The sequence below is a fragment of the Rhyacophila brunnea genome, unplaced genomic scaffold (assembly GCF_057557595.1).
Source record: "Rhyacophila brunnea isolate RB1 unplaced genomic scaffold, BYU_Rbru_1.0 scaffold_4, whole genome shotgun sequence".
Classification (NCBI taxonomy): Eukaryota; Metazoa; Arthropoda; class Insecta; order Trichoptera; family Rhyacophilidae; genus Rhyacophila; species Rhyacophila brunnea.
Window position 1 is genome coordinate 5360458 of NW_028233068.1, and position 288358 is coordinate 5648815.

Below are 288358 nucleotides of genomic sequence, written 5' to 3' on the forward strand. Positions count from 1 at the left end.
ATCATTTTTTTTCAAGCTCAACATTCGATTGCAGTCTTCGTAAAATGTTATATTATGTCGTTGCCGCAAATCATAATTTCGTTCTTATAACCAATATTAGTAACCAGTATTAATAGCGCCTGTACATCTGCATGGATTTACATGCACCAATAGTGTGTATTTTAAACTATCGTGATAATAACTGTTCACACGTAAAACTGCTGACTGTCTCTCCAATCTCATTCTTCAAGAGTAAGCAAAACGCGACGTTGTCACTGTATGGTACCATTTGACAGGTCGTAAAAATCGGTTATCCTTAAAATGAGTCGTGAGCGGTATAGTTCATTTTTTTTCCGGCAGGTTCCTCACTAGGTATCGTTCTACTGCGCAGGCGTAGATATCTAAAAAATTTCAACTGTCGCGTGAAAATTCAGAAGCTTCCGAACTTTTTTGATTCATGCATGCAATATTGGAACTTTCACGATAATACGTATTTACACGTGCATTTTATTGTTATGTCAGCAGTAAATCCATGCACGTGTAAACGGGGTATTAACTTTACTGATATTTTTGTCATGATCTCATATCGCTATTTCTTCAGATCACTTAGTATTTCCTTAGCAATAACTGAACCTTTAAATCGCGTTGATCTATGTTATGCTTGTTTTAAGTGGAAATTGTGGTCCAACCACTTGATGAAATCACTTATATTGTGCAAAACAGTGGATGTATTACCGTAATAAATATTTTTTTAAAATTAGATACTCATCAAAACAGCACTCATCAGTTTCCTTTTATTACCCGACACTAGGTATCTGATATGATTCAACTGTAGACAATTAGTTTAGATAACTCATAAAATACTAGTACCTATTTATTTTACAAATAATTTATAATCAGCGCTTTTGGTACATTTTATTTTAAAACTGGTAAGGATGATTGTGGTGGCCGTCATTCTCATTCCCCACCTACTCAAATCCCCTTATTTATTATTGTCACAAGACCAAGTGGCCGACAGTTACGGGTCATGAATCGATCGTAATTGCGAAGAACATGAAGTTAGCTTAAATGAGATCAAGTAAGCGGTCGTGTTGCGGGCTTCTGATACTTTAACTACCGAGTGATTCAAAACGTATCTGGTCGACCTTCATTGCACTAAGTCTGTTATGGTTTGAGTGAACGTTGCGTCCATCAATCATACAACTTATCATCATCATTCATCAACCTCATATCTTATCTATCAAAGTGTACAGTGCGGAAGTGCGTGAACACCGAACCAGTTCCAGCGCACGCCAGCCCTCTCAACATAAAGGTCAGTGTATGGCATTATGTGTAAACCCACCCACTTAGATCTGTAATCCTCCACCACCTTCAAATATACAGTCCATGGCTAAAAGCGCCACCAAAAACTAAACAAATATAATTTATAGTTCCATAATTGATAAATCGAACCCAAGCGGATGAAAGATGATTGCAATCATTAATACATTAAATTATGGGAATTAATTACTGCTTTAATTTTGTGTGATATTTCATTCAATAAAATGTTAATCTCTAATTAAAGATAAGTCATATTATTATACATACATCACCGATCACCTGCATATATCAACAGGCATAGGTAATAGCCGGTAATAGTGTAAAGTATTTTAATTTCAATTTCGTTAACGAAATTCGCACGGCTTTAAATCAATCAGGCAATACTTGCAAAATTGGATAATCAGACGTAAGGAGAAATAATACCGACTAAATAATTATTAATCAGCTAGGCTCACACTGGCGAAAGAGAAAAAATAATGCGGTGATAGTCTGACATTATAATTTGATCTGTGAATTAAACAAAAGTTTATACGCATTGAATTTGAAATTATACGAATGTAGGTACTCTGAATTGAGATAACATTTACTTTGTAATCGACTAACCAAGTAATAAAATGTATTTTAAATTACAAAAAAATGTTTTTTTAATCCATAGTTCGGTTAAGACAATACAAGTATTCTATCCTCTTAAAATATAAACGTCCAAACTCTATGTATTATTAATAATTTATTGATTAAAAGATAAATTACTTAATTTGACAAAACTGTATTTCTGAAAAAAAATGGGATAGACGAAAACATAAAAAAAACTCTTTATTAATTAAAGTACAACAAAATATCCCATCATACTTACTCACGTAATTCACAAAATATAATCATGATCAGGACCGGTTTCGTCAGGTTAGAAAACTCCATCCTCATCTCCAATATCATTTTTTTGTGAATAGGGTGTTAAAAATAGTGAAAACTATTGAGAAATATTTATATATATATATATATATATATATAGTATTGTGAAGCCGTACATATCTTGCCATTTATGAGAACATATTTGTACTTCTTTAACACCACGAAGGTTGCTATTTGAATTGTATAATATAGCTATTTCTTCTAGAATAATTACTATCGCTTTTTGAAGTTGATTAATAATATAATCATATTGTTTATACTTTCCTACTCGAATGTCCTTTAAATTGAAAGCTCCTTGTGTGGTTTTTGTGTCTGTCAGTATTTTGGATATTTTTTTGTATTTATACCAAATATTTTATTATTTAATCTGTAAAATCAATAAATTCAAATGGATTTGTGTTTTGCACTATTCCATTCGAGTCGTTTTTTGCGACCCGGGTTTCGCCTTTCGGCATCTTCAGGCGCAGTGTACACTCACCAAAGGCAAACACACACTGACAATGAACACCCTTAACTCTAGCTTATTAATAAATCAATACAATAAAGTTGGTAAAAACTCCATTGCTTACCTATCAAGTCAAAGGTTAACAAAAATACAACAAACAAATTATAAATAGTTGAAGTGTCAGTAAAAAACCTAATTAGTAAAAACCCCTATCTTATTAATAATAATACACTCGATAGCATATTATAATAAATCATTTTTCACTGGTTTTGCCTATATAAAATCAGTTAAAAAGTTAAAAAACATCTTTCCAAAAATAATGTCAACCGGCATTCTATTGTAACAACACAGTTGGTAGATTATTGATAAACAATAAAGATTCCATAGAAATTAAAAATAAATCCAGTATTTATAAATTAGAGTGTAACAATTGCCCCAAATTTTAGGTTGGTAAAACTACGAGGAAACTAAATATTAGAATTTCAGAACATTACAAACATTTCAGAATAGTACAAAACACAAATCCATTTGAATTGAAATTCAAATTCCATCAAGTACCTTCGGTCGATAGTATAAATATTAATAATAATATAGTAAAGTTAATACATACAAAATCATCAAAAACTTGCAGCTTTAATAGTAGATTCGCAAAATAAATGTAAATATTATAAGGACTAATTAAAAAAAAAACACTTTCTATATTATATTTATGGGCAAAAGTTATTTCATTAAAAAAACATTGCGAAGTAAACTGAATTCACTTAGATTTACTGTATAATCTTAATTGTATTATTTCATAATTAAAATTGAATAAGAATAAAACATTATATCCAACGAAAGGATCCAATATGTTATAGGGCATAGGGGGTTATATAATATGTAGGGCAATAATTGACAAGCATTCCTCGTAAAAATCTGTTAATATCGCTTCCACTCTGTGGGAACCTAAATGTTCCGCTTATGAGTAAAAATACTAATAATATATTATTTACATTAGAACGAAAGAAATATTTATAATCGACTAAAAATTTTTGATAAGCATAGTTATTTGGTGTCAACTCTTATAATTATTGTAGGTGCTTACTCAATTATACAATAATGTAATCATGAGTTTAGAGTTATATTTGGAATTATAATAATTATTGAATGTTTACACATTATTATAATATTAATTTAATTTAAATATATAATAATTGTCACATTTGAAACTCAAATAGATCCAATATCTTTTAAATACAATTACTTATTTTTTTTCATAATCAAGGTGTTTTCCGTTTCTTCTGAAATAGCAAAGTTGATCTGCATTCACAATCCTCATATTAATTTTACCGATGATCTATTTTATTAAGCGTTTATTTCGCAATGCAAATCTATTTTATCCTTCAATATCACGCGAATGCATTATTGATAAGAGGTAAAGTAATCTGTTACCAATCCACGTATGAATTACGGCCGTCTAAACCTAGCATTGGCTTAGAAAAAAAAACACAAACCTTTCTCTATGTAGAGCGATCTTCTCGCTTGTTTTTGAAGTTACATACCAAAAAAATGATATATTTTCGTAATGCCTGTTACGGATCTCATAATCTGAATCAGTATAAAAAGACGAGGTGTACTCCTCCATGGCATCAGTAGTAAATTACAACTTCTACGGTAAACACCTTGTTTTATCTTAAAAACAATTCAGTTTATTAATAGTGTTACAATAAATTGTATTTATAACAGTGTTGAAATCTCTAATCCTAGAGCACTTTCGCAATTTCAAACATCCTTGGACGTAATCCTTTTAAGTACCTACTTTATACTTCATAAACTCAGGATTAGAGTCATCAGTACTATTTTCCTCTTGACTATAATAATATTATTAACACAATGCATTCCCACTATGAATTAATAGTTAACACAATTAAAGAAATAATACTAATCCAGAATAATTGTCATTTTGTAATACCATAACATTTTAAATAAGTCAGCACTAAAAAATAAACGTTTCATAGTTTAATACTTTCACGAACATTCCCCTTATTATTCATTATTTTTTTTTAAACCATAATACATATAAATATTAAAAGCGTTCAGGATATTTTGAGAAGTTTGCTAATATGCCACATTTTTTTGTTACACCAAATATTCCAATTGTATAAGTACTGCATTCTTGTTCTACTTAATGTCAGTTGACAGAAGAATTTTTACAAAAAAAGTGTTGAATTTTTTATCATCACTTTCATGTACTTACCTAGAATGGGCAAGCTAAATTATTGTAATAAAATATTAACAAATGGAAATAGAATTTTCCGTCAGTATTTACATTTGGGGTGGTCAAGCAATATTAAATTAACTTATTTAAAAATCAGTAGTTATTAATGATAATTCAACTTTTATTAAATATTAAATTCATTACCAAATAGTTTTACACCATATTAATAAAATAGTATAATAAAATTCTGACAATATTGAGTACGTACAAAAATACTTCAGTAGCTTTACAAAATGACCTGAGCATTTCAAGTAAAAGCGAAGAAACAATATTATTATTTACAACGTTTGTCTTAGCTCGTATTCTTATTTGTCCGGTGGTTCTTTGTCCGATACAAATCTTGCAATCGATTTTTAACTAACTTCCCGACTAGCAATACATTTGAATCTTTTGGAATATATCAGAACACGATGCCAATGCATTTTTTAGCCATCTTTAAGTAGAATTGAATTCATTTTCAGTTAATTCTGTTTTGTATGAAAAGTTATTTCAACACCATTATTGGTTGCTTCTGGTGTCCTAGCAACTAAATTATTAATATATACGAGCGTTACTATGGAAATCAATATGACATGTCAAAATAACATTTCAGTATTATTTCTATCACGTACATTTTTTTTTTGATCGTTTAAGCTAGTCAAGTCAAGTTTATATAATTCAATAGAAAATTTAAAAACGTTGTATATAAAAGTTCTTTTTTTCTTGTAATTATTTTATTTTTATCGGTTTCCATTATGCTTTAAATTTAATATCCATAGAGAATAATAAAAAAATGTATGTTTCATATTATTGGGTATCTATAATGAGTTTTCATTTATTAAAATAATAAAATCAAAGTCATAAATTTAATGATTGTCCATCATCAATTTTTTAAATCCAATTCGGACATTAGTGGAATTTTTACACCAAATCAACATCTGATACGCATTAATAATAAATATAGCATTCAATATTATAATCATTGATATCAGATTATTTTCACTTCGTCGCTTAACATATGCCTCCAAGTAGTTTCACTTTTAATAAAAGAAAATCAAATGATGATTGTCACTATTTTTAGTAATACTAAATCAAAATTTTGTAAGACTATTAATTTATAATAATAATCGGAATACGCATCTTATTTTACACTTTATATATTTGGTAAATTATAAAATTATTATTTTAACTGTTAGATTATTTTTATTGTCTCATCAATCTTAAAATGTAATAAAATTATGTAATATATATAGCATTAATAGAGTTTTCCAATCAATATCGTGTTAAATGCAATCTTCTTAATGACTATTGCATCATTAAAAGTTAAAAAGTAAATAACCTAAATATTAAATTTAATTGATCGTGCCAATTAATCTCCCTGTGATAAGAATCTAGTTGACTTTCACCATTTCATCTATTGTTGGGTGTGAAACAGTTCCTAATATTTTTTGCGCAACTTTTCGTGGGAGCCAATAAAATGCTGACCCGATTGCGCAATTTAATTTCACTGATCCAATTTTGAAAATGACATTTTCAATAGTGCTTTTCTCACGCGACCGGATGTTACTTCAGATGTGCCTCAAACGGAAAACCCATGCACTTTTCAGAATGCAAGCTTTATTTAAATGCATTATTTTGGGATAATAATAATAATAATAGTAATATTAAAATATAATTACTATTTCTTTCGTGTTGTATTTAATAACATAGATCTCAATGGAGAATCCAGTATCCTGTGAGTAAGGCGCTGGCCTTTTCAATGGGGATCCGGGTTCGATTCTCGTTGAGGTCACAATATACTAATTACGCTACTGTTTCACTACACTAATGTCATTGGGTATCATGGCCTATTGCAGTGTTCGACAATCGATAGATTTAAAATTGCGTACCCATCATTGTATACATTTAATCTTCGTCTTATAGTATTATAGTTATAGGTATATATTTTAATAATACGCATATTTAAAACATAACATTATAAACACTCATATTGTAATTATCATTGCTTTTTACAGAAATCAACTCCTTTAAGGATCAAAAATGAAGGTAAGAATTTTTCTTATATTTTTTTGTTTGATATTTAATTTAAAAAAACAATACTCAACAACACTGGCGGCTCCCTCTATAGGTCATTCGGTCATTGACCTGCCAAAATAAATACCTAAAAGTGCGGCCACACCGGCAACAAGTCGCGCGACAACTCGTTAAATTTTACGATAATTATCATAATTGCTTAAGAAATTTTACGATAATTATCATGCTTATCGTAAAATTTAACGAGTTGTCGCGCGACTTGTTATCGGTGTGGACCCGGCATTACAATCGACATAATAATATTAATAATATGTGCAATGTCATATATAATAATATTAATAATAATCGGTGGATTTGAAATTATAGGGCGCGCGATATTGTGTCAACCCAGTCTATTGGGCTTTTTTTTGTTTGGGCGATAATTCCCCGAACAAAAATATTGTGTTCGCCGGCAGTCTGAAAATTGACCCAAATTGAATATTTTTATAAAATTTTCTCTCTCGTTTCTCATACATAAGACAGAGATCGATATAACACAAAATACGAGATCGAAGCTTGTAACGGTGCGTGAATTACTGTAATATCGGCAATGCCCGAGTGTGAGACAAAAGATTTTTTCACCTAATTAAATGAAACAGAATGATAACACTGACTAGAATTACTAGATAATTGGTCTCAAGACGCAACTGTGTATGCGGTTCGGATTCGTTGACAGGTTTTGACGATTACACTGATTTTAAAAATAATTTTCCCACACGTCAAGTAAATTTGGTAAAACTGTTAGAAGAAATAAACATAATCAAGTTAAAAAATGAATTATTGGTGTTTTATCAACGAGATGATTTGCATTGCGCTATTAGTGCAGTTTCTCTTCTACATTTTTTACTCAGCAATAATTTCAACGAAACATTTTCCGAGTCGATCAAAGTTCTCCAATTTATTTGCGTCATACCAATGACAACAGTTGAAAGTGAAAGATGTTTTTCCACTCTCAAAAGAATAAAAACCTTTCTACGCAATAGGGCCAGGATAGACTGACCGCTCTTGCAATGCTCAGTATTGAAAAAAAATATGTGGGAAAAATAGACAATTTTTATAATCGTGTGATTGATGATTTTTCAAAAAGCAAAGAAAGAAAAGTGGACCTGATTTACAAAAAATTATAACGCGTTGTGTGCAATTTCGGTTAACGATGGGTTGGCGTTATGAAAAACGGACATTTTTTGAAGGGTTAGTAGGTACCGACCTATAACAATTTCTAGCACTTATTCTATAATGTATAAAAAGTCAATTTGCAATACGTCTTTTCAGTATACAACGAAAAGGCAAATTAAAATAATATATTCAAAATTGACCTGCTAGGTTTTTCCGGATTAAGCCGCCAATGCTCAACAATCAAATATTATGGTGTAAACAGTAAACCATTGAAAATAAATATGATTACATTTTGTTGAGAGTATTAAATTTCCCAAAACATCCGAAACGGGTTCCGATATTTAGGTATTACAAGGCGTCTATGAATTACAATTATTATTTTTTTGTTTTATATTCTATTAGGTATGACTTTGGACTAGATGTTTGACAGTTATTAACATTAAAGTGACAAAATAACTATAAAACTATTAAAAGTCAATATAATATTAAACGTTCAAGTTTAATTATGTCCCTACATAATATTACTCTTTTTCTGCGTCGGATAATGTTATCACCTGCATTCAATTAGGCGGAGCCTAAACCTTTTTTATGTACACGTCATATTAGCATAGTTAGTAGAGCGACCGTCTTTGTATAAATACGAAGCCGTGGCTGGTCACAAATCATGTTGTTTTTATTAAATGTATATTTAATACAATGCAATAACAGAATAGGTTAAGCAAAAGACCAACAATTATTTCTCATAAAAACTCTATTAAATAAACCTCCATTTGCTTTGAAGTCATTCTTGGTCAATATACTAATAATTGTATTATACTTATACCACGTAAACAATAAAGTAATTACTGTTACATAATTTTTAAGTAAATGCCAACTATGCATCCAAAAATAACTTTGATGAAAAGCCTACATATTGTATTGAGGTAGTTACTAGTTATTTGTATATATAGCATTGGCAAAGGGTGAAGGTAGAATGTGAAGATTTGACATAAATATCACACACTACACTTTCTCAATCATATTCATTCGTTTTCATTGAATTACGAATACAAATTTCAAACAAAATTAGTAAGTTTTTAAAATTCAATTAGGCCCTGCCTAGACCAAACCATAATAGTAGAGGTAGGCTGTGGAGATTCAACAGAAATAATGTACACTTTGCCAGTCATACTTATTTGTATTCATTAAACTAAGAATACAAATTGCAAATCGTTTTTAAAATTTGAATAAACCCTGCGTAACCAAACCATAATAGATAAAACATATTCTTCTATCAATAAAATATCAAAAGTTATATATTATGATTTAATGGCATAATTTTAGATATTTTATAGATAGAAGAATATTTTCTATCTAATATCTATTATGGTTTGCTTAATGTAGGTTTTAATTGAATTGTAAAAACTATCCAGCACCATCTATCTACAATATGTATTCTCAGTTCAATGAATATAAATTAATATGATTTTCAAAGTTTAATGTGCACTATTTCTGTTGTATCCCCATAGCCTATATCCGCCCATCGCCACTGGTATATAGTGTTTAATTAATATCACAGTCATATTTTTATTTCCAGTTTGTCATTTCAACATGCGCTGTGGCGCTCTCCATGGTTGTCTTATGTACGGCTGAGCCTCCGTCCCCAAGCTACCTTCCTCAAGGTCGAGGAGGGTCATCATTTGGCGGACCTTCTCAGCAATACGGCGCCCCTAGTGCACCCTCTCAACAATATGGCGCCCCCAACGGTGGAGGCCATGGAGGTGGGGGCAATGGAGGAGGATTCGGGTAAAAAAAATATTAGTCATAATATTATATTTCTTTTCTATAATAGTAATATGAGTTGCAATAATATCAATAATGTTTAACAGTCAAGCTGACATTTTTAGTACAGAACAACTCAAAGCTTTTTATAAGCATTTACCTTGATCTAATGCGACGATATACATCTAGATTATTTAGGGAATTTATATAGTAGGTAATAATATGTTTTACCATATGAGTGGAGTGGTTCACAATAATTTATTATGGATCAAGTCCATCAAAATGAATCCTGAGATATTTGGACCTAAATTTAAAACTCCTATTGTAAAATTCGGGAATGTTTTCACTGTATATACTTACCATATTTTGATAGTACATGGATCAATATAAATAAATAGTCGAAACATAAAGTATATTCAGGCTTTATTAATATTAGCAAAAATACCTCTTTATACTGCTGAAGGAACTGTCAAAATAGACATGATTCACATTCAATTTGATGTCTTATCAATATTAGTTTTGCCACTTATGCGGAAATTTATAGAGCTAACATTGTGAAATTAACAGACAATATAGAAATCTGTTTTATCTAGACACTGAAACAAAAAAAAAATTTTTTTTTACGAAAATTGGATTTCATCCATAATTATTATGAACCACCCATATATAAATGGAGTTTGAAATACATCATAATATAGGTAGCTAAGTATTTTCAAGAATAGTTGTGTAGACTAAGGGGATTATTGAAGAGAACTCATCCGATGAGTAAAATATGTGGATTCTAATCCCACTTGGTCCAAATTATTACTGTTAGGGAATATTCTAGCAGGCGAATATGTTTCTATGTTTTTGAGGCATTTATATTTTATTTGTGTTATTATCTCAGCCAAAGCAGCTTTGGATCGTCAGGACCTTCGCAAAACTATGGAGCCCCATCGAACCGTTACCTTCCCTCAAACCAAGGATACGGCGGCAACGGAGGTGGTGATGATGGACACAATGTAAGATAAAAGATACATATTTATTTATGTATAATATTCTTATTTATTCTTTTACTTTGTTTTCACTACATATTAAATAAATAATTTGTTTAATATATCAAAATATAATCTAATTGATATTTAAAACAATGGCATTAATCTCGGTACAATATTGGTAATCATTCAATATTAGATAAATTAATTATTGTGAAGATCAGTTAATTGTTATCAACTACATATAATAATATATTATATGTATGTGTGGAACAAGAACGGAGAAAAAACACCGCAAATAGGTGGACCTACATAACATACTTATGCAAGTAAAATTCGTAGAGTATTATTTAATTTAACTATCATTTCTTTCGATAAATTATTATTGCTATGCCGCTTTCATGGTGTTTCTGTGAAGTTTAAATCTTAAAATGACATAATTGATAAACAAGCTATTCTGAAATGATTGGATAAGAGATGAACATTAAATGGTCATAATATTTGGCAACAATATGAAATTTAAACGTAATTAACAATTATTTAAATATTGACAAGTTTACGGATTCGGGAGAACCTGTGCCTGAATAATTCTGATATTGATAAAGAGTCATCAGTTCTTTTTTTTTTAATTAGAAATGCCATCAAATATTTTAATATTTAAGTGCTATATTATGGATTCCTCTTGTCAAATTCAAATTCTTTACTGTGAAATAATGTATTTGTTGTTCGATTATTTAAAATGTGTGGATCGTTCTATAAATTTGTTATAGAATACCTTTATATGCCTTTGTGAAAACTATTCGATAATATATTATATATTACTATCAAATAACGAATATCAAATTTCATATACACAGGTTAACTTAAATATTTTTTAGGAGCCCGCCAACTACAACTTCGAGTACATGGTCCAGGATGAGCATTCCGGAAACGACTTCGGCCACAAAGAATCCAGACAAGGAGACAGGACAGAAGGTCAATACTACGTCCTCCTCCCTGACGGCAGGAAACAGGTATAGCATTCATTAATGGTGTTTAATTATTGTTATAATTCACTCCTTGAATATGAAATTAACCAGACAAATTAACAGACTACAAAAAATGTATATTTCTATACAATTTAATTGCAAACTTTAAATCGAAATTATGTCATATGTAAATTAACAACCTGAAATTGAATACAATATATCTACTATGCGTAACACTATATACTCCATTTATATAATATACTTAAATAGTTTTTTGCAATAATGTTGATAGGTTGATAATACATAAAAATATTACACACCTAATCATGGTCCCACATCCTGAAGCGGGCCCCCAGGCTAGGATCTTTGATGGGCCCCCTACCTATCGCTAAGAATAAAAGCAGTGTGACGCTCTACAGTAGCGTTTTCCAAAATGTGTAGCGGTATATGTAGTGTTTTTTTGTATATTTTAATACATCCATTTGTATTATGGAGTTGTCAAGTAGGTATCGATACACAATTAGAAATTGTACCGTATAGCCACTTGATTTTAAATATTAACATTATTTAAGGAAAATAGCGCCGCAGGCGACTTTTTTCACTATGAAAGCAAATTTGTGATGTGTGTTTATCTCACTTATATGGTCGAGTTGCCTCCCCGGGCCCCTCCTGAGCCTGGCCCCCAAGCTAGAGCCCAGTCAGCCCCCCCTTGTGGGGGCCATGCACCTAATCATGTGATTGCCAGTCAAATGGTAAAGGTCTCAAAGAAGGGACGATTATTTAATATTCACAATAATTATTTAGGTATATATTTTAGGTACATAACAATTACCACGGATATCGTAAATTGGTATATTATTGTTTCCATCAGTAATAAAATCACAATATGAAAAACTAGTGACACCTTTAAATAATGTGATATTGTATACACGTCGTATATAGATTTTTGGGATATCACCGCGTGTTTTTCTCTTTCTTTCTTCGACGTTACGGGCTCGTTGCAGAAACCGATATGCAATGAGCCCGTAACATCAAAGAAATGAGGAGGAAGGACACGTGGCAACAACCCAAAAAACAACCATGAAAGTCTCAACAATATAATATTGCATACTAATTACTGATATGATTTGTATAAACAAACCTGATAACTGTGGTACTTTGTAGAAATTAGAAAAATAAATTGTCGCTGGTTCTCATTCATTCTATTGACATCTGGCAATAATGTGAAACTGATAATTAGAAAGACACAAAAATGATGTAATATCGTTATTGTTCAATCCAGATCGTAACCTACGAAGCCGATGAGCACGGTTACAGGCCCAAGATCACCTACGAAGACTCTGGCAACGGAAACGGTGGATATGGACGAGGACCTGCCAACGGTGGATATTCATCAGGTCACAACGACGGATACAACTCAGGAGCCCAAGGACCATACTAAAAATTGACTGTATGATAATACAAATATCGACGAGGCCATTAACTAAAGTATTTATAATTTGTAAGCGAGTATTGATTTCTAATGACTGATTCACTCTTTCTTCAATGAGTCAATGAGTAAGTTATTGCTTTCAAATATGTTCGAATCATTTGATTGAACAGATATTGTATCGATTAATTTGTTTACGAGTTATCAAACATTTTGGTTTTAATCTTTGATATAACTCTACTGTGACCTGACAAAGTTTTCCAACGAATTCGTTTGAAATTTTATTTAATAGTTTATTTATTTAATTGTTATACTAATACTACTTCTTTTGATAAAAATCTTTTTTTTTAAATTTATTCAAAATTACTATTTTTGATCAATAATAAAATTTTATGTTACCTATATTAAGTTCTTCACTGACGTTTCTATGATATCCAGTGTTTTTATTTCTGTAAATTCATTTCAAGTTATACTTTACAGTAAAATCTATAGATGTTGAGACTAGTATAATATTTTATACTGATTATATATTATTTGATATTATTTAATTGAAATATCTATTAAGTATTGACCAGGCCATTCTTAGGGATCGAGATATATTTTAATAATAAGGTATTTTGAGTTTTATTCAAAATTCCTAACGCTTTTTTATAAGACAAATGTATGTATGATTGACAAACATATTATTTTTATTATATTATGATGTTTTATGTATGCTTTAAATGTTGAACGAATGTAATATTTATTGAAAAATAAATGATTTGGTTTGAAACCATTTAAAAATAAAATTTTGCTTACTCATTTTACTATAAATTTAAAATACAATATTTCAACACTTCTGAGAAAATATATTAAAACAATTAGAAAAAATCTTATTTTAAAAAGTAAAACACCTCGCAGAAAACGAACCGCATAGACCACGCACATAGACCTCTATGCTAAAGGTACCATACTTAATTACAACAAATTTTAACTAATGGCACTTATAATACTCTCTGAAGCGTTTTCTAAGTTGAGCTACTATTGGCTTTTGTATTTTAAATCAAAGTAGGTATTACTTTAATTACTAACCGACGTCACGGATCACTCCAAGATATTTTAGTGTTGTACCTGGCTTCCTTGAACTTGCTAATAATTTTTAAATAATTACTTTTTTTGTTCAACGCATAATCCCCAAGATATCTATTAACTAGTTCTAACTATTAATTCGTATTTAACATACAAAAAATAATGATACTTTAATTCAAAAATCGAATAAAGAAATACAGCCTGCTTTCAATGTATTAATGTCAGTCATTAAATTGGGATAATCTCACAATTTTCACTTCTCATTTCCAGGTTTCGAGAGGGGGGAGGGTGGTTCAATTTATATCGAAAAAAAATACTTTTTAAATTTTGTAATTATTATTTTATTTTAAAAAGTCTATTATTTAATATTCTGGTAAGATTGGAAAAACTTATTTTGTCTTTAACAATCCCATAAATCAACAATAATAATCAAATTACGCGACGACATGATTACTTTTAAATAGTATATAAATACAATGAAAAGATAGAAAAGCATACATGATAAATATTTACATACGATATAGTATACGATACATACGTTAACGAATTAAGTATATAATTAATAACAAAATTCTTAAATAATGGCAACGAAGAAACAATGACTCAAGATATAAATAATATTATAATATATAATAAAACGTCTTCACCAACTATGGTACAAAACAGATTAGATAAAAACCAGAGTTTTATAGAGTATTATAGAAAGAAAAACGACAGTTACAGTATTTTGTATTGCAATTAAAAATAATTAATAGACTTGAAGTTGAAGAAAGAGAAAAAAAATTGTCTTTAAAAAGTGGTTGAGAGTTTAGAAAATCCTGACGAGTTGTCCGAATTGGTTGTAGGTGTAGATAGGATCACTGATTTGTTGAGCGGCTTGGAATCTGAATAAAAAAAATAATGTTGTAATTATTTTGTACGATATAATATTATAACTATCCGACCCATTCCGTATCGGGCTTTATGTCAACCAAATCGTATGGTCTGATGTGCCTAATACCATAGGAATCGACATTAGTATTTCCTTCCTTTCAGTACACACTTTAGGTAATTCCTCGAGGATCATAAGTTGAAGCACATCCACATAAACGTGTTGGCAGATCAACAATACAAAGCTGTAAGGCTTTTAAGCCATCAAAGCTTCCATGGCCAGTAAATTATTGACTGGCCATGGCTGTCCTGATAAATAGCGGTAATTTCAAGTCATCACTTATTATTTAGAAAGAATCAATATGTGCCTTTTTTAAGAGGCATTCCACCTGATCTGCCAGATTTTAATTGCTGCATTCACCGTCACCAGATGGTTGATTTATATTGGTAGGTATTTTATTAGGTGAATACGCTAAATATTCATAGACAATATAATAATAATATGTTTAAATCATCTAGGTAATTATTGATAATCAATCTTCGACAAATAAGATTAACTCTACAACAACTGTCGTCTATAATCCTATCGGTGGTTTATTTTAAAATTTTATTAATCACTCCCAAAAATACACTCAATATATAGGTAAGTATAGAAAAATACTAGAACTATTATAGAACAGCAACACGTTGAGACATCTTCATTTCTAGCATTGTTTTTTTCTAAGATAGATATGAGTCTCTATTGTTTTTTTGGTTAGTAGTAAATTGTTTTCCATAACCATTCATAGATGTCGTTAGACATATTAATAAAAAAATAAAATATTTCAATTGAGTCGTATAGTATCAAAAGTAGATCTGTGCGTTATTCATCATTTCGAGAAAATGACGAAAAATGTTTTGTTGGGTTTTTTAGTGTTATAATAGCATGAAATATGTTTCTACATTTAGAAATTCAATTCAAATTCAACAGTTCTACTTTTGTTTCCAAAGTATTGAACAGTTCTATTTCTGATACCAAGCCCTATTTTCCATCACAATTTTATACCACACAGATATGATTTTGATTCGAATATTATATGACTAGTCGTACATTATGGTCAGAAGAATAATTTGGCATACTTAGTTAAATTTCGATATATTTGCGACAGTTCTACTTTTGATTACTATACGACTCAATTATTTCATCAGAATATGCTCATCAATGTCTGTTTTTTTTTCATAAAATTAGCGTAGTATAAATTTTAGTATAAGTTTTTTTTATGTATTTACAATAATATAATAATACGATTCTAACGAAACTGGTATAATAAGTTAGTGGTTACATAAGCAATAAGCATGTAACAGAAAAACTTAAAGTTTTAGACAAACAATTATTAATCAACAGTTAAGGTTATTTACCAATAATTGGTAAAATCTTATATCATAAAGCTTTTCAGAGGAACAGTTTAATTGTCTGTTTACTATTAACTGAGTTAAAATCTCAACCAAGAACACGAAAGATTTCGCATTTTTATTTATTTTAATTGCACCGTGAAAGCGGTATTTCTTGACTAAATATAATATAAATTTGATATTTGATAATATTATGTTAGCAAATTAAATGATCTACAAACCTAAGTTTCTCAGCTTTTCTCAGTTGTCCATTCCTCAGTCGCTGTGGCCTTGCAGCCGTTTGCTGGTGAAGGACGTATCTGCCAGTTGCGACGGCGTTGGAAAGGGCTACCTGATTGGCATCATCACCTTCGGCTTCGTTGGCTTCAGTTGTGTCCTTTAAATTATTTATATATAGATAAAAATATGATATACATAAATTATATTTTTTCTCTATTTCCAACGATTGAACGTTCATGACAGGTAAGTGTACCATCAAACGTACATAGTGGAAAAATAAAATGTATTGTCAATATTTTTTTAATATTTTTAAACAGTATAAATGTGTCCTGTTCATATAAGATTAATTTATTTGCTTCTATAGATAACTACTTATAACCTTATATTGGATACATACCTCATCTTCTGGTGCTGGTGCTTGTGGCTGGTCCAATTCTTCGTCCTCTTCTTCTTCGGGTAATTCTTGATCAGTGTTTTCTTGTGGTGGTTGAGCAACTGGTCCATATTCCTGGGCTGGAGGTCCAAATTGATTTGGTGGGGAACCATATTCACCTGCTGGACCACCGAAGCTATCCAGAGCTTCTTGTCTTTGGTTGGTGAACCTACAAAGTGAAGTTATTTATGTTACAACTAGTTTATAATGTACTGTAGTTTTATTTTTTTCCAATTTCAGACGTCAATTCTTTAATATTAATAAATTTAGTGACAATCGTTACAAGTATAATAATGTCAGTTTTTTTTGATACTATAAATTTTGCAAAGCTTTGATGGACTTGGAATATAAAATAATTCATTTGATAATAGAATTATTGGAATATTGTTGTTTATCTGTTCGTTGGTTTGATTAAGTTATAACTGAAAAAATACTGCACCAATTATTAATATTATTCAATATATACTATCTTAGTTGTGTATATCTGTATTTTTCATTCTGTACTTCCCGCGAATGAAGTGATACAGATGACGCAATCGATTCGTCAGAAGATTTAAAAGGGGCCTCTAAACAATTTAAACAAATATTATTTACCCAAAACATAACAAAATATCAAAAGAGTGTATAACATAATCACTCAAACATATGCGTACTAGCACACAAAAAATAAATTACTAATATTTTTATCTACCATCACTGTCATATTCAATAATTGTTAGATAGGGAAGAGATGCAATGCAAGTTTTACTAGGTACGTTGATAGTTGGAAGTTATGAGAGTTTTAATGTATTTTTTTTTATCGTGGGGGTCTCAAAATCAGTCAGTACCTCGCCTCAAAGTTCCTAAACCCTCTACTGGTCATGAGTTATCGCTAGTTAAAATATCATACACTGACTCTGCAGGATTACGTTTAATACTATACCGATTTCAAGTACATCTTATGTTGTGATCATATCATATTCCTTATTGAGATGTCGTTATGATTTTGCCAGTGATTTCTGACCAGAGATGGAATGCTAACCTCAAACCGGTAACTGAGGTTATTAAATAAACATTAACTATTTTATAATTATTTTAATTAAAGTACGTAATCAGTTACCTTTGGTTGGTAAAAGCTTTCTGATTGAATGCAGCTTGGTTGACTCTCAAATGGTTAGGCACGAAGGTGGCAACTGGAGCAGTAAATCTTCCGAATTGCTGACTGATAAATCCTCTCGTCACCGTCCCTCTGTTGAAGTTTTGACCTCCGTTCACTGCCTGTCTGTTGGTCTGTTGTGACACAAACGATTGCTGTTGTAGTCTAGCGGTTTTCTGCCTGGCTGGTACTTGAAGTCGACCCCTCTGGTTTGAGTTGCGAAGTCTTTGACTACCTGGGTTAACTCCTGGGAGTGTGCGGAATTCTTTGGCTGGTTCTACTCCTGGAAGCCCTGTAAATTTAACAAAAAATATACGATCATGGTTTAAGCTTAAGAACTGTATTCATTTCTTGAATTTAATATGTTTGAGACGCATTCTGTTGTTCAACCATTTTGTTCGGCGCGGATGAGATAACCCGGAAAGACCGGTGGTTTTGAGTAGCCTCTAGGGAAGGCGAATCAGAGGAAACGGCAAAGTGAAGAAGCTTACTGGGACAGTCTTTATTCTGTCCTGAGAACAGCAGAGGACGACAGGAGTGGAAATTGTTGGTCACTCAAGGGTAATGGAATTTCAAGATGGTCACGATCCTCAGCCATGATAAAACGATCAAGAATAGAGAGAGGATAATATATATAATTATTCAATAAGTTACTAGTGTGTCCTAAACTATTCCTTTCACAAAATCAATATTGCTTTTACAACACAATGCTGTACTAATTTTGTTCTCTCCACTACTTGACAATAGTATGTCCGCATCCGTTATTCGGATAACTAAATAAAATATTTAAGAAGAAATGAAATAATGTCGTACTTATGAGCTATATACAAATTACAGTTGATTTTATCCGTTAAAAAAAATCACCAAAAAATTAAAAACCTTGAACAGAAAGATCCTCGTCGTCACCATCTCCGCTTGGTTGAACGGTGGTGCCGAAGTCTTCGGGAAGATCGCTGCTTGGCCCTCCAGGTGCTCCATACTCCAAATAAGGAGTCGTAGCTTCAGTGGTGGCAATTTCACCGGTGTATTGGATTTCTTCTTCTGTGATATCCACGTTTACGTTCTGGGGATTATTTTCTGATGAAGATCCGAATCCTTGAATATTCTGAAAAAAGTGAAAATATCGTTCATTATTTAATTCAATTTCCAACTAATTGATGGTACTATTTTTTTCTTGTTAGTTTTATATTTCCATTCACTGGTTGATGTATGCTTATTCATTTTCTTCCACCTCCCTCTGTACTTTATTTACTGCTATCAATATATTGTTACTTAATAAATTTACTAATATTTTTAATTACATTGATATAAATAACACACAAGTGTGTGACATTCTTTTTTCAAAACCTATATAAAAAAAAATTAACAGTCTCAGGAATATACATAGTCGAAAAAAACCTTTGATAACGAATATCTATGTTTCTGAAGATGTTCCAAATTATGTAAAAATATATTATATAGTAGGTAGGTACTATTTAATTTATTGTTGATAATAAATACCTATCATACATAATATAACATATCACTACCAATAGACAAAACATAGAAAATGATATATATTATAGACAGCTTCAATTTAATTTTTCATCATAAATCAATGAGATTGACAACGGTTGGGTATTGGCGCGCGTCTCTCTATTTCCGTGAATATTAAGCCAGTACCTTTAGACATGTACAACAACTCAAGTGAGTCCACGTGATCGAAAATGACCGGATATAGGAACGCGCCCCACTAACAGCACCTCACCACACCACTCCACCGATGTTATCTGACCACTTTACTTGCTTGTGATGAATTTTGTTATTGCAATTAGTGCTTCATTTTCAGGTTCATTTTATCTAGATAACTTTGAGATATCGACATAATATAACCGTATTACTAAATTGATAACAGTAATGTAGTTTAGAAGCTGTACAAATTTCATCAATATTGGTCAGGTAGATTTGAATTATAAGGAACAAACAGATAGATGAAATTTAAAAAAAAAACTATCTTTTTTATTTAAGTAGCATTAAAATAGTCAAAACGGCAAATTTTTCTAAATCAGAGACATGTACTTAAATTTCATTATTGGTATAGATCAGTGATGCACAAACCAAGGCCCATGGGCCTCATATGGCTCAAAATAGCAAGTACCTACTGTATACTGAATATGACAAAATTCGAATTCGCTATAGTATACTAAGTTTTATCGTGCAAATACATAATACCTATGTACGTAATGCAGAGTTGAAAGTGATTTGAGTAACTGATAATGTGTAACTCTTAAATTTAAAATTATAGAATATATGTCTCGTCTAGTTATAATATATCATTATTTATTAACATCGATAAATTGGCCCTTCTTTCAAATAGGCTGTGCACCACTGGTATAGAATAACCTATCTAGTGACTATGGTATGAAGATGATGTATTAATATTATTTAAATTAATTTAATATGCATTATATATCTTCCTTGGCAGTACAATGATATGCATACAAATAATTTTATTCAATAGATTGACTGCTGAAATGAGAATCACGTATTTAAACGTATGACATAACAAACAATTCAGTACTTTGGTACTTTTAATTATTCCAAGCACACCGCAAAGCGTTTCGTCGCGCACTTAAAGTTTGAAGAAATATTTTTTAGAGCAGCTGCCTACTTACGAATTTATTATGAAATTCTGTTTACTTTTAAATCTTCATTTTAGCAACAGTTGCCAAAATAAGCCATGCATTAATTAACATGGAAAATTTAAGCTTTTCGATGAAACGATTTCCGCGACCCAGATATTAATAAATTTACCGTATTCGTTTAGTATGAAGATTCCCAAATAAATTCAATAAATAAATTACAAGATAAAAATAACTTTTTATATAAAACGTTTTTAAATTTTCTGTTGAATTATTATGCTCAATATGCTCAAACTTGTACTTGATATGAAGTAAATAAAAAACAAACAAATATAGAATACTGAAGTGTCATTTTGACATTTCATTTTGATTTCCACAGTAACGCACGTATATATTAATAATTCAGTTGCTAGGACCCCAGTCCCCTAGCAACCAATAATGGTGTCGAAATAACTTTTCATACAAAACAGAATTAACTGAAAATTAATTCAATTCTACTTAAAGATGGCTAAAAGTATTAAAAGAATGCATTGGCATCGTGTTCATATATATTCTAAAAGTTTCAAATGTCTAGCTAATCGAGAAGTTAGTTAAAAATCTTGGACAAACAAGAAAAAATCTGTACCGGACAAACAAGAATACGAGCTAATAAAAAAGTGGTAAAATAGATCGATTTTAAATATAGAATCAACAATTATCTCGATATTAAAATTTCATTCTACAGAATGATAATATAAATTACACAGGTTGTTTTATTAGGCGTTGATTATTTCAGTTATAACACCATTATCAAGATTATAAGAATAAGCTACTTTTAGCATAGAATTAGACAGGATTATCTCTGCCCCATACCTCAAGAGTATTCAAAAATAATATCTATTAATATTGTTTCCTTTGCCTTTAAGCATTGGCATTATAAATAATTCAATTAAACCCATATTCGATATAAGCACATTATCAAATTATGTACTTGATAAGTTTTTGTAGTGATTTTTTTTTATTTAAAATGTATTTTTGAGATTGATTTGATAAAACTATGTTTTAAAATTAGGTAAATAAATACTTAGTATATTTTAAATTAATTTTCTATAATTTAGAATTAGAAATACATAATATTTGCTTCGTTCCAGTGTGTTCGAGAATGAATAGATAATTCTGTTAGTATTTTGTTGACAATTTAATCTTACAGAGTGTAATATGAGAATGAGAGTTCAATTGTATATATACGTACATACATGATTATAAAATTATATTAAATAAAATACTTTAAAAAAGAGACAGTCGCAATATAAATCTAGTTATCAAGTTATACACAAAGGCAGGAAAAAACTGAAAGGGAGATCCATTGACCGTAGGTTCTTCGGAATAGTTAAATTCAACGAAGTAGGTACATGACTACGCACGGAAGCGAGACGACTGGAATCAACTTATAGAAACCTTCATCCAGCAGTGGATTGATCTAGTCTGGTGATGATTCATAGTATGCAATTGTGTGGGATTAGTTTTTAAAGGGAAATATCTAAGTAAGTATGAAAAGCATAATTTAAACATTTAAAAATATTAAATTTTCAATTTTATCGGAACCATTAGGAATTTTAAAGATTTTAATATTATTTGCGACAATCTTTGTAATATTATATATCATAGTATTAATTCCATGATTTTTTAATTAAAATTTAATAAAAATAAATTCGATGGTGAAGTCGTAGAAGGGCATTTTCGCCAAAGTTTGTACATTGCGTTTTTGGCATGTCCCATGACTTTGATTGATTTTTTCATAGTTATTATATTATAAAATATTGGAAAGTTATGTATTTTTAACATGCAAATTTATTAATTTACTCTATTCAGTCAGTTAAATACAACTATCTGACCTGTATATATTTTTAATTGATTATTTAGATCGAAAGGTAGTGTGTTTTTACCATGTCCCACCCCTAAATTCAAATAAACAAAGTCTGATTTCGTCATTAATTTTGAGTGTGTAAAATTAATTTCGTAGTGTTTTCAACAGCTTACATTATATATTTTTGGAAAATATATAGTTTTTTCGTAAATTTGTACCAATATTGAAAAAAATCACGTTTAAAGTGTGTCCCAGGATATTTGAAAAAGTGGAACTCCACATTCCGTTACCACGATTTTAGCATGAAGGCGAAAAATTTTCACAATAAATATGTTTTTTTTTAATGTAGCAACATTTTTGTATAACACTGATCGCCATGTACAATTTAAATTGTTGGTGTGTGTCGGTATCGCTATCGGAACAGGTTGCTTTCTGGGTTGGTCATTTAAGAAGTTCCACTACTGTTACCACGATTTATAAGGTAAGAAATCACATATTTCTATTTCACATACTATACATATGGAGCTTATCTTTCATACTACAGATATACTAAAACATATCGCAGGTTTAACAATAAAACTAAGCTAAATTTTGGCTTCAAACACTTCTGAAACAGAATCCGTTACTTCCATTCCGAAACTATATTGGTGGTAACGTATATGTGGAATGTAAAAGTAACGAAATGGCATGCATAAAGTTGGGTTTACAGTGTGTGTTTAGTTCTTCATAGATTATAAAAAGTTTTATTTTATCTGTTCGTATGAAAAACAAAAATATTTTCATTAAAAAATATAGAAAATAACCTGACTATAATATAAAAATATAATAAAGATTAAAAAAGTATGTGATATGTCTGAATACCCAAAAATGGCGCACATAAAAGTATGGAGATAAAAAAAAACAACAGAAGGAAAAGAAAAAACACCAGACTGAAATAATTGCGAGACAGGCAATGGCTCTGTCATACTCTTTCTGTTATACGCCACCAAAATTTTAAAACTTCTCCATACATTTTAGGCATTGAAATTTATAAAAATGTATGAAAAAGTATTTTTTTGTCACGTTTAACAGAAATGTGTACTCGATTAGATTTAATACCTAGAACTGTAGGTATTCACGAAATGTCAGAAAAGTACGTCTTGATTACAATCAACCTGTATAGCTACATTTTATGTTGATGAATACAATTAAATTTCAAGACAACATACAGTCGAACTTGGTTATTACGAGGAAGATGGGACCGACTGAATTTGCTTGTTATAAGCGTTACTCGTTATATCAGAGAATAGGTATTTTTAAATGAGCATGTCACATTACACAAAAAGTCGAAAATAAAAAAATTGGAAACCATCGTAAAAATCCCCGAAACGAGCATGGCATTCATAAACTACAAAAGAAGTTGTTTACTGTAATTAACGCTGGTAGGTACCTACGGACTTCACAAACCTTGGATTTTTCAACCATATGCGTGGATACTTTTTTATTATTGTCGGCGAAACACCAATAAGGTAGGTACTTAGACACTTTACTAGTGTCATAAACGTAATCCGACCCCGGCGGCATCCTGTCCAATCGGATTTTATTGCTTAGGGTCGAAATGTTTTAAAACGATCGACACATTAACAGTATTTTAGCTCGGTATATCCGATAAGTTGCTCGTTATAACAGTGAAAAAATTAAATGTATGGCGATAATCATAAACCAAATGTCAACAAATGTTTCGTTATTACATCCGAGATCTCGCTATGTCCGAGATCGTAATAACCGAGTTCGACTGTAATTATTTTCGTAAAAGTTATATACTCCGTGCCGCGCTAGGAACTCGCGTCTGTGGGTCTATTCTATACTAAACTTATCGAACACTAAATTGATAAATAGTATCAAACTTAGGGTAGGTTTGTATCAAAATATTAGCACTTATTGTAACAATTACACGAAGCTGGTTTTTATTGTTGCAATAAGTGCGATATTTTAACAGCAGCAAGATAGGTGCTGTTAAAATATAGCACTTATTGCAACAATAAAAACCAACTTCGTGTAATTGTTACAATAAGTGTAATATGTTGATACAAACCTACCCTAAGTTTGATAATATTTATCACTTTATCACTTTAGCGGTCGATAAGCATAGAATAGACCCACTGAATCCCTTGCTGATTTTTTTTTTCATATATTGTTAATTTGCTTAAAAATATTTTTTATCTGAGTTACAAATAATATAAATGCCAAATAAAAGTTATGGTAATGTATAGTGTGTCAAAATTATTACCTACCTTATTTTACAAGTATTGTGAAATTTATTATAAAATATGTCTATTTTAGTGATTAAGTTTGATTTGTTTTGTTATTTTGACGCACGTTGAATATATATCTGTCTATCAAAAAATTCAAATAAATTTCATAAAACAAAAATTTGTTTTTATGGTAACATGTAACTTTAGCTTTACAAATTACACTCCGTTACCATTTCGTTCCATTCCGAAAATGTCCCCAAAAAAGTTGAACGTTAACTATTTTTCATTTGATTATTAAATAACGAAACTTATTTATTTTTCCAATAAAATTTAGTAAAAGTGATTATTGTCTTTAAAAAAATAGCAGAACGAACATTGATTGGTTTTTTCAAATACTAAAGGAAAAATGCTCTGCCATTATAGACATAGGGTAACGGATGGGAACGAAATGTGCCCAAGAATTAAAATTCAATAATATTTTTTGACTATTTGTAGTTTTATTTTGAAGTGTATGGTTTTTTTAATCTAATAGAGCTCTTTTAAGTGATAAAAAGTGTCTCATTCATGTTTTAAAAGCTTAGTTTCGTAGTCACGGAACGGAAACTTATTATGCCCAATTTCATAATAAAAATGATATAAATATTGTATTAATCAATATTTTGCTGAAAAATTGCTATCACCAATTCAGCAATAGAACAAGGAATCTGCTAGCTATATAAAAATGGTTAATTTGAGTGAAAAAATAATATTACCCAAATTTCAAACATGTACAAACTTTGGCGAAAATGCCCAGAAACATATAAGATGTCTACATGCCATAAATAAAATCATCTGTAAAAATATCAGCTCTCGGTTAAGGGTTAAGAGATTTAAAAAATCTACCTTGTTCTCCGTTCTAGAGGGTAGTTCGAACGCGGGTCCTTGTGGTCTCCATCCACTGGGGGCGTACGGGCCCGAAGGTGTCTCTGGGGCTCCAAAAACTCCTGCCACGGCTACTACTACGAACAGCGACACAGCTATAACCTGTAAATAAATTTATTATATAATTAGTTTTTTATAGACTATGTAGTAAGTATCCATTTTATTATCTTTTTTGTGAATGAATATCCTATCAGAATTTTATGAGTTACGTTTATCATAGATGACAATCCATTTATGTATGGTAACAATGTGAAACAAATATTTAATAAACAGAAAGAGAGAATGTTTATTAGTTCTTATGAATACAATATACAACTATCGCCCTTATTAATTTATAACTAAATAGTTTGTAAAAAAAACATGAATAAGATATCAAAATAAATAAAATATACCTACTAGGTAGTTAACATTTATGTCATTAAATAATATTTTATTGAACATACATAATTTTGAAAAACACATTTTCAATAATTTGTGTTTGGAGTCAGAGTATGGACCTAATAGGTTGAGCAAATTGGCTAACATCCATTTCTCATAAAACCTCCACTCTGTGGAGGCCCATATTATAATCCTGTCAGGATCGAACATGATGAAGTAAGTAAGTACATACATTCCGCATTGGTATAATTGAAAAATATATTTATTTATTTCAGAAAATGGGAAAATATTCATCATTGTAATATTATTGCATGTTGAATACAAAACGATCATATAGAGTTAATTATTATTTTCCCGTATTATATAATTATGTACTTATAATTATTTTAAAACATACTCGGATCTGAGTGGGCTAGTATTGTGTAAGTATTTTTTTTCACTGTTTTTAATTCAATCAATTTTGATTAATCCCTTACCTTCATTTTCAATAAGAACTGTATGTCCCTTTTTAAATAATATCCAAACTCCTGGTAAAGCACACAGAAGCTAGTTCACTAAACTCAAACGAATGTACTTTACCACAGGTTGACACTTGTTTATATACAAGAGTTATTTTGAAATTATTCATCCACGCCACTTTAGCTCTACGCCGGTGGAAGGGAAGGCGTCCATTTGACAAGGACGCCTGAGCCGAGTCTCCCAACATCGACGCCATATTTTAGGCCGGCGTCGAAACAAAATCTATTTCAAATTGACTGATCGTGGTTTTGAATACTATTACACATATTTATACTATAAAACTCCACTATCAAAATAAAATTATAATTTAATAAACACACACATCTGCATAATTAAAATGAATCAATTATAAATACTGAATTTCTTGTCTTTTATAAAGTAACTATTTAGCAGTGACGAAAGGTGAAGGTAGGCTGTTAAGATCTGCCATAAATAGTGCACACTGACCTTTGTCAGAAATACGTATATGTTTTCATTGAAATAAAACTACAATTTACAGATGGTGTTAGTTTTTAAAATTGTATTAAACCCTGCGAAAACCATTCCATAATATATAATTGTCAAAAAATACTCGTCTATCTATAAAAGATCTAAAACTATGCAATCAAATCATACATAACTTTATTATTATTATTATTAATAATAATAATAATAACTTTATAAAATAGTTTGGTTTAGGAAAAGTGAACCAACAATATGTGTAATATGTATACTTAATCCAACGAAAACAAATAAGTATGAATGAAAAAGTCTGCACAATTTTGTCGAATCTACCAAAATATTCTAAAACTATTATAGTTTGGTTTAGGCAGGGTTTAATTGATTTTTAAAACTAACCGACACCATATATCTGTAAATAGTAGTCTTAGTTCAATAAAAACAAATACGTACGACTAACAAAGTTTAATGTACACTATTTATGGCTCATCGCATAGCCTACCTCCACCCTTTTCTACTGCTATTATTTAGTCATAATAACTAGGTGGGTCTAACAATACAAATAATATTATTATCTACTTAAATAGTTTAGGAAAAACAGATTTTTATCGGAATTCTGTTTTGTTTTCTAATACTATTTATTACCTTCTTTATAATTTGTACAAATTTACAATCTTGTTTAAGTATTATTATACAGTCTGTATAATACTGGCGAGCGACAGAGATTATTGGAGGTGCCGTGTGGTGTATTTGTATATTATGCTGTAACTGAGGAGTGGATATGGTCAAAGAAAAACAAGAAGAATTCAATTTGAATTATCATACTATTCCTTGATGTTTTTGGTAAGTAATGACTACAGTGTTGCTCCAAGAAATACGATTTTCCTGAACTTCTGTAATTTCATTGAAATAAAAATTATATTTTAATGGGAAATTATTAGAGGGTTATCAAAATGACTACTTCACCTACAACAGGACATATACCGCAATACCCCCAAGCAAAAAAACTACATAAACATTTATTTTGTCAAATAAATTTTTGTATCCGTTGTTTGTTGTGTCAACGAAATTTTATTTAAAGAGTTTTTACTTTGTCCATGTAGTAAATGTCCTTAACCTTGTTTTGCAGTCTATTGAAGGATTTCTATGTTTGGTATATGAGAGTGACTCTGCAGAGGATACTCTCTGCTGGCTTTGCCCATTCTTTGAGATCATTTGAAATTAAAATCGCTTAAAATGCAGCTGGGCGCTTATCTCCTGGATGTAAGCCTAGTTTGCATATTAGAGACATATGTTTAGTTATACATAATTGAAACCAAACCTTAAGTGGTAAAAATTAACGCAGAATTTCTTAACTTTGTTGAGCAACAAACCAGATAATGGTAGTAGTTTTTTCCAGGCAACCGATTTTATTTTTGTTTTCAATCTTCCTGTCCAGAAATACAATACTATATTTGCTTGAATTCAGTATTCTTTCTCACGTCTACCATTAATTATTCATGTCAGGGCAGTCATGGCCCTTACATCCTAAATCGGTCCCCTACGCCAGGATATTTGGCGGCCCCTTACTTATCGCTAAGGAAAGAGCAGTGTGATGTTCTACATTTGTAGTATTACGCAGACGGTATTCCGTGGAACCCCTGGATTTCGCGCGGTAAAATTTATGGTATTCCATGTATTTTAGCGAGATTGATTTATTGAGTTGTCGGCATATTATGAAGAACTAATCGCAACCCCTTTTTGTGGTAGTTAAGTAACACGCGACTCTTCACTATATTGGATAAATAGCCATTTTAATAATCAGGAAACACGCGACATATTACAAATAATTATAAATTAAATATTATCTACACGCGAATTATTATGATTGTTTTTACTATTAGAGAAAATTTGTTGTGTGTGTATTTATCTCACTTAACTGGTCGAGGGGTCACGCCAGGCTCCCGGGTTAGGAACCTGTCTGCCCCCCCTATAAGGGCCATGATGGCATTACGTATTTCACTTTCTTGGTAATATTTTTCTTCTTCTTCTTCTTTCACCCAATCACGACCTAGCGTTGGGGTATAGAGCATACACAAGTTCGCGCCACTTCCAATAGCAACTCTTGCGCCTCTCGCCATTCCAGACCTGTGGCGCGTAGATCGCTTTTGTAGCACCGCTGTAGGGTGAGGGAGGGCCGGCCACGACGACGGAACCCTTGAGGCTGTGCCACAACGGAACACATTTCACAGCCACGTAAAACGTCTCTTCGTGATTACGTCAATCACCGAAGGTTACTGTGTCTGCTTACGAACTCGGGTGTTTGTAACGCGGTCGTACCAATGTACCCCTAAGATTCGGCGGAGACATCGATTCTCAAAGCTCAAAAGCCGAGATCTTATAGAGAAAAGATTATAACATAAATGTATATATTATTTTTAGCACTGAGACCTGTTGACAATAGAATACCATTGAGAAGAAAGGTGATATGTGCCATAAATCAAAAGTGTGGGAATTGAGGAAAAACATTTTATTTGTTATAAACATTTATTCATTTTTGTCAGTAAAATTATAATGCAGCTCCGACATTGCGCTTCATAGGTTACAATATTTAAAAGAGCAATATGAAAAAAAATAATGAAAAATGAAATTAAAAATGGTGTACAACACGGGGCACTGCCATTATTTGTTAATCGATCATAAAATGTTTTCTATACTTCTGGAGTCATAGCCCTTTTGCAATTTAACGCATGATAGTTCTTAGCACTGATTCCACGTAAAATATGTTTTTTTTTTTGTATTTTTGGTACTTTGCACCTTTCTTCACAACGGTATTTAATAGTGCGGGTATAGTATTAGAAGTGAATCACAAACACCCAGGCTTTGAAAAAATCACGTAAATATATTGTAACCTCATCGGGAATCGATTCTAGAGCCCCCAGATGAAAGGCCAGCGCCTCCGCATTAGACTATAAGGGCAAGTCGCAGTAATAATTATTCTACCCTGCGTCACAAATCTTTGTACCGCTGTGTGTGTAATATTTTTCTGAATATTACATTCATCGTAGAGATGTGAATAACTTCTTTTACCCTTCGTGTGTCTTTGATCTTAGCCTCAATATCAGCTTGAGCTCATTTCTGCTCAGAAGCTACTCAAGACATTAGTTTTAATAATGCGTAAACAATTTTTGCAATTCAATTAGCAATCAATCATACACGGCACGACGTCGGTCATAATATTTTCTTAAAAACGATCGTCGATAAGACGTTTCATTGAAAACAATTTATCGAAATAAAAATGCTGTCGAAAATAAAAGTGAGTCTCGATGACGAAATGTCACACGCACTGAATAATAAAGCACCGAGACTAACCATTCGATATGACCTTGTGACAATAAAACCATATTTTAAATTCTAACGGCGGAAGGCGTACGTTTTTTTTAACGTTTCAGAACGGTTAAGGTCTCATCTTTAATTGCATTACACATCAGATCCCGCACGTAAGCTACAGCATTGTAAACAAATATACTTACCTAGATTAATTAGATCAAACTTAATACATGAAGTAAACAATAAAACCACGTCCATAGGAGGATCAGATACAAATAAGAATGTCCGGAATAATCGTCGTCCACAATTATTCGCCTTCAATTTTTCTTCGCCACGCCAATTAATCTTCGCCATAATTCTTCGCCGCATAATATATCGACAGTTGAAAGGAGAAAGGGCGTAATCCAGACAAATCAAATTTAACAGGATGACAAAAACGTTTTTAAGCAAAACTAAACTGAAATTAATTATTGAGTTAATAAAAAATCAAACCAACACAAATCATAATTAAGTCGTTTTTCCGACGCCATTACTTTTTTTTAATTGGCAGCTAAATTTAGATAATAAATCAGCATTTGCAGCTTTCATCATTTGGACACAATTTGTATTTAGTCGTGTTCAACGTTATTATGCAATAAACCGATTTTGAAAAAACTGAAGGTTGGGTACCCCGTTTTTCCTTTCTACAATCGATATTAAAGTATACACCATGTATACCAGTGGCGAAGAGTGACTTTTGGAAAGATGTAGGCACTGATCCTGATAAAAGAGCACACTTGGCAGGTATACTTACGAGAAATAAGAAGATAATACGAAATTACTACTAATGAATACACACTAATGACAACGACACACTAATTCAATAAAACTTCAAAAACACAGTGACGACATAAAATTGCGTATTTTTTAAAACATTTATACACAAAGAAATTTTATCTGATGATTTTTGATGTGTATAACTATGTGCTTAAGCCGAGTTGAAGAGTTCTACAGCGACCTCTACAGTGATGACACTGATAATACGACTATAGGCTTAGATATTCAGAGAAATGGACATTCGGATGACCATACTCCCGAAATCACATCCTGGGAAGTAACCCATGCTTTAAATTACATGAAAAGTGGGAAAGCCCCGGGGGAAGACGGTCTAACGATAGAATCCTCAAAAAAGCGGAAAAGGATGCAAATTAAGTACTTGCACAGCCTGCATACGCAAAGAGGATATCCCAGAAGCATGAAAAAATGCCAGCATTGTCATTCTTCACAAAAAACGTGACAGAGAAGACCTAGCAAATTATCGTCCAATAAGTCTACTCCCTATTCTCTACAAGACGTTCACAAAAATTCTCTCAAACCGTCTGCAAAATGTACTAGACGAGAACTAACCGAGAGAACAAGCCGGATTTAGAGGAGGATACAACACTATGGACCATATCCAAGTCGTCAGAGAAATCATAGAGCGATGCCAGGAATACAAACTGCCACTATGCATGGGTTTTATAGACTATGAGAAGGCGTTCGATTCGATAAAGAAATGTTCAATACTAGACGCACTCAGAAAACAAGGAATCTCAGGGCGTTATGTAAATATTTTCAATAATATATATAGTAGCACAACAGCATCTGTCAATCTCCATAAACCATCGCGCAGATTTCCTATCAGCAAAGGAGTCCGACAAGGTGATACAATCTCACCTAAACTATTTACAGCTACCCTTGAAAGACTTATTTAGGCAACTTGACTGGAATGACAAAGGGATCCCCATAAAATGGAGAATACCTGAGTCATCTGCGCTTTGCCGATGACATAGTAATTTTCTCGCAAGACTCAGAAGACCTCCAAAGCAGAATGCAGGAATTCGCTGAAGTAAGCAACAAAGTAGGTTTGAAAATAAACGTAACAAAGACGAAAGTCATGTTCAACTGCTTTGCGGGCCAAAACAAGATCCTCGCCAATGGCACTCAGCTCGAATAGGGGAAAAGCTACATCTATCTGGGACAACAAGTGTCTATAGATGGATGCATATTTGATGAAATTGTTCGCAGAGTAAAACTAGGCTGGATTGCTTTTGGCCACCTGAATAATGTCTTCAAAAGTGACCTTCCACTTTGCCTAAAGCGCAAAGTGTTCAACCAGTGTGTGCTTCCTGTGATCGCATATGCGTGTGAAATATGGACCCTAAGTAAAAGAGAGATCCAGAAACTTAGAGTAGCACAACGTGGTATGGAGAGGTGTATGCTGGGCATAACGCGAAAGGACAAGAAGAGCAATGAGTGGATAAGGAAGCAGACAAGGGTTTGCGATGTAATAGAGTTTATTAAACGCCTTAAATGGAGATGGGCTGGACACATAGCTCGAAGAAGAGACAATCGTTAAACAAATCTAGTCATCCAGTGGTATCCAAGAAGTACAAAACGTCCGCAAGGTAGACCTAGGCCCCTGGACCGATGAAATGATAAAGTTCTGCGGAAGTACGTGGCAACGCAATGCACAGGACCGAGAGAAGTGGAATCAGCTTGAAGAGGCCTTCATCCGGCAGTGGATAGATTCAGGCTGATGATCATGATGATAACTATGTGATTAAACGGCATAGATTTTTTTAAATTAAGTATCTAATTATTAATTATTTTGGACAAAGTGCAATCATGAAAAATAAAATATATTATGCGCGAAGGTTTTAGGCTCTGCGATAGGACCCTACCATATTTCATACAATTCGATATACTGACTGAGGTTACGTGGCGTAAAGTCCTTACGAAAAAATATCACAATTCCTTGACAAATAATCCGACATTTATTTAGGTAAGTCAAGACAGATGGCGCGCTGTTGTATATTTTTACAACCTTGCAGATTGTTTTGTGATCTGTATAATACATTCCTACATGTACGACATATTGTGACGTTGGCAAATTGAATTATTTTTATGGAATATAAATAATCAAGTGATTATATAAATATGTGGGGTTCGATTTGAGTTCAATTCATTTATTTTTTTAACATATCGTGGACATTACCAAAGCATATTGAATTAAGATTGTCTGGAATTATTATTTTTAACCGTTCCATTTTATATAGCAGTTAATGTAGACATACAATGCATTTATGAAGTACCTACTCTGAAAGCTGCCTAGGTAAATGTCAATCAAGATTTAAATGCTTACCACTATAAGCCTCACTAGGCTCGTTTGAGTTTATCAGTTACCTACGCCCAGTCAATATGTACTCAATTGAATAGGTCCACAAACACTCATATATCTGGAGTAGGGATTCCAATCCCGGGATCCCGAGCTATTTTCGATACCTATGAGTCCCGGGATTGAGAAACATAATCCCAAAACTTTCGGGATTGATTTTTTTATCAATTTTTATGGAAAATAAAATAAAAACGAAAATATAACAGAAAAAAATACTTTTAATAACAAATAACTACATTAGAATTAAACTGAGTTTGAATGAAGTTTGATTTATTTTATTTTTTCACATAAATTAATAAAAATGAGAAAGATTGGAAAAAAACAATGCTTCGCACTATTATTCCAACATGATCTCATACGTTTTACGGCAGTTTCATATTTTTTCGCTGACTAATTTGATTTATGAAGCGGAAAGTCCATATGTACACCATGATTTTCTTTACTATTTAAAATCTCGCTTACCCATCCATTAAGTCTTTACTATCAGAAACACCAATCTCATATTAAATTCTCATTATTATTTATATTACAATATTATTTACTCCATTAAACTTTTGTATTTCCAAGATTGAACGTATACAATATTAACAATAAATGTCTTAAATAGTATAAATTATACTAGATTTATTTTTGACCGATTTTAGCAATGTTATTTGTAAATATAAAATTTTTATATTAACAATGGAAAAAAATGCCAATCCCGGGACCAGTCCCGGGGTTGTCAATTTGTAATCCCTAAATACCGGATCAGAATTTTGGCTCGGGATTGGATTCACTAATCTGGAGTCACGCCTCATTCACTAAAACCGCGTTTAATCTAATTTCCGTAAGCTAATTTGGCCAAGAAGTACAGGAATTGCATTAGCGATCAATTAATGCTACTATGGTTTACAGACTCCTCTCCAATAAACTTTTAAAAATACGTCTTTCAGCGTGCCTATACGGATCGGGGTCCTTTATTTAATAAAGTCCTGGAAAATATTCCCAAGGAAGCTGGGAATTTTTGAAAAGAAGTTACTTAAAAGCTTCTAACTACAAAGCAGTACCTACTTAAAATAGCACGTATCAAGGAATGTCCAGCCTTAAAATTTATGGATTGTATCGTAACCCATTATCAAAATATTATAAAAGAGGAATAATTACTCCATTGGGCAGACAATATCTTATAGATGTAAGCCGAGTCTTATCTTAAATAATATATCTGAAGGGAATATGATGCTTGATAGATAAGGTGGCTGGGCTGTGTAAAAAGATTAGTATTCTTGAAGCAAATACAGTAGAGGGAGCATGCGAAGTGGAGACGTTTCCTGGTGGCAGACATACCTCTATGTGGCCGACAAATCCCGCATTTGTTTGTGTCATATTTATCAGAAACTTAAGGTATGTATTAAATAATAAATATGTATCTGAAAACATTAAAAAGAAAAATATTTTATATTTTAAATCAAAGATAAACTTACAATTGTAAAAAATCCTTTTTATTTTAAGTTTTATATATTTATATTTTTTATAAAAATCGGTGTTTTTTAAAAAAGATATAAAAGAGATTAAAACTATGAGTTAGTCAAAAATCTCTTAGGCTATGCTTAGAAAACTTAATAAACGAAATTTTACAGCGCTCGAAATGGAAAAGTTTACGAACCGGAGCGCTCGACAAATTTTCTGAAGATATTTACATAGTCATCAAATCGTATGTGTATTTTATAAAAATGAATGTGTCAGATTTTCTATTCTATGGCCTATCTAGCTCAGACGGTCAACATATTTTTTCCACGAGACGGAGCGATAATTTTACAAATTTCACGAGCCGGAACGGCGCTCCGGTGCGTTCCGTTCCATTTCGAGCCCTGAAATTTTAATATTAAATATGACCAAATAATATATGTAATAATAAGATGCGGTCCGATTAAACAAATTCACATTTTATTAAATTTTTTACAATAATTATTGTAAGTTTATCTTTGACTTAAAATAAAAAATATTTTTTTTTAATGTTTTCAGATACATAATTATTATTTAATACAGTTGAAATTGTAAATTATCAAAAAAAAATCTCAAATTGCAAGCTTCGTATTTTTCCGCTAGGTGCCTCTTTAAGATATAGGTCACTGCATAATGTAAATTGGATTGATTTGTAACAACGCGTCCTTATTGGGAATTTAATGATATAGGTAGAGAATTATTATTGAGCAGACATGACATAATCGAATTTCAGTGGTAACTACATACTTATTACAACAACAATATAAATAAACAATCAATAATCATCATAACATTATTTATAGCTTAACCTTGGACTCCATGAGTGATGCATTACCGGTTCAGTTGGCAAAAGTGCAACAATGATTAGCATTCAAAAGGTACCTACTCGATGGCACGATGTCCATCAAATTATTGGAAAAATACACAAAAGGCAATGGCCGGATTTTATACAGCCGTGATCCAGATGACATTGTAGTATGAACTAAATTTAGGGTAAAGACATTTATATCCGGTGGCGTTAGGTACCTAAACCTACATTTATTAATGCAAGATCTTTATAAAATGTTTTTTTTCTATAACTATTTTGGTTTCGTTAAAATAATAACATCAAAATAGGGTTTTTGAAACCTTACCACTACAAACAAATATTCTCTCACTTAAAACATAATTGGCTAAAACTTAAGTTCTTATTGTTGAATTATTAATTGTCAACAAATGGCTATAATCTTTGGAATTAAAATCAACGTTTTGACCATACTAACTTTTATTAATTAATGTAGAGTACACGCTTCATAATTTTACAGTTTCGACTACACCGATAACGCCTATTTGCCTGATTACCTCGCATAAAATTAGATCAAATGAAAATAATATATGTAAAAAAAATAGAATACATAAAGTAGTACATCATTGTCATCATAGAGTCGGAGTGCAAAGTTATGCAGCGTATTCCCCACCTAGCTCATACATGGTTACTTAAATGTCTACTTTAATTTTATTTAAGACATACAAGATGGTGGTTTAAGGTAGTATGCGGAAGCACCGTGTGCTGATTGATTTAGAGACCCCTACGATATAAATTAATCCAATCAACTTATATTTAAATTATTCTGAGGATATTTCCTTTTCATATTAAGGTGGGTATTTTTCTTTTTAATGTTTTCAGATACATATTTATTAATTAATACAGTTGAAATTGTAAATTATCAAAAAAAATCTCAAATTGCAAGCTTCGTATTTTTCTGCTAGGTGCCTCTTTAAAAACGGCTCAGTAAAGGCTTCTCCTTAATAATATTTTTATTTATCATCATTCATCACTCTATCTGGCACCACAACCTCCGCATCTATTCTATCTCCCAAATTTTACTAAAAAAACTCATTCCAACCAGTTTATTATAGAAAATCCATATCGGGGTCAATTTTTACCGCTATATATTAAATTACAATGTAATTGTAATGTTTAAGAACCACCCACTATCGCCTAACGGCTTAAACGTCGGCCTTTAGCGTCGTGGGTTTCAGGTTCGACGCCAGAGTCTGGCAAGTACACAATATTGTTTTTCAATTTGTGTATGAGTCAGAGTATGGACCTAATACGTTGAACAAGACAAGTGGCTGACATCCATTTCTCGTAAAAACATAATCTGTCAATACAAACTTCCACTCCGTGGAGGCCCATATGATCCTATTAGGATCGGACATGGTCGGATTGAATAATAAATTATGTCATTTGACATCTAACCACTACAATGAAACTAGATAATATCTGGTATTATCAGAAAATATATTTAGGGTAAATCATTTTTTAAGTATATAAGTATCTTATTTAGGTAGTTATGTAAGTAAATAATAAAATGGTATAAGTATTAAGAGATAGTGTTTAAATTTTCGGAGATCTTTCTCCCTATTTGCTGTAGTCTATTGATGCACTCAGTGGCGGATCGAATTAAATTTATGTACATTACTTATTTATTGCGCATACTTTGATAGTTTGTTTTTCACTACGTAAATCCAGGGTCGTATGCAAAACATCTTTCTATTTGGGTCATTCAAACGCCGTGCATTACCAAAATAAAGTTGATTAGCTTCATCCAGTAAGTTATAGAAATCAGGTAAATACATACAAGATTCTATGACATTAATTATACTTTTAATATTATTATTACATTACTATTTTTATTATATTTTCACAAACGCATGAAAATAATAATAATATATAAAAACACATTTCTCATCTATTCCAAATACATTTCAGCCCTAATTAATATTAATAATAATGATAATATAACCACTTAAACACGACTTATTTAAATAACGATAGTGGCAAACCAAAAGTGACAATTTGCCAGTTTATTGAAGATTAATAATTAAAAAAAGGATTATATTAATATCATTAATTTCGTCAGATATAATTCTTTATTTATTTCGGTTGTAACACCATTATCAAGTAGTCTGATAAAATATACTTTGATTTATAGTAACAATTTCTGACACTCTTTTTTGGATGTTTTAACATTTTAGCTGTACCCTCGATTTTATTATACGTCTTTCTCAAAAACATTATTGGGAACAACCTATTATTTTCTCAAAATAGGTACCTGTTGTCGATTCTGATATTCCAGCGGCTGGAACCCATTGTAGAAGGAATACTCGGGCACTACCAAGGAGGCTTTCGACGAGGGAGATCATGTGTTACTCAAATATTCACTCTAAGGCAGATTCTAGAAAAGACCACTGAATTCAATATTAACACGTATCACCTGTTCATCGATTTTAAGGCAGCTTATGATAGCATTAATCGATACCGGCTATACGAAGCAATGCGAGAATTTGAAATTCCGACGAAAATAATTAAACTTGTAGAGATGACAATGACACCAGTACAATGCCGGGTAAAGCTTCAAGCGGAAATATCCGAGCCATTTGTATCACTGAATGGCCTAAGGCAAGGTGACGCTCTGGCATGCCTTCTTTTCAATATTGCGCTAGAAAAGGCGATACGGGATGCAAAGATTGACGCCCGTGGCAGCGGCACGATATTTACTAAGCCTGTGCAGCTGCTGGCGTATGCCGATGATATCAACATCATTGCCATATCAGAATTGGCGCTGAAAAAGGCATTCACAGCACTAGAAGCCTCTGCCAAAAGAATGGGTTTACAAATAAACGAGGCAAAAACTAAATACATGCCTGTCTATGTCACACCACGAGAAGTCGCACCAAAGTTAGATATTGGTGCATACAAGTTTGATACGGTCGACAGTTTCATATACCTTGGATCTCTTGTAACTTGACATAATGATATTACAGAAGAAATCAACAAGAGAATCATGTCTGCGAATAGATGCTACTTTGGTCTGTTGAGACATTTTAAGTCCCGCTTACTATCTCGTCGAACTAAAAGCACTCTTTACAAGACACTTGTAAAGCCAGTGCTCACCTACGCATCGGAAACCTGGACATTAACTCTGCGAAATGAACGAGCCCTGAACATCTTTGAAAGAAAAATTCTCCGCCGTATATATGGACCGATCAGGGATGGCACCAATTGGAGGAGAAGATATAATGCTGAGCTCTACGGACTGTACGAAGATTGTAGCGCAGTTCAATCAATTAAGATTGGGAGACTGCGATGGCTAGGTCATGTGCACCGTATGAATGACAATGAACCGGCAAAGAGAGTAATGTCCAGCAATCCAATAGGACGTAGAAGAAGAGGGAGGCCAAAGATTCGCTGGTTAGATGGAGCTGCCAGTGACTGCCGTATTCTGGGGGTACCAAATAGGTAAGCGGCCACACTGGATAGGGACAGGTGGAGGGAGCTGTTGGAGGAGGCCAGGACCCACACCGGGTTGTCGCGCCCCTGATGATGATGAGGTACCTATATTGCGTCAAACGACTCCAACGTTAGAATCATCAATTTTCATGAAATTTTGAATTGTTCCTGGTTTCCTGAGATTGAGATTTCCTGATTGAAGCGGACAAGATCGTTCCTGATCTTTATTAAATTATATGAGCCCTCAAGAAGTGAAATAAGCCTAGTGACAAAATGGTGAAACTTTCTTATTGAAGGTTTTAGTTTAATGAACTGTTTACATTTTTTTTTGTATGGAGCTTCATTCATTTTTTTATAATATCTTATTTTAATGGAAGTTTATAACATAAACAAATAGAAAAAAGTATTTATTGACAATATTGATTGTAATAAGATAATAAAAGGGGTGAGTTTACTTCACCTTTACTTATTAATGTCACTTGGCTCACTTTAGCCTATGTTAGTCGTGTACACCTCTAGATACTAATAGTACCTACTTGGCTCACTTTTAGATAAGTGTTAATCATGTTCACCATTAAGTGGGAAACTTGCATGAATACATAGAAGTGAACACAGCTAACAAGCATGTTACCATAGCAACATGCGTGTTAGCCGTGTTCACTTCTATAGGATAACAACACGTTAACCAGTTGGTGAGAACGGTGAAGTGAGCTCATGACTTGGCTCACTTTACCATTTGACAATATAATACGATAGCTCAATGAATATTTTTATTTTAACAATAAAACAATATTTTAGTACATATTATTTACATAGCTCACTTCTATTTATGATAGTTTATGACATGTAAAATACCATAACGCACCTAACTCATTTTTTTCAAAAATGTCGGTTGGCTCACTCGACTTCTCCTTGGCTCATATGTAATAAACATTATAATAAATTTCTATCAAATAATTATATTTTAGATGATAATAATAATGGTTGCGTGTGAATTGTACGTAAAACATTTCACCGTAGCACAGTTCGCCGTGGGCTTTCTATCGGAAAGAGATGACCGCATACTATACGGTATTATTAGATTCAAAATGAACATGAATTCAATTTTCACAGCTGACTTTGTCAAAATTCATGAATTAATTCAAGAATGAAAACCTAATCTAACCTAACAAAAAATCCAGTATATCGGCTATTTTCAAAATTAGTCTGCTGTTGTCTTCCTGTAAAGTGTAAACCGACAAGAACCGTATTTTATTTAGACATGAATTTTATGTCAGTACTATATGACCGAAAGAGGTTGGACGGCCTTTAATATACGGCCATAATATAATATTTCCGATACAACATTTCACGGTGAAGTATTATACGGCGAACTGCATACGTACAAGTTTCCGGACACGAATAATAATAGGTTATCGCTCACTTATAAATATAATATTATGTTGTGTACAAGTGTAAATAATATTCACCGTCGCAGTGTCCATTGCAGCCCAAAAAGAGTTATGAAGAATAAAATAACTAGCCATATACTGACGATTAATAATTGAATGAATCTAAATAATAATATACCTAATAAGAATTTATACATTCATCATCGGCAATACAGCTTACTACTTAAGACCCACGCTGTAATACGTACGCCTTGGCCGCCTCCACTCCCATGTCTGCTCCAAGCTTCCTATAAATAGGTCCACCATGGTTTCCTTCTTCACAATTTAACCACCGCAAACTAGGTTTTTTGTCCTTCTCATCCCTTTTGGAATATTGAAGATGAGCCTCTTGGATGGTTAGGCGTATTCCATCTTTAACGAGCTTAAGAAATGGCTTAACGGAGTCGTCCAACTTTCACATGTGATATCAGACGACAGAATGATGTATCAGAGTACCTACAAACGTACAGTTATAGTACGTAATTGTACCTTTATATTATGAGCCATCATCATCGGATATGGCTCAGAAGACCGATTTCAATATATTCCTTTCGAATATATCGAGCTTTCTCAATTTCAAATATTATATTATTTTTATACCTTCCAGAACTCCGATCCATAAGCCAATACGTAGCCGATGAGAGTAATAAAATTAAAATACTATAATAGTTGGTACATAGAACATTATTAATATACCTAGGTAGGCACTAATTTTTAAAAATAATCTTTGTTAACTACCCTAACATTGTAGAGATTTGTTTGGAAATGAAAGCTTTAAAAATTAACTCTGGGGCGTTCATAAACATAATACAAAGGCCTCTTTATTCGAAAACAAAGGCCTCCTATATTATATCAAGCGCGACACCGGTGTCCCGTCTGCAACGGGCCTAAGTGCGCCGTGAACGAGTAAGTTTGAAAACATCTGTAAAAACGTTGGAAAAATATTGACCTACACATTATAATCACAGAAGACATTTTTAATGTAAACCTGTTGTAAATACGTCATCGTCATAGTATTTAAAAGTTTGTGCAATCATGTGGAAGATTTTAAATTATAAGTAGATAGGTGACCTGGTTACATCTCTTTCGAAGTACCTACTCTGTGATACCCAAATAATCAGAGAAAATGTGATCCACAATTTACTGTAAAAAAAATATTCTTCTATGAAAGATTAGATGAAATCGTATAAGTATATTTTATTTTGGGAGGGCTTTTTCACTTTTCAGGCGATTACGTTATCAATTAAATTACCCAGAAAATGAAAGATGTAAATTTGAATCTCAGTCGAATAAATAAAAATCTATTTTTTTCTGATAAGCTTCCGACGTTTTCAAATTGATGATTTGTAAATTATAAGTACATATTATTATGATGATGGCAGCGGACAAAATCTCATAAAAACACGTATCTCTTTCAGTTTACGGTGGATGCACTGCATCGGAAACGAATAATTGCGCCACGAAAAAAATGAGACCACATTATAATACGAAATGTGCGCGGCGTGCAATTTGGCGGGAATTCTATTGCGAAAAGTCAAATCTTCGACGGCCATCTTCAATAAAGAATACTATTGTCAATGTCCTATCTACATTTTAGTAGGATTGTCTCATCGTTTGATTGTGGTATAACCTATGAATTCTTCATTTTGAAAAGCTTCAGAAAAAAACCTATTAGTAAAATTGATTATTCCAGACGCCGGAGACGCACCAAGTGAGGGTATTGGGGGTGTAAAGCACCCGGGCTGTGGGATTTAGGGGGCGGCAAAATAAACAGAAAATATATTTTAAGTAGTATTCATTATTAAAAAAATAATAATATAATATTCAATTGAATTACGTAAACTAAATTCTAATATTGAAATATATGAAGTACCTAGGACTCTTGTATACTACAGAAGGGTGACACTTATGAAAGGGTGGCAAATCGAAAAATTGATGCATGATATATTATTGAAACATAGCCACATAAAAATAATCCTATTTATGGGTTTATGATCTCCTGACTAATGACATGCATCACAAATGTATAAAGATATACTGAAAAGCATTCTCTCGAAGTCTTCATAGAATGGGTCTTTTCTTTGACCGTGTCCAACCCTAATAGGATCATATTATATGAGCCTCCACAATGTGGAGGTTTGTATTATAAGATTTTTTTTTACCCTTAATAGATGTTAGCCACTTTCTCAACCTACTAGGTTACTTCAATCACAAATTGAACAACAATATGTGTATTGGACAGACCCAGGATTGGAACCTGAACCGACAACAGTATAAGCAGACGCGTAAGCCGCTCGGCCATCGTGAGCGTTATGGAATAGTTCAGTGTCCTATTATACATTAATATGCATAAAATATTTCGGAAAAAGGTTTTTATACAATATCCAAGATATTAACCGAGCCTGTAAGCTATAATGTAATGAGCGGTGGCAATTTTGGGTGAGCACAAAGGCGCCAACCTGTAACCAATTTTGTCTAATACTTTTTCTGATGTGTAGATATATTTCTGTGGCTTTTCAAGTAATATAGGTATTTTCGTAGGTATTTTTGTAAATACAGTATTGTCATTATTATCTTCCTTGCTCATTGCATCAGAATTGACAAAACATGGTATAAAGTTGTGGCATTTATATTCTTATAGTGATTGTAATAAAAATAGTACATAGGTAGTAGAATGCCAGTTGAGCTACCAGCATGCCCTGAGGGTAAAGTTGTAGATTACACATGCGAGTGAAAAAACCATGCTTTTGGCGAGTAGCTTGTTAACTAGCTACTTAAATAACTTGATGTTCAGTATATACACGCTGTCACACACCGAGTCATGTTGACAGATCGCGAAAATGTTCAATTGTTCCACACACTGTGCTAGCTATTAATACATAAATAATATACTCATGGAGCATGTTCGAACATGCGGGTGACTCCGACCACACGTCCCCCACCATCCCACGTGACTCGCATGCAAAAAATCAAGATTGCACCAACATGAGCTGGAGAGAGCAACTCAGATGGTTTTTGGCAAGCTACTCGCATTAAAAAGACCTGGTCAGCCAAGAATGCGATGGCTGAACTGTGCCACATGAAATTTAAAGACACTGCCAAAATAATTGTTGAAAAGTGGCTGGATTATCCACAATGGAGAAAATATTATCTGGTTACAAAAATGATCTTTACTGACATACTTACCAATCACTTTAGTGAATGTTTTACTTAAACTATATTAACACATTAGGACAGTTAGTACATAAAACGTTATATTTTCAAATATTTTTATTTTGAAAAATTGTAAATATTATATACATGGAAATTATTGTGGTATTTTGTCTATATATTGTCATTATACATTAGTGAATTTTGATACAATTCAATATATATGGGTGGTTTCTCAAAAAATATATATATACGAATTGTAGATATAAGAAACCTGATTTTATTATGATTTTTATGTAAAAAAATGATACATAGTGTGTATTTACTGGCCGCCAAGACCGACGGTATTGTGTCACACCATTATCCGAAAGGTTAACTTTTACGGCGAGTAGTTTTCGGGTTTGATATCGGCAACCCAATTGGTCGTCTGAACTCAAGTAAAAATGGCACCGAAGATTATCAATATTTCGCAGTTTCGGAAGTACAATGAATAACACAAATTTGATTTAATAAACAAAATGATGATACGAAACTGTCACAAGCTAGAGTGACTGTTAAAATTTTTTGTTTCTTGCGTCATGGACCACATGCCGCCACGTTAATGTATATAGTTAGCCACGTTAAAAGTGTGAGGTGAAACAAGATGATTCGAATGATATTTTTACCTATAATTGAGAGTTAAAAAATTTACTATTTTATTGCATTGATAATATTTTAATTAATCACATAGGTACCACTGGCGTGCGGTCTATAGATGCGTTATTAGGCAAACTTTACTTGAGTTCACTTCTAAAAGTCAAATGGTTTTAATCTAAATTATAAATATTTTGAGAATTTATCAAAGCCATCAATGCTACACTATCACACACCATACTACTTCATCGGCCAGGAGCCAAGATTAAATTAGTTACAAAACCGTAAGTCGGTAAAATGTAGCAAATATTAGGAATAAAGGTATTTCTTACAATAGAATCCCTACAAGCAAAAGTCACCGCACGCCACCGTTAGGTACCAATATGAATTCAGTATTAGTGGGTATCCATTTTAGTAAAAAAGATATTTTTTAACTCTTATAAATACCTAGTATTTATTATAACTTACCACTAGAGCTAAAGACATGTGACAGAAAAATTAATGGTAATACTTAAAAGAAAATGCAAGTTTACAATAAACTAATACAAATAGACATTAATAATACAAATCAATAAATTTAATCCTAAGTGACAAATTACTGTGCAAACCTCATTTTAAAACAATTCATTTTGAGTTATTATTTGAAATTTTGTCACAAAACAACTTTCGCTTTATTAATAATTTTATTACTTAAAACATATTCTAGATCAGCTGTTCCCAATATTTTTGTATGGCCAATTTTTGCACGACGAAACATCCATAATTTTAGAAAGAAAAACAAAATAATTTATAAGGAAATGTTATTAGGTGATGTTTTACAGCAAAAAATATTGAAAGGCAGTCAACATTTTCAGTAGGTATGTGTAACAAATGTAAGAAAACATGATCTTTTTGTGAGAATATTCAAAATTTAGGAAATAGGATATTTTAGAAATATTTTCTTGACAAAAAAACGATAAATATGCACTGAATTTACTGTAAATACATTATTATATTATCATGTGTCTAAGATTCCTCAAATAATATTTATTTTAAAAAAAATCTATAAAAAAAATACATTGATTTATTTTTCATTTATATTTTCACAGTGCTTCTTTGCCCGCTGGTACGCTGTTGGAAACACCTGCACCAGACAAAATAAAATCACATCTTATCTCAGTTTAACTCTATCAGGTATAATAATTACATTGTAACTAAGTTTTTAAAATTAAGGCAACACTTGTAGTTCTGGCGGAAGTGGGATATTTTTATGCATTGCAAATCTCTTCAAAGCTTCGTATTTTGTCCTAAGGGCGGCAACCTCATCTCGCATTCTGTTGTTGTCATCTTGCATAGCTTCCATGTCCCGCCATTCCTACAAAGATAAAACAATTATGTAATAATAATTTGAAGGAATTACTGGTAAACTGGAAACTGAAAAGCTTCGTCGAGATTTTCTGCAGGACTTTAATATAGAGCCCAACACAGCATTTATGCCCATGTTCAATAAAATGCAAGTACATTCTGTTATATATGAGGCATCTTATTACAGAAAGCGACAAGTCCACAATTCAATATTTTCGGGAAACAACGTTTTTATGTTTCAAGCTTCAATTATTTGTTTTAACGTGAGATTATTTTTTCCGTTGTATTCTATGTCGAAATTAGAACCAAATGGCAATTTGTTTCAGCCGATAAACTCTTAAATGTAATAAATATACGCAAAATAAAATTGGACGTAGCGCTATTTGTACCTCACTTTTTAATTTACTCCGCATAAGGCACATATTTCCGTGGCACTGTCATGAGTTTACCAGATGCTAGAGCATGGGAGACACCCTTTTCAATATTGAACGTTCCCTTATTGGTTGACTTAAATACGCGTGAAATCAACCAAGCTTTAAATAATATGAAACACGGACTTGGCGCTTTTTGTAATAAATTGAGACTTAAAATATTTTTTTTCGTAGGGTTATGTCGCATTTTGGAATTTATAAATCAATACATATTGTGTAAAATTATACAAAGAACACGTGCGTAGTTTTTTCTCGATTTTGACCAAATGTGGACTTATCGCTTTTTGGAATTGGACGTCTCATATAAAAGATTGACTTGTTATGATTATAAACAGCTAAATATTTTTCCAATATACGATCATTCTTTAAAATTATTGAAGTTTTGTAAATGACCAACAATTGCTAAGAAACAAAAACAGTAGCTCTATTATATTATATAGGAATTTCAATTTTGATGAATGTGGTCTCATAGAAAAAAACATTATCAATATTGGATGCAAACTTTAATTTTATATTATAATATGGCAATTTTTTTGGTATCATTTTACAATGTTTCTGTTTGTATGTGCAACAGGAGCCGCACACTGATTCAAATGTAGATTCATCATAAAATGTACAATAGATTTTTACTATTAAGTATTTATCTCTATATGATGAGGCCCACTAGTTATTAGGAAAAAAATGAGAAGTTACAATAAAGAAAATTAATGCTCATTCACATAATAATTATGGCAAAAACTTTATATGTTAATTTACTACATTAAAAGCGGTAAAAAACTATAATTTGTGTCAGTTAAATTATTGCTATAGGTCAGTGTTTCCCTAAGTGTGGTACGGGTAACCCTTGAGGTACGGGAAGAGTTTGGTGGGGGGTACGTGCTGCGCCTGGTGCAACAAGCATTAATACAACATCCATGCTAGAAGGTTTATCGCATACGGAAGAAGAGCAATTGTTGGAATTAGCTTCAGACGGATTCTTGAAAAATAAATATAAGGAGTGTACTTCAATAGAATAATTATACTGGTTGCAAATGCAACATGTGTATCCAGTTTTAACAGAAGTCTTGAAATACATCTTACCTTTTTGCCGAGTTGCTTTTTCAGCATTATAGACATAATTCAAAAAAAGGAACAGGCTTTTGAATGTGGAACCACATTTCAGATTAAAATTAATAACCAGGGAACCAAATTACGATGATCTGTCGTCTCAACATAAACAATTTCATCCTTCTCATTCATTATAATGAATGTTATTAATAGTATAACTTTTATTTACTCTATTTATATTTTATTATGAATGAATTTTATTTTTCGTCTATTGTTATTTTGTTTATGTACTTAATAAAAAAGGAAAGAATAAATATATTTTGATTGTTATTAAAGTACCTCTTAAATGCAATTTGTTTTTGACGAGGGGTACTCAGTGTTACGAAAATTATAGAAGGGGTACACAGATGTTGAAAGTTTGGGTAACAGTGCCAATGTAAATAGTCCATGAAAATTCAATTGAAGATTGGTCGCTAAAAAACGATTCAAATGAAAGATTAATTCAAGCTGCCTTAGTAAACAATAATTTCTTTTGAAAGTTTTGTTCTTAATCATACCTGGGTTTTTTCTGATTCCAGTTCATCTTTCTGCTCAATCCTTTTGACTCTACAAGACGCTGCATAGCCTCTGTTTTTCAGGGTACGTCTACGCTGTTTCATACGAGCCACTTGTTCTCGGCTTAGACCTCTCTGCTTCAGTCGGCGGTTCAGCTCTCGAACGCTCACAGTTACTAGTTCACCGTCACTGATATCGGCACACACCGAAGGAGATAAAGGTGGCTGGAAAAAATGTTCATTCGTGATAGGTACATAGTGCAAGATGATAGCCATAGGTAATGGAGCAGTACCAACACATGAGTGGGGCAAACTGGGTGATTGCTTGAGATGCAAAAAATCGAATTTTGAAATAAGTTATTAAATTGAGCTGTTTTAAATAATGGAAAAATATTAGTGAAACTTATTCATACAAACCAAGTAGGTAACCAAACCAATCGGATAACATACAAAGCTTACCAATGAAGGTCTCCGCTCACCGCGTTTCATATCTTGCGGCATTTTTTGTCTAAATACAAAAGATTCAAGAATCCTCAATATCTGGATCCTGAAATCAATGAAAATTAACAAACGATATAGTTATTTTCATTTATTTATTATGATAACTGGATTAATAAAAGATAACTGCCGATAAACAATTCATTTCCAACAAGTCAACTAAAATAGATAATACATTTGAGACTTTAAATACCATAAAATACAGTTGAGCTCGGTTATTACGATCACGGATATAGCCAGATCTCGGATGTAACGAGGAAACATTCATTCACATTTTAGTTTATGATTTTCTCCATACATTTATTCACTTTTATAACGAGCTTCTTATCGGATCTTACCGAGCTAAAACACCGTCAAAATTTTTCTTAAAACTGTTAATGTGTCGATTGTTTAAAAACATTTCGACCCTAAGCAATAAAATCCGACTGAACAGGATGTCGCCGGGGTCGGATTACGTTTATGACACTAGTTAAGTGTCTAAGTACCTACCTAATTGGTTGTTTCGTCGACAATATTGAAAACGTATCCACGCATATGGTTTAAATTCCATGTAAAAAATCCAAGGTTTGTGAAGTCGGTAGGTACCTACCAGCGTTCATTACAATAAACAACTTTTTTTGTAGTTTATGAATGCCATGCTTGTTTCGGGGAAAAATTCTAATTGTGTATTTTTGTTTGAATTGCGACTTTTTGTGTTATGTGACCGCTCATTTAAAAATACCTATTCTCTGATATAATGAGTAACACTTATAATGAGGAAATTCAGTCGGTCCCATCTTCCTTGTAATAACCAAGTTCGACTGTAATTATATTAATAGTTCTTATAAACCTACTGTGGAAATGTAGGGTAACTATTTAAAGAATTTCAAGCAATGAAATAGAAAACAACAAAGTAAAGTTATAATGGTACTCCATGTCGTCATTGTTATTAGAGTGTTTTGAGACCAAAAACCAAATCAAGACCTAACACAACCTACTTAAAAACAACCCAAAACATAACACACCTACTTATTTTGGGATATAATAGGTTTGTGTTTTGGTTTGGTTTTTGGCCTCAAAAGACCTCAATCAAAAACGATATTGAGTACTATAGCTTTATCAATAACAAATTGGCATTACCTAGATAGCACAAATTAATACCACTATGCAAAATGCTACAAATTCTTCAATAAAATTCGAAGTTATCGAAAAATAATTGATATCCTACAAGTAAATTAGAAAGTGACTGTTTATCACATTAAACGTGGGAAATTGTCATTTATATACGACGCAACAATTTATTGGGCAAAGTTAGAGTCAATAAATGTGTAGCTTGGGGAGTTATATTATTTTAACATGGAAAAAATAATGAAAATCAAAAATATTTCAATCAAAATACAAAACAACTCACACGTCACACCACTACAAATACTACGATTAGTATTTTGAGATGTCACTTTAACTTGGTGCTGCTAGTCGTATTAATTTATTTGGCTTTCTTGGAAAACCTGTAAATTTAATATTTTTTTGATAATTAATTTAAATATAAAGTATGTACCTAGTAAAAATACACAACTGATTTTTGTTGGATATTATATTTAACAAATTAAAATAAAAACGTTTTCTTTCGTATTCCGATTAGGTACAAAGGTTACGCAAGTATACCTCATATAGAGAATCACACTATTTTAAGAATATACTTTTTTAAAACTTGCAATTCCAATTCATTCGCTGTCAGTGTCAAACTGTCAAAAGTATCAGAACAGTCAATTGAATTTCACGATGTCTGTTAATTTAGAAATTAAACTGAAAAAAACAAACAAGATATACCATGAAGGTGTAAGTTACGTGACTTACAATGTTACCAATGTTTAGTTATAATTTGTAAAAAATATTAAAATTGTTAGTCATTAAGTAGGATGGTTTATGAAATATAATATTTAAAGTTAAAGTTTCCCTACAATGGTCCCGCGATTGTGAATTAGATCTGACCCAAAAATGTGTTCCGAAAGGTATTATTTTATTAGGCTGATCTAGATTTTTTAATATGTTTTTAGGAATGTGTGGCAGGGTTGGTTGTGGTGTCCAGCCCATCAGATTTCAAACTTGACGGAATCACTCTACTCCTTGAAGGAGTGGTCTCTTTACAGCTCAGTAATAAAAATATTGGGATGTTTGAAGCTTTTAGGAATACAGTCAAAGTAAGGAGGATGACAATACATTTTACTTATAATTTAAGTTCTATTAAGTAGGTAATATTTTATCATCTATACCAGTACTTCTCAAACTGGGGGATCCTGGAGCTCCTGCTAGGAAGCCGTGAAATATTTCAGTATTTGAAAAAATATATAAAAACGTGATCAGACGATATCTGATACAAATCAGTCAACATCTCTCACATGATCACAATACTTTGTCCGATATGGAACCGATATGGTTGCGACAACTTACATACCTACCTATGCGAAACAGCATTTTCATCATAACTGGTAATAAAAAATAAACAGGTCATGTCTTTCAACCTAGGGGCGGCAGGTTATATGAAAGTATGGTGAAGCAGGCTAGTATGGTGAAATGGTGAGGCGGGCTGGTAATCAATTTGTGGCAAAATTTGAACGTTAACATTATATTATATGAGTACGTTATAATGACCAAAGTAAATCCTCCGTGATGCCCTGAATTTTTTTTATCGCATCGCTATTTCTTGTAAGTTGTCGGCTATTGTTGGCCTGCTTCATTTAGCTGTATGAGGAAGCCGATTCCTTGCCCCTCTTTTAATTTAATAACTCTATGCTTTCCCTGCAAACCCTGCGAATTAGCATTTCAAACATTGTACCAGATATTGATTTATTATGTAAAAATATGCATAATCATATTTTTACATAATAATATAATATAATAATCATAATCACACCCCTCTCATTAAATTATTTTGTAGGCTGGTTATAATAAATTTGAAGTTTTTGTTTGTTTTTATTTTTTGCTTTACAAGCAAGTAGATGAAATGTTCTATTATTTTTTAATACAAATATACCTATAATAATAATTAATGGTAAATGAAGTACTCTTGGTCACGAAAGATTAAAACTTTGGGGAGGGGAGCCTTGGGTTTTTTTTCTGATTTCGGGTGCCATGGTATGAAAAAGTTTGACAAGCACAGAATCTATACTAAGTAATTAGTAACAAGTCTTTCTGTCCGTTTTCGTTTACTAAATTATAACTCAAAAATTACTGGTCCAATATTGATGAAATTGGCTCAGATTATAAACTATGTTGTTGGTACTGTTTTAGTAGTGTCATCTTCTTTTAGTGCTCCAAACATGACATATCCCAAAACAGTCTTGCAAAATAACTAACTCCTTTGTTAATGATGCTATTAATCTGAAACCTTCACCAATATAACCCGTATGATTAGTTTCAAGGTAGAAGTGCAAAAGGTCGAGGTAATTGACTTTGAACATTTCATTTTTTGATATCTCAAAATAAAGTATAGGTTTTATCTCTTCTCTATAATTTAAAAAAAGAACACTGTGCGCCTGTCAAAGATTTAATAGCCAATTACCATTTACTCAAAATCAAAGCTGAGTGAATTATTAACAAAATGGTTAAAATAATCACAAGTATTCTATTATTTTCTAGCCTATAACATTGATTTCCTGTGCACTGGATCTTCAGTCGTCTGGTAAAATACCATCAGGTGTGACTGAAATACCATTTGAATTTCCATTGACGGCGAGACCGCGTCAACCTGGTTCTCAGGGTCAGACTCATTTGCTGGAGACATATCACGGAGTATTTGTCAGCATCATGTATGTTCTCAAGTGCTCCATGAAGAGACCATTCCTCAATAAGGATCTGAATACAACGTGTCAGTTTGTTGTACAATATAGAAAGGTATTCATTCAACATTATTACCGTGTTTATTGACTTTATTTATAAAATCGTGAACACGCTTCAAAAGATTATTCCCAAAGATTTCTTCAAAATATGTAATATACTGTATCACATCTATCTATGCAATACTGCAATATGTGACATAACATATAAAAAACCCTGGATTTGAATCTTCTGTGATCAATTGGGTATCCGAATTGTCCAATATCTAGGTTGCTTACTTCAGTAATTGACATTTTACATAAGTAAGACATCTTGCTTAAGGGATGCTTGTTATAGAGAATTTTAGAGTTGGTAATAGAATTAAAAAAATATTCTACAAATTAGATATAAGTACAGAATGATTTTTTTTTTAATATGATAATTAGGGACTTGACAAGTTAGAGGTTAGAATCCTCAAGCAGACTTCTTTACTCTGCCCAGTCCTCTGCTCTCTGCATTAGTAAATATACTATTCTATAATCTTTTAATTATTGGTTTCTGTTTGTGATAGTCAAAAGACAAGGTGGAATTGAAACCTGTGAGATGTGTTATCAGCCCGCAGACTGTCCAAAATGCAAGAATGTTGTCTGGATCTCATCCCAGTGACTTTAAATCAAACAACATGCCGAATTTTAACATCCTAGCTGAATTGGACTCGACTATTTGTTCGTTGGATAAACCTTTTACCGGACAAGTAATAATCAGTTTCATAATTATCTTATTTTAATTTATCTTTACAGTACTCTCAGTAATCCGCCACCCCAAAAACCAGACAAGTGTCCAATTAGTAAAAACGGCGGATTATAGTGCATACATACAAAATATTGTAAAAATTAAGACAGGTAAATCGTAAAAATAGTTTTTATTGAGAAATTTGTACTAGCAACTTACGGTTTTTTTATTATCAAAATCAATTATCACCACTCTTTCAGTGTTGTTCGTTTTTTTCTGAATATTGGAAGTTCCCAGTTTTCATCATCTTGATATTCATGGAGGGCCACAGCTTTTTCCACGATTAAATCATTGCTCATCCCGGTAGTTTGTTACATGCCTCCGCTACGTTAAATACAACAGCAGACAGTTGATATTGGCATACGGCGGACTACTGAATTTTACATACGAATAACGGCGAATTATAGAGCTTGATTATGTGATTTTAACTAGTAAAAATAACGATGGATTATAGTAGTTATTGGATAATCGAGCGGCGGATTACTGAGAGGGTACTGTATTTATATTTATGATTGATTTTGCAAGTAACCAAATATTTATGGAAGACACAGAATTGTAAACAGCGTATTATCTATCATTTTGTCTCCTTGATGTTAAATTAGTTTGAATGAATTTCTAAAGAAATCTTTGAAATAATTTATACCTATTTCATTTTAATTGTCAGTACAAGAAACGCAATCAATGTAAGATTTATAATATGTATTGAATATTATTTCCAGATAACGGTTAAAGAATGTTCCGTTCCAATAAAATCTATTGAACTACAGTTGGTAAGAGTGGAAACTTGTGGCTGTTCGGAAGGTTATGCGAGAGATGGTGAGGATTATTTTTGATTACTTCATCTCTTCAGATAGAACATAAATATAATACGAAAGTGAAGCTGATAAATGGTTAAAATTACCTACAAGTTATTTCCATAACAGATTTATTTGTGGCGAGATTCACACTGTTGTGCTTTGAGATTTATTTGCGAGAGATGAGACTGACATAAAACGCCTTTAACGCGTTATTAACGATATTCAGATGAACAATCACAATAGATAGTTCCAAAACAACCAAAGAAAGTAACTAAAACAAAACATCAGAATAGGCCATCATCTTCTTTATATACATACAATTCAATGCTACTAACCCAAAGATTATTAATTTTCCTATTGTTACCAATTTTCAACTGCAATTATTTGAATACACGAAATAAAATAGGCACTAAGTGCCTGAAAATAGAAAAAAAGTGAGTAGGTATGCTGAAATTTTCTATGTGCCATCCCCAATATCCTAAATATAGTGCCAAAAAAATTATATTAGAGCTATGGATATTCAAAGATGGCTTTGGATGTAAAAGGCATCGTGATTATTTTCAAAATAGGCAACTAAGTACCGATTAATTAATATTTGTCATGAAAACTTAGTTCCTCGTTTTCGATATAGAGCATGGCAGTTAGACCTTATTTTAAGAAATTATCACTGCGACTTAGTGTTTTATGTCGTTGTTCAAACATGTTTTTCTTACAATGACTAATTATAAATTGTATTTTTTTTTACTTCTAAGTACATTGGAATAAAATTGTTATAGAATTGTTTATGATACATACATACATACCTTTCAATCGCGTCGCTTTGTTTGCACAGGTCGGTCAGCGCTCAGGCTTGCCTCGCATCCCGTATCACAAATTTTATATATCGCAACTAAAATGCCCCCCATGAAGAAAACTAGAACTCTAGTTGAGAAACTGAAAATAATTCAAGACGTCAGAAAAATCCAGGAGAAAAACGAGTTCCCGCATTTATCGTTTATTTTTTAGGGTCCCTTAAAAACCGCAGTTTCACTGTATATCTCAGATTCAGCTTTTTGGTACTTGGTGCCTATTTTATTTCGTGTATTTATTCTACTACAAAATGTTCAAAAAACTATCCGGTGTTTTCCAATGTCTTTCGTTAGTATTGATTGACATCTGGAAAGTTAATACAATATGTACTTGTTTTACAGCCACAGAAATTCAAAACATTCAACTAGGCGAAGGAGATGTTTACCGAAATTTAGCAATTCCCATTCATATGCTATTGCCACGATTATTTACCTGCCCTACTACCCTGACTGCTAATTTTAAGATAGGTATGTTTAAATAGCTTACCATTTTCTTACAAGTAGTTACATTGACAAATATTATCCTGGCTTTAAAAGATGCATTTATGTCTATGGCTATGTGCAGCGTATTTTTTGCACATAGCATAATCACCTGATGCTTCATGAAGTCACATTCCATGTATATCGACAATGCGCCAGTTACTATTTGGAATTTTAAAGAGAACCACTTGTAATAATAATTACTGTATTTGTCATATATTTGGCATTAGTTACTCTGCCAAAAAACAGTTAGTAATAGAATAACTCTGGCTGATGTACTTCTGAGACGATGAAAATGCCAATCTAATTAGTCTATCCCATAAAATACTTATATTTATTTTAGCCATAACGCCCTTTTGACTCAGCACTCTCAATAATATGTATTTATGTTTGTTTACAAACTGCATATGCACCTTTGAATACAACTTACTGTATAACGATAAAGATATTGTTTGGTATAATATTCAATTACTTTTAGTTTTTTATAAAAATATGCGAGGGTTCTACATTAATTTATTTACCTCAGTGGATAATATCAATCCAAAGGTTTTATTTGTCAATACAGTCCTCTACTTTCCTGCAACGATGTTAACTCTTTTGAAAAACCTGTCTTTTGTTTTAAAAGTCAAACCGTCACTGTCGACATCCTTGTCACTTAAAAAGTGTTGACTTCAAGATTCTCTGTTACTAAACTTGGAACAGGTTAGGGAACCATGTCAGGACTGTAGGTTGGGTGGTTTAGCTACTAAAACCCACTATCTCAGATGATAACATGCGCTTTTGTCTACATATGCATCAGTGGAGAAGTCTTGTACTTCGTCTGTATATACTCCTTTTTTTAACTCAGTACACCCATATCTTATCTCTAGTCACCAAACAAAAAAAAATATTTGGTCCTTGCCCAGCACCCCCATGTTCTCCTGGCAGCATTGGTGCCTAGTATCTTTCTGAAATGGTGCCAGCACATTCATATGATCTATCCTATTGGATATATGCCTTAGACATATTGTCCAATTTTCCATGAATTATTTTCAAAACTGTACCTGCTGAGTTGCTTGTTTCTTCAACTATTCAAGAAACCTTCGATTATCTGTCTACCAAAATTAAACCTTCATCTTCCTTGCACGTTTCTTCGGATTCGCTTCCATGGATCATCGAAAGTGCTGGTCGTATTTAATGGACTATCTACTCTACTTAAACTATTGGCTTTATAATTTGATTTTATAGTGTGAAGAAACAGAATCCTGAAAAACTACCACCATGCATTCATAGACCTCCTTCGGCTTCTTCCCTTGCTTGATAAGAAGTTTTATCTCTGACCGGTATTCCAAATCTAGCAATTTCTTAGTAGGTTATGTTGTTACTTTGAATGCCATAATCGCACTGATCTGAAACTGTGCATACATCAACTGAAGACAAGTCCCAACATAATATGTTATAAATTATGGACTCACTTGTTTCAACTTCCTCATTATTTTCATTCATACTAAGTAGATAATTTAATGAACATCCTATGTATGTACGTACTTACACATTTTTTTTTAAATTACTGAAATATAGTTGTGACAATTATTTATTGTATGCTTATTTTTTCCAGAGTTTGAAGTGAATATCGCCATCATCTTCCAGGATGATCATCTTGTAACTGAAAATTTTCCAATTATCCTTACAAGAAGTTGAGTCAATGGGTCGAGCCCAGCAGTGACTCGTAAAAGATAAAAATATTATAATCTCCACCTACATAATATGTTCATTGAACATAATATGATAAATATTTGTAATCAAATAGTATAATATATTGTTTTCAATGTATATACCTATATTAATAATTATATTTTGTTCTATAGTTCTAAGAGCCAATAGGAGAATGCCGAAATCTAATAACAGATATCTTCATATCTATAGACTTGTCATCTTATACATAAGTACATAATATGTAATATGCAGTAATTGCATTTGAACTATATAATTACAAACACTCGATGATGACGAGTCCTTAACTACTTATTATTAATAAGATAAATCAAGTTATTTACAGACTTATGGTAAAAAAATACAGCATTTTTTATCTTTCCTGTCAAATTTAAATAATTTCATATCGCAGGTTTCAACTAGGGCTTCGAACTGAACTGCACCGAAAACAAAATATCATTTTTTTTACACACATGTTACCATGATCTTACTCCCCACTTCAGTTGTCGTAGGCGCAACACATCTTAGGTCTTGGGTCTTGGTCCTTGGTCTCTTAGACTCTTGAGTCACTCACTAACATCTACTCGGAGCTGAACCGAAAACCGAAAACTGCAAAAACCGTTATTTTTTTGAACTGATATATTATATTGTTTCACTTAAACCAGAACGAAAACCAAAATAAAATAAATAACGGTTTGAAGCTCTGAACTGAACATTGCTTTGGTTCTGCCAACTTGTTTATTTTAATATAATTTTACTATGTCTCACTGTCATAACGCCTCTTCTCCTCTGAGTGACGATTCGTTGTTCAGGCCCTCTCTCCAATTCTCTTAAAAAAATTTACAATCTCACCAAACTCTTCTATCCTCTCCAATGCTAGGCCACATTTGAACTTCTCAACGTTCTCAAGGACATTTGCAGGTCTATTCTTAACAATTATCAGTTAGCATGTTTCCTTTATTTTCATTGGTCTTTTTTTCATTTTCATCTCTGTTTCATAATACAGTGATAATTTAATTGGTATACATGTCAGTTAAACTCAGATATGTTAGTGCTGCCGAACCCAAGCGGATATCAACATAACCTACAATATTATGAATCATGTCATTGCGATTGCAGTAGGTACAACGGTCGAATCTTGCATCTCAATTCTCGATATGTAAAATTAACGTACTCTTTCTCATTCTCAAAGTTAGCATGCCCATAAGAGGAGCTGTTATAAGATATCACCTTTGTGTTATATTGTTTAAATTTGGTGCATTATACCACACCACAATGTGTGTAATATTCTCCCGAACATCTCTTTTATCACAGAACTACGAATTGCTTCTCCCCATGAGGACAATAATCTTTTTCGCGTTGTGTTGCCTAAGCTTAGTAATCCGAGGTAATTTTCACTCGGAAGCGAAGGAAACGAAAGGCGAATTTCAAATTCGGTTCTTCCTTGTTTGAAATATGTCTTATTTTTATCTAAGATCCAAAATTGCAACTTACTAGATAGTGAAAATATTTTACTTTCCCTCTAAAAATTGTTTATGCTTTTTCCAAATGATAAACTTACTTAATTTATTTCATTTGGCCAATATGTTGGTAAGAAACCAATTTTGTTTCTTAATCGATTAGCTAATCGAAATTTTTGATTCAGAAAATATGCCACACTTGCCGCAGTTCAAACATTCTAATGAAGAATTTAACTTGTGACAGCCACCGGATATCTAAATGAAAGAGCAGGATTAACCGGTGATTACTCATATAAATTTAATAAAACCAATAGATAATCAGCACAGTTTTAAGAGTGATTGACATATTATTTTGTCTGTTCTATTCAATCCCTCCAAGATTGTCTCGAAAAACTTTCAGCAACTCTATTTTTACCTCTACTTTTATGTCTATGAACACGCAGCATTTTATGCAATTTTGAAGGAAGGATGCAGTGATCAAATGCATAGACTTGGATCAGGGGGGTTTTTAGTTCCATAGATGAACACTATTACTTCATATCCATACATAATAATATATTATCAATACATTATTATGTTATATCTATAAAGTTTATTGGACAATATCAGTATTCACTTGTCAGTCCATGGAAAATTCACTGCATATGAAAAAATGAAAAAATCTCAATGATTGCTTTGTAATTGTCTTATCTTCAATACAGCAGTGTTAATAGTTTTTTTCAAGAAAATTGTGAATCTGTTTGTGTCTTACGATACTAGGTAATTTGACTCGAATATAATAATAATATTATGTAGTACCAATTCCATAGTTTTTATTTATTTATTAATTGTTTCCTAATTTAAAAAAATATATATTATGTAGGTATCAGTTTACATAAAAATCATGTGAGAATATTCAGTCATCACCTCATAGATCCCTTATAAGTTCACGCAATTTTTAATAAAATATGCTTTTAATTAACCTTTTCTATGCCTCACACTATGGCAGTATCTGACATGCCACAGATTTTTACGACACACGTTGAATGTAGAGCGAAGCTTCTACTAAAATTGCTGTAATATCCATAATTTGTGGCTTTGTATTTCATAATTGAGGCGTGTAATTCCAAAAAGCGCTAAGTCCACATTTGGTCAAAATCGAGAAAAAAATACGCACGTATTCTATGTATAATTTTACACAATATGTATTGATCTATAAATTCCAAAACGCGACATAACCCTACGAAAAAAAATATTTAAGTCTCGATTTATTACAAAAAGCGCCAAGTCCGTGTTACATATTATTTAAAGCTTGGTTGATTTCGCGCGTGTTTAAGTCAACCAATAAGGGAACGTTCAATATTGGAAATGGCGTCTCCCATGCTGTAGCATCTGATAGACTCATGACAGTGCCACGGAAATATGTGCCTTATGCGGAATAAATTTAAAAGTGAGGTACAAGTTGCGCTATGTCCAATTTTATTTTGCCTATATTTATTACATTTAAGAGGTTATCGACTGAAACAAATTGCCATTTGGTTCTAATTTCGGCATAGAATACAATCGAAAAAATAATCTCATGTAAAAACAAATAATTGAAGCTTGAAACATAAAAACGTTGTTTCGCGAAAATATTGAATTGTGGACTTGTCGCTTTTTGTAATTAGACGCCTCAATTATTCAAACAGATGTCACTATGTGTTTTTTTTTTTAGATAATGCAAATCAATTGACAGTGGCTAGTAATTTTAATTTAAAGTTGGACGATTTCGATCGATCACGGCCTCATAGAGCGAGAAAACTCGCTGAAGGCATAAAACCGGTTAATTATTTAGCGGAAATTAATATTTACAGTTTCTTTAATCTAATATATTATGAAATTAACATAATTCATTTTACAAGACTATATTATTTTGATTGACTGAATAGAATAAAACTCGGTGTTGAGCATGCTGGACTAACTTTTGTAACCTATCTGATAAGTATTAGTATTTAATTGATGTTATCTTATACTATTTACTGGTATCTGTATTTTAAAATATATTATTGTCTGTGGAACATTCCAATAAAATATATTATACATAATAATGTAATCTCATCTTCATAATACACATCTACACATGAAAACTATAACCTGTTTTGGATTGATTTATTGGAATTATTTAAAAAAACATTTACTTACACTTACATAGTTAAATGCCTAAAACTAAATTCTATTCATCAATGGAAAAAAAGGTACCTACTTCAAATATGCATAATGAGGTAGAACGTTTCCTATATGAAACAATATAATTTTTCTCTTTTGTTGTACATAGAATACAAACTATTTTGTATCAAATATACAATCGAGAAGTTTTATCATTCTAAACCAAATATGTATTTTAAATGTATTTTGTACTTTTTTTATTATTCAATAATTTGAGTACTTCCATTATATAAAAAAAAATTGTATAGCCTCAACCTAACCACCACCAGGTAGTCGAACAAATATTCACTATCTATATATTATTCTAAATTTATGTATGTACCCATCACCAAAGTTTTCTAAACACAATGAGTGAAAAGTATACTATGGTAAGTATACATATCATTTTTATCAACCTAAATATTATATAATATGTACATACCTACCTATCTATCCGCAAATTTTTTTCTATAATAAAATTATTTTTATACCAAAATATAATATGATTTATTTCAATTTTTCAATTTCGGTTTATTTAATTTTTTAAGATATTGTGGACATTACAAATTTTAAGTTTAAGATGTTCACAACATGACACTTAGAAACAAAGATATATAAATATAACCGTATTACATAAAAAAAGAGATAGATCAGTAGATAAATTAAATAGGTACAAGGAAGTACACCGGATGAGTTAAGCAGACCCTATTTTAAGTATTTATAAAACAGCGTCCACCTAAACTCATTCTCACATAGGTGATCACGTTTTATATCCATATCCTATTAACCAAAGGCGGATTGGTGGCCTGAAACATTACTTAATCATTGCAAAATAATTTTAAATATTTTTTTCATGACATGAAAATGAATGAATCTTGTTATTGATTAAGAGCATACATAAGTGAAACGGCAAATAATTTTCAACAGTAGGTGGAACGAAATTTCACAGTCATCGCCAATCGGAGACTGAGAGCGAGGTGTGAACACGTCAATTTGTTTTGTGATGGCGTCGGAGGAATATATTCTTTAATCATGTAAAGATGACTAAAAAACGTTCCGCATGTACTTGAAAAAGATAACATGTCAATATATACTATTATTATTTTTATTTTTTTTTTCGACCATGTCCGATCCTGATAGGATCATATGGGCCTCCACAGAGTGGAGGTTTGTATTGACATATTTTGTTTTTTACGAGAAATGGATCTCAGCTACTTGCTCAACCTATTAGGTCCATACCCTGACACACACAAATTGAAAAACAATATGTGTACTTGCCAGACCCAGGATTCGAACCTGGGACCTACGGCTTTATAGTCCAACGCTTATGCCGCGTGGCCACCGTGGGCGTATTACGAATATAATAATAAACATAACATTAAAAAGACTCATGTTGAATTTTTATGACAAATTATATTTCGTTCGGCTCGCGTCATTTGCACAATCCGCGCATCGCCTAGTCACGATCTTTTTAGACCATGCCTCCGCTGAAGTATAGCCTTAAGCACAAGACTCCAGGAATTATCGTGTATGATCTCATTCAACAGTTTATTAAATAAATCTGTGATATGTACTATATTATATTTTGTAAAGATTTGGGGAGTCATTTAGCTACTGAGATTTTTCCCTATTCTGTTACTTTTTCATGGTATTTTGGCGACAAATAGATATTTCTACGACCTAAATCATTTTGAGCACCTATTTTCAAAATTTCATTATTAAATTGACTTTGGGGTCTGTTTGAAATTTACCTAATAGTCCAGTCATATTACGGTTTTACCTAGAGTTGTGTATTTCCCGAGAACATCTCAATCTCGAGATTCAGGATTTCCCGAAATGATGAAATTTTGAATTCTCGAGATTCGGGATTTCCAGAAAGGAATTCTCGAGATATCGAGAAATTTAAAAAAACCTGTGAAAATCCTAAAATCAGTGTAAAAACAGACAAATTCCAAAAAAAAAATGATTTTTTTTATTTATGTAAGAAGACAATCAAAATAGAAGTAGTAAATCAAAAATAATTCAAAACATTACTTATTAAAATAGAGTTTCAAAAAACACAGATTGTCAATCGCTGCGTCTGACAATCGCGTACCTACGCTTTTGAGATTCCCTGATGTTGCAAAAATTGCGCTCATTTTGAGTCGATGTTGGCAATTGTGTTAAATGCCCCGATCAGTCTTTGAACGTTTTGTGTTTTCTGTCCACTTTTTTCATATAGAAAATCGTTTTTTCAATTAATATTTGATAATAAAGAAATCCCGAGAAAAGATTCTCAAGATCCGGGATTTCCTGAAATGTTAAAAAATTCAATTCCCGAGATTCGAGATGGAAAATCTCGAAAATTTCTCGAGAATTCCCATCGGGAAATTCCCGAAACCCAACTCTAGTTTTATCTGGAAATAATTACTCCAATACCCAGCAATAACACAAAAAATCTTTGCCAAAATCGGATACGAAAATTAACTCGGTTCCCGCTTGTCTTCCTGTTAACCGACTTGTACCGATTTCTTTTTAATGTTAGATACTTACGTATTTATAATAAAATTTTCAATAAAATAATGTATTAAATTCACTCGTGAAAAATTTCGCCCGGGATGTTCGTCCGTTTTTCGCACCGCCCTAGATCCGCCTCTGCTCTGTCCCTGTCTACATACCTACAATAATATTACGTCTCCTACTATTTTTACAATGGTTTATACTAGGTAGTAAGCACTATTGTAAAACTCCCCCTCGTTTTAAAGCATGCCTACGCCATTTTTTTTAAACAATGACTTTTTAATAAATGCGGTTTTCAATTTTCTCACGCCCAGATAATAATATGGTCTTGGTAATTCGAGAGGCAATATTATTCACACACTGAGAGAGATGCAGCTATTGCTGAACTATATAGAGCGAGCGAGACAAAGCTTTATAAGGACGATTAAGGTAAACTGGTTTAGGAGTCAGATCTGAGGTAAAATAAAATTTATCTTTCAATCACACTTATATTGCTTACGTCGATGTTGTTACTTTTTTCCCACCGTAATATGTACCATTATTGTCATTATCAGAAGAATATAGACAGAACTCGAAATGACCGGAGCACAGCTCTTTGGTCGTCTGCACTAGGTAGGTCATATCAGTGGTGTTTGGGCATTGTTAATTGCAAAATGTTGAATTTATAGGACACCAATTTCAAGCTTTGAATTGCCCACATAAATCTCGGTTTATTTTTTTGTCTAACATTGAAAAAACGTTTAAAAATAAATAATAGTTGAAGAAAAATACCTATGAAAATAATTAGAGTGTCAATTTCATTCCACGAATTAGGAAAATAATGTCACTTATCAGTGATCAAACTACGATAAGGTCTTTGGTCATATTTTGACCAAACTAACCGCTGTGTTCACATATATTATTACCATAACGTTTATCCCCAAACATCACCGATATTGTAACAAAAAAATCGTAACATATTTATTTTTATAAAATATACCTATATAAATACCTAACCGAAAAAAAAATCTTTTTTTTTAACGGTAGATACATGTTCAAACACGCGCGTTAACATGATCTTACTCCCTACTTCAGTTTTAGTTTGTCAATTTATGGCTACGGCCGTATGTTGTAGCTTAACCACTGGGGAATGCCAAAAGAAATGGCGTATTTCAAAAAAACTCTACCTTATTCTTAGGTCTAACTTAGATTCTAACCTAAGTTCTACGTAAGTAAGTTCTACGTAAGTAAGTTCTACCTAAGAAGTTCTACGTAATATCAAAACCAGGAAACTACAGTACCTCGGCCACATTATGAGAGGACAAAAGTACAATATTGTCATTCAAGGAAAGATCAATGGTAAGCGTAGCAGAGGACGGCGCCGCATTTCGTGGCTTAAAACCTCCGTGATTGGTACGAGTGCAGCTCCATTGAACTATTCCGGGTGCCAAATCGTCGCTGTAGGATTGGTTTCCCGAATAGACCAAATGTTCAGGACATGAAAAGCAAATTTCATAATCCTATATTTAAATACTTATAACTTACTGATTTTAAGCAGTTTCATCCCTAAATAAAATGCATACATATGCTATGCTAAAGTTTAGTCTTCAATTTTATTTACACGTTTAAAAGTTTTATTAATTATTTTATGGGTTAGCATGACATGTAGGTATGTTATCCCGATAAATGGGGATTGAACACTTTGCACAGGAGTTTAATCACTAGTATTAACACGTGTAATGTTGTAATTAGAAGTTGTGATCATAAATAAATAGTTGATCCTCGTTTTATTTATAAAATTGAAGATTCTTATTTATTTTTAAATAATGAATCTCGAGAATTCGAGATTTTTTTACCAAAAATATAAATAAAACAATGGGACTCGGAACTTTCTTGTCAGGATCTAGTGTTTAAGAATAATTTTCCGGTGAAAAAAAACGCCGAAAGACCCAAAAAATATATAAACCCGTTGGTTTTTAGGTCAAAATGGAGGTTTTATGCTATTTTCAAAGCATGATCCTGAGCATGAGGGCCATTAATTAATTAAATGATTATTGTAGGATGGATGTTTCCCCGAAGTTTTACGACTTACATTTTGAACTGAATTTGTTAAATTTTAACAGATCACAAAATAAATTTCCAGATCACGGAGAATCAAAAAATATTCTTGAATTCGCGAATAACTTGAGAAATCACAATCTCTAGTTGTATACTGTTTGTCAAAGAAATCATTACAATGTATTTTTATGGAGAGTTAGACAAATGTTTACAATGGTCACTCTCATTTTGTCAATTCCAACATATTATTAAACTTGACGTCTGTACAACCAGTGTCTCTCAAGTGTTTATCAGTTAGTAGTTTATTGAACAATGCTAGTTTATGTTCAAGTGGTAAAGTTTAGTTTGAATTCGAGATGTATATTGATTATTATTATATTGACCTAATTAATTCGTAATTGAATACAGGAAACTTGGGCGATATGATGCTAACATCCTATAATAATATGTACTATTTGTGTATATTTTGAAAACATACCTACTAGATTATAGTCTAAATTCTTTGTAGCCATAGGCTTGGTGGTAATGCGCTTTCATAGCATTCAGAAAATCCTAGTTCTAATTAGGTTCAATACCTAATTTGTTTATAGGCATATCGATATTTCAAGAGAGCTATTGGGGTTTTTGTAAATATGGTTTAATTAGATATAAATATACTAATGAATAATTAATTTTTAGTCGTCAGTTGTTTGCGCAAAATTAATAGAAAGGCTATTTTCAAACAATAGGTAATACACATTCGGTCTACAGGTTTTTCGATGGGATTTGTATAGGTATATAGATAATCATGATTTTATTCCTACATGGGCCGGTGAATAACTCCCGAATATAACACGCCCTATATGTTATTTTAGACGAGGATTGAAAGGAAAAACTAAATACCCGCCATTTATATACATAGTTTAAATTTTGTGGAAGAAAATCCTTCATTCAATCACTACTCATCGATGTATATTATTATGTTAGTTTAATTTTGTTAAGTTTATTGAAAAATTGTTTGTTTAAAAAAAACATCACCTTATCAATTAATCTGGTATATTGGACCAAGAATATAATATTACATTAATCGTATTAGGTATTCATACGTCGTCGTACGTAGGAAATAACGATACAGTAAAGTTGGGAATGCCTTGATCAAATATGCACTACATAACTTTTGTCAACTGAAGTCTTTGTATTTAAACAAACTTATACTCCGTGCATGGAATCACTGCTGATAGTACCTATTATCGCAGCCATAACAATAAAATGCACGTGTAAACATGTATTATAATGCAAATTGTAAGATTGTATGCATGAATCAAAAACGTTCGGAAGCTTCTGAATTTTCACGCGACAGTTGGGATTTATTCTATATCTGCGTCTGCGCAGTAGAACGATAGTGGCGAACCTGCTGGTAAAAAAACGAACTACACCGTGCAGAGTCATTTTGAGGTTAACCTATTTTTACGACTTGTCAAATAATACTATATAATGACAACATCGCGTCGCGATGCGTACTCTTGAAGAATGAGATTGGCGAGACAGTCAGCACTTTTACGTGTAAACAGTTATTATCGCGATAGTTTAATATACACACTATTTCTGTAAGTAAATCCATCCATGTGTACTGGCGCTATAACACTGCGACAATAACTTATTTCACTGGGAGGTGATCTATGCAGGGCTCGAATTGAACCGGAACGCACCGGAGCGCCGTTCCGGTTCATAAAATCGCTCCGTCTCGTGGAAATATAAATTTGACCGTCTGAGCTAGATATGTAATATAATAAAAAAATCTAACAGACTTATTTTTATAAAATACATATACAATTAGATAACAACGTTAATATTTTCATAAAATTATCGAGCGCTCCGGTTCGTAAAATTTTCCATTTCGAGCGCTGGATCTATGCTTCCAATGGATCCCATCGCACATGGGTATTGAGGGCAATGAAAGGGCGGATGATCTGGCAAAGGAAGCTGGCCATTCAGGGGTACCATATCAGTGGATACCAGAAAACCTGGACTGGAATCAGGCTATAAAGAAAATGGGCCAAAGTATGTGGATAGATTTTCACCATAGGGCATCATTAAAAAGGGGGAAATGGAGTAAGTCTATTCTACTATCACCACGAGAGGTGCCCTGGTTTGTAGAGTCCCCTTTGACGAGGAATGAGCTTAATACTGAAGCTAACAACAGGTCACACAATGGGCAAAAGATTTGATGTTCTCATGGGAAGAAGCGAATCGCAACTCTGCGATGAATGTCATGTTTTAGAGGTTATTGTACATATAGCACTACAATACCCTAAATATGAGCATCACAGAGTACAGCTGCGAATTGCGGATATCTATGAGAACGTCGACGAATTGAAGGGTGTCCTGGCGGTGGGTAAGACGGAAGAGCTAGGCAAAATTTTAAAGTTTTTTAACAGAATAGGAGTGAGGACCTGATCGACGGATCCCCTTCTAGAAGAGAAGAGGCGATATGACAACGAGTCGCAGTCAAAGCACAAAAAAAAAACTTATTTCACTAAACTTGATACTACTCAAAGCAAATTGTAAATTTGTTGAAACGAAAATATTTTTGTATAAGTATCCATATTATCAAATACCAAATCTATACAAAAGAAACTCTGAAATGTCTCTCTAGTAATTTAAAAAAATCATAAAAGAAAATCTTAAGTAATTTAAATTCTAAGGAAAATAAAATAGGGATATTATCTCTTTGATTTAATGACATCATTAAGTAAATGAACTTTTCTGCCATACTGTATGGAGTGGCATATTATCATTTAATAGTCTTACTTTCGCAAACTTGGAACGGTAAATTTATCTCCACTACAATTTATTGATTAAAGGAATAAAGTGAATTACTGTTTTCGCTTCTATGGGGATCATTATGGGCGTTAACAGAATGGATGTTACATTAAAAGACTTGTTAATCATTCGACCAACCCATTGGGTTCTTTGCTGGATCAAACAAACTTAAAAAAATATGTATTTTTACTAGACGTCGAGTGCTCTACCAACTATGCCATATCGGTGCCAAGAGGAATAATGAAATAGTACCTACGTACGTACCTACTTATTTATAGTACGTAACTATTTCAATAAGCAAGGAACTGGTATTCATATATATATATAGAGATATAATATATATGTTACTGGTTTTCCATAAAACGAAAATCTGGTTTAATAATATAATTGTAACAACCAAATTCCATGAATTATTAAAAGAAAACGTCTTGCATCCCTTTATTTATATTTTCAGCCGGGGTCGATCCACTGCTGGATAAAGGCCTCCCCCAGCTCCCTCCACTCTTCTCGGTGCCTTGTTTTTCTCTGCCACGTACTTCCACCAAACCTGACAAGTTCGTCAATCCAGCGGGTTTTGGGGCGCCCCTGTGGCCGATTAGTGCCCCTCGGGTAACACTGAATGACTGCATTCGTCCAGCGGCCGTCCATTCACCGTGCAATGTGTCCGACCCACCGCCATTTCATCAATTTGGTGACCTCTATCACATCTCTCACTCATGTTTGCTTTCTTATCCATTGGTTCCTTCTGCGGTCCTTAAGCGTTATGCCCAACATGCACCTTTCCATGCCACGTTGCGCAACTCTCAATTTTTGGATCTCTCGTGTGTTGAGAGTCCATGTTTCGCAAGCATACGTTAGCACTGGTAGCACACATTGGTTGAACACTTTACGCTTCAGGCATATTGGAAGGTCGCTCTTGAAGATATTACTTAAGCGCCCGAATGCACTCCAAGCTAGCTTAGCTCTTCGAGCAATCTCGTCATCTATGCCTCCATCTACAGACATTTGCTGTCCGAGGTAGACATAGCTGTTGGTTCTCTCTATTTATAATTCCCTTTATTTATAATGAATGATAAAAGATTTTTTTGGGAAAATCAGTGGTCTGTATATCTGTTATGTTAGAACATATTTTTGTCTCTTAACATTATTTACTCCCAAACCCTTCAATACATAATTAGGTAATCCATAGACAATAAATAGGATTTAGATTAGACAATATAAATAAAAACACTGACTTATCATTAGCTTAAGCTTTATCATGATTAACATAAATTATATTAGTAAATACATAGATAAGTAATTAATACACCAAATATTTGAGTAAAATATTATTAGTGTAACTTGATTTTCTGCGATTTTATGAAGGTAAGTGTTGTTTATTCTATTTATTTTTTATGTTATTGAGTCCTAACGCCACGTTGCATCATCAAATAATAAAGTTTATCGGGTATTTGACAAGGTCAATATTTTCATTTCATTTTTTTTTTAATACGTCATGTGAGGCAAGTGAGATATTTTCTAGTTCTGTTTGAGTTCTACCGTCACATAACATGTGGATGGGTTAATCTGAATATATTTCGAAGGGTGCCAGAATTAAACGCCTTTCGCATGTCTAAAATGGATACACACCCTCCGGAGAAGACAGCCACCTAATCGTATCCTGACTTTCAACCCCTAAACCACACCCAACTCTTGTCTATCAGGTTTATTGATACAATACATATTATGCAGAAACGGTGACCTTCATACTGTATTATAACAATGAGTATCAACCCATTATTATAGTGATGACTGATGAGATTCAACCTTGGACTCTATATTTTAGTTTAAATACTTTGCAAATTTTTAGAACAGTGTTTAAAAGTTGTATAAGAATAAATAGTCGACTTCGAGTTATACCTACTTAAGTACACATTTTTATTTATTTTTTAAATAAGTATTTATAGTTACTTAAGTATTAATATTCTTCCTACAACGTTCGTGGAACATTTAACTTAAATTTAATTATATAAATAATCACATATTAACAATAAGCTGTTTGCACCATTCTGTAGGAGAGCATTGTTAATTAAATTTATTTTAATTCAGCAGTCGCATTAAACAATAAAATTAACAAAGAAAACGTTGGAAACAAAAAGGGCCGTTTCCTTCTCGTAAAACGTTGGTAGGTAAATCAATAAAAAGGTCTTATTTATTTAATATACTCGTACATATAATTTTTTTAAATCTAATATAAAATATATTTTCTATTAGTATACATATCTATAATATTTACAGGTTAGTTTTTACACTCGAAGAGGCCCTGGTCTAATATGTAATATTCGGGCCCCCCAAAAAAATTTAATTAAATGTGGATAATAATCATTTTTGTTTTGGCAATTTAGTTATTATAGGTATACCTACTGAGAAAGCGATTTAAACGTTTGAAAAATAATGTATCTATTTAGAATTAGGCTCTCATATTTTAGAATCTAGAAGCTTGCACATTTAAGTATTTCTCTACTCCTACTGCAAGGTTTTTTAGTGATTTTAAATTATTTTTCAAGTTCCGGGACCCCTACTAATTTGGGGCCCTTGGCTTTAGCCCTTTTAATTACAGTAAATACTTTGTTTAGAAGATATATTATATAAGAAAGAAATTATACATTTTTTTGACTTGGTAAAACTTTGCGTTAATAGAAATTGCTGTTTTTGTTTATAAAGTCTTCAAATAACCACTTTACAATAATTGCCAATACAATTTATAAAATTTTTCATATTCTATCACTAGAGGCATTACGTTCACCCACTAATAGTATTTAATTTAAAATCTGATCTAAAGTTAAACCGATGGACCAATGTTACCTGAATAAGGATTATGTATATTAATTAAGAAACTTCATACAAAAAAACGACTTATTTTAATGTGCTTTAATGATTATAATATAGGAGTAAACGATTAGAAATATATTGTAAAAGGCAATTTCAATGGTAGCAAAAAAATGCCTCTATAAAATGTATACTGTACACAAGTACCTACATATTTAAAATTGTAAGTATAATAATATGCCATCAGTAAAAGGTATCAATAAAAATTAATTGGGTGAATCGGAAAATAGGGTGGCTGGAATCCGCTCCACCCCTCCTAATTTTCTTCGCAAAATAATAGATTTTACGTTGGGACAGATCCACGCGAAATGTAATATACTTCATATATTGCGTTAAGTTAGATACGAACTACCTACTCTATCATAGTTATTTACATGCAAGGCTATATAGCTTAAAGAAGAGACAATTTTATTGACGGACAAATTTAATCTGGTCATATTGTGGCACCCAAGAGGTAGATAACATCCGAAAGGATAATCTAACTAAAGGCTGTAGAATTCACACAAACACGCCCTCCAAACCAAACCCGCCCCGCATCACACTCGGTCTTAATCGAGCGTTTTGATGTGAAGCATCCGTTCAGTTGTTTACGCCTGGTAATGTCTCAGGAGCAGATACCCAAGACTGAGGTCACTACGGTCTAAGTGAGCTCTGACAGCGTTTACTGATTTTACTCTAATGCAAAGTGCCGGGGAGAGAAAATACATAGGATTAGGAGGATTAAAATAACAAAACACGAAGCTAATCATATGGACATCAAAAATGATGTGAAGAGATCTTCAAATAAAATCAAATCAAATCAAATTTATTTATTTTACATATAATGAACATAACAAATTATAAATTCAAAGCGTTCACGACATGACATAAAATAAGTGTTAATAAATTTAAAAATAAAAATACAGAGAATAAGTAATAAAATAAGAAATAAAATAAGTAACAAAATAAAAGTAGATGGAAGCACACAGAGTGAACTTTGATAGACCCTATCTTAAAAACTTATAAAACAACGTCTACCTAAATTCACCCTCACGTAAGTGGAATACATCAATAACCAAAGCGATTTCATTAAACATGGTTACTGCCCTCCCAATTGGCATTACTAATGGCAGGTTAGTTCTGCACCGTGGGAGAACAAACAACGGATGCCCTAGATTCCTAAGGTAATTATCAGAGACACACAAGCCAACACCACCAAGAATGGCAGAGTTCACATTTACGCCGCGTATAAGTCTGAAAAAATTTGTAGCTAAATAAAGATCCCTTCTAAATTTTAAGCTACAGTATGTAAGCATCCCTAAGAGAAAATCAGTCGGATAGAGCCACGGATAATATCCATACAAGCGAAAGTAAAGGAGTCTTAAAAAAATCTTTTGGACTCTCTCCACCATAAGGCCGTACTTCAACTGATGCGGGGCCCAAACGATAGACCCACTCTCAAGTCTGCTTCTAACTAAGGAGTTATTGAGAATTTTTAGTACCGTAACATCCGAAAAGACCCGGGAAGAACGCAAGACAAAGCCCAACATCTTTAGCGCCTTTTTACAAGTGGTATCTATATGACCACTAAACGTCAGATTACCGTCAAACGTAATTCCAAGATCTCTTACAGATGATATTCGCGAGAGAACTCTGCCATGCATCGAGTACTGGAAAAACAATACTCGTGAGGCTTTAGTAAACGATAAAACATTGCATTTATCAATATTGAAGTCCAGTTTGTTACGCCTGCCCCAATCTAATATATTATCTATATCAAGTTGGAGTTGACGACAATCGTCCAAGGTGACAACTTCCATGAAGAGTTTCAAGTCGTCAGCAAACAACAAAAACATAGCATTTTTAATTACCAATGCTATGTCATTTATAAAAATCGTGAACAGCAATGGCCCTAAGTTTGAGCCCTGGGGGACACCAGAAAATGTGTAAAAGTTCTGTGACTGATAAAGGCCGTACGAAACGTATTGTTGACGGTTCCTAAAATAACTCCCGAATAGCTTCAAAAATCGATCCGACAATCCAATTAGTTGGAGTTTTTCCATTAGAATATCGTGATCGACTCTGTCAAATGCCTTCGAGAAATCATTGTAAGAACAGTCAACCTGGCTGCCTCTATCTAGTACTGACGACAAACAATCAGTGAATACCATCAGGTTAGTTTGCGTTGATCGGCCTGCTCTAAATCCATGCTGTTCATTCATATAAATGTCTCAATTTTTGGAGAAATCATGCTGTGCATGATCATCTCCAGAACTTTTGCTGGTGCAGAGAGAACAGCTACCGGCCTGTAGTTTTCTACTGACGACTCTATACCACTCTTATAAATTGGAGTCACCTTCGACATCTTTCATATTTTCGGAAAGATACCTGTCTCCATTGTAAGATTATATATGCAAGTGGGCCTTTGACAAAATCAACACACCCCTTTAAAAAAAATGTAGGGACGTTATCCGGTCCCAAAGAGCGCGTATTCTTAAGTTTTTTAATAATTGTTTTAAATGCAAGATTATTGGCCTTTGTGGCGACCAGGTCGGACGGCCCGATGGACCCAACAGCTGGTTAAGTCCACAGTAAGTTGATAATTATTTTGTGGAATTAGCTATGTGAGACCTATGTCCGGAAAATTTCTGAGCGTGAGACGTTGTGTCGGAGATCGCCCTATAACGTTGAGATCAAATTCACGTATAAATAAAACACTTAATGAATACTACGTCAATAATAGCCACCGGGCCACAAGGGAAAACAAAATAAAATAGTTAAGTAAGTATATTAGAAATATAATCATATCGTACATACTTATATAGAATTCTGTTTCGAAACTAGTTTATCAAGTTTTTTTATATCAATAATATATAGCCATCTTTTTCCGGTACGACAGCTCACGGTGAACAATGCTACTGATAACTGCATGTGTCAAATTTCGAGACCGCATGACCAAGATGAATGGAAGGCCTCATGTCTCAAAAAAATCTCGGATTTGTAAGAGGCACTGATAAATTTACGTACCTGCTAACAAGCCGCCTACATGGCCGAATGTTTTTGGTGAAATGCGGTTTCTTCAGGATGGATTCTGATTTTTGACACACTAGAAATTACAAAGATGGTATACAACATTGTTTTTGCATATAACGCGTGTGCGAGGAAAAGTATTAAAATTAGAATGCGTCTTATGATATGTATATAATATTTTGCTTGAACAACGCTTTCTGAAGTAGGTATTTAGAGCGAGTCTAAAAATTATTTCTCTATCTTTGCACAATGTGTGCATGTGAGAGGAATATCTATGGTCAAAAACGCATCTTTTAATCCCGCAGTTGGAAGGCACGTACTGAAATCCAAAAATAGTTTGTTCGTTATGGGAATGAACTTTGTGCATCTAGATTAAGCGTCGTAAACCAAATGCGTGGCGAATCGGTTTAACAACAAAGAACAGGTAGGAGACGAACCCAGACAGGAGCAGTCATAAAAAGACGATTATCACTACCTACAGTACTTACCAGGGAACTCAGAACTGTGGTACTTACTATGGTTTGCAATCCAGTTTGATTCGTTGACTCGAAAATCCTGGAATTAAAAATATTTACATTTTAAATATCAATAAATAATTATAAGATACCGTATCTATGTATTCAAATTCTTATTTATTTATTTTTACATACCGTGAACACTACAAATTATAAATTTAAGACGTCCACAACATGACATTTAAAAACAAAGAAACAGTGTAAAGAATAAACAAATATATTCAGCATCACAAAAACAGTATGCAAAGTAAAGTAAAATGTACAAAAATTATAAAGCATGGAAGCACACCGAATGAGCTAAGTGGACCATATTTTAAGAATTTATAAAACACCGTCCATTCTCACGTAGGTGGAATATAATATCAACATCCGAAGCGATTCGGTTGAACGGAGTTATTGCCCTCCCAATTGGCATCACCAATGACAGATTAGTTCTGCTCCTCGGGAGAACAAACACGATTCCATCATTTTTATCCATAGTACCACTTCTCAAGTGAAGCAGATTAATTATAGAAATATGATTATTACAATATTTTTTCTCAACAATGTAGAAATAATTATAATAACCTTAGCTTAATTAGAGTGGTCAGATTAGATAATAATTATTATCGAATTTTATAGAATTAACTAACTTTTAATAACATCTAGGGGTAGTTACTTAAAATTTTTAATCTTAACTACTTTTCGTGATATTGATATACTTACCTAAAAATGTAGATCCGCATTTGTATAGACTAGAGTTTTCAATTATACCTACTGTAGGTACTGCGGACATAAAATTAATTTAAGATTTTCTGTAAGTAACTAATTTAAAAGCTATAAAACCTTAATTTAAAAAAATGCTTGCTTTTAACTACGTACATATTAACAAAGAAAATGCTACCGAGTGACGGCTGCGAGGCTTAAGCGAGTGGCTAAAGATAATCCATATATTATTATAACCAAACGCGTTTTACTAACTATATAGTGTACTGTGAAAAAAATTTTAATAAGTTTACACTTCGTATTTTCTTCACATAACTTTTTTGAAATTTGTAGCAAATAATCATAATCGATGGATACTTACGATCTAATAATAACATTGCACAAAATACATTTCATAGAAGAAAACAACCTTCACGAAAATTCTCCCAAATTTATTGACTTCCATGAAACGAGTAAATTTATTACTGTGAGAAAACAAGTGTTCGGTGTGCAAACAAGTTTGCGAAACGCTGGCTTTATACCTTCCGCTGCGAACTTTAAAAGGACTGTTTGAGTGCGGTGCAATTTAAACTCGAGAGAATATTATTTATGAGATTTGCCCCCTTTGTGTCGGGTATCTATACTGTGACTCTAGACCAGGGGTAGTCAATATTGTTATACCTACCGCCTACTTTTGTATCTCTGTTAGTAGTAAAATTTTCTAACTGCCCACCGGTTCCACAGTAATGGTGAAGTATAAAGAAAATAATCATAATGAAAATCTTTTAAAAACCCCTACCGCCCACCATGAAAGCTGAAACGCCCACTAGTGCAGTGACGTCCCTAGACAAAATGCCGCCCCTGGGCAGCGCCAAAAAGCTGCCCCATTTTTTTATACAGTATTTTTTATCATCCGTGCAAGTGTCATTTTTCGTCACCATGGACGTCGAAAGGCAACGGAAGTAAACTAGACATCGCGAACTCGACAAAAAATTACAGTCCTGTTAAACTTTGTATGTCAATTAATACATTTTGTTTCCAACCAGTGATCTGATTTTTTAATGGAAAGATATTTTCGTTATTACTAAGTTTAGGTAGTTATTTCTATATATACCAAATAATTCTCCTCAATTTGCCGCCCTTCGAGTAACTGCCGCACCCAAGCGACGCTCAATCTGCCTACCCCCACGGGACGTCACTAGGACGTCCCGGGACTAGTGGGCGGTATGTACCAGGTTGACTACCCCTACTCTAGACTAATGTAACTGTAGCTTATATTTTTTTCGTACCACCTTGTCATATATATTTTATATTCTGTGTGACACCGGTTAATTATTAACAATATTTACTTATATGAGATAATAATATGACGGTATGACGACATATATTTTTGTTATATTGTATGATATGTATTCAATAAAACATCATGGCATTACAGTTTCTTGACAAAATTCGACAAATTCTATCGCAGGGATGGCCAACTTGTTGTTTAGTGATTTTACGCGATTGTTATTGAATAGACAATAATTCACAACGAATAAAAAAATCAGGGTTTATTTTGGTATTACCGTAGATTTAATAAGTTAATTGAATTTACTGAATCTTTTTAACACACTACTAACATAAAACTACATTGTAAATGAATACAGCCATTTTAAGTACAAACTAATGTTACAGGGCGTATCCGGAAATTTCTACGTAAACAGTTCACCGCAGGACACTTATTCGTGCGCCGGAGTACGTGAAACATGAGTTTGTGTAACATTTAATCAAATGACGAGTTCTTCGTTGAACATTTCACCGTGGAGTATATTTTGTACGTATGCTACAACATATTGAGGCGAATTTTATGAGATGTCTTTACTATGTTAGGTTAGGTTAGGGTTAATCTAATTGGAACAGTACTATTTGCAAACTATCACCGCATTTTGTAAGATACGTACAAATGTATTCCACGGTCAAAGGTTCAACAAAGAACTCGTCATTTGATAAAATGTTATACGAACTCATGTTTCACGTACCTACTGCGGTGCACGAATAAGTGTCCCACGATGAGCTGCATACGTACAACTTACACTTAACCGTTACAGGTAGGTATATCAACTTTGCACTGCCCTCCACACAAATTAATAGTAATATTGTTTTATTGAATACATATTTATTTTAATTTAAAAAAATATGATTTTAAAGATGGGGGGAGCTTTTCGGAATTTTGTACAATTGTAACTGTGTTCCATAGGGTTGGCAGGACCGTATTGAGGCGTGAGATGTAGGACTGCAGCCCGTCGGTGTCTTTCAATATTTTAATATATTATTGCAGATAATTGACTCCACCATCGTTGTTTAGTAACATAAATGGTATGGTCCAATTGCCAAATAATCTTCTGCAACCGTTTCTTACCTAAATTGTATAAAACCATTCCGTAATATTAAGTATTGTCAAAGTCTTGGTGGATAAACTCTTCTAATTCAGTATCGGGCCATTTTCTAAAAAAAATATTGTGGCATTCCAAATATAATATGTTTGACATTTTGTACTTAAGATAAATATGGGCTTGGATGACAGTACCCATGGCCCCCACAAGGGGGCGCTGATAGAGCTCTAGCCTGGGGGGCGGGCTCAGAGGGAGCCCGGCGTGGCGGGTCGACCAGTTAAGTGAGAAAAATACACACCACAAATATAATATACCTTAGTGGTAAAAAAAGTCGCCTGTGGTGCTATTTTCCTTATTGATTATTAACATTTAAAAATATATGAATGCGATATAATTTGATGTGATATGATGATTGATATAATTACAAATGATAATTCGCGTGTAGAATTTTATTTTATAATTATTCTAAGCGTGTTCCCTGAATTATAAAATGGCTTTTTATCCAATTTGGCGAAGGGTTGCATGTTACTTGGTTACCATAAAAGGAGGTCGCGATCAGTGGTTCGTAATAATATGCTGAGTGCCAACAACTCAATAAAAATATACTGGATTTATTTAAAAATCACTAAAAAATACACTGAAAACCCTTAACCAATAAGGAACACTACTGTAAAAAATCACACTGCCCTTAAGGTAGGAGCCCGCCATAGATCCTGGCCTGGGGGCCCGCTTCAGGATGTGGGGCCATGATAGTATCTATAGCCTAAAGTAATATAGTCTTAATTCGGCACTGTATGTGTCATATTAAATCCCATACACAGCAACAGGTATCTTACCTGATTGAATTTGCAGGTTGTTACACCATCGATTGCATCAAATAAAGCGTGAATAGCATCTAAAAAAAAGTCCTAATGCGCCTGTTGCGTGTCGGCAGCGAAAGGGTTAAATGACTTCCGCTCTTTATTTACTATATACCCAGTGTTGAAAACAAAAATCTCACACACAAAATTACCTTGCAATAGTTACGTTTACCCTCTCGCTCCCATAGTACCCAAATGCATTGTGGGAATTATGTCTTGTCCCTGTCTGATTACCTGTGATGTGCCGAGCATTGTTCTCGAAAAATACTCTTCAGTGTCTTTGTTGAAACAACCGAATTTGAATCATTTTGTGAATTGAATTGAATTTCAGAATGTATTATTTTTCTTTGTGAAAATGTGGCATTGGTTTAGATAATTTTTGTTCAAATAGCTAGTTTACAGTACAGTCCAAGTGGAAAATAATACAGTCTTTGAGAACATATTATTTTTATTGATGCCACTGTCCTCGTAACACATTGACGTGCACACTATATTAAAATCTATTAGTGTCATTCTATACCCATATCAATTTCTAATAGGACACCATTACGGGCTCTCCAAGAATCCTTGTCAATCACCAGTCTTCTTGCGTCATGTTCGGAATTGTATTATTCATTAATATTTTATTTTATTGTTTTTAATAATTTTAAGATAATTTTAATATAGTCCGACAAAATATTCGTTAATTTTTTTATTTTCGGTTGGGTTCGACTGTTTTCGGCCAGTACGGGAGAGACTAAGAAGGTAACAGCTCGTATTACACGTATCAAATCGTCAAAGTTACTTTCAATATAAATAATTATTTGTCAACAACAAGATCTTGGCGATAACAAGAAGTCGCTGTAGTCGCGTGCAGAAGATGTGTTGTCATTTTTTGAGAAAACAAATCTGGCGAAATTAGGTTTTTAATTAAATTTAAAACAATTTTATTCTATTCTAAGTAATTCACTTAGAACTCCAATTATTATTTGATGATAATTAACCATAGAAAAAATAATTTAAATAATTTCACCTCTTAATTATTATTATTATGATAGTTGGGTTAATTAATACTGTGTAATTATTGAGTAATAATCGCTTCCCCACCCCATTTAGGGGGTATGATAAAGAAAAGAAAGTACTTATAATATATTATACGGAATAACAAAATCTCTCTGGATCGAAATACGACACATTATAATTTGTTAATCAAGTCTGGAATTGGGATCATAACATAACATTTCAATTGGTTGATGTTGATACCAATCACTTCGCAGACGTCATAATATTATGTACTATATTATTGTAATATAAGCTCTTATTCATAATAAAACTGCGGTGATATATTTCAGCCTACTTATATAAATATGTATAGTGCAGGGTTGGCGAATTTATCGCACGCGTGCCAGAGGTGGCACGTTCGAAAATTTAGTTGGCACGTGAACGATTTACAGATTCATTTTTTTTGCGTATAGTATTTCCGGACTCCTCATTTATATTTTCGTCTTACTGTACACCTTAACATTTTTAACTGGCAACACTGCCATCGACATTATTGTTATTTTTGGTTAAAATGTTTCCTTAAACGATCTCTTTGAAAAATTTGAAAACAGTGAAAAAAATATTCAAAGAATAAATGATATGCCTTACACGGTAGAAGATAGAATCTCAAGAACTCAATTGTAACATTTTCGAAAAAGGTTCGCCAACCTTGCTATACTGAAATAATAATGATTAATTAACCATGACCATGATCATATGCATATCATTAACATATACTTTTATTGAACATATTGTGTTTAAGTTTATCCCATATTTTTCAACACTCGTGAATTGTAGGTACCTTCTAACAGCCACACACAGAAGGTAACCTAGTTTCCAAGGCCATGAATGAAGTGAAACAATCACATACCTACATAATTATATTGTGACCTTACCGGGATCGAACCTGGAACCTCTGGATGAAAGGCCAGCGATTTGTGCGCTGGACTGCCATAGCACTTATTTGTGTATTCCCAGAATATAAGTAGGTATACAGTATGGACGTAATTTAGATACTACTCGTACAAATTCATGTCAGGGGAGAGAGAAGTAAAAATGAGTATATAGCAGTGGCGAAGGGTGGAGGAAGGCAGTTAAGATCCGCCATAAATATTGCACACTAAATTTTGTCAGTCATACGTAGGTATTTGTTTTAATTGGAATACTACAATTTACAGATGGCGTTGGTTAGTTATTAAAATTCAATTAAAGCCTGCGAAACCAAGCCACAATAGATAATATTAAAAGATACTCGACTATCTATAAAATATCTAAAATTATGCAACTGACACATTCATAACTTTGGTGTTTTTAGATAGAATAATATTGTTTTTATCTTTTAAGTATAGTTTGGTTTAGGCAGGGCTTAACGCCCACGGTGGCCGCGCGGCATAAGCGTTGGACTATCACGCCGTGGGTCCCAGGTTCGAATCCTGGGTCTGGCAAGTACACATATTGTTTTTCAATTTGTGTGTGAGTCAGGGTATGGACCTAATAGGTTGAGCAAGTGGCTGACATCCATTTCTCGTAAAAACAAAATCTGTTAATACAAACCTCTACTCTGTAGAGGCCCATATGATCCTATTAGGATCGGACATGGTCAAAAAAAAAAAAAAAATAATAATGAAATTAAAAAAATTAACCAACAATATGTGTAATAGGTATGTACTATTAATCCAACGGAAACAAATAAGTATGAATGAAAAAGTGTCCACAATTATATATTATTATGGTTTAGTTTAGGCAAGGTTTAATTGATTTTTAAAAACTAACCAACATCAATCTGTAAATTATAGTATTAGTTCAATAAAAACAATTAGGTATAACTAGCAAAGATCTTAACAGCTTACCTTCACCCTTCGCTACTGGTATAATACCTACGTTCATTGTGGCCTACGTTCATTGTGGCCATTATAGCGGTTGTAAAATTTTTCATGAAAACCGATGTCTCTTCACATCAAGATTAATATTGATAAGAAAATTAGCCGTCGATTAGTCAAAGTTGTGTTGTATTGTCATTGCGGGAAATCCCCGGTCGGTCGAGTCGGAGCTTTTGCTTTTCTTATAAGGGTGTCAGTAAAGTTTTGGCAGCCGTCGCGTACGGTCGTCTCGACTGACGGTCGATTATCACATTGACGACTACGAAACCGAAAAGTGCGCGAACGACTTTTAATTTACAAAAAGGAACGCATCAATTAGCAGTAATTTATTTATCATTGAGTGATCGTGAAAAGTGAGGCATGAAAAGTTTTTTTATAATTTATTGAGGTAAATTTATTAAAGTGATTGGTGGAAAACTTTTAACGTGGTTTGGTTGCTTTTGGTAAACATGTGTTTTTTTCATTATTAAAGTAGCATTTAAACTTATTTAATAAGTTAATTTTATAATGTTGTTAATAAAATTTTGTTTTACAATACTATTTTTGCGATCCAAAGACATTTTGCAAACACACAAAACTGTTGGTAGGTATTTAAATTTATTTTAAAATGTGTATTAAATGGGTGGTTTTCAATTTAAAAACTATCAGTATTATTAAATAAATAAGTATATACCTAATACCTACAACTTATCAATTAATAACTCACTTTTCTTGTAGGTTTATTTTTGGGAGATTATATAAATGATACAAACCTCTACCCTGTGTAGGCCCATATGATCCTATTAGGATCGGACATGGTCGGAAAAAATAATATATAAAACAAGTACTTAGATAGGTTTGCAGTGTTTGCATGATAAAATAATTGTAAAAAAATAAAATGTAAAAAATAATTTTTATTTACACATGAAATGTACTAATCATTCATGTCTTTTTTTAATGAAAATAATTATCATTTTCTTATACTATCTGGCTTTATTTTAACAATCGTCATAAGTAGGATGTTAACCATATGATTATATTCAATCAAGATAACGGAAAGAGCAGTAGTTGACATTAAATAATTATTAATTAACTTTAACTTGACAAATTAAAAAAAAAAAGCGAAGAGTGACAAATATTCAGACGTGAGTTCCAGTTGTAATAATTGTTCAGTAGGTATTAATATTTAGGCTTTGCAGTAAAAATTATATTTAAAAAATATATATATATTCTTTGATGTAGGAAGTGTCACAAATGTAATATTATTATATTTATTTTGTAAATTTCATTTCGGGACCCCTTTAACTTGTGCCCTATGCCAATGCATATATTGCACCTGCCTAGATACCTATAGCACTGCTAGTTATGTAAATATTTAACTGTATATTATTGAATAATTTTAAAAAAAATGTATAATACATGAATATATTATTATAATGAATCTTATAACATGCCAACATGATTTTTCATTCGAATTCAATCTAAACTATGTATATTCAAATAAAAGCCAAATAAATATCGTAACGCTTCGTATGAGATATTACTATTATAAAATATAATTTAATAATATAGGCAATTTATTTTTAATTCTATCATAGCATTCTGCCACTTGTTAACGGCTCATGTAATCAAAGGTTAGATCCGTCATTAAATCCTAATATAAATAAACAAACGAACTATCTAGATTTGCAATACATTTTAAAGAATTTATAAAATATTTTGCGTGAAGCTCTATTCATATACCAATAGCATGCAATCAAAATGTATGCATAATATGAAAACTCAACATTAACCTTTACCTAAGTACCTACCTATAATATTTTTATAAATATTACCTATGTAGATATTTTTGTTTATTTTTATCAATGCAACATTGTAATTCTAACAATAATTATAAATGTTATGAATGAATGCACTAAGTAGGTATACCTATATTTAAAATGATATTACAAGAAATTGCATCTATATTAATAGTTCGAATAGGTACTAATCAAAAATATGCGAAATATATTCTAATTTCTTCCTTGCAATACAGTGTGATTCCAGGATACCTACATCGAATCATTAAACCTGGATGTTATTTTCAAACCTCCGATCAAAATAGTATAAACATACCACATTAGCGTGCAGTTCGATAGTTTTGACGGATATATTATGACGTAGTTAAAGCAACGCCGAGCGAAATAAAACGATGCAAAAGGCTTCATTAGAAGTTGGAAATAATAATGGCAACAAGAATAAAATTTAGCCTAGGTATGTAATTCGTGCGCAGGAGAAAAATTCGCAATCTGCGCAACTTCAAGGTTAAGTTGTTCTACTATAATAAAAGGGCGAATAGTTAACATACATGCAGGAATGTTTGTTCAACAATAATTATCCATGCCTACTTCCTACATTTCAAAACGAAACAAAATACTATTATAAGACGATATATTATACTTAATGAGATTGGTACATAATATACACAACGTTGCCAATTTAACATTTTTCTTGCCAGATCTAGCATTATTCGATAAGAATCTAACTTGCAAAAAACGCATATGGCTTGAGGCGTTTTTACTAGCATTTTTTATCCCTCCAACAGCTTTAAATGTGCTAAAAATACGCTAGATATTTAGTTTATTTATTTTCATGCAATACAAATTTATGACAATCAGATACATACTTAATGCAGTTAGGTCGGTAGGTACTAATTTTAGTAGCATAAGAAATAAAACAACATAATTTACCACGTTGAAACAATAGGAGCATTTATAGTCTTAGTAAGATCATATAATTTAATGTGTGCTTAGGTATGTTACAAATGGCCCCCACATCCTGAATCGGGCCCCCAGGGTAGGAACTTTGGCGGGCCCCCTATCTATCGCTAAGGATAAAGGCAGTGTGACGCTCTACGGTAGCGTTTTCCAAATGGCGTAGGTACGCGGTAAAATTGATGTGTAGGTACCTACCTATGTTTTAATATATCCATTTAAATTATGGAGTTGTTGAGTATTGATACGCAATTAAAAGTTGTATCGTACAACCACATAATTTAAAATAATAATATTATTGAAAGAAAATAGGCCCACAGGCGACTTTTTTTTTTACTAGTGAAGTAAATTTGTGATCTGTGTTTATCTTATTTATCTGGTCGTCTCGCCTCGCCGGGCCCCTCCTGAGCCCGGGCCCTTGTTTTCGTACCCCATCTGGCATATTTTTATCAACTACAGTTGGTAACTCTGAATATACATAATAAAATATACTATATTTTCATTGTTAATATGGAAAACATGGTATGGGAAATAATAAACGTTTTTATATTACTATGTAAGTTTTTTCTAATAGATTGGTACATTTAAAATTGCGTTTACTTTTGAGGAAAATAAACGATTATGTATTCAGTTGTGTAGAGTTATTATTTCACTGTCTGGAAATATTGACACAAGAGCCAAAATTTTCTGGACTATTGACAAACGGCCAAAAATAACTGTCTCTAACTCATTATCACTAACCAAACTAAAGAATTAATTTCATTCACTTTTTAGTGGTAAACTGTTTTAGTGGTAAGCTTCCAAGGCTCTATGTTAGTCAAAATTATTCGTAATTTAGTCGGCGACGCAATAATGTATGACAGTAAACAATGTACATCCGTAACATGGGTTCTTAAGTCGTGGTGTTTTGTTTACTAAACTTTTGTTTTATAACGTTATTTTTGTGTATAATATTTTATTCAAATGCTTTGTTTTTCGGGTGCAAGTGTATGTTTTTTTTTAAGTTAGGTTTATATTCATAACCAAATGAATATACAACTCGCAATACGCACATTCTAACATTCCAATGGTACTCGGAACCAACAAGTGGTGTACTTTCGCATACAATTATTTAAGATAATGAGTTTAATTTTAATTTGATAGTATTAATACGAATAAAGACGATTTCCGCAATATATTTTTTGATATTTCGGCGCAAACTTATGATATTTCGTACGACATGGTTTTTATAAAATCTTTGAAAATCGGATAAATACTTACCTAAACGAAAATATCAACTGTCAAATGAATCATGTTTTAAATTGTAATGGATTTAAGTTTTTGTCGTTTTTGCGACCCGGGTTTCGCCTTTCGGCATCTTCAGGCACTATGTACAATACTCACCAAAAGGTAAATACACATTGACAATGAATACAATTAATTGTAACTTATATAACAAATTAATACAATAAAGTAGGTAAAAACTTTGTCACCTCCCTATTAAGTCAAAGATCTCAATAAAAATATAACCAACAAATTATGAATAGTTGAAGTGTTCGTAAAAAATCCCTATCACTACTAATACAATCAATATGTGTATACTTCGTCAAGACCCTAAGAATAGATCATTAGGCTATACCTCAGTTGCGGTATGGTCTAAAAAGATCGTGGCTAGGCGATGCGCGGATTGTGCAAATGACGCGTGCCGGACGAAATATAATTTGTCATTATGAGAGATGATGATCAAGATGGTATAAAATCGTCAATACTACGAATTTAAGGGAATTAACTAATGGGATATTTCAATAATACTTATAAGTCTTTAAAAAGTTATATTAGTTAAACAAAACATTCTTACATGCTAATACTTCTATTTTTTTATTTTTTTTATTTATAACAAATCCAAAAAATAAGCACACATACATACCCAAATTCACACACTATATATATTTACAGTCGAGCTTGATTATTACGAGGAAGATGGGACCGACTGAATTCGCTCGTAATAAAGGTTACTAGTTATATCAGAGAATAGGTATTTTTAAAAGAGCGGTCACACAACACAAAAAGTCACAATTCAAACAAAAATACACAATTAGATTTTTTACCCGAAACGAGCATGGCATTCATAAACTACAAAAGAAGTTGTTTATTGTAATGAACGCTGGTAGGTACCTAGTGACTTCACAAACCTTGGATTTTTTACATGCAATTTCAACCATACGCGTGTATACTTTTTCAATATTGTCGGCGAAAACATCAATTAGGTAGGTAGGTACTTAGACACTTAACTAGTGTCATAAACGTAATCCGATTCCGGCGTCATCCTGTCCGGTCGGATTTTATTGCTTAGGGTCGAAATGTTTTTAAACGATTGACACATTAACAGTTTTAAGAAAATTTTTGACCATATACCTATTAGCTCAGTATAACCGATAAGTAGCTCGTTATAAAAGTTAAAAGTACAAATGTATGGAGAAAATCATAAACTAAAATGTCAACGAATGTTTCCTCGTTACATCCGAGATCTGGCTATATCCGTGATCGTAATAACGGAGTGCGACTGTACATATATATTTGCATTAAACGTGTATATGAGAAAAGTGACACAAACTATCTATTGCATTTTTTAAAGTTTTAATGAAGTTTCGTATTAAAGTTATACCATTGCCATCTTATTCTGAGTTACGAGTACCATGACGTAATTGCAGCTTATAATTTGACAGCGGTAGTGATTCGCATATATATATATATATATGATATAAAGAAAAACTTGCGAACTTGGTGCGTCGGGTGTGTTTCCAAAATAACTCCCCCACCACAGCGCCCCCGCAAAACCGATTTAGACGTGCGTTAGACGCGAATTAGCCGATGACTAAAATGATATCGATTCTCTGCTGGATGAAGGCCTTCTAGAGTTGTATCTGACAGATCAACTCACCAATAATTAAACTGCCATTACACATTCTGTCATTAACGTTCTTTTTTTCCCACGGATCATATTTTATTTACGATCCATATCAGTTTGTTTTTGTGGTTTTTAAATACCACCAAATGGATGGGTAGTTAAGTACCTATCATGGGAAAGTTATTTTCAGTTGACAGCTGTATAATAAGTATCGTGAAAGTTGTATTATTCTTTCGTTTGATGAATGGAAACGTTAAAGGAAAATATCTAATAGATTGTCAATTAAAATCTTCCCATTGTATAGTTTTAGAACTAGGTAATATTTAGAACAATTTATTAATTGTCGTTTTAGATTAATATACCTACCTATCCTAATCTATAATGCAAACCATTATACTTTTTAGTCGTAAGTCAACTGATTATTATCGAAGTTTTAAAGTTGCCCAAAAACAAATTAATATACCCAACATTAAAAAGATTCACAAATTCAAACTAATGGTGTGTTCGAGATGTAGATATAATGGATGAAGAGAGGGGAGAGTCGAGCGAGACAAACCAATACGATTTAAACTCCGTCGAAGAGGATGATGAAGAAAAACGGGGCAAGGACGCAACTCTGTCTGACTCCGGTCGTATCCCTGAACCATCATTATACTCGTAGCTTGCGGGGTTCTAATCCTACGACCGCCCCAAATTCACAGTACCAAAATAATTTGTTGTTTTTTTTAATCTATATTGAATGTTATATAATTTGTCGTGTATTATAGGGATTGCAATACTGGTATTTCAAAACCGGTATTCAATTATCTAACGATACCGAAATACCAGTTTCAAAAATCCAAAATACCAGTATTTTCAGTATTAAGAATGCATACACGAGTATGTTTTCCAAAAATGAATTTAATGTTTTCTTTCATTACTTACTACTATTTTGTATATTAAATTTAGTCTGTAAGTTTTAATGCTGCCAAACGCAAATATATTGACTGAAACCAACAAAATTTAAATAACATTAAAAAAAAATCTCTCAAATATACTAAATATATATATATAGAATTGCCGCGATGAATTAACATACAACCTAACTTAACATACAACCTAACCTAACTAACCTAACCAAACGAAATATTATAAAAAGAAAACATTCGTGGCAAATATTTCCAATTATTCTATAACTATTGATCCAACTTTAATAGTACTTTAATTTAACAAACGTTGAATTTTAGAGAGATTTTTCTGTGTCCGGGTTTATAGTATTTGTAAAAAATAGCAGTTTTACAATATACATATTAACAAAGGTCAACATAATAAATGTAGGTAGGTACTTTGGCTAGGTTGCTATAAAATAGTGTTTTGAATAGATTTTAATATTTATATGTATTGATAGGTACTTCTTTGTTTCTATAATATGCTTTGAAGAATACCGGTATTGATATATTCGTTCGGTATTGCAATCCCTAGTCGTGTAGTTGTTTTTTGTTCTTTATGAATAACGATTTAATTGTAACTCTCATTAATGGACATAATTTAAAAAAATAATATAAATAATTATACTAATATCTAAATGTAGACTGTAATCTTAAATACTTTTTCAGAATAGTTTTGCAATATTCTGTCAGGTCGGTCATACACACAAGATCTTCATATTGACAAAATAAGGCTATGCGAATACCACCATACTAATGTGCACTAAGTGTAAATATTATTATGTGGATAATTATACAACTCCATTAAATGCTTAACGGCAAAAAACAAACTTTAAAAAAATATATTATGTAAGTCAGATAAAAAATATTAGTGCGACAGATGTCGGACGGTTGGCGAAGTAGCTCAACCGAAACGCAAGGGTCGTGGGTTCGATTCCCGCCTCGGTAGGTACTGCAGGAGCGAATAACACCTGTTCATGAATTGAATTATATTCAAGTGAGCGCGTATTGCTTCATTATTGGTAAACATTAAAACAGGAAATTGGTATCTACTTCTACTCAAAGGCTAAACAGTGAAAGATCCGATATGGATTCTACACAATTACTATTAAAAGTACTTTAATACACTGTTAGTGGTAGTCGCCAAAAAGTATAAAATCAAATTATGTTGTCATTACACAAAGGCGTCACGTGGCGATATTTATTAAATATTTCTGAATAATAATAATATTTTGGTTAATTTTCAAATGTTGATTTAACTCTTACATCAGTGCATCTATTATATTCACAAGACTGCTGTAGGCCGCTATCGGCAGCTATCGCGGATATTTTTTTTTATATTTTTGTATCGAAGAATTAGCACTTATTGCAACAATTACAATAAGTTTGTTGTAATTTTTACAATAAGTGCTATGTTTTAACAGCACCTTGGCTGTGTTACATTTTAGAGTGACATAGACAGTTTTTACTGTTTAGACGGCTAACTTATTGTAATTGTTACAATAAGTGTTAATACTTCGATACAAAAAATGAAAAACTATCCTCGATAGCTGCCGATAGCGGCCTATATAGAAGTCTTGTGTATATAATAGATGCGCTGGTTGTAAAATAGGTATCCTACTATTCATAATATAATTATTTTGAATTCTAATAGATTTATATTTTGTACTATTCCATTTGAGTTGTTTTTGCGACCCGGGTTTCGCCTTTTGGCATCTTCAGGCACCATGTGCACTCACCAAAAGGTAACACACACTGACAACGAACACAGTTAATTCTAAGTTATATAATAAATTAATGCAATAGAGTAGATACAAACTTTATCACTTACTCTGTACTATTCCATTTAAATGGAATAGTACAGAGCTTGAATTCATTAGAATTTAGATTCAAATTCCATCAAGTACCTTCGGTCGAAAGTATTAACTTACCTATTAAGTCAAGAATCACAATAAAAAATATAACAAACAAATTAGGAATATTTGAAGTGTTTGTAAAAAATCCCTAGCACTAATAGTACAATCAATAGGCGTATGCATCGTCAAAACCCTAATAATAGATCATTAGATCATAATCAATTACACTAATTCTATTACTATATTCAAGAGGTGTAAAATCTTCAATACTGGGAAAACAATGGCAACGTATTAGGACTTTGATGGAGTTAACTAATGAATGAGATGTATCAATAATAATATTAATATTTTAATTATAACTATTTTGAATTATGAGTAATTAAAGAATGAGAGAGTGTTAAAAATTATGTATCTTCAATAAAAAATGTTACATTCATATATCTGGCACCTTATTCTTTGTTTATACTTAATTGAAATATTGGAAAGATACTGTTGGCAATTGCGTATTCAAACTTAAATTTTAAGAGATCTCGATACCGTCTAGGAATCCAAGTTGTTAGTGTTGATAGACGTTGTTGATTTTATAGACCTTGATTTTTAAAAAAAATCAAGAGATGGCCGTCAATAATAACGGAATTACAAACAATAACTCAGATGCATAGTTAATTATATCAATAGCTTGATTGATAAAGCTCGCTAGCAGAATTACGATGGATGTGGGCTTATGTTGTACCATTTGGTACAAAAGAAAAACTAGTATTTTTCGTTTATTTCTGAGATTCTTCCAAATTATGTATATTAAGTATGTATATTATAAAAATAATGAAATTGCACAAAATTTCAAAATATTTATTTGTAACCCTTTAAATACTAAACAACGATACGTAGCTATAAATTCTAACAATGATCGTTGTTTGAACAGCACTCGAAATGGTAAATTATTTCGGGAATCTCTTACTGCCCCATTATCAAACCAGTTGTATTTTGTTTGTTTTGCACATTTTATTACCTTTTTAAATATTATTTCGATATCGCATAATCAATAATGGGTAGGGTTTAAAATGTGTAAATAATATGTACCATAACTCTAAATGGTATCATTTCTCACTGCGAATTTGAAAAACATCATAACAGCTACGGGGTTAAGCCGATTGCGATTTTAATATATGGTCTTGATATCATCAACATCACTGCTTTGTCAACCATTGTTTGCAAAAGATGCAAAAGTTTATGAAGGCTATTTGTTAGAATGTCTGCTACTGCAGCTGTAGATCATGGATGCCAATCATGCGTCTGTCAAATGTATATTTATTTTCTTTTTTTTTTCTTCTTTCTTTCGACCATGTCCGATCCTAATAGGATCATACGGGCCTCATCATACAGGGTGGAGGTTTGCATTAACAGATTTACTTTTTACGAGAAATGGATGTGAGCCACTTACTCAACCTATCAGGTCCATACTCTGACTGATACATTGAAAAACAATATGTGTACTTGTCAGACCCGGGATTCGAACCTGGGACCCACGATGCAATAGGCTGACGCTTAAGCCGCGCAACCATCGAGGGAGTAGTATATTATATATATGTATCAATATGTGTTTGGATCTAGAGTCTGTATTCTATAAACTGGCTTACACGTCACACGGAAAGCATTGTGCCATCGCGTTCAACTGTTCAAGTTTTCAATGGGAGAGAACGACATGGATGGTGAAGCAGGGGGGAAACTGGCACGCCAGCTCATAGAAGACAGATTCTAGTGAATAAGTAACCACCATTTTGGGCAGGGGTCGAAATGGAAATGTTTACGAACCGGAGCGCTCGACAATTTTCTATAGGTATTTACATAGTAGTTATCAAATTTTATGTGTATTTTATAAAAATATGTGTGTTAGATTTTCTATTATATGGCCTATCAAGCTCAGACGGTTAAAATATTTTTTCCATGAGACTGAGCGATAATTTTACCAATAGCGCTCCGGTCCATTTCGAGCCCTGATTTTGGGTTTAAAAATCTGCTAAGAAATCTCGTCGGGAGGCAGCTATTACTCTCACCTAATTGTTACCTGATTGATGAGACAGCGATGATGGCGATGATCAATATTATTTTTCTTAATTGTTTCCCGTTGAGTAGGTACAATACTAAACCTTAAAAATGTAGAGACTTTGTAAAAGTAGACGCCGCCGACCCATTGAAAGCTCCGAAAATTGAATCGAAACCAATTGAAAGAAAACTGTTGACGAAACTTTTAAATCTTAACGACTAGACGATTTATAGTGTGACCTTATTCCACATATTTCAGCAACATCTATCAGTGCATTCGAACCACTGCCGGCTTTCAGCATTGACCGCAACTCGCGCTCGGTTGTGCCGGCTTACTATCGTGAATTATATTGCCGCGACCTATATTTAGATCGCCGGTCATAACTGGCGGTGCGTTTTCCATGCTTGTTATCCAATAATATATCGTTATAATTTTCTCAAAAGTCACGTGTGAATTTTTCTCAACTTTTAAAATTATTCCAGAAATAATAATCCTAATTAAATTGTTATTACAATATCAGTCAAATTAAATGATCAAATTGTAATAATATTGTAATAGTATTTATAAAATACGATGATAGTTCTCAATGTGCAAAGTAGCGATATGTAATAATTTATTACAATCGATTGGTTCCGGTTTCACATAGAGAATTCTTATACATATTGTAATATTATTTTTTAAATGGTCCTAACGTCTCTGTTTTCATTTACCTACCCAAATTGCAGCAAATATATTTGTTATTAAAATTAAAATATTTTGAGTGTCGTCTAACCAAGGATTAGACGATATACCTACAAATCAGCTTAGGTTTTAAGGCATATCCCAACATACTGATTAATATGATTATTTTCATTGATTTAATTTAATAAAATGAAAATGATATTTTCAACTGCAATGAAAATGTCCCTTTGTGGTGCAGTTTTAGATAAAAATGGATTATTACGATAAAAATTTGCGTTTTATTTAATTTAATTAATAATATAATGCATTTCCATCATGAATTGACAGTTAGCACAATAAAAGAAATGATTATTTTTGCTTGGAACTACAAATACCATTTATAATATATTTTCAATTTTATATATATAAGACCATGTCCGATCCTAATAGGATCATAATATGGGCCTCCACAGAATACGGTTTGTATTAACAGATTTTGTTTTTACGATAAATGTATGTCAGCCACTTGCTCAACCTATTAGGTCCATACCCTGACTCACACATAAATTGAAAAACAATATGTGTACTTGCCAGACCCAGGATTCGAACCTGATACACACGGCGTTATAGTCCAACGCTTAAGCCGCGCGGCCACCGTGGGTGTTTTACAGATTTATATTTACGTTATCAATTTTATCATAATAATATTTGTTTACTTATCCTATATTCTCTGTCTAAAACTTCAATCGTACTTATAATTTTCCTGAGATTTTTCCTAATCGTAGATAATGTCACATTATTTCTGGTATTTCGAGATTACTAATTACTCTTATTGGTTAAGTATCTAATAATAATCATTATGTAAATCGTACAAAAGTAAGAAATAGACTTGACTAGATAAATAATTAATAGTTATATTTATTTATAAACTGTCGGTTAAAACTTTGACAGTTTTAACGTACATATTATCGTAAAGTTTTGCCAGATCTTCCGGAAAATTATTTGTTGACGTTTCTTACAAGAGTAAGTTGCACCCGCGTGTTTAGTTTTGCGTTGAACACAAATAAAATAATATATTTATGTTATTTGATTCACATCATTACGATTTTTTGTAGCGAATGGATTCGCGATGATGCGGACAGTGTATCCCAAAAATAACTGTCCTATAAAATTCACGACAGAGGCAGAAATAATCTTGTGTTTGAAACGTGAAATGAAACTAAGAAAATTATTTCAAACGGGTCTGCTTTTGCAATTCGTTTGGGTATATGAAATCATCATTATTATTTCTAGCCAAGGCGGATCGGTCCACGATCGCAATTAATTCGCAGAAGGAGAGCTATGAACACGTTCCCGGCGGTGACGATGACTTTAAAAATAATATTATAATAGTAACCTGTATTCTTAACACAGATTTTTGTTGGGAATTGTTTCAGATTTTTTAAAACAAAAAGTCTAGTAGGTACCTATGCGTTTAGATACCTATCTATATTCTTATAACAAAGTAGGTAAATAAATATCTTTGTGTTATTTTTATCACTTTCGTATATTATTATCATTATCAAGAAAGATCATATGAGTGGTTCACAAGCATAGTGAACCAAGTCCATTCTAGTTATTTTTCAGTAAGCTAGTTTCAAACATAATATTTGAGTATGTCTAATTCTGTAAGGGTATGATTGCAATATTCTGAAGTGTTATTTTGAGTCCATTTAAGTTATTATGTAAGGGAAATAATACCCTTACAGAATAATAAATAGGTACTCAAATATTATGTTTGGACCCACCTTACTCAAAAATAACCAGAATGGACTTGGTTCATTATGCTTGTGAACCACTCATATTTTTTTTCCGACCATGTCCGATCCTGATAGGATCATATGGGCCTCCACAGAGTGGAGGTTTGTATTGACAGATTTTGTTTTTTTACGAGAAATGGATGTCAGCCACTTGCTCAACCTAGTAGGTCCATACCCTGACACACACAAATTGAAAAACAATATGTGTACTTGCCAGACCCAGGATTCGAACCTGAGACCCACGGCTTTATAGTCCAACGCTTATGCCGCGCGGCCACCGTGTCCACACATATTTATGTGTGGAAACTCATTTAAAACTGAAAAATATAATATTATTACTTATAGACAATTGCATGACAATTAAATGACAATTAAGTGACAAGTCATCAAAATATAATATGTACCTACAAAGCGTTATATTCTAATCATTTTTTTCAATTTTCCTTCCATTCTACTATATTATCTTATTACATTAGAAAATACATATTCATAAGAACCTCAGAATCATTGTACCTACATATTAGAAAAAAAATGCACTGATTGGGACTTGAACTTACATCTTTCACTTTTTGGGTGAGTGCTGTAGCATTTAATCTATTGGTCCGGTTATGATTCCTGCGAATTATTTATCACTGAGGCACTTTAACTTTAATAAGTATTCTAATGGATTTAAGTTTTGTACTATTCGATTTGAGTCGTTTTTTTGCGACCCGGGTTTCGGGTGATAGTATTCGTTGTCAGTGTTTATTTGCATTTTTATGAGTGTGCACAGTGCCTGAAGATGCCGAAAGCTGAAATCCGGGTCGCAAAAAACGACTCAAATGGAATAGAACAACACTTAAATCCATTGGAATTTAAATTCAAATTCCATCAAGTAGCTTCGGTCGATAGTATTAATATTTTAATATGTATGTTTCTAAGGTTTTTTTAAAATTACATATTATTTTCTATATTAACATTCTTAAAATATAGAAAACAGATTATTTAGGCTAAGCTCGTAAAGATACTCCAAATTCTTCATTTTTGATCTTCGCATAGCACTCCGGCCCCTAATAATAATTTCATTAATTAATTGGAATAAACTAAAGCTTTTTTAAAAGCAGATTGAAACCGCTTACTTTACTTGAGTTGCATCAGATTATAAAAATATTGTGTATTGAGTAATTTTATCTGTCCAGAATAGATATTTTGCCAATACGCTTGACCACTGATTTTGGTATATCTTCTATATTTATAAATGAGATGCTGGAGATTGAAAGAATACATGTCCACTAGTATATTACATGTAAACTATACGTAAAACATTTCACCGTTGCACAGTTTGCCATGATCTTTCTATACGGTCTCCAATTTTATTAGATTCAATATGAACATTCATTCAATTTTCATAGCTGATTTTGGCAAAATTCATGGATTCAAGTATGAAAACATAACCTAACCTAACAAATAATCCAGTATATCGGTTTTTTTCAAAATTTGTTTACTGCTGGTTTCCTGTAAAGTGTAAACCGACAAGAACCGTGTTTTATTTAGACATGAATTTTATGTCAGTACTATACGACTCAAAGAGGTTGGATGATCTTTAATATACGGCTATATTTTTCCGATACAGCATTTCACGGTGAAGTGCAGTGACGTTCCTAGACGTCATAGGTAATGCCGCCCAATTTTTGTATACAGTATTTTTTTTCATCTGTACACGTGTCGTTTCTGGTAACCATGGACGTCGAAAGGCGACGGAAATAAACTAGACATCGCAAACCCGAACCAAAATACAGTCTCGTTAAATCTTTTATGTTAATGAATACATTTTGTTTCCAACCAGTGAGCTGCATTTTTAATGGAAATATATTTTCGTTATTACTAAGTTTATGTAGCTATTTCTATATATATATCAAATGATTCTCCTCGATTTGCCGCCCTTCAAGTAACTGCCGCCCCAAAGCGGCGCTCAATCTGCTTACCCGGGGACATTACTGGTGAATTGTAATACGGCGAACTGCATACGTACAAGTTTCCGGACACGACACCAGTGACCAAGCTCGACTGTAAATTTTACTATACAGTTATACCTACTAATTTATTCCCCAGCAACAATTGCATACATTTAATTAAATTCATATTATCAAAGAAATGAAATCTTATCTTTGAACATATTGCCAATTATACGATCAATGAATCTGTGTTAAATGTACAAAATAATGGTGAAATAATTCAATATATTATGAGTAGGGCCCGGATTTGTATGCAATAAAAAACATGGTTATATGCATGCACGTATGCACTTAAAATCAATAAAATATGCACTAAAACCGACGAAATATGCAGTTAAAAATTGTCATTTTTTTTGGGAAAAAATTGTAAATACCCACTTCACCCATAGTGACAAAAAATCGAATAACTAGTTAATAATTTTTCAACATAATACGATATCAGAAAAAAAACAAACAAATAATACCTATAAAGTTAATCAATTACAATTTTCAAAATAGTTTTTTCACAAGTACCTACAAATAATTGAATAATAAATGCAATGGGGTTTCGTCTCATAATTTATGAGACGAAACCCCATATGGAAAAGATTTGCCTTCCCCGATCTATATTGAATTTGATGTAAGTTATTTATGCCAGAAGAAAGTTCTCATCTTATAGATACCCTCAAAAAGTGGACGAAATTGCATAATACTATTCAGAAGAATTCCGTATAGAAAAGGTTTTCAGAGGGATGAAAATACTTTCATTGATTTCATTGAAATGTAAATAAGATAAACGGTTAAAATTCGGACATACAGTTACCCTTTCTTCTCATAAGTGCTGGGTATAGTATAAAAATATACTATTCTTCCGTGTATCGATAACACAATATATAAAATGACCCCAAAGCTGTCGTAACTACCAGTTCAACGTTTTATCAATACTGTATAGAATGTAGATAGACTGTCGAATAAAAAGAGGTTGGTAGATAGCAGTAATACCTATGTTATTTTATATTATTAAATAATTTTATGGTTTTGTAGGTATGGTACTTTGAAAGAAGTGTATGAAAAATCCTCCCTCTTACGATGAATATTTTAGGTAAGTTTTTTTATTGAAGATAATAATATGAATATAAATTAATTGACGGGAAACAGTCGATCGCAACACTTATAAAATTAGAATAAAAATCGAAACAATAATGAATCCGTATAGTTAAGGATATCAATACCGAAATACCGGTTTTAAAAATCCAAAATACTGGAAATTTCGGTATTGAGAAAGCACACTCGTTTACGTTTTTGAAAATGAATCAGAAGTTATGTGCTGCTAAAATGCAAATATATTGAGTGAATCCAACAGAGGTGAAAAAATAATAAAACAAATTTCATCAAATATATTTATATAAGTAATTGTCGCGATGAATTATCATAATATTATTTTGAAATAGAAAACATCTGTGACAAAAATGTTCAATTATTCTATAATTATTATTGATGATTGTACAAGCGTTGAATTTAAGAAGCTTTTCTTGCAGCCGGACTTATTTGCACTTGATGAACTTTTGAGGGCTTTAGTTAAAATTATCAATATATTCAAATTATTTGTAAAAAATCACTAGTTCTACAATAATTATGATCATATTTATAACATATTTTTAAATGTCAATATAATAAATGTAGGTAAGTATATAGGTTTTTGCTATAAAATGTATTTTTTAAAAGATTTTAATAGCTATATTTATTGATAAGCACCTATTTCTGTTTTTATGTTTAAGAAATACTGGTATTCAATAAGAAATACCTAAAAACCGGTATTGACATTTTCATTCGGTATTGCAATCCCTAGTTAAGAGCCATTCCTCGTAAAAGGATTTATTAAAATTATTGTTTCTACTGTACGGACATCGAAGGCCTATATAATTAATATACCTACTTCCGCCTTGTAGCGATAAATACATATTTTTAATTGTTACATACTTACATGGATAATAATTATAGGTAATATACCTATATACTATTATGTTATTCTTTCCCCCCTTTCCTCTATTTATATTGAATACCTGTCAAGAATACTATATTTTTAACCTTTTGGAAATAAAATTAAGCAGAAATTTGTTATTTTCAGAGAATGGTTGTTTCTCAATTATATTATTGTTGACTCCCAATATCAGTTCTCAAATAAAATGAAAACTGAAAATGAAAACTCGATTCTTGTTGGTTTGCAGGAAGCCAGCGGCATACAAATTTTGAAAATATCCGATATACTGGATTATTAATTGTTAAAGTATGTAAGTAATTATTGAGTGTAAACACCCACGACGGCCGCTCGGCTTAAGCGTTGGCCTTTGGCGTCATGGGTCGAATCCTGGGTCTGGCAAGTACACATATTCTTTTTCAATTTGTGTATGAGCCAGAGTATGAACCTACTAGGTTGAGCAAATGGCTGATATCCATTTCTCGTAAAAAAACAAAATCTGTTAATACAAACCATCACTATGTGGAGGCCCATAATTATGATCCTATTAGGATCGGACATGGTCGGATTTAATTGTTAGGTTAGGTTAGGTTAAGTTTTCATTCTTGAATTCATGAATTTTGCCAAAATCGGTTATGAAAATTAGCGCTGTTCCCGCCTGGCTTCCTGTAAACCGACTTGTACCGAAAACTCATTCGCAAGCTGCCATCAAAAATCCATTTACCTATATTATGGTCGGTTGACGAACTCAAATCAAAATATTGACATTTTTTCTCTTGATGAGGTTGAAGACCAGAGAGAAAGTCTTGCTTCGCGAGAATTTTATAAAACGCGGAAAATGATTATTGCACAGGCATTCCGAAATTGTTTCAGTCGAGTTCTATTTTGGCATGTGACACTTGGCACGACCACCTGTTGTCCGTTCGCCATTAACCCGTATGTGTGTGAGATCGGTAAAAGCGCGTGCGATTTTACCGACCCGTAATTATGCGCCTATTATGTACACCGTAACTAATAATAATTAACATAACCAATAAAATTTACCAATAATAATTTGTATGGTCAATCATTATGAAACTACTGCTCAATACAGCCCTCGTGTAATGCCTCAGAGTAATAATATATAGAGAGTTACCATTGTTCGGCAAAATGAAGCCGTGTTTCTTTCGTGCAACGCATAATTATTATTAACTTAACTTCAAAACGTTATATCGTCATGCTGATTCTCAGTACGGCTACCAAATTTAAACCCAACCTAGTCAAATTTTCTACTAAATAAAATAAAAATATTTACCACTAACTTTATATTTAACACATGAACAATAAATTTCAACAACACGTGATCGCAGTATTTAAATCAATGTAGTCATTTAAATATTTACCGTCGACGTTTACAAAATATTTAATTCAGCCGTAGAAATTCTATCTTACTCTTACGCTTATCGCGGAAATACAAGCGTGCCGAATTCTTTCTCCCTCGCACTTATGGTTCATTTCTGTTCAGGCCTTGGTAGGTAGATACTATTCTCGTTATCAAATGAATCGTCATTGTAGCGACATTTTTTTTTCTTCTAAATTATATGAGTTTTACAATGCTACGAAAAATTTAATATGAATATTAGATTAGCACTTATTCACGATTTAAAAAATAGCATTTGTTAAAAATATTTTTTTAAACGGACGTAGTCAACCCCGAGAATTAATATATATGAATTAGGTACCTATTGTTTTACGGCTTAATTTGATTTATAGATAAATTATTATAAGACGTATCATATTCCATCACTTTCATAACGAATGTGCACACAATTGGACCTATCTATCAATCATCTAATACGGATTTAATGCCATTTCAACAGCAGAATAACATAATATTTATCTTTTTGCTAAGCTATAAATACGGATGTATGTGTCGACATCATTTCATTCCATACGGTAGCTATTCAAGGAGAAAGGGATGAATGATAAAAGGGGTGAAAACCGAGGAGGGGTATAAACACCCATGTCAATGAATTTAAATATACAGTGCCTACTTAAATAGCGTGCATATTAGCAGTTTTATTTAAATACACATTACATATTTATAAGCCACAATTCCATTGAATGTCTTCATGCATAATTAGTACCTATCTAGAACAGAGGCAAAGTTTTACGTCAAAAACATAATTTATATTCGATTAGATTTAACCATCGTCTTAGTAGAATATTAATATTCTATCCCAGATTATAATTAAAGTCCAAAGTAATAATACAATAAGTTCAATGAATTTTTTTGTAATTTTCTGTAGATAAAAAGAAAAGAAAGGAAAAGTTTTTGGGAATAATTCCACAACGATGACACCCAATTTAAAAACTATTATATTACACAACAATATAATAATAAATTATTTTTTTCAAAGACATTTATTTATTCTGGGTTTTTTTTTTAAATTATGAATTAACATTTGAATGCTTAAGAATATTAATAATTGACAAAAATCTTTCTCCACTCTCTGTCAACATTGTGTTTTTAACTTTAAATTTATTCTAAATGAAAATACTTAATAAACTTTTATAATTTCGTCCATACTTTAATTATATTTTTTTTCTTCTGTAGAACCAAAGATTCGAATAAATTGAAAACAACAAAAACTTCCATTAACCCTGCTGTATTGTTTCTGAGATATCTTGTTAATTGGCAGAAATTCTTTTGTAAAGCACGGATTTAATTACCTACTAATCACATAAACCTGGTTTAACAGTTTACGAACTTTTGTATGTAGCAACATACCCAATCAATACTGATTCAAAATTATTTAATATTATTACGAAGTTGTCCGTGTTGACAATTAATAGTCATTATCTTTTTCTTAATTCAATTAATGAAAAAAAAATCCTTCAACGCTTCACCATAATAAAATTATTGAAATCATAGCTACGCAGGAGACATTGACAAAATATTTATAAAATAAAGAATTCCGGATAAGTTAGATGCCTGACCAATCAAGGAACACAACAATAAAGAAAGTAGGTTGCCTTCTGGTTGAGGTGTAATTCTCGAGTATAAAGAAATATTATATTATATTTTCAGCCGGGGTCGATCCACTGCTGGATGAAGGCCTTCCCCAGCTCCCTCCACTCTTCTCGGTTCCTTGCTTTTCTCTGCCACGTACTTCCACCAAACCTGACAAGTTAGTCAATACAGCGGGTTTTGGGGCGCCGCTGTGGCCACTGTGGCCGCTTAGTGTCCCTCGGGTACCACTGAATGACTGTATTCGTCCATCGGTTGTCCGTTCGCCGTGAGATATATCCGGCCCACCGCCATTTCATCAATTTGGTGACCTCTATCACATTTCTCACTCTTGTTTGCTTCCTTAGCCATTGGTTTCTTCTGCGGTCCTAACTCGTTATGCCCAACATGCACCTTTCCATGCCACGTTGCGCAACTCTCAATTTTTGGATCTCTCGTGTGTTGAGAGTCCATCTTCCGCAAGCATACGTTAGCACTGGTAACACACATTGGTTGAATACTTTACGCTTCAGGCATATTGGAAGGTCACTCTTGAAGATATTACTTAAGCGCCCGAATGCACTCCATGCTAACTTGGCTCATGCGCAATATCGTCATCTATGCCTCCATCTACAGACATTTGCTGTCCGAGGTAGACATAGCTGTTGGTCCTCTCGATTTGATTGCCGTTGATGAAGATCGCTTTTGGGTCAGCGAAGTGGTATATCATTACTTTTGTCTTTGAGACATTAATCTTTAAACCTACTTTCAAGCTTTCATGTGCGAGCTAATAATAAACCTAAATACGTGTTAATGAATATATCATGTTGAACAGTTACGTATGTATCATAATATAAGTTTATTACGTAAACTTAACTAACATTCAATATTGATAATAAATAGGGACACTTGGCGGGCTTTTTTATTCCTTCCGTTATATGAGATGACTGTCATTATGTTTAGTAATAAAGGAAAACTGGATACAAAAGTGGATGGAAGCTGTGTGGGTATAGATTCGAGTCTTGCGTCTATTAAACATCATATTATGTTTTTTACTGCTTTTTACTATGTTGTAAAATCATTACATTACCGAGTGACATATTATGCAGTATATTTCAGCAGTTTGCTGCATGGCATCTGCTGTCTTTGAAAGCGTTATGTAGGTGTAGGTATAAAGAACCAAAATATATTCCATTTAATCGATTTTATTCAGTACATATGTGTTATTTCATGTATTTTAAGAGGTGATGCGTTTGTCAAGTAGACGAAAAATATCACATTAGATGGTTTTTCACCATTAAGTGTCGTCTTATGTATTTTTAAGTAGTGACACGTCTGATATGCATAATGACAAACATCACCTTGAAATGTTTTCTTCTTGAGTATGTGTCATTTTATGTATTTTAAGTGATGATAGTACGTTATTTTGTAAGTAAAATACGAAACATCTCATTTTAAAGATAGTTTTTATAGTTAAAGTTTGGGAATTTCTAAAGATAAAGAAGGATCCTTGGCCGATAACGATTAAAACTAATGAACTTGTATATGTAAAATTTCTTAGTAAAACACATTATTGAATCACCATGACAGTGCACTGTAATAGCTGGTGAATGAAATAATTATTATAAACGGGTCTTGCGATCTAGATCTACAACTTTGCCAAATTACAAAATTCGCGACGCTACGGTCACACGTAATTTTCTGTTTTAGTCTGTAACCTCAAAACTCTTTATGAGTGGTAGAAGCTCATAATTAATATACCTATATATATACGAATAAAATCATGTTGGGTACAGCTGTCGTATATAATAATGTATGATATTAACTGCAGTAACAATTTTACACATCTGCGCATCTATTCTATACACAAGGCTGCTATCGGCGATTACCCAAGGTAGTTTATCATATTTATATAATCAAATAAAAATATTAACAGTCTTTGTCAATACATTAATAATATTGTGTTCACTTCCCCCAGTCTATGAATATATTATAATATGAAGATATTTTGATTATAAGAAGTGGGTTTTCCTACAAACCAACAACAGTATTAATTATATTTGAGGACCCTTTTCAGGGAAAATCCGACCGTCACAAGATAGTCTTTTACAGTTTACATTTACATGGTCATAGCCCAAGTAGATACCAAACACGCATTTTTTTTTGTTTTCCGTTAAATTCAATTCAATTAATAAATAATTACAAGATAAAAAGAACTTTTTACGTTTTAATACAACATTTTAAAATTTTCTGTTGAATTATTATGCTCAATATGCTCAAACTTGTACTTGGTATGAAGTAAATAAAAAACAAACAGATATAGAATAGGTACTTACTGAAATGTCATTTTGACATTTCATTTTGATTTCCATAGTAACGCACGTATATATTAATAATTTAGTTGCTAGGACCACCGCCTTAGCAACCAATAATATTCTTTTACTTTTTACGGATTTTTCTGAAATAACTTTCCATACAAAACAGAATTAACTGAAAATGACTTCAATTCTACTTAAAAATGGCCAAAAGTATTTAAAAAATGCATTGGCATCGTGTTCTGATGTATAGTTTCAAATGTCTAGGTAGTCGGGAAGTTAGTTAAAAATCGATTGCAAGATTTGTACCCGACAAAGAACCACGGGACGAATAAGAATACGAGCTAAGAAAACGTTATAAAAATATATACTAAAGTGGAACAACTTAGCCTTGAAATTGTCCAGATTGCGATTTCTTCTACTACACACGAATTATAGGCCATCCATGGACTGAAACCGTATGCGGTTTCAAACCGTGTGCCATACTAAGCTTACCTTTTCTGTTCATTGAAATATATTTTCACAAAGTATATTATAAGCATCTGATCGTATCCGTTTATACCATACACTTACAAATGAAAATATATTTTCATGAACAAAAATCATAAGTTTAGTATGGCACACGGATCTAAATCGCATACGGTTTCAGTCCATCGATGGCCTCTTACTTTGTGTAAATTTAATGATTGTCACCGATATTATTTCCTACTACTCTTACATGAATCATATTGCATCGTTTTCCCTTGCTCATTGTTGCTACGTCATATTGTCTGTCAAAACTACCGAACTTCACGTTTATGTGTTGTGTTTATAATGTGTCCTCAGATTTTTCTATTATCGAGTTCTTGCATTTAAGGTACCTATAATATGTAGAAATATATATTATACACATACTATATAATAATACGTAAGTATATATTTATTTTTCATTTAATTAAAAGAAACATTAAATGCGTTTTAGCAAACCATATGTTACAAGCATGGTAATAATTTTACGTCAAATAGTTGCTCTTAGCCTTCGGTTTATAATGAAAAATTACTGTCGCTAATTAATATAAGTATTTTCCAAAGAGTGTGCATACACTTTGTTATTTTTGGCAAAGAACACTGGAACCCAATGCCAAATAGATAATAAATCTCGGGGAAAAGTATACGGAAAATCAACAATAATTCATATGGCCTGTGTGAAAATCGTACCGATGCTGACGTTTCAGAAATACTATTTGCTGATGTAAGTATATAGCTACGATAATGTAATTGAGTAATTCAGTCAGCATTACAGATAAAAATAATTACAAACAGTATGTGAGTTTTATGATTTATTTATTTATAAACCAAACTATTCGATTCAATGTTACTTACAAATTACCAAGGATTCGTTATTTTTCTAATTTAGTAGTTTATCTATTGACATGTTCAAGAACAACAGCATTACAGTAAATCATGTATTTGTGTTGAGTGCATATTATTCTGATTGATTTTAATTTTATTTTTATGACTTTATTCGTCTTTCACTCTTTCATTATCATTAATTCTTGATATATTCAGATAAAATACTCATAATTCATGGAAAATAAGTTTTATTTGTAATATTTTTTATTCAATTCTAAACTATCCTAAACGCCAAACCATACAATGTGCAGGAAAGTGAAATTTAGAAATAATTACCAAACTATACTTAATTCGATTTAAGTTCTGTAATATCGAAATAATAAAAAACATTTTTCGTGTTTCAAATTACATTTAATTTTGGGGATTTTTTTCCAATTTCAAATTTATGAAAAATTCAATACATTGGCAAATAATGTTACTTATGATACCTACTAAGTGGCATGAAAATAATTGTTTATTAAATTTAATATAATCCTGTGCTTTTTCACTCGACGTTTCGAACTCGTCGCAGAGGCCATTATCAAGAGATGATATGATAATGGCCTCTGCAACGAGCCCGAAACGTCGAGTCGTCAAGGAAGAAAGACACACGGTGGAAACCCAAAAATCTACTACGATAAAAAACAACCGTGAAAGCCTCAAACACTGTGCATTTAGGTTTACACAGAAATTTTATAGACTGATGTAAAAAAACGTATTTCGAAAAATTGGCGTTTAGGATAGTTAAGAATTGAATAGACGAATGATAGATTATTTTAGTACTTTATTAATAGTATGGTAATGGGTTTAAGCAAATTAAAAATTATATGTTGATAGAAAAATTATGTAGGTATTTAATTCATTTTTTGTTTAATTATTACATAGAACGTCATATTATTGAATGAAAATTAAAAAATATTTTCTATACAATGATAGAGTTGTAATCATATTTTTGATATTTTTTTTATTATTTCGTAACGTATATGTTACATGAATAAATGTTTATGGCAAAGATATCGTATGGCTGGACAACGTGTGAGCTATTTTAAATTTAACTCCTGGTAATGTGTTTACAAAATTTATAAACACAACGTCTTTATGATGCCTATATCAGATTATACTATGCTATAATTATTATGACTGGATATCTCATTAGTCAAAAAAGTCACAAAAAGTGACCGAAAAGGGTTCAATAATATTTTGTTAAAACAATTTACAAAGTAAAGGTTATGATCGAGATTTTTCGAGGAAAAATAATAAGAAAAAGGCTAATTCTCATTTCATGAGTTGTTTTAGAAATTTTTATACTCTCATTTCTAGAAATTCTCTAGAATTCTCTAAATTTAAAAAATCAGCATTATCAACGAAGTGAGTAATATTTTACAACGTTTTTTATTGGGTCGTATTCTTATTTGTCCGGTGGTTGTTTATCCAGTACAAATCTTGCAATCGATTTTTAACTAACTTCCCGACTAGATAGACATTTGAAACTTTTATAATACACCAAAAGACGATGCCAATGCATTTTTTTAATACTTTTCGCCATCTTTAAGTAGAATTAAATTCATTTTCAGTTAATTCTGTTTTGTATGAAAAGTTATTTCTGAAGAAAACCGTAATCCAATCCACTATTATTGGTTGCTAGGGGTCTGGGTCCTAGCAACTAAATTAATAATATATATATACGTTCGTTACTATGAAAATCAATTTGAAATGTTAAAATGACATTTCAGTATTATTTCTATCAAGTACAAATTTTTTTGATCGTTTAAGCTAAGTCAAGTTTATATGATTCAACTGAAAATTCACAAACGTTGTAAGTATATAAAAAAGTTCTTTTTATCTTGTAATTATTTTATGAAGATTTTTTCAGAAAAAAAGGGCTAGGTAATTGACCCCACAATATTTTCCCGGAACAACAAAAAAAATCTTCGTAGTTCGATTCTGAATGAAAATCTTAGACGATATTTTTCAGGAAGTCGTAAAAAAAGCTCTCAACTTTCATACCGAATAGAATTTCTTAAATTTGCGTGTGGAAAAATTCGTATCCAATAAAATATACAATCTTACGACTATGTTTACTAGGAACATTTTTTAAAGACATTGAAAAGCTAGGTTAATTTAATTCACATACTTATTATTTTCTAATTTCAGAAATTTATATTATTTTATTAATGTTCATATCCTCGATAAATAACTTTTTTAATTTAAATTATAATGGCTTAAGTTTTGTACTACGTCATTTCAATTCTAAACTATCCTAAACGTCATTTTTTCGAAATACGTTTTTTTACATCAATTGATTCTCTATGAAATTTAAAACATTTCTGTATAAACCTAAATGCATAGGATTATATTGAATTTAAGTAACAATTATTTTAATGCCACTTCTAAGGCAAGTAATGCGCCAATGCATGGCCCCCACATCCTGAACCGGGCCCCCATGCTAGGATCTTTGGCGGGCCCCCTACCTATCTCTAAGGATAAAGGCAGTGTGATGCTCTACAGAAGGGTTTTTCAAATGGTATACGCGGTAAAATTAATGTAAACATTTAGTGTTTTTTGTTGTATATTTTAATACATCCATTTGGATTAAGGAGTTGTCGAGATACACAATTAAAATTTTTATTGTACAACCATATAATTTTATGTAATAATATTACTGAAGGAAAATAGCGCCGTAGGCGACTTTTTTTACTATTATAGCAAATTTGTGTTTGACTTTTTTTATTAAGGCAAATTTGTGATGTGTGTTTTTCTCACTTATTTGTTCGACTGGCCTCGCTGGGCCCCTCTTGAGCCCGGCCCCCCAGGCTAGATCCCTGTCAGCCCCTCCCCCTTGTGGGGGCCATGCGCCAATATATTGAATGTTTCATAAATTTGAAATTGGAAAAAATTCCCCAAAATTAATTGTAATTTGAAACACAATTTTTATTTTAATATTTCGATATTACAGAACTAAAATCGAATTTAGTAGGTATAGGTTCGTAATTTCTATATTTCGCTTTCCTGCACATTTTATGGTTTTAGTTTAATCCATTTGAGTCGTTTTTTTGTACGTGAATAAGCCGAAAGGCGAAACCCGGGAAGCATAAAAATGCCTCAAATGGGATAGTACAAAACTTAAATCCATTAGAATTTAAATTCAAATTCCATCAAGTACCTACCGCTCGGTAGATAGTATTAATATTTTTGAAATTTCTTAATATAAATAGCAGTACGATTGTTTGTCATTCTGTTATCAGTTAAGGATGTGTCATTGAACTAGATGAAACTGCCCATGATGATTATTTAATTATGCAGAATAACACTATAAAAAAATGTGTTTTATGTTAATTATTATTATTGTGTTATACCTCTGCTTCATAACTTTGCACTCCGGCTCTAGGATGAAAATGATGTAATATATTCTCAAGATATATTTTTACATTCATTATTTATTTATTTATTACTAGGTACATACGTTAATACTAGGGATTGCAATACCGAATGAAAATGTCAATACCGGTTTTTCGGTATTTATTATTGAATACCGGTACTTCTTAAACATTAAAAAACAGAAGTAGGTGCTTATCAAAAAATATAACTATTAAAATCTTTTTAAATTATTATTTTAGAGCAAAAACCTACATACCTACATTTATTATGTTAACATTTAAAAATATGTATTGATCATAATTGTAGAACTAGTAATTTTTTATAAATAATTTGAATATACCTATTAATAATTTTAACTAAAACCCTCAAAAGTTTATTAAGTGCAAATAAGTCCGGCTGCAGGAAAAGCTTCTTAAATTCAAGCTTGTACAGTCATAAATAATTATTATTATATGATAATTGAACATTTTTGTCAGAAACAGAACAGAACAGAAATAATATTATGATAATTCATCGCGACAATTACTTATATAATTATATTTGATGAAATTTGTTTTTTTATTTTTTCACCTCTGTTGGATTCACTCAATGTATTTGCATTTTAGCAGCACATAACTAATTATTCATTTTCAAAAACGTAAACAAGTGTGCGTTCTTAAGACCGAAAATTCCGGTATTTTGGATTTTTAAAACCGGTATTTCGGTATCGATAAATACTGTAATACCGGTATTGCAATCCCGGATTAATACAAGTGAATATCATTTGATATAATTAATTTATGCGAGGTCATCAGGGAAAGAGGCGTATCAGTATAGTAAAAACTGCAAAAAAAAGTGCTAAGTTATATAACGTATACTCTACAATGTATTAAATACATAATTATTGGTTTATCATTGTCCATTGAATTAAGAGTAAAATATTTCGTTATGTATAATTATAGAAACAAACCATGCCATATAATCTGATTATACGTACTTATATACTAAAGTGGTTGCGGTGGGTAATAATGGAAATGTTTAATGTATAAATGCTAAGTTAAGGTGTGATGCTAATATATATTTTTCTTTCATTCCAGCTCAATCATCATTTATCTACAAGCTGACCCTTTAATTGATTGGAAAATGTGATGTTTATTTAAACTATTTAAAAGTCACCAATATTAAACAAATCAAATCTACAAGTGGATACTTAAATCAAAATAATTAATTTCAGTACAAACATTATTTTGAAATATAAATATTTATTAATCATACGTGACCTTCAACTCTTTAAAATTATGGATTGTAAATATTTAAAAGCCAAGAGAAGGACGAAGTGCCGTGTTGATAGTTTCAACAAATAATTATAAGTAAATTAAGATTTATTTAATTATAATACTAAGAGTGATTTAATATGATCGAGAGGAAACATTGAGTTTAATAATCATCGTAGTGGCAAAAATAAAAAATAATCAGAATGGCTTTACATATTATTTTAAGTCTAGTTATTTTGGTGATTGGCTGTGACACGATGGTGCGTGCAGGAGATGGTAAGACTTATTTTATATTTGCATTTATTAATTATGTACTGTTTCCTAATATTATTGTATTGTATTGTATACTTAATAGTAATTCATGTTTAGGACAGTTTCTCCGTGATAGAAGTCAACGGGTATTTACATATTAGATCAGGCAACGTAAGCTAAATAAATGGTGGACACGATATTAGGTTCTAAATTAATTGAAAAATGTGATACTTATCAAGAAATTGAGTAAAGATAGCATCAAAGGTTTTAAAATATAGATATAGGTGTCAACATGCCATTGTATTTTTATATTAGAGTCTTCAAATTTTACTACAAGTATTGGTTAAAGTAAAGTGAAATATATAATGCCCATTTTATTCTGCATAATTTAACAACAATCAGGAATGGTTTCGTTGGTTTTTAATAACATTATTAAAATTTAACACTATCGACTGAGATTATAAGTACTTGATGAAATTCAAATTTAATTTTTAATTGATTTAAGTTTTTTTGCATTAAAATTGTTTTTTTTGTCTATCGGAAATCGCCTTTCAGCATCTTAAGGCAACACACTTACTCTTGGCGAATAAGTATTTAAATGTACACAATCTCCAAATTTTCCAATGCATATGTTTTCTTAGGTATATCGCAATCATTTAGTTTGTCGACTTAGCACCTATATAAACAGTAGGTACATAACTATGCTCTGTGTTAGTTATACGTTTGCCATTGGTAAGTCTGCATGATGCATGAAGTTAGAAGTAGACTTGAGAGTGGGTCTATCGTTTGGGCCCCGCATCAGTTGAAGTACGGCCTTATGGTGGAGAGAGTCCAAAAGAAAATTTTAAGACTCCTTTACTTTCGGCTGTATGGATATTATTCGTGGCTCTATCCGACTGATTTTCTCTTAGGGATGCTCACATACTGTAGCTTAAAATTTAGAAGGGATCTTTATTTAGCTACATATTTTTTCAGACTTATACGTGGCGTAAATGTGAACTAACCTGCCATCAGTAATGCAATTGGGAGGGCAGTAACCATGTTTAATGAAATCGCTTCGGATATTGATATATTCTACTTACGTGAGGGTGAATTTAGGTGGACGTTGTTTTATAAGTTTTTAAGATATGGTCTATCAAAGTTCACTCTGTGTGCTTCCATCTACTTTTATTTTGTTACTTTTTTTATTTATTTTCTTATTTTATTTCTTATTTTATAACACTTATTTTATGTCATGTCATGAACGCTTTGAATTTATAATTTGTTATGTTTATTATATGTAAAATAAATAAATTTGATTTGATTTGATTTGGTGAAGATGCCGTAAGACGAAATAGGGACAGGTTGCAAAAGAATATTTAAATGGAAAGGTACAAAACTAAAAATCAAATAGTACACTATCAATAGATTCTATTAGAGTGGACGAAACTGGTCCACACAGTTATTAAATTATACGGAATAAAATGTAATTAATTTTATTTTGATAAATGTGTACAAGTCTTTCTGTTAACAAAATAACAGTTAACTTCATTCAAGTGATTACACGTATTACAATCCAGTGAATGGTTAAGCGTACCTAATCTGTAAAAAAAAACAAATTATAATAATGCACATGTAGAATCTATTTGAAAGTTTTTTTTTAAGTAGGATCAATGTTAACCTTTTCAAATTATGTACGAGTATAATAAGGAATTATTACCAGTAATTGTATTCAATTAATTATAATTTCTCTAAAGGTTATTTGACGGTATTACACGAAAGTATAGGTAATAACTTCTTTATAAACGTAAATTTATGATAATGTTAAAAATAATTACTTACATTTTTTCAAAGTCAGAATCCCACCGCTTGCTTTAGTAATTGTGATTATTATGATTTAATAATAATAACGTAGTGGGTAAGTACTTATAATAATGAATTAATTCCCAAATTTGGTATGATAATTAAAATTTCAAACTGGTGTTTTTTTGTAAAAATAATAAACTTCTATAATTATAACAGGTCGACAAATAATAACATTATGTTCCTTGGGCTGTTTATTCCTTTTTAAAGCCCATATATGTTAAATTTATAAATGGAACGAAATTATTATAATATAACTTCTTCTTCTCTGGCAACACAGTCATGGGTGAATCTGGGCCGCCTCTAAAAAGACTCTTCCCGGTTCTCTTAACTCGATTTACAGTATATCATTCCTGAGGCTCTGTCCGCCAATATCGCTCTACTGCGCAGGCGCAGATATCGAACAAATCCAACTGTCGCGTGACAATTCAGAAACTTCCGAACTTTTTTGTTTCATACATGCATTCTTGCAACTTGCAGGATAATACATGTTTACACGTGCATTTTCTTGTTATGGCCGCGTTAATACGTACTGTGAGTATCACTATATTTTCACTGGCATCGGCATAGTGATAATTCATTAAACAAGTTTTATCAATTGCAATAATCACTATTTTAAGTGTTTATTATTTAATACAAACGTTTTGCTGCAAGTTGGCATTCAACTCTTTATTGTAAGTTGCCTCAATCTACAATGTAAGACACTTATAACAATATCTATAATACAGTAGCGAATGGTGGAGGTAATCTGTTAAGATCTGCCATGAATCGTGCACATTAATCTTTATTAATCATACGTATTTGTTTTTATTGAACTACGACTAAAATTTACAGATGGTGTTGGTTAATTTTAAAAATCAATTAAACCCTGCCTAAACCGAACCATAATAGTTTTGGTATACTTTACGTATAGCGATACGACAAAATTGTGCACACGTTTTCATTCATATTTATTTGTTATCGTTAGATTAAGAATACATAATATTACAAGTCATATTGTTGGGCTTTTTTTAAATTCATTAAGCCCTGTCTAAACCGAACTATAACAGATAAAAAATATTATTCTATCTAAATAATATCCAAAGTTATTATGTATGATTTAATTGCATAATTTTTAGATATTTTATAGATAGACGAGTATTTTTTGAATATTATGTTATTTATTATGGCTTGGCTGTCGCAGGGTTTAATTGAATATTAAAAACTAACCAACACCACCTGTAAATTGTAGCCTTATTTCTATGAAAACAAATACGTATGACTGACAAAGGTTAGTGTACACTATTTATGACGGATCTTAACAGCCTACATCCACCCTTCGCTAATATTTAATACAAACGTTTTGCTGCAACTTGGCCTTCAACTCTTTATTGTACGTTGCCTCGATCTACAATGTAAGATACTTATAACAATATCTATAATATGACACAGTATTACAACCCACAGAATGTGGCGCTTCCTCCGGTGCGATCATAGTCATGTTCCAATTATAATATTATTCTTATATATTACATATCTTGCAAAGTTTTTCATTTCTTTCTCTCGATCTAACTACTAGCGAAACGACACAAATAGAACACCTACCAAGTCATATTAGAAATACCTAACACATGGCGGCAACAGCATACGAAGACTAAAACTGCCGGTAAATAAAATAATTAATCACTTCAATAAATAGATTTTATTTCAATTAAGGGGGGACGTGCGCCGCGTAGGACAAAATGGAAGTTTTATTCTATTTTCATTCCTGAATTTCCATATTGACATTCCTTAAACGTTGTAGATAATCTACGTTTTTAAAAAAATATTTATTTTCAGTTAGGTACACGTTCAAACAGGCGCGTTAACATGATCTTACTCCCTACTTCATTTATCGTTTGTCAATTTATGTGCTACGGTCGTATGTTGTAGCTTAATCACTGGGGAATGCCAATAAAAATGTCGTATTTCAAAAAAATACTACCTTATTCTTAGATTAATAATTATTATAAAGCAAACATTATTCGTAGAATGTTTATCACATTTGAATGGTCAAAGACATAGCTTATAATTAGTAACTTTAGAATTATCTTAAAATGTGTAAATCTTGCCCATTTTTTGAATAATAAAATGCGTAATTATTGTCAAATTTGGGATCACAGAGATTATCAATATAATTTTTTATCGTAAATATTTTACTATAATAATGTCGAGATAAATTTTACTAATGGTTTTATAAATGCTTTTAAAAATTAATAAATATAAAAAAATCTTAACACCACTGCACATGGATATACTGAAATATGACTATATTCTAAAACATTAGAGCGAGAGGTTTAAAAGAATACTATTTTATGTAATAAAAATACTTTATGCAGTCATCAACTGTTTAAAATAAATATAAAGGATAATAAGACTTCAAAATTGTATAAAGAGATTATCTACAACGTTTAAGGAATGTCCAGGGTTATGCTATGAAAATATCATAAAACCTCCATTTTGACCTACGCTGAGCATGTGGGCCGTTAATAACACCAGTTTGACGCCACTATTTCGTTGGCGCCATACTATTATCATTCTCGACATAAGCACCGATTCACCAATAGTATGTGTGAAACTATTTATTTTATTTTATTGAGGAAAACAAACAATTACCTTTATTATAAATACATAAATCGAGTAACCAACTAGTAAAGTTTACGCAGATAGTAAATTATATAATATATTCTAACATGATAGTAAAATTACCTAAGTACATAATATTATAATATAAATAAATAATAACGATAAAATAAATTAGAAAAAAATCAGAAGTAGATAATAATTATTAATAATAAATATAAAATAATACATTACAATTTGCAATTATTTTACAATATACTGGAAACGAATGGATCAATAGTGAAGATATAATTATCATAATTAATTATAAAATGAAACAATTAATGATAATAATTCTCAATAGTTGCGCCCTACATAAAATATATTTGCATACAAACGATACGATATCAAAAGATGATATTATTATAAAATATTGAATGGTACATTGCAAATCAATCAGAAATACTATCTATATAAAATGAATTTCAAGCGAATCATCAATTAAATATTGCTCATTAGTAAAGCAATACATCCGTCCATGGCATGGTTAAGTGAGAAAAACTCACCACACATTTTCTCGAATAGTTAAAAAAAGTCGCATGGGGTGCTATTTTCCTCAAGGGATATTTAAATTTTAAAATACATGATTTTGCGATTGAATTTGAAGTGATATGATGATTGATGTAATTAAATAATAGCTCATGTGTGGATTTTTTTTTAAACTATTTTAAGTGTGTTTCCTGACTTACAAAATGGCTATTTACCCAAAATGGCGAAGGGTTGCATGTTACTTGGTTACTACAAAAGGAGGTAGCGATCAGTGCTTCATTATACGATGGCCCAGTATTGAACGGTAACATGTCAAAAATTCCACATACCTATCGCAATATTGGTATCAAAATATTCGTTTGCCAGTTTTGTACAGAAACAATACGAAAACAATAATTTAGATACCTTGAGAGACAATAACCCAAATGAAGTTTTACAAACTTTCAAACAAAACAGTTTTGTACACATCCAATTCGAATTATTTCCATTTAAAACTAGCGATTGACCATACGTTTCAATTTCGAATAGATACATTCTTATATGTTTCCTTTTAAAACTTGCCAAATCTTGTGTATTGTAAAATATTTAAATATTAAAACATGTATATCTCAAAACTACGTTTTTGAGTTGTTACTGTTTAATACTGTGCAAATATGTTGATGAGTGCCGACAACTCAATAAATCATTAATTTACAAATCGCTGAATCACATTAACTCTATGGCTGCACGGAAACCATTTGATGAACACTGCTGTCGAAAATCACACTGCCCTTAACCTTAGCAATAGGTAGGAGCCCGTTTCAAAATGTGGGGGCCATGCATCTGTCCACATGACACAATTTGCAACCGAAAAATATGCTCTATTCCAGCGATTTCCAAACTGGGAGGCGTGGAGTGTTGCAAAGGGAGGCGCGAAAAGTTTAACACAATTAATGTTGCCACAAGTTTGCAGTTTGCAAATGCATAGTTTATAAAACGGCCGCTAGTTATGAACTACAAAAAAAACAGTCCTATAAAAGGTTGTTTGCAAACCTGTCTGAAAATATAGAGACTAATTTTATAATACCTCACTTATATTCCTACTATTGTGAAGCGCGCTGGCTATCTCGTGAAAAAATGAAATAAAAGGGTCAAATCATAATAACAAACATGAAATTTGAGGCAAATTTGTTTAGGAACGATAATGTTGTTGTTAAACTTGTCTATTTTTTTGAAATTTTAAAAAAACTGAGTGAATAAATCAATACAAGGACCACTAATGCATTCAAAAAGACAAAGTTAAGGCATCATAAAAAATAGAGCTTTCGAAATCAAAATTACAAAATAAATAAGTTCGCCATGTCTCCACTTTTAAATGATTTCTATGCCAGATATATTGAGGCAAACAAAAATCTATTTCCTGAGTTCTTGGTTAGTAAGCTAATGCACTTTTCACATTATTTTATTAATAGTAAAAAAAGTTTTCTTTCTTTCAGGTATATTAAATATTTTAAATATGTAGTTGAAAGATCCTTGCCTGGGGGCCCGCTTCAAGATGTGGGGCCCATGATAGAAGCCATTTGCCAGTGAACGATGATGACTTTGGATTTACTACTATTGAAATTGATTGTGCAAAGAAATCAAGCACATTCGTCGCATGAAAAACAAATTAATTTAAAAATGAATAGATATAATATAAGTAGTAAAAACTTGTTTATTTGTATTTTTTTCATTTTTGTATTAGTAGATACATTGTTGCCTTTTTTAAAAGGTGTCTGTATTATTTAATGAAATAAAGGAGGCGCCAAGATTAGATTTTTTTTAAAGGGAGGCGTAGTAACATAAAGTTTTGAAAACCACTGCTCTATTCAATAAATAGATGGAATGTAAGTAAATAATTTCCATTAAACCAATATAGGTACTTACGGCCGACCGATTAGATTTCAGATACATTTTTTTTATATATGGTATTTATAGTTGACAACTTACTGAATGCTTTAACTTACGGCAGTAGAAAATGGAGCTTTAGTAAATATAAAAGCTTAATATTGTCCCTTCAATTTTATTACATTTTTCGACTCTAAATTTAAAGCTCCATAATAAAAATATATTATTGCATACGAATTTTCTTAGATTTAAAACGTTGCATGCTCGCTCGGATTATTTCGGCGAACGAAATTAGATTTGCACCAGAACGAGAGGGGATTATTGGGCCCGGGGCATTATAGAGAGGGACAGGGTATGGAAATCTTACATATACGTGATTCTGATATCCGTGGCGCGCGTTCGATCAAGTATATAGATAATATTATACAGTCCATGCATTGCATATAAGTAAATATTTACTTGTTCAGCTTTCAGTGTAAACTTTAAGCTGTAATGAAAAACTAAGAAAAATTCAAACAAGATTTCATTCAATCGGGACGTTATACTTTTCTTTCTTATCTAGTTAAATTTCACTAGTCGTAATTTATTATTTTTCATCCCTCCTTGTACATAGTAAACCACTTTTAAATAAAATTCATATATTATGCATTGACTTTTTCGTAATTATGTGTTTAATGTTTTAGTATACCTAATAGCTAATTGTTTATTATTATATAGGTGCCATAATTAAAATCCTCGCATATTTTTTTTATTTTATGTATTTTCACCCACTCTAACTAATCGTTTTCAGAATAAAATAAATAATATTAAAAACATTTTCTTTGTTAAGAAAATATGAACTTTAAGGGAGTGCGGTTAGTGTCAATAAGACTATTTTTGTTTCAATATATTATAATAATTATAAAAGTAACATCTGTGATTTAGAAAAAATATATTTTTAATCAGGTTTTTGACTATTTCAATGATTCCTAAGTACAAAATAATATAGATATTACATGTAAAATTTATATTACAACTCAAAAACTACTAACCAATATTTATACATTATTGCTACCTACATTAGTGGACAAAATTTGTATAAAAACACACACAAAAATAAATCATCACGAGTGGTTATGAATAGTGAGGTAAGGTGCGGGTAGAAGGTGTACGCCTAGATTCAACCGTGATCTATATCATTGATTTGAAGAAATTTAAATCGAATCAGTATATTATTATCTATCAACTGTTTTTGATGTTGTCGCGGTTTCTCGCTAGTTAGAAATAAAATTAATTAATAAATATAATAAAATTATTTAATAAATATTATAAAATTTATTATATTTAATCTTAGTCATTGTATTCAAAATATAATTAAATGCTAAGCATTTAAGTAAATATTTCGCACATAATATTATACCTACCCGATACGTAGGTACGTTGGTGCATTTATAATAGGTATATTTAAAACATTGTTTTCTGGATGATTTCATCAGCTGTCTTTGAGGTAAAAGGCAGCAGCTAATGAAACTATCTGATGCATTGTTAAATCTTTCTTTTACATCAAACAAAAATGGCATACAAAGAGACCACACGACACAGTGGACAATGAATATTGATGTGATCCTATAAAGCGAACATCCCTTTTTGAGTTACCACGTTATACTTTTATCTATAGATCGACACATAAGTACATCGCCATTATATGTAGGTACATACATCAATGTAAATTCCAGGATCGAAGTAAGAATTTATCTATAATTTTAAGATTTGTTTTTAATAAAACTATTACGGAGATATCGGATAAGTCTGTAGTTAAAATAATTGTATTGATTGGTTGAATTATGTCACTTGGCAACGGAAAATAAATAATATAAAAGTCTGAATAGAGCTTATAAAAACCTATATCATATATAATTGCCAATTCTTGGTGGAAAGATGTTATATTTAATTAAATTCAAGCACAGCGCCTATTTAACATTTACTACGTATACCTAATTAAATAACGTTCATTCCGATTTCGTCCTTTTCAATAAAACATTGTCAATTTATACATTCTTTTTAACTATTATTTTTTTAAACTACTTAACTGTTTATTAAAAGTATTGATTGAAAACAATAATACTATATTCTTAGTTAATTTCCTTGTTAAAAGATAATATTAGTTTTACCCAGCTTCATAAAATACATTCGTAGAAATAGTAAGTAGGTATCTAGATTTTTAGGTTATATAAAATAAGTAGGTTGGTATATTTAGATCTTTATTAGCATACTATTCTTAAATACAAACATAAAAACAGTTAATGTTTTTTATCTTTAAATAGTTCGTATAAATTTTGTGTCTTTTTTGATTATTTTACACGTACAGATTAATCATTAAATTACGTCATATAAGTACTCGTATTATATGATGTATTTTACCACGTTTTTATTAGGTCGTATTCTTGTTTGTCCGGTACAGAGTTTTTCTTGGGTGTCCACTATACATTTTTTCTTGTTTGTCCAAGATTTGTATAGGACGATTGAAGATTTTAACTAACTTCCCGACTAGCTAGACATTTGAAACTTTTAGAATATATCAGAACACGACGACAATGCATTCTTTTAATAGAGTTAGCATTCATTTAGCCATTTTTAAGCAGAATTGAATTCATTTCCAGTTAATTCTGTTTTGTATGGAAAGTTATTATTGTTGGTTGCTAAAGGGTCCTAGCAACTAAATTATTAATATATACGTGCGTTACTATGGAAATCAATATGAAATGACAAAATGACATTTCAGTATTCTATATTTATTCAGTATTTTTATCAAGTACAATAAACAGTTTTCATTAATACATAGAATTGTCAAGTTTATATGATTCATCAGAAAATTTAAAAACGTGGTATATAAAAAGTTATTTTTATCTTGTAATTATTTATATTTTAATTAAATACAGAAACATTCCATTACATTAAAGTTTTTTTTTTTAATAGTATGACTGTAGCGTTTTAAGTGAAGAAAAATCGAACAACCATAGACTTATAAACATATTAATCTTTAAACCAATAAATTATAACTAAAACTCATTATCAAAATATTAATTATTTTTTAACAACCACGTTATTGGCTATTTTTTCTGATTTATAAAATTATCATCATCACGTTGATAAAATATAATTGTGTTCTCTTGTAAAAATCGATACAATCGTAAAGAATTTAGAGCAATCAGTTTTACGAGAGGTTTAAAATTTTATTTAACGCTGCCAATAGCCATTATGATAAGCAGGAATAAAATTCAATACGAGGGCGGCTCGAAACGTTCGTAAATGTTTCCCCACACCCCTCAACCCTGGTTGAAAAATTCTGCATTCTTTCACAGATAAAATCTTTCAACCGAACATCAGCTAGTAAATACTTAAAATATTTAAGAATTCGGTTTATGGCTGAAAGCATAATATTAGTAAGTATTTAAAATACTGTCCAAAGAAAAAATACTGATATAATATTTTATACTAGCGATGATTATTATTTGATTTATTTAAAAGTTCTCTGGAAATTCAATAGGTATCATTATTAAAAGCTGCTTTAAGCAATTTTAATCATAGTTTTCAAAGGTGCCTAAGTAAAAAAAATAAACTGGGCAACTTAATCCCTTGGTTCGATCCCTGACGCCGTGCGTCTCTGAAGCAATCAGTCTGAAAAGAGCAGCGTCGTTAGCCTTTGAACTTCTCTTTCTTTTGGACTCCTTCCATCAAATTGCTGCGACAAAAAGTCTTCGTCTACTTTTTCTTCCACAGAAATGGATCTAACAGCTAATGACGTCTGACCGATTTATTGTGTGATTACCAATTTTATTGGAGAATGCAACGGAATCGGATGGTGTGGAAATTGATCTATAACTACTACTTACATATATAAAAATCTATAATTTTTTTTAAATTAAAACTACATTTTTTACATTAGTTGTGTGTAGGTTGCAATTCAATCAAAGATTAATTTATTATAGTGTGTATAGGTCGCATAATATTATAATTAGGTATGGATAATAATTTTATTATAAGATAAATGCAGAAATCTGCTACATTTTCAGTAACTACCTATTGAATAAAATAATTCGATATGCTTAAAGAGATATTAATTCTAACTCTTTTATATATAAAATATAATAATATATATATAAAATATTTTATAATAATAAATAATTATAATAATAAATAAATATATATAAAATATTTTGAAGGTACAGTTCATTGGCAATCGCAGGTTTAAATCTATGAAGTTTTAATTTCACATTTTAAAACATTTCGTTTTGCTGATGTGAAGTCAGGGCTCGAATCAGAGCGCACCGGAGCGCCATTCCGGTTCATGAAATCCACAAAATTATCGCTCCGTCTCGTGGAAAAATTAATTCGACCATCCTAGATAAGCCATATAACAAAAAATCTAACACACTTATTTTTAAAAAATATACAAAAAATTAGATAACTAAGTAAGTATGTTAATATTTTTGGCAAATTATTAAGCGCTCCAGTTTGTAAAATTTTCAATTTCGAGCGCTATGTGAAGAACTGTATGCAAATGAAAACTGTGACTTATATTAAACTTGAATGTTAATATTGATCGACAAGACATTTTAGTGAAATGTGATTTTTCATAAGTAAAATCCGTAAGCACTAAAATGTTCACATATCAATCAGAAAATCGAAATTAAGTAAAACGTCAAATTGACGGGCACTTAAGTCTTCTCTTAACAGATTAGTTTGCTGAAAATTTAGAAATAATAATATTCGACAATTTGTTAGCACTCTTGGTTTTTTTTAATGATGACATTATTGTATATAGATGGGGACATATTTCTGGGAACATTGTTTTATCATGTCTGATTAATTATCGGTAAATTTTTCTTAATAATATTTACAAGCTATGACAATTTTAATATTTATATTATCTTTTTATTGTATTCTCACACTCACTGTTAACCGTTTCGATTGTGTGTTTAGATTACTTGTTCTCAACCTTTAGTGTCGCAACCCCCTTTTATAGTAGCCAAGTAACCTATGACCCCACCACATTAGGAAATACATTTTTAATAGAGTGAGAAAATACATTAAAAATAATTATAAAATAAAACTTCACACCTGAAAGCAACGGTGAAATAAAGTGAAGAGTCGATTTTGAGATATGTATGCCAATCGATTGCTGTAAGCTATAGGGACGTACATAATGAACCACTGAGATTTAAAAAAAATGTAATAATATGTACTCCATTTAAAAAAAAAAATATGCCGCTGTTGCGTTTATTAAAATTATCCTGTGATTTCCATGCAACAGTGAGAAAACACAGAATAGATATTATACCTCATTGTTAATGATGGTACCTATATAAAAAATTCTACCAACACGTATCATATTTATTATAAACCACATAAAAAACGAAACAAACATATAGTTTCATGTGTATGACATAAATATTAAACTTCAATTATCTCGAAACTAGAACCTATTTTTTACTTATACCACTGTTGTTTTCGGGTTTATATTTTTATAAATATCGATGTTTTTTAATATAAATCAAATCGAATTTATTTATTTTACATATAATGAACATAACAAATTAAAAATTCAAAGCGGTCACGACATGACATAAAATAAGTGTTAATAATTTTTAAAAATAAAAATACAGAGAATAAGTAATAAAATAAGAAAATAAATAAAATAATTAACAAAATAAAAGTAGATGGAAGCACACAGAGTGAACTTTAGTGAACCTTATCTTAAAAACTTATAAAAAACGTCCATCTAAATTCACTCTCACGTAAGTGGAATATATCAATATCCGAAGCGATTTCATTAAACATGGTTACTGCCCTCCCAATTGGCATTACTAATGGCAGGTTAGTTCTGCGCCGTGGGAGAACAAACAACGGATGCCCTCGATTCCTAATGTAATTATCAGAGACACAGAAGCCAACACCACCAAGAATGGCAGAGTTCACATTTACGCCGCGTATAAGTCTTAAAAAATATGTAGCTAAATATAAAACAATATTAAAACATGAATTAGTAAAAAAAAAAATTAGGTTCAGCATAAAAAACTTGATAAACTAAATTTTAATAATAATAATATGACCATAAAATATATGTTATAAGATGAGGTCCTTTGAAAAACTCACATTTTATTACATTGTTTTACAATAATAATTGTAAGTTTATCTTTAATAAACTATTTCTTTTATTCAACGAATAAGACACAAGATTTCGGAATGTAACATTCTATATACTAAATATATATAATTTGAAAACATCGCATACATATACATACTAAAAAAAATCGTTTTGTTGTCGTATTTTTACTACAAAACGATTTGGTACTGTTCGGTTATACGGAATACAGCGGAGAACGCATTTTGAAAATAGCCGATAAACTGGATTATTTGTTAGTTTGGGTTAGTTTAGGTTAGGTTAGGTTGGGTTAGGTTATTTTTTCTAGTGTGTAGGTATATGCATTAGAAGTTTTCAAATTATGTATAGGTATGTAAGTTTATCTTTGACTTAAAATTAAAAAAAAAAATCTTTTTACTGTTTTCAGATACATATTATTGAAATTGTAAAATATCAAAAAAAATCTCAAATTACAAGCTTCGTATTTTTCCGCTAGGTGCCTCCGGTAGATAAAGACATCGCCTTAATCGCGTGAATTTACATTGCTAACATAGATTTCAAAAAAGTTATCCAATACTGTTTTTCAGTTTTCACAATCCAGAGACTAAGCAATAATCTAAATTGTAAATTATCACATTTCCCAAGCTTATCATCGAAGCCATCGTCTGATTCTAATTAGCCATGCAGCTTTTGTTCTTATTCAAATTCCCTCTAACATAACACATCGAAGTAGGTAAAAATGTTATATTTTTTAACTCGAGTGGGAAGGATGAGCTGTTTGGTAGATGGTCTGTCTACCCGCAAGACAGGATTCACGGTCCGATGGATACAAGGCGTGGGATTCCACTATAAGCAAGTTCTGTCGACCGATGCCTCCTGTATACGTAATAAAATTGTATTGCAGCGAGGGTTAGACCTGCACAGGTCGCGGATGACTACTAGTTTCGGGTCGATTGCGTGCGCGCCACTGTTTATCTATTTATGCCAGCGTTTCTCTTACTTTTAGATCGCGGTACATTACAGTCTTCATGACGTCATATTAATTTAAGGATCAATTAAGTGTTATATTTTGTTGCTATTTGGCCTAGATTCGACTACTAAAGAATCGATGAAAAGTTATACTATATTGCTTTGCTCAGTGGCAATACGTAAGTATTGTTAGCATGGCCCCCACATCCTGAAGCAGGCCCTCAGGCCAGGATCTTGGGCGGGCCCCTACCTATTACTGATGTTAAAGACAGTGTGGCGCACTACATTAATGTTTTTCAAATTGTGTTTTAGGTCAAATTTAAGGAACCTTTTCAGTGTATTATTAGTATTTTTTGTATTGTTAATATATACATCTACTTTAATTATGGAAGTGTCGAGTATCGATCAAAAATTACATCGCACAATCATATAATTTAAAATATTAATGGTCATTAAGGGTAATAGCGTCGCAGGCGACTTTTTTACTATTAAAGCAAATTTACAATGTGTGTTTATCTCATTTATTTGGTCAACCCGCCACGCCAGGCCCTTAGGCTAAAACCCTGTTAGCCCTCCTTATGGGGGTCATGATTGATAGTGGGGGTCACACAATTGTTATATAAACAGTCTAAGTGAATATTTTTAAAATAATTAATATATTGCGAAAAATAGTTTTTTACGTGTGTACAGCAATTACGTGGTTGATGATGTTGGAAGAAATCACAATTAAATAATTCCCTCTGACCAAATCCGGCCCATACGATATCATACTTAAGTTGGCGTTTCCCGAGACACAAATAAAAGGTGATGTGATTAATATCTGTTGTTATCAGTGGCGAAGGGTGGAGGTAGAAGAGGTAAATTTTGTCAGTCACACGTCTTTGTTTTTATTGAACTACAAAATTTACAGATGGTGTTGATTAGTTTTTAAAAATTAATTAAGCCCTGCCTAAACCAAACCATCATTGTTTTGGTAAGCTATGGGCGATCTGACAAAATAATGCCCACTTTTCATTCATACTTATTAGTTTTCGTTGAATTAAGAATGCATATATTATTACAAATGGAGTTTGTAGGTTTTTTTAAATTAATTAAACTCTGCCCAAAGCAAACTATGATAGATTCTATCTATAAAATATGCGAAATTATGTATGATTTAATGGCATAATTTTAGATATTTTATAGATAGATGTATATTTTTTGACAATTATCTATTATGGCTATGTTTTTACAAGGTTTAATTGAATTTTAAAAAGTAACCGATACCATAATTATGTAAATTATTGTAGTCTTGGTTCAATGAAGACAAATACTTATGACTGACATAGTTTAGTGTCCACTATTTATGGCGGATCTTAACAGCCTACCTCCACCCTTCGCCACTGTTTGTTATTTATGTTCAGGAATGTCCCAGGAGCAATTACCCAAAACAATGTGCTTAAAGAATTTATTTTTTAAAACGGATTATAAGCGAACAGTACAGAAAATGAAAATGGTAAGAAAATCTGTCTAGTCAACTAAGAAATGAAATATTCTCGCTCGCCGTAATATGGACGAGGCACATTTTATGGTATGCATCAAAATTGGCATTCGTGGTAACTGAGTCAGACGGCTGGTTGGACCTACCGTACATGAATAACTTGAAAATATTTAAAGGATGTAATTATTAGCATCGTGTCATCATCAGCCTGAATCTATCCACTGCTGGATGAAGGCCTCTTCAAACTGCTTCCACTTCTCTCAGTCCTGTGCGTTGCGTTGCCACATACTTCCGCAGAACTGTATCATTTCATCGATCCAGCAGCCTCTTGGTCTACCTTGCGGACGTTTTGTACCTCTTGGATACCAGGTGGCCAAAAGTACTCCAGCCTAGCTTTACTCTGTGAACAATTTCATCAAATATACATTCATCTATAGACAATTGTTGTCCCAGATAGATGTAGTTTTTCACCTGTTCGAGCTGACTGCCATTGATGAGGATCTCTTTTTGGCCGACAAAGGAGTTGTACATGACTTTCGTCTTTGTTACATCTATTTTTAAACCAACTGTGTTGCTTACTTCAGCGAGTTCCTGCATTCGGCTTTGAAGGTCTTCTAAGTCTTGCGAGAAAATTACTATGTCATCGGCAAAGAGCAGATCCATCGTGTAATTACTGTAATTCATAGCCACAGAGATATGTAGGCTGATGATACAAATCTACATAATAGAATGGAAGAATTTGTCAGCTCGAGTCAGTTTGAGAGCTCACTTACATTTTGAATTCGATGCTTGATTTTTCATTAATGGTTTAGCCGTGGGAATAGTTCAGGCACAATTCGGAACTAGGAAGCTCTACCACATTGGGTACATTACCAGATGGAAGTATGCTACTCCAGATGCCTGCTATATATGGTTACAAGAATCATCGTTTCTTTGAACCAGCTCCTCTCTTGTTTGTCATCCAGAAAGACTTTATAGATTTTATTCGGCATACAGATATATCATAATAATGTGGAGGGTCGCTGTGTCTCACCTAAGCACGGTATACTCGTTCAGTGATATTCAAGTTATCGCTATGGTAATAATATCTCCTGTTGTTGGCAGAGTTAATAATAAATAATTGTAATTTTCATGATTATACATAATATTAGGAATTTTGGAACTGTCTAATTACTAACACAATGACTTATCATCAAAACTATAATGGCTGATATTAGGTCGAGTGTTGGTGGAACCTGGGTCTGGAGAGAACTTAACGTTTTTTTTAAAGACGTTTATTTTGAATTCGAGTATCTCACAATGAAAATAAATATTAATTTATATTATATTGATTACAGTTGCAGAATTCTAAGTGTAATATTAAAATGATGTTAGGAATCTTTTAAAAAGTAACAGAGCTGGGTAGTTTTGTTATTGGATGTATGCAGATATAGCTCCTATCGTACTGGTAGAACTTGAATTTAAATAAGACGTTAGTTATTGATCACATCTAACGTTTATGCGAATGCTAATTATTTCTTATTCGCTATGTTATACTTACTGTTAAACTGTTAAACATATTCAAGTCAAACGGAACCTTAAAAGCATGCTTCTATTGGTATTCTGTCGTCCGTTGACCGTGAAGATTAAAATCGTAAATCTTTTGCTTCGGCGTTGATATTCAGATTGTCCGAGAAAATAAATTGCCGTGGTTTAATAAGATTTATAATTAACTATTTCTTTTATTCCACGAATAATTCACAAGATTTTAAGAATGTATCATTCTAATTATTGAAAATACATATTTTTGAAAAACACTTTCTAAGAGAGTATATTATAACCAATAGAAAAAATATACTATTTTTTTTTTAAATTAAGCCACCCCAACGGGGAATCGAACCTTGTATCTCCCGGGTTTACGCCCCATCCGTCGCATTTACCAATATGCTACGGAGTGACATACTAATTGCGACAAATTTTAACTGTTGGTCAATTTTTAATACCTACTCATCAGCGCTCTTCCAAATCAAGCTACTTTGGCAATCGATTTTTGTTTCTTAAATCAAAGTAGGTAATTATTACTTCGATTACTAACCGACGTCGTGGATTTCTCCAATATTTTTTATGATAGTGTTTTATCATAATAATATGTCATAGTTTGGTATGTCATAGTTTGTTTTAGTATGTCATAATTTCTCAAATGTTTTCACTATTTTTAACACCTTTTTAAGTTAATTTTTAATTTTGGGACACCGACTCCTAGCCTACGCTTTGCAAGCACCCAAAAGCACTCCACAGCTGACAGTTACTAGATACTCTATTGTATTTATATTATTGGGTGCGACCCTTTTCTGGGCGACAGTCTACTTCTATCAAACCTTTAACTTGGACTTAATCCTTTTTTGATTTTTTTTCTAATGTTACCCACTACTTTTTTTCATACACTCGGGATTCCAATGAAAGGGTAGATTTTATACTTGGATGTCGGCTGCAGGCATCCAGGGGCTATGGATCCTCGACGAAGATAAATATTAACTTTCTATAATTATTGTGTTAGACTTATTACATCCAATTTCCATTGGATTATGTTTGAAATTCGTGGAAAAAATAGTTTCTTTCGTCCAATTAGTAGGTATAGGTATGTTTTATAACCGGAAGGAAATACTGTACTGAATTAACAATTAATTCACTTAGAAAATCAAATTAATGATTACAAAAAAAAGTTTTTGGGATACTTAATTTAATGCCTAAGCTAGCGCTACAAATCTTTCAAATACCGACTACAAAACCATTCTCCAGGATCTCTATTCTGAGCTCTTTCGCTCTTTCTGTGCCACTCTTGTCATAATCCGCCCATCTCCTCCGGGGGGGGGGGCTTCCTTAAAAAATATGAAGATCTCTAGATCCATCGTATCGTGACTGGCCCATCTGAGTCTATATTGGGGTTAAATAAAATTAATTGTTCCTTGAGTTATTTTTTTTATGAGCCATTGCTTGTTTCTCCGTTAGGCTGCCGGTTTCACATCCATACAGAACGGTTGGTTTTTGGATATACCTAATGCTTATTGTTTAATTCACCCCTTATAACTTTATATTCTTTTTCACACTGAGGCCCGATGATAGGAGTGTAGTAGTAGTAGTGAAACATCACTGTAGTTGTAGCAGTGAAACCATCACAGAAACACCTAAACTTTGATCATAATATTATGTCAGTGACGAAAAGTGTAGGTAGGCTGTTAAGATCTGATATAAATAGTGCAAAATAAACTTTGTCAGTCAAACGTATTTTTTTTTCATTAAACTAAGACTACAATAAGTAGATAGTTTTTGTTAGTTTTTAAAATTCAATTAAATCCTGCCTAACCCAAGCCATAGTAGATAGTAGTCAAAAAATATTAATTTATCCATAAAATATTTAAAAATATACCATTAAACCATACATAATTTTAGATATTGTATAGATAGAAGAATATTTCCATCGATTAATATAAGTATAGGTATTGCATAATTAATTTTAAAAAAAAACTAACCAACACCACCTGTAATATGTATTTTTAATTCAACGAAAACAAATAAATATGACTGAAAAAGTGTGCACTATTTTTGTCGAATCGCCCATAGCATACCTAAACAGTTATAGTTTGGTTTAGGCTGAATTTAATTGAATTTAAAAACTAACCAGCACCGTCTGCAAATTTTAATCTTAGCTCAATGAAAACAAATAAATATGACTGACAAAGTTTAGTGAGCACTATTTATGTCGAATCTTAACAGTCTACCTTCACCATTCGTCACTTTATGTATTGTGACAGCAACGGGAACCAAACCTGAAGTTCCGGGCATTGGACTACAAATCCCGTTGAGTATATAGTAAGAGCTTATTGAGTAGGTGTGTAATAATAACGATAACAGTAAAATCATATCTTACAAAATGTATCGATAAACTTTAACTTAAAATTTAATAACAAAGAATCGGTTAAGTACCTTTTTTTCGTTCTTAAAACCATCGCAAGGATTGCTTCCTTATGCGTATGCTATTGTGGTCTACTGTATTTAAATCACCAGTAACGTCTTTAGAAGATTCAAATGACACGGGAAGTGGAAATAAAATGCTTGAGTACACAATAAAATTATAAGGTAACTTTTCAAGGATATGGGGAAGTCAGGGTGGATGATTTCATATCAAACAAAAACGAGGGGTTAACCTAATGCGATTGACGCATGCGCGCTATCTTTTATACACTGAAAATAAAACTCAGATAATATATTAAATTTTGTTTAATATTTTCAAAACTCTAAGTTTGAACTGTAGGTATACCCACACAAAAATATATAGTTTTTATAATGAACAAACGTGACAATAGTTAGGTACCACTAAAATGATCACACTAAGTTTTACTGTTGTGGTTTTATATCATATTTTGTATTACTTATGTCATTGACAGATAAGAGAATTATGTAGACAGCCCCAATAGGGTGGAGAAGAATATAAATGACTTCCGTATATTATATGCTTAATGAAATGAAAAGCGGACACTATGGATTGAGAGAGGTGGAAAGAGTTGTTGTAGGAAACCAGTATCCACTCTGGATTATCCCGCTCCTGATGATAATGGTGATGTTATCGCTAATATGCCGTCATTTTATGTGGTATCCAGATCATTATTTACCCCTGATAATACAATTCAACGTGAACAATAATAATTGTTATATTTAAGTGAATTGTCGGCGGCGAAAGACCCTATGAATACATATATATTACGATAATTTTAATTATATTAACATCATAATATTTAGGAGTATTTTATCTTACTATTTTAAGTAAATAAAATGCGAGTTTATAAGGATACATTACAACCCCCATCCCAGCAAAACCAAACTATGATATTCAGTTTAAGCGCACACACAAGGGGGGGGAGGGTTTCGACCCCCCCAGAAACGAAAAAAATACTTATTATTTACGTGAATTGGATATTACTTATTCGTCCTCTTCCTCTACTACAACATGCAAGACTTGTGACCACTGGAAGACCAGTGGCATTTATGAATTGATGCCATCTTGGGTATCCAATGTTTGCTTTAGTGTGTAGACAACACAGACGTTAGACCCCGCGCACTTGATACCACGTGTGGATGCGATAGCCTGCAATAACGCGTAGATGAAACTCTTGGTTATACCCGCAGGTCGGTCTTTATCGCTAGACTCAAATTGTAGAGTGTCTGGGTTTGGAGAATGTATTTGAAAAAGTACGGTATTCCGCGGTTGAAGCGACAGGAAACTATAAGTACCTAGTAGGCGGGGTAATTGTTATAGTCAGTGGCACCTTTAAAATCAATAAAACAATATTATTCAAAATGGACTGCCCTAAAACGTTATTTTATTTTATAGGTCCTGTTTTAATTATATTATTATATATCTTTATTTTCATATTTGTGCATAAATGAAGTACTTTAGTAGAATTTCATTGCCTCACCAATCTCCTGACTACCAACTTTTACACTTCGATGATTATTTCCATGAACATTAATAGCGATGTAATTATAGTAGTATCCAATACAATAGTAATTAAATAAATAAATAAAAACATAACTCCAGTGCATATTCAAATAATTGTCCCTTACACCCATGAAGTCACAAGAGTGTAAAATTTACATTACGAAGGGTGACTGACAGACAAGACTAGGGAATCCAATCCCGAGCCAAAATTTTGATCCCGAGATTTCGGGATTACAATTTGACGACCCGGGATTGGCGTTTTTTTCGTGGTTAATATTTTTTTTATTTATACAAATAGCATTGATAATATCGGTCAAAAATATCTAGTATAATTTATATTATTTAAGACATTTCATGTTAATACTGTGTACGTTCAATCTTGTAAATACATGGGTTAATGGAGTAAAAAATATTGTAATATAGTAGCTAGTAAGACAGTTTTTTTTATTTATTTAAGAAAAGATAACATTCATAAAATTTGGCGTAGAAACAAGTGCCTGCCTGCACGTATGTGGCACTTGCGGTTAGACGCCGTTCGCGTGCCAGAACGTCAGTTGTCAAGCTGGTAAAATTAACGAATTTATTATTTTTCTGATGTTCTTACAATTGCGTATAACAACAAAAAATGGTTATTACCCCCTGTGACATGTGCAGGTACATACACTTCAGTGATATAATTTTGTACACATACTTATTGATTGTGATTGATAAAAAAAAATTAATCCCGAAGGTTTCGGGACTATGTTTACTAATCCCGGGTTTACTTATATCGAAAATTCTCCAGGATCCCGGGATTGGATTCCCTAGATAAGACTGATAAGCTTCTTTAGCGTAAATAAGTATTATTATAATTTTAGTACACGCAATGAATATACCTTCAACAAACCCGCATAAAACTATCTACCCATGCTTCTTTGTAAGTGATAGCACACTGTTAAGAGTCTTAAGTTGCGGTATTCGGTTTCATATCCCGCCACAACTTTGTAATAATAATAATATATTTACAGCAGTAAATTTGTTATAAGAAGCTTTCAAATCAAAAGCACCAGGTACCTATAACAAGATTACATAATTTTTATTTATATACCTATGTACGCACATTTTCAGTAATTTCTCGTACAAGTAGGGAGCTCTTATCAAGATTTTATTATCTGAATAATACATAACACCAACCTATCAACATTCTGGATACTATCACCTTGATTTAAATTTAGATTCACCAAATTATTATACATTCCAACATTATTTTAGTTTAAAATCTTATTATAGAAGGTAGGCTTAATATTCCAAATTATGTATGTTCAATGAAGAATATTACATTCTTAAGGGCACACATGCTAAGCGTAGGTCAAAATGTAGCTTTTATGGTATTTTCAGAGCATAACCCTAGATATTCCTTAAACGTTGTAGATAATCTATTTATATAATTTTGAATCGGTCCTAGCAACTAAATTATTAATATATACGTGCGTTACTATGAAAATCAAAATGACATTTCAGTATTCTATATTTGAGGTGTCTAATTCCAAAAAGCGATAAGTCCACATTTGGTCAAAATCGAGAAAAAAATACGCACGTATTCTTTGTATAATTTTACAGAATATGCATTGATCCATAAATTCCAAAACGCGACATAACCCTACGAAAAAAAATATTTTAAGTCTTGATTGATTACAAAAAGCGCCAAATCCGTGTTTCATATTATTTAAAGCTTGGTTGATTTCGCGCGTGCTTAAATCAACCAATAAGAGAACGTTTAATATTGAAAAGGGCGTCTCCCATGCTGAAGCATTTGGTAAACTCATGACAGTGTCACGGAAATATGTGCCTTATGCGGAGTAAATTAAAAAGTGAGATACAAATAGCGCTACGTCCAATTTTATTTTGCCTATATTTATTACATTTAAGAGTTTATTGACTGAAACAAATTGCCATTTGGTTCTAATTTCGACATAGAATGCAACGGAAAAACAAATAATTCAAGCTTGAAACATAAAAACGTTGTTTCCCAAAAATATTGAATTGTGGACTTGTCGCTTTTTGTAATTAGACACCTCATTTCTTTGTTTTTTATTTACTTCATAAATCAAGTACAAGTTTGACCATATTGAGTATAATAATTAAACAGAAAATTTAAAAACGTTGTAAATAAAAAGTTCTTTTTATCTTGTAATTATTTTGTTCTATTGTCAAAGATGTTTGTTATGAAAATAGTGTCTTGAAACCTTGATTTTTTTTGTATTTCACATAAGTTTTCTCTTAAAACGTTTCCAATATAAAATTTTGACCTGACGCAAAATAGCATACCCATTATGGTATGACCAGGGAACTCAGTGTTCTGTGGATATGACGTCGTTATCTTGTTGATTACACTGAATTCAAAAAGTAAAGCAAACAGGTAATAATTCCGTATGATGATAGTTCAACGTATTATCATTTCTCATTTACTGCCTTTGTAGAGTTTTATTCATTTTTTTTCTTCTTTATATTATAATGTCGTAATGAGGGATTTGCAAGTCTCCGCTTCCCATAAGGCGGCCGTGGGAAGAAACATACACAAATACAATACACGTATTCACATACACCGATATAAAATAGTAAGGTACTGAGTTTTTTTTAAATATCTTGAAGCCATTGTTTACCCGTCATATTCACACAGAAACTTATATCTTTAGTCGGCTTCGCAAGACTAGAGCTATAAATTCTTACGATTTGGACGAGTTTTTAGCAGGGATTTATATTACAATCATTGATATACTACTAGATTAGGAGTTCCCATACAAGTGTAATTTTAAAAATGTACCACAAAAGTAGATATTACCAATATCGTCTTATAATATTTCCTTGTAGGTATAATGCGTTAAGACCGTTAACATGGATTACTGAATTTCACCCGTATTGCCCTGGCTGTAAAACTAAATTTGAAGTTCTTATAATAGTGACCCTAAGGGTGTCTGCAACCCAAAGCTTGCAAGCTACCAAAAATTCATGTCTGAGCGGACAGAGCAAGTCGTCATGCGCTGACTATTAGTTAGAGTAAGATGCAAGCTAGATCGGGCTTACTCATAATTATTGCCAGGTCGTTTTGAGACAAATATTAAGTGAGTTTATATCGAGTTAAGTCCGCTGATATTAAAACAGTAAGTTTTAACACTGGCAGAGTCGCTGAAAATCGGGCGTCATTTTAAGAAGCATATGATTCATCCAGTAGTATATAAATGATTACAATATTATAATATTCCCTCAATAATTCATAAATCATCAGAGGTGCAAAAAGGGGGGAAAAAAAGCAAGGAAGTTAACTATCTTCCCGACTAGCTAGACATTGAAAACTTTTAGAATATATCAGAACACGACGGGAATGCAATCTTTAATACTTTTGGTCATCTTTAAGCAGAATTGAATTCATTTTCAGTTAATTCTGTTTTGTATGTTTCGGAAAAAATTCGTTAAAAGTAATATTTACTACTCATTATTTCTGGTTGCTAAGTGGGTCCTAGCAACTAAATTATTAATATATACGTGCGTTATTATGGAAATCAATATGAAATGGCAAAATGACATTTCAGCATTCTATATTTATTAATACATAGAATTGTCAAGTTTATATGATTTAACAGAAAATTAAAAAACGTGGTACGAGTATATTGAAAGTTCTTTTTATCTTGTAATTATTATCTCTTTTTTTCTTGGTTCGCCAAATTGCTTTTATTGGAAAATAGTAGTACACCAATTTAATGTACGGAAATATCGAAATTTTAGTATTTTTTGCGTATTTTTCCCTATATTCAAAATTATAGTTTTTTGGGCGTACCTTTTAAATATCGTGCATAGTACGCGGATTAAAATTATAGTACAAATACTATAATTATAGTACGGTTGGCATCACTACCCTTGCCAGATACACCCTTTAAGGGACATTTACACGAGCAGGTAAGACGCCGTGAGTTACCGTTTACCGACCGCCTCTAGATTTTGCAAACTACACTAATTTCTTGACCGTCAAAACGTAACTAATCTGGGCGCGAAACACAAATACTGTAAATGATCAGTGATCATGCATAGCGCAATAAGACAGCACTGGGACAACCGTTTATTATCGCTTTTCTAGGTTAATTTTTATTATAAACCAATGGTTCTGTTTGATGGAGCAGTCGGTAACAGGTGAAGCGCGGCACCTGTCCATGTAGAATGAATGGGCCTAAAACAGTGGTGAAAAACCTATTTCACAGAAGTGCCGTAGTGAGTACAAGTTTTGAAAAATAATGATATATTATACTACACTAGACATACATTTTAATTGTTTTTAATTTAATAGTTACATATCAGATACCGATTACCGACAAGGCCGCAGGTTGTGCATCACCGGGCCCTAAGATATTTGATGAAACTAATGTTTTTATTCATTAGTTCATATAACGGCAGACTGTTGTCATGATAATTGTTAAAAACAATATAATAAACAATTAAAATACAATAAATTAACAATTAATGATGGGTAGGTACCTACCTGCTGTGATAATTTTTATTATTTATAATATCACAAATATACATGTACTTATTATTATTGAGACTTTAATATATGTAGGTATAGTTATTAATTACTACAGTTGTTATTTAAATTTATAAAATATTTAGTTATTGTTAACAAATATATTTTGAATTAATTTAAATAATCGAATTACCAGCTATCATATTAACATATTCGACAATATACTTTTGTGAAGTCAACAATTATTATTACGAGCTATAAAATTATTCATCAGGGTGGTACTCTGAAAACGCTAAGTAGCTTAGTTGTTGTGACAAATCACTCATATAAACAACTTTTGACGGAATTGGATGATTCAATGCCGCCGACTGGACGCCAGGACAACTGGGCGACGGGAATCTACCACAAAGAAACACACGTACATACTTTGCGATTTGAATTAGCAAGTAGATAAGCGATTCTTATACTATAAAATATCTACATATATTATTATAAATAGTAATGTTTATGGTTTTTATAAAATCTCATATTGATAGTGTGGTTTTACATTATAATATTGCACTGAACTGAAGCGATATTATGATATTATATTTATTAACTACTGGTCGCGATTTCCGTAAATTGCGCAACATAATATTATGTATTTCAAATATTTTTCAATTAATTTTGTGTCATATTATAAATATTGTCCTGACGTCTAGTCTGTTGAATTTAGTCGGCGGCGTTGGTTAGATCTTTTAATTGCTCTTCTGTTAGATTTTTTTAAATCAAAGGCTCCAAATGAATGTATACTTTTTTACACTCAGTATGCGGATACATAGGGCGCTTAACGTCAGCGGACAATAGAACCAGCCCAAAAAGATTTTTTTTCCTTTCTTAACTTTCTTCTTTAAGCACTACGGTGTGTGGTTGTAGCACCAGTCCCGTGCGGCTCCGTTTCGGGACGGAATGAGCACTTAAAATCACTTCTTTCAGACACTTTATAGCGTCATGGAAGGCGGCCGTGCATATCCACGACTGTACATACATGACGGGTGGTGGTGGAAAACATAAGTACATTGATATGCCAGATTGAAAATTAAAAACTCTTCATGATTTTTTTTAAAACACTCTGTAATGTTGATTTTATTTTTGATATTTCAAATATAAAAGAAATTCGGGGAAATTAGGTGTCATATTATTTTGATTAACCATGTGTCATAAATATTAAAATTAATTTTGCAGTGTATGATTCAATATTGTGTCATAGATCACTTATCGTTAATGCGGTAACAATAATATTTTAGGAACATCAGTACGATGTGGTTGCTTTTCTGGATTGCATGCAGTTTCGTAGAGTCGGCCATTTTGTAAATACTTACATATAATTTAATTATTACAGTACCTAAGTACCGTAAGTTCACCACAATCATAATGAGATCTGATTTAAAAAAATGAAAATATAAATGATATTAAATTCGATAGGTAAATTTAATAGTCTTGATAATGCTGTGACAATCGAGATAATAATCGACATATAGAATTTAATATAAGGTTATATTATTATTTTCTAAAATAAAATTCTACTAAATAAATGCTACATAACTCATTTATTTAATTAATGATCTCATTTTATCTGACTAAGTGAATCATTCACGAAATTCCCAAAACTGATTACAAAGCTAATTAGTGTAGTCTAGGTCGCATTCATATTCGTCGATTTTATCCATGCAAAGTCATGAGAATATTTTCCTATTGTAAATTATTATTGATTTAATTTGGCAACACTATGTACCCCAACATACGCATGGCCCCAACATCCTGAAGCGGGCCCCCAGGTCAGGATCTTTGGCGGGCCCCCCTACCTATCACGAAGGGTAAAGGCAGTCTGACGCTCTACTGCGGCGTTTTCTAAATGGTGTTCGAGGTCAATACAAATTCAGTGTATTTTTAGCGATTTTTAACACATCTAATTATGGAGTTGTCGAGTATCAATACACAATAACCAAAAATTGCATCGCAAAACCATACTTATATTTTAAAATGGTAATAGTTACGAAGTAAAATATATTATACTATTAGACATATTATTATTTATTCATTTTCAACAAATAATAAATAATTCTATTATCTATTATAAACCAGCTATGAAAATTGAATTAATGTTCATATTGAATCTAATAAAATTGCAGACCATTATAGTATACGGTCATCTCTTTTCGATAAGAAAGCTCACAGCGAACTCTACCACGGTGAAATGTTTTACGTACAATTTACATATGCATAATAATTTAATATTTTTTTTTGTATTACGCTCATTTTTTACTTACATCTAACTTACAGTCCTTTAATCCTGGGACCCTTAATTCTTTGCAAATTTGATATTACGTCAACTTATTAAAACTAATAAAATCCTTTCCTTGCCCCGTAAACAGGTCGGAATGAATTTATATATTGTGAGTACGCTCAACGAAATGTGTGATACAGATTTCCATTTGCCCATTTATATGATAAAAGAAGAACGACATCATCTATTTATTATAATTAGCACAACTTTTTTTTTTTAAATTTCCCGGTGTTTACAGAATTATAAATGTAAAACTTCAAACGGGGAAATTTTGTAAAAAGAAATGAATTCTCTACAGTAGGTAATAATGCAATGGTTTCCATCCAATGCTGACTCATTATCGTGTGTGTAATATACGAGGGTGGGTCAATAAGTCCTTAGAAAAGCCGACAGGTGGCGCGACTAGTACTGTAAGCGGTTTGTTTTCATGCAGCGGCACTACCGATTCAGTATGCTGCGAAGTTTCAATCAGATTGGTCGGGTTGTTGTGTGTTTCTCGTCCATTTAAAAAAAAATTTGCTTGTGGAAAATGGAAAAATGGAAAATGGAGAAAATTGAGTTTAGAGCTGTTATTAAACATTTTAATATAAAAGGGTTAACAGCAAAGAAAATAAAAAATGAGTTGGATTTAGTTCACGGAATATCTGCTCCTTCACTTGCAACTATTTATAACTGGTTAAATGAATTTAAACGTGGTCGTACATCAACAAAGGATGAACCACGCTCAGGACGTCCTGTAGAGGTGACTACACCAGAAATGATCAATAAAATCCACGATATGGTGTTAAGTGACCGAAGATTAAAGTTGAGTGAGATAATTGAGGTTACAGGGATCTCAAAAGGTAGCGTCATTTCTATTTTACATGACAAATTGGGCATGAAAAAAATTTCTGCAAGATGGGTGCCGCGTTTGCTCACAGTCGACAATAAACGCAATAGGGTGGTGGCCTCTAAAGCCCTGTTGTCGCTCATGCAACGCAATCCGGATGAATTTTTTCGTCGCTTTGTGACTGTAGATGAAACATGGATACACCACTATACTCTCGAGACGAAAGAACAGTCAAAGCAGTGGATTGCGAAAGGCGAACCATGTCCAAAGAAGGCGAAAACCGTAAAATCAGCTGGTAAGGTTATGACTACTGTATTTTGGGATGCACGTGGAATTATTTTCGTTGACTATTTGGAAAAAGGAAAAACAATAACAGGGGATTATTATGCATCTTTATTGGACCAGCTAAAAAACAAAATTGAAGAAAAACGGCCTCATTTAAACAGGAAAAAAATCCTCTTTCATCAGGACAATGCCCGTGTTCACACATGTTTACGATCAATGGCTAAAATTGAAGAATTGAAGTTCGAATTGGTCGACCACCCACCGTATTCGCCAGATTTAGCCCCCAGTGACTTTTTCCTTTTCCCAAACTTAAAAAAATGGCTAAGTGGACAACGTTTTTTTTCAAATGAAGAAGTCATCGATCGGACAAATGCTTATTTTGAGGACCTTCCGAAAACTTATTTTTCTGACGGTTTAAAAAAAATTGAGAAACGTCTAACCAAGTGTATTGAGCTCCAAGGAGATTATGTTGAGAAATAAAAAAAAATACAAAAATAAAAACTGTTTTAATGCTTTTTTCTAAGGAATTATTGACCCACCCTCGTACCTAACTAACCATTACTCGATTAGAAACATTATCTACTTACACTACGGGGCAATATATCAAAATTATTCTCAATAGTAAAAAATTTGGTTACACTGTACCTACTTCCACAAATCTAAATACCGCAGACCAAATACTGACATTGCCAGATTCAAATTCAAACAATTCCTGACATGTGACATGCCAATATACTAGGGACTGTTGCGTTGTTGAACCGAGGTTCTCGGAATGACGGGATTAATAGTATGTCTTCAATTTCGGGATCCCGGTAATACATGCGAAGTTAAGATTAGGGAATACAATCCCGAGCCAAAATTCTGATCCCGGGATTTCGGGATTACAATTTGACAATCCCGGGATTGGCATTTTTTTCCATTGTTAATATAAAAATTTTATATTTACAAATAACATTGATAAAATCGGTCAAAAATAAATCTAGTATAATTTATACTATTGAAGACATTTATTGTTAATATTGTATACGTTCAATCTTGGAAATACACAAGTTTAATGGAGTAAATAATATTGTAATATAAATAATAATGTGAATTTAATATGAGATTGCTGTTTCTGATAGTATAGACATTATGAATGGATTAGCGAGATTTAAAATAGTAAAGCAAACAATCATGGCGTACGTATGGCCTTTCCGCATCATAAATCTAATTAGTCAGCCAAATATGAAACTGTCGTAAAACGTATGATATCATGGTAGAATTACTTTGTTAAAAGTGCGAAGCATTGTTTTTTCCAATCTTTCTCATTTTTAATAATTCATGTGAAAAAATAAAATGAATCGGCAACCTACACATGGGAATAAATCAAACTTCATTCAAACTCAGTTTATTTCTAATGTAGTTATTTTTCATTAAAAGTATGTTTTATTTTCGCTTTTATTTTATTTTCCATAAAAATTGATAAAAAAATCAATCCCGAAATCCCGGGATTATGTTTATCAATCCCGGGATTCATAGGTATCGAAAATCGCTCGGGATCCCGGGATTGGAATCCCTAGTTAAGATTAACTACCTACTGTTGATTTCGATGAAATCGAATCATTTATTTTTATGTAGAGGCAGGATAAACATACACTTACATACAAAACAAGTGGCCACATACGCAAAATTACTTTGTTAGAAATAGTTTTTACTAAAGGTATCGGTTTGATGGGAGACATATAGTGCAGATCTCAAAAATGTATACTTATACATTTAATTTAATTTCATTTCATTGCCTTTTTTACACTTAACACAGTGTTCCCTTCTAATAATGGCTATTTAATGTTATAGTCCTGAAAAATTCTATATTAGTTGATGTAATATAAGCATGGCCAGTGGCGGCTCGACGACTTTATAGGTTTAGCAATTAATTAATAAATATACTTACATAACTACCTACATTATACATTATTTACCAAATAATAATATAATTTTATTAATGAGGTAATGGTTAATTTTTCAGAATAAATAATATGATTATCTGAGTCGTTGCTTAATCACATTTAAAAAGTGTGCTTTAAAATATTAACTTAATTAATGATGATAATTATTATAGATTTACCATTACCAGTTTTGAACAACGAGAATTTTTACTCACCTAGGGGTCTTTTTATTCGCTCCCCAGTATGCGTGTACTAAGCCTAATGCATTCGCATTATTTGTAGAACGATATTTGTATCGCGGCGACGGGATGGGACTGAGTGACCCCACCCCGGTCAGTGAAAAATAGGCGCCATAGCTTTCTTAATTTATACATAGGTATGTGTCACCGTGAAATAGAACGTTTTTAATTTAATTAATGATTTTAATACCGCACAATCATCATTATGCTATTACGTAATTTACAATCATCGCTTTACTTTTTTTATAATAATAATAAATATCTATAAAATTGCGACAGGTTTAGATGGAAAAAAATTAAATACCTAGTTTATTTAATTATCTAATTAGTAGGTATATTATGACAATATCAAAAATATAGGACATGTATTTTTGACACGATAACGATGTGGGGATAGTCCCTACGAACCCTTAAGGTAGAGCCGCCCCTGAGCATGGCCCCCACAAGGGGGGGCTGACAGGGCTCTAGCCTAGGGGCCCGGGCTAATGGGGGCCCGGCATGATAGGTCACCCAGATAAATGAGATAAATAGGTACACATCTTAAATTTGCTCTAATAGCAAAAAAAGTCGCCGTAGTTTACTTCGGAGTAATTTCCATTTTACAACGTTTTTATTAGCTCGTATTCTAGTTTGTCCAGTACAAATCTTGCAATCGATTTTTAACTAACTTCCCGACTAGCTAGACATTTGAAATTTTTAGAATATATCAGAACACGATGCCAATGCATTCTTTTCATACTTTTAGCCATCTTTAAGCAGAATTGAATTCATTTACAGTTAATTCTGTTGTATGGAAAGTTATTTCAGAAAAATCCATAAAAAGTAAAAGACTATTATTGGTTGCTAAGGGGTTATCCTAGCAACTAAATTATTAATATTATACGTGCGTTACCATGGAAATCAAAATGAAATGTCAAAATGACATTTCAGTTTTCTATATGTGTTTGTTTTTATTTACTTCATATCAAGTACAAGTTTGAGCATATTGAGCATAATAATTCAACAGAAAATTTAAAAACGTTGTATATAAAAGTTCTTTTTATCTTGTAATTATTTAAATATATAGTTGTTGTGACGTGTTGAGTGGTATTAGACAACTCCATAATTCGATGTGTTAAAAAATCTCTAAATTACACTGAATTTTATTTGACCTCGAACACCATTTGAAAAACAATACTGGAGAGCGTCAGACTGCCTTTAACCATAGCGATAGGTAGGGGGGCTCACCCAAGATTTTGGCCTGGGGGCCCGCTTCAAGATGTGGGGGCCATATAAGCCTCACTACTATTGACGACAGTTTTTGCTGACAATACCGTACAAAAAACCGTAAAAACGTAATTATAAACGAAGAAATGAAAATGGTCTGTTGAAAAATAGAGCTGAAATTTTAAAGTTCACGACAATATTCCACACTGTATATCTCGATATCCCAAATACAAGAAATAAATCCCGGATGGAAAATCCCGGAATCGTTAACCCTACACCTCAATCATATCTGCATTTGTACTAACATAATAGTGATATGTACTTACCTGAATTCCACTACGCATTTCTATCGGTAGGCAGATATATTCAGTGTACCGGTACAGTATCGTTTCATAAATCGTCATAAAATCAGATTTTATTAATTACAATAAAACACAATATTATGTAGCACTTATTTCATAATATAATTTAATAATGACTCGGCATAGAATGTTCTTTTGGAGCGGGTGGAACGGGTTCTGATCATTATTAAATTAAGTAAAACAAGTGCCTGTCTACACATACTGTTTTTTATTTCAATTAATCTTATAATACAATTTATTGTTAGCATTTACTTGATATAATTCTATTTTACAAAATGACAATAATAATTATAATGATATCACAACCGGAATAGCTATCAACTAATATAATTCGTATCAGAAAACTGGTTCACATAGAATAAACATCTGGGATAATAAAGTAATATACTCCCTCTATAATTTACCTATATAACATTATACGGTGGTGAAAAAACATTAATTGGGTCAATAGTTTTTTTTTTCGTTTCTCGAGATCCGAGAATTCTCGAATTCAAGATTATTTTCTCGAGAATTCGAAATTGGTAAATTGATTTCTGTGAGAATATCGTGAATTCTCGAGAATTTTTTTTAAATTCTAAAAATAACCTTTTTAGAATTAAGGTTAAATTAAAAGGTTTTTTTTTTTAATTTATTGCACAAAGACAAAAGAAATCATTTTCACCGGCGAATGACAAATTCTGTTTCGTTCAAAGTTTAATGTTTTTTTCTCTAAGGATTTCCGGAGTTTTCATCTTTTTTGATTTCAAATTTCCTTTACTTTTTTTCTAGTAATAATTTTTCATGTTTTTTTTTAAATTCTCATTGATGATTTTCTGAGAAAATTTTGAGAAGAGATTTCTTGATTACAATCTTTATTTGGACTATGACAGTTCTATAGTTGACAAGATTGCTTTAGAGGAAGTGACGCTCTTTTGTTTCGTTATTCAAATTTTACCCACATTTATTTTCATTCATCGATTATTACCGTATGACAAACATCATGTAATCTTATATTTTCTAAATTATAACAGAAGCATATTACTGAGTAATACACTTCAATGTAGAGAACATAGTGTGCATAAAATATAGGTAACTGACCATTTTTTTTACTCTTATGATAAATATTCTAATGCGATTATAAGAGACACATTCAGTCCACTACCCAAATTAATAACCCTCAAGCTTATGGAGTGCTGACAATAACGGGAGTGATCGTTGAGGACTCTACCCGAGATTACAAATAATTAAAATTGCGACCATCATCAATGAAGAGTGCCTAATCATTCAGAAAATACTCTCATTCCAGGCAACCAAGATTTTCTCATTTATTACTTTTATTCAGAGTGTTGGAGCGGACCCTTTTTTGAGTTGCTCCACTCCATCTCCGCTCCTGGACCTAATACTTGCTCCGGCTCCGCTCCAGGGTCTGCTCCGCTCCGGGTAAAAAGTTTTATTAAGTATTATATTATATACTTATACAAAATATGTTAAGGAGTTTTAAAATAATCGTCATTTTTATTATTGATTCTATTAAACAAAATTACTGACTGCAAATCGTCTCTCATTATTTACCTCTTCTGTCAAAAAAGTGAGGTTATTTATCACTCGGCAGTGTTGCCATATATCAAATAATTCCAGTGTTGCAAAGTGTCAAAATATTCATTGGATTTTAGGACGAAATTTGGTACTGTTCGGTTATCAGGAATACAGCGGAAAACACATTTTGAAAATAACCGATAAACTGGGTTATTTGTTAGGTTAACCTAACCAAATCTAACCTAACCTAACCTAACCAAACCTAAACTAACCTACCTTAACCTAAACTAACCCAAACTAACAAATAATCCAGTATATCGGGTATTTTCAAAATGTGTTTTCCGCTGTATTCCTGATAACCGAACAGTACCCGAAATTTTAATAATAAAAAAACATCCGGAGCCGTGGAGCACTACAAATGTTCGGTGCTTCGTCTCCGCTCCTGCTCCGGGTAAAATCCCATTGCTCCGTGCTTCTGCTCCGAGCTCCGCTCCATCGCTCTTCTTTTATTCAAATAGTGTTTAGGAATGATACATTATTAGCTAATTTATATTTTATGGCTTTAATGCAGGCAACCTTACTAAGTTATTGATAGCTTTCACTATACCTAAATTTTCTTTTTATAGTAAGCATGCTATATTGAAAACTCTGTGAGGAAATGACGCTGAGGTCGTTAACTTAACTCGGAACGCTGCACGTAGGGAATTCATACAATCTCGAACAAGTTACTCGTCTGTTACATCATGTGAAGTAATTAATGTAAGGAAAATTAATTAACACGTACAGACATGATTTTTTTTTTATTCCATACATCGGACAGAAAACAATGGCGCATTTCCTTTGAAAACGATTCCCACGCTTTTTTTTTCTTTCGTGTTATAAATATATGTGTGAGATGGAAAAATTGATTGGATATAACGCTGTGAGAATATACTATTTAAATGATCACTGCAATGTAGTATCTTTCGAAAAGACTTCAATATTTTTTGACAGCCACTGAACAACGTTTAAAAAAAACTCTAGTATGTTGAACATTTTCTTCTTTCGGCATCTCTTTTTATCATAAGTCGACGACCAAATCGCAATAGAACTCTCTCTGTCTTTGTTCTGTGCCTTTGCCAGTCGCATTGACTGTCAAAGGTCTCACCGAGAAAATGTACAAAGGATGCATAACCGAGACAATCATTTTCCACCAACTTCTTCAGTGGCATGTATTTTCAGGGTTTAAAGATGAATATATTTGTCATTGTAGGAAATATTGTATACAACATAATATGTACTAATTTGGTCGCGACTAGCCTTCATCAGAAACATTATCATTCTACTTAAGATACGACATCTAGTTAAGATACCTCGAAGATAATTTTTATTAGAATGGATTCTAATATTAAGTGAGTGTGTATGCTTCGTAATTCGGATAATAGATGGCTCTATGAAATCGCAACTTTTGATGTGATCCCCCATAAGTTTTGTAATAAAGACAAATCTTAACGGTTGTCAATTGATGATATTTTCCTATAGCGATCAGAATACGAATAATATTATTTCAACAACATTTTCAAAAAATATTTTGTTAAAACTGTGGTATACGCCATACTAGCTTGAATTTTTAATGGAGTAAATAATATTGTAATATGAATAATAATGTGAATTTAATATGAGATTCCTGTTTCTGATAGTAAAGACTTATGAATGGGTTAGCGAGATTTAAAATAGTAAAGTAAATCATTGTGTACTTATGGCCTTTCCGCTTCATAAATCTAATTGGTCAGCCAAATATGAAACTACCGTAAAACGTATGAAATCATGGCAGAATTACTTTGTTAATAGTGCGAAGCATTGTTTGTTTTCAATCTTTCTCATTTTTATTAATTTATGTGAAAAACAAAATGAATCGGCGACTTACACTTGGTATAAATCAAACTTCATTCAAACTCAGTTTATTTCTAAGGTAGTTATTTATTATTAAAAATATTTTTTCTGTTATATTTTCGTTTTTATTTTATTTTCCATAAAAATTGATAAAAAACCAATCCCGAAAGTTTTGGGATTATGTTTATCAATCCCGGGATTCATAGGTATCGAAAATAGCTCGGAATCCCGGGATTGGAATCCCCGGTGGTGGGACCAAATTAAGCATTTCTTCCCTTTGGGAGCGTAATATTTCCATATACCCAGATGATGCGGTTTTCATCACGCAGATCTCCGCCATATAGACATTATGGTCGGATGATAAGTCCACCGTGGTTGACCAACATTAACCGAAGTACACAACAATGAAACGCATAGAATCAAGAGAAATATAATCAAATTTTAGGGACATGTTTCTAGCAGAAATATTATACAGGCTGATTATGATGATGGTGATTATCATAATGTAGAGTGTAAACTGTAGGCATGGGTGGCCAACCCGGTGGCCCATGGAGCAGTTTGAAAATAAAAATAATATCAAATACTGCCGCTAGATGTACTAATTTTGCAAATTTAGATTCGATATTGGCTCAAGATTTTAAAAAGCACCGTGTGCTTTTTGCTGCATTTGCAACGCCATTCTCCGTAGACGTGAATTTATTACCGGGAAATTTACAAATGGAACATTGTGAAATATGTTGCGATGAACAGTTAAGGGAGAAATTTCATCAGGTTGGTTTGGAAGAGTTTTACAGATCATATTTGGACAAGGAGAAAAATATCCTGCATTTTACAAACATGCTCTAATGATGACTTCGCTATTAGGGAACACTTACACGGGTGAACAGTTTTTTAGTCGGATGAAGCATATCAAATCACGAGAGAGAACACGAATCATTGATGTTCTTTTGGAAAACTGTTTGCGTGTAGGAACAACCTCACTCGATATCGATATTGATGCACTTAGTTCTGCCACACAAAATCAAACTTTTAACTAAAATTTATTATTTTTATATTATTTTGTTTATTTTTTATTATTTAAAAAAATCTAATCTAATAAATATGTTTGATTCTCATTTTTGTTTTATTTTATTAATATATAATAATATATATATCTCTTTTGTTTTGTATAATTAAAAAAATCGGATGTGCGGCCCTGTAGGAAATCTCATTTTTAGAATCTGGCCCGGCTGCTGAAAAGGTTGGCCACCCACGCTGTAGAGACTATATTTTGACAGAATGTTAACTATACCGATGGAAATATAAATAATAATGAAAGTTTTCCCTGTGTTGGCAGTAGGTAACGAACGAGTATTTATCTAGTTATAAGAATGAGCGTGTCAAATCACATGAGAAATATTGTTACGTATGTGGATATGCGATGCAATCCTCTGGGTTGTTTCAACAAAAAGCAATTTCCCGACACTAATTGGATGACATTATTGTATTATCTAAAACCAGCGATACTCAAAATAATGGATAAATCGTATTTCAGGTTACAAATCGATAGTATAAACAACAAAAATTTTATTGCCATAATTTACGATCATAGCATATTATTGAAAACGGAGGCGATATTATCAGATTATATTTTTCTAATTGAAAATTCATTCAGACTATTGAGTCTATGCTCTTGGTCCAAACATACATCATTGATTTTTATACAACTTCTGGATTCAAACTAGCTATAAACGAATTTAAAAGGCATGGGATTCTTACACTAATCCTCTACTATGTAATTAAATTTCAATACTATTTAATTGAAATACAATAGTAAAACTTTTTTATATTACTTTAAAGATTAAGTACCTAATACTAACTTAAGTTTAACTTAGTAACTTAATTAAGTAACTAGACAGCATTGGTATCAATATGATTCAAGGATGAAATATGTCTCTTTTACCTCTAAGGCGGTGAAGAACTACGATGCGAGATTTCAATGTGAGGTGCGAAATATGAAATTTTATAAAAAACAAGATTAGACATGTTTTGATCAAAGTATCCTGAACATGGTTTAGAAAAATGAATTACCAATACATTATCATGATTGTGAAAGCAGGGCTCGAAATGTACCGGAGCGCCGTTCCGGTTCATAAATCCGCAAACAATCGCTCTGTTTCGTGGAAAAATTTATTTTACCATAATATAACAAAAATCTAACACACGTATTTTCATAAACTACATATAAAATTAAATAATTAGGTATGTTAATATTTTCGTAAAATTATCAAGCGCTCCGGTTCGTAAAATTTTCCATTTCGAGCGCTGGTACAGCTATAATCGCCTATACCTATTTTGAATCTAGCTAGATACGTAATATGTCAAAATGACAACTACGAGTATTTATTTATTTGAACAAGACACATTGAGCACATAACAAATTATTAATTCAATAAAAATTACAGGTAAAATAACAAAGCAAAGAACAAAAACAAAGCAATAAATAATTTTATAGCAAAAGAAAGAAAATAAAAAAAACAACAATAATTCAATAAAAATACAAATTAAACAATAAAATAGAATTTTAAAAACAAAATACATAATATTACATCGCTAAAAATGTCTACATTCCTAGGGAGTGAATTGACCAGCCGCACAGCCCTCGCTATTTATATATATTTATATACGAGGAAACAGCTTTCACCCAAAATAGCTCATGGCTGCGACCACGCATGTAATTGACGGGTGCATAAAAATTAAAATTTTCCAGAATATCTGGATTGGAAACTATACCACGTAAGAGTAGGGAAAATGCTTTAAGAGCAGAAGTGACCTACGAGCTTCAAGAGAATGAAAGGCGAGCATGCCTTGAAGAAAATTAGTCGGAAAATATTCGTTTGAGAAACTGTGAAAAGTTGTAATATAACATACTTACTTATTTTCCCAAGATCCACTGTCAAAAATGTATAGTGACTAACTACATCATGGCCCTCACATCCTAAAGCGCCCCCTACCTATCACTAAGGTTTAAGGCAGTGTGACGCTCTATAGTCGCGTTTTCCAAATGTTTGTTGTTCGAGGTAAAATTAAGTGTAGGTATTCATTGTATTTTAACGATGTTTAGTGTTTATTCACTTGAATTGTGGTGTTGTCAAGTATTATAGACACAGTAATCAAAAATTGAATCACACAACCAATACTTTCCGTGTAAAATAGCGCCGCAGGCGACTTTTTTAAATATTATTGAAGAACTACCTACATACTTATACCTACATAATATTTCAAATTGATAGTTGTCAGATTTTTTTTTAGAATTATTAATAACCATGTCCTTGCTTTTTCGTACAAGGTGGTTATTAGTAATTTTGAACAATCACAAACAGTCAGGCTTTGAGAAAAACACATACAATGTTTTTGTCATGACCGGGATCGAACCCAGAACTCTCGGATGGAAGGCCAGCGCCTTACCCACTGCACCACTAGAGCCGCCTTAGATAGTTGTCAGATTAAAGCTTTGCAAAAACTTTGAGTGTCTCTAAATTGTGCCTGTTGTATATATCATATTGTGAAGTACCAGTAAGTAATAAATAAATAGAAAATATTGTAATATTTTCTTTAGCGTGAGTAATTTTGACAGCTGAATATCTAAAAAGTTTGAGAAGTTGTAAGGTCAACGTTTTGTCAACTAGTGTGCAAGTGCATTCTAATCTGTATTAGAGGAACCAAAGTTAATACAAAAGCAAAACCATGTGGTTATGCATTGTTTTTTTAAGGTGATTAGCAATATACAATACTCACTCATTGTATTAATTAATATACATGTAGTACATAGTAACGCCAAGTAATGCGCGGCAATTTGTTCTATCATAGTCGGCTCAATTCCATATTATTATGTCAATATGTTAAGTTCACTTTTACTATTATTTTTGTTGATAAACTGGTGTTTCTTTTTTTCTCCAAAATGGCGCGTTAAAAATTGTTAATACAAATATTAATTACTATAACGTAACTAACTAAAAAAACATAGGTATTTATAGTCTCAATAATTTTATTTTCCACGTTATAATTATTCAATTAATACACTTAATTCGCACTATTCATTACAATTAATTGCCTTGTAGATATTGTGGTTTGAAAATTCTATTTTAATAATTAATAATAATATTCACGAGTCAAGGTAAACGTTAAATAATCACTTAGCATCGAGTATTTACCATTGGTAGAAGAAGGACAGATTCTTATGGCATTGCGATGCGGTCACGACAATATAACTTTGGAATGGTGTTAATGTCATTTGAAAATAACAATACCATCACCCATTGGCGAAGGGTGGAGGTAAGCTGTTAAGATTCGACATAAATACTCCACAATAAAATTTGTCAGTCATACGAATTTGTTTTCATTGAACCAAGTCTACAATAATTTATGGTGCTGGTTAGATTTTAAAAAATCAATTAAACACTGCGAAAAACAAGCCATAACAGATAATAGTCTATCTATAAAATATCTAAAATTTTGTCATTAAACCATATATAATTGTGGACATTTTAAAGATAGAATAACATTTTTTATCTACTATGGTGTTTAAGGGCGGACGTGCTCAGCATGGGTCAAAATGGAGCTTTTATTCTATTTTCAAAGCATGATCCTGGACATTCCTTAAACGTTGTAGATAATCTATTTATATCATGATAACGCGCGTGTTTGAACATGTACCGTTCAAAAAAAAGATTTTTTTTTTGGTTAGGTACATGTTCAAACACGCGCGTTAACATGTTCTTATTCCCTACTTCAGTTTTAGTTTGTCAATTTATGGCTACGGCCGTATGTTGTAGCTTAACCACTGGAGAATGCCAAAAGAAATGGCGTATTTCAAAAAAACACTACCTTATTCTTAGGTCAATAATTATTATAAAGCAATCATTATTCGTAGGATGTTTATCACACTTGAATGGTAAAAGACATAACTTATAATCAATATCTTTAGAATTATCTTCAAATATGTTAATCTTGCCCATCTTTTGAATAACAAAATACCTAATTCTTGTCGAATTTGGGATCACAGAGATTATCAATATAATGTTTTATCGTAAATATTTCACTATAATAATGTCGACATAAATTATACTCATGGTTTTATAAATGCGTTTAAAAATTAGTAAAATTTAAAAATTAAAAAATCTTAACACCACTGCACATTTATATACTGAAATATGACTATATTCTAAAACATTAGAGCGAGAGGTTTAAAAGATTACTATTTTATGTAATAAAAATACTTTATGCAGTCATCAAATGTTTAAAATAAATATAAAGGATAATAAGGCTTCAAAATTATATAAATAGATTATCTACAACGTTTAAGGAATGTCCAGCATCATGCTTTTAAAATGCAATAAAAGCTCCATTTTGACCTACGCTGAGCATGTCCCCCCTTAAGCAGAGCATAATGAATTTTAAAAAACTAACTAACACCATGTGTAATATATATTATTAATTCAACGAAAACAAATAAGTATGAATGAAAAAGTGTATACAATATTTTGTCGAATCGCCTATAACATACCAAAAATATTATGGTTTGGTATAGGCAAGGTTTGATTGATTTTTAAAAACTAACCAACACCATCTGTAAATTGTAGTCTTAGTTCAATAAAAACAAATCCGAATGACCGACAAAGTTTCTCGGGCACTATTTATGTCAGATCTTAACAGCCTACCTTCACCCTTCGCCACTTCGGCATCACTTAAATGAGTGTTCTGCACTGCCAGAAGGATTTTATAACATGATACGTAAAATTATATACATAATATACGAAATTCCATCTTTTTAAACTGTGATATTCATGATAGGTTTAGAAAGAAAGATTTTTTTAAACCTACAATAATATTTAAGTTGTGTTGACAGCTGTTTTGTATTATAAAAACATCATCAGAATAATCTAAGTTAACTAATCATAAAAATTCAGGAAGAATACGATTTTGTTCTCTGTTATGGTATTTGTTGCAAAAATTATTTCGAATATAATTTACAATGGAAATTCCATTATAATATATTATAGGTAGATGATATTATCTTATATCATAATATAATATGATTCAAAATAAGTATCATTAAAGTACAATACCTAGGAAACTATTTCTTCTGGCTACTACTTTCGAATACAATGGTTGCGTTAAAAATAGGCGGAAATTATAAATCTAAGAAAGTTAGCGCAAACAGTTAAATTAAATTGGTAGGTATTTCTGCGAGTGATTCGTCATATAACAACACGCATCCTTCGAGTTATCGTACTGTTGATCAGCCTTGTGCGATTGCCGTGGAATAATGAAATAACTTTACTATGATTGTCACTGCGTATCCAGTACTTAGTTGCTATATTATTTTTTTCAAGCGATAAAGTTAAATAAAAAAAATCATATAATAATATGGTTGGGCCAATATTCGCATTCGCACTTTTTAATTTCTGTATTGATGTAATAAAAAGAATAAAAATAATAAATGGTGACATGTAATGATGATTCATGTCTTTCAGATCCAGTGACTGCAGTCATATAAGATACTAAGATAGGATAAGTATATGCTCAGAATATCAGTCATATGCGACATTTCTTTCACCACGGGAATAACTCGGCTTTCCCAATGAATACGACAAAATATTCATCAGAATTACCACCGCCTTGCGCTACAAAGAATTTTCCAGGGTTTTTGCAAGGCGGTTTCATAGGCCCTGGCCGAATTCAAATTAGCAATACCCGATGCTGGTAGAAGAATAGTTTTCAATAAGGCATATTCTCTCAGCCGGCACAATTTTCATTTGACTAGCATCAAGTAGAGTAGTTTGCGTGCCAAAGTCCTTAAAGAAACCTCGATAATAAATGCGAGGTATCCACAAAGGCATCTATAAAAAATAATGTTCGCATTCATCCTTTCTTTCCACAAACCTCAAATCCACAATTATTGTCACAAGACCACCAATCACGGGTCATGATCGACCGTGATGAAAGTTAAGTTTAGTTAACTCCAGACAACTGGTGCGTGTAGGCCTGTTACCGCTGAACCACAGTTTATTGATTAATTCAATAATTAAAAAAACTGCTTCAAGAGTTAACTCGAGTGACATCTAGAAGCGGCCGCGTTGCGGGGTTGCGATAGCTTAGCCGTAGTTAACTACCAAGTTATTCAAAACGCATATGTTTGACCTTCGCTAAATCTAATACGGTTTGAGCGAACGTCGCGTCTATCATCCATGCTGAACTTTTCATCATCATTCAACAACCTCATCAAAAGTGTACCGTCCGTTTACCAGTGCGTGAGTACTACGTGAACACCGAACCGCGCCCGCCCTCTCAACATAAAGATCAGTGTCTGGCATCCTGTGTAAATGCCCCCCTCCCCCTAGTTCCGTAATCCATCAATCAGCATCACCTTCAAATTACAGTCCACTGCTAAAAGCGCCACCATATTATATATTACAAGATGTGTAGTTATTTATCTCATGTTGCCTCATGAAACTGTTTGACAACGTAACCAATTTCATTATCTTCTCAATAATTGATCAGGGTAGTGGGAAAGTGACGGTGGTTAGGTCATGTGCGAATGAATGACTTTTACTCCTAGAGTTCAAGCTACACATGATAACCATGACAGAATCACTGCTTTTAGGGAGTCTTTTCAAAGTGTAAAATCGTGGAGACCTGACATCGAGAATACTTTTCCTCTACAACAATTCGCCGCTACACATAATATCTCCCTCGTGGTCTAGTGTGTAAGTGGGGGTAGGCAGGCGATGCGTTGCTACGGGGAAATTAAGAAATAAATACTTACTACTTATCATTACAAATTTTGAAAGTAGTGGTGGTCATGATTCGTTAGAAAATACTGACATCATAGTTTAAAGAAATAACAAGTGGGCTTTCAAACTTGTCAGTTGAGTTTATTGCTGTTTGACAGCATGTTTCATATAAATGCTCCAATCCACAGTAGATGATAATATGTACATATATCATTTTTTTCAAGGTTTTTGTTGCAATTGACTGTTCAAGATAGTTCAAGTATGCAAATATCAATCTTGCAAACAATTTGAGACTAAAATGAATGGGAACTTTACCTGGGGATGTCACTGCAAAAAGCGCTGGATTCTCACCCGGGGCCTCCAGGTTCGATGAGGTCACACAAATTTGCGTCTTGCGTTTGTATTTATATAACATTTCACTTCTACTACTACTGTCCGACAATAAGATCTCGTCGACAACAGGAAATCTCTGTATTCGCATATAGAAGACTTCTCAGTGACGTTCCTGTCATGGCAGCAACGCGTGTTTAAATAATGTATCGGCTCTCTTTTTAGATGGACTCCTTTTCTTCTACGCAATAAACCAAAATTTTACTAATAATAATTCTAACATCAGTCCTGATCGTTTAGACATAGTTTTATTACAACAAGCATCAAATGACGTATACTGATAGATCCGTACACCACGGAAGCTTAAAATGAAATGACAAATTTGGGCGCGTTCCTTATTTGAAAACGGAAGTGCGATTAACTGCATAAGAGGGGCATGTTAGTTCACAGTTTTAACAAATGGACAAGAAGTCTCAACAATATACCACTGTCATTAATTATGCCTCGTGGTTTGTTGTAGTTTTGAAAAGAACTGAACATATTATTATTATATACACGTATTTTTTTAAATTTAAAATGCAAACTGCCATGTAATGGTGGGAATTTCAACAAATAAACCGCCCACCTCATATATTTATCCTGGCTTCCACAAATAAATTTAATCAAGAAGAAGACAGCGCTTTTCAAGTGATACAGATTGAAGTCAATGAGGCGGATTAAGTTCATTGCAGGAGTAGTGGACAAAATGCTGCATTTAACTGCCAGGAGATTATAATAAAATTAAAATCATATTTTTATAACCTGTCATCGCTATCATGCTGTCATCGCATTTTGCAGAATATTTTGAACGATCACCATCTCTGTCAATTCACTGAAGAATGACACTGATGAAGAGTGCCAACTATAATCTCGTATTACTAATTTGAATTGTTATTAATTTTATTATCCATGCTAATTTCAATTAATTTTAACAGTAATACGTGCGCGTGCGTTAAAATTACTTGCAACATGACATCCATAGATAATATTTTGAACAGAACCCAACCTGCAGACCATAGATAATAGACAACATTTTTATAGAAAATACATATTGCCAACCGCTAAAAACAAAAACACGTGATTTTGATATGACAGTTGAAAAGTGTAGGCATGAAGAAGATGATAAAAGCGTTCATTGAGTCATGCAGATGTCGATGCATTGCAATTAAACGTGAGGTGATCTCATTAATAAATGTTCTGGTGATTTCGGCAGATTTTGCCAACTGACAATGTTACTTTAAAGGTTGTGCTAAGGGAATCCGGGAGCATCAGTCTGATTTTAAACACCAAGAAAAACGACATTACACACTTTTCCCGTAGCGGCAGCTTACTGTGACGTCACGTGATAGTCAGTGACATGCACCATAATAAAATTCGCGCTTAAGTCGTTTTTGTCGTCGCAGTAGAAATCTTATGTATAAGAAAAAATATCACCTTCTTTGTAAATGAAATAATAAAATTAGCTCATGTCGATTATAATCAAATCGGCTTTATTTACTCTAATAACTCTTTCTCGGATTATTGAAAAAAAATCCAATAAATTTACATACATACTCATAGTATTGCTTCAACCCAGAAAATGTTTGCCTCTGACCTGTATTGCTTTATATAAATCAATGGCGAAGGGTACCTGTTAAAGGCAAATAGACTATGAATGGTAAATAACTGAAAAAAAGTCCTAGGACACTCTACAGTGCTTAAATTTGAATTTTGTTCATATTCAGTATTTTACTGTACTAAAAATATTATATTTTACCTACAAATAATACACAATATACCAGTGGCGAAGGGTGGAGGTAGGCTGTTAAGATCCAATATAAATAGTGCATACTAAACTTCGTCAGTTATACGTATTTGTTTCCATTGAACTAAGACTACAATAAGTATTTATTTACGTTGGTTAGTTTTTAAAATTCAATTAAACCCTGCGAAAACCATGCCATAATAGATAATAGTCAAAAGATACTCGTCTATCTATAAAATTTCTATGATTATGACATTAAATCATACATAATTTTTGATATTTTATGGATAGAATAATATTTGTATGTATTTATACTGCGGCTTCGTTTAAGCAGGGCTTAATGCATTTTAAAAACTAACAAACACTGTTTACAAATTGTAGTTTTAGTTTAATGAAACAAATGCGTTTGAAAGCTTAGTGTGAACTATTTATGTCAGATCTTAACAGCCTACCTCCATCCTTCGCCACTGTTAGATATTATATATATTATACTTAGTAAAAATACTTATAGGTTCTTATTATGTATTGTCTATTATTATTCCTCATTTGTTTTTCATATATAATTTCGTTATATTTATGATCTTCTTACTTTCTCACTTTTTATTCTTGTTAGGCTTAAGTATATTATAATTTATACAACATGGAAACTTTGTTGGTTACAATATAATTTCACTATTCTTTTTTAAACATATTTTTGTTCCTTAATAAATAAATACATAAATAAATAAATAATATAAATACAACTGATGTTGAACATTCCTACATATTTTTTGAAAACACTTCTTAGAAAATATATTAAAATCTATAGAAAAAATCTTTTTGGAAAAAGTAAGACACCCTGCAGGAATCAAACCTGCATCTCTCGGGTTTCGCGCCACGCACATATATACCACTATGCTAAATTAATTAGCAACTGATGTTTGTTAAAGCTTGAAAATAGTGTTTAAATAATATCAATGGTAATTTGTTGACACTTGTTTGAAAGAACTGAAAGAAAATTCATGAATTGATTTTATAAACACTAACAATAGTTCCGAAAGTCCAATTATTTTTCAGAAAACATGGTCTACTCTAAAGATTGTATCTGCAACAATCAATACTTTTCGTGTGCGCTATTCGTTTATTAGCAGCCGTAAGAAAGAAAATATTTGAAAAAATATTCTTTCTCAGCAGGTACGACAAATAAAGATTTTTTTATCGAAGTGTTCTGTTACACAGTAGTTCAAACTTTTTCGTCTCGCGGCACCCTTAGCCGCGTCGCTCATCAAAACTCGCCTCGACTATAACACGTCGAATATGTCGATGTGGTTGTGTCTGTACTCACAAAACATGTGTAATTAAATGTACCTCCACACAGCTCGAATGCAACATTTTAGTTAGAAAACAACAGCTGCAGATCTATTCTATACACAAGACTGCTATTACAACAATTACCATCTAAAGCTCAATCAGCCGTATAAATAGTCAAAACTGTCTATCTCGCTCTAAAATTTAGCATAGTCAAGAGAGGTGCTGGTTATTGATTATTGGTGCAATAACTGCTAATACGTCGATACAAACCTACCCTAGGTAACTGCCGTAGCGGCCGAAAGCAGTCTTCTGCATAGAATAGATGCGCTGGTGTCGCAAGCAATTTTCACCTGGCATTTCATGCAAGTGTAATACCAAAACGTCGCATTTCATCGTTCATTTTGGTTAGTCGCGTCACTGTCCCGGTATGACATCCTATATAAAGAAACATGCAACATTGCGCCCAGTTTTGATGTATGTTGATTATATTCCAGTCCATATAACTTTTAATGTGCGACTGGGCTTAGTGTGTATAAATATTTTTTCACGTCGCTCTAAAAAATCCAATTATTGAGGTGTGGGTAATCAGGTTGTTCACCGCGCGATTTCTGAAATCTTGGAATAAAACTAGACCATGTACTATGTTTAGTCTCAAATTTTATTTAAAACCATTACATACATGCTACATTTTAGTATATATATTTATTTTAAATGAATACATGCAAATATATTTTTTTAATTATGATAAATACACGTCCACAAACATGCACATTGAAGTTAATGGCCCACCAAACCACACCCGGTCTTGATCGAGTAGACGAGGAATTTTAATCAGTTTTTATCTACTACTTAGAAGGTAGATATGCACAGTTCGTTAGTAATTTCACAGATATTTCATAATTTTCACAGATGTTCTAATATTTTTTTATTCATTAATTTGTCGCCCCCGAGCAACGCACATTTGCATACTCATACGGAATGTCACTGCAGTACAGCTACCATCATTTCTCTAAGCTTGTAAATTCATGCGATTTTTTCCATATTTTTGAAACCAGTTGCTAAGGCACTGTTGATAAAAATATATATATATTATGAGAGCTAACTTTGTAGGTCATAAATAGCCAGAAGCGGATTTAAACATTCGGGCCCCTACTTGTAGCACCAATTGGAATATCCCATAGAAAATACTCATTCATTACGTAATACACGTAAAATATACTAATATATATAATAGTGTAGGTTGGGTGAGGTTAGGTTAGGTTAGGTTTTCATTCTTGAATTCATGAATTTTGTCAAAATCAGCTATGAAAATTGAATTAATGTTCATATTGAATCTAATAAAATATAGTATAGGGTCATCTTTCTCCGATACGAAAACTCACGGCGAACTATGCCACGGTCAGCGCTCGAAATGGAAAAGTTAACGAACCGGAGCGCTCGACAGTTTTCTAAAGATATTTACATAGTTATCAAATTTTATGTGTGTTTCATAAAAATAAGTGTGTTAGATTTCCTATTATATGGCCTTTCTAGCTCGGACGGTCAATTTATTTTCCACGAGACGGAGCGATAGCTTTACCGATTTCACGAACAAGAACAGAGCTCCGGTGCGCTCCGGTTCATTTTGAGCCCTGGCCATGGTGAAATGTTTTACGTACAATTTACATGTAATCCAGTCCAAAACTGGATATCGGACAGACTTTACTAACATTTTACTTTTTAGGAAAAATTAAAACAAAGTGTTTTCACGTGGCTAATATGTGTTTCTCTTTTTCCAGATGTAACGGCATTGGTAGGTGAAGCAGCCCTCTTAAAATGTCCAAACACTGAGGGATGCGGAGACATACATTCGATACGATGGTACAAAGCCGACAAGAAGATAGCGCTTTTAGCTGAAGCGGCAGGAATCGAGGACACTGATGGAGACATGTCTGACAGGTAAGGGAGACGCCAAGCTGCATGGCTCTAATTCGAATACTATCATTTATATATAGAGTTAACAAAATAATTTATGTACATACTAGGGTCTGTTTTATCAATAGCAATCCCTCGCATTTTTTTAAAATCATCCTGGTGTCCTGAATCCTGGAATTCGAGAAAACATTTCGCCAAACCAAAACTTGTCTTCACTTTTTGGACACTTACTTATTCGTATAAGTATACTATGATCAAAACAAGTACCAGCGCATCTATTCTATACACAAGACTTCTATCGACCGCTATCGGCTGCTATCAAGGGTAGTTTTTTATCGAAGTACTAGCACTTATTGTAACAATTACAATAAGTCAGTTGTAATTGTTACAATAAGTGCTATCTTTTAACAGCACATCTCTTGGGTGTGCTAAATGTTAGAGCGAGATGGACAGTGTTGACTGTTTAAACTTATTGTAACAATTATAATACTCCTATATAAACATGAAAAACTACCCTCGATAGCTGTGGATAGCAGTCTTGTGTATATAATAGATGCGCTGGATTTAAAAATCTATCCAAAATTATTATTATTATAACACATTTAAATTATTAATATACACTATACACAATAAACAAATTATGTTCTTAATCTGTAAATTCTTCATTGTAATACGAATTCATCCTGATAAAAAAATCACACTAGTATTTCACAATTCGTGATCAGTATTGCCAACTGTTGTTGAGAAAAATATGCTAGACGGGGTACGAAAAGAAAAACGCTAGATTTGTGAAAATACCATTTTTATACATGTGGAAAAAAAGTGGGAAAAAATCGGAATTAAATATCTGATAGCATTACCTATATCACTATAACGCCAAGAATGGTCCTATTGTTTCATTGTGTATTTTTATTTCTCAATTACCGACATACCTTCATTTAATACATATCTGAAACTAAATATCTAGCTTATTTTCAGCACATTTTTTAAAGTTGTTGAATCAAAAACGCCAACAAAAACGCCATAGCCGAGATGGTTTTTTTGCAAGCTAAATGCCTATCGAAAAATGCTAGACAAGTTGGCAACGCTGCTCATGATATATTAAATTTTTAATATGATTATAGTAGGGTGTTTAATTTATGGTTATTATTTTTTCGATTCCATAATTTGATCAATATGCTTACTTTATAGAAAATATTTATTATTCTCCTTCTTTATGTGCCGTCTTTAAAGAAGGTTGGTAATCAGAGTTATATTGAGAGACCATTAGCAAAGGTACCTCAAACTGATGAAGCCAATAACTTCTCAAGAGGTGTCACTGTTATTTCAGCGTATTTGATTTTGAAAAATGATATAAATATTATATGAAGATATATCAATTATTGAAATGCGAACATTAATGATTGGTAATTTAGCTTGCTTTGGAGTCCCATCCTCTTTGGAGTTGGAATTGAACGGGCTTTGAAGTCCCAAGTATCGAGTAGACAATTTCTAACGTCGGGTGGTATTTTTTCCGCACAGAAGCGGCTGTACCCCTCGCTGCGACCCTGTCCTCGACTCTCGCTCATGTTCCATATTATATGTTAATTGGGAGACATAGCATTTAGCCAACTATTTCCTTATATTTATATTTAAATCACGTTTACACGCGATTTTGTCAAATTTTGTGAACGCATTTCTATTTTGTTCAAATTGGCATATTATTTCCGTGTTGGTATGGAGAAGAAAAAATAAACACAGTGTGGGTTAAATAATAGAAACCACGATAACATTAATATTATAATTACATAATAGGTACCTACATATGTTGTCGAATATAAATTAAATTTAAAATATAATTCGAATTACGAATTAGTATTCCTAAGTATATTGTATAATATCAATTAAACTTATCAATGAAAATAAAAAACCTAGGTATATAACTTATTTTTTTAAATTTTGTTTTTCCGGAGAAATATTTTTTTTTCAAATATGGAATTTTTTTAACTACATCAGTTCCTACGAAGATCATAATATATGTGGCTCTACAGAGTGATGTATTAACAGATTTTCGTTTTTACGATAATGGATGGGATACCCGCTCGGTCATAGTGTGAGCTGATTGTAGCTTTTATACAACTATAATATACGTAATTCGTATACCTATTGTAAAATCTGGTTGAATATATTATATCTATGGTGATAAACAACTCAATCTGTGGCAGCATATTGATCGGCGATTTTAAATAGCCATTTCCCGTAGTGTCCAATAATGGCAAACTCAGTAGATAGCTGATTGCAATGATTGTTTTCACGATATCCGTTTTTCCACAACATCAGCTATATCCGATGACGCAAACTTACTCCATACAGTAGCTGACTCAATTATTATAATAATTATTTTCTAAATACTCTTTTCAAGATGTTATTTTGATTGTGAGTACGTCAATAAATAGCGGATCATAATTCATTGGACATGTCACACGAATATAAGTTCCCGGTCTGATAGTATCTCAGTCTCGGATTCGCTCCGCACAACATCTCATTCTACCGAGATCAGACCTCGGAATAGTATCATAAGTATTGTAACCACAGAACAGATAATAAATAGAATACCAATATTAAATACGCCGCATGTTGAAGCAGGCTTTTGAATGTCTGAGTGTCCTACGAAAATGAAGCACGCATTATGCACGTGCAATAGTGTGTAATACACCAACATTAAATGAGCGTAAATGCATAAGCCGAGAGCAGTTTTTAGTATTCGACGTAAAACGTATTCTTAATGGTTACATGAAATTTGTACGTATGCAGTTCTTCGTGGAACACTTATTCGTGTGCCGCAGTACGTGAAACATGAGTTCGTGCAACATTTAATCAAATGACGAGTTCTTCGTTGAACATTTCACCGTGGAATACATTTCACCGTGGAATACGTATTCTACAACATGTGGCGCTAGTTTGCTCTTCCAATTAGATTCAATACGAATTTTATGAGATGTCTTTATTGGTTTTAAATAATTTAATGTTGAAACTACATAAATAATATACCTATACGATGTGATTGCATTTATAATCTACTTACCTACCTATTTTCTAATGTGTTTTTCTTGTATTACGATGGTTTTATTACGTATTTTTAAGTGTTTTATTTAGACATTAATATTGCAACTTACAGAAATAGCAATATTTTGTTGTTTTGGTGTGGACAATGGACTAGTTGATTTGAAACCTTTTGTAAGTATGCATTATTGAAAATAAAAAGATGGCAATACCTACCTTTTTTAATTTAAAAAATAAGTGTATATAGGTACATAGGTATATGTAAATGCTGTTGTTTAATTCATTTAGGATATTATTGATTTTTATAGATAAGTACGTAGTACCTACTTTACTTTTAAATAGATGTGCCCGAGTTGGGGGAGCGGTCGTTTATGAAGAGTGGGTTAGTTCGATCCCGCGGATATACAAAAATACACGTTGTTTTTTAAATGTGTCTATTGTGGCTTATTGCGTTTTATTTTAATTAACTACCAAATATGTTGAAAATTTATTATAGTATTATAGAAAATGTGTGTTCTTATTATTATTTAAAATAATATTATGGACAATGTTGATTTGAAACTTTTTGTAAATGGATATTATTGAAAATACGAACGTGTTAATAGCTGCATACTTTAATTTAAAAATAAATATACCTACTTATATAGATGACTGCATTTATTGAATTCATTTTGGATATGATTGATCTTTGCAACTTTAAACATAGGTACTACTACGTAGGTACTTTAACTTTTGCATATCCTGATAATACAGCCATGGTATCCGACTTGGCAGAGCGGTTCCATATAGAAAGTGGGTTCAATCCTGTGACTTAATAACAAGTAACAACCGTTATTCGTAAAAAGTCTGTTAATATAATCTCCATTCTATGGAGCCAATTTATGTTCCGGATTGCAGAAAAAATATTAATTACCTATTCTACACTCGTATAATACACTCCGTTTCATTATAGGTTATTTTTGTTATAGTAAGGTAGGTACGTAATAATGTTGACTTTTTATTAATACTTATTAATTTTTAGATTTGATCAGAACTCCGGATATTAGGTATGTTACAGTGGCCAAATGTTTTTTGTGCACTAGAAGCACGTGAAAGTTAAAGGACCTACCTACACAATAAACTGCAAAATACAACGGATTTGTAATTGATTTATTTCAAGATTTTTTAATTATATTTAGGATATGTTGATAGGTACGCGTACTTTATACATATATGTATAAATATAAAAACCTTTTTATTTCTTACAAACAAAAAAAGTAAATGACAGTGAATTGACTATATCTAATGTATAACCTATGATTATATCTATGATTGTATTATCTACTTATTATCTAGTTTATATAATATTAATTAAGTATTATTATTTTTATATTTTTTGTATAATACATATATATATTAAGATACTTAAGTACTTACTTTATATACGAGTATTATAAAGATCAATAATATCCTAAATGAATTAAATATATATACCTAGGTAAAAACATTTATTTTTTAAATAAATTAGGTATTGCCATCTTTGTATTTTCAATAATACCTACTTACAATAAGTTTTAATTCAATTAGTCCACTCAGATTATAATAATCTAATTAAAACATTTGAAACCATTGTGTGTTAATACAGCGTAAAGACCCAATGGGTTTGGCGAATGGCTAACAAGTGACAACATTCTTCGTAAAAAGTTTATTTGGTACTGTTCGGTTATACGGAATACAGCGGAAAACGCATTTTGAAAATAGGCGATAAACTGGATTATTTGTTAGTTTGGGTTAGTTTAGGTTAGGTTTGGTTAGGTTAACCTAACAAATAATCCAGTTTTTCGGCTATTTTCAAAATGCGTTTTCCGCTGTATTCCGTATAACCGAACAGTGCCGTTTATTTATTAATATAATTTCTATTCAATGCAGCTCAATGTATTGCGCTTTGGAGCAAAAATGTTAATTATTTAGCCAGGTACATACTGTATTCTGTTTACTAAGTATTCACACATACATGATTTATAAATAATATGTAATGTTTAATACGCTTACGTTATAGGTTACTTTTGTTACAGTTGCATAATAGTGCATTTTAAATATCTATAGGTCATACCACATAACTGATTATTAAGATAGAAATGCTAAAGCCAGTCACCATCGACCCAGAATTTGAAGCCAGCAACGCAAGAAATACTAAGCCCGTTTAGTGTCTTCGAATATTGCCAATATTGAATGCGCGTTTCATTTATGTTAGAAACTTTAATGCATATTATGATATTGTTGTTTTAATTTAATAAAACGCATTTTTTGTAGTAGTTATTCCACTTTTAATTAGGACCTGTTTCGTCCGCCTCAGAGGGACATTTTCAACTGAGTACATTTTTTTAAAACAATATTTATCAAACAAATTCCAAAGCGACAGAAATAATATAACAAAAATGCAGTTCCACCATGAATTGACAGTTAACAAATTAAAACATATTATGATACTTACGTAATGTAAATAACATATTCTTTATCACGTGGTAAATAGCTATAAGAACATTGTAGTCAATTTCAAGAATGTATGTTTTGAAACACACGTTGGTTTCGTAGCCATGACAATCTTTATCTATCTACACTTCTGATGCCTTCTTAATTTCCTGCATTATGATGGAGTACACAAGTTAAGTTATTATAAAAATAATATAAAATGTACGTTCATAGATAAAACGGAAATAGATTTAAATTAGCATTAGGTATATTTGTAATTTCAGTTAACTTATCTGTACATATATATTTGTATATACCTGTCTAAATTGCGAAATAAACATTAGGTACTTACCTAAATAGTATTGTTGTGTTATAGGTATTTAAATTAATGATATACTTAATATTTTCTCATCAATACTAAACTTGATAGTTAATACCATTAATGTGCATTACGTAGGTATTACCATAGACAAATATACTATGTATATGGTTATTACTTATAAATAGCTCCCATTATCAATACATAATACCAATAAACATAGTAACATAATATAATATTATTTATTTACAATACATAATGAAATTTTAAATATTCATGTAAAAATATAATACTTACTTAAAAGTACGTAATAAAACCATTATAATACAAGGGACACAGCAGAAAATAGGTAGATAAGTATATTATAATTACAACCATATCGTACGTAATAATGTTTTTTTTTAATAATATTAATTTCTAAAACGGTCTTTTTTGTGCACACAATAATGAACAAGGGAACTCTCGAGAAAGGGCCAACCCAATAAATTGACCATAATACAAAAAAAATCTACCATCTGGACACATTTGTCTTGAATGAATGTATTGTTTAGTTTAGACTTTAGTCAGTGTCACTTACTAGATTCCACCAAAATAAAACGGATTTGTAATTAGGTAATGCATCATTTCAAAACACTTACTACATTTCGTTATTGGTTTTTTAATTATATTTAGGACATGTTTCCCATAGTAAACTGAATAGTAATTATAATAAACCATTTTTTTTCAACCAATAAGACCCTAGATTTGAGAATGTAACATTCTATATATTGATTGACACACTAGAAATAATCACTTGACACGACACCAGTGGCGCACCCAGGATTTAATATTGGGGGGGGGGCAAGGAGGAAAATGTAAATTAGTCCCATAGGATCTATTTCTTCTTCACAGCCTAATTTCTCGTTTATCGGTCTTTTGTCTATTGCGCTCGGTGTACCTACACCATGGTGTACCACATCCTGAAACGGGCCCTCAGGCTACGATATTAGATTAAAGGCAGTGTGAAACACTACATTAACGTTCTTCAAATTGTGTTTTAGTTCAAATTAAGGGTACTTATACAGTGAATTATTGGCGATTTTTAATACATCTACTTTAATAATGGAGCTGTCGAGTATCGACACATTATAATCAAAAACTATATTGCACAATTATATAAGTAATTGAAAATGTTCATGACCATGAAGTATACTTTTTTTACTATTAAAGCTAATTTATGATGTGTGTTTATCTCACTTATCTGGTCAACCCGACACGCCAGGCCCCCCACAGCCCGGGCCCCCAGGCTAGAGCTCTGTCAGCCCTCCCCAGCCATGACCGACACTACTCCGGAATTCGGGTGGACATCGAGAATTTTTGACATTTCCATTAGGGATTGTGTTTCTAAAAAAACCTGACATTAGTGTTTCGAAATTTTTGTGTTAAAAATTAAAATCTACGAAATTTTTCTAAAAAAGGTGCTGGAGAATTATTACAAATCATTTTTTGTGTCTTTATTTGTCTAAGCCCAAAGGTATAGTTTATTGGCTTTCAATTTAAATGTTTAAAATCATTCTGATAATTTTCATTTTTGGGGGGTGCCAGGGCCCCTTGCCCCCCCCCCCCCCCCCCCCTGGTTGCGCCACTGCACGACACATTGGGTCTTTACGCTGGATTGATCGATCCCACTTCTTGATAGACGACCACTTTACCAACTCAGCCACCATGGGTGTATTATTAGTTTTACTTATTACTTATAAGTACAATATATAATAAACGGTACTGAAATGATACCAATATCTCAGGATTATAGGTTAACCTATAATATCCATGTGTGAATTGTGGAATAAACACTAACTACTTATTTTTGTGTTTTATTTTAATTAACTACCTAATAAAATGTTTTCCTAATTCCAACCAATAAATAGCTGTTTTTATAGTTACCATTAAGTGCACTTCATAATATTAAGTACTTATAAAAATCATCAATTATTAATACTTACACGATAATATCTATATTACACAAGGAATTATAAATCTGGATCTTGGTAAAATAAGTGCCAATATCAAAATTTGCCAATACTAAGTTAAGTGTTGAAAAGTTCCTAAAAATGTTCAAAAATTGCTTTATTTTTTGGTCTTTTCCAAATTATTTACTTGTATTAAAAACAACATAAAAATCCATCGTGCATATTATTATTTATATTATCAATTAATGACTTTGAAAGGCATTAAAGAATCGTTTGTACTGGAAAAAATGACATATCGACATAACCACTTCTTTTACGAAGGTAAAGAAATATAATATTATTTACTTACAATTTTGAAGAAAATAATGCTATTTTGGTAACGTATAATAATCATGTAAAATTATAACACTTAAACCATCGGAGATAGAAAATAAGTAGGTAACTAAATTAGAAATAGTTTCATATTGTAATTATATGTATGTAGTTTCAACATTAAATTATTTAAAACCAATAAAGACATCTCATAAAATTCGTATTGAATCTAATTGGAACTGCAAACCAGCGCCACATGTTGTAGAATACGCATTCCACGGTGAAATGTATTCCACGGTGAAATGTTCAACGAAGAACTCGTCATTTGATTAAATGTTGCACGAACTCATGTTTCACGTACTGCGGCACACGAATAAGTGTTCTACGTTGAACTGTTTACGTACAAATTTCCGGATACGATTCTTAACACGTGTGTAAGTTTAACCCAGTTTCTTCCTTACTCGAGTCGGTTACCTGCTATCGCTTTACCCGTTGTGTATTTCAGTTCCCATTATTTCTGAGTTCCCTGATTGTAACATAACTACTGTAACATAGTCTTGTACCGACTGTTTACGCTGCAAATAAAACTCGCTCCTCCATCTATCGGAGCAACTGCCAAATCCCGACTTTTCATCACTCCTTCTGACGACCTCTTCATCCACCATCCATGGCTCCCACAGTGATGATCACCCACATATCCATGCTGTGTTAATTATTATGATTAGCAGTGAATATATTATGAAAAATACATACTGAAGGATGCTGTTCATTAATTTTCAGGATTGAAGTATCGCTCCAGACTCCTGGAGAACTGACCATCCTACAGGTGCAGGTTGATGATGAAGATGACTATCGGTGCGAGTTAACTTACGTCCAACCAATCGACACCTGTCCGTCCGTCAGGATCATTAGTTTGAGGACACTGAGTGAGTTACAAAAATAAATAATTATATTACTATTAAAACCTCGTAAGTCTGTTTGAGAAGAATATTGAGGGGAAGGAAAAACGTAATAAAAACAATATTTTAAAAACCTCTATAATCGAAGAATCTGCTAACACTGGCTATGAAATACGAGGCTTTAATTCCATGTTTGAAACCACGAGACTTACGAGTTACGAACCGAAGTTTTGACATAATTTAAAATGTTTTTTTTGTTTAAATTTTGTCGAACCAACTTCATTTTTCTTACTTCTTACTTTCTTACGAGGTCTTAATAGTAAGGTGGCGATATATTAATTATTATTCTTTAGCACTACAATCCGGTGTGGATCTCGGCCGTCTCACGGAGAGGTTTTTTAAGTACAGTTTGACCCATCTACATTGAATCCGACTATCTGAGCCCTGCTATTTCCTTGAAAGCAAGCATAAATATATTGTCAACTTTACTCATAAAATTAAATCAAAACTATTCTGAGTTCAATATCGCTTTCGAATCAAAAGCAAATTATTTTTTTTATAGTTTGGCGATTTGCCAGTAATATAGGAGTTCAAAATGCCTAACAGACAAAAACAAATGATAAACTCATGTGTATAAGAATAAATCATTACATTATTCATAACAATTTTATTATTTTATATAAAGCATATAAAATTAATATTTCCGTTGCCCTTGTCATACTTAATAAGTGTTGATATTATGGAGAATTATTAATTTAAGGTTAATATTCCCCAAATAATTCCCCTTAGTATCTAAATGAATATGTATAATTATACAACATGACATATGACGTAATAGTCTTTTTTAAAGCTGTGCAATATATTAGTTGCCAATTGTTTTAAAGTAGGTACCTACTATCTAGTGGCGAAGAGAGTGAAGGTAGGCTGTCGAAATCCGACATAAATAGTACATAGTAAACTTTGTCACTCGTACTTATTTGTTATCATTGAACTAATATTATAGTATATATATGGTGGAGGCAGGCTGTGGAGATTCTACATAAATAATGCAGATTATACTTTGTCAGTAATGCTTATTTATTTCGATTGAACTAACAATATACATTGCAAATTGTATTCATTGGTTTTTAAATTCAATTAATCGCTGCCTAGACTAAACCTTAATAGTAGAGGTAAAGTGTGGAGATCCGAAAAAAATAAAGCACACTTTGTCAGTCATATTTATTCGTTTTCATTGAACTAAGAATAAACATTACAGAACGTACTTAAAATCAGTTAAACCCTCCCTAAAGTAAACAACAATAGATCGTAGGTTTAAAATATTTATAAGAATATTTTTTATCTTTTATGGTTTGGTTTGGGCAGAGTTTAATCGAATTTTAAGTACCATCTGTAATTTGTATTCTTAGTTCAATGAAAACGAATAAATATGACTGACAGAGTGTGCTTTATTTTTTCGGATCTCCACACCCTACCTCTACTATTAAGGTTTAGTTTAGGCAGGGATTAATTGAATTTTAAAAAACCAACCAATACAATCTGCAATAATTTTTATTCATAGTTCAATGAAAATAAAGAAGTATGACTGACAAAGTTTAGTGTGCACTATTTATGTCGAATCTCCACACCCTACCTTCACCTTTCACAACTGGTACTACCTACTATTACTTAACTCGTTTAGAGTGAGTTAAATTTTTATTTATTTTTTACTTAGTGTATTTTTACAATAAAAATAATGTGTATTTATATAAAAATTGTGTAAGAATATTATTTTCGAAAAACTCAATTGTTTTTTACTTTGCATTACTTAAGTGTATTCGATTATCAAAATTATAAACGACGAAGCATCACAAAAATGGTTAAGTAAATATTATAATATATGGGAGAACATGGGGAAAGAAAACACTTAAAGGAAATTTAAACTGACAGGGGAATATCAGATTTTTCTTTGCACAGTTAGATGAGCAGTGCCTGATTGATGGACAGGGTGTGAAACAACGGTGAAATTATCGTTGAAGCGTATTAGTATTTTGGTAGATATTACGAAAATTTACAATTATTTATTGCCATCACTCATTTCGGTATAATAAACTAAATTAATTGGGAAAAGTATTTATTAATAACCATTTATAAAAAGGTTTCTAAACATTTTTCGGATAGGTACCAAGTTAGTTCCTATTTGTTGTTGACAGTAAAGTTATTTCAGGCTAAAAAAATAGTTACATGTCAATTATTGTACGTATAACATTTCACCGTAGCACAGTTCGCTGTGAGCTTTCTTATCAGAAAGAGATGATCGTATACTATACGGTCATTTCTAAAGCATCGAGATGAAAAAAAATACGCATTGTTATGTATTTCTAATTCAATTACTTACATATTTTCTAATGTCTTTCCCTTGTATTACGGTAGTTTTTATTACGTATTTTGTAAGTATTTTAGGTACAAGTCGGTTTACTGTACAGGAAGCCAGGCGGGAACCGCGCCACTTAAGGCTTTCCTTAAGGAGCTATTTAATATGAAAATTTGGTAGGTATTTTCACGGAAAGCAACTTTAATCTCGGTGGCTGTGATCAAAATTAGGACCGATGAATTATCAAGTTACCTATTACCACAGAAAATTATTTTAATAGAAATTTCATCAAACCGCATTGCCAAGCCCTCCGCAAGAGCCGATTTTAGTGAGTAATGTTTTACCAAATGCATAGCCAACACGCCAGTGTTGCCATAATATAATTTATAAAAACATCGCTTGTAAAATTATAACATTGGAATAAATATTCGATATCTGGCAACACTACGACACGCACACAGTCACACATATTTTCGAATAACTTAGGAAAGGGTCGCGGAGGAATCGTGAAGGGGGCGAGGCAAGTGCGTGAAAAAGTTCGTCATGTTTTGAGGAACAAACACTTGCAATAGCTCTATCTATATTTTTCTATAATCTAAGCTCATTGCACTGGGATTTCATTTTCAGTGAAGCCGACTGCTGTGTCAATATTTGACCAAGTCGCCAAGAACATGCAAGCAGAAAAATCCTTACAAGGTCTCCTGGAGTGCACTCAGACATCCATCGAGTGCAAGGCCTTTGGAGGACGACCGGCTCCGAAGATCACGTGGAAACTAGGAGATGAAGAACTGGCAGGTAATAATATAATAATATTTTTACATTATATATTAATTTGGCGTGTAAGCAACGGACACCATCATTTAAAACTGTGCAATTAACTAACAATTCGATCAAAACACTTTATGAAGGTTGTAGTAGGTCTTACTTGATTCCAAATGCATCCGATTTAGATCTCAAATTGTATTTTTATCGAGTAATACCTGTGTTGACGCACTCGAACTGCAGTGCCGTGTGTCTTCGCCCTAATCTGAGCGCAAAACACTAATAATGTGACGGATCACTCATGACCTAATGCAATGGTACAAACAGTCACGTAAAACGAACGACACTCCACGAAAATTCAAGACTCCCTAATACTTTGCAACACAGAGTGAAATAAAGCATGTTTTGTATTATTCGACTATCGAGTTTTGCCGACTCTATTATAGCGAAATCAACCGCACTGCGATCGAAAGAGTATCATGAAAGAAAACTTAATTATCAAAATCAAAATAAGAAAATTCCTAAAAGTGAACGACAGCATAATATGGAAAACAAAACAATAAATCTCACTCCTGCTATGTGCGCTGCCCACATATAATGATTTTTTGTTTTCTAGCTGGTAGTTGGTTTGGATTTGAGCTTTCTAGGTAGTACCTATCTGTGGACTATCGTACTTATTCTATTCAAATTTGCTAGAGTCGTTATAGTATATATTTATAGTATACATACGCTAAAGTATACATTTTATGTATAATAACCAACGTCTAAAATTGTTTTCATTCGATTCAGATGACGTATCAACGGTTGGAGAAAACTCTGATGCAGTGACAACAAGTCGTCTCCAGCTTCATGTGGAGCGGAAGCATCACGGCATGAAGCTTACTTGCGCAGCCAGCTCAGAGGCCCTTGATGATCCCATGATTGCAGAATTGGAGCTGGATTTGATATGTAAGAATTACGATATTATTTCATTATTATTTCTTCACTCCAAACGGAGCATATCATAATATTTTTTACAAGGAATAATTATTGGTTGTCAACTAGTCCGGAAAGTAAGATGAGGAGAAGATTATGAATACCAATCATCTTGACTGAGTTGGGTATTTCCCGAGAAAATCTCAATCTCGAAATTCGGGATTTCCCGAAATGATAAAATTTTGAATTTTCGAGAATCGGGATTTCCAGAAAAGAATTCTCGAGAATTCTGGAGATATCGGGAAATTTTAAAAAAAACTGTAAAAATCCTAAAATCAGTGTAAAACAGACAAATTCCAAAAAAATATGATTTTTTTTTTATTACACTGATTTAGGATTTTTACAGGCTTTTTTTTAAATTTCCCGATATCTCGGGAAATCTCGAGAATTCTTTTCTGGAAATCACGAATCTCGAGAATTCAAAATTTCATAATTTCAGGAAATTTCGAATCCCGAGATTGAGATTTTCTCGGGAAATACGCAACTCTAATACAAACCTCCACTCTGTGGAAGGCCCATATGATCTTATTAGAATCGGACATGGTTGAAAAAAAATCGTAGTAACTTCTTAACTGGCGTACTTTCTTAAGGTCTAAATAATGCTTTATTATTTTTTTAGTACTCCCCAAGGATATAAACATAACTGGTGTAGAGCATCACGTGGTCGAGGGTAGTAAGGTAACCCTCGAATGTCGGTCTGGAGGAGCAAGACCTGCCGCGTCGCTAGTCTGGTTCAATGGAACTGATGTGCTCCCATCTGATCAAACTCCTAATACTCAAGAAGAACAGGTAAACCAATATATTTGGTAAACGGAATGTCAGCTTTTTAGAATGTGCTGCCCCTAAGGATTAAATGACACTGTGAGGACGTAATAAATTTTTCTCTGTAGACATATTGCTTTACACTTGAATGAATGTATATTATCCGTGACTTTCTTTTGGACACGTTTACATATTGTGGTTTAAACGATAGAAAAGATATTCTCTGAAAACTGTGATATTCTTTATGGTGTTGATGTATGTGTGCCCAATAACTATCTACTAAGAAATCGGGAGCATCTGTTGTTTATCCTCTCAAAGTGTCATTGGTGTTGCCAATTGGAAGGATAATAACTGCTTTAACCAAATTGCTTCGGATTTTGATGCACTTGCATCAGGATAATTTTAGGTGGATGCAGTTTTAAAAATTCCAAAATATATATTTAGCCCACGCTGTGTAGGTAAGTGTCGTTTGAGTAGCACTTTGTGATAAAACTATTGTTAATTGACTTGTTATCGTATCCGGAAATTTGTACGTAAACAGTTCACCGCAGGACACTTATTCGTGCGCCGCAGTACGTGAAACATGAGTTCGTGTAACATTTAAGAGTTTTTCGTTGAACACTGGAGTATATTTGTACGTATACTACAACATGTGGAGATGCCTTTACTAGGTTAGGTTAGGGTTAATCTAATTGGAACAGTACTATTTGCAAACTCTCGCCGCATTTTGTAAGATACGCACAAATGTATTCTACGGTGAAATGTTCAACGAAGAACTCGTCATTTGATAAAATGTTATCTGAACTCATGTTTCACGTACTGCGGCGCACGAATAAGTGTCCCACGATGAACTGCATACGTACAATTTACATGTAACCACTTGTTATATGATAATATTTTTATTTATCTCTAAGAATTCTGAACTATTAATTTTTAAGCTTACTTTAATCAAAGAAATATTTTAAAATGACTTAGGTACTATCTTAAATAAATAATGCAAATAATTGGTTTGTAAATTCTGAAAATTTTAAATTTTGAAATATGAATAAAATTAGGGGACTGAAAAAATAAAAAGCCAAAAAATGTTGGTCAATTTTATTAATTGACAATATCGCAATAATCATCATCTATCGATATCAAATTAATCCAGTACTTACCTGCTATATAGGTAATAATATTATGTATGTACCTATATATTTAATTAATATAATCTTTACACCATAAATAATTATCCATCGATTATGTATTATTTAGATATTACAGTTTATGTCTTAAAGTGGTATTTTATAGGTAGATACTTATTTTATAGTAACCCAAAATTACTTAAAGAAATTTCAGTACTTCCTAAATTTTTGTAAATGTTTCTAGAGCGATGGTACATTCATCTCATTGGCAAGACTGTGGTTCTGGACATCTCGTTATGACAACGGCAGATCTTTCCACTGCGAGTCATCTCAGCTGGCTGCTTCTCCACAGCCAACCCTCAATGCGTCACAGACCCTTGATGTTCATTGTAAGTTTCTTTTTCATTAACTCTACAATGCGGATCTAGGCTTGAGTTTCACAAGAAATGGATCTTAGCCTCTTCACAAACTCGGGTCCAAACACACACTAGGAAATAATATTTGAATTTTACAGGAATCAAACTTAAGCCTTGCTATTGATTTATTGAACTCATAAAAATGGTCGTTTTTTACATTGTTCGTTTGGAAATGTGCTTGGATATAACGAAGAAAGGTCACGAAAGAAATCAATGGATATTGATGCAGACAAGAGTACGCGATGTGATAGAAGTCGGTAAGCAGATGAAATGACAATGGGCTGGATATGACGCTCGGTGACTAGACAACCGCTGGACAAAATTGAATACGTGTATTAATTAAGGCTCTAAGTACCATAAACAAAAAAACTGACATTTTTATAGAAAAGTGTTCTACACACTAACGCCAATAACTTCAACTATGGTCTAAGTGCTTCAAGCAAATCAAAAAAATACAGCAAAATATTTAAACCTGTCGACGTTGTAAGTCCGTTGGCCTGTTTTATTTATAATGGTGTAAATAGCACTACAGTGGTCAACCTCATTCAATATAAAATGGTCGACGATGGTGTGTTGACACTTGCGAGTTCTTAATACCTAAAATTATAGAAGCTGCCGTGATTGCTTCACACTGTAAAACCACATTTTTCAAAAGGTCTGCTTCATGAAATTTTACTGCAATGACTCGGTATTTTGTAAATACAGGCAATACTACTTTTTGGTACTTAGAGCCTTATTTAATACACGTATTCATAATAATGCCATCACAAAGTGGCACTAAATGACTACATAGATACCTTAAAGCCCGCTGGATAGACGAATTCATAAAGTTCGGTGGATGTACGTGACAGTAAATCACAGCCTTCATCCAGCAGTGGATTGATGCCAGCTGATGATGATTGTTATTTAATTAAAGTTATTTTATTTTTTTAGACCGTCCCGAAGTGTCGGTAGAGCCTGCAATTGTGATGGTAAATGAAACTACCGATGTCCTGTTGTTTTGCAAATACGAAGCCAATCCGAGGAACCTGCTGTCAATAACTTGGTATGTCAACAAAGTACTTCATCAACTATTCTCGTCTTGTATTATTATTTATTTAGGCAAGGTTTAATTATTTAACTTCAAAAACTAACCAATACCATCTTCAATTTGTAGTCTTATACCCCGTTTACGCGTGCATGAATTTTCAGTTGACAGTAAGTATTATCGCGGCCATAACAAGAAAATATATAGGTAAATATGTATTATCCTGCGGTTGCAAGCTTTCATGCATGAGTCGAAAAGGGTTGGAAGCTTCTTAATGTCCATGCAACGGTAGGATTTTTTAGTAGAACGATAGTGGCGAACCTGCCGGCAAAAAAACGAACTTTTGAGGTAAACCGATTTTCACTACCTGTCAAATAGTAGTAATAGTACCATAAAATGACAACATCGCATCTCGCTCACTCTTGAAGAATGAGATTGGAGAGACAGTCAGGACTTTCAGGTGTAAACAGTTATTGTCACGATAGTTTAAAATATGCACTATTGCTACCAGTATATCCATGCACGTGTATAGGCCTACTTGACAAAACTGAATTCAAATTCTGATTCCAATAGAAAAAACTGAAGCTTTAAATTACGAAGAGTGGTTTTCATACTCTCCATAACAAAGTCTAATCATGATATTATATATTATAATTCTAGGCTCCAGAATGACGTCAAACTTAATGTGTCTGATTATCCAGACCACTATGAAGGCGGAAATCTCGAGGAGCAATCACTTTTGATCAAAAACTCTTCGGGAGAAGATATCGGAGACTACTTTTGCCGGGTGGAAAACTTGGTTGGAGATTCTACCAGTCAGCTGAGTGTCCATGTAAATATTACATGTAAGTATTCAAAAAAATACAAAACTGAACACTAAACTAATAGGTATTCAATTAAATTATTATAATATTAATACTATCGACCGATGGTACTTGATGAAATTTGAATTTTAATTCTAATGGATTTAAGTTTTGTACTATTCTATTATTTTAATTTCCAATACGTTACCATTGTTCCTAGAATGGACGATTTTACACCTCTTGAGTGTAGTATTTTTATTGTTTATGAGTACTAATGATCTATTATTACGTTTTGACGATTTATTTTAATATGCTTATCGAGTGTATTATTATTAACACTTCAACTATTCATAATTGGTTTATTATATTTTTTATTGTGACCCTTGACTTGATAGGTAGGTTATTGAGTTTTTACATACTTTATTGTATTGATTGATTAAATAAGTTAGAGTTAATAGTATTCGTGGTCAGTGTTTATTTGGCTTTTAGTGAATGTACACAGTGCCTGATGATGCCGAAAGGCGAAACCCGGGTCGTAAAAAACGAATAAAATGGAATAGTACAAAACTTACATCCATTATAATTTAAATTTTTATACTTATTTGTTTTATTTTTTTTCAATTAGTCAAACCTGAGGTCCAAATAACAATGTCACCTGAAAACTTTGTGGTGGAAAGCTCAAGGCAGAATGTGACTTTGGGATGCGAGGTGTTGACGGGAAATCCTTCCACTTTGCTGCTGGTGAACTGGTTCTTAGATGGAGAGCTTTTGCAGCAGCTTCCTGAGTGCAATGTGACTGATGAAAATGGAAAAATTAAAGGTAAAAAAATAACCGGTATTGCATTAATGATTATTTTATACATAATATCGTCTTAACTGACATCACTCACCGTATCTAAATTAAAATCAAATGAAATATGTACCTACGTAAACTATTATTGTCAACTATATCTACCACAGCGACAATTAATAGGTATCTACCCACCTACTTAATAATAAACAAACACCAGGACTCGAAATGGACCGGAACGCACCGAAGCACCGTTCCGGTTTATAAAATCCCCAAAATTATCGCTCCGTCACGTGAAAATATTAATTTTACTGTCGGAGCGGGATATGTCACATACGTACCCAATAAAAAAATCTCACACACTTATTTTTTTGAATACATAATATACCTACCTACAGATAACAATATTAATATTTTCGTAAAATTATCGAGCGCTTCGGTTCATAAAATTTTACATTTCGAGCGCTGACAAACACTAAAAATGAATAAACTTTTTTCCGCGTTGGAATTTTTTAGTCGACTGTTAGTCGTTTCATTCTTCCTAGTATAAATGGTCAGTATCAGTGTCGAAGAGTGCCTGATGGAAAGAAGTACACAACGTGTGACTGAAAAAATTATGCTTATGCAACTTGGCGAGTAAGATGAATACGATGCTTGACGAGATTTGAACCCGTATAACCACTAGTATCGCGCTACTGTGCATTAACCAATTATGCTACGAGCCTCCTATCTAATTGCGACAATTTAAACTAGTAGGTCGTACATAAAAAGCTTATCAAATAACGTTATTATTGACTATCAGTTTCTGTGTATTAAATCAAGGAATATTAATTACCTTAATTACTAACCCACGCCCAAGCCCTCGCCAAATATTTTAGTTATAACGTCTACTTGAACTTGCTATCAATTTTTAATAAACCATTTCTTTTATTCAACGAGTAATTCATAAGATTTTTGAGAATGTAACATTCCATATACCTATTGAACATACATAATTTTTTTCTGAGGTGTTTTGAAGTTATGTATGTTGAATATATGGAATGTTACTTTCTCAAAAATCTTGTGAATCATTCGTTGAATAAAAGAAATGGTTTAATATAAATAAATACTAGTATCAGTAAACTATTTTTCAGCAACTCATTATACACATACTTTCTAGGTTAAAAGTTGACTAATCACGTCATTATAATATAATATAAAATCTACTAGGTATAAAACGCGGGAGATAGATGGTGTTAGTAGTCGTACTTAATTTAGATTTCCTCATTAAATATTTAATATGTCTGTTATATATTGCGTATAACACGTATTAGAAGAAAAAATAATTACAAGATAAAAAGAACTTTTTATATACAACGTTTTTAAATTTTCTGTTGAATCATATAAACTTGACTTGACTAGCTTAAACGATCAAAAAAATTTGTACTTGATAGAAATAATAATGAAATGTTATTTTGACATATTATCATATTAATTTCCATATTAACGCACGTATATATTATTAATAATTTTGTTGAATGGACCCCAGACCCCTTGCAACCAACAATGGTGTCGAAATAACTTTTCATACAAAACAGAATTAACTGAAAATGAATTCAATTCTACTTAAAGATGGCTAAAAGTATTAAAAAATGTATTGGCATCGTGTTCTGATATATTCTAATAGTTTCAAATGTCTAGCTAGTCGGGAAGTTAGTTAAAAATCGATTACAAGATTTATACCGGACAAAGAACCACCGGACAAATAAGAATACGAGCTAAGAAAAATGTTGTAATAAATAAATAAATGGTGCCGGGCGTGACTCTATTCCGCATACATCGTATATGTATAGGTATATTCTTTTTCCAGATGACATGTGTACTGGCGTGATTCCTTCACAGCTCCTGTTGGAAAACGTGACAAAATCTTTCCATGGAAACTATTCCTGCCAAGGCCAAAATTTGGCAGGTCTCGGACCAGTCAGTAGCCAAGCAGGCTTAACAGTATTTTGTGAGTACATGACCATTTTTGAAAATCTAATTAATATAATTTAAGTAATATCCGAAGATAAAATATCCGAATTTTCCATCAAAATTAAATATCAATTTATATATCTACTACAATTTTGTATGCAGGGGCACGCCAAGAGGGGTATTAGGGGTGCGAAACACCCGGGCCTCAAGATTCAGGAGGCGGCAAAATTCCGAAAAAAAACATTTCAAATGATGTTATTCAATAAAATTACACAAAATAAACTTTTTAATGAAAAAATTCGCCTGCGGCACAATTTTCTTCCATATTATTGATTATTCTTTTTTAAACTGTGCTTCCATGCTCCATCGATACATATCTATTGATTCAAGATGCTTTACGTTATAATTCAGAATATTTATTATTATGTAAGTAAAATATGTAACCAATAATTTATTGATACAATTTGACGACAATAGAATAAATTATTGTTTCAACTTTTCTTTGACGTCTGACATATTTTGGCATTTTTGGGCCGGTATCCGGCGGTGGCCACCCTTGGCCGATTTTAGTAGTTTGTTTTATATTGTGTTAAAACATATCTTATCACTATACCTACAGATGAACCGGGTCCTGCAGCGCTGATATTTACGCCTCAAAAAGTCATCAAAGGAGAAAGTGTTGAGCTTACATGTTCGGTGCAAGACGGGGGAAGACCGTTTGCTGATAGGTATTAAAATAATATATAAAAATCCTAAACATTTTGTTGAAATATCAATATGAATATCTTTTAAACTACAAAACACTATGGTGTCAGCAAAAATGAAACCAAAAACATCAGCTTAATTAAATTGATCATTCTGTTTGTCGTATTGTCAGTTTGGTTATCATTTACACTCTGTACATCTCTTTTCATATTCTTTTGTCTCTTTATTTAGTAAAAATAAACCAAAGAATCACACACTCTTTAAATAAATGTATAATAAAGAGGGGTGTATTTTCAAAATGAACTTATTCCACTACTTGACGAAAATGAGTTATGAATGCCAGAAGTTAAAAGATAAAATTTTGAACAAGTATTTTTTGTATGTATTGAAGAACCTAATAGCATTCAATCCAGTAGAAAAATCAGGTTAGTTTGTCAAATTAAAAAAATTTGGAAAGTGTGTAAAATAGTTATAGTATCGTTTGCATAAGAATAGTAAAAGAAGTTTAATAATTGTAATGCACAATTATTAAACATGGAGTGCCAACTAATTCAATCAATAAAACATGAAATATTTAGTACTATTAATCTCACAGCGTATGAGATTCGGCTTTCTGCCAACTTAACCTTCCGTAAAGAATGTTTTATAAATCATTTATCTACCTCAAATAAAATGTCATTTGTAAACTCGTTGAAATATTAAATTATAATTTTTGGGCGCCTTAAAAGTTGTGTATTTACAAATTAAATATAACAGTATAAAAATAAGAACAGAGCTAATCGTTAAAAGTGTTATTTAATTACACACAACCAATTTACATTGAAATTTAAAATGATACGAAAATAAATAAGTACAAATTTGAGAAGCGTTCTTTGGTACGGTACATTAGAGTATTTCTTTTAAGATGGTAATTATTACTTAGCTTTGTTTAAAGTGTGATGGCTGGAATCTCATCTTGGCTGGAATCTGCCGCCTTGTCTTCTAACTTCCCGTCCGAAAGGAAGTAACTACAAAATGGCGTTGAAACTGTTTCTATTATGTTAACTGAACACGTCCGATCTGTACTGAATCTAATCTTGGAGTAAAATCTTCTGGGCGGAAATAAGTTATTTGTTGATATGACGCTTTCAAAAAGGCGGGAAGAAACCCCATTGGCCTATTTTTTAACCGTCATTGTTTTAGAAACAAGGTTGACACATACTTTTAACAAGGTTGTGCCAAATTTATTGTTAATTAAATTAACATTATTTATTTAAGTCTGCGTTTGAAATGTAGACATGTCACGTGAAATGTAACATGACAAGTTATAAAAGTAACTTAATCCAATACAAAAATATATATGTAACATCAACACCGTAAACAGTTTTTTGGCTTTTGCAAAAAAATTGTTGTAGTGGAATAAGTTCACTTTGAAAATACATGATACTAAATTATAATTTTTCAAAGTCGGTAACCTCCACTTTTACTTTTTTTATATTTTTCTTGATTCTGATTCTGTAAGTACTTTTCCATCATAAAATATCAAATTCAGCTCCGCTTGTTTGTTAAATGGAATTAAATGGGGAAAGGGGAAAGGAAGGGAAAAAATGGGAATATTCATCAGCCGCCATTTAATTATTATAGACATTATTTCAAAATGGCGGAATATGGAAGTTACCGACTTTGAAACTAACAGTCTCACCTAATTGGGTATTGTTTTTAGTTTCCAATGGCTCCGTGGTACCCAAATGATGACCGAAATTCAATCCTATAATTGGACTATTTATCCGGTCAATTTAGAGACCGAAGCTAACTTTTCATGTGGAGCAGTTAACAAGGCTGGATTGGGAACACCTGCCATCGTATACATAGAGGTGTTTGGTATGTACATTAATATAATGTTTATAACATCATGACATTAAATTCAGCTTAAATTTATATATTATTATTTTTTTTAAATGGCTTACACATGGTTCATTCTATTTTTATCTTTTTCATTTATTAGAATTATTTCAAGCAGTAAAACCACATAATATTAAATTTGTTAACATTCTAAATTATTATTTATTAAGGGGGATCCTTATACCAACAGAGGTACCTAGCGGGAAAATACGAAGCTTGCAATTTGAGACATTTTTTTGATATTTTACAATTTCAAGCTTCAATATTGGGACCATATGTACCTAAAATAAAATACAATTCTTAGTTTAACTTTTTAAAAAAAGTTTATTTATCAATTAATATACCTAGTTGCAATTGTAAATTATCAAAAAAATGTCTCAAATTGCAAGCTTCGTACTTTTCCGCCAGGTGCCTCTGTTGGTATAAGGATCCCCTTTAATCAAAGATAGTAACCATAGACTTTCATGAATAGCAATTTTTCTTTGAGGTAAATATTCTAAAATTATATCAATGCAAAATTTTAAGAAAAAAATTGATCAATGGAAAGTGCACTGTAAAAAGATTGTTAATACTGTTTCTAATTATAATATTTTATATTTCAGCACCACCCTACTTCATCACAAATCTAACATCATATACTGGCATCGTCTATAACGCATCGGTAAGGGAAAAATGTAGTTAGGTACCTTGTTCAAAATTCACTTTCATGTATATTATTATGTATTGTTAAAATTATACAAAATAAATCATTGAATTTCTTATTCTTATTATGTTTAAAAAAAATAATATAGGAATGTATTTTCTCCTAGGACATTTCACTTAACTGTCGCATAGAATGTTCCCCACTTTGTATGGTAAGCTGGTTCAAGAATGGACTCCTCTTGGATGATGCCGCATCAAATCTCTACAGCATCGTCAACAATCCGATTCCGCCTGACTCACGAAATGATTATTTTGAATCTTTAGATTCCACACTGGTAAGAATGATTTTTTTGATTGATGACATGATTTTTTTTTAAACATTTTACATAAATATGATTAATTTTAATGATTGTTATATGAAAATGCCATGATAAGCATCAATGAACAGGACTCTAGGCTTCTTAGAAGCGACAGTCGCTGGTTAAATGTAGCCATCCCATAGTACACAAGAGGTATAAAATGTCCGAAGTGATGAAGTAATATGACAATGCAATGTACAAGACCGAGAGAAATTTAATCAACCTAGAGAGGCTTTCATCCAGCAGAGGATTGATCCTGATTACATTGATTAACCTTAGTAACCAATTACATTTGAATATTTGAACATAAATATTATAAATCTCTCAGTGGACATATCTATTATTATGTAATAGGTACCTAATAAATTCGTCAATATTATGTGTATCAAAAAATTGTCGACATTTCTTATGAAGACAACACTTAGGAGGGCCGTGGCCTCCTCAAGTTATCTTATCCGGTCTGGTCTATCCTTCTCCATACCAGGATTCCAATCACTTGTGCATTTTAGAGCGAAGCCACACTGGCGCTGCGTCGCGAGCCCGCTGTATTCCGACTGCGAGTGGGAGTGAGTACGCAACAGCGGTGCGTTATAGTCTAGTTCTTGTTTGCAGTCGGAATACAGCGGTCTCTAGACGCAGCGCCCGTGTGGCTTTGCTCTTAGGTCACACCATCCTACTATTGCAGTTTGGGTCTTCCAACAACCCTTTTTAATTAAATTCCCTACTTTAATACGTATTATTAATTTTAAATATTCCAATTAGATTTATTACTGATTTTAAAATATGTTAAGTAATATAATATTTTCTTGATTATTTAGGTGTTCAACATATCCAATTGGCCAAACCAAGTTCTTGACAGAATTGTTGACAATGCGGCTTATACGTGTGGTTCTTCGGACAACGGTGTCGGTCAAATAATCAATTCCACAACGAACTTAGGAGTTGAATGTTAGTATAAAATAATATATGTAAATAAATATAATAATAAAACAGGATGTTCAATATAGTTGATATATTATTTTACGAGTACATAATATACCTATATATACCAGAGTGGAGATTTGTAAGACTTTTGTTTTTATAAAAAACGGAAGTTAGCCAATAATTGGTCAACTTATTAAATCCATACTTTGGGTCTAATAACACATTGAAAAACAATATATTGTGAAAATTCACATTCTGGGAAAATGTCAAAACCGAACCCGGGACCCACATGATATTAAAACCTGATACATTAAGTGCCGAGCCACACCGGGCGACTCTGGTCTCGAGACCAGTCGCCGAGACCAGACCGATGCATGCAGTTATATGGACCATGCCACACCTGGTCGCCCAGTAGTCGCGCAAGCAATAAATTCAGGCGATCAGTAAAATCTCGTTCTTGCGCTCGGTCTGGTCTCGCGGTCTCTCTGGTCAAGCGACCGGTAGCGATGTATGTATTGAGTGCTGGCACACCAGGCGATTAGTCACGGGCAGCCAGCCATTATAATTATTATTTTTTGCATACTTGCGTAAATACGTACATTCATTATTATTATTTTTTGACTGCCTTGGTCGCCTGCAAGTCGCCGGCAGCCACGCTGCGGAGAGAATGTATTTTTTTGCATACTTGCGAGTACATTCGTTATTATTTTTTTTATTGGCTGCCTCTCTGGTCGCCGGCAAGTCGCGCGAGTAAATCGCACGAGGAGGCCAGTCGCGCAACTGGTCTCAAGACCAGAGTCACCCGGTGTGGCTCGGCTCTAAGATTCGGCCGTATCTGAAACAAAATAATATAAAAATCATGTATCAAATGGGATTCGAATACACCATACACTTGCTAAAGCAACTTCGTTATCCATTAGGCTACCAAGCCAGGCGTCCTCTTTTGCACATAATCTGTAATACCGTTGTAACTGAGAATGTTTTCAAATTCCGCCAGTACTGCTTTAATATTTTTGTAATTTAAATCGACATAACCTACTAAAAGTTATTCAGAGATGTCGTTAATATCCATTCCATTTATATTTTGACTTCCCATAATATTAATTATAATTGAACTTATAAATTAATCTTATAAACTTATAAATTTAATTATAAATTTAACTTAAAATTTAACTTATAAATTTAATTATAATCAACATAATATTAATTATAATTTAAATATTATACAAAATTGAAGAATGTAGCATTATTCTTATTGACACAATCTACATCTTGGTTCAGTTTCGCAATGAAAATGAAAGTTATGTGTTTGAACCGTACTCGGTTTTTTTAAAAAATCTCTAATATTATGTAAGTTTCTGAATATATTCTATATTTTGCATATTTAACACAGTAATGAACAATTATTATTGTTAATATTGATTTTCTCATTATTTTTCAGACCCTCCAGAAAATATGACAGTCTCTAATAAAGTTGTGTCTGTCACAGAAGGACAGGTACCAGAAAAAGTTATCTGCTCAGCAAAGTAATTGAAACTTTATAATTTGCAATGTTGCATTATAATAACTATATCAAAATAGAATACCTACAAATGTTATGATGACATTCTAAAATTTCTACATGTATTGTAATGACATATCGACTGCTTAATCTACAAACCAGCCAAGTGCACTTTTGACCAAAAATTAGATTTTGATGGCATTTTGTTATAAAGCATGTTTTCTATGCTCACACAAAACTGCTGGTGCCAAATTTTCAATATCGTAAATGGAACAACTCCGCCCTTTATATAAATTTTCTTTATATATAAAAGGGAAGCTAAAATAGTGTATTTATTCATAGTATAGCTTATTTATAAAAAGAATAATCGGTTATACGAAATACAGCGGAAAACACATTTTGAAAATACCCGATATACTGGATTATTTGTTAGTTTGGGATAGTTTAGGTTAGGTTAGGTTAACCGAACAAATAATCCAGTTTATCGGCTATTTTAAAAATGTGTTTTCCTCTGTATTCCGTATAACCGAACAGTACCAGAATAACTTCCAAGTAAGTACTTATATCTTTGCAATAAAATTGTTAAATTCCGCTCGATAGTTAAATTATTATGTTTTTTTCTCATTCCTGAACAATTTGTCCAAATGGAGTTAGCCAGTTTGCGGATTATGCAGTCGATAATATGTAAATATATAATTGAACTCAAATAGAATAAAATATAATATTCTAAATATTTCAATTCATTATAATAGCAGACAAATAGAATAAAAATACTATACTGATAATTTACTAGTAGTGTCAACATTCATGTTAATATGTAAATACGTTTGAGCTTTGGAGATATCAATAATTAAGAGAGGATGATTCTTCATTGCTGATCATATTATTATTTTATAATCTCAAACATGGACCTAATAAGGTTGGCTAGTGACTACCACCATTTATTCTACTAAGTTTCGTGCAAAATTGTCGAGCCAATAAAATTTGAAATATCTAAAGATATTATGAAGATGTAAAAAATCAAATTACTTTACATATTATTATAAAAATAAAATAATATTATTAATTAAATAAATTAAAATTTATAAATCTTTATTTATTATGACGGTTCCAGACGCGTGTAATGTAATGTACATTCATATGGATGGCACACAATCTCAACGTGTTGTTCGAGTTCTCGAGCAAAACCGTCAACCGATGGATCAGCGCGAACGTCGCTACGAACATTACATGTAAGGGTCGTAGCTATGTCCATACAATAAATTCGCGTTACATTACACGCATCTGGACGTGGCCTTATAGATTATCTTAACAAATTTATATGAGAAATAATTGTTAAACTTTCGCCCTACCGTTGTATCAACTATGCGACCGTAGGGCCTACATAATTAATATTATTATTATTGATTTTGTGTTATGTCACAATCCGTAACTGTTCTCTCATTTATAGGGGCAAACCGGACCCAAGTTTCATATGGTTACGCCTAAATTCATCAGCAGTTCAGTCCAAGAGCTCAGAAGATGAATCTATGTCCCCCGAAGATGGAATCGCTCGTGAAGTCTTGACAAACGGATACATACTGGTGCTGAAGCGAGGAGTTCAAAGAACTGACAGTGGAGACCTCATCTGCGAGGCTTCAAACAAGCATGGAACAGTTCAAGTTACGACATATCTTAATGTCATGTGTAAGTATAATTATTAATATTAGCTGATATGATACGATTAACATATTTTACGTACCTAATATGGAAAAAGTAATGGGTGGGTGTCTCCACTCTATTTCCTTTCTGATAACGTTTTCATTTTTATTAAAAGATTTAAATTTAAATTAACATTTTTTAAATAAACTAGTAATTTGGCATATTTTCACGGCAAATTAAAATACATTATAGTACCTACTTATTTTAAATTCATGTTTTTAATTAAATCGTTTACTATTTCGTTTGGATCGTTTCCAGCGACTTGGGTTTCGCCTTTTGGCATCTTCAGGCAATATGCACATTCATTTGTGTAAATATACAGCTGACATGAATATTTGTTACTTACATTACAAATATGTATTATTTTAACATATTACAATATCGTAAGAACATTGACTTGACATTGACATATAAAAATAACAATAATCACAAGCACTTGTAATGTAAACAAATTCAATGGTTAACACTAAACTTACGTTTCTCCAATGCTGATACAATTCAATAGATTATTCCCTTTTCACATAATTTAATAAGTGTAAGTAATCATTATCCATGCCAGTTGAATATTTCCCTCCACTCAAACTTTAATCAATTAGAATTTTATTATTTTATTTGGAATTAAATTACTATAATAGCTCCAAATTAATTTACATATTATGTATAATTATTTGGAGCTATTAGGAGAGCTATTATTTATATTAATAATAAACCTCCACAATGTTACTACATATAAGTTAAGAGACTGATAAGTCATTAGTTATTCACTCAAACTGAATTATTTATAAATTAATTATTAATTATTATTACTTATATTAATTAACAACTGTGCATGTAGCTGGTAGCAAATATAATATAATAAATTATGTTTTTATAGATAAACCGGAATGCACCATTACGGAGACAGAAATTGAAGAGGAAAAGGTGCTTATTTGTACTGCTAATGCCAATCCGACAGAGGTAAAAAAGATAATATTATAAGTATAATATGTACATAATACATTGGTTGAGACTTTTACTGTGAGATGTTATATTATTTGTTTTTTGGGCTACCACTTCATTCATTGGCATTCTGCAATCTTTAAAACACTAAAGAAGGCATAGAGAGGATACTAAAGATATTTATGAGCCAAACTGTCATGAATGTCAAAAGATGTACGTTGGCCGAACCTCGTGAACTATTAAAAATTGTGTGAATGAACATGATAAGACATTTTCGTTAAACCTGAACAAAAACAAACCATAAGTTCGAGTGAGAAAGTATTCGGCACTCTTATATCTCCGCAATATGCGTTAGAGTAAGATAGAATTTCTACGGCTGAATTAAATATTTTTGAGCACGTCGCTGGTAAATATTGGTTTGAAAGACTCAATTCATTTAAAAACTGAAAGCACGTATTGCTGAAATTTAGTGGTACTTAATTATTTTTAGTTAATTTAGTAGAAAACATGATTAACTATGTTGTGTTTAAATTTGGTAGCCATACTGAGAAGCAACATGATATAACGCTTCATAGTTAGTTTACTAATAATAAAATTGAGGTTCTACTGTGCGTTATACATAAGAAACACAGTTTCATAATTATAGCTGAACAAACACACCATCTTTATATTACTCTGAGGTTAATACATTATAAATAATTTCAGCGTTTGTTGAATACTATATAGATAGGAAATAGGGTACTTTTCGCGTCTAATATAAAAGGCCATCAAAATACACCTCTTTCAGCAAAATCTACTGAACTGTTCCAGGTAACAGGCAACAAAGGGAATATTACCATTGTGGTGGTTGTCGTCAGACTGGGGATGGTATAAAAAGAAGAAAATTTTTATTCCTCATATGGTATAATATGAATATTTCTTTAACAGGTGTCCTTCGAATGGTACGTGAAAGACTCCAACGATACAGTAGAAGAAGACGCAGTCAGCCAAAAAAACATTCAGAGTATTCTGAAGCTAGACCAGATGCCAAGCATTGAGGCTTCAAGGGTATTCGTCTGCGTGGCTAACAATTCTGTTGGAATATCTGAGCCTTGTCTGCTAACTGTTCAAGGTAATTAATTAAGTCTAGTTGTTGTACTTATCAACTAGGTATACTAATTAAGCTTCTCACCTTTTAAAAATAATTCATGGTGGAGTATATAGTATGTGGGGTAAGAAATATTGGTATATTATCTCACTATTATTGCACTAAATTCATATCAGACCTTAAAGCGTATAGTTTATAGGACATTTACATATTACTTTATGTATACAAGTTTTTTGATTGCTCGACGGTGAGGTTTGCATTGTTGTGTTTATACCCCGTTTACACGTGCATGGATTTACTGCTGGTAGTATGTATTATCACGGCCATAACAATAAAATTTTCACGCAACAATTGAACCGTGCAATATCTGCGAGTGGCGAACCTGTCGGTAAAAAAACCAACTACACTGCGAAGACTCATTTTGAGGTGAACTGATTTTCACGACCTGTCAAATAGTAACAAACAATGATAATATGAATGTTAGGAAGTTAAAATTTTGTTAAAAAAAAACATCTACATACATTGGAGTCATCTGCAAATTTTTTTTCGACAAAGCTGTGATACTCGTAGGAAAGAAGGGATAATGTACCTACTTATGATTTACTTCGTTTTTTCCTTCTAAATATAATAAAATATTCTACCTATGTATATTATGTCATCTTTGTTTTGTAAAAAGGGCGAATTAACCAAAATGCTATTTTACAGGAGGAGAATTTTTAACTTTTCACATTTATTTATAAATTACCAGTGGATGATTATAAATGTCTAACAAGTTTATAATAAAGCTTGGAAGGAATACTGTCCTTATAATAGGCATTATAATATAATATTTTAAAAGGCCTAATATGTCACATTCGCTTTTTATTTGTAATACTTAGTGGATATTCGCCCTTACGATTATCGTTAAGTAGTTTCCTGTGGATATACAAATTCGCCGTTTTTACACAACAAAGCTAGTGAGATACATATTGTTTTTTCATTAAAATCTTGATATCGCCAAAATGGTTGATTCGCCCTTTATGCAAAACATCAACTACAATACATTGTATTGTATTCAATAAAAAATACCGAAATACCGATATTCATATATTCATTCGGTATTGCAATCCCTAATTACATGCCTGCTCCCATTGTGCTACCACACCGCACAAAAAGCGTCATATTCATTTATTTTATATTATGTTATCCTCATCAATATTATCAATATACCTACCAATTAATTTTATTAATTTTTATATGAAGCTTGTCATACATAGATCAGATAATAATATAAAAAGTACATTTGTATGGGTTGGTGTAATTTTACTAACTATGATTTTCATTGTTTTGCCAATGTTGCCATGTTATGTTTGTCATTATTTATATTTCTAGGAAAAATTCAAGTTTCTTAAAATAGGTACTAATGTTATAACGACTGGGTGACTTCATTCCACGCTTTGTCGATGTTTCTGATAGCTTTCATAATATTAAATTGTTTTCACCAAACCCGCATGGCATCTCTATCACGTCCATCAGTTTTTTCAATGAGTTGAGAGAAGAAGAGTTAGACTATCCTTGGATGCTTTAAATCCAGAAACAGTCTTTCTATGGAAATAATCGTACGTGATGGCATTCGTTTCCAATAGAGTCCCGTCTCATCCACATTAAAAATTGAATTTGAAGGATAATTCCCTTTTCCATAATTTCCACTTTTAAAAAAAGATCGCGATATAACGAATCCGCACTCGCCGGGGTCGGAATGAACGGGGGGTTACCTGTATAAGATTGTGGCATTGTAATTTAAATTTATTCTAAATTATCAAACATGACCTAACCTCGTCATATTATTTCTTATCATTTTAGGAAGCCTTCCTTGGTGGCGCTGGTGGAGTAGGACAGCGTTGCTTGTGGCTGCTGGAATCGGCATACTGCTCATTCTTGTCATTCTTCTATGCCTCATTATCCTGTGCATATGCCGGCGGAGAAGAGCTGCATCTAAATGTCAGTACAAGTTTTTAAATTATTCTCATTTTATAATAAATCTATTTATTTTTATAAAAAAAAAATCATTTGTAAATATTCTACAAATCGTCGCTGTATATTAAATACCTCCTATGTGGTGATTTTGACGAAAATGAGTTTTATTGACACCATGTGATGCGCATTTTTTTTCTCTACCATATGTATTTTATCACTTGTAGAAAGATCGAAATAAAAAATTAAATCACCAAATAAAATCCATACTAAATTAATACTATGTGAGAGCATCCAAAATCATGCACTGACAACGTATACTATTAAGGTTGTACCTCAGTTGAGGCACGGTCTAAAAAGATCGTGGCTAGGCGATGCGCGGATTGCGGGTCGCGGGTGTAAATGACGCATGCCAAACGAAATATAATTTGTCATATACATCCAACATACGTCCATTTTATGTTCTGTTTATTGCCCGCTTATGGAACTCGAACGAGCGGAGCTGTTTGCCAGGGTCCGTCCTCACACGGGCCCAATTGGTCATGGAGATCTGATAGCAACTGAGGCCAACTTTGCGGCATTCGAGAAATTTGCAGCATCGCATGGGGAGCGGGATAATCCCGACTCTTCTGTAGACTCATCCATTTCAATTCGTGACACTCAGTATGCGGGTACACAAAGCGCTTAACGTCAGCGGACAGCAGAGCCAGTGCAAAAAACAAAAAAAAATCTTTCTTAACTTTCTTCTTTAAGCACTACGGTGCATGGTTGCAGCATCAGTCCTGTGCGGCTCCTTCTCGGGACGGAATGAGCACTTAAAATCACTTCTTTCAGACACGTTTAAAGCGTCATAGAAAGCGGCCGTGCATATCCACGGCTGTGCATATATGACGGGTGGTGGTGGGCACTTTAACGTATGTTCTATTAGTAACAATAATAATATATTCATTGACATGTTTTCTTTTTAAAGTAAATGGGTAACTTTTTTAGTCATCTTTACACGATTTAAGAATTAATACGCCCGTCGCCATCATGAAACAAAGTGACGTATTTCCAGCTCGACGTTCTCTCTCAGAATGCCAAAATTTCGACGCGCCTATAGTTGAAAATTATTTGCCGTTTCAGTGATGTATCACCTTAACTCTAACTTATATAACAAATTAATACAATGAAGTAGGTAAAAACTCTATCACCTACCTATTAAGTCATCGTATGATTTATTTATTTTTATTGTGATCCTTGATTTAATAGGGAGGTAATAAAGTTTTTACATACATTATTGTATTAATTTTTTATATAAGTATAGTTAATAGTATTCGTTGTCAGTGTGTATTTGCCTTTTGGCGAGTCTACACAGTGCCTGAAGATGCCAAAAGGCAAAACCAAAGTCGCAAAAAATGACTCAAATGGAATTGTACAAAACTTTAATCCATTAGATTTTATTATTATAACTTATGCTTTTCCCTGTTTTTGCATATGCCCATGTGATGCGCCAACAAAACCTGGCCTGTGCTTGATATAACTCTACTAAACCATGCAATCAATGTACGTACGTGCCTCTAACAACATTGAATATTTGGCCTCTACAGACAATAGTTCAGTCCCGCTGGACGAGAGAGAAAGGTTAATAATTTAATACTTAAAATTACATTATTATCTTATTTATAACTTTAGCATGGATGTATGTATGTAAGTCAAGTTTAGCGTCTATGCTCCACAGTAGAATTAGTTGAACTTTACTACTAGTACAAACTCATTACATCAGTTAGTGGCAAGACCGTTTGGACAAAGGTAAACGATGAATAAATAAAATATTAATTTGGAAATCAAATTTTACCAATCACAGTCGAACTTGGTTATTACGATCACGGAAATAGCGAGATCTTGGATGTAATGAGGAAACATTCGTTGACATTTTAGTTTATGATTTTCTCCATACATTTATTCACTTTTGTAATGAGGAGCTACTTCTTGGGTATACTGAGCAAAACTGTTAATCTGTCAATCGTTTAAAAACACCTTTTTCGACCCTAAGCAATAAAATCCGACCGGGCAGTTAACTAGACCGATGCCACCGGGATCGGATTACGTTTATGACGCTAGTTAAGTGTCTAAGTACCTAATTGGTGTTTTCCCCGACAACATTGAAAAAGTATCCACGCATATGGTTGAAATTGCATGTACAAAATCCAAGCTTTGTGAAGTCAGTAGGTACCTACTAGTACCTACAATAAACAACTTCTTTTGTAGTTTATGAATGCCACGCTTGTTTCGAGGATTTTTACGATGGTTTTCAGATTTTTTATGTTCTATGCTTAAATAGAGCGTGGCGTGAAAAATGTTATATAACGAGTAATGCTTATAACGAGCAAATTCAGTCGGTCCCATCTTCTTCGTAATAACCACGTTCAACTGTATATGTTTAAGTTTACTTGCTTTTCAATACTTACAGTTGTAAGAATAAATCAATTGGCGCCAACATTATTGGCAATCGCATTACTTTATGTATTTTTAGAATAAAAATATTTGTTATGAAATAGTTTTTCACTAGTCAAGTTAAGCGCTAACGGCTAAATAGACGTTTAGTTGGTCCAAGTCTTCGCCATGACGTCCATATGGTCTTGATAGAGAGTTTTATTTGTGCAACTTAATAGTAACTGAAACAATTTGCTTGGTTTCATTAATTAGGATAATAGGTACCTGCATAATATTTATATTTTTATAAATAGCAGTTTATATTAATATTTTATGTATTGTAGTTGTAATATTCATTACCTAAATGCTTTGAAAACTGCTAATACGTGTTTATGTTTTATTTCATGTCTTCATTCATTCATACCACTTCATAATATATTCACGGCATGCGCAAAAACACATTGATTTCACTATTGCCACATATCACAGTTCAGCGATTACTATCCAAAACGAGACCTCAATTGTGCAGGCAATGGTATCACAAAGTATTTCACCAAGAATTCAACTTCCCACAACGCCAGTGCAATATTCGGAAAAATCCCGGCTTGTTCCATTGCAAGGGCAATTTATTGTACCGCAAACTCGACTTGGTAGTGATATGAACCCGGTGGTACAAAACCAGGTGACAGGAAGACTTCAAGCCGATTTAAGCCAGTTGGAAGCTAGCTATCAAGCTACGTTACAAGCTAAACAAAATGCAAAGTCAAATACTAGTCTCAATAAAATAGATTCAAATCAAAGTATTAGTTTTACCAGTGAAATAAAACAAATTAGAAGTCCCAATACTAAAATTACAGAGAATGAAAATAAGAAGTTGTTTGGTAATAATAACAATGATATTAGAACAAACGACAAAGAGATAGTTAAAGAACAAGATCATAGTGGTCAAAAAATTGCTGCAGATACACAATTCAGTCCAATAGCATCTCCTAACAAATGGCCGTTGAAACCGGGTGTATTAGTACATGTGAATTCAAATCATTCTCTAAGTCCTAAAAGGTTTGGCAGAAATCATATCAAAGCCCCTGAGACAAGTGCACTGAAGTCACATGAATCACCGGATAAAATTGATGGACCAAACAACGCCACACAAATTAAAGGTACTCAAAATTCCAAGGATGTGTCAAAAGTGGGGATATTGGAAAGAAATGACGTAGCTGATATTGTCCACGTAAATGATGATGATGAAACTACTCAAGGGGATCACTCGATCAGATTCGATCGAGATAAGTGCAAAAATATCATGAAAGAAACTAAGAAAAGGTCTAAATTGTCAAAGATATTTGGTAAACTCGATTTTATGACAAAGGGAAAAAATTTAAAGAGTGATGAAGATGAATGTCTGAGTGACGATGGTATCACAGATAACCATGAGAAAGTTAAAAGAACTAAATCAAATAAAAGAGCCCTGTCTTTAGTTGGATTTACTTTGAAAGATGGACAAGTCAATAAAGAAAACAAATCCAAAGGAATTAAAGGAATATTTCAGACAAATACTTCAATTGTCATGCCGTCTTCTGGAGGTATACAAGTCATCTTTTATTAACTAATTAAATCAATTTTATATACATTACAATATATACCTATCAATTCATTTTGAATTTAGTCTACATTTATAGTCGTAGTATATTCTTGGGTTTTCACCGTGTCTCCTTCTTCCTTCTTTACTCGACGTTTCGGGCTCGTTGCAGAGGCCATTATCAAGAGATATGTTTTATGATGAAATGTGGTGTAGGTATGTGAATGTAAACGTTGCTCTAAGAATGTCAAAAGGAATCCGATTATCTAAGAGCAAACGTTGCTCAGAGTAATCTGTCAATCATTACGACCGGAGATACTGGCTCGAATATTAGATTTTGCTGATAGTGCCGGAAGCCATGACGTTTTTAATCGTAATCCATCATCCCTATTAATGTTTTCAGGGTTTCTGTGGATTTCAATGGCCTCCTTTACCAATCGTGCGAAATATCCTTTATTACGACCTTTATTATTGAAATCCACAGAAACCCTGAAAACATTAATAGGGATGATGGATTACGATTAAAAACGTCATGGCTTCCGGCACTATCAGCAAAATCTAATATTCGAGCCAGTATCTCCGGTCGTAATGATTGACAGTTTGCTCTTAGATAATCGGATTCCTTTTGACATTCTTAGAGCAACGTTTACATTCACATACCTACACCACATTTCATCATAAAACATATCTCTTGATAATGGCCTCTGCAACGAGCCCGAAACGTCGAGTAAAGAAGGAAGAAGGAGACACGGTGAAAACCCAAGAATATACTACGATAAAAAACAACCGTGAAAGCCTCAAACATTATACATTTATAGTGATTTGGATTTTATTTAATTATTTTCCAAAGAAGAAATTAAAGAAAACCAGATGCATTGAATGCAAAAAAGGATGTTGATAATATTATTATAGTAATTCATGGCATATTATTTGTTTTCATTTCATATTTTCTTTATTTTTATGCATGGTTTGTTCTGCTTTATGTTGTCATGTTTTATTATTTTTAGTCATAACATTTAGAAGACCAACAAAAACAGATGGACATAGTGAAATTAACAATTGTGAAAATGAAATTGTTTTAACTGGTACTAATCCTCAAGCAGAACTTAACAGTTCATCAGAATCTAGGGGAAGTTCTAACTCCAGAAAACGAAAAAAGCCAGGACAAGGTAAATAATTAAATAAGAATCTTTATTCCGTAACATTTTTTTAATTAGTTATTGTTAATTAAGTACCCATATTAAATTATTGAATTATTCATTAATTATAAAGAAGTAATACTTCAAAAAACTATATCTATCACTATTCAGGAGGCAAACTTGAGCTTTGAGGACTAAATACCCTCTAAATCTAAATTGACAGAACCATAAACTAATATACTACGAGTATATGAGTCGCCTAGAGTCATAACTCACATTTTGCAATTTTGTCATTTTTGAGTTAAAAATAAAGAAAAATAGTTGGCTATCAAGTCACTTTAAAATTTAAACCATGTGAAAATCGTTGACAAAGTTGACTGTTGGTGTCATAACTCACATTTTTCAATGAATGTGAGTTCTGTCATCGAGGACTTTCTAAGCAATCAGTGAGCTCTATTTCTCATAGTTTGCTGTGTGACGCAGCCTTAGGAGTATTATATATATATTTAAAAAATATTTTCAATCGACTCAGTCACTCATTAATATTCAAGGGAGTTAAATACTTATCCTCTAATTACAAAAACATGCTTTTTTGCGATTATCACAAAAGTCGATTTTTTTAATATATGAGTTATGACTCTAGGCAGCTCATATATCAGAACTATAGGCACGTTTCAGACGGGATACCGGTGTCGCTCACGATATAATATAGGAGGCTTTTGTATTCGAATAAAGGGGCCTTGTATTATGTTTATAAACGCCCCAGAGCTAATGAGTCAACGCGTGTCCGGTACACTTTTCCGTCGGCCGCTACATTCTCAAGCCACCGATACACCTGTTTTTATTACCGCAGCCAGTTTTATGTTCTAATTTATAAAACGCGAAATTATGCGTTGACTCATTAGCTCTGGGGCGTTCATAAACATAATACAAAGGCCCCTTCATTCGAATACAAAGGCCTCCTATAATATATCGAGCGCGACACCGGTGTCCCGTTTGAAACGGGCCATACTGAGGTACAGATGACCTCATTAATGACTCAATATTATAATGTAGTGTGCGTTGTTGTAAAACGTCACTGGCCACAATGGTGTGGTGTAGAAAGAGCGGAACGGGAATGCACTTTTCCTGAAAATCTTGGAATCCATTAAAATTTCAGTGTTAACGATCCTCAGTAATAAGTCAAAGGATATGATGAAATCAATACACTAATATTTTTTGTAATATGTTAGTAGGTACTTAATATTAACAATACTTGCAAAACAATATTTTGTGTGCATTCTGTATTAGCACCTTATAAATACATTATAAATTTAAAAAAATATAAATTCACCATAATGCGAACTAATTGTATTTTTGTAATTAATAATTGTGTATCCATTATCAATCGGCATTCACAGTGGCTTAGTTGGTAGAGCGTCCGTCTCTATAGCTGTGAGTCGTGGGGCGGGGTCAATTCTGCGACTGGCAAAAAATTCATATCGTTTTTTCGATCCAGTGGAAAGAACCAGCGGTTGAGCGAATAACTGACAACCAATATATGTAAAAAAGTTTCTCAATATAAGATTCACTCTGTGGGGTGTCATATGGCATTGAATACGTTCATTAAAATAGAACATCTCGTAGATTATATACATATTTTGGGAATTTATCAATCGACGTTTTTTTGTTGTTGTAATTAATATTAATTGTTCATCTATTATCAATTGGCATCCACGGTGACTTAGTTGGTAGAGCGTCCGTCTCTATAGCTGTGAGTCGTGGGGCGGGGTCAATTCTGCGACTGGCAAAAAATTCATATTGTTTTTTCGATCCAGTGGAAAGAACCAGCGGTTGAGCAAATAACTGACAACCAATATAATATGTAAAAAAGTTTCTCAATATAACATTCACTCTGTGGGGTGTCATATGGCATTGAATACGTTCATTAAAATAGAACATCTCGTAGATTATATAAATATTTTGGGAATTTATCAATCGACGTTTTTTTGTTGTTGTAATTAATATTAATTGTTCATCTATTATCAATTGGCATCCACGGTGACTAAGTTGGTAGAGCGCCCATCTCTGAAGCCGTGAGTTGCGGGGTCAATCCTGTAGCTGGGAAAGAATTCATATTACTTTTTGATCCAGTGCAAGGAACCAACGATAGGGTGAATGACTGACAACATACGTAAAAATGTTTCTCTATATAACATTCACTTTGAGGAGTCTCATATGACATCGAATACGTTCATTAAAATAGAACATCTCGTAGATTATAAACATATATTGGGAATTAATTAAATTGGTAATAAATTGTATCGACAAATTAAAATTATATATTTTGTTTCCAAGATAGTTTCCTTATTTCAAATAAGGAATAAAGGTAAGTAAAATTGACGAGTTTGTTTTATTTTTTCAAATAACATGTTAAATTTATTTATGTCTTTCTTTGTTTGTGATTTCAGCCCCCGGTGGTGCTAAAGAACCAGGAATTGATAATCCCGGGGTCTATGAAAATCTTCCCTTCCATGGACTTCAACAAGCTCCCAATAAAGTCAGTGACATTTTTTTATTACATCTAATTTGTTTTTGTTAAATCTAAGGCACCTTTTATTTTTATTGTAGCCATACTAATCAACGTCTTGTGTTAACTTTTTTGTATTGATGTGAACTAAGCTATATCTTTATTTTGTAGCAAAATTAATTACCTACATCACTTAAAAATTTTGAAAGTTATAATTTTCAATGACAGGCATAAATTTTCAATTTAATGAAGGCAATAAATTATTTTTTTATTCACAAGATTTAAAAGTGTAACATTATGAACACTAGAATTTTTTTTTTTGAAAAAAATGACGTCCCATATTCGAACCTGCACACCCCAATTTTTTTTCTAGTGGTTAGGTACCTAGGTGTGTTTTCAAAGTACGTATTTTCAATAAAAGAATGTTACATTCTTAAATCTTGCGTATTATTCGTTCAATAAAAAAGATAATTTACTAAATTATTTGCAAGTGCAAGTACGTTTTAACAAAAATTTGGAGTGATCCTATCACCGGTAATTAGGAGATCCTTATACCAGCTGAGGCACCTATCGGAAAAATATGAAGCTTGCAATTTGAGACATTTTCTTGATAATTTACAATTTCAACAGAAATATGTAAGTAAGTATCTGAAAACATTAAAAAGAAAAATATTTTGAAAAATGAAATTTCATTTTAGGTATGGGCCCAATATTGAAGCTCGTAAATAATATCAATAAATTTGATAAACATAGCAACGCAATACATAAATGCCCTAAGCCGAACGGAATCAATTTGGTGAGTCATTCATCCAGCAATGGATCGACCCAGTCCAATGATGATTTTGATGATATAAATAGTATATTGTATATAAAATAAAAAGGATTTCAAGTTATACACATTTATATTTTTATAAAAATCGATGTTTTTTAAAATAAATATAAAAAATATTAAAACGATGAATTAGTCAAAAATCTACACGATGAAAAATTTTAAACTTAATAAACTAAATTTTAATAATAAATATGTCCATAAAATGGAATGTATTAATAACGTAACTGTGGACATAAATATGTAACAAATATACATTTTTTTACAATTGTAAGTTTATCTTTGACTTAAAAAAAATATTTTTCTTTTTAATGTTTTCATATATATATTTATTACAGTTGAAATTGTAAATTATCAAAAAAATGTCTCAAATTGCAAGCTTCGTATTTTTCCGCTAGGTGCCTCTGCTGGTATAAGGATTCCCTCAATTTAAAATACAAAAACTGATTACCAAAATGTAACGCAATTTAAAAATCGCGATGTTGTAAAAACACTCGTCGAAACTAGATAGAATGCGCATAGCTCAGTGGTCAGTGCACATGGGTGCGAATCTCTGAATTCTCTGAAGTGTTTTCAAATTATGTACCTATATGTTAATATCTAATTAAGGTAGGTACTTACTTATACTTACAATTAATTATTTTTATATTTTCTGCTTTTTACAATGATTGTGTAGTAATCCTTTTCTAATATGTTTGTGTTTTTTTTTCACGCCCTGCATGATTTCATGGTTTTCTTTTGATGTTTTCACTATAACATTTATCATATTCATACAAAACCGCATATTTGAAATCTAAAATTATTGGTAAAATAATTAATCCGTGGACAATGGAATTCACTACACAGCCCATACAAATGATACAACCAAGAGTTGTTAGGGCCATTGCTGAACAGAATAATGATAAATCTCCAGAATCGGCTTTGGAAAAACAATTGAGATGCAATCCATCTTTCACTCCTCGTATTCTTTCTTGTCCGCCCTACTCCCATACTCTACGACCCTTGACCCTATCCAGTGTTGGTATATCAAACACTTCCATCGATACTCTCGTACCTTCAACATCTTCTCGAGCACTTAACAATACAACATCCCAAGGTGTCAGTAGTTTAAATAGCTCTACTACAACACTTACATCTTCAGTGCCACATTTTTCACGTGGGTTAAGTAATCTATCTGTGGATGAAAATGGGTTAAAGCATCACGATAGACATTTGGAGACATTGAATGAAGATTGTTTGACGTCCGGTGATGAAGATCAAAAATTTCACTCTCTGGATGCCAAAAAAGATCACATCAAACGAAATGAACTACAATTCAGCTCTATGAAAGTAGTTAGAAAACGAAAACTGGACAGGTGTTATCCAGGTACACATCAAATTGATTACATTATGATAGACAAACGGGATTTAATTAACAAAGGTCAAAAGACTATCGGGGTTAAAGGAACATCAACAGTCAGAACTAAAGACGTTATATATGCTAACTTTCCTGGTCTTTTCAGTCCAGCAATTTCAAGCCCAGAAGTTGGACTGATGACCAATAGTTTGACTTCTGAATGTATGAATGTTTCATTTCAAAATTTGACCGATTCTATACAAATATATGAAAATAGTCCAGCAGATAAAGCTAGACATATCTTCCCAAACAGAAGCGACTCAAAAACACCGACGCCCGCTCCTAGAACTATAAAATCTCCCCCGATTACTCCGGAAAAGGGCATAAAAAAAACCTCCAAAGATCACGTTTATGCAAATTTCGCTTTGAAATTGGAGGAATTTGAAAAACATAAAAAAACTGATGAATGTGATGTAAAATTAAAACGTGACTTGGAAAATGGTTATTTATCTGATGAAAAATCTAAATCGGCATTTTTACCAATTTCCGAAACGCCAAAAACATTACCCAGAAAATTTATTAAATCTGAAAATATGTATTCGAATCTCTCTGAAAAATTATCGAGTAAAAAAAAATGCCATCCCAATTTTACATCATTAACTTTTCCAAAAAGGACGACTAAAAGTGGCATTCTTTCTGATAAAATTCCAGAAAGTCCGGTAAAAGAAAAACCTGCAAAAATAAAAGAGGGTAAAATAATCAGCAGTAAGACTCCTTCTAGAAATTCTTCATTTAATGAACCGACGAGTCAATCTAACCAAGACACGGTAGATATAGAATTACATACAATAAACCATCCGGATGAGATCAACTGTGTCAAAAAAGAACTTGTTAAAATATCACCAAGTGTTGTCGATGCAACCCCGAAGGTTAAACCATTCATCATCAATAGTATTCCTGCAAACATGCCACCGATACATCAAAATGCTCCTAATCAAAACCTAGTCAATATTCATTCCCATAACAGTATGAGACAGGGAACAATTAATCAAATCAAGCCAGCTTCTTTACTTCGAAAGTCAAATGAAAATATTTCTTACGATTACTCCACAAATGCATCAATAGGAAAAGGTATACCAAAGCAACAAATGTTAATCCAGCCAGCTAAAATTCCTTTACAAATTCCAAATCTTCTCCCAAAGCCAATACCTAAAGTACATCCTGTACAAAAAAATGTCATAAGAAGAAGTCAGAGCAGTGTTAGCTCCAAAGGTGGATCAGAGTACAGACAGCACTCGGCGAGTTCAAGTTCTGAAATTCACGATGGCTCACTTGTCAGAGCAAAAATAAGAGAACTTAATTTAAGACAGGTAAATTTTAATAACATTAATTCAATTAAAACATGATGTCTATCATTTGATGGGTGAAAAACTTGCTTAGTAGATGTGAAATAAATAATAATATTGTTTAAGAAACGCATTATAACGTATCTTGAACATTAATAAATTAGTAATGACCAGGACCAGTCCTAGCAAGTGCGAGGCCTAATTGAATAATCTGCGCAAGGTCCCTGTATACGGGTACCAATATTATATTTCCCTCCATTAATGGATGTTACTTAAGAGTTTACTTGAAAAAACTATACATACTTAATTTAATAATTTACTATTTATGTATTTTAAAATTACACAAATAATGAAACTACGTGTCCAATCAAATTATTTTTATCGACAGTCATTCATAACAAATATCACAAAAACATACAAAATTAAATTTATAAATATTTTTCCCCGATTGTAAAATTGGATTTTTTGATGTTGGTAATACAGTAGCTTCTTACACATCGTGAACACGACAAGAAAATTACAGTCCTGTTAAACCTTTTATGTTAATTAATACATTTTGTGTCCAGTGAGCGGTTTTTTTTAATGGAAAAATATTTTCGTTATTACTTATCTTAGGTAGCTATTTCTATATATTATATGAAATGATTCTCCTCGATTTGCCGCCCTTAGAGTAACTGCCGCCCCCAAGCTACGCTCAATCAGCCTACCCCCACGGGACGTCACTGGTCATGGCGTTAATGAGCTTGTTTTGAATGTGTTTTCTTGAATATCTTTATTAGAAATATGCCGAAGATGTTCTTGGATGAATTTTCATAACGATTCCATGGTGCTACAATAATTAATTCTACTGCACAAATCCGTTGGGTTTTAAATGTCTTACAATAAAAAAGATTAATTTAATTTAAAAATCAATTCATTTCTTGCCATTTCATTATTTTTTGCGCCATCTGAAATTATCTAGAACGTGAGACCCCCCTAGAGTGTGAGGCCCTATTGCACCCGATCGTTCCAAAAGGACATAGGTACCTCAATCATGGAATTTTTAATGTACAATTATTATTATTCTTCCTCGCGCTTTTATCATTGGCGAAATTGATCTACGAAGATATTCTTAAATTTATTTAAAGTGAAAAAATATTAGACATCATCTAAAATAATCATAGGTTTATTATGTATGTAAAGTACCTATACTTTAATCTATTAACTAGATTAGTATATTATATAAAAAAAAGTCTTAGTTTTGGAAATTCTAACGACTTAATACAAAACAACTTATATTTTTCCCAGAATATTCAAAATTAAATTAGTGCTGAAGTTTGGTGCCGAGTTTTTCTTGCTTGATTAAAATAATGTTTTTTTTATAATATTAAAAATTTGTGTTGCTTTTTGTATAATAACAAAACATTTTACCACAATATAACAACATATTTTCAGAATACTAACCCATTAGAACAAGTGACGCAGAAGCTCAACCGTACACATCCGCAGAATTCAAACAACAATCGACCGGTACAGCTGCCTTTGCAAAAACATCACAGCTTCTGTTACTTTCAACCAATCCATTCAGTCAGCCACACCGAAAACCTTAACGAGAACCCAACAATCGGGCCTCTTGTTTATAAACCGAATAAGCAAAAAGGAAAGCACAAGAACGGTGATAGTTTATATTTTGATAATAACAAGAGTAACCATGAAGCAGAATTTAAAGACAGGCATGGAAGGAGAATGGATTACCCGTTGGGTAATGCTCAAAGTACTGATTTCAATGATGATTCGATTGATCCGTCTCATAGAGAATCATTGAATCGGTTACACGAATTACTTAAACGTGACAATAAGAGTGGAAATTGTAGTCAGAAAAAGAATCCACAAAATACATATACCATGAGCTCATTAAACCGACACAAATATGTGCCGACCGAAGACCAAGCAGTCGTCGGCTTCCAGAAGAAACGACTCGTTTACGCTGATTTAGATCTGGAGGATCACGATCAGAAATATAAAGACAAAGTCAATTCCAACAAAAAGCTTTTCTCAAAAGATTCCGGTGATAAAACTAAGCATAAAGATGAAAAAGTTGTGGGCGTGCAAAGAAAGCCAAGAACAGAATATGCTACACTCAAGTTTGAAGAAATTGACCTTTGATTAATACTTTTTTTAGGCGGAAGGTGAGTCTTAATATTACTAACAATCTGAACGTTTATTAATCCATTCTATGCAACAATGCAACAATCTAAAACTCTGAAAATATAATCAAAATGCTAAATTCTCTAGCAGTTTAATTGTTATTGGTCTTAAATTTCAATTATCATATTAATGGCCATTAATTAGATCGCTTTACCTCTGTATAATATAATATTATAATCAATTTGTCTTTCCAGTAATAAAGTAAATTACTAAGGTAAGTCGAGGGAATATGCCTAATTTTTACTTTGACGGATTACTGATTGTAAAATAATATATTTATATTCAAAATAAAAACATAGTTATATTAGAGAGACACTTTATTATAATATTTAGCAGCAATACTATTACAAATTTAACTGGAACAATATAAAAAATATAAAAACTAAAAATGCCATCTTCCCCCATTTTGTCGGGGGAAGATACCACAAACTAAAAAAAAATTAAGACTTCGTGCACAGGTCGCAAATGTCCAGATTGGACATGATTATTGCAAGTAGACATTGTTGGCATTTTACACATGCAATCCAATCAACTTTAGGGTCTTCTTTATCAAAGTAATATCCCTTGCGAATTGCGCAATAGTTTTCTTCATCACTCAATTCACTCACATCAGAAATGCCAATTACGCTACAATACTACAATATATAATATAGAAGTAAATGCAATAATGATTAAAGATGAGGCTTTGCAAATTACTAAAAACTGAGATAGTGAATGACGAAAAATATACCAAATGGCATCTTCCCCCATTTGTAGGGGTAAGATGCCAAAGATAGAAATAAAATAACGCCGGTGTGCAAGATAACCTCAAATAGTAAAAAATGTGATGCCAAACATAGTGTATTATTCAATTAAACTGAACTTAATCATGGATCAAATCAAATCAAATCTTTATGCTGAGAATATGTTGAGTAAATGTGTAAATAAAGTAACACGAAAATAATGGGTACTTCCGTCGTTATTTAAGCGTTTTTTTTAATTTAAAATTTAACAGGACCAACGCCTAGATGTGTTCTCCGGTACTAATGACTGATCCTAAAAATGGTTACTGCACCGACATGTAGCGATGGACGAATAAATTAATTGAGCTTTGACGTCTTCCCCCATTAGGCATATTGCCCCGACTTACCTTATACGTATTTATCGTTCTTCATAAGAAAAAATATATTCTCATCTCTTATAAAGGGAACATAGCATTACTCATTAAAAAAAAACTAATTTGACTTCATTCCATTCGTAAATAAGATGTTTTGATACTACAATAAATACAAGATAAAAAGAACATTTTATATACAACGTTATTAAATTTTCTGTTGAATCATTATGCTCAATATGCTCAAACTTGTACTTGATATGAAGTAAATAAAAAACAAACAAATAATACCTATAAAATACTGAAACGTCATTTTGACATTTCATTTTAATTTCCATAGTTACCCATGTATATAATAATAATTTAGTTGCTAGGACCACCCCCTTAGCAACCAATAATAGTCTTTTACTTTTTACGAATTTTTCTGAAATAAATTTCCATAAAAAACAGAATTAACTGAAAATGAATTCAATTCTGCTTAAAGATGGCTAAAATTATTAAAAGAATGCATTGGCATCGTGTTCTGATATATTCTAAAAGTTTCAAATGTCTAGCTAGTCGGTAAGTTAGTTAAAAATCGATTTCAAGATTTGTACTGGACAAACAACCACCGGAAAAACAAGAATACGAGCTAATAACAACGTTGTAAAAAATTATCGTATTGATCGAAAATTATCAAGTATATCAATAACCGTCTTTTTTTCATTTGTTAAGCCCTACAAACCTGACATCAATGACCAGCTGATCTACGCAGACGCTGACCTGAAAGACTATGGACCCATCAACTACAAGCAGGCGTCCATTTATGCCAGGATGAAGCAGATTAAGGAGCAGCAGAAAATGGAATTCGCGAGAAAAGACGACTAATCAACCATGGCCTCATCATTTATCATGACTCTGCATGGTGCTTACTAGTATGAAATTATATATATATATATAATACCGAGATTGAATATTGCAATAATTGATTGTTATTGAAAGTGTTTCAATCGTTAGTGGATTTGACTGAAGTGGTTAAATTATTGTGCATTTTGATTACCATATTTGACTGACATTTTATTTTTTCAATGTCACTTATTTAATGATTTTAATTACAATAATATCTATATAAACTGGCTTAACTAAATATTTTTCTCATAATAAATTTTATGATTAAAAATATGTATACAAATTAATACTGTTTATATGGAACTTTGCTATATCGAAATAATTTTCATATAACGTACAATATTACATTTAATTTATAACTTGTAATTATTATTATACTATATTAATAAATACTTACCAAAACTATAAACAGAATATTTATTTTTGGTTGATGAAATCTGTTTCAATTAAGATTACCTAAGTTATAATAGTATAGATCATAAATGTAATAATATGTAGAATGTCCTTTAAAAACTATGTGGTAGACAAAGGACAAATTCTTCTGGCATTCCGGCCACAATGAAATCACTTTGCAATGGTTTTAATGTCATTTGAAAGTAAAGTTGTGATTATATTATGCTGTACGTCGCGTACTATCACGTGACGTCACAGTAAGCTGCCGCTACGGGAAATAGTATGTAATGTTATTTTTCTTGGGGTTAAAAATGTTATTAGACTGATGCTCCCAGCGAAATATGCCGAAATCACCAGAACAACAATGAGGTAACCTCACATTGTACAGCACTGCATCGATACTTGCATGACTCAATGAACGTTTTGTATCATTTTCGACACGCCTACACATTTTCGACTCATGTCAAAGTCGCGTGTTTTTTGTTTTGTGCGGTTGACACTGTATTTTCTATAAGAATGTTGTCTGTTATCTATGGTCTGCAGTTTGGGTTCTGTTCAAAATATTTTCTATGGATATAATATCGCAAGTAATTTTAACGTACCTACGCACACGTAAAAACTGTTAAAATTAAATGTAATTAGCATGAATAATGAATAATAATTCAAAATACTAATACATTAGAGTTGGCACTCTCCATCATTGATTTTACCGAGGTGGTGATCGTTCAAAATATTCTGCAAAATGACGAAACCAAAGACTAAATTTGTCGCCATAACAATGTGACATTACGCGACGTGCATCTGAATATAATCACAACTTAACGCTTCCAATACCTAAACGAGTCGCCTGCACTGCCAGAAAAATTTGACTACATTGTACCTATGACACCTATGTAAATACAATGTATGTATGCAACGTCATATTTGATATTCATGCCAAATATCTATTTAAATGTTTGGTAAGTTTCCATTGCCAAATATAATGGTCTAATAATTATCCTAATTTAATAATAAATAATAATATATTTAGTATATATGCATATTAATAATGCTCATCATTATTTATTGTTTTATATTATTTATTGTTGTACCATAATCTCATGTCTATAATATATAGGTGCCTAGTAATAATATTTAAAAAGTCTAATTCCATTAATATGGTAAATTTTATAAATCGATTTATTAATTCGTCACCTGCTATAATATTTTTTTTAAATTTTGAAATACTTTGAGAACCATAGTATTATATTATTTTCTATTCCATCCATTTATAAGGCATTAAAAGAGATTAAATAATTTGGAATTTACGTGGTAGAACTCAATTATAGTAGTATGGAAACAATAGTTGTTGTTGATGTTGTCAGTTGTTTCGACCTACAAACTCACATAAAGCAATATATCTATGAATACTCATTAATTATCTACATCAACATCAATAGTTGCCAACATCAAAAACTTAGGAATTGTAGAATGAATAAAAACATGTTTTTATATCATATTATGATATTGTCACTGTACATGCCAATTGTTGTGTCTCACTTTTCATCGAAGTGACATTTTGATGGTAATGGACTTATTGCATACTTTTACACAAACTGTCCAAGTATCATAAATCCCAAAAAATATTTCATATCAAAATAATTTAAAACTGATTTTTAAACAATTTGTAACTTGACAAAAAATATTCCAGCCAAATGCTGTAATCTTCTAAATGTAAGCTACCGGTGTGTCAATAAAAGAAAACTGTCAATGTTCACAATTGGTTGATTTTTTGCATATTACTCTCCCAAAGTACTCTGAACCAAGTAGCGTAACCCTCATTTTTTTATGAAAAACATTAATAGTTAAATAATATCATCTACTCATCATATCATTGCGAAAATTTTAACAGAACTTTTAGTCTGTTTTTAATCAAATTAATTTAAAAAAAAATCCAATGCCTACAGTTTTTTTCACTTCCTGAACAATTTGATATTTGAAGGTTACGACAATTGGCTGGAACAGTGACAATTATAATATCTATGTATGATTAATTATAAATCATATATAATCCTTTAAACTATATTTAATTTTTTAAGTATATGTCTAGCTACGTTTTTCGAATTCAATTAAGTATAGGAGATTCTTGAAAAAATACACAAAATACACTGTACCTATTCTAGATAATGTTGTGTAATAATTATCTAATTCTAATATAATATACAAATAATATAATAATTTATTAATTTATTATTAAATAAATGATCACAAATTATATATAAATGAAGCTGACAATGGATTTTGTCTTAAGTTTATTATAAACACAGAGGTACTAATTACTAGTGGTTATTGAATGGTATATGTCTGTATTCAGTGCTATGTATGTAGATAATAATATTATTGTATATAGTATTTTTATTACTATAATAAATATCTTATTAAATATTTTTCTAATTTTTATAGCAAGAAATTAACTAAATGGCTGTTAATATAAGTTATTTTTTTAATTATAAGATTTCAACTAAAATTCACATTATTTTGATCAACTGAGCATCTTTTCAACAACACGTCTTGTCATTATATTGTAATATCGATTACCAAAGATTTTTATTATTAATTTTGGTTTTTTAATTTCACATTATTTTAACATAACACCTAACTACATATTTTATATATTTAACTTATCATGTGAATAATTTAAGTAATTATAACTTTTTTATAAATGGAATATCGTAATGGACTGAAAAATAAAGATTATGAGAGAAATTCAATGTATGATTAAATCACTTTTGAAATGAGTGGAAGATACCAAAAATAAAACTTACTCTTTGATTGTATTTACATTACCAACATTTTTCGAGCACAATCTTTAAGTTGTTCGAATTTGTTTAAAAGGGCATTAAAATGTAGAAAAAAGTAAACTTTTTTTAGAAATAGGTACATTTAAAGCTAACGGGCCTCATATAAATACTTGGCGGCCCGCGGGCTGTAGTTTGCCCAGGCCTGCGTTACAGCATTACACTTATTTAATATAAGAATAGTATTTTTTAGATTGTATGCTGATTATTTTGTATTATGACTGCGAGGTGATGATGTGAAATTACTAAAATTATGACAAAACTGTTTAATGTACACTATAGTATTTTAATAATTATTACACTTGGCGATCTATTATAAAGATTGAAAAGCTTTTGTAAAATTGATTGACTTCTGAAAATGAAAATAAAAATCTGTACTTTAGAACCAGGGAGTCTCAACTCTAATTTTGTCAAAAATGATTTGAATATCTAGCTGTAATTTTACTGAAAACAGAAATCCGAATTTCTTGAATCTTAAATCTATAATTATTACGTTTTCCCGAAAATGGTCTTTTAGACTTGGATTTCGGGTACATATTATTATTATAAACTAATCAAGCTTATTTTATTTTAATATGTCCACAAAATGAAATGTTGCGAATCAAATTTATTAAGAGGTAATTAATTAATTGTCATATCTAGATATCTTCTAAAATTTGCTCAAATTTAAAAAATTGGAAAACTGTGCTCAGGTAGAGGAAGGACAGATTCTTCTGGCATTCAAATCACTTTGGAACGGTGTTAACGTTGTGACGAATTTGAAAGTAAGGAGACCAACACATAAATAAGTCTCTTACACTCCCAGAAGAAACTGACACCATTCTACTGCCAGGAAGTAATGGCGGAGACTCAGTAATAAATGTTTATTTAACGTTCAATATGTATTATTTTAATTAAGGTCATTATTGATTATCAATTTTTTATACAATCTCCAAAAATTAATTAAATCATTCAGTTATTCAAGTATTGAAAATATATTATAAATCCAGAAAACAGTTATCTCTATAAATAGCTTAAAACTATTAGTCAACGATATGATTACTAATAAATCAATTAAAATAATCTAGCAGAGAAATAGAAAAATATAAATATCCAAATTAACTGCACAAAGTATGTGTATAATCCTGGGGCAGTGGAATAATAAAATTGCGAAAAATACGTCACTTGAATCGATGTCTTTATTATTAGTTTGGCACCTACAACATGCTTGTGTAGGTATATCATATATACTTATTTAATAAAAAAAAATATAGATTCACAATTTATTTACATTGACTATGAACGTAACGAGTGACACATTACTCTGAGCAACGTTTGCTCTTAACTAATCGAATTCCTTTTGGCATTCTTAGAGCGACGTTTGCATTCACACACGTATACTACACTTCATCCAGTGTTGCCAACCGTACTATAATTATAGTATTTATACTAAAATTTTGGTCCGCGTACTATGTACAATATAAAACAGGTATAGCCCAAAATACTATAATTTTGAATATTGGAATCTCCGTTATTTTTTTTCTGTGACACAAAAAACCTATACACGCGTACTATATTTTCCCCCCAAATACTATAATTTTGGAGACTCTCTACTATAATTCCACATTGAAAAGACCACTATAATGCAACACTGACTTCATCATAATACATCATAATAATATAATACATACAACATCAATATCTTGATAATGACCTCTGCAACGAGCCCAAAACGTCGAGAAAAGAAGGAACAAGTACACGCGGTTGGAAACCCAAGAATCTATTACGATAAAGATGTCGATATTTAATAATAAAGCAACAGAATCGTCGTTAGCTTCAAGAAATTCCGCCACTGCTCTCAAATATTTATATTCGTTACCTCATTCGCAGCCCCTATGAAACGCATCACCTGCCTACCCCCGGGACGTTACTTATATTTCGATTTAACTATACCCGGAATTCTATGCATCTCGCATTAATTCTCTTTTTTATTCATCTTTTCTCCTTCTGAGTCTTTCTTCGCCATTAGTAGACATTGTCACCTTCTTCCAAAAGCTAATCATCAACACAATATAATTTCGAACAATATATTATTATTAGGAATCTTTTTATTACAATAGATTTAGACCTCAATATTAGAATATTCGTATTGACAAGCAGTGTACTAATTATAGTATTTATATATTAAACTAGGTATAACGTAGAGGACCTTAGTGCCACAATTGTAATAAGATTTTATCATATTATTATATTTTATTGATATTAATTGATGTTGTAATTTGATGTACCTACCTACTTCAATGAATAAATTATTATGATATAAAACATTAGTATTTACTTTATAATTTATTAAAATTGTGCCTCATAATAATGTAAAATTTAAAAAAAACCTTATAAACAATGCACATCCTACTACAACTAGACAACATAAGCATGGTATTTTTAAATTTCGGGTGAATTCAAAAGTTTTCGGTCAGTTACGAAAACGGCAGCCCATATTACACGTAGCAAATCGTTAAAATTACTTTCAATAAGAATTATTAAATTACTTACAATATAAATCGCGCAATACTATCACATCTCATCCGATTCACTGTTCTGTTCTGAAAATAATATTCATCACTGTCATCCGACTTCTCACCAATGTTTATTATCAAGTTTTCCATATGTGTGTCTATTCCTAAATCACTTTTCCTGTAATAATCTTCGATTTTTATATCTTACTCACAACATTTTTTCCATTTATTAGGAGTGTGGTTAAGGAATAACTGATCAAAAATTTTGTGTTACGTCATACCTAGCGATTTTTTTGGTTCCCGCATTACTCTCTGAATGGTGCTAATAGGTACACCAGTTGCTTTGTTTGCCGATTTAACAATATTATATTTCAAATTGTACATACTGTTTTTCCGTTCATATTCGGTCACATTAAAAACAATAATTTCTCATGCTTATCTTTGTAAAGGTTTTTTCTAATACCCCGATCGAGATGAGGTATTCATTGTAAAACTGTAAATATACTATTGTATCGTGTAAAATAGACTTTTCACACACAGATGCAGACTCTAAACTATGCGTACGAAAATAAGTTTGCTTCTGCGCAGGTCCGTGCGTAAGTTGTTTAAAGTTATTAGGGTTTATCATTCGTTGTATAAATATTATTAAATTATTAACCTATGAATTTATTATTATAATATACATACCAGTATACGCCCACGATGGCTGAACGTCGTGGGTCCCAGGTTCGAATCCTAGGTTTGGCAAATACACATATTATTATTGTTTTTCAATTTGTGTTTGAGTCAGGGTATGGACCTAATAGGTTGAGCAAGTGGCCAACATCCATTTCTTCGTAAAAACAGAAATCTATTAATACAAACCTCCACTCTGTGGAGGCCCATATTATTATTGGACATGGTCAGTACTAACATACCAGTGGCAAAGGGTGGAGTTAAGTTGCTAAGATCCGACATAAATAGTGCACATTAAATTTTATCAGTCAAACGTATTTGTTTTCATTGTACTAAGACTACGATGTGTAGATAGTATTTGTTAGTTTTTTAAATTCAATTAAGGCGATGTCTTTACCTACCAGAGGCACCTAGCGGAAAAATAAGAAGCTTGCAATTTGACACATTTTTTTGATAATTTACAATTTTAACTGTATTAATTAATAAATGTGTATCTGAAAACATTAAAAAGAAAAATATTTTTTATTTTAAGTCAAAGATAAACTTACAATTGTAAAAAAATGTTTAAAATGTGAATTTGTCACAGGATCTTACCTTATATTTTATGATCATATTTATTATTCAAAGAAAACAGAACATTGTGGACATAACAAATCAAAATTCAGGACGTTCACAAGATGAGATTTACATTATAACAAATATTACTCTCACAAGAGAGAATAATAATAATAATAATAATAAAACAAAAACATTAACAATTTTATACAATAAAATAAAGTTTCAAAAACAAAATGCAAAGTACATCTATGGAAATTTAGGGATCGCATTTACTAATCTTGCACCCCTCGCTAATGGTGTCTGATAGGCTTTACTCGAGGAAACTATTCTGACACAGAATAGATCATGGCTGCGACCACGTAGATAATTAATTGACAGGTAATAATATTTAATAAGATCAATTTAATTTTTTTAGGACGCCAGGATTAGAAACCATCCCTCGTGATAGCAGACAAAAATGTTTCAAGAGCAGAAGAGAGTGAAAAGTGAGAATGTCTTGTAGAAAGGCAGTCGGAAAGCAATCGTTTGAGGAATTATTAAAAGGTAAATAGTTATATGTCTTAAAATAAAGACGTCGAAGATTTTTCTCGACATTTCTTTTGGATGCACTCTAAATAAGGTTGTAGGAAACTTCATAAGGATTCCAGATAATAGACCCATATTCAAGAATACTACGCACGAGCGAGACATAGAGTGTACGTGTGGCATTCGGATTTTTGAATGGTTTGGCTTATCGCATGATTAATCCTAGAAGCTTACTTGCACATAGAGCTGTAGAAGTTATATGCGAGTGAAAAGTTAACACAGAGTCAAAAATTATACTAAGATCTTTTGCCTCAGATTGGCGCTTTAATGAACTTTTTGACATTATATAATTAATTAATCATACTAATATAATTTAATGTAGTGATTTTATCACATATGCAACATTTTTAGATGGGTGTCTCCAACCCTATAAGTGTCACAGACTTTCACGTACCAAAAAAATTCTGATCCCGGGATTTCGGGATTACAATTTGACAATCCCGGGATTGGCATTAGCATTTTTTCCATTGTTATATATAGTAGTAGTAGTAGTAGTAGTAGTAGTAGTAGTAGTAGTAGTAGTAGTAGTAGTAGTATTAGTAGTAGTAGTAGTAGTATTAGTAGTAGTAGTAGTAGTAGTAGTAGTATTAGTAGTAGTAGTAGTAGTATTAGTAGTAGTAGTAGTAGTAGTAGTAGTATTAGTAGTAGTAGTAGTAGTATTAGTAGTAGTAGTAGTAGTAGTAGTAGTAGTAGTATTAGTAGTAGTAGTAGTAGTAGTAGTAGTAGTAGTAGTAGTAGTAGTAGTAGTAGTAGTAGTAGTAGTAGTATTAGTAGTAGTAGTAGTATTAGTAGTAGTAGTAGTAGTAGTAGTAGTAGTAGTAGTATTAGTAGTAGTAGTAGTATTAGTAGTAGTAGTAGTAGTAGTAGTAGTAGTAGTAGTATTAGTAGTAGTAGTAGTAGTATTAGTAGTAGTAGTAGTAGTAGTAGTAGTAGTAGTAGTAGTAGTAGTAGTAGTAGTAGTAGTAGTAGTATTAGTAGTAGTAGTAGTAGTAGTAGTAGTAGTAGTAGTAGTAGTAGTAGTAGTAGTAGTAGTAGTAGTAGTATTAGTAGTAGTAGTAGTATTAGTAGTAGTAGTAGTAGTAGTAGTAGTAGTATTAGTAGTAGTAGTAGTAGTATTAGTAGTAGTAGTAGTAGTAGTAGTAGTAGTAGTAGTAGTAGTAGTAGTAGTAGTAGTAGTAGTAGTAGTAGTAGTAGTAGTAGTATTAGTAGTAGTAGTAGTATTAGTAGTAGTAGTAGTAGTAGTAGTAGTAGTAGTAGTATTAGTAGTAGTAGTAGTAGTATTAGTAGTAGTAGTAGTAGTAGTAGTAGTAGTAGTAGTAGTAGTAGTAGTAGTAGTAGTAGTAGTAGTAATGAATTTGCAGATATTTTGAAACTAAAAATGAAAGGAGACGGCATTTTTTTTTTTATTAAGGAAACAAACAGTTACATATTGATTACAACAATTTTAAATATAATAATAAAAAGTTAACCAGCAAAATTTCCATGTATACATTATAATATAGTTAAGCCTAACAAGATAGAGAGTTAGAATAACAGAAATATAAAGAAATTTCATGAGAAAAATGAGGAAGAAAAATGAATAATTAAATTATATACAAATAAAGTAACATAAAAAAAAAAAAATATATATATATATAAGTATATATTATAATATCTATTTATACAAAATTTTGGAGATAGGGCGTTTAAATGAGACAGGTGAATTATTAAAAGGATCAACGGTGGAGAAATACATATTATAATTTAAACAAGAGCGCCGAATAAAAAAGTTTTGTGCATAATTAGAACCGCTACGACTGATATGGTACAAAGTTTGGTTTCGCGTAAATCTTGATGAACAATGGAAACTCACCCTTTCGAGTAGGTTTGGCGAGTCAACAAAACCATTGATAATTTTAAAAAGACAATATTTATCAGATATAGAACGTCGACTTTCAAAAGATGGTACCATAAAAGTTGCAAATTTTAAGAAAATTATTATTTTATTAAATTTATTTTTTAATTTATTAAATTAAAATAAAAAATTTATTAAATTAAAATAAAAAAAAATAAGTCTACTTAAGGGCTACTAAGGGCGGCACTTTACCTAGGGACATCACTGTCTGTACATACAAAAATACTCGATTAACGCCACACTTTCTTCCTAGAAAAGTATCTACCTAACCACACCTTTATCAAAATAATATTTATTGTGCAACTGCCGTAAAGGTGTGTTTATTTTATCAATAACATTATCTGCAATAGGTAGTTACTATTATCTTATCTATTTTTGAAAACGCCATTCTGAACTTATCAAAATTTTGCTTTACATGTAGATAATAATATTATTTTGTATTAATAACAATAATCAGTTATCAATGAGTTTACCTTTTAGATCCGTACAAAAATGCATGAATGATAATAAGTGTGGTTTAATATTATTTTATTATCATCAGTAGTGGGTATCGAAAGATAAAAAATATATATCAGTAAAACTAACTATACATACTAATAAAATCAGTACCAACATATTAATGTGAGGATTTATTATACTTAATAATAATTTGTGAATAACTGCTACACTGCTTTGAGGACATACTTATTGTTATTAATAATAAATAAACATTAAATAATATATTAAAATTTCCAACTCGTTTGTGATGGATAAATACAGAGTTTTTCGATTGCTGTAATTTTTTACTGTTAATAAATTATAAATATTTGTTCGTTGCAATGAGCGAAAGTTTTGTGTTATTAGAATAATCTTTGGTTATCAGTGTACCATAGTAAATGTTGTAGCATAGTTTAATACATTCAATAGGTGAGTGATCAAATAGTTTTTAAATGTTTATATGTATAAAAACCGAGAAGCTATTCCAGATGTTAAGTATTGCCAATAAAATAAAAATTAAGCAATATAAATCGAAACTACGTGGTGAATGTAGATACGTAACACAAGTTTTATTTTTATTATTTATCGAATGATGTGATTTTGAAATATTTAATTCTTTATGAAAATTATTACAATCGATTGAGGGTACCTACTTGATGGAATTTCCGAAAGGCAAAACCCGAGTCGCAAAAAATCACACAAATTTAATAGTACAAAACTGTAATTCTGTAATGATGTATGAATTATGTATGTTTAATAAAGAATGTTTGATTCTTAAATCCTGTGAATAGTTTGTTGAATAAAATAAATAGTTTATTAAATTATTGGCAAGTGCAAGTACGTTATAACAAAAATACGGAGAGGCACCGGTTGTAATAATTAACGTACACAAGGAATACTTTAATTTAAAATACAAAAGCTCGACGGCCAATAATAATGAGATTTAGAAAAAGTTTCAGAGAGTATCCTTAAACCCACTTGCCAACGCTGTCGTAATAATCGATAATATGACACTTATAGCTTAGTGGTCAACACCACATGGGCACGAATCTCGTATTTTTTTCAAAAAGGTTTTTCTACTATATATATATATTTCTCTGATGTGGTTTAAAACTATGTATGATTTTATTTTAGTGTTCTTCTGTTAGTGCTATCTGAATAACTTTCAGTGTGACATTCAATATATTATTATTGCTTCACCTACTACTGCTTACACCACTGCACATGAATGTACTGGAATATGACTATATTCTAAAACATTAGAGCGAGAGGTTTAAAAGAATACTATTTATGTAATAAAAATACTTTATGCAGCATCAACTGCTTAAAAAAAATATAAAGGATAATAAGGCTTCAAAATTATGTAAATAGATTATCTACAACGTTTAAGGAATGTCCAGGATCATGCTTTGAAAATAGCATAAAAGCTCCATTTTGACGTACGCTGAGCATATCCCCCCTTAAGATTTTTTTTTTCATCAGAATACAAATAATTAATTAGTCTGCAAGCGGATTTAAATCAATTTTAATTTGACATTATTTAGTGATTTTGGGTACGTTCATAACGTACCAAAAAACTGGTACTGGACACTCAGCGTGCCACTGAAATAAAACTAGCAAATCTACTATTAAAAGATAATTTAATTTGACTATAATGATACACGCTGCATAAAAACATCATACAAATTACAATATTTAAAAATTGAAGTTTTTAATTTTATGTATATTTCCGAATTTTCTTCAATTGAATGATTTCGTTACGGGTTTATAATATATTTCATAATTGAGAATGTTCGCGCACAGTAGTACGTTGTACCGAAAACACTTAAAAGAGCGAATGCGAATTTTTTCATACAATGAAATCTGTCTGGGAGTTTTGGTTATCATGTCAAGATAATTGTTTTTGTTTTTTTCATAATTTCATTAAACGGCGACCAGTGTATCATCACATAATATTACGGTACAGTTTTTAAAGTACCGAAAATTGTAATAAATCGTCATTTTCGAAGCGTGCCACAAAAAATTCTTTCGCGTGCCACCCGTGGCATAGGTTGCCGAGCGTTGTGCTATATAACAAAAAATCTTATAAGTACACTTATTTTTATTACACATACAATTTGATAACTATTAAATATTAATATCTTCAGAAAATTGTTGTTTTTTTAATAAAACGCATTTATACCGACCGATACCGGTCCTAATCTATTAATTAAAAGTGGAATAAGTACTACAAAAAAATTGCGTTTTATTAAATAAAAACAACAATACAATGCAGTTCCACCATGAATTGACAGTTAACAAAATAAAAGAAACTTCAGAAAATTGTCGAGCGCTCCGGTTTGTAAAATTTTCTATTTCGAACGCTGCCTAAAGGGTTCAACTAATGTGTTGCATTTGCTAAAAAAACCATTACTGAACAGCTGATAGCCTAGGCCTAGGGAAGTAAAAGACAACATAGGATGATTTTCACTCAGCAGTGGATTGACAATGACTGATGATGATGAAACTCTTCAAAAATTTTGCCCATGATGGAATATTATAGTATCTAAACAATATTTATGGGATTTCATCCCGTTACTCATAGAACAAGAGATTGGGATAATTTTAATCTGGTCCACAATAATTATTACGAGAGTACAACTAACATCCAACGACATTCTAAAAAAATATTAATTAAAAAACGGCTAAACTAGAGTTGGGTATTTCCCGAAATGTTACAAATTTCAATTATCGAGATTCGGGATGGAAAATCTCGAAAATTTCTCGAGAATTTCCGTCGGGAAATTCCCGAAACCCAACTCTAGGCTCAATCACATTGCGTGGTGTATGGATAGTATTTATTTATTCAAAAATGTTTTATTTCAGGTTTTTTTCTGGAAGGACAATATAAGCTTATTACTTTTTTACAGCAAAAAACAGTAATAGTATAAAATGGCGTCAATATTTCGCATTTCATTTATCACTCTTCTTTGCTGCTGTTCGGATGGAATACTTGCTTCCAGTGAGATAGGTAGGATTAAAATGTTCTGTATTATTTTACATATTTTTTACCATTTCCACTACAAATATTTTCCTTTTTTTTCTAAAGATCTCACACAATGAAGGTAGTGACTTAACTGGCATTTTAAGATGATTAGCTAGCTGTATAGTGTATACCAGGCATGCCCAACCCGCGCCGCGGCCCATGGGCCGCATGCGGCACAAATGAAGACTTTTTGCGGCCCAAGGCCCAATTGAAATTTTCAGCTTTCTATATTTAACATTTTGGTATTCATACAATAAAAAAAATTCTCGTAAATTTACCTCATTTATATTATAGTTTGTGAAATTAGAACCAGAAATAGTAAAGAAGTGACGTTGAACCATACTTGACCACGTGCCGCGGATGCTAAAAGAGAACTTCAATCTGGCTTACCTTTTCTTCAAGCCAACTGGGTTCCAGCGTCCTGGAAGCCCGCTACATACTATCTGTAGAGCAGTGGTTTCCAAACTATATGTTACAACGCCTCCGTTTTAAAAAAATCTAATCTTGGCGCCTCCCCTCCTTTATCTCATTAAATAATACAGACACCTTTTTTATTAGTCAAAAATGTACTAATACAAATAAAAATTAAAACACTTAAATAAAATAATAAACAAGGTTTTACTACAATATAGTAATTTTTCTAATTAATTTGATTTTCATGCGATAGATGTGCTTTAATTGTAATTGTAATTTTAATTCCCAAATTTTTATGAATGCCTTCGGTTTGTTTTTTTAAATCAGTGAATGCATTAGTGGTCCTTGCATTGATTTATTATTTTTTTTTTCAATTTCAACCAAATAGACAAGTTTTCAATATTATGATTTGACCCTTTTATATATTTTTTTCACGAGATAGCCAGCGCATTTCACAATAATAAAAAAGTGGGGTATAATAAAATTAGTCTCCATATTATCTTCAGGCAGATATGCAAACAACCTTTTATAGAACTGTTTATTTTTTATGGAGTTTATAACTAGCGGCCGTTTTATAAACTATGCACTTGCACTTGTTTGAACTTAAAGAAGAAATCGCAATATTTATTGATGAAATGATGATGCAAATTTGTTTAGGAACGATAACTTAATTTGCCTATTTGATTGATAATTTTTGTAGAGAATTGAGTGTTTTGAACAAATCAATGCAAGGACCACAAGCGCATTCACTGATTCAAAAAGACAAAGTGAACGCATTCGTAAACAACTTGGAGCTATGGAAATCAAAATTACAAAAAAAAAAGTTCGACATGTTTCCACTATTAAATGGTTGCTGCGCCAGAGTTTATATTATTAAAGCAAACAAAAATCAATTTACTGAACACTGGGACGGTTTGCTAATGCACTTTTCGTAATATATCGAAGATCTTGATTTTAAAAAGTTAGCGTGTGTACAGAATCCTTTTGTCGAGGAACATGATGATAAATTTGAATTGACGACTATTGAAAAGGAATAATTGATCATGCAATACTTTATTGAAGCAACAATGTTGGTTGAGTCAAAGTGAACAAAATAATATTTTGTCAAACAAAGCAATGCAAGTACTACTACCATTCGTAACATTAGCTGCAATGAAATGAAAATATCGATCCCGTTTAGTAGTAGATAAAGATCTACGAGTAGCACTCCCCTCAATGGCACCTAGATGCGATAAACTGTGTGCTAATAAACAAGCACATCCACCACATTAAAAAATTTATATATATTAAGTAAAACTTTGTTATTATTTTGTCAATTACGTTTTTTTTTAATTTATATGAATATATTTTTTACCATTTTAAAATGGGTCTGTATTATTTTATAAAATGAACGGGGAGGAGGCGCCAACATTAGATTTTTTCAAGTGGGCGTAGCGACTCAAAGCTCGGAAACCACTGTCTTACCCACCCGGAACCAGTCTTGGGTACCGTACATGGAAAGCCATACACAGACTGAGAATCATAGTAGGGCGCACTCGAGACAACATGGTGAAGTGTGGGTTCTCCGATGACCAAACCTGCAAGTGCGGTGAAATGCAAAGCATGGAGCACCTTTTTTCATGCAAGGCTTGCCCAATAAGCTAGCGAGATCCTTCAAGCCGAGGAAAATGGTGTTACCATCGCCAACTCTGGAGCGACACATTGTAGCTATTGAAGACCTGACACAACGAAGAAGAAGAAGATTGCACAGTATAATACATTATTTTGATATTTTTTTTTAGATGATACTCATATTTTTTCCCAAACAACCATCGCGATTTTTGATGAGAAAGATAACCATTTGTATGGTTTTCCTCATACTAATAATCTTGAAGAAAATCAAAAGACAACTATAGAATGTCTCGTCAAAACGAAGAACGGGCGAAATCAAACCTTTGAAATTGCTTGGAAACTAGACGGCGAATTTATAGGTGAGTATCGTTATTATATTTTACCGTTTTGTTGTCCATACTAATAAACTTTGAAGAAAATCTGTGCTAAATTCACTCTGGTGGTCTCCATAAACACTTTCAGCGTAGGGCGAATTCCTCTCCAACAGTAAAATTATTATAGGTAATCCTGTCATCAATTTTATTGACTGTATTATAAATGATAGATATGGGTAAAAGTGAAAAAAACGAGGGCTACCAAAACCCAATATACCAATGCTCCGAAATGCATCTTTTGCTATACATTTTTATAATAAATGAAATTTATTTGAAACTGTTGAAGAGTACATACGCAATAATTCTTGGTGTCCTGTCGTTTTTGTATTAAAAAACCTTTTTTCACCCTTAGAGTCGTTAAATATCCATTGAATAGGATGCATCGACCAAGAACTGAAATAACAATTTGCAACCTTTACATTATTTTATTTTTTTAAATGAGATATATACTTGGTGAAAATAGACTGGAGAAATTGGTGGAAACAGACATAGCTATTCTAATTGATTTACGATATGTACTATTCAATTTGAGTATTTTTTTACGACCCTTGCCAATGGTAAGTGTACACTGTTGTCATTGGTGAAGTTGAATGGAATGATCGCTAACATGGTCGAAGGACAATACTGTTCCTTCGTCAGGTCTAAATCGTTTACGTAGGTTGCTTCCTTGCTTGCTTTCGTTTCGTCCTTTCCGGTTGAAGCATAATAGTGCGCTAAATGAAAATTTCTAAATATAAATCAAACTGCCCCTGCTTGGGTCAATTAATTAATAATTATCAAAGACGTCCGGTTATCTATGAGGCATTTGCCCCTAGAACGTAATTCATGTCAAAAGATTTGAGTCTGTCTTTTTTTCATTTACCATCCAAGTCTCGAAAACATACATAATATGCAAATTTTGGGAAGATATATGATACTTTACTAGATGCATTCTCTAATGTTTGTCCTCCTTCAAATTTGTTACATTTTCGACATAGGTACCTATCATTTATTTTTATTCTCTTTATGACATTAACTTCGCATATGTAGGTAAACCTTTATCAGAGATTCTAAATGCATGTAAGGATTCTACCCGCGATAATTTTATTGACAACCATCACGATTCATACATAATAATATGTACTAGGTACTTTAATTTATGTAGCGTGTACCATTGTTTTAATTGGAAATGTTAATTGAACAAGATGTATCCAGCTCTCCATAAAAAATTCAATAAAATCATTGATTTTGATATCATTCATTTTTTTTAATTACAGGTAATAAAACGACTGTCAATGATAGTGGATCCAACTATTTAGGTTTATTAATGGAGAGACAATACCACGGAAAAAATCTAACATGCATAGTCGGCAATGAAATTTCGAAGTCGGTTCAGTTGGATTTAATACGTGAGTACTATTAGATTTTAAAAATAAATATATTATTTTCATCCCATAGCAAATAATCTCTATTCAATAAACTATTTCTTGAACACACATAATTATGAAAAACACTTTCTGAGAGAATATATTATAACCAATAGAAAAAATCTTTTTTTGAAAAAAGTGAGCCACCCCGGCGGGGGTCTAGGATGATTTGGCACCGCGAACTGGCCTCCGCCGATTGGCCTCCGGTTATTGGCCGCCGGTAAAATCGGACACCGACCCAATTGGCCTCCGGGACGATCGGACGCCGGTACAATCGGGCGCCTGCCCAATTTGACACCGGCCCAACTGGCCGCCGGGAGATTGGACGCCGCACCGCTGAATAAAATGCGCAAAGGAAAAGACCTACGTAACGACTTCGTAGAGAAAGTAGACACGACACTTTAATAAATGCTTCTATCTACTTAGTGGTTGTACCTAATACATTTTGCGCTTAATATATTTTTATTATGATAGATAATAATTATTATTCATGCTTTATGTTGTTTATAAAAGAAAATAATTCTTTTCTCGCCAGAACTTGAAGATGTGCATAATTAAGTAATTTTTGTGTATACCTACCTATTCATATTAAAAACAACAAATATTAATAATGAATTGGTTAGTTAAAATATTGTCTTTTGGCGTTTTCTCGATTTCATGTTATTATAATTGAACTTTATATGTGTATATCACCCGTAAATAAGTATTTTGAAGTTTATGTTTTGTAAATTACAAACAATATAAGTTGGTAAACTACTTGAAAGGTATATACATATTACATTAGATATTATGTTGACAAAGCGAATTTGTAACTTTATTGGAAGTTTTAGTCATTTTTATTTAAGTATAGTATATATATGATGTTTATAAAAATAATGGAATTCTTTCCTCGTCTTTTAAAGATGTGCACAATTAAATTTACGTATTTTTATTTATATTTACGAATCTGTAGGTGTCCCTATAAAGGGAATAATTAAGTATATGTTATGCGAAACTCAATTTTACAGAAAGCGAGGAAAAACAACAAATAAAAACAGTAAGTAACCAAAATATATGTATTCGTATATGGTATTTTTTTTAAGTTTATTAAATGTATATGATTTAAAATACAACCATAAAACACTATAGCTATTGTTATTTATTTCGTCGTGTGTTTTTTTATTTTTTTGCCTGTTTCTAGTTTATTAGTTAAATTGAGCCAGTTTGAATGAAAATAATATTCTTTCAGACTTTTCTTAAATTAAAACAATACATTTTAAAGTGTGTTTTAGGGTAAATAAAAATATCTTTAAATACTTAAGAAAATAGTCTGCTGTAAATATTTCAGTAGGTTGATGGATAAATATGTAAAGTAACCTTATAGTAATTAATAATATTCACTATTTGCCAAGTCATATTTTTATAATAATACTTACATATGAATTTCTTTAACGGTATTAACTCACAGTGAAGCCTTGATGAAAAGACAGTACCTATATTAAATAATAAAATAAAATAAAACACAAAATTATGCAGTGCTAAGCAAAATTGATAAATAAAACGACAATTATAAAAATACATTTATTTTCAATGACAACCTATTTTAGACAATACATTTTAATAATATAAAAACAAAATGCAGTTCATAAATACACATCGTATGGGTATTTTATAATCCTACTTATGATATTTAAATAACATAATATACGTACATATTCATCTCAAAAAACCTCATAACAAAATAACATACGAAAACTACACAAAATATTTATTACTTTCCATAAAAATAAAGGAATAAATGGAGGAACCTAATAATACAATATTAGGTACCTTCCTACCTATCTAACTAAAACTTGTAATGTAAATACACTTTTAATATATTCTACCTAACCGAATATTTTACTACTTTTCTTAATAACCTCTCAAAAATTCAACATACCTATATATTTGAATGTAAGTAAACTAAACGAATAAATTTTAATGGATTGAAGTTTTGTACTTTTCCATTTGAGTCGTTTTTTGCTACCCGAGTTTCGCCTTTCGGCACCTTCGGGCACTATGTGCATTTACCAAAAGGTAAATACACACTGTCGATGAATACAGTTAATAATTCTAACTTATATAATAAAGTAATACAATAAATTAGGTGAAACTTTATCACCTACCATTAAGTTCACAATAAAAATATAACAAACAAATAATGAATAGTTGAAGTGTTTGTAAAAAAACCCTACCTTCTCACTAATAATACATTCGATATGAGTATTAATCGTCAAAACATAATAATAGATCATTAGTAAATGTAATCAATAAAAATACTTACTACACTCAAGAGGTGTAAAATTGTCAATTCTGGGAACATAGCAACGTATTGGGAATTTAACGGAGGTTACTAATGAGATACCTATATCAATGATATCAATCTTGTGAAACAAATATTCGATATTATTCTTACATGCTACTTTTTTCCACTTCACTTCAAATACTTCAACTAATCATAATTTATTTGTTAATTTTTTATTATTATTTATTGTTATATTTTTTATTGTGACAATTGACTTAATAGGTAGGTGATAAAGTTTTTACCTACTTTATTTTATGAATTTGTTATATAAGTTAAAATTGACTGCATTCGTTGTCAGTGTGTGTTTACCACTGGTGAGTGCGCATAGTGCTTGAAGATGCCGAAAGGCAAAACTAGGGTCGCAAAAACGACTCCCTTGATACGTACCCTCGATCGATAGTAATAATATTATAAAGAGATAAAGCACAAAGATTAATCTTGAATAACAAATGAATCAAACAAAACTAAAGTTCAAATCTCAGAATTATCGACTTAAGTTTATTGCAGAATCAAAGAAATAAAATTATCTGTCCTATGTAATATTACTAACAACAGAACCATACTGTAGGAAAAAGCGTATGACACAAAATATTTTTAATAATTGAAAAATAGGTACATAATACAAGTTGAGATATAATATGCCTGCATATAGTGAATGATGGAAGTTGTCTTATACATTTTTTTACGAATAATGAATTATGTTTTCAAAGCCGGTTTGGTTCTAAAAGAACATAATATAATAACTTAGATGCAATTTTAATGTATTTTTTAATTTAGTTGACGTAACAATCAAACTTTAATGTAAATGCAGATAAATGAAAATGCATGTATAGATTTAGACTACCTTCATTTTTACATTAACAATATTATTTAAAATAAATTAATCGGATAACAATAAATGGTTGTTTTCTTTTGAAGCTAATTACAAATACACAATTTTAATACCACAATGATATTATACTTAATAAGTAATCAAGTTATTACACAAATAAGGAAGTCAATTTTATTTATTAACTATCTATGACATCATATCCCTTTTAAATCAATACATACTATAAATCAGTTTTAAGAAAGTACCACTGTAAATACAGAATTGGAAAAATATACCTAGCAATAACTAAAAATCTTGAAACGAGTAGGGTTTAAATCATAAAGATATTAAATGTTTAAACACACGTCTTTCGCCCAGCAAGCGTAGTAGGATTTTTCAATACTATATTTTTGATTAAGTACTTCTTCTTGGATTATTTACTGAATTGGCCAAAATATTTAAAGTAAAAATATTGTAAAAAATATTCTTATATATATTTTCATTCGCTGCGTCCAACGCAACTGGTGCATTACCCATCAGGTGGCCATTAGATATAATTAGCATGTTATTTAAATGTGGTAATTAATTATTAATTAAAAGATCCACAGCGAATGGGTTCTTAAAAAACAGTACAACTAAGAACTAAAATTTCATAATATAATCAATACCTATGTAATCTTATCATAATTTATATTAACAAATGATTTCAGTCAACAATGCATAGGGACCTACTGAAAATACTTAAAAATGTGAAACTTTGGATTTTCATCGTTGCTCGTTTTAGATTAAATGTATAGCATTTAACATAATAATTTACAGTGATAATCATAACTATTTAATAAAGAATTTCAAAAGATATTATGGTACTTAGGTATTAAAGGATTAACCTCACATTTTATCAATATTAAGAAAAATATGTCGAAAATAGAAAATAGTAAAAAAATGTTGATAGGTATTAATAATTAAAATATATATCAAGGATTACAACATTTGGTAGTTGTGAGAGAGTCCACTTAAATATTATATTGGGTTTCTACTACCATACTCCCGTACAATTTTTAAAATACGGCTATCAGCATCTCTAATTTTTTTTAATTTCATTGGTGGTTGATGTCCAGCCACTAAATGCTCCATATATACATCTCGACCTTTCTGTACCTTCCAAAGTCCATCAATGAATTTCCAAATACATGGATTTTTCATACCTAATTCTACTTGTAATCGGCGATGCGCTGCCTCCGAATAATTATTTGTTCGGTCTTCTCCATGCAACGTCCTCTCATGGAGATTCCATATACATGGTGAAAATAGAGGCTGGTACCTGCCAGTCTCGCGTCTATTCCGGCGGCCCATATACGTGTCCTCAAACCAATTAATTACAGGGCTTAACTCTAATGGTAAATGTTCATATAGCGCATCTAGATATACATCCAGGTCTTCAATTTTCACGAATGCCAGGGCAATTATCATTCGAGCTTTTAAACTAAAATCAGCATCATTATTAAATTCACTAAGTAGGCCCATATATGCCACATGTTTCCTTAAATTCTGTGAAAGATGAAAAAAACATCCTTTGATTGTCACACCTGGAAACATTTCTAATGCTGCGCTTATTGCTACCTGCTCAAAATCACAATTGATTGATTGAGGTCGCAGATTGGGCTGCAGCTCTTTAAGCGCAGCGAACATGCGAATATATGTTGTCCGTTTCTTATTAGGAAGAAGTGCATATATCACCGGTAATATGCCACCGTATCTCTCACACATTATAGTATACACTTGTGTAAACAATTTTGGTGCAATGGAATATGTACCATCCATATACCATACCTCACTCACATTTAAATGCTCAACCCAACTTTGCCTACCAAAAATCAAGATTCTATCTAACCCTTGTCCAATATCACATAATAAAAAAAATTCTCGTATTCCTGGTTGACACATGTATTGCTTATATACCTCTGGTACAGTAAGGCTTTCAAGATTTGAAGGATCTGTCGGATATGCATGTATATCCCTACGTTTCCGTCTGATCATTTTTCTCAATGCCGTATTATTGGGGATTCCAGCTTGCGACCCCAGTGAAGTCCCAACCAAACACTGGTTTATCACTCCTGTGGTGGCTTCTACAGAATTCTCCGCCCGTCGTTTAATTTCTGTCACTACTTTTGCTACCTCGACTCGAGCCGGTGAAGAGAAATGGGTGTGTTCATTAATTTTTTTACCACGACGCCAGCTTTAGTATGGATTCTCCCATTGCAAATTATTTTTTGTTCACATCGCCAAAATTTTAACAAATTATCCAATTTACTTATTTTATCGAAGGTATAAACAAATCCGTCACACTCTAACTTCCCATGCCGCGTTCGCTCATAATCTGCCCTTCCATTGCGAATATGGTATTTGTCACTAATTATTGTCACTTGAGTTTATTTATTTCGCAAATAATTTCACTAAAAATAACACTTTTAATTGTCAATGTCACTTATTATCAAATAAACGATTATATCGTAACACGAATTAATATTATTAATAGTTTAATTATTAATTTCACTTCAAACAATGCACTAATTTCTTTGTCAATACTATAAAATTCCTAAATTATTTCTTACTAATTGTTCACAATTATCATTTTACTGGAATGCCTACGATATTGAATAAGATGTCTTTTTTCTTAAACACGATTTAAAATACTGGATAAGTCAATCCTCCCAAGTAATCCTTTTATACCTTATCATATTATAGGTTACACAGTTTGAGGGTATCCATAATTTTACAAATGACATGTTTTTATTTGATATAAAGTTAAAAATCATACCTACATAATAATTAGTTAGTGGATACCTACAGGTTTTTTTAAATTATTTTATTTATAAAAAAATTGACAATTAGGTACCTTTTTATTGTTAAAGGTTTGTAAAATCAAATTAACTCTCGCATAGAATTCTTAAATCATTGGTTTTGTATGGCAAATAATTATATAATATAATGTATATTATTTACTGTATCTAATACCTCGTAAGTAATGTATTTATATTCTTATAAATATATAGGTTATTCAGTAGTAGGTCTACTTGGAGTTATACAAAAACCATCGGACGTATTGAGACATTTTTTAGTTGTGAAAGAGTCCATTTTAATATGCAATTGGATTTCTACAACCATAATCCTGTATATTTTTTTAATTCGGTTATCAGCACCTTTAAATGATTGTATTTCTGAGGCCTTTCTTTGTTCATTACATTAGAATCTACTAAATAAATAATATCTATACCTTAGAAGCAGATGGGTGCAACTGCCATATTCTCAATTTTTTTCAAAGAGCAAAAAAACAATTTATATTTTTGATGAATGTCTATAGCTAATAAGAACTAAAAACATAAACAAAAGGCGATCATCTTTTCTGTAAATTTAATTCATTAAAGCATTGTTAGAAAAAAAATTAAACGTTTAATTAAATTTAGAATATAAACTAAATTATTATTAAAATAAGCAGTAAGGATTTGCATCATATTGCCACTTACAATGATCAAAGAAAATGTCTATGACGAGGATTATACATTTTTTTTATTTTACCATATTTAGCTGTTATGAAAATTTGCCCCGAAAATATACTCCGAAATTATGGTCGTATACAAAGGTAAATAATCATTAGGTATTTTTTAAACATCTCAAAATACTAATACTAAGTAGATAATGCAAAAGTTAAAAGCATTATCCCTACAGCTGAATGAATCTAGATCAGTGATGGCGAACCTGTGACACTAGTGTCACGCGAGATGATTTTTCATGGCACGCGAATGTTTTATTTTGAAAAGTGAAAAAAACCTACAATAATTTAATAATATACAAGAAAGTTTTGCAAATAAAATAATGTTTTTATAAGTAAGTATATAATATTAAAAAATGATGACGACAGAGCAATGTTTTCTTCGGTTTTTAATATTATTTTTACCAATCAACGAAAGTCAGGCAAAAATGACAGATTAAAAATAAAAATATTCATCCAACAATGATGACAACTTGGTGAAATTTATCGGCAGTCATTCAAATATAAACAGCTGCTTATTATTTTACCTCAAATATAATCGCTAAAAACGGAAAACCGCTTAGTTAGTGATAGGGAATATAATAATATGAAAGAAGCGTTGCTAAATGCTTCCACGATCTCCTTGAAATTTTGAAAACAAGGAAAAAATTATTGAACGAATAAAAGATTAGCCTTCGGCTAGAAACACAGTAAAAATAGAATCTCAAGAACTCAATTATAATCTTTAAACTTTTTCAATAGCATTCTTAAAAACTGTTTTTCATTTTTTTCTCATAAATCTCGGTATGTCAGACAGTCGAACAATTATAATAAGGACATTTTGGCCCACGTACGTAAAAAGGTTCGCCAACCCTGATCGAAATAATACTATTAAACTTATTTTTTCTCAAAAAAAGGGGTTTTCAAACTGTGTTCACTCGTATAATTCTGTTTAATATAATATTTCTTTTATTAATTATGTTAACTGTAAATTCATGGTGTAAATGAATTCTATTATTGATTTAATTTAATAAAACGCAATTTTTATAGTACTGACTAGACTAGCCTCTGGCTGTAATGGCTGTAAATGTCCAGACTGTACTGTTTATGCGGTAGTATCGACTGTAAAATGATTTTTTAATTAAGAAGCTGCAAGGGTCAAACAAACGCTGGTATGTATGCGTGATAATGACTATTACGACTGTTATAATATACGAGAGGCATCCCGACAAAACCGCCTGGACATTGCCGCTTAACCAAACCCGCCCGTATCCGGGCTCGTCAATACCGCCCGGACAAATCCGCCTAGACAAAACCACCCGCAAAAAATACAAAAATATATAAAACAAGTGCTTTTTTGATTTTTCGAATTGCGAATCGATAGAAATTTATATACTTCAGTGTAATTTGAGATTGAATCCGTTGCAGCTATTAGTATAGTAATAACTTAAAGCATGTTAGGTTTCAGAAGACTAATTGCATCAAAGTGTAAATGTATCCAGTTAAACGGAAGACTGCAAGAGTTAATGCCTTTGTATGGTAGCATTTCTAATTTAGAATATTTAAGCAGATTAGCATACAATATTGAAATTTAATTTTTTATATCTTTATTTGTATTTCATCATTTCATCATCATCATCAGCCGGGGTCAATCCACTGCTGGATGAAGGCCTCTCCAAGCTTCTTCCAATTTTCTCGGTCCTGTGTCGTTTGCAGCCACGTATATCCGCCGAACTTCATCAGTTCGTCAATCTAGCGGCTTTCAGGGCGACCCTGTAGCCGTTTCGTGCCCCTTGGATACCATTGGATGACAGCATTTTCCAGCGGCCGTCATTTCGGCGAGAAATGTGCCCCGCCTATCTCCATTTTAGCTGTTTGGCGATGTCTATTACATCGCGTACTCCTGTCTGCTTCCTAACCCATTCGTTTCTCTTATGGTCCTTTCGCGTGATGCCCAAGATACACCTCTCCATGCCTCGCTGTGCGACGCTTAGACTTTGGACATCTCTCGTGTTGAGGGTCCATATCTCACAGCCATACGTGAGCACGGGCAGCACACATTGGCTGAACACCCTATGCTTAAGACATAATGGTAGGTCATTCTTAAAGATACTATTCAGACGTCTGAAAGCACTCCATCCCAGCTTTGTTCTGCGAGCAATTTCATCGTGAATGCTTCCGTTTATGGGCACCTGCTGTCCGAGATAGACGTAGCTGCTGACTTTATTTGTATATAATATCTTTATTCGTAAGTTTTTTTTTTATTTTTGTATCTAAAATATAATATTATGTAAAAATAAAAATTGTCTCTTGCCTAAATTGTTTTGGCGGTATTGTCGGGGCGACAATATCCGGGTGGTTTTATCGGGACCCCGTTATGAGAGGATAGTATTTGTGATAGTTTCACCTGTATTACACTACCGTTTCACTACACTACTGACCGAAATCAAAATTTGAAATACCACTTCGTGACAAAAATGTTGCGAATAAAAATATTTTTCAATTTCCAGTGTTGCCTACATCTGTGAAATTGTCTGATGTGGGGGGGCACGCCAACGATGGTGACAATGTGACAGTCTCATGCAGCTGTGACGGAGCAAATCCTCAGGCGACTCTTCAACTCTATATTAACGATATCATTGTTGAAGGATACTATAGCAAATATATACCGTACAAGGTGATGATACATCGTAATATATTGATTTTAGTTGTAGAAAATATAATTGTATCATTTAGATATTCCGAATTTTCTCGTTTAATATTGAAAACTATTATCGTCACCTTAATTGTGATTAAACATATGATTTTACATCTGCAAAATTCTGAGATACATGGGCATTTGAAAATTTTAAGTCTTAAACAATAATGTAAATTAGTTTGTATGTAGGTATATACTTACCCTTTAACAATTATAATAAAACCATGATAATATAGCAAAATATCACTCTTCACCACCATAAAATTGGGTATGTTAAAAGGCTTCTGTTAAAAAAAAAAACCTTTTTTTTATTGCGTATAATACCTAATCCATTCGCTACCAAGGCGGCGTTATATACAACAACATACTTTCTTAAAATAGTATTTCTAGGATTATTTCAATTAATAACAATTTATTTATTATTCTTAAATATTATATTTATTACATCCGGGAGTTAATGCACTTTATCGAATTATTATTATTTTGTCAATACGCACTATTTGCGCCAATTCCGATGTAAACTCCTACTAAACAGTTTCCAATTCTGTGTGTCTTCCGGGTACACAATAATTCAGTATCTAATTAACATTCAAATAGTAAGCACGTACAGGTATGATTAAAAATACCAAAATATGCAAATACAGTTCACTCCAAAACTATTGGTTGCAACCAATTTACAATAAGGGTAGTTTGACACAGCCTGAATAAATCGCGCACGTGTGTATGTGTGTGTAAGCCGTCGACGACGCGAAAGAGGAAAACCGGTGCTCGGAGTGCCTACCAATTACATAAGATGAGTACCCAGGGTGCCCCCAAGGCCTGAACAAAAACGATGCATAAGTGCGAGTGAGAAAGTATTCGGTACCCTTATAATCTCTGCGACACGCGCTAGAGTAAGATAAAAGGTTTACAGATCTGGGAGATGTTTTGCTACGGTGTAGCCGGCAATTCACTTATTGCATAACTAAGCGTCGATAACCGTGTTGCTAAAATTGCTATTTCTTGTGTTAAACATAAAGTCAGTAGTAAATATTTTTAGTTAATTAAGTAGAAAAGATGATTCTGTGTGTTGTATTAAAATATGGTAGCCGTACTGATAAGCAAGAAGATGGTATTACGTTTCATAGGTAAGTTGATACATGTTCGTGATAATTTATTTGTATATTATTATATATTTTAATATCAGTGACCTAGTGTTTCTTTAAAATAACTTAAATTATGGATATCTTTACCTAATGGATGCATTTTAACAGCTTAAAAATACTATATAACGTAAAAAAATAGAAAATTATATTTTAATTCTGAGCGTCAAGTGCGAGCACTTTGGGCGAGCACGAGCAAAATGGTCTATGGTCTCGAACATTTGTCGACGAATGCGTTCGCTCGCCCACAAATCAAACGCACGGCACGCGGTTTCATTTAGCAATGCAACGAGCGGCGTATAGATGTATCTATAGTCAATGGGTGCCCCAGTCCACCATACCCATCCTAAATTAACAGGCCATAAAATTATCACTACGCATATTATACAGATGTGTCCTAGTAAGGCGTCCGCATAAATGGTTCTCATCTATAAAACTTTTTTTTTTTTTTTAATAATTGGAGTATGAAATATTTATTTTAAAATAGATTCGAAACAAAACATTACATAGTGTATTAGTCATATTGTAATTTGTAGTTAGCTCGTAAACTTTCTTACTGTATATTTTTTACGAAATCTAATCTCAGCAATTTTAAATGCTGAAATAATTAAGGGGGGACATGCTCAACGTAGGTCAAAATGGAGCTTTTATTTCGTTTTAAAAGCATGATCCTGGACATTCCTTAAACGTTGTAGATAATCTATTTATATATTTTTGAAGCCTTATTATCCTTTATATTTATTTTAAACATTTGATGACTTCATAAAGTATTTTTATTAAGTACATAAAATAGTATTCTTTTAAACCTCTCGCTCTAATGTTGTAGAATATAGTCATATTGTACAGTGGTGCACCATTAGTACAATTTATGTCGACATTCAAAAAATTATATTGATAATCTCTGTGATCCCAAATTTGACAAGAATTAGGCATTTTATTATTCAAAAAATGGGCAAGATTAACACATTTGAAGATAATTCTAAAGATACTAATTATAAACTCAAGTGTGATTAACATCTTATGAATAATGATTGCTTTATAATAATTATTGACCTAAGAATAAGGTAGTGTTTTTTTGAAATACGACATTTCTTTTGGCATTCCCCAGTGGTTAAGCTACAACATACGGCCGTAGCCATAAATTGACAAACTAAAACTGAAGTAGGGAGTAAGATCAACGTGCCTGTTTGAACATGTACCCAACCGATTTTTAAAACGGTACATATTCAAACACGCGCATTAACATGATCTTACTCCTTACTCCTTACCTCATCAAATGTTTAAAATAAATATAAAGGATAATAAGGCTTCAAAATTATATAAATAGATTATCTACAACGTTTAAGGAATGTCCAGGATCATGCTTTTAAAATGCAATAAAAGCTCCATTTTGACTAACGCTGAGCATGTTCGCCCTTGGAGAGGTAGAAAGTAGAAATACTAATTTGAAACTGGACGTGGAAACTTACAAATAATCAGTGATTTCTCATTATGAGGTTATTGTTTTGAAAACTTGTTTTTACTTATTCATTTTTAGAATGATAGGACAATGTCAACAGAATTAACATATACTTTTGTGGTCAATCGGTTCAACAATGGCAATGTGATGAGATGTGAAGCAATCCAGGAGACATCTAGAACCAAGAAATCTCTGAGTGCATCGAAAATTTTGAATGTATATTGTAAGTTTGACAACAATATAATTATATTTATGTATAATAAATGAACTCATTAAGTTTTCAGCGATCATGACTAAATAACAATAATCCATTATTGTATAATAAATTTAAGAGTTTTATAGTGTAAACCTGTGTAGACTAGGGAATCCAATCCCAAACCAAAATTCTGATCCCGGGATTTCGGGATTACAATTTGACAATCCCGGGATTGACATTTTTTCCATTATTAATATAAAAAAAATATTTACAAATAACATTGATAAAATCGGTCAAAAATAAATCTAGTATAATTAATACTATTTAAGACATTTATTGTTAATATTGTATACGTTCAATCTTGGAAATACATAAGTATAATGGAGTAAATAATATTGTAATATAAATAATAATGCGATTTAAATATGAGATTGCTCTTTCTGATAGTAAAGACTTAATTAATGGGTTAGCGAGATTTAAAATAGTAAAGCAAATCATTGTCTTTCCGCTTCATAAATCTTATTAGTCAGAAATATGAAACTGCCGTAAAACGTATGAGATCATGGTGGAATGACATTGTCAATAGTGGCTAAGCATTGTTTTTTTCCAATCTTTCTCATTTTTATTAATGTATGTGAAAAATTTAAATGAATTGGTAACTTACACATGGGTATAAATCAAAATTCATTCAAACTCAGTTTTTTTCTAATGTAGTTATTTGTTATTAAAAGTATTTTTTCTGTTATATTTTCGTTTTTATTTTATTTTCCATAAAAATTGATAAAAAAATCAATCCCAAAAGTATCGGGATTATGTTTGTCAATCCCGGGATTCATAGGTATCTACAATAGCTCGGGATCCCGGGATTGGAATTCCTAGTGTAGACCTAATATGTTGAGCAAATGGCTAACATCCATTTCTCGTAAAAACCAAAATCTTTTAATACAAACCTCCACTCCGTGGAGTTCCATATGATCGTATTAGGATCTTACATGGTCAAAAGAAAGAAAAGACTTCTGGCTGTACATGTATGTGCCCGGTTAAAATATTTAAAATATTTTCTTAGATGGACGATAAAATATGAATGTAACAATTTAATAACTCTTAAAATCTTGTTTGTTTAAAATAATGTTATGTGTTTGGTCATGTTTACAGATGCTCCGACATTTTATATTTAAAAAACCGGTATTTCGCTATTGATAAATATTGGAATACCGGTATTGCAATCCCTAATTATACTGCATACATTTTTAGTGTGTTTACGTGCTTTAGTATTAAACTAGCACTTATCTGGGACATTTGCACTTACTTCGGTAAATACAAACTTCATATTACTCTGTATGTTAGAAAACATTCAGAAAAGATCCCCGTTTTTTAACAAAACGTGTGTTGATGTATAAATAAAAATCGTCAAACCGTCCATTAGTAATACACAATTCAATGCAAATTTTGTTTGCGTTAGAATTATCGAAAGTCCCAAGTATATAATAATATTATTTAATTTTTTTTTTCGACCATGTCCGATCCTAATAGGATCATATGGGGCTCCACAGAGTAGAGGTATGTATTAACAGATTTTGTTTTTTATGAGAAATGGATGTCAGCCACTTGCTCATCCTATTAGGTCCATACCCTGACTCACACACAAATTGGAAAACAATATGTGTACTTGCCAGACCCAGGATTCGAACCTGGGACCCACGGCGTGATAGTCCAACGCTTAAGCCGCGCGGCCACAGTGGGCGTATTATTTAATAAATACCTAAATTCCCGATCTAATTTTTGTTCCGTAATCATAACTGTTGTATCTTTTTAGATCGCCCTGGACAACCACATATCACTTATTTACGACGTAATATTTATTTAAACGAGACTATCAATCTCACTTGTAACCTTACTGATGAAGGAAACCCAAATACAAACAGGTGAGATTGGTTATTAATAATTATTAATATGAAATTCTACTCAATATTCAAATAAATTATTTATTTGTGTAAGGAGTTCGTTATATTATTATTATCTACTTTAGTAAGAAATTAAATAATAAGTGCTGTATTTTGTCATGAGGTAATGCATACTTACTCAGATTTAGCACATTTCAATTAATGTATTAATTGAATGTGCATTTACCTGACCAGCGCATATATTTTATACACAAGACTGCTTTCGGCCAATACGGCAGCTATCTAGGGTAAGTTTGTATCGAAGTAATTACTATTAGCACTTATTGTAACAGTTGCAATAAGTTAGATGTAATTGTTATAATAAGTGATATGTTTTGACAGCACCTCTTTTGGCTGTGGTAAATTTTAGAGCGATATAGATAGTTTTGACTGTTTAGACTGGCAACTTATTGCAATTTTTACAATAAGTGCTAATACTTCGATACAAACCTACCTTAGATAGCTGTCTTATGTATAGAATAGATGCGCTGAATCCATTATGTTATGATGGTTTGTTATTTATGTTAAAGCAGTTTCAAAGTCCACACTCGTCTTCAGAACGATATCTCAATAGATCTTTTGGCCTGTCACAAAACTATTTTGATGAATTTAACTTCTGCTAAACTCTAAAACTGCTAAAAATATAGCACCAGTATAAATTTTGAACTCAGACATTTTTCGTTTTTGATCTCCAGATTACTTTATACACTACATGAGCCACCTAGCGTTCACAACGTCACACGATAATAAATGATCATTTTTGACAGATTAACAAGCTCGCGGATTCCGATTTATTTTTTAGTTACCTCAATGAATATCACGTGGTCAACAGTTTTTCCTGTTTAAATTAATATGTAGGAATCTAAATAGGAATGAATATTTATTTTCAGGTACATTTGGAATTTAAATTCTCAAGAAATTATGGGAAGTGGACAAACTATAGAAGTTAACGCGTCGACAATGGAAGAGCAAAATAATTTCACTTGTCAAGCAGAAAATTTAATTGGTCCAGGGCCAGCAGCTGACCTCGTGCAAATAGGTGTTCTATGTCAGTACTTACTTACATTTAAATGTATTTTATCCTTTATCAGTATAATAAAATATCTACCTACTCAAAATTTGGCCACATCAGATATCCCTGGTACTGATTGGACGCCAACACTGAATAAAAAAATGAGTGGTGGCTGTAAGATGGTATTATTCATGAGTGTGGAGAATTATGGGATATACTTAAACACGTGTTAAAAATATATGCTATTTTCGATATTTACGTCTGTATCATAATATGTGTTAAGATTTGTCACGCAGCGAAACGAATCGCGCAGTCAATATTGGCATTATTTGAAAACATGGTGAGCTTTGTATTTCTTGCGTTAATTAGCGTGACAATTATTAAAGCACAGTATTATATCAAAACTTCTTTCAAAGTTTTAGTCTACAGGTGACTGACTTTCGCATTTTTATGTTATTCATTTACTACTACACCACCTTGAACAATGGCGTAGAACGTAGGTAGTGCTAAAGAAAATATTACCGGATTCCAGTTTTACTAAAGCATCTTACTAACCCCCCTTTTCAATCCCTACTTTTCAAAAGCATGACTGGCCATGAAAACTTTGCGGCCAAACTGCAGGGGTTTGGTTTGGCAAGACATGGGTCGGGTTGCTCATGTGGACACGACCAGCAGGACGCAGAGCACGTCCTGTGGGACTGTCTACTTATGGGCCCCGAACGAGCGGAGTTGTTTGCCCGGGTCCGACCTCATTCGGGCCCAATAGGAAACGCGGACAAGGTGGCAACCGAGGCCAATTTTGCGGCCTTTACTAAATTCGCCAGAGCGTACGGAGAGCGGGACACTCTCGACTCCCCTTGCGACTCTTCAAATTAAAGTCACTCTAATAGTTTCCATATAAATTAATATCATGCATTCGCACTTCGGTGCAAGGTTGCATCACCAGTCCCGTGCGGCTCTGCTCGGGACAAAATGAGGGCTTAAATTCTTTGATCTGGCACACGTAAGGGTTATGTTAGGCAGCCGCGTATGAGGTGGCTGCATATACATAATGGGTGCGGAGGTGAGAGTTTTTACACACCATGTTTTCAAAAGCATGTGTTTTTATATCGTCATGGATACATACCGAAATTTTCTTAATAACAATGACAAAGATTATCGATAGACCAAAAAACGAATTGACGGTCAATACATTTTCCCACAGTCACTTTGGAATTAAACTGATTATTCACGTCCCTCGCTTTTTGCATCCAGTCTCGTTTGTTTCTAAGTTAAAAATAACGAAAGACATAATTTTCTTTATTCACGTAACTCAAAACTATTGCGTGTAACATTGTATGTATTAATGAAAACACTTTGGATAGGTGCCGGAGCGCTGATTCAAGGCACTCCGGTTTCACTACACCACTGACCATGATATTGCTAGCACTCACAGAATGTAATACAATCGCCCATTATTGAACAAATTATATTATTTAATATCACGTGCCTTTACTGTGTAATGGTTTTGAAACTAAGTTATTTTTGTTCAATCTACTTTAACTGAGTCGTTGTTTCGGACTATAAACCATCTTCGGAATTAATAGTCATCAATAACTTTGTATTTTGGACCTATGCCTTATGTATCTTAATTAGTTTTTTTTTCATTTTCATGATCAATTTTCATGTAACAAAACAGTATTAATCAAAAAATATAATTTTAATTCTTTTAAATTTCATAAATAAAATCAACTATAAACGTAACACGTCTACTACATTTACAAGTCAGTACTGTGATAACAGACGGTTATAACTGCAGTTTTTTTCCACTTTTTAAGTTTTCTTTGATGATAAATGTTTCAAATTGTATACTCTTTATTGTGGCAAAATATTAGAGCTGCAATTTTATTGGTCACAAAGTAACATTAAAAAATATCTGCATTTGACCAAATGTGCAAAAAAGTTGATATGGCAAAAAGATAAATTTTATCTGCTTAAAATGCAAGATAAATAAAAATTCAAACTTTTTAAAAGAAATGATTTGAGGTTTGTGTTGGAATGCTAATTGCGCTTATTTTGATATAAAATACTTCAAAATATCTTTTAAACTAACTCTTGTCAGACTGATTTCAAAACTTTGTTTTTGCTCTCCTGTCAAATTGTGTAAACAGAAGTTATAACATAACCGTTTGCCATCGCAGTACCGAAGTATAAATGGACGTGTGTGTGATATTATTGCACAAATATTTTGACTGTGCGAACGACGATTTCTAGATTGATTACTTGCGCTATTTTCAATAAAGATTGCTACATTCTTAAATTTTACGTGCTATTTATTTGATTAAAAAATAGTAAAATCAGTGGCAATTTACAATATATTTTTAAGATGATACAAGAATCAGTGACACAAAAAATTGCAGGGGTTCTAAACAGTATTTTCAATACACAGCAAATATAATAAATAAAACAATCTACGATTATTTCAAAAGATATCTGTAAATCGTAAGGATATATCATTTATTATAATATATTATATATTTTTTTAAGTTACGTATCAATTTTTTTTAAATATTTTTATAAAACGAGATTCATCTATTCTGTCTGGCTACTATATCACAATATTATCGAGTTATTTATAATATAGCTATTATTTTTTTTGATTTATTTAGAAATTAGATCGACAATACATAAATTATAGCAATTTTCCTATACTACTATAATATACTACAACAATTGATAATCAGTCCGTGAGTAGTTGACTTTATTTTTTAACACGCATGACGTCGTATTTTCATACATCATTTTACATCTTTTCGTACATCTTTTTTTCCCACATTCGATTGTAATTATAATAGTTAAAAAAATAAATCATTCCAATCCAAAAATATTATTAAAAACAGCAATTAATTTGAATTTAGTAGTTATTCAAACCATTAAGATTTCATAGATTATATTATGTCAAATTAGAAAAGGTTTTTTAAATATCGAAAGAGGTACCGAAACACACCGTTAAATTATCGCCATAACTTAATATTACTAAGGACTATCTCTCAATAGATTGTCGTTAGATTGAGAACATTATTCCTGCCATATTTCAGCTCACTACCTTGAGCGATATAGCTAAATGTGTGTTTAAATATTATAAAAATATTTCTCTGAGCGACACAATATATTATATAGTGTAACGTATGCTCTCAATCAATTTCAGCCACACCACAGGTTGAATTAATCATTGATAATGAACAACCCGTAAAACTCGGTGATAAAAATGGAGTTACCTTTAGTTGTATACTAGTAAGTGGAAATCCGAAAAAGTTCGAGGAAGTTATTTGGTTACACAATGGGATAAATCATAGCGAACATTTATGCAGCCCGGAAAAAATAGGTATGTTTTTACCTTAATTAATAGTAGCTTGGTACATAATGTATAATATGAGAAAGTAATCAGGTATGTATATTTAATAATGAATGGCTAAACCCTACCACCTAGAAAGTCATCGAGCCGCCACTGCGAGCACATTCTACGTGAATGCAGGACCGACAGGTAATTGCTGAGGATCGAAAGGAGATGAGGGAAGCGGTATCGAAGTAGTTGGTGTGTGATATACCTACCAACTTTGGAGACTGAGACAAGGGATATAGATAGTTTCATTAATTTCAGTTGATTATTCATGTACAACTCTTGAACGAGATACTCTCAAACTCCAAAATATTGACAAAAATATGGCTGGAAACTATTCTTGCAAAGTGAAAACCGCAACAGGGTGGAGTAACTTGAGTAATGAAAAACAATTCGTCGTACATTGTGAGTATTTTTATCATGTTGACTTTATTTAATTAATGATATAACTATTTACTCAAATCTATATCATATAAAGTTTTCATATATTTTGTTTTTTAAATAAGTATTTAAGTACCTAATTTTATTGTTTTGTCATGTTTACAGATGCTCCAATAATTTCAATGCAAAATACCTCGAACATTACAATAGAAGAGTTTGATGATATTTCATTGCCTTGTCATTATGATGCCAATCCAAGAAATTTAACTAATGTCAAATGGTATGTACCTAAATTTTTAAATGATAATGAACATGTATTGAGTCCATTTCTAACAAAGCCTATGAACACACAATGTGGATAGGAGTAGGGATTGCAATACCGGTATTCAATTACTAATCGATACTGAAATACCGGTTTCAAAAATAAAGAATACCGGTATTTTCGGTATTAAGAAAGCATACACGTTTATGTTTTTCGAAAATAATTTGATGTTATTTTTTCATTACTTACTAAGTACTATAAATTGTATATCAAAATTGGTGTAGAAGTTGTTTGAAGACTGAAACTAACAAAAGTTAAGTAATATTAAAACAAAATCCCTCAAATTGTCACGATGAATTAACATTATTATTTCGAAGAAGAAAATATTCATGGCGAATATTTCCAATTTTTCTATTGATCCAACGTTGATACTGTTGATAGTATATACATCCAACAAACGTTGAATTTGAGAGACATTTTCCTGTACCCGGACTTATAGTAGGTACCTATTTGTAAAAATTAGCAGTTCCAAAATATTACTATCTATACATATTGATAAAAATCAATATTATAAAATATGTAAGTAGATATTTTAGGTTGCTATGAAATAGTGTTTTTTTTTAAAAATAATAGTCGCAATTTTTAATAGGTAGGTACTTTTTTCTATAATATGTTTTGACGAATACCGGTATTCAATAAGAAATACCGAAATACCGGTATTGATATATTCACTCGGTATTGCAATCCCTAGATAGGAGGTATCCGAACAAACATCTTACAAGTCAAGCTTTTGTACAAACCTAGATAGGTATACCAACTATCCAACCAACTACAGCAACTAAAGTACAATTGTTTATAAACTTTTCCCCCAGTAGAATTAATGCACAAGTACAAACATTTGTTACTGAACATTCTTACATCTGTAAACGATTTGTTACTGAAAAAAATAAATAGTTTTTATATCACGAACTGTGGGAGATTTAAGATTAAAATTGACCGATTATATACATAGTTAGGTAAGTACTTACCTACGAAAGTTAAATTAAAAATCGTATTGCTTATGTGCATTTTTTATTTAAAGCAATTCATTTTTTTTCAGATTTTGTTAGTTAACTATGAAATTTTGATAGGGGCGGGGGATGGAGATTTTTGAAGCGTTAAAGTAGGGCATGGCACAAATAAGGTTGGGAAACACAGTGCAAACGTAAACTCCAGAGCAGAGCTGTGAATTAAAATTACAAACGAAAAATTAGTTTAGTAGGTTGCTATTAAAAGCTTTTAGTCAATTTTCAATTTTAGGCTTTATAGTGGTACAACCTTCGCAGAGATTCTAACTCTTGAAGACCCAACACTAATTATTAAGAACGCGTCAAGAAATAATATTGGAAAATATAACTGTGCTCTGCAAAACGCAGTGGGATGGTCAAGATTCTCAACCAGCGTTAATGTTGATATCAGATGTAAGGTCATTTTTTTCATTTTATATTTTTATTTAATAGATAGATAATTATATAGATATACAATAAAAAATCGAAAATTGATTCGATTACTGTTGTAGTGTATCTATTATAATTAAGAATTGTCATTTCTACTTATACTTACTCTTATTATGAGAATGATTTTTCATACGCATCTAATTATAATAATTGTATTTCTTATTTAAGATAAGCCTGGACAACCAATTCTCACCTATTCGCCTCGAAAGATTTTCGCTAATCATAATTTTAATCTCACCTGTACCCTTAATGATGAAGGAAACCCGAAAGCAAACAGGTGAATATGATTAATAATTATTTTTAATAAACTAATAGGTAATAATATTAAATTCAAATAAATTGTATATATATTAATTGTGTGCAAATAAATCAAGCAACATAGGTATACATCAGTAGAGAGAGGTGGAGGTAGGCTGTTGAGATCCGACATAAATAGTGCACACTAAACTTTGTCATTCATACTTTTTTGTTTTCATTGAACTAAGAATACAAATCGCGGATGATTATGGTTAGTTTAAAAAAAAATCTGCCTAAACCAAACCATAATAGTTAAGGTATGTTATGGGCAAAATAGTGCACACTTTTTCAGACATAATTATTCGTTTTTCTTGATTTAAGAATATGTATTACAGATAAAGTTTAGTGTGCAGTATTTATTTCGTATCTTAACAGCCTATTTCCACCCTTCGCCACTGGTATATATTAACTATGTGTATATCATTTCACCGTACAAAAATTGTATGAGAAAAATCTTAAATAATGCTCCTTATAAATAAAATAAATGTATTTTTTACAATAATTGTCATTTGCTAAATTAATTAACTCGAACCACTTGAACCACAAAAACGATGTTTTGAACAAACTGTATTGAAAAAAACATTAAAATTGATTTAATTGTGCTAAGCATCACAATTCTACAAATACATAGCATATTATATGTTTAATCAACACATTATTTGCCTCCTAGTCTCAAGGTAGAACAATGTAGCCAGAAATATTACTATGTACTGTGACAACCCCGTATGGTCCCCATTTGGGGATGTCTTTGTGTATCTTGAGAAGCCCGAATCGGTATCGAAGCCAACAAATAATAACGGCTGATTGCGAAAATAGTTAAATAATGTATAATATCTGTCTAATAAATATCTGACCGGCAACATTCTCCAAAAAAAAATACGAATGGCACGGCTCAAAAAGGTAACCGTTTTTGTTTGAGCGGGAGAAGCTTCCTGCTGGACAAATCGCGAACACGCCGATTTCGTCCTCCGCAAAATTAAATTATAAAAATGTAACGATTATAATATTAACGTAAATAAACTCGCCATTTTCCATCATAATTCCGGTGTGTTAATTATCCACCTTCATATCCCGAACCCAGACGAAAAAAAACCATAACAAAACACAAAGTGACAGTTGAGAAATTCACACGCTAAATGGAGGGAAGTGATAGTACATATATAACCCGGTGTTTATCACGCATTCAAGATAAATATGTAAAAAGTAAAGATTTTTTTTATTTTCAGATTCATATGGTATGAAGATTCTCAAAAAATGTCAGGAGAAGAACAAAATATAACACTTCATCCGTCAACATTGAAGGAACAAATTAATTTTACCTGTCAGGCAGAAAATGAAATCGGTCCAGGGCCAGCCCACCTCGTGCAAATAAATGTTCTATGTCAGTACTATCATTTTAATAAATTTTATCATCATTATTAGTGTAATACTCGTACAATATATTCTGGTAAACTTGGTTGGGTTACACCCACGCGGCTTAAGCGTTGAACTATAATGCCGTGGGTCCCAGGCTCGAATCCTGGGTCTGGCGAGTACACATATTGTTTTTCAATTTGTATCTGTCAGGGTATGGACCTAATAGGTTGAGCAAGCGGCTGACATCCATTTCTCGTAATAAACCAAATCTGTTAATACAAACCTCTACTCTGTGGAAGCCCATATGATTATATTAGGATCGGACATGGTCGAAAGAAAAAGAAGAAAAAACTTGGATGGACATACAAAAAACTCAAAGTTATATTACGTCAGATACATGGCCCCCACATCCGAAAGCGGACCCCCAGGCTAGGATCTATGACGGGCTCCCCTACCTATCGCTAAGGTTAAGGGCAGTGTGATTTTTTACAGCAGTGTTCCCCAAATGGTTTCCACGGAACCCTAGGGCTAAGGGTATTCTGTGTATTTTTACCGATTTTTAAATGAATCCAGTTGATTTATTGAGTTGTCGGCACTCAGCATATTACGAAGCACTGATCGCGACCTCATTTTGTGATAGGTACCCAAGTAACATGAAACCCTTCGCCATATATTCACCAGAAAACACACAAAATAATTATATAACAAAATTATACGCGTGACACATATTTGTAAATGTTAATAATCATTTAGGAAATTAGCACCGCAGGCGACTTTTATTACTGTTAGAACAAATTTGTGGTGTGTTTTTCTCATTTAACTGGTCGACTTGCCACGCCGGGCCCCCTCTAAGCTCTGGCCCCCAGGCTAGAGCCCTGTCAGCCCCCCCCCCCCCCTTGTGGGGGCCATGGTCAGATATGTAGTACCAAGAAGTAAGCACTCGAAACTCTGAACATGCTCATAGACATTGTGGTCTATTACCTAGGGTTTACTCATACAACTTTAATTATTTCATAAAAAATAGATATTTGGACAAAAACGTCCACTTTAGATCGATGGCAACTATGTAGTCAAATTTTGTCAGACTGAGGATAACATATCTGCCAAATTTCATCTCCCTACTGAGATATCCTGGGTTCAAACAGCTAGCTCAGGATGGTATTAGAACCCGGAATGCACAAAATAAATCGTTTAAAAAAAAGTCTTAAGTGTTCTTGTGTGTTATTTATTCGGTGTCACAATTTAAACAGTGAATATAGCTTTGTTTGATTTTTGTATTAATTTGTCCTTATTGACACTTAAATTTTCTGCATACAGTTACATTTCTAGTTACATTTTTGTACATTTTATTTAGATAATATATTACATCCTTTATTCTTCACGATTTCGTTCTTCACCTTTTATTCTAATCTTACCAGGTTCGCGAGACTTGTTCTGAAAGATAATCGTATTAGTTAATCAAGGAGTTTGATCATGTGTAGCTCGGAAAATGATAATGGACAATCGTGGTTAGTCCAAACGTGTTATATTATATAGATGTTATCAAAATTGTATCAAATGATATAGGCATTATTGATAATAGTAATGTTCTTTAAACTTTCAGCCTTACCGCGTGTGAAATTGACCATGGATAAAGAAACCTTAACACTTGGTGATAAAAATGGAGTTACCTTGAGTTGCATACTATTAAGTGGAAATCCGAAAAATTTCGACGAAGTTATTTGGTTACACGATCAGGAAACTGTTAACTGGCCTTTATGCAATCCAAATCGAGAAGGTATGTTGTATATCTTAAATGATTACTATTGATTCTTGGAGGCGTCCTGTAGTATACATATGTTTCAACTGGGGATTCCAATCCCGGGATCCCGAGCTATTTTCGATACCTATGAATCCCGGGATTGATAAACATAATCCCGAAACTTTCGGGATTGATTTTTTTATCAATTTTTATGGAAAATAAAATAAAAACGAAAATATAACAGAAAAAATACTTTTAATAACAAATAACTACATTAAAAAAAAAACTGAGTTTGAATGATGTTTGATTTATACCCATGAGTAAGTTGCCGATTCATTTAATTTTTTCACATAAATTAATACAAATGAGAAAGATTGGAAAAAAACAATGCTTCGAACTATTAAAAAAGTAATTTCACCATGATCTCATACGTTTTACTGTAGTTTCATATTTGGCTGACTAATTAGATTTATGAAGCGGAAAGGGCATAAGTAAACCATGATTTGCTTTACTATTTTAAATCTCGCTAACCCATTTATAAAGTCTTTACTATCAGAAACAGCAATCTCGTATAAAATTTACATTATTATTTATATTACAATATTATTTACTCCATTAAACTTGTTTATTTCCAAGATTGAACGTATACAATATTAACAATAAATGTCTTAAATGGTATAAATTATACTAGATTTATTTTTAACCGATTTTATCAATGATATTTGTAAATACAAATATTTATTTTAACAATGGAAAAAAATTCCAATCCCGGGACCAGGAATTGTAATCCCGAAATCCGGGGATCAGAATTTTGGCTCGGGATTGGATTCCCTAGTTTCAACCAAGGCACGGACATGGTCAAAGAAGAAAAAAGTATTACTCTGTAATGCTTACATAATATTACGGTCAAATCAAGAAATATAAAATAGATACACACAATAAATTGTGAATAGGAATTTGAAGTACAGAACTGAGGGTTAATAAATTATATAAGAATACAGAAAGAAGTGAGGGTGCTACATTGGAAAAGCTAATCTGCACTCTACCCCTCTCTTTCGGAGATATAGATAGAGAAATATATGTCTGATCTGAAAGTCAATCAAATCAGATGATAATAATCAAAGTCTCTGTCGTTTTTTGTGTTTCTACTGGGTAAATTTTTGAAATGGACAAATTACAATATATTGAAAACGATTATTTGAATATTCCTATTTATCTTGTCAAATTTTACATTTTCATACAAAACTGCACAATATTATTATTTAGTTTTCCCACCGGACTACATTATAGCTATTTTTATTTTCAGATGACGATTCATGTATAACTCACGGGCCAGATAGTCTCCAACTCCGAAATATTAACAAAACTATGCATGGAAATTATTTTTGCAAAGCGAAAACCACAGCGGGGTGGAGTGACCTGAGTATTAAAAAACAATTCGTCGTACATTGTGAGTATATTTTTACTATGTCGACCTCAATAAAATAGTTGTACATACATTATTTTGAAAAATACTTCTGAGAAAATATATTATAACCAATAGAAAAAATCTTTTTGAAGCCACTCTTTCTCATTCTTTCTCATTTACTTTGAAACATAATAAAACTGAAAAAAAAGTAATTAAAACATATCCCACGTTTTGTCCAGTTTTATACACAAAGAGCTGATTTTTGCCTTGACTACACTTTCTTGTCCGTTCATTTATAAAGCAAGAAAATAGTTTTTGCTAGTTTTAATGATACTATTATTGAGCACTTTCTCTGTTAAACAAATTGGCATTTAAATCTCAAAAATGCAATGAGCCTAATGATTTTGCCGTGTACCCTTTAATTGTGCCAAATTTCTAAATAATATTATATTGTTGTATTAGGTATATTTAGGGATTGCAACGCTGAATGAAATTGTCAATACCAGTTTTTCGATATTTCCGATTAAATACCGGTATTAATACCGGTATTTCTTAAACATTAAAAAAACAGAAGTAAGTGCTTATCAATAAATATAGTTATTATTCTTTATTTTATTATTATTTTTAAGCAAAAACCTACATACCTACATTTATTATGTTGACATTTAAAAATATATATTGATCAATTAATCATAATAATAATTGTAGAACTAGTGATTTTTTACAAATAATTTGAATATATTGATAATTTTAACTAAAGCCCTCAAAAGTTCATTAAGTGCAAATACGTCCGGCTGCAGGAAAAGCTTCTTAAATTCAACGCTTGTACAGTCATCAATAATAATTATATAATAATTGAACATTTTTGTGACGGATGTTTTCTATTTAGAAATAATATTGTGATAATTCATCGCAACAATTTCTTATATAAATATATTTTTGATTAAATTTGTTTTATTATTTTTTCACCTCTGTTGGATTCACTCAATATATTTGCATTTTAGCAGCACATAACTTATAATTGATTTTCAAAAATCTAAACGAGTGTGATTTCCTAATACCAAAAATTCCGACATTTTATATTTAAAAAACCGATATTTAGGTATTGATAAATATTGGAATACCGGTATTGCAATCCCTAATTATATTGCATACATTTTTAGTGTGTTTACGTGCTTTAGTATTAAACTAGCACTTATCTGGTACATTTTCACTTACACACTTATACACAATACATACTTCATATTACTGTGTATGGTAGAAAACATTCAGAAAAGATCCCTGTTTTTTAACAAAACGTGTGTTGACGTATAAATAAAAATCGTCAAAGCGTCCATTAGTAATAAACAATTCAATACAAAAAAAAAATTGCGTTAGAATTATCGAAAATCCCAAGTATATAATAATATTATTTAATTTTTTTTTCGACCATGTCCGATCATATGGGGCTCCACAGAGTAGAGGTTTGTATTAACAGATTTTGTATTTTATGAGAAATGGATGTCAGCCACTTGCTCATCCTATTAGGTCCATACCCAGACTCACACACAAATTGGAAAACAATATGTGTACTTGCCAGACCCAGGATTCGAACCTGGGACCCACGGCGTGATAGTCCAACGCTTAAGCCGCGCGGCCACAGTGGGCGTATTATTTAATAAATACCTAAATTCCCGATCTAATTTTTGTTCCGTAATCATAACTGTTGTATCTTTTTAGATCGCCCTGGACAACCACATATCACTTATTTACGACGTAATATTTACTTCAACGAGACTATCAATCTCACTTGTAACCTTACTGATGAAGGAAACCCAAAAGCAAACAGGTGAGATTGGTTATTAATAATAATTAATACGAAATTCTACTCAATATTCAAATAAATTATTTATTTGTGTAAGGAGTTCGTTATATTAGTATCTACTTTAGTAATAAATAAAATAATAAGTGCTGAATTTTGTCATACGGTAATGCATACCTACTCATATTTAGCACAGTTCAATTAGTGTATTAATTGAATGTGCATTTACCTGACCAGCGCATGTATTCTATACACATGACTGCTTTCGGCCACTACGGCAGCTATCTAGGGTAAGTTTGTATCGAAGTAATTACTATTAGCACTTATTGTAACAGTTACAATAAGTTAGATGTAATTGTTACAATAAGTGCTATGTTTTGACAGCACCTCTTTTGGCTGTGGTAAATTTTAGAGCGAGATAGATAGTTTTGACTGTTTAGACTGGCAACTTATTGCAATTGTTACAATAAGTGCTAATACTTCGATACAAACCTACCTTAGATAGCTATCTTATGTATAGAATAGATGCGCTGAATCCACTATGTTATGATGGTTTGTTATTTATGTTAAAGCAGTTTCAAAGTCCACACTCGTCTTCAGAACGATATCTCAATAGATCTTTTGGCCTGTCACAAAACTATTTTGATGAATTTAACTTCTGCTAAACTCTAAAACTGCTAAAAATATAGCACCAGTATATATTTTGAATTGAAACATTTTTCGTTTTTGATCTCCAGATTACTTTATACACTACATGAGCCACCTAGCGTTCACAACGTCACACGATAATAAATGATCATTTTTGACAGATTAACAGACTCGCGGATTCCGATTTATTTTTTAGTTACTTCAATGAATATCACGTGGTCAATAGTTTTTCCTGTTTATATGAATGATATGTAGGTATCTAAATAGGAATTAATATTTATTTTCAGGTACATTTGGAATTTAAATTCTCATGAAATTGTGGGAAGTGGACAAACTATAGAAGTTAACGCGTCGACAATGGAAGAGCAAAATAATTTCACTTGTCAAGCAGAAAATTTAATTGGTCCAGGGCCAGCAGCTGAACTCGTGCAAATAGGTGTTCTAAGTCAGTACCTACTTCCATTTAAATGTATTTTATCCTTTATCAGTATAATAAAATATCTACCTACTCAAAATTTGGCCACATCAGATGTCCCTGGCACAGATTGGACCCCAACACTGAATAAAAAAATGAGTGGTGGCTGTAAGATGGTATTATTCTCGAGTGTGGAGAAATATGGGATGTACTTAAACACGTGTTAAAAATGTATGTTATTTTCGATATTTACGTCTTTATCATAATATGCGTTAAGATTTGTCACGCACCGAAACGAATCGCGCAGTCAATATTGGCATTATTTGAAGACATGGTGAGCTTTGTATTTCTTGCGTTAAATAGCATGACAATTAATAAAGCATAATATTATAGCAAAACTTCGTTCAACGTTTTAGTCTACAGGTGACTGACTTTCGCATTTTTATGTTATTCATCTACTACTACACCACCTTGAACAATGGCGTAGAACGTAGGTAGTGCTAAAGAACTGGAGAACTGGAGAACTGGGAACTAAAGACTGGCCATGGGAACTTTGCGGCCAAACTGCAGGGGTTTGGTTTGGCAAGACATGGGTCGGGTTGCTCATGTGGACACGACCAGCAAGACGCAGAGCACGTCCTATGGGACTGTTCACTTATGGGCCCCGAACGTTGTTTGCTCGGGTCCGACCCCATTCGGGCCCAATAGGAAACGCGGACAAGGTGGCAACCGAGGCCAATTTTGCGGCCTTTACTAAATTCGCCAGAGCGTACGGAGAGCGGGACACTCTCGACTCCCCTTGCGACTCTTCAAATTAAAGTCACTCTAATAGTTGCCATATAAATAATTAACATCATGCATTCGCACTTCGGTGCAAGGTTGCATCACCAGTCCCGTGCGGCTCTGCTCGATACAAAATGAGGTCTTAAATTCTTTGATCTGGCACACGTAAGGGTTATATTAGGCGGCCGCGTATGACGTGGCTGCAAATTTTGCGGCCTTTACTAAATTCGCCAGAGCGTACGGGGAGCGGGACACTCTCGACTCCCCTTGCGACTCTTCAAATTAAAGTCACTCTAATAGTTGCCATATAAATTAACATCATGCATTCGCACTTCGGTGCAAGGTTGCATCACCAGTCCCGTGCGGCTCTGCTCGGGACAAAATGAGGGCTTAAATTCTTTCAACTGGCACACGTAAGGATTATGTTATGCGGCCGCGTATGACGTGGCTGCATATACATAACGGGTGCGGAGGTGGGAGTTTTACACACCATGTTTTCAAAAGCATGTGTTTTTATATCGTGATGGGTACATACCGAAATTTTCTTTAATAACAATGACAAAGATTATCGATAGACCAAAAAACGAAGTGACGGTCAATACATTTTCCCACAGTCACTTTGGAATTAAACAAATCATTCACGTCCCTCGCTTTTTGCATCCAGTCTCGATTGTTTCTAAGTTAAAAATAACGAAAGACATAATTTTCTTTATTCACGTAACTCAAAACTATTGCGTATAACATTGTATGTATTGATGAAAACTCTTTGGATAGGTGCCGGAACGCTGCCTCAAGGCACTCCAGTTTCACATCACTGACCATGATATTGCTAGCACCCACAGAATGTAACACAATCGCCCATTAATGAACAAATTATATTAATTAATATCACGTGCCTTTACTGTGTAATTGTTTTGAAACTAAGTTATTTTTGTTCAATCTACTTTAACAAAGTCGTTGTTTCAGACTATACACCATCTTCGGAATTAATAGTCATCAATACCTTTGTATTTTGGACCTATGCCTTATGTATCTTAATTAGTTTTTTTTTTCATTTTCATGATCAATTTTCAGTGACGTCCCTAGACAAAATGCCGCCCATAGGCAGTGCCAAAATGCCACCACATTTTTTATACGGTACTTTTTATCATCGTTTCATGACTCCAATATCTAAGAAATGTGTTGTATGGATACATTACTAACAAGATATATACCACTAAATCCAATTTAAATGCCATCTCTGATTCAATAGACTATATTGTGCATCTACAGTTTCAGATAGGTACATTTAAAAATACACTTGACAACTTCCAAAACTCACGAGTGACTGGTAAATATATTTGGATAAATTTTAAATTAGGTATGCACGTGTCATTATTGTTCACCAAGAACGTGACATCCAAAGACAACGGAAGTAAACTAAACATCGCGAACCCAACAAAAAATCACTGTTAAAACATTTATAGTACCTAATTAATAGGTACAATTTGTTTGCAACCAGCTGAATTTTTTAATGGAAAGATATTTTCGTTGTTACTAAGTTTAGGTACCGATTTCTATGCCTAATGATTCTTCTCGATTTGCCGCCCCCAAGCGACGCTCAATCTGCTTACCCCCACGGGACGTCACTGTCAATTTTCATGTAACAAAACTGTATTAATCAAAAAATATAGGTAATTTTAATTAATTTAAATTTCATAAATATCAACTGTAAACGTTACTTGTATAGCACGTGTACAAGTCAGTACTTTGATAACAGACGGTTATAACTGCAGTTTTTTACACTGTTTAAGTTTTCTTTCTCAATATGTTTCAAATTGCACATTCTTTAATGTGGCAAAATCGCACCATCGCAACTAAACTGCCACAATCCAAAAAACATCAAACAGAGAAAATCAGCTTTGAAGTTTTTACCTTTCACATTTTTGTACTGTGTTGAAATATGTGCAGATATTGAATGAAGTTTTGACTTGAATTTAATGACTTAGAGATATGAAATTTTTGGTACATATACTATGAACAGGCAATGAAACATAGTAATTAAATCAAAACATGTAAATTTGGATTGCGAGGGTAAAAAATATTAGAGCTGCAACTTTATTATAGGTCACAAAGTAACGTTAAAAAATATCTGCATCTGACCAAATGTGCAAAAAAGTTGATATGGCAAAAAGATAAATTTTATCTGCTTAAAATGCAAGACAAATAAAAAATCAAACTTTTTAAAAGAAATGATTTGAGGTTTGTGTTGGAATGCTAATTGCGCTTATTTTGATATAAAATACTTCAAAATATCTTTTAAACTAACTCTTGTCACACTGATTTCAAAACTTTGTTTTTGCTCTCCTGTCAAATTGTGTAAACAGAAGTTATAACATAACCGTTTGCCATCGCAGTACCAAAGTATAGACGGACGTGTGTGTGATATTATTGCACAAATACTTTGACTGTACGAACGACACGAAAATGTTTGAATTTCAAGATTGATTACTTGCGCTATATTCAATAAAGATTGCTACATTCTTAAATCTTACGTGCTATTTATTTGATTAAAAAATAGTAAAATCAGTGGCAATTTACAATATATTTTTAAGATTATTCAAGAATCAGTGACAAAAAATTGCAGAGGTTCTAAACAGTATTTTTCACAGCAAATATAATAAATCAAACAATCTACGATTATTTCAAAAGATATCTGTAAATCGTAAGGATATATTATATTTTTTAATATTTTTATAAAACGAGATTTATCTATTCTGTCCGGCTACTATATCATATTATTATCGAGTTTTTTATAATATAGCTATTATTTTTTTTGATTTATTTAGAAATTAGATCTACAAAACATAAATTATTGCAATTTTTATATACTACTTACGATAATTGATAATCAGTCCGTGAGTAGTTGACTTTATTTTTTAACACGCGAGACGTCATAAATTTTCATACATCTTTTCGTACATCTTTTCGTACATCTTTTTTTCCCACATTCGATTGTAATTATAATAGTTAAAAAAAAATCATTCCAATTCAAAAATATTATTAAAAACAGCAATAAATTTGAATTTAGTACCTATTCAAACCATTAAGATTTCAGAGATTATATTATGTGAAATTAGAAAAGGTTTTTTAAAAATCAAAAGAGGTACTGAGACATACCGTAAAATTATCGGCTTAACTTAATATTACTAAGGACTATTTCTCAATAGATTGTCGTTAGATTGAGAACATTATTCCTGCCATATTTCAGCTCACTACCTTGAGCGATATAGTTAAATGTGTGTTTAAATATTATAAAAATATTTCTCTGAGCGACACAATATATTAAAAAGTGTAACGTATGCTCTTAATCAATTTCAGCCACACCACAGGTTGAATTAATCATTGATAATGAACAACCCGTAAAACTCGGTGATAAAAATGGAGTTTCCTTTAGTTGTATACTAGTAAGTGGAAATCCGAAAAAGTTCGAGGAAGTTATTTGGTTACACAATGGGATAAATCATAGCGAACATTTATGCAGCCCGGAAAAAATAGGTATGATTTTACCTTAATTAATTAATTGTATAACTATTATATACATTATAATGTCGTGGGACGCAGATTCGAATTCTGGGTCTGGAAAATATACATATTATTTTTCAATGTGTGTTTGGAGTCAGAGTATGGACCTAATATGTTGAGCAAGTGGCTAACATTCATTTCTCGTAAAAACATTTATTTTTTAATAATAACCTCTACTCTGTGGAGGCCCATATTATGATCTCATTAGGGTCGAACATGGTCCATAACACATATTTATATTAGATTATGGGCATATTAAATAAACCGTGCACATTCTACGTGAATGCAGCGGGTCTATTCTATACAAAAGGCTGCTTTCGTCCGCTAAAACCGCTAACTAGGGTATGTTTGTATCAAATTATTAACACGTATTGTAACAATTATAATTAGCCGGTATTAATTGTTGCAATAAATGATATATTTTAACGGCATGCCCCCTGCCTGTGCTAATATTTAGAGCATGAGCGATAGAGGGAGAGCGAGAGAGAGACAATTTTGACTGATTAACTGATTACAATACAATTACAATTATAATATTTCGATATAAAATGTATGCAACAAATACTAACACATTATCACGTTAGCACGTTAGCGGTCGATAGTCGCCTTTTGTATAGAATAGACCCGCAGGACCGACAGGTAATTGCTGAGGATCGAAAGGAGAGGAGGGAAGCGCTATCGAAGTAGTTGGTGTGTGATATACCTACCAACTTTGGAGAGTGAGACAAGGGATATAGATAGTTTCATTATTTTCAGATGATTATTCATGTACAACTCTTGAACGAGATACTCTCAAACTCCAAAATATTGACAAAAATATGGCTGGAAACTATTCTTGCAAAGTGAAAACCGCAACAGGGTGGAGTAAACTGAGTAATGAAAAACAATTCGTCGTACATTGTGAGTATTTTTGAAGTTATACTTCTTTTGGCGCGTTTGGAAAAACAGATCAGAGTGTATTTTTGGCTTGTGACAAAGTTGCGCACAACACAATACAACACAATTTATTATTATGTTTATTAATTCTTATAACTATTATAACATTCTACACTGTTAATTTATATTTATAAAACTTTATTTATATTGTAGTGTATATTTATTTTTCATTATCAAGATTGTGTATCAAGATTTGAGGCTATATTTATGTAAGTATTATTTATGAGTAAAATTATATATCAATAAATAAATAAATTTTGTGAATGTTGAGTTGGTAAATAATTCAAACAATGGTACTTATGTTGTAAATTTATAAAATTTAGACACTTTATACACAAAAATACATATTTTTACAGTATAGGTTAATATTTGTCGTATATCTCATGTCAATTTGTTTATTAGCGGCTTATGATGATTGAAGACAATAATAATTATTATGTTTCATCACAAAAGCCAATATCACGTTTCAGTTAAACCATTAAATAGGCTATGTTTTACTTTTGATTTATAATAAATTGTTTTTGTTAACGAAAATAGTTGTACAGCCATCTGTTTAAGCAAAGATGGTCGAAATAGCACAGGTTTTGAGATTTTTTTTCCAAAGTAAGTACATTTATTCGCATGCATAATAATATTGCTGACGGTACCTATATCGATAAAATACCCTTGAGACCGAAATGAATATAATTATAATAACACGTCAATAAAATTTGTTTTTTTATTAATTCATCATGGGCACTTCTGAATCGATTATACCGCTCTATGGCAAAGATGAATTTTGGTGCAATACAATAACTATTTTTGTTTTGTTACGCCAAATAAGTATAACTTCTAACGCGCGTACATAAGTACACACATCGATTTTTTATCATGATGACTTTATTTAATTAATTATAGAAATATTTACTCATCATATATATATATCATATAAAGTTTATTGTACACCAAGCGACAATGATGGATTCTTGTTAGTAAAAAAATCGACGATAATAATATTTTGTTTTTTGATTGATTACCTAATTTGATTGTTTTGTTATGTTTACAGATGCTCCAATAATTTCAATACAAAATACCTCGAGCATTACAATACAAGAGTTTGAAGACATTTCATTGCCTTGTGATTATGATGCCAATCCAAAAAATTTAACTAAAATCAAATGGTATGTACCCAAATAATAATGAACATGACATTGAGTCCATTTCTAACGAATCCTACGAACACACAATGTGGATAGGAGGTATGCGAATAAACATCTTACAAGTCAAGCCTTTGTACAAACCGACATAGGTTCAACAGCAAGTAAATTACATTTGTTTGTAAACCTTTCCCCCATTAGAATTAATGCACAAGTACAAACATTTATTTTAAATAATGCTGTGTGGTGTCCAATCACGACAAAATTAACCAACAGCTATGCGGCTCTCGTGGTGCAGTGCGTAATGCGCTGGTCGTCCATCCGGGAGTTCGGGGTTCGATTTGAGGTGAGGTCAAAATATATTTACATAATCTAATATGTAAATTCCTCAAGCCTGGGAGTTTTGTCACTGTAAAAAGAAACAAATAAAAAATATATCAAATTTATTTGATATTGGCGAATTTGGAATCAAGGCGAATACTCTTCATTCTAAAGGAACCTATCGGAAGAAATTTACTACAGTTCATTTGTTCAAGAATCCCATCTTATTATTACATATCATTTTATGGTTATGTTTAGGTATCATTAAAATTTATTTCATTAAGGTTTCTCTTATGCAGCATAAAGAAGAATAGAAGTACTGTTCGGTTATCAGGAATACAGCGGAAAACACATTTTGAAAATAGCCGATAAACTGGATTATTTGTTAGGTTCACCTAACCTAACCTAACCTAACCTAATTTAACCTAACCTAACCTAACCTAACCTAACCTAACCTAATATCACTCCCCTCCATTTTGATATGTGTGGATTTTTCTCAACTGTCACTTTTATTTTTAGTTTTCTTTTTTATCGTCTGTATTTGGGATGAAGGTGGATAATTGACACACTGGAATGGTTTCGGAAACGACGAGGTTTATTTGGTGTTAATATATACTATATGGTTACATTTTTTATCATTTAATTCTACGGAGCGCAAAATGTACGCGTTCGCGATTTTGCTGCTTGTCGCGATCTGCCCGCCAAAAAAAAAAACCGTTGGACTCGCGAGCTGTGCACAATGCGACGTTGCCATACGTGTTTTTTTTGGACAATGTTGCCGGTCAGATATTATTTATTAGTGGTATTATACATTATTTAATTATTTTCGCAATCAGCCGTTATTATTTGTTGGCTTTGATACCGATTCGGGCGTCTCCAGGTACACAAAGACACACCCAAATGGGGACCATACGGGGGTGTCACAAGCGCACCTCTCTGGAAAGGCCCGAATGGGGTCGGGCCAACTAAGGGCTGATTACGATAGCGTGTGTAACTGGACAGTGCGGTGGCTTGATAAGGGGTGGTTGCGTCTCTAGACGTTGAAGGATCGAAGCCCCACCGGTACGTCGGCGGCCGGAGAGACTCGGATGCAGCACTGTAGCATAGTGGTTCGCGGTTCCCGGGCCCACCGTAAAGCTGCTGAGAGAGGAGGGCGTCGCGCCCAGCCCTCTCAACACCCTCGGACCGTCGGCAAACGGAGAGTTTCGGATGCAGCACTACGCCGCTTTGTGGGCGTAGTGGTTCGCGGCTCCCAGGCCTACCGTACGGGCGGATGCTGAGAGAGGACGTCGCACCCAGCCTTCCCAACAGCGACCGTCCGAAAATCAGTCGATCCCTCACGAAAGTGCATACCGGCACATTACTCGACCCCCTTTTTTGCTCGCTTGCCCTGCCGCGGCTATCGAATTACACGCACTGCACTGATATTATACTAATATAATATGCGAAAACTTAATTTTATACTTAAAATGACTTTAAAGTTTATAAAAATAATTTTAAAAATATATCAAGGCCCGAAATGGACCGGAATGCCATTCTGCCTCATACAACTGCTCCGGGTTGTAAAATTTTCCACTTCGAGCACTGAAATAACTTAATATACATCGCTTCCAAACACAAAACACTTAAAACTAACTAATCTATGATGCTAATGGCTGAGGATGCTGCTTGGCTGCTTTCCGCTGATGGAGGCTGCTTTGCTCAGCTGAAGAAGGCCGCTTTGTAGCTCTCTTCATCATGGTGCATCTGGGCCAGGGCTGATTGCAAGGCTCACAGACACGCTGCTGTTGACGAAGAGGGCTCAAGCGGCTGATGATGCAGGGCATTTGATGCCGTTTTCCCTCGTTGGAGCCAGGGTCTTGCCCGATACACTCGTCCGTGGGCCAAGTTCGCTGGCGGATGCAGTTGGTCGGGAGTACATCGGGAGCCATGACTTCGCAATCCGGGTGTTTCTGCTCTTTTCTTCACTGGCTTGGCTTTGGCAGCATCCTCTTTCTACTGCTTATTATTATACTTTGTTGAGCGCCACCAGAGGCAAGCCTCTGGATGTTTCTTCCTCGCCGTTTCCTATTCCGGTGTTTGGATCTCAGGGTTGTGTGTCCGGGTGAAAGAAATTCCACCTGCTTCTTGATTCCAGACGATCAAAATCAAGAAGCGTAGTCCCACGTTGACTGGGGCCACTTATCACTCCCCTCCATTTTGATATGTGTGGATTTTTCTCAACTGTCACTTTTATTTTTAGTTTTCTTTTTTATCGTCTGTATTTGGGATGAAGGTGGATAATTGACACACTGGAATGGTTTCGGAAACGACGAGGTTTATTTGGTGTTAATATATACTATATGGTTACATTTTTTATCATTTAATTCTACGGAGCGCAAAATGTACGCGTTCGCGATTTTGCTGCTTGTCGCGATCTGCCCGCCAAAAAAAAAAAACCGTTGGACTCGCGAGCTGTGCACAATGCGACGTTGCCATACGTGTTTTTTTTGGACAATGTTGCCGGTCAGATATTATTTATTAGTGGTATTATACATTATTTAATTATTTTCGCAATCAGCCGTTATTATTTGTTGGCTTTGATACCGATTCGGGCGTCTCCAGGTACACAAAGACACACCCAAATGGGGACCATACGGGGGTGTCACACTAACCTAACCTAACCTAACCCAACCTAACCTAACCTAAACTAACCCAAACTAACAAATAATCGAGTCTATCGGGTATTTTCAAAATGTGTTTTCCGCTGTATTCCTGATAACCGAACAGTACCAGAAGAATTTTTAATTATAAATGTTTATATTTTTTTAGAAAAAACCATATTATATAATTAAATATAAAATTCACAAAAATATGAATTGTCCAAAATTTCTTAACACATTAGAGAAAACTTAACATCTCCATTTCAATTATAAACATACTTTATTATAATGATATCCCATTTAAAGCATTTTTAAAATTGTAATATGCGTGCTGAAATGAAAATATTTTTCATTCCTGATTAAGGGCTATTACGTACATATTGATTAATTAAAACACTATAAAACGTAAATGATCAATACATTGTGTCAAATTGCAGGCTTGGTATTTTTCCCCTAGGTGATAGTTAGTGATGTAAGAATAAAAGTAGATTCTTTAACGAATTCATATTTCGTAACGTTTATTTGTCTTTTTAATGTTTTTAGTTACGTACTGATTACATTTTACTTACTAATAATCTTTTTTTCGATAACAACTTTACCTAGAGCATTCACCTTAAATATTCCTCGGTCGGAAAAGAGTTTGACAAGTCTGTAATGATTGCTGTAAACCAGTGTTTCCCAACGTGAGGCGTACGCCCCACCGGGGGCAATTTGAATTAATATTTGGTACATTTTTTTGTTCAAAAACGCATTTCCGAAAATATGTTTTTGATATTGCAACCATGAAATGATTTGTTGGTGAAAAAAAGAAATCGTTTTGATATCACAAACTGTGGAGAGTTAAGATTAAAATTGACCAAATATAATATACATAGGTACCTAGGTACTTATTTACGAAAGTTAAATTAAAAATCGTATTGCCTATGTGCATTTTTTATTTAAAGAAATTCATTTTTTTTTCAGATTTTGTTAGTTGACTATAAATTTTGATAGGGGCGGGGGGTGGAGATTTTTAAAGCGTTGAAGTAAGGCATGGCACAAATAAGGTTGGGAAACACAGTGTAAACGTAAACTGCAGATCAGAGCTGTAAATTAAAATTACAAACTAAAAATTAGTTTAGTAGGTTGCTATTTAAAGGTTTTAGTCATTTTTCAATTTCAGGCTTTATAGTGATAAAACCTTCATAGATATTCTAACCCCCGAAGACCCAACACTAATTATTAAGAACGCGTCAAGAAATAATATTGGAAAATATAAGTGTGCTCTGCAAAACACAATGGGATGGTCAGCATCATACTCAACCGGCGTTAATGTTGATATCAGATGTAAGGTCATTTTTTTCTTTTTATATTTTTATTTACAATAGATATACAATAAAAAATCGAAAATTGATTCGATTACTGTAGTGTATCCAATGACATTATTAATGGACGACGCACTCAATACAGTAGCTAGCAAGTAAATTCGCGCATTCGCATGTATAGGTAGACGTCACGCAATTTCCATTATGCGATATCACGCATCGGGAATTTATAGCAATATTACCTGTATTGTAATGGCGTTAGAGCAGTGTTTCTAATGTCAATGTTCATTTTTGAGCGAACCCGTTCGAACCGAACCATTCGGCAGACCCAACAAAAAGATTGAGTGCATCTATTATAATTAAGAATTGTCATATCTATACTTATACTTACTCTAATTATGAGAATGATTTTTCATACGCATCTAATTATAATAGTTGTATTTCTTATTTAAGATAAGCCTGGACTACCAATTCTCACCTATTCGCCTCGAAAGATTTTCGCTAATCATAATTTTAATCTCACCTGTACCCTTAATGATGAAGGAAACCCGAAAACAAACAGGTGAACATGATTAATAATAATAATTATTATTTTTAATAAACTAATAGGTAATAATATTAAATTCAAATAAATTGTGTATTACATTATCCAAATAAATCAAACAACATAGGTATATATCAGTGGCGAAGGGTGGAGGTAGGCTGTTGAGATCCGACATAAATAGTGCACACTAAACTTTGTCAGTCATACTTTCTTGTTGTCATTGAACTAAGAATACAAATCGCGGATGATTATGGTTAGTTTTAAAAAAAAATTAAAACCTGCCTAAACCAAACCATAATAGTTAATGTATGTTATGGATAAAATAGTGCACAATTTTTCAGTCGTAATTATTGGTTTTTCTTGATTTAAGAATATGTATTACAGATAAAGTTTAGTGTGCAGTATTTATTTCGTATCTTAACAGCCTACCCCCACCCTTCGCCACTGGTATATATTAACTATGTGTATATCATTTCACCGTACAAAAATTATATGAGAAATATCTTAAATAATGCTCCTTATAAATAAAATAAATGTATTTTTTTACAATAATTGTCTTTTGCTAAATTAATTAACTCGAACCAGTACTCACTTGAACCCCAAAAACGATGTTTTGAACAAACTGTATTGAAAAAAACATTAGAATTGATTTAATTTTGCTAAGCATCACAATTCTACAAATACGATACGTACTAGTAAGCATATTATATGTTTAATCAACATATTATTTGCCTCCTAGTCTCAAGGTAGAACAATGTAGCCAGGTATATTACTATGTACGTATCTAACCCGGTGTTTATCACGCATTCAAGATAAATATTATGTAAAATGGAAAGATTTTTTTTATTTTCAGATTCATATGGTATGAAGATTCTCAAAAAATGTCAGGAAATGAGCAAATTATAACAGTAAACGCATCAACATTGAAGGAACAAATTAATTTTACCTGTCAGGCAGAAAATGTAATCGGTCCAGGGCCAGCCCACCTCGTGCAAATAAATGTTCTATGTCAGTACTATCATTTTAATAAATTTTATCATCATTATTAGTGTAATACAATATATTCTGGTAAACTTGGTTGGGTTACACCCACGGTGGCTGCGCGGCTTAGGTACATATTAAAACACGCGCGTTAACATGATCTTACTCTCTACTTCAGTTTTAGTTTGTAAATTTATGGCTACGGCCGTATGTTGTAGCTTAACCACTGGGGAATGCCAAAAGAAATTGCGTATTTCAAAAAAACACTACCTTATTCTTAGGTCAATAATTATTATAAAGCAATCATTATTCGTATGATGTTTATCACACTTGAATGGTCAAAGACATAGCTTATAATTAGTATCTTTAGAATTATCTTCAAATGTGTTAATCTTGCCGATTTTTTGCATAATAAAATGCCTAAATCTTGTCAAATTTAGGATCACAGAGATTATCAATTTATTTTTTTATCGTAAATATTTCACTATAATAATGTCAACATAAATTATACTAATGGTTTCATAAATGCGTTTAAAAATTAATAAATGTAAAAAATCTTAACACCACTGCACATGCATGTACTGAAATATGACTATATTCTAAAACATTAGAGCGAGAGGTTCAAAAGAATACTATTTTATGTAATAAAAATACTTTATGCAGTCATTAAACGTTTAAAATAAATAAAAAGGATAATAAGGCTTCAAAATTATAAAAATAGATTATCTACAACGTTTAAGGAACAATAAAAGCTCCATTTTGACCTACGCTGAGCAAGTCCGCCCTTAAGTGTTCTTGTAGGTGATTTGTTCGGTGTGTAACACAATTTAAACAGTGAATATAATTTTGTTTGATTTTTGTATTTGTCCTTATTGACATTTAAATTTACTACATACAGTTACATTTCTAGTTACATTTTTGTACATTTTATTTAGTTAATATATTACATCCTTTATTCTTCACGATTTCGTTCTTCACCTTCTATTCTAATCTTTCCAGGTTCGCGAGACTTATTCTGAAAGATAACCGTATTAGTTAATCAAGGAGTTTGATTATGTGTAGCTCGGAAAATGATAATGGACAATCGTGGTTAGTCCAAACGTGTTATATTATATAGATGTTATCAAAATTGTATCACATGATATAGGCATTATTGATAATAGTAATGTTCTTTAAACTTTCAGCCTTACCGCGTGTGAAATTGACCATGGATAAAGAAACCTTAACACTTGGTGATAAAAATGGAGTTACCTTGAGTTGCATACTATTAAGTGGAAATCCGAAAAAGTTTGGCGAAGTTATTTGGTTACACGATCAGGAAACTGTTAACTGGCCTCTGTGCAATCCTAATCGAGAAGGTATGATGTATATCTTAAATGATTACTATTGATTCTTGGAGGCGTCCTGTAGTATACATATGTTTCAACTATGGATTCCAATCCCGGGATCCCGAGCTATTTTCAATACCTATGAATCCCGGGATTGATAAACATAATCCTGAAACTTTCGGGATTGATTTTTTTATCAATTTTTATGGAAAATAAAATAAAAACGAAAATATAACAGAAAAAATACTTTTAATAACAAATAACTACATTAAAAATAAACTGAGGTTCAATGATGTTTGATTTATACCCATGTGTAAGTTGCCGACTCATTTTATTTTTTCACATAAATTAATACAAATGAGAAAGATTGGAAAAAACAATGCTTCGCACTATTAACAAAGTAATTTCACCATGATCTCATACGTTTTACTGCAGTTTCATATTTGGCTGACTAATTAGATTTATGAAGCGGAAAGGGCATAAGTACACCATGATTTGCTTTACTATTTTAAATCTCGCTAACCCATTTATTAAGTCTTTACTATCAGAAACAGCAATCTCGTATAAAATTTACATTATTATTTATATTACAATATTATTTACTCCATTAAACTTATGTATTTCCAAGATTGAACGTATACAATATTAACAATACATGTCTTAAATGGTATAAATTATACTAGATTTATTTTTAACCGATTTTATCAATGATATTTGTAAATATAAAAATTTATTTTAACAATGGAAAAAAATGCCAATCCCGGGACCAGGAATTTTAATCCCGAAATCCCGGGATCAGAATTTTGGCTCGGGATTGGATTCCCTAGTTTCAACCAAGGCACGGACATGGTCAAAGAAGAAAAAAGTATTTCTCTGTAATGCTTACATAATATTACGGTCAAATCAAGAAATATAAAATAGATACACACAATAAATTGTGAATAGGAATTTAAAGTACAGAGCTGAGGGTTAACAAATTATATAAGAATACAGAAAGAAGTGAGGGTGCGACATTGAAAAAGCTAATCTGCACTATACCCTTCTCTTTCGGAGATATAGATAGAGAAATATATGTCTGATCTGAAAGTCAATCAAATCAGATGATAATAATCAAAGTCTCTGTCGTTTTTTGTGTTTCTACTGGGTAAATTTTTGAAATGGACAAATTACAATATATTGAAAACGATTATTTGAATATTCCTATTTATCTTGTCAAATTTTACATTTTCATACAAAACTGCACAATATTATTATTTAGTTTTCCCATCGGACTACATTATAGTAATTTTTATTTTCAGATGACGATTCATGTATAACTCACGGGCCAGATAGTCTGCAACTCCGAAATATTAACAAAACTATGCATGGAAATTATTTTTGCAAAGCGAAAACCACAGCGGGGTGGAGTGACCTGAGTATTAAAAAACAATTCGTCGTACATTGTGAGTATATTTTTACTATGTTGACCTCACTAAAATAGTTGTACATACATAATTTTGAAAAACACTTCTGAGAAAATATATTATAACCAATAGAAAAAGTCTTTTTGAAAAAAGTAAGCCACCGAATCGAACCAGCATCTCTTGGGTGTACGACCCCGCCCGCGCATTATTCTCTATGCTACGAGGTGACATACCAATTGCGACAAACTTTAACTATTGTTCTTTAAATACCTGCTTATCAGCGCAGGTATTAAATTAAAATATTATGTATGTTCAATAATTAGAATGGTACATTCTAAAATCTTGTAAATTATTCGTTGAGTAAAAGAAACAGTTAATTAAAAATAGTTTTAATATTAATTACTCTCTCAGATATCCACAAATCATTCATTAGTTAAGGACAAATAAAGCTAAATTAAAATTCAAACTCAGTATACTAGCAGGACTATTCCAACATACCATTATTATTACATAACATAATACCAAAATTATATAAGCATAGTGATAAAAATGATTTTTTAAATTTCCGATGCCCAAAGGAGTTAAAAAATAAAAAAAAATAACATAGAATAAATAATAATAATAATAATAATAATAATAGAAGAAATAGAATATATTTATTTTTTGATCGCTTAAAAACTTACAAAATATATTATTCAGTATCACGAAAGCACGTTTTTTAAATGTATAAACTTATTGTGAATCAGGATTTTTTTTGCCTCCCATGGATAAAATGCTTTATGATTGTTTTCAGATAAACCTGGTAAAGCAGATATCGACATATCAAGTAAGAAAGTTAAGAGAGGTGGTAGTGTTCACCTTACATGTTCAGTGAAGGATACTGGAAGACCAGAGGCAACAAGGTATTCGTGATTTTATTCCGAAATTATTAACAATATACATAATTTGAAAAAAAAAATAAAAAATATATAACCAATAGAAAAAATCTATTGTTGAAAATTTTTCAGCATTCAGTTTTCAAATTCAATAAAAGAATGATACATTCTTAAATTTTGTGAATTATTTTTTGTATAAATAAATAGTTAATTAACAATATGTTTTAAGGCTTTAAAATATGTTTGTCAATTGAATAAAATATCGGTATATGTTATTTTATACAATATCATTTTGTGTCTTTGTATGTGGTATAAAAGTATACGCATTAACTTAAATATAACACACAAAAAGCGGCTTATTTTTAATTGGTACCTGTCTACTAAAAAAATGTGATAAATATTTATATTTAGATAGATAAAATAATATAATATATTAATTTCATGTTTGAACCTGATAATATCATTTATGAATCACACAGAGTGGAGGTGGTATTAAGAGATTATTGTTTTTTTTTACGAGAAATATACGCCAGTGACTTGTTTTACCTATTATCTCTATACCCGGGGTCCAAAAACGCATTGTAAAACAACATAATATTACATATTTTCCATACGCAGGATTCGAACCCGAGTCCCACGACATTATAAGCCGACGCGGTATCCGCTCGGCCATCATGGGATACATTAATGAAACTTATCTGAGCTTCTTATGGGCTTCATAATACTTAGAAATAGTATATTGAGTTGCGTTTATCCTACGCTAACAACCTATCATACTAAAAAACGTTAAAATAATGTATATCATCATCATCATCAGCCTGAATCTATCCGCTGCTAGATGAAGGCCTCTTCAAGCTGCTTCCACTTCTCTCGGTCCTGTGCATTGCGTTGCCACGTACTTCCGCAGAACTTTATCATTTCATCGATCCAGCGGCCTTTATGTCAACCTTGCGGATGTTTTGTACTTCTTGGATTCCACTGTCCAACGATTGTCTCTTCTTCGAGCTATGTGTCCAGCCCATCTCCATTTAAGGCTTTTAATAAACTCTATTGCATCGCAAACCTTTATCTGCTTCCTTATCCATTCATTCCTCTTTTTGACCTTTTGCGTTATGCTCAGCATGCACCTCTCCATACCACGTTGTGCTACTTTAAATTTCTGGATCCCTCTTTTACTTAGGGTCCATGTTTCACACGTATGTGTGATAACGGAAAGCACATACTGGTAGAACACTTTGCGCTTTAGGCACAGTAGAAGGTCACTTTTGAAGACATTATTCAGGCGGCCAAAAGTACTCCACCCTAGCTTTACAAATATATATCCAAAATAATGTATATACTTAGTAGTAAAGTTTGGGTACCTACCTATAAAGCTTAAAATTAGTAAATTATGCACTCTGACTAGTATTAAAAGATGGCTCGATTAGAATGATAAGATATGTCAAATTCCTTGCGAAACATGACGTATCTTGTTCGTATTATCATACGGAGTGCTGTCTATCTACTCAATGGTACACGCTAGTTAAAACCCGAGCTGCAACACATCGTCAGAATTCCAATTTATTTTCAGATTTTCGTGGTACAACAATTCCAAGTTGGTGGCAGACATTCAAAACTCAACCTGGACCATCAGTCCCGTCTCTGTAGAAACGAAAGTAAACAATATCACGTGTGCAGCTGGAAACGATGTAGGTTTCGGACCACAAAGTTCACATGCATATATTAATATTTACGGTAAGAAAAAAAAATAACTACAACACACGACTTTAACTGACATATAGAATTGCATTATAATTAAATAGAATGCCCGTAGCTTATTTGGAAAAGCACACTGTCGCGAATCCAGCGGATACAGGTTCAAGTTCCGTCGGATGTCGTATTTTTTTCTACAAAAAGATTTTTTTATGTATATATGCATGATATGTGTTCAAATTATGTCTGTTCAATACATAGAATTGAGGCGGCTCTCGTGTTGCAATGCGTAAAGCATTGGCCTTCCACCCGAGAGTTCTGGGTTTGATTCCCGGTGTGGATACATTATGTATGTGATTTTCTCAAAGCTTGGGTGTTCAAAATTACTAACAACCACCTTGTACGAAAAAACAAGGACATGCTTATTAATAATTCTATATATATATATATATATATATATATAACACAACATTTTTAAATGTTGTGTCTTATTTTTTGAATAAAAGAAAAAATAGTTTATTAGTTTATGGTAACGTATATTCATATCTAGAACCATCTATTATCATTATGTTTTAAAGTTCTTTACGATTTTCCTAATTTTCTCTTGATCAACTTTGAGCTAACCTTATTTTAAACATTTTTCAGCCCCTCCAAGATTTATAATCAATCTGGATAATTATACGCGGACGCTTTTTAATGTTTCGGTGAGTGTGTAGTTCAGATGTTATCTTAACAATATCATGAATATGATTGGAATTTCATTTGGTACCCAAAACTGATTAAGAGAACAAAAAAATATGTTTTTTTTTCTTTCAATTGTTACTCTCAATTTTATTTTAATCGCATGATTAATTTTAATATATTAATATTTATATATAATATAATATTAAAAAAAAAGAACCGCCATTAAGTTTAGACTGACTTTTTTTTCAATTCTATAAGTTGAAACCAAATAACCATGAAAGTCTCAAACATGATATAAAGGCATCTCAATATGTACATCTCTAAGCATAGAATGATTGAATTTAAATCATCATTCATAATTTAGAATGTTTGTGAATTGTAATTTTTTCTCTAAGCTATCCAATAAGCCTCACCAGAAATAAGTCCAAGAAATATTCATTTTTAAAGTAGGTACTTTAGCGTAATATTAATTGTGATCTTATAGTAAGGCTTGTAATTTCTCGACTTTTTTTATATTCATAAATATTTGTTTTTCGATAATTCGAGTTGCTTAATGGTTGCTTAATTTCTCGAAATCTCAAGAATTCTTCAGAAAAAATAATTTAAAAGTCTACGCTAGAAAATTTTGTGAATTACCTCGTGGAAAAAATCCGTCAATTTGTTCTAGAGAAGTTTTTACGCGTAGGATACTTTTTCTTTTTGTTGGAAACGCTGTTTCAAAATCTATTTCACAACGTTTTTATTACCTTGTATTCTTATTTGTCCGGTGGTTGTTTGTCCGGTCCAAATCTTGCAATCAATCTTTAACTAACTTCCCGACTAGCTAGACATTTGAAACTTGTAGAATATATCAGAACAAGATGTCAATGCATTCTTTTAATACTTTTAGCCATATTTAAGTAGAATTGAATTCATTTTCAGTCAATTCTGTTTTGTATGAAAAATTATTTCGGAAGAAATCCGTAATCCAATTCACTATTATTGGTTGCTAGGGGTCTGGGGTCCTAGCAACTAAATTATTAATATATAGGTGCGTTACTATGGAAATCAATATGAAATGTCAAAATGATATTTCAGTATTATTTTTATCAAGTACATTTTTTTTCATCGTTTAAGCTAGTGAAGTCAAGTTTATATGATTCAACAGAAAATTTAAAAATGTTGTATATAAAAAGTTATTTTTATCTTGTAATTATTTTTATATGTATCTGAACTCTTCGAATTATCGAGATTTTCATTCATGGATTTATTGAGAAATGTAAATAAAAAAAATTAATCAAAAAGAGACTTCTCGAGACGACTACTTTTATCATATTATTATATTCTACATATGTAATCGAATAAAATTTATTAATCGAAACACTAATTACAAGATACTGTACATTTTGTTTCTAACAGTATCGTTTTCATTCAAAAGTTCTCAGTGGTAAATCAAAGTATTTCCTAAAGTTTCTTCGAATACTCTGTGTAAAAATAAAGCACCTTATACGCCTATATAATATTATGGGTATACAAATATCGTAAAAAATGACAATGTGTATAGACAAAGTTTAAATCAGTTTTTTCTGTTTTCAGGAATTATCCATGACGTGTCACGTGGAATGTTCTCCAATCTGTGATGTGAAGTGGTTGAAGAATGGAGACCTTCTGAACCCGGAAGAAGCAATAAATCTAAAAAAAATTACAATCAACAATACTGAATTACCGCTAAATCTCACGAACCATCTTTTCGAATCCGTGAAATCCACATTGGTATGAAATCTTCTTGGATACTGGGGTTAATATTTTTATTTTGGATCCCGTCCTTTTGTTATAGTGGGTTTTACTGGGTTCTTACTCAAAAAACCGGGCTTAGGGCGTGGCGGTTTGGTCAGTTGAGTGAGATGAACAAAATACGAAAAGCGAATTTAGTCAAGATTTACTTTTGTGTTGCCTATTCAACAAAAGATAATTAGTTTGTAATGCCAATTACAATATTATTTTAATATTATGTTACCAACTTTTTCAACATAAACGCTTGCCTGTTTTGATATATTTAAAAATAAAATCAATCATTGTTTTTATTTAAAGCTCGAATTTGCATACAAAGTTAATTGTAGACGCGACACATGACGGTAAGCCAATATAAATATTACTTTTATGACCATATGCTAGAAACACATAACCATCACGTAATGTGAGCGCACGTGCTATAAAAATCAGAACATTTACTAACTGACAACCTACGAAAACTTTTTCTGTAACGTGTTATGTGTAGCCCTCAAAGCCCCTTAAACCACAGAATAAACCACAAAGATACGTGAGAGCACTTGACTCAAAAATGTGTAAATTTTCAAAAAATAAAAAACATTTGATTACCTTAATGTTGTAATTAGCAGATTTTTTTAAACAATGACACCATACGTTTTCACATGTCTGATAAAATTTTAAATGCGAGCTCACGTGTGCTCATATGACATGATCTTAATGTGTTTATAAATGTTTATAACATAAATCCCATAGAGCAGCTTAATAAATTTAGTCGCTAAATGATACACGAAGTAAATAATATTTATCATTCTACCCGGACAATATGCATAACATATATACTTACCCAAATTAAAGATAATAATATAATTCATGAAAAATAAGTAATGTGGTGCATCATTGCTCATTTTAGACATTACACAACGGCCGTCCGGAATTGTTCCACAAAAATTCACGGGACAATACATATACATGTGAAGCTGTATCATCTGAAATAAAAAAGACAACGAGTATAAAATCGACAACTACATTAAAAGTTGAATGTAAGTTTATTTTATTTTATCTCAGTTATTACTTAGGCATAATAATTATTATTAATCATTTAATAAAATCGCTAAAGTTCGAGTAAATAGATACGTACCTCATCCATTTAGTTTAATGAGTACCGATTGAAAAATAAACTTGACTGAAAATGTTTGGTTAAAAAATCGAAGCTCCGTCATTCTACTTCTTCAACTTAGAACTTTTATAACTGAAGACTGAGAACTCCTGACAGGCTTCGCTTCACCCATCTGTCATCAATCAGTCTTGGTCTGGTCCATCAAGCTGGAGTAGTGATTCCCTAATGGACCTTCGTGAGATTTCATAAAATCTTGCAAAAAGAGTACAACTTGAAACTATTTTGGTAATAGGGTACTCATAAGGCTTAACGTGGCCTGTTGTAAAGACACCCACACACGATGGCCCCGCGGCTCTAGCGTTGGCCTATAACGTCGTGAGCCCCAGGTTCGAATCCTGGGTCTGGCAAGTAAACGTGTTGTTTTTCAATTTGTGTATGATTTATTATATGTACCTACCTAATAAATTGACCAAGTAGCTAACATCCATTTCTCGTAAAAACAAAATCTGTTAATACAAACCTCCACTCTGTGGAGGCCCGTATGATCATATTAGGATCGATTACAGTAAAAAAAAATCAAAAGCACTACAATATTTATATAATTTTAGGTTACATATTCCACCATACTTATAATTGTAGTAGGAGAGTTTGCTTTGGATAAGTATTTTTATAGTAACAAGCAATGAAGGAATAAAAAATAAGGTATCATTATTTAATGTCATCGCATAATATGCACCACTCATTTTGTTTCTGTCACACGCAGAAGAGACTGTCACGAATTGTAAATTCTCTGATGGTGGAATCATTTTGTTCGTTCATGCAATCAGCAATCCAAGAGACTCACAACATCCGCACACGATCCATAAGCGTATCTAAGGATATAGCCATTAAGTCTATGACCACTCCTTAGCCGAATTTAATTTTATATTATGACTGTCGTATCGGATAGTAGAATATTTAGTCTGTCTTCAGTTTTTATATGGGCATTAAATTATATTAATCATGTTATCGAAATGGATGGTCAACGCATTGACTAATTTCTGGATCCGATAATGTATTTGTCTTACGGTTACCAATGCCTTGGAAACAATTATACAAATTGGGAAAACATACTTACGACAGTATTTAACTGGGGGTGCGATATTAGTTCTTACGTTTGCGAGATACGTTTTGCATGATTTTATGAAAAATCTCGTTATTTTCTGTAAAACTTTCAGATTGACGACTTTTTTCGTTCAAGTCTTTTCAGTTGCAGGTTTCTTCTGACATTTGTACAGTAGTTTTCATCAAAAAATATACAAAGTTATAAACCATAACCATCATTACGTGATGTGAATTTACTTAATGTCATTTTAAGTATCTAATCGCCTACATAAATAAATATAATAGTATCTTTCAGTTAAAACGTGTAAACACATAGATTAATTATTTTTATTACAAAACATAACGTCTCTGTTCTGGCAGAACACACTAACTGGAGAATACTTGTTTTGAGTAATTTGACTCTGAAGTTGTTAAAATGTTTTAAATCATCTATAATGTGAGTTTATTAAGTAATCATAAAAAGGATGACTTTAATATAAAAACTGTTTATTTATTAAGAAGGTTTACAGACGGTAAAGTTTGAAATAAGGAACATTTTGGTATAAATAACTGAAATGTCATTTTTTCGAATTAGTATCTTCTGCCAGAACAGTGACGATAATATGTTTATAATAATTTCAGTTCCTCCTGAGGGTTTAACTATTTCAGGAGATCCAATAATTCCTATAAAAAAAGGTGAAATTCCTCAAAAGCTGGTTTGTACAGTCATGTAAGTATGGAAATTTGTTTTGAATATTATATATTAGATCGGAATTACAGTACGTATTTATTACAAACGCACCTGCTATATAAATACTTTGTTTTATTATTTAGATAAATATTGAGGAATACAGGCATATATTATATATATAGTATAATATAAAATAATATAATGCAATATATAATAATACAAAGCATTATTAGGTAAAAACAGCTAAATTTTGACTTAACGTTTTCTGCCAGTATACCGACGATATTATGTATTTAACTACAATTAATACCAGACAAAGGGCTCAGTACTTACCCAATTAAAATATTAAAAAAGCATCTATGTACCAGAGCCTCTGATATAGATGTAGGTGACTGAATAGTTACCATACATAATGAAACACTACCTATATTAATCGATAGATATTTTTATACAATAATTGTGTTGAATTTTTTTGTCATTAATACAGTTGTAAAATTCAATTTTTTATTCAACAGAGTACTTACCAATTTTTTTCTAGATAGTCTACTTAACAGGTATGGCCAAAAACAAACAAATTCTCGTAAATTTACCACATTAAAAACATCACAGAAATAAAATTTGTGCTGCGTGCTAGTACCTGTTTTATGCTTATGCCGCTCACACACTCCGTACCTAATAGAGACCGTAAATATTTTTTTTGAATATTCTAATGAAGTCACAAAATTAATTAAATAAATAGATACCTGATTCGCATTTCTGCAAAAGGATGAGGAAATGTTCAAAATATTCTTAACTCCATTGAACGTGGTGGTGGGGTGGTGTCAGAGCCTCCAAATTTACAAATAGAGAGAATAGAACTGCAATCAAGCATAGAGTTAAAATGCATGTTCGAAGGAAATAAGTTTGAGTTTTATCAGAAATTTATCCTCAAAGATGAATTTCCAAAATTAAAACGAGTCGCAATATGCATTACAGCAGCATTTTAGTTTTTTTTTCCGAAATTAAATGTAGTCAAAACGAAGTGTCGCAGCAGGTTGCTCGATGAAAACACGACCAATCATATGCGATGTGCGTCGGGTAAATTACCAGTCAATATGAAAAATATATCGAAGAATTTACAAAAACAAGTGTCACATTAATTATAAAGTAATAACATATTTTGAATAAGTTCTTTGTTTTATTTTTTATATGTGTGGCCCACCTAAGCTCAGTAATATTTTATTTGACCCACCAAACGATTTGGGTTGAGCACTCCTGGTCTAGTAGGTACCTAGTCTCTCTGAGATGTTTTCAAATTATGTATGCTCAATAAAGAGAATGTTACATTCTCAAATCTTGTGAAATATTCGTTGAATTAGAAATATAGTTTATTAAATTATTAAAAAAGCGCAAATACGTTATAAATAAAATTTGAAGAGATCCTGGAGTCGGTTAGTAATTATTAATAGCTTGATTTAAAACACAAAAATCGATATCCAAAAAACTACTACGACCACGATAGGACGCCTTTGGCTTAATTGGTAAGCACATTGGTACGTATACACAGTGGCGGCTCGTCGACTTTCTAAGTGGTGGGGTTTAGTCATTAATTATCAAATATATGTACAAGTATGTACTTACCTACATTATCATATTATTAAGGGTAGTTACATTATAAACGAAGCTAGTTATAATAATATGATTTTATTAATGAGGAAATGAGTAATTTTTGAGAGTCGTTAATTAATCACATCTAAAAATCATGCTTAAAAATATAAACTTAATAAATAATAATAATTAATATTGATTTACCATCATCAGTTTTGAACAACAACATACAACGAGCGTTTTTACTCATCTATGGGGTCCTTCTATGCAGTCCCTAGTATGCGTATAATAACGCTAATGCATTCACATACTTTGTTAATAATTTGTATCGCAGCAACGGGATGGGACTGAGTGACCCCCGATCAGCCAAAAATAGACGACATAGCTTTCTTAACTTGTACATAGGTGTCACCGTAAAATAGAGCGTATTTAATTTAATAGATTATTTTAATACCGCGTAATCATTATTATGTTATCACATAATATACAATTATTGCTTTATTTATTTATATAATAATAATAAATATCTCTCTAAAATTGCGAGGGATGTAGATAGATGAAATAAATTAAATAATTTATTTAATTAAGTAGGTATATTATGAAATTTCGGACGTTTTTTACGCACTCTCCCCATGATAACGATGTGGGGATGGTCCCTATGAACCCTTAAGGTAGAGCTGCCCCTGCGTATACAGTAGATGTGTGTTCACCGGGAGGTAGTGCGTAGAATTGTTTTCTAGAGATATCTAAAGTGTTTTCAAATGTATTCAATTATATTTATTTTAAATTTAGGACTTACGTAACATTTATGCATTGGTTTCAAAACAAATGTGTTTGTTTCATTCAAACCGTCAATCCGTGAATTATTTCTCTACACATAATCTTCTAACTATTTTTCATATAAGACATTTTTTACACGTCATAATTTTTGTTGAATTGTGAATGTGCATGATTACATATCAGGCTTCTGAGATTCAATAAATAGTGTGTTAATTTTATTTCAGAGGAGAACCGCCACCGAAATTTACTTGGTACGTCAAGCTATCAAATTCCACGTCTTCGAAAATAATTGACGGCAATGGTAGTATGTTCTTGCCAAATGGAAATGAATTATTATTTATTAAACAACCTGGTTTTGAATCGTCAGACAGTTGTTACCTTACATGCGAAGCCTCCAATAAACACGGATCCCAGAATATCACTACATACGTCGATGTAAAATGTAAGAATGATCATTTTTCATAACATTTTTTAAATAATATGTTTATTTTTATGCCTTTATAAATAATGAAACTAAAGATCTAGCAACAATTATTAAGTTAATGAAATTTTAGGTTCAATTACCGTGGTTATAGGTCTCAAGAAAAAAAAATCTTTTTGAGCCAACTCATAAATTATGTCATTCATCCACGTTATAAAAATTTCTAACCGATAGATAATCATTGAAATAATTAAAATTTTATATATATTTATATATATATATATATATATATATATATATATAAAAGTATATAAAATACATATATTTATAATATGCAGGTATTAGGGGCGAAGGGTGGAGGTGGACTGTTAATATCCGAGATAAATAGTGCCCACTAAGCTTTGTCAAACGCATTTGTTTTCATTGAACTAAGACTACAAAGTGTAGATAGTTTTCGTTAGTTTTTGAAATTCAATTAAGCCCTGCCTAATCCAAGCCATAGTAGATAATAAACGAAAAATACTTATTTGTTCATCCATAAAATATCTAAAATTATCCAGTGATTATAGATATTTTATAGATGGAATAGTATTTTTTATAGATTATTTTTTGGTTAGGCAGGGCTTAATGAATTAAAATAAAACCAACTCCATCTGCAATCATCATCATCAGCCTGAATCTATCCACTGCTAGATGAAGGCCTCTTCAAGCTGCTTCCACTTCTCTCGAAGCATTACTGAAAATGTGTGAACCATTTTGTCGGATCACCCATAACATACCTAAACTATTTTTCTTTGATTTAGGCTGGGCATAATTGAATTTTAAAAACTAACCAGCAGCATCTGCAAATATTGTATTCTTAGTTCAATGAGAACAAATAAGTATGCCTGAAAAAGTTTAGTGTGCACTCTACATAGCGAATCTTAATAGCCTACCTCCACCTTTCGCCACTGGTAGGTACATAACCACATTGCCCGTAAAGCGAACAATTTTTAAGGAATAACGCACAGTGGCTTAGGCATATGTATTATAATAATTATCATTTCACTATTTTAGATATATCGCAGTGTAAAATATCGTATCACTCCGATAAAGAAAACCCAGCCATTATCTGCTTTGCCGATGGAAACCCGCGAGAGGTGATTATAGAAGTTTTATTATACTATAGATATTTTTCGACTGGGGGTAACTTATGAAATCTAGGTGCCTTTAAAACAATGTTTTTTCATAAATTCTACGACAATTTGTCTATTTATGTTGACAACTGTTTAGGCCTATGCACGCATCACCAGAACAATAAAAAATTAGAAGATACTTGAAACCGCTGTCTACATAAATCACTCAGTTATCGTAGAATTAATAAAAAAACTTTCTTTTAAAACTATTACAATGAAGTTCCACATAAACACCAATTCAATTAATGAATAAAATTCATATTCATCATTTTTTTACGACACCGGTTTGGCTTTCAGCAACTTCTCACTTTACATACGCACCGTAACACACCGAATGCAACAAAGCACACAAATAGCAGACGCTTCCGTAAATACTGCCAATGTTAGTTATGAAGTAGAACATTCCGTTGTATTTTTTTTGAGTGATTGTAAAACTCATCAAAATTAACGATCACGCACTTTTCTCACTACTTTTAAATTGAGGGTGTATTTTCAAAGTGAACTTATTCCACTTCAACAACTTTTTGGCAAACACTGTTTACAGCAGGGGGGGGGGGGCAAACTGCGGCCCGCCGGGTATTTTTTTGCGGCTCGTCATCATTCATTGTACTTCTGATTACGAATATTTTTTTTATAATTTTATAAAAAATATTGACAATAGATTTAAATTTGAAGAATTTGTTGTTTCGTAAATGTCTCAGTACGTCTTCCTTGCTTCTCGTCTCACACTATGTAACCTCTATTTTCTACGTTGAATATCGTGACACATTTAAATACTTTTAACTCCGCGTTGCAAGGAAAAAAATATATGCCCATGATATGGTAAAAAGTTTGAATGGATTTCAATTAAAACTTAAGTTATTCCTTCGAAAAATATCGAATAACAACGTGGACCACTTTCCAATTTTGAAGTTGCTGAATATACCAGAATATAAATTTGAAGAATATGGTAAAATCATTAAAGCTCTGAATGACGATTTTTCACAAAGATTTGGTGACTTCCGAAAAATTGAGACAAGTTTAGCAATAGTACGCGATTCATTTTCAATAGATATTGATAGTGTTCCGACAGAGCTACAACTTGAGATTATTGATCTGCAGTTTGACACTGATTTAAGAGAATTGCATCGTCGTGAAGAAATCTCCAAATTTTACAATGCCCTTAATTCAGACAAATTCGACCACCTTAAAGATTATGCAAGAAAAATGTTCGTTATTTTTGGATCAACTTATATATGTGAACAAACATTTTCGATCATGAACCTCAATAAAAATTCTTTACGATCAAATATCTCAGATTCCCATTTACAAGCAGTTTTGAGAATATCAACTACAAAATTAACACCTGAACAGTTTCATTCTTCTCATTAATTTTTTTGTATTGTTTATTTTTCGTGATAATGCTGTGATAATAGTGTATATCTAAAAATGGTATTTTACTTGCGGCCCGCCGCTCATTTTGAATTCTTGAATTTGGCCCTCCATCCAAAAAGTTTGCCCCTCCCTGGTTTACAGTGTTGATGTTACTTTTTTTAGTGTATTTATTTTTGTATTTTGATACTGAATTTGATTTGGAAGTGATTTTTTACTGGATTGAATGCTATTAAGTTATTCTATACAAAAAATACTAGTTCAAAATTGTATCCTTTAATTTCTGGCATTCATAACTAATTTTCGTCAACTAACGGAATAAGTTCACTTTGAAAATACACCCTTCAATTATAGATTTTTCTTACTTTCATTATATGCTTAAATTATAAATGAAATCGAATATTTTACAATACACTACAATAAAGCAGACGTGAAAAATTTAAATAATTACATGTATTATAGTACCTCTAATGGGTTATTAATACCAACTTTACAGTAACATTTGAAACAATATCTCCAGAAAGGGTGAAACATATAAATATATGAGGCGGACGTTTTTTCTACATTATATAAAAGTGAGCATGCCATTGAATGATCCAAAATCCATGGGATACTGATTCTATAAATAAAATTATAAAAACATGAAACATTTTATTATACTTATACTTCAACAGATGACATTTAATTGGAACTTTGGAACGGATAGTACCCCTATTGAAGGAGCAGACAATTTAAATTGCGCCGATAGTATGCAGAGCTGGCTATTCCTAAAAAACCTACCGCCAGCTGAAGAAAACAGAACCATATCATGCCGTACTACAAACTCCGAGGGAGCATCTAAACGATGTACATTTATTTTAATCGGTATGTTTTCATTTGGTAGTATACCTAATTACAACTTTACACAACAATTACACGCAACAATTCTGCTACCAATTTGATGGCGTGGACGTTTGGTTTTATTGATTTATAATACACATACACTTTATGTTACTGTTATACTTCGGGATTGCAACACCGGTATTCAATTATTTATCGATACCGAAATACCGGTTTCAAAAATTCAGAATACCGGTATTTTCAGTATTAAGACAGCATATTATACGTAAACGCAAATATGAAGCGCCTAGTTTCAAAAGCCCCTAAAACGGTTTTTGAAAATTTTTGAGTTAGATATGTATTTAGATGAATATTTTTGTTACCTGTATGATGGCCAAAGATTGAACTTTAAAAAACGCCAAAAACCGTCAAAACGTACGATCAAAAAAAGGGTAAATTTCAAAACCCGCTAAAATGGTTGGGTGTGCCTTTCAAATACCCCTAAAATGGAATTAAAAAATAAATACATAAAGTGCACAGATTTAATAGATATGATTTTTTCTCATTTTTCTCAGAACTACCTAAAATCGCTTTAGGGGATTTTGAAACTAGGCGCTTCATATATTGACTAAACCAAAAAAAACTAATAATATTAAAAACAAAATCCCTCAAATATTTTTATAGAATTGTCGCGATGAATTAACATATTTCAAAAAAGAAAACATTCGTGGCAAATATATTCCAATTACTCTATAACTTTACTATTGATCCAACGTTGAAATTACATCCAACAAACGTTGAAATTGAGAGAGATTTTCCTGTACCTGGACATTAAAAAAGGAGTATTTGTAAAAATTAGCAGTTCTAAAATATTAGGATCCATACATATTTATAAAGGTCAACATTATAAATGTAGGCAGGTAGGTTCTTTAGGTTGCTATAAAATAGTTTTTTAAATAGATTTTAGATTTTAATAGCTATATTAATTGATAGGTACTTCTTTACTTTACTATAATATGTCGATCTATATTATAGTCTATACGAGTCGGGTTAAAATATAAACTATTCTATTCTGTCCATGAAATGAGAAACTGATTGTGAATGATATTTCACAATCAGGGCAGTCGTTCAGTTTGCGATTATATCGGTGTAATTTGCACTTAATGACGTTTCGGCGTGGCCCAGTGGTTGCACAGATTTTCTACGTGTAATACGAACTGTTTCCTTCTTAGACACTCGTGTACCGGTCGAAAATAGCCGAACACAACCGAACATCAAAAGGTTCATGCTTATGTTGTTGGACTATAGTTTAATTAGTAAACCACTCCGCTGGAACCAGAGAGTTGGAGCGGACCCTATTTTGAGTTGCTCCGCTCCGGGACCTAATACTTGCTCCGGCTCCGCTCTGGGTAAAAAGTTTAAATTAAGTATTATTTGTATACAAATGTTAAAAAAATAAGTACATAGTGTTAAAATAATCGTCATTTTCGTTATTAATTCTAATAAACAAAATTCTCGGCAGCAAATCGTCTCTCATTATTTGCCTCTTCTGTCAAAAAAGTTAGGTTATTCATCACTCGACAGTGTTGCTATATTTCAAATAATTCCAGTGTTGCAAAGTGTCAAAATATACTATTTTCATTGGGTTTTACGACGAAAATTTAATAATAAAAAAAAAAACATCCGGAGCTGTAGGGCACTACAAATTTTTGGTGCTCCGGGTAAAATTCCATTGCTCCAATGCTCCGTGCTCCTGCTCCGAGCTCCGCTCCAACGCTCTGGCTGGAACTGCGGGTTAAGTATTTCAGTAACTTGAGTCGGTGGAAATATTTTTCATTATATACGAGTATATTCTTAAATCTCGTGTATTACCTATGCGTTTAATTAAAAATAAAGAGTTAATCATGAAGTAGTTCTTAACTAGCTGCCCATATCAAGTAGGTGCCGATCACTAAAATTTAATTTTCCAACACTTAATTTTTGCAGTCTAGACATAGCATTGTTGTAAATAGTATCAAACAAAACCAATAATATTAGTAGGTAAACAATTCCATTACTTTGAAAAAAGTCAGTTATTTAACTTTTATCGACCGGTGGTTCGTTAACCAAATGACAGAATATGACCTTTTAAGTCCGACTCGAAAACTCGGCCATTGTGCACCCGTCTTTAACACTCTTTAAGTTTAAAGATGAATGGATGGAATCTTGAATGCGTTTACTACAAGTGCACAATACCCATACAGAGCAGCAGAGCCAAGTAAATGAAGATTGGATTCTTTTACAAGTGTGTTAGATGTTCTATTACATGGCCTATTTAGCTCAGACGGTCACATTATTTTTTCCACGAGACAGAGCGATAATTTTACAGATTTTACGGCGTTTCGGTGTGCTCCGGTCATTTCGTGCCCCGGCAAGCACTCACCTGACATACGATCATTTCGACTTACGACCTAGATGATGGAACGGAACCCCGTCGTAAGTTGAGAACTTTACTCACTATACAGTTAATAACATTCCCAGTCGGAATGCAAATGCCACATGTTTCAATGTAAAAATATTAACGCGAAGAAGCTTGTCAAATCTTCAGGCTCTGACTAAGGGATTTATTGGGTGACACAAGTCAAATCTACGAATGCCATCAAGTGCGATAAACATACATTTGTGCTGCAGAGGAACACACAATATTAGCTATAGGTAGGAAGATCTTTTAATATCTAATATTTTTCAGGTGGTGGATCATGGTGGACGCTGAGAAACGTGATGATAGCAACTGTCATTGAAGTCATCGTTATAATCGTATTGTTTCAATTTGCGGCGTGCTTTTGGGAATTATACAAACTTCGAAAGGCGACCAGCGATAGAGGTATAATTTTTTTAATTATTATTTTTAATTTAATCGTGCTGAATACTTAGGTGTCTATACAATGTTGTAAAATATTTAGTTTCCTGCGTGCACGCCTGAAATTCACTAAAAATTTTAAAACAATACCTTAACCTTAAGGCTTATATGCACAGATGTAAATCTAATGAAATATGTAATAGGTAGTTTATTATTCCATAAATTATTATATTCGAGAGTTGTTTTTAATCTCTAACCATGCGTTTGTATTTTTTTTTCATTTTTATCCTTTAAACTCGTCAAATGGCTGCTGAATCTGAATTTGCTCAATAATTGGAATTATTGAAATTGTCGTGGATCATTGTTCTACTAAACATCCATTTTGTATTGCAAAAGCAACCAAAAATCCGTAAGTACTTACCCAATACCTAATAATTATAATAACAGCACTACACGCTATTGATAATAATAGGTGGTGTCATTATAATATTAAGTCGCCTAGAGTCATAACTCACATTTTGCAATTTTGTCATTTTTTTAGTTAAATATACCAAGTGATTCTAAAGGCATTTATATATAATGTATAAAGAAAACAGTTGGGTATCAAAAGTCACTTGAAACAATGTGATAATTTGATAAATGTGATAACAAAGTTGTGATGCGAAACAATGTGATAACAAAGTTGATAAAGTTGACTCTTGGTATCATAATTCACAATTTTCAATGAATAATGTGAGTTCTGTCACCAAGGCCTTTCTAACCAATCAAGGAGCTCTATTTCTCATTTCTGTGTGTCTGCAGCCTAAGGAGTATTATATACTTATATGTTTTGATAATAATGTAAATCGACTCACTCACTCACTTAAGGGAGTTCAATACTTTTCTTCTAATTACAAAAAACAGTGCTCTGGTGTTTTTTTGCGATTATCTCAAAACGCGATTTTTTGAACATGTGGGTTATGACTCTAGACAACTCATATTACAATCAAGCATAACTTGTTTTATACCCTGTTCTCAAAAGAAATAGTTTTAGACAGGACTCAAAATGAACTGAGAATAACGCTATGGAAAAATTTTATTTGCGTTCTGATTCGTGAGATAATATGAAGATAATTAAATTGATTTACTTAACACATTTTTTCTTAAAGTTTAATACAAAAACTTGTAATACAATTTTTGAAAAGGTTAAAAATATGACATCTTGAATCCTGCTCTCTATAAACAATATTAAAAGTTTTTGTGTTATTTTACAATCAATTTTTTTAAGTGTATTTCAATTTAGGAGTTCAGCGAACAGACTTTATTTTTTGTGTGTTCTTACCAAACAGATATTGTCTTTGTGACTTAAAAAAGAAATAATGAACATATAAAGAAAATAGTGAATTCTTTTAACAAAATAGGTATACCCCTTAAGGGGGAGGCTTCTACCTGAGGCACCTAGCGGAAAAATACGAATCATGCAATTTGAGACATTTTTTTGATAACTTACAATTTCAAATATATTAATTAAGAAATATGTATATTTTATAACGTTTTTCTTAGCTCGTATTCTTGTTTGTCCAGTAGTTGTTTGTCTGGTGCAAATCTTCCAATCGATTTTTAACTAACTTCCCGACTAGTTAGACATTTGAAACTTTTAGAATATATAATAACACGATGACAATGCATTTTTTATTACTTTTAGCCATCTTTAAGTAGAATTTATTTCATTTTCAGTTAATTCTGTTTTATATGAAAAGTTATTTCGGAAGAAATCCGTAAAAAGTAAAATTATTATTGGTTGCTAAGTGGGTCCTAGCAACTAAATTATTAATATATACATGCGTTACTATGGAAATCAATATGAAGTGTCAAAATGACATTTCAGTATATTTATTCAGTATTTCTATCAAGTATAAATTTTTTTGATAGTTTAAAATAGTCAAGTCAAGTTTATATGATTCAACAGAAAATTTCAAATCGTTGTATATAAAAAGTTCTTTTTATCTTGTAATTATTTTATTTTAAGTTGTAGATAAACTTAAAATTGTAATAAAATGTGAATTTGTTACATATTTATGTACACAGTTACGTTATTATCACATTATATTTTATGGTTATATTTTTTATTAAAATTTTGTTTATTAAGTTTTCAATTTTTCCTCGTACAAATTTTTGACTAATATTCATAGTTGTAATAATTTTTATATTTATTTAAAAAAACTAAAAACTAACAAATAATCCAGTATATCGGGTATTTTCAAAATGTGTTTTCCGCTGTATTCTTGATAACCGAACAGTACTGTGTTTTCGCCATAATGGTATTTACTTACGCGCCATCAAATCCAGAACGTTTTTGGAGCAACATAAATTATAATGAAACCCTTAGTATATTATTATTTATTTATTTAAGAAAACAAAACATTGTGGACATAACAAATCTAAATTCAAGGCGTGCACAACACGAGATTTACATTATAACAAATATTACCCTCACATTTTAATGAAGTCCTCGTGATTACTAAAAATATAACATGTATGTACATTGTTATCTAGTAACATATTATGAAAATAAGCTAAAATTTGTCATATTCTTTTCTGTCCCGTTCAAAAAATCAGAAACTAGTGCGGTAAAAAGACATTTTATTCACATTGAAAGGCAGTCCTTTAATGTTTTTTGTTACCGATCCTAATGTTTTGAAGCTTTCACTCATAGATTCCTCATGGAAGGTTTCCATCCAGAAATGTAAAAATAAATTGTCGATCTAGGTTTCGAGAAAATTAAGGATTGCATCCTCTTTTTGCGCCTGTAATGATGGGAGGATGGCTCCTTTGAGACTCGGGGCACGGGGGTTCACTAGTATTTTTAATTGGTTGATTTTTTTTCAGAAATCCGATGGACGGAGAAGGAGTAAACCAGGTGAAGCCTGCTCTTCCCCCTAAGAGAAGAAGAATTAAATGATATATTATTATATCAAACCATTGAAGCAGTGGCGATACCATGTGACGCAAGCAGTTTACTCACTCCTTTCATAAGATATTAAATTTAGTCTGTCATCAATATTATATTTATTATTTCACCAGACAACGTGACTTTGTATAATAATAATTATTGTAATGAGAATAATATTCGGATAATCAAAAAAATGTATCAACAATTAAAATTTATCTTTTTTATGAATTTTCTATAAATGGTTATTAATTGTTTTCTGAAAATAGTTTTTTTTGTGTCATTTTAATGTCATTTCAAAATGTTCCAATATTGGTGAATATAAGGCTCAAAGCCAATGACATTAATATGGACGAATTATCTGGAAAAAAAATGACACTCACTTTATTGTCGGGTCTGCCGAATGGCATAATCTGTTCTAACTCCCATTACAATAAAGGTGATATTGCTATAAATTTCTGATGCTTTTTGTTGGGTCTGCCGAATGGTTCGGTTCGAACGGGTTCGCTCAAATGAATATTGACATTAGAAACACTGCTCTAACGCCATTACAATAATGGTCATATTGCTATAAATTCCCGATACGTGATATCGCATAATGGAAATTTCGTGACGTCTACCTATACATGCGAATGCGCGAATTTACTTGCTAGGTACTGTGTTGAGTGCGTCTTCTATTAATAATGTCATTGGATACACTACAGTAATCGAATCAATTTTCGATTTTTTATTGTATATCTATATAATTATATATCTATTAAATAAAAATATAAAAAGAAAAAAATGACCTTACATCTGATATCAACATTAACGCCGGTTGAGTATGATGCTGACCATCCCACTGTGTTTTGCAGAGTACACTTATATTTTCCAATATTATTTCTTGACGCGTTCTTAATAATTAGTGTTGGGTCTTCGGGGGTTAGAATATCTATGAAGGTTTTATCACTATAAAGCCTGAAATTGAAAAATGACTAAAAGCTTTTAATAGCAACCTAATAAACTAATAAAACCCAAAGCCCAGTAAAAATAGCGTACACTTCATGTAGAGCATCCAAACCAGTTTAAACCGAAATCGGTTAACCGGGTAGCTTTTTCTTGGGGTTTCTAAGATAACCGAAAACCGGGTATTTTTACTCGGTTGACCGACCAAATTCTTGGTAGGTATTTGGACGAAAATAAAAATGTAAAATAATTATGTAAAAACAAATAATAACTTACTAACAAATACGTGCTTTAACATGATCTTACTTCCTACATTATTTATCATTTGCCAATTTATGTGCTACGGCCGTATGTCGTAGCTTAACTACTGGGGAATGCCAAAAGAAATTGCGTATTTCAAAAAAATACTACCTTATTCTTAGGTCAATAATTAATATAAAACAAACATTATTCGTAGAATGTTTATCACATTTGAATGGTCAAAGACATAACTTATAATCAGTATCTTCAGAATTATCTTTAAATGTGTAAATCTTGCCCATTTTTTGAATAATAAAATGCCTAATTCTTGTGTAATTTGGGATCACAGAGATTATCAATATATTTTTTATCGTGAAAATTTCATTATAATAATGTCAACATAAATTTTACTAATAGTTTTATAAATGCGTTTAAAAATTAATAAATATAAAAAAATCTTAACACCACTTCACACGGATGTACTGAAATATGACTATATTCTAAAACATTAGAGCGAGATGTTTAATAATTTATTCAGTCATCACCTGTTTAAAATATATATAAAGGATAATAAGGCTTCAAAATTATATACATAGATTATCTACAACGTTTAAGGAATGTCCAAGATCATTCTTTGAAAATAGCATTAAAGCTCTATTTTGACCTACGCTGGGCATGTCCCGCATAATCCCAAAAAATCGTTATGGGATTATGAAGAAAATTCATTTTCTCATACATTTCGTATGGAATAGCTTTTTTGATGATATTTCGAGAACTGATTGACTGATTTCGATGAATTTTTTTTGTTCGTCTGGCCTCAAAAAGTTTTCTCACGCATTGGAAAAGTAGGAAAATCACGCAAATATGTCACCTAAGGCAGCGATATAGCGGTTTTTGGCGTTCAAACTCCCAATACCAACGATGAAATCATGCACTATCAAGTTGGTCGATATGTGAGCTGCAATAAAGCGTATCGTAGAAATTTCAACGTCAGAAGCAAGGCGATGCGGTTCCTGATCATCCGGATGTGCGTTCTACTGATGCTCTTGGTCGCATTTACACAGTTCATCCGAAGAATGACGAATGCTTCTACTTGCGGTTATTGGTGGTGAATTTTCGTGAGCCGACATCATTTGAATCACTTCGAACTGTCAATGGTGTTGTATGCCCAACATTTTGTGCTGCATGTCAACAGCTCAATTTGCTTGAAAACAATACTCATTGGGACATGACAATCGCTGAAGCAATTGTGTCTGTCTCCAAGTCAGATACGCACATTATTTGCTATCATTATTTCGACATGCTTCCCATCGAATCTACCTGAACTGTAGAACAAGTACAATGATGATATGTCAGAAGACATTTTACATCGAATTCGTGTCAGTTCAGGGAATCCCGATCTCGAGGTGAATGAGGAGATACATAACCAGGCTTTGCTTTTAATCGAAGACATGTGTTACCTCATGTGCGGCAGTTTTTTAGTCAAGTTATGATTGCCAACACCACATCGTAGAGTGAACGACGCTTTCAATCGAGAATTGCAACGTGGACGTGAATATGATCGAGATGTATTGAACCAATCAGTTCGAACGAATGTACCACTGTTGAACCACCAACAGAAGGAAGTGTACGAAAATGAATGTTTCTCTCACGGTCAATTATTGTACGTAACATGTTCACGCGTCGGCAGACCATCCGCTTTGTTCGTTCTCGCACCTGACAACAAAACGATAAATGTCGTATATCACAAGGTGCTTCAATGAAGGGAATCGACCC

At 32.1% G+C, this 288358-nt stretch overlaps 6 protein-coding genes across 9 annotated transcripts; 4 read left to right on the top strand and 2 right to left on the bottom strand.

The window, feature by feature from the left end:
- Nucleotides 1–14804: 14804 nt before the first annotated feature.
- On the bottom strand, nucleotides 14805–26954 carry LOC147066740 (uncharacterized). Its single transcript, XM_085954005.1, has 7 exons — nucleotides 26804–26954; nucleotides 25911–26051; nucleotides 19207–19432; nucleotides 18292–18619; nucleotides 17157–17361; nucleotides 16762–16916; nucleotides 14805–15162 (listed from the first exon to the last, which is right to left on the bottom strand). The coding sequence occupies exons 1-7, from the start codon at nucleotides 26807–26809 to the stop codon at nucleotides 15087–15089; spliced, it is 1137 nt and encodes a 378-aa protein (XP_085810131.1). The 5' UTR covers nucleotides 26810–26954; the 3' UTR covers nucleotides 14805–15086.
- Nucleotides 26955–45707: 18753 nt separating this feature from the next.
- On the bottom strand, nucleotides 45708–50082 carry maf-S (MAF bZIP transcription factor K). Of its 2 annotated transcripts, XM_085953703.1 has the most exons (4): nucleotides 50025–50082; nucleotides 48587–48683; nucleotides 48140–48361; nucleotides 45708–46114 (listed from the first exon to the last, which is right to left on the bottom strand). In XM_085953703.1, exons 2-4 carry the CDS (start codon nucleotides 48635–48637, stop codon nucleotides 45968–45970), a joined length of 420 nt encoding a protein of 139 aa, XP_085809829.1. In that variant the 5' UTR covers nucleotides 48638–48683; nucleotides 50025–50082; the 3' UTR covers nucleotides 45708–45967. The 2 variants fall into 2 exon arrangements, with proteins under 2 accessions (XP_085809829.1, XP_085809830.1); XM_085953704.1 differs by lacking the exon at nucleotides 50025–50082 and having other exon boundaries at nucleotides 48596–48683.
- A 273-nt stretch (nucleotides 50083–50355) lies between these two features.
- On the top strand, nucleotides 50356–57157 carry LOC147066742 (vacuolar protein sorting-associated protein 26C). Its single transcript, XM_085953849.1, has 7 exons — nucleotides 50356–50452; nucleotides 50671–50814; nucleotides 52253–52507; nucleotides 53001–53183; nucleotides 53941–54037; nucleotides 55209–55334; nucleotides 56944–57157. Exons 1-7 carry the CDS (start codon nucleotides 50396–50398, stop codon nucleotides 57024–57026), a joined length of 945 nt encoding a protein of 314 aa, XP_085809975.1. The 5' UTR covers nucleotides 50356–50395; the 3' UTR covers nucleotides 57027–57157.
- Nucleotides 57158–81405: 24248 nt separating this feature from the next.
- LOC147066743 (hemicentin-1-like) lies at nucleotides 81406–211130 on the top strand. 3 transcript variants are annotated; one of them, XM_085954368.1, is made up of 24 exons: nucleotides 81406–81653; nucleotides 109195–109647; nucleotides 158517–158676; nucleotides 167506–167651; nucleotides 170605–170772; nucleotides 171529–171687; nucleotides 172334–172503; nucleotides 173845–173989; nucleotides 174950–175061; nucleotides 175704–175888; nucleotides 176472–176666; nucleotides 178486–178626; nucleotides 179209–179317; nucleotides 180997–181154; nucleotides 181778–181836; nucleotides 181985–182152; nucleotides 182995–183124; nucleotides 184542–184626; nucleotides 186052–186287; nucleotides 187177–187259; nucleotides 188169–188352; nucleotides 190171–190308; nucleotides 197865–197953; nucleotides 205429–211130. In XM_085954368.1, exons 2-24 carry the CDS (start codon nucleotides 109575–109577, stop codon nucleotides 205579–205581), a joined length of 3246 nt encoding a protein of 1081 aa, XP_085810494.1. In that variant the 5' UTR covers nucleotides 81406–81653; nucleotides 109195–109574; the 3' UTR covers nucleotides 205582–211130. The 3 variants fall into 3 exon arrangements, with proteins under 3 accessions (XP_085810494.1, XP_085810495.1, XP_085810496.1); XM_085954369.1 differs by having other exon boundaries at nucleotides 81420–81598; XM_085954370.1 differs by lacking the exon at nucleotides 81406–81653 and adding an exon at nucleotides 81663–81793.
- Nucleotides 202839–204101, top strand: LOC147066744 (uncharacterized; the record flags this gene model as incomplete). Its single annotated transcript, XM_085954372.1, has 1 exon — nucleotides 202839–204101. A coding segment is annotated over one exon (741 nt), but the record flags the coding sequence as incomplete, so codon positions are not given.
- Nucleotides 211131–234398: 23268 nt separating the features above from the next.
- LOC147066745 (B-cell receptor CD22-like) lies at nucleotides 234399–276136 on the top strand. Its single transcript, XM_085954670.1, has 13 exons — nucleotides 234399–234531; nucleotides 236321–236429; nucleotides 237338–237495; nucleotides 243146–243254; nucleotides 244501–244655; nucleotides 246234–246407; nucleotides 249499–249607; nucleotides 250516–250673; nucleotides 264039–264212; nucleotides 266379–266487; nucleotides 268031–268148; nucleotides 270412–270588; nucleotides 276068–276136. The coding sequence occupies exons 1-13, from the start codon at nucleotides 234399–234401 to the stop codon at nucleotides 276134–276136; spliced, it is 1752 nt and encodes a 583-aa protein (XP_085810796.1).
- The last annotated feature ends 12222 nt before the right edge of the window (nucleotides 276137–288358 follow it).

Excerpts from the sequence above, each read along its gene's own strand:
- LOC147066743 (XM_085954368.1), top strand. The coding sequence starts at position 109,575 with ATGGCTTTACATATTATTTTAAGTCTAGTTATTTTGGTGATTGGCTGT. Across the intron at positions 109,648-158,516 it reads GATGGTGCGTGCAGGAGATG|ATGTAACGGCATTGGTAGGT; the intron begins GTAAGACTTATT and ends CTCTTTTTCCAG. Across the intron at positions 190,309-197,864 it reads GAGAAGAGCTGCATCTAAAT|CCCCCGGTGGTGCTAAAGAA; the intron begins GTCAGTACAAGT and ends TTGTGATTTCAG.
- maf-S (XM_085953703.1), bottom strand. The coding sequence starts at position 48,637 with ATGCCGCAAGATATGAAACGCGGTGAGCGGAGACCTTCATTGGTAAGC. Across the intron at positions 48,362-48,586 it reads GACCTTCATTGGTAAGCTTT|CCACCTTTATCTCCTTCGGT; the intron begins GTATGTTATCCG and ends CATTTTTTCCAG. Across the intron at positions 46,115-48,139 it reads TGGAATCAGAAAAAACCCAG|GAATGGCGGGACATGGAAGC; the intron begins GTATGATTAAGA and ends TTATCTTTGTAG.
- LOC147066742 (XM_085953849.1), top strand. The coding sequence starts at position 50,396 with ATGTCTGTTAATTTAGAAATTAAACTGAAAAAAACAAACAAGATATAC. Across the intron at positions 50,453-50,670 it reads ACAAGATATACCATGAAGGT|GAATGTGTGGCAGGGTTGGT; the intron begins GTAAGTTACGTG and ends ATATGTTTTTAG. Across the intron at positions 50,815-52,252 it reads CTTTTAGGAATACAGTCAAA|CCTATAACATTGATTTCCTG; the intron begins GTAAGGAGGATG and ends ATTATTTTCTAG.
- LOC147066740 (XM_085954005.1), bottom strand. Across the intron at positions 18,620-19,206 it reads CGAGGATCTTTCTGTTCAAG|GGCTTCCAGGAGTAGAACCA; the intron begins GTTTTTAATTTT and ends TTAAATTTACAG. Across the intron at positions 16,917-17,156 it reads CACCAGCACCAGAAGATGAG|GACACAACTGAAGCCAACGA; the intron begins GTATGTATCCAA and ends AATAATTTAAAG.
- LOC147066745 (XM_085954670.1), top strand. The coding sequence starts at position 234,399 with ATGTCAACAGAATTAACATATACTTTTGTGGTCAATCGGTTCAACAAT. Across the intron at positions 237,496-243,145 it reads CGTGCAAATAGGTGTTCTAT|ATAAGCCTGGACAACCAATT; the intron begins GTCAGTACTTAC and ends TTCTTATTTAAG. Across the intron at positions 249,608-250,515 it reads GGAAACCCAAAAGCAAACAG|GTACATTTGGAATTTAAATT; the intron begins GTGAGATTGGTT and ends ATTTATTTTCAG.